The sequence below is a fragment of the Cetorhinus maximus genome, chromosome 4 (assembly GCF_964194155.1).
Source record: "Cetorhinus maximus chromosome 4, sCetMax3.hap1.1, whole genome shotgun sequence".
Lineage (NCBI taxonomy): Eukaryota > Metazoa > Chordata > Chondrichthyes > Lamniformes > Cetorhinidae > Cetorhinus > Cetorhinus maximus.
In genome coordinates this window covers 134,838,213-135,126,570 of record NC_135882.1, presented here as the reverse complement: position 1 = coordinate 135,126,570, position 288,358 = coordinate 134,838,213, and the positions used below count along the sequence as shown (strand labels likewise).

The 288,358-nt window shown below is 45.3% G+C and overlaps 3 protein-coding genes across 4 annotated transcripts in view; 1 reads left to right on the top strand and 2 right to left on the bottom strand.

The window, feature by feature from the left end:
* The first annotated feature begins 25,371 nt into the window (after nucleotides 1–25,371).
* LOC144679364 (cyclin-dependent kinase 5 activator 1-like) lies at nucleotides 25,372–26,460 on the top strand. The gene has a single exon (XM_078539731.1). The coding sequence runs from the start codon at nucleotides 25,372–25,374 to the stop codon at nucleotides 26,278–26,280; it is 909 nt and encodes a 302-aa protein (XP_078395857.1). The 3' UTR covers nucleotides 26,281–26,460.
* A 31,898-nt stretch (nucleotides 26,461–58,358) lies between these two features.
* Nucleotides 58,359–229,680, bottom strand: LOC144679922 (unconventional myosin-Id-like). The gene is made up of 22 exons (XM_078540891.1): nucleotides 229,509–229,680; nucleotides 214,584–214,792; nucleotides 206,511–206,604; nucleotides 204,974–205,139; nucleotides 199,643–199,696; nucleotides 183,521–183,616; nucleotides 179,914–180,030; nucleotides 174,592–174,798; nucleotides 160,631–160,776; nucleotides 158,786–158,900; nucleotides 155,700–155,870; nucleotides 151,131–151,201; nucleotides 143,728–143,802; nucleotides 133,688–133,820; nucleotides 127,623–127,789; nucleotides 113,404–113,611; nucleotides 106,831–107,054; nucleotides 101,933–102,077; nucleotides 99,861–99,965; nucleotides 91,179–91,292; nucleotides 90,103–90,257; nucleotides 58,359–58,599 (listed from the first exon to the last, which is right to left on the bottom strand). Exons 1-22 carry the CDS (start codon nucleotides 229,601–229,603, stop codon nucleotides 58,443–58,445), a joined length of 3,024 nt encoding a protein of 1,007 aa, XP_078397017.1. The 5' UTR covers nucleotides 229,604–229,680; the 3' UTR covers nucleotides 58,359–58,442.
* Nucleotides 229,681–279,888: 50,208 nt separating this feature from the next.
* The window catches only part of LOC144679917 (uncharacterized), a 16,371-nt gene continuing 7,901 nt past the window's right edge, over nucleotides 279,889–288,358 (bottom strand). For both annotated transcript variants that reach the window (XM_078540881.1, XM_078540882.1), the window contains exons 3-4: nucleotides 285,313–285,422; nucleotides 279,889–284,489 (exon numbers count right to left, since the gene is read on the bottom strand). In XM_078540881.1, coding sequence (XP_078397007.1) covers nucleotides 283,005–284,489; nucleotides 285,313–285,422 — 1,595 coding nt within the window. In that variant the 3' untranslated portion in view covers nucleotides 279,889–283,004. The remainder of the gene's footprint in view (nucleotides 284,490–285,312; nucleotides 285,423–288,358) is intronic.

Here is a 288,358-nt window from a genome sequence, read left to right as displayed (position 1 = left end):
ATGCGCTTCCGACGCCTGGACTGTTCAGGAGGCGCTCTGCAATACCCCCCAGATCGTCTGTCACTGATTGTGGTTGCATGCTGCGCTCTCCATAACCTGGCACTGGAAAGGGGCGATGCAGTGGAGGAAGAAGACCTTGTCGCAGCTGCTCTGGCAACAGATGATGAATCCAATAGTGAGTCCGAGGACGAGCACACTCAGGAGAATGCTGAGGGCGTAGACACTGACCTGGGTAACCTTCAGGGAAGCAGGGACACCCAGGATGCTTTGATCCAACGTTCCTTCAGCTAGCCTGCCACATAAGAACCACAACCACATGCCAGGGCTGCAGGCTCCATACTCGATCCCTGACAGGACCAGTTCCTTGGTCAACAAATTACACTATGTGCCTTTACAATAAAGTTTAAGGAGAAACACATCCATCATAACATCATGGCCTGCTCTGCACCTACAGAACAAATGAAGCATCCAGAGGCCAGTTGGACAAAAACACATTTAATTAAATGGTGCCTCTAAACATTCTACAAATTAACATTGACAGGTGTTTTTCATCACACCAATAAACACTGAATGGAAAAATGGGGGAAACAAATATCATCCGTGATTAAGGTGCTTTAAGTTTTTGCTTACAGGTGCTACGTCTAGGTGCTCCCCCTTCACTGGTACCGGCATTGGAGGCAGCCTGCTCACTCTGCTGTGCTGTTGGCCTGGATGACTTTGGCGGGATCCTCTGGCCCATGGAGCCTGTGCAGGTCCCGCCTGGGAGGGAGCAGCCAATGCTACGGCTGGCATCTCCTCAGTCGCCACAGCCTCATCAGATATCACAGTCACTGGCAGAGGGGAGGAGGAGCTGCTGCCATCATCCGGAGCGCCCTGAGAGGAGCCCGCAGAGACAACAGGCAGCTCGTGTACCAATGTGAGGTCGCTCTGGACCTCCCTGCTCAATATTGATGGACGGGCACCAAGCTGGGATACTGGGTGCCCAATCCATCTTCCACAGTGATACTGACCATTATTGCCAGTGTGAGGTCTTGCAGGTCTGAGCGCATCCCCAGGAACCCCTGATTCAGTTCCTGGAGCAGCCTCTCCGTGAGAGTTGCCACTCTCTCCATGGAGGAGGCATTGCGCTCGGCCATGAGGGTCAACACATTGCTCACGCTCCACAAGGACTCCTCCACAATGGACACCATGGCACGCATTCCCTCATGTATCTTCACCAGACCCTCCCGCACACCCTGTTGGATGTCCAGCATTTGCCTCATGGACGACTCCAGAGGCACATCATCAGCCATCAACTGAGCATTGTCCTGGTCCCCAGCCGTCCTCCGACTGGCAGGACCCTGGGCACTCTCTGCCTCCGTCTGCAAGTGTGTGTGAAGTACCCTCACCTATGTGCACCAATATAGCAGTCGACAATCTAATGCCCACCGAAATGCAGGTATCTGCGCTAGTGCCTGCTTGAGAGAGCAGGTGTGACGCAGGTGCGTTCTGATCAGTGTTGTCCTCAAGGTTCAGGGGTGGGCCTTCAGGCTCCTCATCCCAAAGGGTTGGTGGTGAGCCTGAAAGGAAGAACAAGGACATATCATTAGTTGAAGTCGTCACACTGTTACTGTGCATGCCTGGCAGCCTCATGAGACAGAGATCAGGGTGCATCAGTGTGCCTTGGTCTTTCCACTATCAATGGGGATTCTAGGTCGAGGCTCACATCAATATAGAGACCACAGTGGAATGGTTGCTATTACAGACATTCTAACCCCTGTGCACTGCACTCTTACCTCCCTGTGGCACCCCAACCTCACCGCGGCTGCTTGACCTAGGTGCATGGCGCCTCTCCAGCTCCAGGGCCTCCTGCTCATAACAAGTGAGGATTAGTAGGTATGGGGTTCCCCCACCAGTACGTGACCTCTCTTCATTGTTATGAGATATTTTCTCCTGAAAGGATAGAGGAGCATTGATTAGTCCGCCCTGTACCTGCAGCACCATTGCAGCCTGGCCAACCCCACCTGAGGAACACCTCGCAGGGCACAGCCGATTCGTGACCCTGGAGCTGCAAGACACTCAGTCCAAGCAGCCAGGACTCACCCACTTTCCCAGATGCTGCCCTACTGACATTTGCCACTCACACTGTAACACCTCTGAGGCCCACAGGGGGATGGGCATCTCTTAACTGTTCTGTAAAGTGACCCATGCCAACACGGTACTCACCCTTCCCGATCACAGGAGATCGTTAAAGCGCTTCTGGCACGGCACCCATGTGCACCTCACCACATCGTGGCTGCTGACCCTGGATACTACCGCCTCCCAGGCCTTTTTGGTGAGGTGAGGGGGCCTCCTCCTCCCTGTCCCTGGGGACAAGCATTTCTCTCCGCACTGCCACCTCTTCCAAGAGGGCGGTGAGGCACTCAGCTGAGAAACGGGGGGCCGACTGCCCCACCAGCCTGTCGCTGTCCACCTGCCATCCCGCCTGTCGCTGTCCACCTGCCGTCCCGCCTGCCGTGCCCACCTGCCGTCCCGCCTGTCGCTGTCCACCTGCTGTCCCGCCTGTCGCTGTCCACCTGCCGTCCCGCCTGTCGCTGTCCACCTGCCGTCCCGCCTGTCGCTGTCCACCTGCCGTCCCACCTGTCGCTGTCCACCTGCCGTCCCGCCTGTCACTGTCCACCTGCCGTCCCGCCTGTCGCTGTCCACCTGCCGTCCCGCCTGTCGCTGTCCATCACGACTTCCGCATCCTTCGGTGGCAGCCTTCCCAGGGCTACCGAGGTCGTATTTGAATTGGTTGCCCGGTCACCATTAGACCCAGTGGACATTGATCACCCACTGCCGCCCGCCCCTTCATGCTCATTCTGCAGCCATGTCTTACGCTGGGCCATAATTGGCGTAAAATTGCGGTACGCTGTCGATCGCGGGCGGTGGTCGGCTTTCCGACCGTCCCCGCCCACCCTCGCCAATCCCGCACACCAAGGGCAAAATTCTGCCCCATGATTATGTAACCTTCTTGCTACCACTCCAGGTGAGGCAACTGAATACAGGCTGCGAATCAAAGCTGGCATCATATTTGGCTGTGACTCAGTCAGACCACCAGTGCATTTACTATCGGAACCGTTATGAAGTTTTCATCACAAGTTTTAAAATGAATTTCACTCCATAAATTTCCAGGTAGCAAACCCCTTCCTATTCATTTCCATTGTACAATGGATATGGCATAGATTCACCAGAATGATTTTGAGGCTTAGAAGGTTAAATTAGGAAGACAAGTTTCATAATCATTGCTTGTACTTGTTTATGTTTAGAAGATTGAGAGGTGACTTGATTGAGATGCTTAAAATTATGGTTACAATCTCCGTAGAGGCCGATAACTTTAAAAAGGAGACATAAATTCCCAATGACAAACTCAAAAGGATCACACGGCAAGGTTTCACGTTTTAAGACTTTTACTGTAAGAAACAAACTAAAATCAACAGGGACTAAACATTACTTAGTAGGCAACTAATAAACTAAACTACAGAAAATTCTATATCCCTCCTTAACTTCCTAGCATGTCTTAAAACCCCACATTGTGTTTATATGTAAAACTGTACTCTCTGCAGAACTGTCGTCTTTACAAGAACCCGTCCAAAATTACTCCCAGCTTCCAACAGGCTCACTTCTCTCACTTTCACTAAGTTGTAACTTGGTCCAGTGTCCACTGAAAGTCATTTCCCAGTCTTCTGAGACTCCCCGAACTGACTTCCAGCAGCAAGGCCCACTCTGGCAACTCCTTCTTCCTGTATCCTTGAATCTCTGCAGGTCCTATCTCTTTGACCAGAGAATGAGCTCCCACCAGCATTCTGCTTGGGGTCTAACAGACAACAGATTTTTGCCCAGCTGTTCCCAGGAGCTACTGTTTCCCTGTCGCTCTCTGGGGCTCTCTCTCTGTCCGTGGTCTCTGAGTAAGTAAGTCTGCAAGCAGCAACAACAGCCTTTGTGTTCAAGTGTTAAATCTGGAGCCTGATTTTGAATAGGACTTGACCTGGGTCCCCGTTCTCATGGCAACAAATCATATAGGCTAATCGCGGGGCAGAACAAGTAGGAGGTCATATGGCTTAAAGGAGACAATTTAAAACTTATAAAAGCTCACTTTTGTAACAATGCAGAAAAGCTGTTTCTTCAGGAGTGGGAATCCAGAACAAAGAGACATTTGGCAGAATTTTCCACTTCAGAGACTAAGTGCAATGGTGGACAGGATAAGTGGCGCATTTTCCACCGGTCAGCATGACGGGTTTCCATGGCAGATTGTCCACTTTTCAGCTCATTATTTATGCATGAACGAGAAGCACGTCGTATCTCGTGGCAGGACAGGCTAAGACTTGTCCGCCCTGCTGTGACCTCATCGGATCATCTTTCTGGGCGCCATATTTAAACCGCACCCATGCGCATCATTCACTGTCTGCAGCCCAGGAGTTGTCATGGCAAGTGATGGCCCCAAGAAGGAAGAAACTGCAGCCCCCAAATTCAGCGACACTGCGCTGGGGGCACCTCTTGACACAGAAGATTAAGGTCAAGACATGGTTACTCCCATGATGGGGGAAGGAGGACTACGAACCTCACCACTGGTTTGGGAGCAGGTCGCCCGGGTGGTCACTGCCAATGCTCCTCAGAAGAGGGCTGCTATCCAGTTCAGGAAGAGGATGAATGATCTCATCTGCTCCGCCAGGGTAAGTCAACCTTCTCTTCACCCTCAACTCTCACTCCCAGAAGCCGATCAGGCATTCGCGGGGTTACAATCCACAGCGATCTCACACACTGCCACCACAAGGGACATCACCACTGACTCTCTCACACACACTTTGACATCTTCATCTCTTGTCGCATCCTGTACAGCTCGCATCCTCACCCCTTACAGAAGTCCGCTCAACACCCATAGAAGGCAGACATCCTTATCATCTGCGATGGCATCTGTCCTGCCCACAGCCTGTCTACCTGTCTTTATTTAGGAAAAGATCACCCACAACAAAAGGGAGAGAATCCAGACTTGGGGGTGGGATGCCTGAGCTCAGGCTGCTCACCATCTATGAAGAGCAGGCGGCAGAGCAGGCTGGTGAGGCCTGGGACTGTGTCTGTGCTGAGGGCGAGACCAGCATCTCCCAAGCCAGTGAGGATCCATCACCAGTTCATTATTCACCCAACAAAACTGTGAGTGCTTTATAATGTTGGTGACTATGCAGCCAATCACTCATTATGTCTTCTCTCTTTGACAGGCACCAGCAGGAAAAGGAAGAGGCCCACTGGCAGCCAGCCAATCAGCCCCAGCCCCATGACCACCTCGGAGGAGGATCCCGAGGACCCACTAGGTGTAGAGCCATCTCAGCGCGCAGAGGCTTACACCTCGGTGGGACCTGGTTGTTAAGCAGGCTCACGGTCACAATCTGGTGAGCACAGAACAGTTTCGGGTCCACAGCAGGCAGAGGTAGGGACATCCAAGGTCACCGGCGCTCGGAGGATTGCTGCAGGCCAAGCTCCTGCAGAATCCGAGTCAGATGATGAGCCTCTGGACTCAGCCTTAACAGAGATGTCAGAGCTGCAAAAACAGACACGGAAACATCAGGTAGGGTTGTCAGGTGCCATCACCAGATTGCAACGGACAATGGAGGAGTCCATCTGCATTCAGTCTGATGTCATTGCTCCGACATGCCAGTGCACAGAGGTTAACATTGGTAGAACGGGGACTAGCATGGAGTCCTTTATCTAGGATATTGCACCTGATCTGTGCCAGGAACTGCACTCCATCGCTAGAGGGATCTGTGGCTAGGCGAGTGGGGGAAGGGCACCTCAGGTGTCCCTTCTCATCAAGGAGTCGGGGAGGGGCCCTTGGCCACCCATTGAGAGGAGCAACATCTGCTGGACACCTCGGGGCCATCCACCCATGTGACTCTGAGAGTATCCAGCTGCTTCCAATCCCCTCTGTCTGTGATCCCATCAGCTGCAGCTCCATAGGCCGAGGAGGGTGTATCTGCCCACAGCAGGAGACTCAATGCAGGCCGGGGCCCTCCATGCCTCAGCCTTCCAGAGTATGCCTGCAAGGTCATCCCAGTAAATAGGGTGTATCAGTCAGCAGGCTGCCTCCACCTCTGCTGTCGATGTCGGGGATGCACCAGGATGTAGTGGCAGGGTAAGGAAAGCTAAGAAATACTAGGAGTACAAAGGTAGCACAGTTGACACAATCTGTATATTGATTTCACAGATGTAAATAGATTTTGATTCATTCCACTTCTCACTTAGTGTATGCCTCTTCTATCTGATGACTCGGTCTGTGGTCAGTCAAGTGTCACAGTCGCCCACACCTCCTCCCAGACGTCCGATCATCTGCCTCCATTCTCGGGTGTCTTGAACTATTTCATACAGTGCCTGACCGTTCTCTGCTCAGTATCGACATGAGTGAAGCCTCTGCCTCAGAGAAGCTGGTGGTCAGGCAATGCATCTCTGAGACCTGCTTCAGAGGTTCATATAACGTTGCCTCATTAGTTTAGAACCTGGAGGCTGTTTTATTCTCCTGACGCTTCTGCTCAATGTGGATCTTAGAAGATTGAATGGCAATACGCATTGAATCGGTGCATCTTTCATTGCCCTCCATGTACTTTCCATCAGCCTTGAGTGTGTCTATCATATGAACCCAAATTTGGAGCTCACCTGCGCTCCTGTCTGCCTGCTGTGTTATCTCTTGTCCATGTGTAATTCTGAACATCACTCCGATAATAGTCCCCACCTTCTCATCTCCATGATTCAGAGCAATGGTCCTCTCTGACACATGTTGAGCCTGGCGATTTCTGCTAGATGGTTAAAAATGTGTGACATAGGAGTTGTATGTAAAGGCCCCAGATGCCTGACTTGGGAGGATGCAGTGCATGGCCCAAAGGTCCGGCTAGCCTCTCGTGACATTAAACCTCTGCCAGCTCTCATGGTTACATCAACATGGTTATGTGTTACTTACAATGGTATTGGTGTGACTGGTTTTGTGTGCATATATCAGACTGTTGGAATGAAAATGTGGAGACCTCTAAAGGGATCAGAGTGAAGCTCCAATATACGTGATGTGTGCTCTTTGTTATCAAAGGTATGAGTCCTTAAGGCCTAGATGCGTTTGCGTCAGCGTTTGCGAGCCCACAAATGCCAAGCCTAGGCTGCAGAGGAAATTGGGAGGCTCCAAACGGAGGCATGGATATGAGTGCCAAACAGATATCAGACTCTACTGCACCTGAGGCTTTTGAGGAAAGATGAGCTGAAATGCAGGCTCACATCCATCACAGAGAGTTACAGATGACTGCGCCCTGAAATTTCCAGTTTCTAATGCTGGGCACTGAGTATGATGATGAGTCCTGAACACTTGTCATGCATGAATGATTGCCTATGCAGGCAGGGCCCAAAGGTCTGGCTAGCCTTCTGAATTTGCACAGTGCGGATTCAGAATTGACCTCAGACATGAAGGCGAGAACCACTGAGTGATGATTGTCCTCCTTGAGGCACCTTGCCAGACTGCAGGCATACTGCCACAAGTGCACTGAGGATTGCAGTGCTGCTCTTGCCTCTTGAAGGCTGCCGTACGCGTGAAATGTTGGCATGATGCTTAAAGAAGCTGTACCATCTCAACTCTGCACACAAAATGCACTGTTGTAGTTATTATCCCATAACAGAAAGGCTACATGGTCCAGAGGTTACCTCACATTCCAAGGATGAGGATATCATGACACAACAGCGTAACTACTCATTCAGAGATTGAAGTGCTGCGTGGATATGATGAGGATCACAACAAAAGTGTTAATGTGGACCCAGCATAGAGGGCACTGGTGAAAGAGGCTCGTATGAGCTATTCATCATCATCCTCCTGGAACCCGGTGGCATCTCAAGTGCATGCCTGCCCCATCTGTAGGATTGGCTTCCAAAGACCCTTTGTCCCTCTCATGGGAAATCCAGAGTGTCAGGAGGAACCAACTGAAAAGGGGCAATGGGCAAAATTGCATTTGCCTAATGGCCCAAAGACTTCTAAACCTTGCAACTGGCAGGCGCAAGATTTGAACTCTCCCACACCCCACACCCACCCCCTCCCACTACCACCACCACTCCCTCCAAGCCCCTGTGTCAAAGCCTTTTGTGTTCGGGGGCGTGGGTGCCCTACGGTTGATCAGGAAGGCAGTACTAGCACTCCAAGGATGATTTAGGGATGTAATGACTGGAATGAAAGCCACCCATGGGCTTCACAATGACTCCCTGGTTCAGGACTGGAAGGAGACCATCGTAGGTTTATGTTCCTTCATGATTCTGTTCAATGGTTCCACAGAGCATGAGTGCCTCATATGGATGGATCAGGCAAAATTGCATTTATCCTGGCAATCAGGCAACTGAGGAAGAGAAGAAGAAGGGCCCATCGCCGGCAGGCTGGGCAAAGGGAAGTGCCTCACCCTGATGGACAAGCGCTAGTGGGGCCTCCTCAAGACCCAGAAGCTTAGGGTGACGGAGCCACTGAGCGAGGGCATCTAGCAAGGGTGTACAGGTGATGCCTCTCATACCTCCAGATGAGCGAGAGACAGTGCCATAAAGCCTTCACATGTCTAGGGATGTAATGGCTCACATCCGTCACACATTCTCTGGGAGGAGTTGATGCCGCAGGGACTGGGAGGCCATCCATTGCCACTGACTCTCAAAGTCACCGCTGCTCTGAACTTCTTCATGAATGGCTTGTCCCAGGGCTCCACTAAGGACCTGGGCGTGATTTCTCAAGCGTCTGCTCACAAATGCATCTGAGAGGTTATGAACGCCCTGACTATGCTTACTGGCCCCGACTAATTTTACTGCACCCCCCACCCGCCCCCCACCAGTCATGTGTCTTTGTGCTCTTTCCCCAGTCATCCTCCCCAGCCACACACCCTGTGAGTCATGTGTCTCTGTGCAACCTTTTCCCTGGACTCCATTGCCACCACCCCCCCTGCCCCATCCATCCAGCCAAGCTTTTTCCCTCCAGCCCCTTCCTTTGCCTCTGTGTTGTCTCAGCTCCCCACTTCCCCAGCCAAGCCTTTGCCCTCCAACCTTCCTGCTAGTCTCACATGGCAAGCCTTGGCTCTGACCCCTTCACCCCACCCCGAGTTCCTGCTGGTCTTGCCTGCGCAGCCTTGGCACGGAGTCAGAGCAGCCACAAGTGCAGCACAGTGTGAACGCTGTGCACACACACCTCGAGGTCACAAGCGAATTGGTGCTCACCAGGGTCACGTCACTTATATCCGGTTGTGAATCGCGCCAGTCTAGATAGACATCGGTGTGGCCTTTTGATCTGGAGTGGGGGTGTGATTTTGGTGAGTTGGGTTTTTAATGAGTATTCATGATATTCAAATGAATGCAAACGCAGTTCCCGCCGTGGTGGGGCGGGCTGCCCAACCCGCTATGAAAGTCAGGAGCGGAAAATTGTGGTCCATTTTTACACCGCTGAGAAACTGACCTTTGGCCATTTGCTGCATTTTCTTGTCCCGCCCATAGTGGTGCCCGTGCTGACAGACCGGAAAATTCCACCCATCATCTCAGAACTAGGCAAAAGTGAAATCAGGAAGTGCTTTTTCACACCAGGGGTAGTAGAAATCGAGAACTCTCTTCCCAAAAATGTTGGGAGTGCTAGGACAATTGAAGCTTCCAAGACTAAAATCAATTAATTTTTGTTGGGTAAGGGCATTAGGGATATGGAGTAAAGGCAGGGAATTGGAGTTGAGATAGGGATTAGGTCTAATTGAATGTTACAACAGGCTCGAAGGATTGAATGGCCTACTCGTATTCCTAATGTTCCTATGCTTAAACCACTTCTCATTCTTTCCCAGTGCATAGAATTCACATGGCCCAACTCCTTCATATTCACTTATGTTGCAGTAAATTCCCAGAAATATGCTCAACTCACTGCTTTTTGGATGAGACATTAAACTGAGGCCTATCTACCCTCTCAGATGGATGTAAAAGATCCCATTGCACTATTTTGAAGAAGAACGGAGAAGTTATCCCAGTCTGCTCTGAAGAAGCTTTGAATAAGGGTCATATGAACTCAAAATGTCAACTCTGTTACTCTCTCCACAGATGCTGTCAGACCTGCTGGGTTTTTCCAGCATTTTCTGTGTTTGTTTCAGATTTGCAACATCCGCAGTATTTTGCTTTTGTTAAGTTATCCCTAGTGTTCTGGCCAATATTATCCCTCAAACAACATCACGAAGAGCAGATTATCTGATCATTATCACATTTCTGTTTGTGAGAGCTTACTGTAATTAAACTGATTGTCACATTTCCTATATTACAACAGTGATTAAGCTTCAAAACTACTTGATTGGCTGTAAAGAGCTTTGTGATGTCTGGTGGCAGTAAAAGGTGTTATATAAGTATTTCTATTTTTTGCTTAATGCCACCTACAAACTTTCTAACTCAAAGATTGTTGAATTTTGAGGACAGAATGCTTGGCGAACCAGTGCCACTGAACAGTGCAGGAGGAAACCAGGTACTGTAGATGCTGACAGCTAGGTCGAGCTTTGAAGCCTCAAAAAAATCAGGAGTCAACTTATACACTGAGTATAAAAGTGAACCTCTGTCATTGGCGTGGGTGGCCAGCATCTTTGTCATTCATCACGGATGGTCTGTTCTGTGTGGGCATGTCTTAAACTCCCGTGTATCTTTGCAACACAAGCCTGTATCGCCTGTTTGATCCATTGCACTCAGTTATGAGGTACCAGTAAGTAAAACATCCATTTGTGGGGTGAAAAATTGAGGCAGACTACTATTATGAATATAGCAAGTTGACTTATATGCCTAAACATGACTATATGCAAAAACATGATTTTTTGGGAGGTGAAGAAAATGGGGCTGTCTTATACATGGGGTTGACTTATATGCTGGATCTACGATAGGTATTTGGCAAAGAAAGTTATTGAGGGATATGAAGGATTGGCCATATATCTTCCTTTGCTCTTATGTTCCTAATATTCTGGTATGCCTTCTCTATCGTATATTCTAGTCCACCCTTTTAATCTCTTAAGAAAAGCTGATACACAAATACTCCTTGTTCTCTAAAGACAATCAAGCTGAACTCCATAACGCTCCACATTTGCACTACCCTTTGTAGAGTCAATATCATCATCCTATTTAAATACAATTTCTAACATGGAGTCATCTCCAATGATTTCATCTTCAACATTCTTCAGAGTTTCTCCCAGCATCCGCCAACATTAGGCAGGACTATGGAAAATCAATCAGATCCTTTTGCAGCCTAGTCCAAACAAAACGAGGGATCCCTCATGCTACTCAAGGCATATGAACTTCTCTATATCACAACCATGATTCTGTTATAGAAATTAATAGTGAATGATTTTAATTCTCCCCCCTTCATTCTTCTCTCAACTCCTCTAAACATTCTGACTCATGCAAGAGTATGGAGTATGATTTCACACCTTTCCCGCCCTCTCCAGCCCTTCAGTACCTTGTTCAAAAGTCCATTTTTTGTGTGTGAGTCTAACACTTTGAATATCACAGGTTCATCATCAGTGAAGAGAGTGAGGGAAGGCCATCATAGCTGAGACTAAAGATTTCCCAATATCTATCTACAATGCACATTTGCCAACAGGACTCAACAGTTAATAAGTACACTGAATTTTGTCCTTTCCTTAATTTAGGGGCACTGTTTGCATTTATAACCCCATTAGCTCCTTTCTGGTTGAATCTAGCAGAGGGGATGAGGGCAGAACAATGCCTATGTGGCTGAGGAAGAAGAGGTCCCTGCTCTGTCTACATGGCTCAGTTCCAATATTTGCCAATGCATGTGCCTTCTAAGCCATTGGGAGCAAGAGGATGCAGCTTCATCAGGCAACTTTAAAACCCATTAAAATCATGACTGTTTATTTAGTCATACTTGATTTGTGAAGCAAGTCACATTGGACAACAGCAGAAAGTAGTGTTCACAGAAGATAGAAAGTTGTCTGTGAGTCATTTGTCATTCCCTGTACAGAAGTTCTCTGGGATTGATTGCAGTGCAATTCAATGGCTGGAACATCTCTTATATGAAGAATCAGAGCACTGAGTGTAATCCTGTTATTTAATTTTGTGTCATTTGTATGGTTCAAGCATAGAGTCTAAGGACTCAAATCAGTTAATTCCAGAAGCAATTACTCTAAAAACAATTTATTTTAATCATCCCTTTTCACAATGTTAATGTACATTTTTTTTCCTGTGTGACTCATTGAAAGAAAATGAAAGCTGTGCATTTATATAGTGTCTTTCATGTAGCAAATGCTGCAGCCAATTTGCACACACCAAGATCCAACAAACGGCATTGAAATAATGACCTGAAAAGCTGTTTTAGCAATAATGATCCAGGGATAAATATTGGTCAGAACACTGGGATAATTTCCTTGCTCTGCGAGGGAAGGTGCTTTATCATCTCAACTGAAAGATGGTACATCTGGCAATGCAGCAGTCCCTCAGTGCTGCACTGGAGTGTTAGTGTAGATTTTGTGCTCAAGCCTCTAGAGCAGGATTTAAACCTACAAGTCTCTGACACAGAGAAAAGAGTGCCACCAGCTGAGCCAAAGCTGACACATCAATATGATGACTTATTTTACAATTGGCTGTAGTGAATGGAGTTGAAGGAAGGACATAGATCAAACCAGCAATCGTCCAAACATTTGTGATGTAGCACAGAGTCTAACAGAGTCAAGTCCCAATGGGCAACCAACACAAAAAAAATCACTTAAAACTAGTGCACAGGAACAAAAAAGTAATCAGAAAGGTTAATGGAACGTTTGTGTTCATCTAAAGAGGGCTATAATTCAAAGGGGACAAGGCTATGCTTTAGTTGTACAGAAAAGTCATACGGACTCAAAATGTTAACTCTGTTTCTCTCTCCACAGATGCTGCCAGACCTGCTGAGTTTCCCCAGCATTTTTTTGTTTTTATCTCAGCAAAGGTATATTGGCCTTTGAAGGGATAAAGAGCAGATTCACCCAAATTATACCCAGCTTTAAAGGGTTGTATTATGAGGAAAGGTTAGACACAGAATGACACAGCATAGAAGGATATCATTCAGCCCATTGTTCCTGTGTCAGTTCTTTGATAGAGCTATCCAATTATTCCCACTTTCCTACTCTTTCCCCATAGCCCAGTTTCTTTTTTTTAAACTTTCAAGTATTTGCTCAATTCTTTTTTGAAAGTTACTATTGACTCTGCTTCCACCATCCCTTTAGGCAGTGCATTCTAAGTCACAACTCATTATATAACAAAATGTTTCCTCATGTTGCCTCCAGTTCTTTTAAATCTGTGTTGCTGGTTACCAGCCCTTCTGTCATGGGAAGCAATGTCTCTGCTTATTCTATCAAGACAGTTCGTGATTTTGAACATCTCTGCTAAATCTCTTCTTAACCTCTCTGTTCTAAGGAGAACAACACCAGCCTCTCCAGTCTCTCCATATAATTGGTACCATCCCTGGTACCATTTTAGAAAGTCTCTTTCACAACTTCTCTGAGGCCTTGACATCCTTCATAAAGTGTGGTGCCCAAAATTGAACACAATACTCTAGTGGAGGCCTAATAAATACTTTATCAATGTTTAGCGTAATTCCCTGTTTTGCACATTATTCCGCCATAATAAGTCAAGTATTCCATTTGCTTTTTCAACAGCCTTCTCATTTTGCCTTTCAAAAATTTGTGTACACACACCCCAGGCCTCTCTCTTCCTGCAACCCCTTTAAAATTATGGTTCATATTGCCTCTCCTCAGTCTTCCTACTAAAATGTATCACTGCCCTGTCCGAGTCCTAGACATCAATATTTATGTAAAAAAAAAATGCAGTGGTGCTAACATCTACTTTTGGTGTATTCCACTGTATACCTCCTTCCAATCTGAAGAAACTGTTCACTCCTACTATCTGCTTTCTGCCCCTTAGCCAATTTTGTAGCAATGCTGCCATTGTCCTGTTAATCCACAGGTTATAATTTTGCCAACCTTTGTCTTTTATGTGATACTTCATCAAATGCTTGTTGAAAGTCTACATATACAACATCAACTGCAGTACCCTTATAAACCCTGTAATACGAACACTTGAACAAGGAGCAGGAGTAGGCCATTCAGCCCTTCGTGCCAGCTCTGCCATTTAATAAGATCATGGCTGATTTGATAGTAACCTGAAATCTGCATCCCATCTACCGCCGATAACCTATCACCCCCTCGCTTACCAAGAATCCATCCACCTCTGCCTTAAAAATATTCAAAGACTCTGTTTCCACCACCTTTTCAGGAAGAGAGTTCCAAAGACTCACAACCCTCTGAGTGAAAAAACTTTGCCTCATCTCTGTTTTAAATGGGCGACCACTTATTTTTAAACAGTAACCCCGAGTTCTAGATTCTTCCACAAGAGGAAACATCCACTCCACATCCACCCTGTCAAGACCCCTCAAGATCTTATATGTTTCAATCAATTTGCCTCTTATTCTTCTAAACTCCAGCGGATACAAGCCTAGTCTGTCCATCCTTTCCTCATAAGGCAACCCTCCCATTCGAGGTATTAGTCTGATAAATTTTCTCTGAACTGCTTCCAACACATTTACATCCTCTGCATTACTTCATCAAAGAAATTATTCAGACATGATTGACCTTTGACAAATCTCTGCTGATTTTCATTTATTGGCTCATATTTTTCCAAAAATCAATTAGCTTTGCCTCAGATGATTGTCTGTAAAGCTTTCTCACGACTGACATTAGGCTGATTACACTGCAGTTATTGGGATGTTCTGTGAAGGAATAAAGATCAAATAATATGGAACTAATCCAGGAATATTAGGGCAAAGGTTACTTTGAGTACACTCACAGTAAAACATATTTTAACTGGGGTCAAAACTAGCTTGCAAAACAGCAAGGTTAACTTCCTTCACAGTGATGCGAAGTTGCTGATAAGATTGCCATCACCTAAAAAACAATGGGTAGAATTTTGCCGTTGGTGAGCAGGGGGCGGGGCCTGCTCACCGACGCGGGATGATGTCGGGGGTTTAAATTTTCAGGAAGGTGGGGGCACAGCAAAATCAGCTGTGCGCCCACCGACCTGTCAATGGCCAATTGAGGTCATTGACAGGATCATTTAAACAATTAAAGGACCTGCCCGTCCAACCTTAAGGTTGGCGGGCAGGCCAGGAGCCCCAGCGACAAATAGAGAAAACATGAAACCTCATCCACCGACTGGATGAGGTTTCATGCAGGGTTTTTAACAGTTTAATAAAGTTTTACTGTAATTTATGAATATGTCCCATCTCATGTGACATGAGGGGGACATGTTAAGGATTTTTTTTTTCTATTTTTAACCTTTTTAAAAGTGTCAGCAATCTCCCTGAGGCAGCACTTTGCCTCAGGGAGATGTGCGCTCTTTCGTGCGCATGCGTGAAAGAGCGCACTCTCGCTTTTAGGGAATCCCCCCCTGCCTGTACAGGAAGCACATAGCGCTTCCCGCCGGGCATCATGCTGGGCGGGCCTTAATTGGCCCATCCACGTAAAATGGCGGTGAGGCTCACTTCTCCGGCGGGGATCGGCTCCCCGCCTGCCGGAGATTGGGTCGGGCACACCCGCCTAAAAGGCAGAAAATTCTGCCCAATATCTTGGGGATTCTTGCAATGACACTACCATACTAGCTCTAATAAGTAAAACCACTCCCTTGACCTTGCTGCCAACCGCCCTGCACCACTCCCTCCCCCTACTTTGCTTACTTGTGGCCTGGGTCGCTCCGTGATACTTGGACTGTGGGAGGTGTGTTTCCTGTAGTAGCCACAGCCTTCCCAGTGGCACTGCTGAGCTCAAGAGCTGCCAGCCTCTGACTGGCCAGCAGCTGTTGGTGGGCAAAATGACCACTCCAGGGATCTTGATTCCAGGGGAAGGCTCGACTCTGGCCTCGCCACTGCCAGATTGGCTTGTGCTCAGCAGACCTTCCCGAAAAGAGGCAGCGCACGTCTCTCGTCGGCTCTCCAGTAACTAGGTGGCACTCCCAATGCCTCAACAAGATTGTGCCCTTCCTTAGACTATTATTTTCACAGAATCACACAGTGCAGAGGGGGTCCTTCGGCCCATCGAGCCTGCACCGGCACGTGAGAAACACCTGACCTGCCTACAAAATCGCATTTACCAGCACTTGGCCCATAGCCTTGAATATTATGACATGCCAAGTGCTCATCCAGGTACTTTTTAAAGGATGTGAGGCAACCCACCTCCACCACCCTCCCAGGCAGCGCATTCCAGACCCTCACCACCCTCTGGGTAAAAAGGTTTTCCTCACATCCCCCCTAAATCTCTTGCCCCTCACCTTGAACTTGTGTCCTCTCGTGACTGACCCTTCAATGAAGGGGAACATCTGTTCCCTATCCGCTCTGTCCATACCCCTCATAATCTTGTACACCTCGATCAGGTCGCCCCTCAGTCTTCTCCGCTCCAAGGAAAACAACCCAAGTCTATCCAAACTCTCTTCATAACTTAAATGTTTCATCCCAGGCAACATCCTGGTGAATCTCCCCTGCACCCCCTCCAGTGCAACCACATCCTTCCTATAATATGGTGACCAGAACTGCACACAGTACTCCAGCTGTGGCCTCAGCAAGGTTCTATACAACTCCAACATGACCTCCCTACTTTTGTAATCTATGCCTCGATTGATAAATGCAAGTGTCCCAAATGCCTTTTTCACCAGCCCGCTTACATGCCCCTCTGCCTTCAGAGATCTATGGACACACACGCCAAGGTACCTTTGTTCCTCAGAACTTCCTAGTGTCATGCTATTCATTGAATACTTCCTTGTCAAATTATCCTTCCAAAGTGTATCACTTCACACTTATCAGGGTTAAATTCCATTTGCCACTTATCTGTCCATTTGACCATCCCATCCATATCTTCCTGTAGCCCAAGACACTCAACCTCACTGTTAACCACCCAGCCAATCTTTGTGTCATCTGCAAACTTACTAATCCTACCCCCCACATAGCCATCAATGTCATTTATATAAATGAGGAATAATAGGGGACCCAGCACAGATTCCTGTGGTACGCCACTGGGCACTGGCTTCCAGTCACTAAAGCAGCCTTCTGTCATCACCCTCTGTCTCCTACAACTAAGCCAATTTTGAATCCACCTTATCAAATTACCCTGTATCCCATGTGCATTTGCCTTCTTTATAAGTCTCCCATGTTAGACCTTATCAAAGGCTTTGCTGAAATCCATATAAACTACATCAACTGCACTACCCTCATCTACACACCTGGTCACCTCAAAAAATTCAATCAAATTTGTTAGGCATGACCTCCTTCTGACAAAGCCATGCTGACTATCCCTGATCAAACCTTGCCTCTCCAAGTGGAGATAGATTCCCTCCTTCAGAATTTTTTCCAATAGTTTCCCTACCACTGACGTGAGACTCACTGGCCTGTAGTTCACTGGCTTATCTCTACAACCCTTCTTAAATAGCAGAACCACATTAGCTGTTCTCCAGTCCTCTGGCACCTCCCCCGTGGCCAGAGAGGAATTAAAAATTTGGGCCAGAGCCCCTGCGATCTCCTCCCTTGCCTCCCTCAGCAGTCTGGGACACAAATCATCTGGACCTGGAGATTTGTCCACTTTTAAGCCTGCCAACATCTCCAATACCTCGTCAGTCCTTGTATCAATTTGCTCAAGAACCTCGCAGTCTCTCCCCCTGAGTTCCATACCTTCATCCTCATTCTCTTGGGTGAAGACGGGTGTGAAGTATTCGTTCAACACTCTACCAATGTCCTCTGACTCCACCCATAGATTGCCCCCTTGGTCCCTAATGGGCTCTACTCTTCCTCTGGTTATTCTCTTCTCCTTGATATACTTATAGAATATCTTGGGATTTTCCCTACTTTTACCAGCCAGAGCTTTCTTATATTCCCTCTTTGCTCTCCTAATTGCTTTTGTAAGCTCCACCCTGCACTTTCTGTACTCCACTAATGCCTTCGCTGATTTGCTCCCCTCGTACCTGCTAAAAGCCTCTCTTTTATATCTCATCGTATCCTGAATATCTCTGGTCATCCATGGTTCCCTGGGCTTGTTACTCCTTCCTATCACCCTAGAGGGAACATGTTGAGCCTGTACCCTCCCCATTTCCTTTTTGAACACCCCCCACTGCTCTTCTGTAGATTTCCCCACAACTAGCTGTTCCTAGTCTACCTTGGCCAGATCTGGCATTATTTTACTAAAATCCGCTCTCCTCCGATCCAAAGCATTTTGTTGCAACTTGTCTATTTCTTTGTCCATAACAAGCTTAAATTGTACCATGTTGTGTTTGCTATCACTAAAATGCTCGCCCACCACCACCTCAGCCACCTGTCCAGCTTCCTTCCCCAGAATTAGGTCCAGCACTGCGCCGTCCCTTGTTGGACCCTCTACACATTGACCTAAAAGGTTCTCCTGTACACATTTCAAAAAATCCACTCCATCCAAGCCCTTAACACTATGTCTATCCCAATTAATGTTGGGAAAGTTGAAATCACCTAATATAATTACCCTATTGTTATTGTTTTTACACACCTCTGCAAACTGTGCACTTACTTGCTCCTCAATTTCCCGCTGACTATCTGGGAATCTATAATAAACACCTAACAATGTGGCTGCCCCTTTTTTATTCCTAAACTCTACCCACAAAGCTTCATTCGATGCCCCCTCCAAGATATCATCTCTCCTTACTGCAGTAACTGACTCCTTAACAAATAATGCAACACCTCCTCCTCTTTTACCCCCTCCCCTGTCTCACCTGAAGATTCTATATCCTGGAATGTGAGCTGCCAATCCTGCCCCCTCCCTCAACCACGTCTCAGTAATGGCTACTATATCACAATTCCACGTGTCAATCCTCACCCTTAACTCTTCCGTTTTACCTGTAATACTCCTGGCATTAAAGTAGAGGCCATCCAGCCTTGCTTTACTCCCCTGAAACTTAATGCAGCTGTACTCCCTCCAACTTGATTGTTTTACTGTATTCTGATGTGTCCCTATTCTGCTAACATTCTGTGTCCCCTCCCCCTGCCGAATTAGTTTAAAGTCCTCCTCCCAACAGCACTAGCAAACCCACCTGCAAGGATGTTTGTCCCACACTGGTTCCGATGTAGACTGTCCCTCTTGTACAGCTCCCACCTTCCCCAGAAACGGTCCCAGTGATCCAGGAATCTAAAACCCTCTCTCCTGCACCAACTCTTAAGCCACATATTCACCTGCACTATTCTCCTATTTCTGTGCTCGCTAGCACGTGGCACTGGGAGTAATCCAGCGATAACAACCCGAGAGGTCCTGCTTTTCAGTCTACTGCCTAACTCCCTGAATTCTTGATGCAAGGCCTTATCCCTCTTTCTACCTATGCCATTGGTACCAACATGTACCATGACATCTGCCTTAACACCCTCACCCTTCAGGATGCCCTGCAGCCGTTCAGTGACATCCCATACCCTGGCACCAGGGAGGCAACACACCATCCTGGAGTCACGTTGACGGCCACAATAGCGCCCGTCTGTTCCCCTGACTGTAGAATCTCCTATTACTATTGCTCTTCCTCTCTTCCTCCCCCCCTGTACAGACAGGCTGCTTGTGGTGCCAGAAGCTTGGCTCTGTCTGCACTCCCTCGAGGAACCAGCGCCCTCATCAGCCTCCAAAATGGAATACCGATTTGCGAGTGGGACCCCAGGGGACTCCTGAACTACCTGCCTGTTTCTCTTGGACTGCCTGGTGGCCACCCATTCCCTTCCTTCCTCAAGTCCCTTCAGCTGCGGTGTGACCACCTCTCTAAACGTGCTATCCACGATGCTCTCAGACTCCCCACCTGCCATTCCAGCTCTGAAACCCGAGCTTCCAGGAGCTGCAGCTGGGCACACTTCCTGCACAAATGCTGGTCCCAGGCACTGGAAACGTTCCCGCTTCCCAAATGGAGCACGAGGAGCACACCACGGCTTTGAGCTCTCCTACCATGACTTATCCCTTTAAATTAAACCTTTTAAATCAATTACTCTAGGGCCCTTCTTTCCTGATCCTCGTTACTACAGAATATACAAACTATAAACCACAAAAAGACCTTAAAACTATAAGTGATAAAAGTAGTAAATACTTACCCGACCTTACCCACTACTTACCAGTCATTTCTCTCCCTTGTAACCTCTACTGCTGCAGCAGGGCAAAACCACTCTTTGAAGATTTAAAAAGTTGGATAGCAAAGAAAAAATGCTTCGAAATCCCACTGTGCACCAAATTGCCAATACCCACACTCTGGCTGTGTCTCACTCAGGATGAGGTCTCTCCCCTGCTCGTGTGCAAGCACACTGTTTTATTATTTATATGTTTATAAAAAACTTTTGAAAGCTGAGAGTACAGGTTGATAATATAGTTTAAATCAATCAAACCCTTTCCCATTCCCATACACTCTACTGTATAAAGTTCCAATTGCATGGAGTCCTCAATAAACTTTTTTTTACATTCCCTTCTAATCCCAAGTAATCAGAATAGATCATTCCTTCCCATTCATTTGTATTTTTTTATTCATTCACAGGATGTGGGCTTCGCTGGCTGGGCCAGCATTTATTGCCTATGCCTAAATGCCCCTGGGAAGGTGGTGGTGAGCTGCCTTCTTGAACTCCTGCAGTCCATGTGGCGTAGGTACATCCACAGTGCTGTTCGGGAGAGAGATCCAGGATTTTGACCCAGTGACAGTGAAGGAATGGCGAGATATTTCCAAGTCAGGATGGTGAGTGACTTAGAGGGGAACTTCCAGGTGGTGGTGTCCCCATCTATCTGCTGCCCTTGTCCTTCTAGATGGTAGTGGTTGTGGATTTGGAAGGTGCCGTCTATGGAGCCTTGGTGAATTCCTAATGATGATCATGAAAACATTGTCAATTGTTGTAAAAACCCATCTGGTTCACTAACATCCTATAGGGAAGGAAATCTACTGTCCTTATCTGGTCTGGCCTACATGTGACTGCAGGCCCACAGGATTGTGGTTGACTCTTAAATGCCCTCTGAAATGGCCTAGTAAGCCACTCAGTTGCATGAAACCATTACAAAGTCTCAAAAAAGGAATGAAACTGGACGGACCACCTGGCATCGACCTAGGCACCGGAAACGACAATGGTAAACTCAGCTCTGTCAACCCTGCAAAGTCCTCCTTACTGACATCTGGGGGCTAGTGCCAAAATTGGGAGAGCTGTCTCACAGACTAGTCAAGCAACAGCCTGACATAGTCATCTTCACAGATCCATATCTTACAGATAATATCCCAGACTCCACTATCACCACCCCTGCGTATTATCTGTCTCACCGGCAGGACAGACCCAGCAGAGGTGGTGGCACAGTGGTATACAGTGGGGAGGGAATTGCCCTGGGAGCCCTCAGCATTGACTCTGGATCCCATGAAGTCTCATGGCATCAGGTCAAACATGGGGAAGGAAACCGCCTGCTGATTATCACGTACCGCGTGAATCAGTGTTCCTCCATGTTGAGCAACACTTGGAGGAAGCACTGAGGATGGCAAGGGCGCAGAATGTAATCTGGGTGGGGGACTTTAATGTCCATCACCAAGAGTGGCTCGGTAGCACAACTACTAACTGAGCTGGCCGAGTCCGAAAGGACATATCTGCTAGACCCACTACAGCAGTTGGTGAGGGAACCAACGAGAGGGAAAAACATACTTGGCCTCATCCTCACCAACCTGCCTGTCACAGATGCGTCTGTCCTTGACAGTATCGGTAGGAGTGACCACCGCACAGTCATTGTGGAGACGAAGCCTCGCCTTCACATTGAGGACACCCTCCACCTTGTGTGGCACTACCGCTATGCTAAATGGGATAGATCTTGAACAGATCTAGCAGCTCAAAACCGGGCATCTATAGGGTGCTGTGGGCCATCAGCAACAGCAGAATTGTACTCAATCACCATCTGTAACCTCATGGCCCAGCATATCCCCCACTCTACCATTACCATCAAGCCAGGGGATCAACCCTGGTTCAATGAAAAGTGCTAGAGGGAATGCCAGGAGCAGCACCAGGCATACCTAAAAATGAGGTGGCAACCTGGTGAAGTTACAACACAGGACTACTTGCATGCCAAACAGCATAAGCAGCAAGTAATAGACAGAGTTAAGTGATCTCACAACCAATGGATCAGATCTAAACTCTGCAGTTCTACCACACCAAGTCGTGAATGGTGGTGGATAATTAAACAACTTACAGGAGGAGGCTGCTCCACAAATGTCCCCATCCTCAATGATGGAAGAGCCCAGCACATCAGTGCAAAAGATAAGGCTGAAGCATTTGCTATAATCTTCAGCCATAAGTGTCAAGTTGATGATTGACCTCGGCCTCGGGAGGCCCCAGCATCACAGATGCCAGTCTTCAGCCAATTCGATTCACTCCACGTGATATCAATAAACAGCTGAAGGCACTGGATACTGCAAAGGCTATGGGCCCTAACAATATTCCCACAATAGTACTGAAGTCTTGTGCTCCAGAACTTGCCGCGCCCCTAGCCAAGCTGTTCCAGTACAGCTACAACACTGGCATCCACCTGGCTATGTGAAAAATTGCCCAGATATGTCCTGTACACAAAAAGCAGGACAAATCCAACCCGACCAATTACTTCCCCATCAGTCCACTCTCCATTATCAGTGCTATCAAATGGCACTTGCTTAGCAATAACCTGCTCACTGATACCCAATTTAGGTTCAAATGGACAAAAGAGTTGAACACCCAAGGTGAAGTGAGAGTGACTGCCCTTGACATCAAGAACGCATTTGACCGAGTGTGGCATCAAGGAGCTTTAGCAAAACTGGAGTCAATGGGAATCAGGGGTAAAAGTCTCCACTGGTTGGAGTCATACCTAGCACAAAGGTTGCCATCTGGTTGTTGCAGGTCAGTTATCTCAGGTCCAGGACATCACTGCAGGAGTTCCTCTGGATAGTGTCCTTTGCCCAAGCATCTTCAGCTGCTTCATCAATGACCTTCCTTCTAACATAAGGTCAGAAGTGGGGATGTTCGCTGATAATTGCACAATGTTCAGCACCATTCACGATGCCTCAGATACTGAAGCAGTCCATGTCCAAATACTGCAAGACCTGGACAATATCCAGGCTTGGGCTGACAAGTGGCAAGTAACATTCGCGCCACACAAGTGTCAGGCAATGACTATCTCCAACAAGAGAGAATCTAAACATCGCCCCTTGATATTTAATGGCATTATCATCAATGAATCTCCCACTATCAGCATCCTGGGGGTTACCATTGACCAGAAACTGAACTGGATTAGCCATGTAAATACTTTGGCTACAAGAGCAGTTTAGAGGCTATGAATCCTGTAATGAGTAACTCACTTCCTAACTCCCCAAAGATTGTCCACCTTCTACATGGCACAAGTCAGGAGTGCGATGGAATACTCCCCACTTGCTTGGATGAGTGCAGCTCCCACAACACTCAAGAAGTTCGACACCATCCATGACAAATCAGCCCACTTGATTAGTACCCCAGTGACAAACATTCACTCCCTCCACCACCAACGCACAGCGGCAGAAGTGTGTACCATCTACAAGCTGCACTGCATGAGTTCACCAAGGCTCCTATTGTGGAACATGAGGTGGCTTAACCCATTGCCATTTGTTGCCACTGTATATAATTCTAACTGACCTTACCATTCATTTCCCTGGACCAATTTACAGGTGTCAACCTCAACTCAATGGTCCCGCCTTACCTCCCAGTGGGTTTGAGTTGCACTCCAGAGACTTGAGCACAAAAATCTTGGCCAACTCACTGGTGCAGTGCTGAGGGAGTGCTGCACTGTCCCAGGGGCAGTTGTTAAATTGAAATGCCACCTGCCCTCTCAAAAGATCCCAAGACACGATTCAAAGAAGTTCGGGGATTTCCTGCCCCACATGTAATCGCTCAATCAACACCACCAGACATTGTCATGCTGTTGCTTGTGGCAGTTTGCTCGGAGCATATCGGCTGCTGCATTTCCCTACATTACAACGCTTCCAAAAGTACTTGATTGGCTGTCATGGATTTGGGAGCTGCTGATGTCTTGAAAAGGGAATTTATAAATACAAGCCCTTTCTCTCACACACCGACATTACATGGTGGAATCACATTTGAATTAAAATGCAAGTGCATCCTACAGACAAGGAGGTGGCAGAGAAACGGCGGGGGGGAGATATTCATCTTGATGGCAAAGAGACAGCTCCTCCCTCGAGAATTAATTTCATCCTGTGTCCATGAACTGGGAGGAGAAGGGAGGCGTGTGCCGCCTGCCGATTTCTGCTCACTTTCACTCCGCCCCAGAGTCTGATTCGGTCGGTTTCACTGAAACAACTAGGGGGGCGGAATGCAGAGGAATTGGGGTCGATAGCGAGGAGCTTATCCCATAGAAAAAAAAATTGTGGAAGCGAGAGAGAAAGAGAGAGAGTGGGTGGGACTAAAAATAAACTGAGAGGCAAGATGAACTGCCTCTACCTTTTTGAAAATCACATATTATGAAGACAGAAATTGAAGACGCTTGTGAATGATTGGTTTCACACACACAGCCGCAGCTGGAGCCAGACGGAGTGTTAGAGAAGGAATCGCCTTAGATTATCAACTTGATGCACAGCCTATTCCAAAAAACAGGCGATTTACAGCCTCTTTTGAACACTGAAGCTATTGTTATTATTTATTAATAGATCGCTCGTTGCAGAGACGGGAACAAGGGTTTCCCTAGACGCAGGTGAGACGTATGAATTTATTCCAATTATACATATATTTTTTTAAAACCGGCCGGCTCTTGGTGCTCCCAATTGTGTGCGGGCTGTTCAGTGTGTGTCCACCGAGTTTGCATGTATTAAATGGCGTGTGCTGGGGTTCAATCTTAGAGATATGATTTAAAAGATAGCCGAGATAGTGAGGTTATAAAATTGCATGCCTAATTTTCGCCAGACCAATTTCGCCATCTAGGCGGGCAGATGCTGGAGATGCAAATTGATGCTCATCCAGAACTCGTTCAGGTATCAGTGCATTTGTCATTGCTTCGCTCTCTCTTTAATGATTAATACCACACAGCGGCCAAAAAAATAAATCTGCTTTTTCACCAGACAGCGCCGGTTGGGGTTCGAGCTGAGGTTAATTTGCGAGATCCTTGTGATTTGCCTGAGTGATAATTCTGCCAATTTGTTTTCATTTCGGAATGCATTAAAACCGTGAGCAGTTGGACGGCGGAGATTTGCACGAATTAATCGAGCTATTTTTTTTCCCTCCCCTTAAAGGAGCCGGCCCTCCCCTCCCTCGCTCCCCTCCCCACCTTGAGTGTTTGGATTCAAAATCCTTAGACATTGGTCGAAAACGATCGGGCTAGAATGGGTACTGTCTTGTCTCTGTCTCCCGGCTCTCGGAGATCCAGTATATTTGAGGATGGTACGGATTCGAAGTCTTTGAGTCACTACCACGCTATTCAAAGTGCCAAGAGTAACGGGCAGAAGGACAAGAGCTTGAAGCGCCACTCCATGTTCGCTCCAGCCCTGACTTGGAAGCGGCTGGTAGCCTCAACCAAGAAGAAGAGCTCCAGAAAAGCCAACCCGAGTAATCATCAGCACCAGAATGACGTGGTCCACCTCAACAGTGAAAATGTGAAAAGGTCTCTCTCCTGTGCCAATCTTTCCAACTATGAACTCCAGGTGCCTGCTGACCCCTTGAGCACCAAACAGGTCCCTTCCATCAAGAAGACCTCATCCCACAACAGTGGGACAGGGTCTCCCAAGCGTGTAATAGTCCAGGCGTCCACTAGTGAATTATTAAAGTGTCTGGGAGAATTCCTTTGCCGGCGTTGCTTCAAACTGAAGCATTTGTCCCCAACAGACCCAGTCCTTTGGCTGCGCAGTGTTGACCGCTCGTTGTTACTTCAAGGTTGGCAGGACCAGGCATTCGTCACCCCGGCCAATGTGGTCTTTGTCTACTTGCTTTGCAGAGATGTCATCGACGGGGATCAGGTGGCCACTGAGCATAACTTGCAAGCCACTCTCTTGACCTGCCTCTACCTGTCCTATTCCTACATGGGCAACGAAATCTCCTACCCGCTGAAACCTTTTTTGGTGGAGAGCGCCAAGGATGCTTTTTGGGACCGGTGCCTTCGCATCATTGACACCATGAGTACCAAGATGCTCCAGATCAACGCTGATCCTCATTATTTCACCCAGGTCTTTGCTGATCTGAAAAACGAAGGAAGTCGAGATGACTTTAGCAGGATTTCTGTTATTTTGGATCGGTGACTGGTGGAGGAAAAAGGAGTCAACCTGAGATCCGCCACTGGGTAAACTGGTTAGGCGGAGTTGCTGGTATCTTTAAATAAACGTGAAGTTGAATTTAAAGAGTGTTCCTCCTTTTGGCTTTCGTAGGGAGCTTCTGCTATCTCTTAACATTTAGCATTGAAAGTGCTGGGTCCTTTTTACTGAAAGAACTTTGAGGACGAGAGAAATAACTGCAAGTTTCCTCTTTAAGCCGGGTGCAATTGCCTAAATTGATTAAAGTGGTTATTTGTGTGCAATGCTTTTCAAATTTGTTTGTATGGCGCCCTCTCTGAATGTTAATCTAGACACGCCTGAGGACCTGTCCAATGTTGACACGCTTGTTGGAGTTTTCCCCTCCCCTTTTTTTCCTAAAACTGTGCCATGATTGCAAAAAATGGATGCAATAAATATACTAAAACTGTAACCAGGCAACCTATAGAGAAAATTGTTAATGTTGCAACCTACTAAGAGCACCCTATGATCAGGGAACTGTAGGGAAAAATTCTGGTATTTTTGTGATGGAAATGCCTCTCTCCCTTCAGACAGCCACTTAGCAATATCAGTCGATTAAAAAAAAACTGACATTCCATGTTTCTAAACATGATTTTAAAAGAACTGAAAAATACTATTTATTGTGAAGGTCAACACATTTCCTATTGTGTCTGGTCACTCCTCTTTAATCCTGACCCCACCACCCTAGTTAATGGATAATGAAGCTGGTAGGAGAAGCTGAAATCTGTCTGTCCTCTAACTGGCAACCCTAGAAGGAAAAGCTATATTGTTCCTTAGCAAATGTCTGCAGGATGGAGAGTTTTTATTTTATTAGGGCGGCCCTTATTTGCAAAGACTAGAGATGCCTTGGGTTGAAGGTTTCATCACATGACCTCCTGCTTCCAAATGCCCCACCCAGTCAAATAGCCTTTTCCCCACCCACAGCCCCTTCGTTCCCCATTGCCAATAACTAAGTCCATGGATGTCTTAAAAGGGAATGGGAAAATACTTTTTAATGGCCCAATTATTTTTCTCTCTTTTCACTCATAGCCTGGATAATTGGCAATCCTGAGTGTTAACTCTACTTGGTGGTGGAAGGAGATGGGGGAACGGGAGCTGACCAGAAGCAAAAGTTGGGAACTTGTTAATAGCTTGATCACCTGACCTGCATATGGTGGAGCTTTCCCTTTGACATTGGCCATCTAGTTTATGGAAAGGATGTAAATCTGCATGGAATTTTCTCCGGACTTTTCGGTTTTTTTTTTAAAAGATCAGTCAAAAGTAGCAGAGCTCCTGTGAATTTCTCATGAGTAGCCTGGGGTCTCTGATGTTAGCTGGTAAAATGGAGCTGTGCTTAACTGGGCTTGTCCTTTTCTGAAGCCAATGCTTGAGTTTCCCCTGTGGAGAAATAGGTACCTCTCAATTACTGCAGCTGCTTGTTAAATTTTTGACTTCAGATCAGGAGAACTCAGCATTGACTTTGAGGTGGACTGCTTTCTTTTCACTTTTTGCCTTGACATCTGCAACAGAGTAAGATAGATGCATGGAAGATAAAGCGCCTCTTCTTGTTTACAGATAGCTAGATCCTCCTTGGGTTTGTGGCCAGGCAGCGATTTAGCCTTATGGGGGTTGGGGGGGGACAGCATCAAGAACATCATAGGACCACAGTTTTCCTAGTAATATATTTGCGTGAAACAAAGGGAAGCTACCTATGAAAGTTAATAAAATCAGAGGAAACCTTTTGTGGCCTTCCGACATTCCATGAGATGTTGACAAGGCCAATGCTGCTATTGAATTCTAGAATATTCTATGTAAATATAATGCTATTGTGGTGAGCATGTGAGCATTTATATTTGAGAGCTTTTTTATTTAAATTATGTTAGATTCTGTAAATTATGTTGCAAATGTAAATTGCTTATGACCACCTCTCTCACGCTTCTTTGCCAGTATTTGAGAGAAGGTTATGTTTGTCAGTGTTATTTATTTATTTTTTTCTCTACTCTGTAAACTGGTGACATATGAATAATTTTGTTTAAGTTTGAATCCCTCCTTGCACCTTCCACCTTGAGTTCAGACTAACTGGGGGTGCATTTGAAAAGGAACCTTGCTTCTATGCTTAAATTACTGCTTTGATTCTGAGATATTATGTATAGAATATGTGGTCAAGACAGTTGGGCCTTATGACCCCAAAAAAAGTTATGCATGTCTCGAGTTTTTTTTTTGTTTGTTGCTTATGTTCAATTTCTTTGAACAACCAGGAGGGTTGAAATTAAAAGGAAAAAAAATCAAACACTGGGACTCAAAGGTTGGAAATTCAGAGCAAGTCTGTGACAACCTGAATTGGGATAAGTGATTCAGCATTTCAGGTGATCTGCTGGGATGACCTCTACCTGTCCCTTCTTGTTTTCAAATGCAAAAAATGTTCAGTTTATTTAATTGAGATGGGAGGGTTGGAAGGTGGAAGGGGGAATGCTAGTCAAATCTGTATTTGCAAACCATAGAACTTTACAGCACAAAAGGAGGCTATTTGATCCATCGTGCCTGTACTAGGCCTTTACTACAGTGATCCCAAATTTATCCTGCTCTCTTGCTAGCTCTTCAAATATTTATTCGTTTATCAATCCCTTTTCTTTCATCCACCCATCCAGTTTAACATTAAATGTTAGCATAGTTTCTGCCTCAACCACTATCCCTTAAGGTTAATTCCCCAGCCTTCCAACCCTGTGTGAATAGTTTTCTTCTCTCTGTTCTAAACCTTTGTGCATTTAATATTGTATCTATGGTCCTTCACTCTTATCCTCTCAACTACTGGAAAAGTTCTGCTACTATCTTGTTTGGGCTGACGTGTAATTCTTCAATATCATCAATCAAGATGACGTTTGCCAGACTTCACTCAATGGAGACAATGTCTAAACTGTTCAGAGAAAAGCAGGATGTTCTCTCAGTTCCCTGGTCAACCTTCTTCCCTCCAACCACTGCCAATAACAAAACAAACAATGAACTAGTTATTCATGTCATTGCTTTTCTATTGTCTCTCAGAAATGTCACTGTTTCACTAATCTTTTGAGGCGCCTCGACAGTGCGATAAAGCTGTTTTTTATCAATACAAGTATTTCTAGGCCTGTGGTTTTTAATATTGACGTTTTGCCATGCTAGAACTCGTAGCTCCCGAGGAGTAATACCAGATCAACCCTAAATTTGCTAACCTCAACCAATAAGAAGAACTGACTTTGAGTATTTTTTTTTTAAATGTCTGGAAGTTCCACTAACTTATCCTGATCCATGACTTGGTATTATTGGAAACTCCACTGATGTACATAAACAGGGTTTTAACCAAACTTCTTTTAATGTTATGGTAGCAGAGAGGGGGAGAATTTCACCCATAATGGCCCATTTCACAGTTGGCCTTGGGAATATGGATATAGGAACAGGAGTAAACCAGCCAGCCCCTCAAACCTGTTCTGTCATTCAGTTAGACTGGGCTGATCTGTACCCAACCTCAATTGCTTGATACCCCTTGATACTCTTGACTAATAAGACTCTATCCATCTCAGTTTCGAAACTCCTAATTGGCTCAGCATCCAGAGCCTGGCAAATTTAGTTTGAGGTTGCTAATAGCACAAAACCAATATAAGAATAGTTTGAAACAAAAACAGAAAATGCTGGAAAAACTCAGCAGGTCTGACAGCATCTGTGGAGAGAGACACAGAGTTTCAAGTCTGTATGACCCTTCAGAGCTATTTAGAGAATAGTTTAACATAGGCAAATTGATGCCATTTACTCTAGGGTATGGGCTGAAATCTCTTGTTAGAGGGCATATCAGCTGGAAGAATACAGGTGGTTAGATAATGGGCTATGCTAGTGCAGTGGTTGTGTTAATAGGTTAGTCATTTGGAGGCCTGGACTAATAATCCAGAGAACATGAGTTCATAACTTCACCTTGGCAATTTGAGAATTTGATTTCAGTAGATGGATCTTTTTTTAAAAAAAAACAAAGCCCAAAGTAAAAAAGCTGACATCAGTTAAAGTGGTCATGAAACTGTTGGATTCTCATAGAATTCAACTAATGCCCTTTGTAAGGACAGGCAAATTGACGTTCTTGCCTAATCCGGTTCAAATGTAACTCCGGTCCCACACCAATACGATTGACACTTCACTGCGAAGCAAATCACCCAGTTGTATCAAACTGCTTGGTTACCTTGTCAATAATGCTTACAATGAAAATTATTTTTTTTTTTAAAAGAGTAGGTGTGGGATTGAATGCTCTATTTAAAGACCTGAATTGAATTCAGCTTTGGAGAAATGGAGGCCTGCTCTTGCTGAGTAACGCTAGCAGATCTGAATGAACTGATTCTAGCTACCAGTACACGTGAATCCACTGTTTAAAGATGTATTCAGAATAATACTGCACTGATTTGAAATGCTCCCAGAAGCCTAAAATGCATGAAACAAATAGTGTTGGCTCTGATCTGTATTCCCAATGCATATTTCCTGTGCATGCCATGGATTAATGCCTGTGCAACAATAGCACAGATGGAGATGTAATGTGAATGCATCGATTCAGTTCAGTTGTTAAGTTTGCTGATTGTAACTTCTGTTTCTATGTTGCAATGTTAAATTTTAGTGAAGTGGGTCTTGCAACTTTTCTACACTGGATCGGTTACACACAAAAGGTCAGTCTTAAATTCCACAGTAGAGTAGGTGAAAATAAAAGCTGGGAATATATGGAAAAAGTGTTTGTCCTAATGAGTGGAATTCCACTCCAGGATGTGAAACATCGTTCTCTTCTGGTTCTCTCTCCTCCTCCTGCTGTCTCAAAGGCGCTGATGTGCCTGGCTACAGTTCAATATATGCTGACTGTCCATTCAGCAGCTTGAGCAAGTGACCGTTCTTTGTCTGCATCTTTAGTGTGTGGGGGGACGGGCTGTTCCACTTCAGTTGGCTTCATAGTGGAAACTGATGAAAGGTCAACAACCTGAAATGTTAACTCTCTTTCACTCTCTACAGATGCTGCCTGACCTGCTGACCATTGCCAGCATTTTCTGTTTTTATTTCAAATTTCCAGCATCTGCTGTATTTTTCTTTTGTATCATTGTGGAGCTGTTCATGCAAGATCCAAAGTTCAGAAATGCGCACTTTCTAGAAAAACCAGGAACAGGACTAGGCGATTCAGTCCCTTGAGCCTATTCTGTCATTGAATTGGATCCATGACTGATCTCCATTCACCTACTTTAGCTCCATATCCTTTGATACCTTTATCCAACAAAAATCCATTGGTCTCCGTCTTGAATGCTCTAATTGTCCTAGGATCCACAGCCTTTGGTGGCGGGGGGAAGAGTTCCAGATTTCTACTAACCTAACAGTGTCTTTGAATAGTAATTGGGAGCCGAGATCTTCAGAGGTATGCTCCATTCTTCAGCACAGAGCTACTGAGGGACAAAACAACCACCTGGTTCATTTATCAATGATCATAAACCTGTGTCCTCTGGTTAGTGACCAACCTGCCACTCAACAATTCCTCCCTTTTTTATCAAAATTTTCATAATTGTTTATGCTGTAAGTTGGCATAATGGATTAATGCATTGCTATTTTGACAACTGGCCTCTGAGTCTGCATTCTGTATCAATGGAGTCAATATCTCTCTTGCTGGCTGTAAGATCCTCCATGTACTTTTGATGTAATCTCAACCCAGTTGTTGACGATTGTGTGTTGGAACACCAGCTGCCTCTACTTGTCACTAAATTCTTCACTGGGATTGTTAGTGTACGCAACAGAAAAATGTACGGATGCAGCAGGATGTGCTTTTTTTTAAAAAATGCAATCATGTGGGCACCATTGGCAAAGCCAGCATTTATTATCCATCTGAGTGGTTTTCTAGGCCAATTCAAAGGGCGATTAAGAATTCATTACCTTGCTATGGATCTGGAGTTATGTGCAGGCCAGATCAGGAAATGACAGTAAATTTCCTTCTCTAAATGGCATTAGTGAACCAGATGGGGTTTTTCCCTACAAAAATCTGGTAGTTACTTGGTCACTATTACTAATACTAGCTTTTTATTCCAGATTTAGTTATGAAATGAATTTAAAGTTCACAGCTGCTCTGTCAGGAATTGAACTTGTGTCTCCAAGATCATTACTCCAATACTCTGGGCTACCAATCCAGTAATATAATCAGTATTTTACCATTTCTTCTATGACTAGGCTTAAGATACATTGTTGGAGAAGCATGGAAAAAGCTTTATTCCATACACAACCTATGCTGGACACTGAATAATCCACATAAGGAAAAGTCAACTGGTTATCATTATTATACTTCAGAGAAGGGATAGAGCCACCTCTTCCTGATCTGAGCCAACACATTACTCCAGTCCTGCAATATGTAGTTGTGCACCAAAGTGGCCCAGCACGCCACTCGGTTGTTTTCAACAACCAGTAAGTTCACCACCTTTAGGCAAATAGAAATGGACAGTAAATATGGACTTGTTAGCATAAATCCCCAATCTGACACCAAACGAAGGGGAAAAAAAGCTTGCTTCCCAGCAACATTCAGTCATTGATTTAAAGCTGTACTTTAATGGCTGCTCTAGTTGATGTGAATTCCCCTGATGCATGAACCACACCCAATAAACAGAAACCACAAACACCCGAGGTCCAGTTGTTTCTTAAAATTCGGAGTAGTTCGACAATGTTCTTCAAAATGGAAGATGGACGGATTGAGGGCTAGGGGGAACTACTTCAGGGTTGATTTCCAACCAACTTTAGTCTCACTGCCCATATGAAACCCCCTGTTTTAATGCAATGGATGTCAGAAGATGAACTGTGGCCAAGTTGCTCTCTGCTGCCCATAGCTGGCGACTGGTTGGGTACCTGATTTTAGGAAAATGGATGTTCCCACCAAATTTCAGATTGAAGCCAACATTAGAAACTAGAATAAAAATAGCTGGAAAAACTCAGCAGGTCTGACAGCATCTGCGGAGAAGAACACAGTTAACATTTTGAGTCCGTATGACTCTTCATCAGAATGCTCCATTAGAAACCAGATCATGCTGCATTCATTGAATTCAGTTTCACAATCTGTGATGGTGGGATTTCTTTCTTATAATTCTTTCATGGGATGTGGGTATCACTAGCAAGGTCAGCATTTGTTGCCCATCCCTAAATGCTCTTGGACTGAGTGGCTTGCCACATCATTCAGAGGGCAGTTAAGAGTCAACCACCTTCCTGTGGTTCTGGAGTCACATGTAGACCAGGCCAAAATGGCATGGTAAACCAGATGGGTTTCTGCAACAATGATAGTTTCATGGTCACCATTACTAAGACTAGCTTTCAATTCCAGATTTTATTAATTGAATTGAAATTCCACCAGCTGCCGTGGTGGGATTTGAACCCCTATCCTCAAAGCATTAGCCTAGACCTTGGATTACTAATCCAGAAACATTGCCCCTGCACCACATTTGAATTTGATGATTTGAACTCACGAGCCAGTGGATTGTGAGTCCAATGCCATAACTATTAAACCACTATGTCCCAATGGTGTACTTTTTTCTTCCATCATTGGTGGTTGTGCCCTACACACTGGAATTCTTTCCCTAAATTATTCTTCTTCTCCATCTCCCTTTCTTGCTTTAAAATTCACCACTTTGACCAACCTCTCCTAATGTCTCCTTGGGTTCTGCGTCCACTTTTGGCAGATTATACCTCTGTGAAACACCTTGGGACATTTTATTTTCTACGTTAAAGGTGTTATATAGATGCAAGTTGTGTCAAACTTAGTGTTATTGTCTTCACATTCTTCTTCTTCCTTAATCCCTGCCCAAACCATCAATATTTAGGCCTGAAATGTCATCAGAGCAGACATGCATTGATTGAGATTTTCTTTGCATAATATGGCTATTGGAAATAGAAAGACAAGATGTGTGCTCTGCCCAAAAGCAGGTCCTTGGCTTTTTGGCTGAGGCTTCATCCTGAACCATTTTCTTCGCAGGTTTTGTCAGTAGTGATTTTCCATTGCCTTCAACTCTCAGGGGTAAGGCAAGGAGGCAGATCCCAAGACTACCTCAGCTGGAACAGGAATCAAACCCATACCAGTCCCAATAGAACTGGACAACATGCTGTCTAATCCTGAAGGGCTTTCCTACTCCCACATCAGCTGGCTGTATTGACCCTTTGACATTCAGGAATGTCTGCCAAAATGCTGAAGAGGTTTCTATTGGTCCGACGCTGCTTTGATGTTATTGCCTACTTTTATGCTGTAACTTCAGGCTTTCTAGGAGCTTGTGGTGTTGAGTATTGAAGCTAGTTTTCAATTTTTAAAATTAAAAAATATGTAAGTAACCAAGATGCAGAGCACTGCACTGTGGCTGTTTATATGATGTGGAGTTGTAATTGTTCATACAATACCCTCTGCTGAAACAGAGCGGTTGTGTTAATCGTGTTGGTGTAAAGTCTGATTGCTTTGTGGCTGTATGTGGTGAAAAATTGTATGTGGGTCATGAGCCATTGTTTTAATAACTGTCTATTTAAATATTTTTGTACTGTATGAATAAAATAAAAAAAGCACAAAATAAAAAACATGTACAACCTTTTCCTTGTCGATTTATTCTCACTCTACCCCACCTGGACTGGATTCAAGAAATATTGTAGACAATCCTCCTTGCACGTTTGGCTTCTGACCTTTTGTACTTAGCTCACCCCTCTCTCTCTCTCTCTCACACGCACACACATCCGATCTGGTCAAACGCTCCCAGGCCATGGGCTGGTCACAGAGTGAAGCACACTGTACCTTTCTAATCAGAAAGATTCCGATGATGTAACTGTTTCTCCTGGTGTAAGAAGCCTTGGAAACATCCCAGTCACAGTGATGCATAGCAAACTGGATGATGTTGCTGATGGCATCTGCTGTATGATGTATTGGATGCATTTACCACGGGGTGAGTCAGATGCTGAAAATATCATGGCACAGTCCTACAACAACACTGCTCTAAATATTGTGTTGCCAACACACCTGGATGCCTATGGGCCAGATATGGTGGGGGGTACCTTTCCAACTCACAATGCCTATGCACATACCCCATTTTGAACCATAAGACTTATGCCTGTAAAGTGAGGTGGTGCAATTGAATTTTTATTCTAGGTTCTCTCTTCAGGAAATGAAAAATGTGAATTCATATTAAAGAGGCAGCACCATCTATGTATGTATCGAGGAAGGCAAATAAATTAAATGGACAGTACCTCCCCCTGAGTGAAGTGAGTACTATAAAGTGATAGCATCCTCCTGGAGGGAAAGTGAAGGTGAGGACATTAAAGGGATAATGTTCTGTGAGGAAGATCAAGGTAAGGATGTTAATGAGATAGTACCCTATTTGGACAGTGAAGGTGAGTATATTAAAGTGGCATCATGTGAGGAGCATGAAAGTTAGCATATTAAAGCAACAATGTTGCATAAGGAGGGTGAAGATGAGCATATTGTACTCAGTACCTTCTCTTAAGACAGCACTCATCCCAGGAATCAATCTAGTGAACTCTTATTGCACCCACTCCCCCCACCAAGGGAAGTATATCCTTGGATGAGAAGACCAAAACTGTACACTTCATTCTAGGCGTGGTTTCACCAAAGCCCTATATAATTGCACTATATAGTACACCAACTCCCTTACAATAAAGTCTAACTTATCATTTTCCTTCCTAATTGTTTGTTGCACCTGCATGTTAACTTTCTGTAATTTATGTACAGGTACACCCAAATACCTGTGAATACCAACATTTGCTAGTCTCTCACCTCTTTTAAAAATATTCTGCTTTTCGACTCTTTCTGCCAAAGTGAATAATTTCACATTTCCTCACATTATGCTCCAACTGCCAACTTCATGCCCAGCCACTTAACCCGCCTATATCTCTTTGCATCCTCCTCACAGTTTACTTTCGCATATAGCTTTGTATCATCAGTAAAATTAGATGAAGGGATTGAGTGTAACATACCTAAGTTATTAAAATAGATTGTAAATAGCTGAGGTCCAAGCATTCATCGTTGCGGTACCCGACTAGTTACAATCTGCCAATCCAAAAATGACCCATTTGTTCCTGCACTGGTTTTTGTCTGTTAATGAATCCTCATTCCATCCTTCCAATACATTACACCCAATCCCATGGTCCCTAATTAGGAAGGCATATGGTATGCTAGCTGTTATTGCAAAAGCATGAAGGCAATAATATTTAGGAGACAGTGTTCTGCAAGGAGGCTGGCGTATATATTAAAGTGACTGCATCTTGCAAAGAGGATAAAGGAGATTACATTAAAGGGACAGTATCCTGCAATGATGTAGAAGGTGAGTACATTAAAGGGATAGCATAATCTTTAATCAGAGCACAACTCGTCAGATTTCAGAATGTATTACTTAAAGACTCTCAGAAATGGTGGAGTTTTGAGAAGCAAATATAAACAGAGAAAGCTGGAATCATATGTTGAAATGAAGGCACAACAATCCCACATACCCAGTGTCTCTGATAAGTGCTAATTACTTGGTGTTCGGCGTCTCCAGTGTAGTGGGAGGGGTACTTATTGGGAAGAGAAGGGAAGGCAAGAGGGAGAGAGATGATGCTGGAATGATATATGACTGCTCTGTTCCTGCATCAGCTATAACCTAATTATAGGTTTAGTGTGCTGCGCTAGTCATAAATATTTTGAGTAACTGAAACCAATTATGTGCATTCTTTAATTGTAAACACTGCCCTTGCTATGTGAAATATCTCTAGAGGAATAGCAAATCATGGAAAGCCTCACAGACAATTCCTTATGCTTCCCTCTTCTATCCTTTCACTTTCCCCTCTCTCCTATCACTTCTTATTCTCCTTATCTGTCTCTCCTCTTCCAACCTCTAAATCCTTTTCCCTCTTTCTTCCCCACAGTCCCTTGCTGCCCTTCCATTTCCTCTCTCTTCCTTTCAGTGTAGTACTAAGGCAATATCGAATTGTAAGAGTTGTCTCTCTTCAAATGGTGGCTCTGGCTGCTGCACAGGTGAAAAGATCCCATAGTACTATTCAAAGAAGAGCAGGGAGATCTCCCACTCTCCTGGCAAATATTCATCTCACAACACCATTAGAAACAGATTGACTGGCCATTCATCTCATTTGCTGCTTGGGGGATCTTACTGTGGGAATTGGCCAACAGTGACTACATTTCAAGTGATCCATCATGTGAGCATGTCATAAGATGCTATAAAGCCAACTTTTTATTCTTCTTTCCCTTCTAGCTCTCTTTTTCATCTCCCCTCTGTTTTTCCCTTTCACCTCCTCCCTCCATCATTCTCTGCTCTTTCTTCTGCTGACCTCTCTCCTTTGCCTCTTTCTCCTTCATGTTTCTTTTCTCCCTTATGTCTCTCCTGGCCTTCTCTTTCTCCTACTCTTTCCCTTGTCTTTTTTCTCCCCTCTTTTAACTCCTTTAACAAATGGCAAAAGAACAAGGGAGGGAGACGTTGCTGCCAAGCAGCCAAGCCTGCAGCTGTACCTCGAGCCCTTTCTTCTCCGTCTCTCTCCCTTTTTGTCTCCCTCACCATTTCTCTTTTATCTCTTGATTTTCTACCCTACCCTTCCCTTCCTTCCTCTTAACCCTCTGTTCTCCCCCACCTTTACACCTTTTTCCCCTCTACCCCTGCGCCTCCTCAACTCTGCCACCTCTTTGATCCTCCCAAGCAATTCTTTCTCTTGACCTCCTGCTTTTTATCCCTGCCCTCTCCTGCCCCGTCTCTTTCCTCCACTCTCTTTCTCTGTGACAGACAGCTCACACTTTTTAATTCATGAGCTAGACCAGCATTTATTGCCCATCCCTAATTGCCCTTGTTCAGAGGACATTTAAGATTCAACCACATTTACATGTAGGTCAGGCCAGGTAAGGATGGCAGATTTCCTTCACGGAAATTAAAATTCCACTGTGGGATTTGAACCTGGATCCCCAGCACATTACTCTGGCGTAGTCCAGTGAAAATACCATTAAGCCACCATCTTCCTCTACAATTAGAGTGAGCTGCACAATTTGTTGCATGACCACCTGAATTTCGAATAAAAAGTCCTGAAAACTGTGACAACTCAATTGTGATAATTTGTAACAACAAATCATCAGCCTCACTTTGCAGCATTTACAATGTACAGGTCCCTACAGTTCACCTCTGGTATAATTACTGTTATTTTTTCATTCCAGTTGTTAATGATACTATATTATAAGTTATTTGGGTTGAAGTAAGTGCATCAGGTGTAATTTCACACAGCAGTAACAACATATATTAAATGAATGTGATGCATTTGGAATGTCCAGGAGACATGGTTAGGATTTTGAGAATTGATATTCATTTTTAAGGATCTGGAAATAAACAGTTGTTATCAGTAAAAGTGAACAAGAAGTGGCCACAATTTTGCAGAAACTCAGCTATTTCACTAATGTCTTACGGAGAAGAATATGTGCCATCCTTCCCAGCTCTGGACTACATGTGACTCCAGTCCCATTCAAATGTGGTTAACTCTGAATTTCCCTCTGACCTAACATGCTTCTCAATTATATCAAATCACACAGGTCCAGGCAGTGGGCGTTCAAGGCCTGACTGCCTGCCTCTTTTCTGTACACACCTGGGTTTCTCTGGCGAGGGAGCACACAGTGTCCACCAGTGCGTTTGAGGCCTCCCGGGGCCGGTGGGCATTGGAAGTGGAGGGGATGGTGTTGGTTGGTGGTGGCAGCTGAAGTGCATCATCAGCAGGGGAATCACATTTTAATTTAGCTTTCCTTTAAAGTTTTTGCTTTTGTTACAATGGGTTAATAGTGCCCCTTTCACATGGGGCACTTAAACGGTATATTGATGACAAAAAAGGGTATACCAAACCACTGCAGCTCGAAAAGAAGACCAGCCGCCTTCTCAGGGCAACTAGGAACTGGGATATAAATGTTGGCCTTGGCAGCAAAGCCCACATCCCAAAACTGAACTTTTAGAAGAATCTACTATATTATTGTCAATTGATCTGTAACAATGTCACAAAATTAGATTTATATAATTCCCCTAATGGAGAAAGAACGAGGGAGGGAAAGGTTGCTGCCAAGCAACCAGGCCTGCAGCTGTACCTCAAGAGCCCAGCATAAGGCTCTGCTAGGGAGGTGGCCTTTGTGCCAGGATTGATTGCCCTTTGGGCTAATGCTATTGACACAAGACAGGAAACTTGAGTACATCTTCCCACCTAAAGACAGTGCACCACATATGTTTTATGCTAATTGGGCAATCAAAGAGAAAAATCTACCTGACATTTGTGTGTGCCAGTGAACTGTTTTAAATGAGTTAACAATCCTCCATTGTTAATGCTCATGGTTAGTTGGAGGCTAACCTGCTGCCAGTGTATGGAAATGAGGGAGGGAGCAGAACTCTCCATTGTCAACTTTGGTTCAGTAGTGGCACTCCTCACACCTCCTATAGTCAGAAGGTTGTGGGCTCCATTGCCACTTCAGAGACGTGAGCACATAATCAAGGCAGACACTGGCTGCACTGTTAGATATACCATCTTTCCAAAGTGAATTTAAACCTCCATCTGCCATTTCAAGTGAGTGTAAAAGATCCCATACCACTATTCAAAGAGCAGGCAAGTCCTCGCGAATGTCCTGGCCAATATTTATCCCTCAACCAATATCACTGAAACAGGTTAGTTTTACATTTACCTCATTGCTTTTTATGGGAACTTACTGTGCACAGAATGCCTGCCATATTTCCCACATTCCAAGAGTGATGACACTTCAGAAATACTACACTGGCTGTAAAGTGCTTTGGGATATCACAAAGCCATGAAAGACACGACATAAATACGAGCTCTTTCTATTCATTCAGTGAAGGAATTTGCAAAGAAGTGTTTTAAGAGTTCAGCTGACCAGAGACAGAGGAGTACATTTACATAAAAACAAAAAACTACTGCGGATGCTGGAAATCCAAAACAAAAACAGAATTACCTGGAAAAACTCAGCAGGTGTGGTGGCATCGGTGGAGAAGAAAAGAGTTGACGTTTCGAGTCCTCATGACCTTTCAGCAGAACTGAGTAAAGTTAGGAGAGGGGTGAAATATAAGCTGGTTTAGGGGGGGGGTGTGGGGGGGGCGGGAGGGGAGGAGTGGGGTGAGAGAAGTTTGGAGGGGGGTGGTTGTAGGGACAAGCAAGCAGTGATAGGAGCAGATAATCAAAAGATGTCACAGACAAAAGGAACAAAGAGGTGTTGAAGGTGGTGATATTATCTAAGAAAATGTGCTAATTAAGAATGGATGGCAGGACACTCAAGGTACAGCTCTAGTGGGGGTGGGGTGGAAAGACTGACAGGGTATTACAGTTCTAGATTTAAAAATAATGGAAATAGGTGGAAAAAGAAAAATCTATATAAATTATTGTAAAAAACAAAAGGGTGGAGGGAAAATATTGGAGGACTCCATCCCATTCTCTCAGTTCCTTCGCCTCCGTCGCATCTGTTCTGATGACGCTACCTTCAAAAACAGTTCCTCTGACATGTCCTTCTTCTTCCTTAACTGAGGTTTTCCACCCACGGTCGTTGACAGGGCCCTCAACCGTGTCCGGCCCATCACCCGCACATCCGCCCTCACGCCTTCTCCTCCCTCCCAGAAACATGATAGGGTCCCCCTTGTCCTCACTTATCACCCCCCAGCCTCCACATTCAAAGGATTATCCTCCTCCATTTCCGCCAACTCCAGCATGATGCCACCACCAAACACATCTTCCCTTCACCCCCCCTGGCGGCATTCCGTAGGGATCGTTCCCTCCAGGACACCCTGGTCCACTCCTCCATCACCCCCTACTCCTGAACCCCCACCTATGGCACCTCCCCATGCCCACGCAGAAGATGCAACACCTGCCCCTTCACTTCCTCTCTCCTCACCGTCCAAGGGCCCAAACACTCCTTTCAAGTGAAGCAGCATTTCACTTGCGTTTCCCCTAACTTAGTCTACTGCATTCGTTGCTCCAAATGCGGTCTCCTCTACATTGGAGAGACCAAACGCAAACTGGGCCACCGCTTTGCAAAACACCTGCGGTCTGTCGGCAAGAAAGACCCAAACCTCCTTGTCGCTTGCCATTTTAACACTCCACCCTGCTCTCTTGCCCACATGTCTGTCCTTGGCTTGCTGCATTGTTCCAGTGAAGCCCAACGCAAACTGGAGGAACAGCACCTCATCTTCCAACTAGGCACTTTACAGCCTTCTGGGCTGAATATTGAATTCAACAACTTTAGATCTTAAACTCCCTCCCCCATCCCCACCCCCTTTCCGTTTCTTTCCCCCCCCCTTTTGTTTTATACAATAATTTATATAGATTTTTCTTTTCCTACCTATTTCCATTATTTTTAAATCTAGAACTGTAATACCCTGTCAGCCTTTCCACCCTACCCCCACCAGAGCTGTACCTTGAGTGTCCTGCCATCCATTCTTAATTAGCACATTTTCTTAGATAATATCACCACCTTCAACACCTCTTTGTTCCTTTTGTCTGTGACATCTTTTGATTATCTGCTCCTATCACTGCTTGCTTGTCCCTACAACCACCACCCCCCCACCCCACTTCTCTCCTCCTCCTCCTCCTCCTCCCACCGCCCCCTCCCCCCACCAACCACACTTTAAACCAGCTTATATTTCACCCCTCTCCTAACTTTACTCAGTTCTGCTGAAGGGTTGTGAGGACTCAAAACGTCAACTCTTTTCTTCTCCACCGATGCTGCCAGACCTGCTGAGTTTTTCCAGGTAATTCTGTTTTTGTTTTGAGTACATTTACATCTTCACTGCCTGGCGGAGCAGGTTGCCAGCCCTGTATAGAATTTGGCTGATTCTCATCCTGTTTGTATTAAGCATCAGGTGTGTTCTCTGATAAGGTGCTGGCCTGCACTGCTGAATTACTATTCATGCATGAATTCTGAACTTTAACCCAGAGAATAAATGTCAAACTCAATATTCAGTCCGGAAGGCTATTAAGTGCCTAGTCGGAAGATGAGGTGCTGTTCCTCCAGTTTGTGTTGAGCTTCACTGGAACATTGCAGCAGGCCAAGGACAGACATGTGGGCATGACAGCAGGGTGGTGTGTTGAAATGGCAAGCGACAGGGAGGTCTGGGTCATGCTTGCGGACAGACCGAAGATGTTCCATAAAGCAGTCACCCAATCTGCGTTTGGTCTCTCCAAAGTAGAGGAAACTGCATTGGGAGCAGCAGATGCAATAGACTAAATTGAGAGAAGTGCAAGTGAAATGCTGCTTCACTTGAAAGGAGTGTTTAGGCCCTTGGACGGTGAGGAGAGGGGAAGTAAAGGGGCAGGTGTTGCACCTTCTGCGGTTGCACGGGAAGGTGCCGTGGGAGGGGGTTGAGGGGTAGGGGATGATGGAGGAGTGGACCAGGGTGTCCCGGAGGGAATGATCCCTGCGGAATGCCGCTGGGGGGGTGAAGGGAAGATGTGTTTGGTGGCATCATGCTGGAGTTGGCGGAAATGGCGGAGGATGATCCTTTGAATGCGGAGGCTGGTGGGGTGATAAGTGAGTAATTATGTCAGTGTTTAACTAATTAAAGAGTGATAGCAACCGTAAAGGGCTCCTAATTTTCAGTAGGTTGATTTCTGAGACAGATATTAAGAGTTAGATAAAAATATTGAAGTTTACCTAGCTTTGAGATAAAGTGATGTCAGCACAAGGAAAGTAAATCTTAAAAATACATTTAGAAAATTACAGTATGATCAAAGTCAACACTGTTTTCCAAAGGGAAAATCATGTTTGTTACTTTATTAGACTTTTTTGAGGATGTAACCAGTAGGCTTGGGAACCAGTAGATGTAGTGTACTTGGATTTCCAAAAGACATTCAATAAGGTGCAACACAAAAGGTAAATGTGCAAGATAACAGCTCATGAAGTTGGGGGTAATATCATAGTATGGATGGCTTGGGCAATGCTCACATCCCATGAAAGAATAAAAAAAATTAATGAATAGGAAGGAAAGAAAAGGAATAAATGAGGTATTTTCAGGTTGGCAGCCTGTGACTAGTGGAGTGCCACAAGGATCAGTGTTGGGGTCTCAGCTATTTACAATCTATATTCATGATTTGACAAAGAGACAGAGACAAGTTTGCTAATAAAACAAAGCTAGCTGGGAATGTAAACTGTGAGAAAGACAAAAAACGCTGCAAAGAGATATAGACAGGTTAAGTGAATGGGCAACAAGGTGAATATAATGCAGGGAAGTATAAGGCTATTCACTTTGGTAGAAGGAATGCAAAAGCAGAATATTTTTCACAAGGTGTGAAACTTGTAAATGTTGATGTTCAAAGGGACTTGTATGTACCTGTACGAGAAACACAAAGGACAGAATTTTGCATGCCAGTTGTCATTGGGCGTCATTGGGGGTGCGTGAGCGGGAAGGCCAAACATCGGGTTTCACGACGTCGTGAAAGCAGTTTGCTCCACCCATCAATGGTGGGCTACCTTTCCCCCTGCCGCATGTTGGGAACTTCATTTTAATAATCTGCATTTATTTATAAGCCCTGTTCACTGGAATCATCCCCCCAACTGAACTTAAGCGACGTGCACCTGGCGAGCTGCAATTCAGCCGGGACTTTGAGGTTTGTTTGCCTACCTTGCTTCGGGCAGCACTCACGGTCCTCAGCACCAGGCTTCGCAGGCAGCACCACATCACTTTCGGGGGGGTTCATGGGCAGGATCTACTTATAAGACCAGCCATAAAGCGGGAATGAATTTTCAATGGCTTGCTTGGGGAAGGGGGAGAAGTGGCCTCAGGAAAGGAAAGAGGCTGCAGAGCTAGGGCATTGTGGGGAAGGTGGGTATCCCAGGGTGTGTGTGGGGGCACATGTTGATTTGTGCAAATGGCCCTAAGAGGGCGAGGGCCGAGGAGGCAGCCTGCAGAGCAGATGAGGCCAGATGGAGATGTGAGGGTGTATGTGAGAGGATGAGTGGTGTTGTCCCTTGAGCTGGCAGTGAGTGAGATGCCAGTGAATGTGTGATGGGCTTGAGTGTGCGAGTTTAGAGTGATGAGATGGTTGCCTTACCCTGGCGGCATGGATGAGATCATTCATCCTCTTTCTGCACTGGATGGCCAACCTCTTCTGTGTAGTGTTGGCACTGACCACCACTGCCACCGCCTCCCAAGCAGGTGTGGTGACATTGATGGGCCTCCTGCGGCCAGAGGAGGGGTTGAGGGCATCACAGTGGGTTCCAATGATGTCCAGAAGGCGTCCCAGGGATGTGTCACTGAATTGGGGGTGGGGGGCTGCAGTCTTTTTGCTTTTCGTGGCCATGTCTTCTGTGCAGCAGTCCTGTGCTAGAAGCAAAGAGAGATGTGTGCGTGACTGCGCTTTAATTATGGCACCCGGCATGAGGAATCGGCGTGGTGATGGTGTGGCGAGCAAATTGGAGCCCACCAGCCAGCAAAACGGCATATATCCCGGGAATGCATGATTAATGAGGCGGGAGTGGGACAATATGGCACAAAAACTCACCATTGTAGCCAGCGGGTAAAACGTCCTTTTCCCTGCCCACTACCGCACTTAGTGCAAATCTGGGACAATTCCACCCAAAGTTAGCATGCAGGTACCGCAAGCTATTAGGAAGGCAAATGGCACGATGGCCTTTATCACAAGGGGATTGGAGTACAGGAATAAGAAAGTCTTGTTACAATTGTACAGGTCTTTGGTGAGACTACATCTGGAATACCTTGTGCAGTTTTGGTCCCCATATCTGAGGAAGGAGATACTTGCATTGGAACCAGTACAGCTAAGGTTCACCAAATTGGATGAGAGGGTATTTTCTTATAATGAGAGGCTGAGCGAATTGGGCCTAAACTCTCTGGAGTTTTGAAGAATGAGAGATGATTTCATTGAAACACAAATTATTTTGAAGGGACTTAATGGGATAGACACTGAGATGTTGTTTCCCTCTCACTGAGGAAGCTAGAACACAGTCTCAGGATAAGGGGCTGATCATTTAGGACTGAGAAGATGAGAACTGTCTTCACTCAAAGGGCTGTGAGTCTTTGGAACTCTCTACCCCCAAGGGTTGTGGATGCTCCATTATTAAACATATTTAAGGCTGAGATAGACAGATTTTTGACCTCTCAAATCAAAGGATATGAGAAACAGGCAGGAGAATGAATTTGAGGTCATGGATCAGCCATGATTGTATTAAATGACAGAGCAGGCTCAAGAAGCCCTATGGTCTACTCCTGGTTCTATTTCTTAAGTCCTTGTTGTTGATCGATGGTGAGTGTTATTTGAGTCTTAAGGTTATTTCTCATAACTCAGTAAACAGTCTAATAAATATAAACATGGCAAGACACCTCAGTCCCAGGGAATGAGCATCTTGTGCACATTGGAACTTCTGAGCACTTCTTGTGTCCTGGGCAACCACATGCGCAGGACATGTCACTAGCTGGAGGAGCTTGAGTTCTGGGTTACAAGCTTGAGCAGCAGCTGGCATCACTGTGGTGCATCCACGAGGCCAAGAGCTTCATGGTTTGCATGTTTCTGGAGATGGTCACCCTGCAGCTTAAGGGTGTGCTGACAGACAGCGCATTTGTTACTGCCAGGTAGTCAAAGAGGATCAGGCAGGTAGTTAAGGGGTCCCCTGAATGTATCTTGCTCTCCAGCCAGTATTCAGTTCTGAATACTGGTGAGCATGATGGTTCCTCTGGGATGTGCACCCAGAGCCAAGCCCTAACATCACAGTTGGCTCAAACTTGCCGAGGAAGAGGAAGTTTATAGAAAGCAATAGTAATAGGGGAACAGACAGGTGGTTTTGCAGCTGCAGACGTGAATCCAGGATGCTAAGTTACCTCCCAGGTGTCAGGGTCGAGGAGGTCACTGAAAGGCTGCAGAATATTCTGAGGGCAGAATATTCTGGTGGAGAGTCAGAATTTTGTGGTCCACATTGTTATCAACAACATAGGTAGAAAAAGGGATAAGGTCCAGCAGACAGATTTAGGGAGCTAGGCAAGATACTAAGAAGCAGGGCCTCAAAGATAGTGGTATCCGGATTACTCCCCATGCCACTCACTAGTGAGCATATAAATAGAAGAATAGTGAAGATGAAATCATATTGGAGAGATGGAGTAGGAGGGTGGGGTTTGGATCCCTGAGACATTGAGACCAATTCTGAGGGCGGTAGAACCTGTACAGGCAGGGCGGGATGAGCCCAATGGCCTCACTGCTGCTGTGGGAGAGGGTTTAAATTAATTTGGCAGCAGGATGGGAGCCAGGATGAATGAGGATTTGGTGGGGAGCTTGGAGGTGGCGGTGTTCCCTGGCACCTGCTGTCCTTGCCCTTCCAGGTGGTTGAGTTCCTGAGTTTGGAAGTTGCTATCAAAGGAGTTTTTCTGCAGTGCATCTTGTAGATTGTACACACTGCTGCCACTGTGTGCCAGTGGTGGAGGGAGTGAATGTTTATGGGGGTGGATAGGGTACTAATCGAGTGGGCTACTTTGTCCTGATCATGTGGAGTTTCTTGAGTGTTGTTGAAGCTGCTTTCATTCAGGCAAGTGGAGAATATTCCTTTGCCCCCCTGGTTAAAAAGGAGAAACACAGTTCACAAAGATTTGAGAGAGACAAGTAGCACTAGAGTAAAACATAGTAAGCAATTACATGGGGTTAGAATAAGAGGAAATACGATAAAATCTAATTCAAGTTTATAGTAAATGTACAAAGCACGGTAAATAAGGTTGGTGAACTGCAAGCACATGGGAATATGATGCTGTGGTAATAACAGTGACTTGACTCAATAAAAGGCTGGATATGGATACCAAGTATTTCTGGATATGAGGTGTTCAGGAAACAAGGGGAAAGAAAGAAACATACATGTATACGAACGTACGAATTAGGAGCAGGTGTAGTCCATCCTGTCCCTCGTGTTTGCTCTGCCATTCAATAAGATCAAGGCTGATCTGATTGTGGCCTCAACTCCATATTCCACCTAACCCGAGAACCTTTGAAAGGAGGAGGAGTTGGAGTATTGATTAAGGGGAATATTACAGTCCTGTAGAGAGAGGATGTCCTGAGGGGTTAAGGACAGAAACTATTTTGTAAGAAAAGATCGAGGTAGCATTGCACTGCTGAGTGTATTCTATGGTCCTCCAATTTTGGAAAAGGTATAAAGGTGCAAATTTGCAGGGGAATTACAGAGAGGTACAAATACCATAGAGCACTGCTATTGGGAGACTTCAATTATAATTTAAACAAAAATAATAGTCATATAAAGGGAAGAGAGGGGGAAGAGTTTCTGAAGTGTGTTTAGGAGAATTATCTTGACCTGTATATGTCCGGCCCAATGAGAAAGGATGCATTGCTGGACCTGGTTCTAGGGAAGGGCCAAGTGGATCAATTGTCAGGTGGGGAACATTTTGGGGACAGTGATCATGGTATCATAAGGTTTAGATCAGCTATGCAAAAGGACAAGGAACAATCTAGAGTAAAAATATTTAACTGGAAGAGGGCTTATTTCAGTGGGTTGAGAATGCATCTGTCCCCGTTAAATTAGAATGAAGGACTAGCAGACAAAACAGTCATGAACAATGGGCTGCATTTAAAGTGGAGATGGTCTGGGTACAGTCAATGTACATTCCCAAAAGGGGGAAAGGTAGGTGACAAACAAAGCCAGAGCTCCATGGATGAGAAATGAGATAGAGAGTAAGGTGAAGGAGAAAAAGGGTGCGTATGACAGATGTGAGGTTGATAATACAAATGAGAACCGGGCTGAATATAGAAAGTTCAGATGGAAAGTGGAAAAGAAAATGAGAGAGGCAAAGGGAGAGTATGAGAAGAGAATGGCAACTAATATAAAGGGTAATCCAAAAGTCTTCTATGTGCTCATAAATAGTCAAAGGGATGTAAGAGCAGGGTGAGGTCCAATATTGTTTTAATTATTCATGGATGTGAACATCACTGGCAAGATCAACATTTGTTGCCTGTCCCTAATTGCCTTTGAGAAATTAGTGATCAGCCACCTTCTTGAACTGCTGCAGTCCATCTAGTGTAGGTACACCCACAGAACTGGTAGGGAGGGAGTTCCAGGAATTTGACCCAGCGACAGTGAAGGAACGGCAATATATTTCCAAGTCAGGATGGTGAGTGATTTGGAGAGAAACTTGCAAGTGAAGGTGCTCCCATGCATCTGCTGTCCTTGTCCTTCTAGGTGGTAGAGGTCCCGGGTTTGGAAGAAGCTGTTGAATGATTCTTACTACAGTGCATCTTGTGGATGGTGCATACTGCTGTCACTATGCACCAGTGGGAAGGCTATAATGAGGTCTGGACTCATGTGGCCCAGCTGGAACCCAAACTGAGCATCAATGAGCAGTTTATTGGTCAGTAAGTGCCACTTGATGGTTTGTTATTGTGGGTTTCTCTTGGGATACGTTGGCTTTATACTCTAGAAGAGAGCTTACTGGAGGCAATGGTCTTTTGTTCAAAAACATTTATTTACATGTTAACTATTTACAAAGGTTAATTGAGGCCAAAATATAACTGGAGCTACTCTCTGAGATGCTTCATACTCATCTGCTCTCAGTGATGACATCACCTTGACATAGCTCCTTATACACATGATCAGTAGCTATCATTAGAGTTAATCCTTTACTCTACATCTCCCTCTGTGTCTTTATTCTTCATACTATTATACACATATTCACCTACACCTCCCCCTCTTCTTTTAAAGGGAAAATCTCTTTGGTCATTTTACCAGTTTTCCTGAGCTCATTCTGAAGTAGATCCTGTTGCTCTGAGGTAAGTTTGTAGCGGTTGTCACTCCTGGTTTCCCCCATTTGCGTTTCAGTAGGTGTGACATTCTCTTGAGGTTCAGGATACTCTGCCCAAAGCTGTTAATGGCGTCCATTGGGTCCATTGAAATTAGGGCAGATCTGTTCCTTCGAATGATGCCTGACTGTGTCTTGACCAGATACGATCTCGGTTGCTGTAGCTTCTCAATTACCGTACCAGCACGGTTCTGGTCTCTGGTCCATACATTCTCTCCCCTTACAAGAATTGGAAGGTCTTGAGCCCTATGCCTCAGGTTAAATATACAAGCTCGACTCACTCAATAAGCTTCTTCCTTTGTCCTAGCTCAATCACAGTCTTCCCCTGTGACATTTGGTGGCAAGGTGTGGGGCAGAAAAGAAAGTTAGTTCTTTAGCCTGCAGCCCATCAGAAGCTTGCAAGGGGCAAATCCATTATGTAATGGCATAGAGTGATAATGAGTATGAGCTCAACGTCATCATTCTTTCTCAGTAGGGCTTTTATCGTACTCCTCACTCAGCTTCTCCTTTAGACTGAGGATATTTTAGGGAGCTTGTGGCATGCACAAATCCATATGATGTTGTGAAGAATTGGAAGCACTCAGTGGCAAATTGTGGTCCATTATCAGAGATGACAATGTCCGGAATGCCATGTGTAGAGAACACTTTCTTCACGGAGGTATTAACAGCTTCAGAGTTGAGGGCATGTAACTTTTGCACCTCTATCCAGAGGGAATAATAGCCTACTACTATAAGAAATAATTTCCCTTTATAGTCAAACAAATCCATGCCAAGGTGTTTCCAAGGCCTTGATGGGGTGGAGGAGGGCAGAAAAGGCTCTTTCTGTTTGTGAATGATGCAGGTGATGCAGTTGGAAGCCATCTCTTCAACAGAGTGTGAAATCCGTGGCCACAGTACTGACTGTTTGCGCTGGCTTTCCACTTGGTTATACCAGGATGTCCTTGCTGGATCTTCTGGAAGACTTCCAGGCGGAGAGCTCGCGGTACCACCACTCTTCCATCGTATACCAGGAGGTCATCTACGATGATGAAGTGGTGATGCTGTTCGAGATATTTTCTCAAGACAGGGTTGCTTGGAATGTACTGCCCAGGCAGTATGTGCGAATCTGGATGCACTCTTCACCTGGTCTTTGGGCCTCACGGAATTTGCACTTCTGGTCTGTTGCCAGCAAGTTTTAGTAGTTAACGCTGTGAAGGCTTCAACTTCCACCATGAGCGTTTTGTCTTCCTGTACTGGGTAAGTGGCAGGTACCCTGGTCAGCTGTAGTCTGATATGTATGTACACTTTAGTAGTATCATATTGCATGTGTCTAAGTTGGACTTGCTGAATCCTGGGTGGCATCTTTGCAATTTCTTTTGTGTTCAATGAGGTTACTAATGGCTTGTGATCAGTCCCAATCTTAAACTGCAGGCCCAATACATAATCAAAGATTTTCTCGCATGCCGCAGTCACTGTGAAGGCTGCCTTTCTAATAACCGCATAGCACTGTTCAGTCTCGGTCAATGACCTGAAAGACTTAGCAACCAGGGGCTGAATTTTCTGGCTGCGTCAGCGCTTAAAATGTTGCGCGCTGATGTTGCGCGAGCGTCCCGACGTCAGTGCGCGGCATTGCGATGTTTAGGTCGGCAGGCGCGCTATGCAGCATGACGCGTGCCCGCCATTTATTAAAGGCCTTGTTAAGGCCATTAAGTCGGCAACTGTCGATGATTTTGAGGAGCCCGTGCGAACTTTGGCTTGGTGCACGGGCCCAACGGGCAGGCGGATAAGTGATTTTTTAACAAACCTCATCCACTGGCGGGATGAGGTTTGATTTTGGATTTTAAAAAGTTTAATAAAGTTTTTGTGTACTTTATTAACATGTCCCATCTCGTGTCACATTTTCACAGGAGGGGGACATGTTAATGATTTTTTTATTTTTCTATTTTTCAACTTTTACCACCTTTCAGCGATCTCCCTGAGGCACCACTTAGCCTCAGGGAGATGTGCGCTCTTTCGGGAATCCCCCCCACCTGTACAGGAAGTGCATTGCGCTTCCCGTCGGGTGTCACGCTGGGTGGGCCTTAATTGGCCCGCTCACATAAAATGGCGGTGGGGCCTGTTTCGGCAGCGGCGATCGGCTGCCCGCCCGCCGCCGAGTCGGTCGGGCCTGCCCACCCATCAAGGGCAAAATTCAGCCTCAGGTCTTCTTATGCAATCACTTTGGATCAGGAACAGTGCCTGTCCCAGTCCCATTGCTGTCACACTTGTGAGAAGTTCAGGGTTTGGGCTAGGACCCCTCTGAGTGTTAGCATCGTTTTGATTTGTTTGAATGACTGCTGCTGATGCTCAGTCCAGCACCACGCCTGATATGTTGTAAAAGATGTCTGAGGGGCTCATTTATCTAGGCTAAGTGAGGCAGGAATTTATCTAGTAGCCCAAAGTTGACCATGCCCATAAACCTTTGTAGGTGGTGGGAATTCTTTTATTGCCTTCATTTCTGTGGTAATCCCAGTTGCTTGCATAATGTGCCTTAGGAACTTTATCGTGGGCCTAGAAAACTCATATTTGTCATTGAGCATCAAGACAACCTCTTGCAGCATTAGTAAGACTTCTCTGACCTGTTTGCTGTGTTCCTGTTCCCTCAATCCATGGATCAAGATGCGTTCCACGTGGCATATGACACCTTTCTGCCGTATACTGGGCATTGTCCCTTGGAATATTTCAGGGGCTGACATCATGCCAAACAGCAGACAGTTAAAGTAATACAGTCCTAAAGGAGTAATGAAATTAGTTAGGAGATTTGACTCCTGATCCAATGGTAACTGCCAGAACCCGCTGTCACAAGTTTGGACAAGCTCTCATCTACTGATGCCGTTGGATGTATTTCTCTTTCTGCTGCCTTGTTGAGGTGTGTTCGATCAATGTAGATTTGAATGGAGCCATTAGGCTTTGGGGCTGGTATCTTACCAGAGCAGCATCTGATTAATTTAGTGACTGGTGAAATGGCTCCTTGTGTAGAATTTCCCCCTCATAGGGCGGGTTGTGTAGGGGCGGGCGTGGATGGGCGCGGACCCGATTGGCGTCCCTGATCGGGTCTGTGCCACCGTTTTACGTGGGCGGGCCAATTAAGGCCCGCCCAGCGTGACACGCATCTGTAAGCACTGTGTGCTCCCTGTGCAGGCTCGGGGGGGGGTGGTTCCCTGAGTTGGGAGTGCGCTCTTTCATGCATGCACACGAAAGAGCGCAGAAACCTCCCTGAGGCACCTCTTTGCCTCAGGGAGATTAGTTTTAAGTTTAAACAGTGTAATAAAGTGTTGTAACATTTTTTATGACATGTCCCCTCATGTGAAACTGTCATATGCGCTGGGACATGTGCATTAATTTCAATAAAAATTTTTCTGAAAATTTAAATCATTCATGAAACCTCATCCCGCCCATGGATGAGGCTTCATGAAAAATGCGAAGGCCGCCTGGGCTCTTCGCCTGCCCGACTACCTTAAGGTTGGACGGGCAGCTTTCTCAATAGGCTTAAATAGTTCATTAAGGGCCTTAACAGGCCTTTGACAGTTCGGCGGGCTTGCAGCCGACTTGACTGCGCACCTGCCGAACTGAAAATCTAAATGACGCGTGGTGACGTCAGGACGCATACCTGAAGTCACCCCACGTCATTTTATGGCCCCGCTCGCCGAGCTGAAGATTTGGACCCTTGTTGCAGCAATGCCTCGATCTCAGTCCTGACTCTTTTCAGAAATGGATGTGAGACTTTCCTTGGCATAAATAGGCAAATGGGTTTAGCATCTGCATTGAGTGTAATGTAATACACAGTCTTCAGCTTCCCCAAGCATTTAAAAAGTGTGGGCAATTCCCCCCAAAATTCGTCATTTTGTGTTTTTGGTTTGACTTCACCAACCTTTATAGGCAGGTTCGGAGCTATGCAGGCTTTTCTGCTCGACCAAACGCATTCTTGATTCTTGCTGATGTACAATGTTTCAGAAATTTCTCTATCTTTGTATTTTAGTGTCGTATCTAGCTGGCCTTGAACATTTAACTCAATCCTCTTGGACCTAGCAGTTGAACAGAGGACGGTTGCAGTGTCACTTTATTTAGCCATGGAACTCTATCAGTTAACATTGAGACACCAGCTCCTGTGCCTAGCTTGAATTCGGTTGGATGCCCATTTACATCAATGTCAGCACTTCAATATTGAATTTCATTTTCCTTTAATATAAAAGCAAAACACTGTGGGTGCTGGAAATCTGAAACAAAAACAGAAAATGCTGGGAAAACTCAGGAGGTCAGGCAGCATCTGTGGAGAGAGAAACAGAGTTAATGTTTCGAGTCCATACGACTCATTATTATTTATTTTCTTATTATTTATTTCCCTTTATTTCTCCAAGGAAGGTTTTTTCCTGGTTGTCGAGGTCTGAGTTTCTTGAATGGAGGTCCCTTTAACAGAATTCTCCTTCTGTCTGGTAAATACAGATTTCTTGGAATGGCAAACGACTTTACAATAGCCTAACTTGCCACATCCATGATACTGCACAATTCAGGCGGGGCATTCTTCCCGTCTGTGGGACTTCTTTTCTTCACAGTGGGAACATTGGAAGATGGCGGGTGGTCCCTTTTCAGGGCCATGTACTTGATTGCTGTCTTGTTATACTTTCAGTTTTACAGCACACAAATTGAATGACTTCATTGGGCTGTTCTAGGGAAATTTCCCTCGCATCTCTGACAAAAACTTTGTTCTGCCTCTGCTCTTCGACTTGTCTGGCCAGTTCACAGACTCACAGAATCACAGAATTTTAATGGCACAGAAGGAGGCCATTCAGCCCATCGTGTCTGCACCGGCTCTCCAAATGAGCACTATGACCTAGAGCCATTGCCCTGCCTTTTCTCCGGACCCCTGCACATTGTTTCCATTCAAATAATCATCTAGCACCCTGTTGAATGCCCGGATTGAACCTACCTCCACCACATTTCCAGGTAGTGCATTCCAGACCCGAACCACTCGCTGTGTGAAAAAGTTTTTTCTCACGTCACATTTGCTTCTTTTGCAAATCACTTTAAATCCGTGTCCTCTCATTCTTGATTCTTTTACGAGTGGGAACAGCTTCTCCCGATCAACTCTATCCAGCCTCCTCATGTTTTTGAACATCTCTATCAAATCACCTCTTAGCCTTCTTCTCTCCAAGGAGAACAGTCCCAACCTCTCCCATCTATCCTCATAGCTGAAGTTTCTCATCTCTGGAACCATTCTTGTAAACCTTTTCTGCACTTGCCAATGCGTTCACATCCTTCCTATAATCTGGTGCTCAGAACTGTACACAATACTCCAGCTGAGGTCTAATGAATGTCTTATATAAATTCAGCATAACCTCCCTGCCCTTGCACCCTTTGTCACTATTGATAAAGCCCAGGATACTGTATGCTTTATTAACTGCTCTCTCCACCTGTCCTGCCACTGTCAATGATCTATGCACATATACACCCAGGTCTTTCTGTGCCTGCACCACCTTCAAGATTTCATCCCTTATTTTATATTGTCTGTCTATGTTTTTCATGCCAAAATGCATCACCTCACACTTCTCCACATTGAACTTCATCTGCCACCTATCTGGCCACTCCACCAACTTGTCTATTGTCCTCTTGAAGTTCCACACCATCCTCATCGCAATTCACAATTGTCCCCTGCACACCAAGACCTTGATCATTAATATATATCAGGAAAAGCAAGGATCCCAATTCCAAACCTGGGGAACTCCACTACAAACCTTCCTCCAGCCCGAAAAATGTCCATTACTCTCTGCTTCCTATTTTTCAGCCAATTTTGTATCCACGTTGCTACTTTTATTTCTTTTATTCCATGAGCAATAACTTTTCTCACAAGTCTCTTATGTGGCACTGTATCAAATGCCTTTTCAAAATCCATGTACACCACATCAACAGCATTACCCTTATTGACCTTCTCTGTTACCCCGTCAAAAAACTCCAGCAAGTTAGTTAAACACAATTTCCAATTTAGAAACCCATGCTGGCTCTTCCTTATCAACCCATATTTTTCCATATGACTACTAATTCTATCCAAAATAATTGTTTCTAGAATCTTGACCATCTCAGAAGTTAAACTGAGTGGCCTGTAATTGCTGGGCTTATCCTTACAACCTTTTTTGAACAAGTTGTACAGCTTTGCTTAAATTTAGATCTTCCCAAGGTTGTAAGAAGTCAGAGAGATTCTCATCTAAAATGCCAATGGCTATTCTATGGCTGATCAGGTCATCTTTTAGTATTCCATGCTCACGATTTTCAGCAAGGCGGTACAATTCACTGATGAATGAGTCAACCCCTTCACCCTGTTTTTGACTGCGCCGATTAAAATTCACCCTCACAATGACAATATTTTTACAAAGACTGAAGTATGAGTCAAAGGTTCCGCTGCCATCCTTGTAGGAGGCTGTCTCTTTGTTCACTCCCTGTCTGGTCAGCACATAATCTGCTATGCTCCTGACTGTGTATAACAAAGTACTAACTTGGTCTATGTTCTCTTTATTCATAAGCCCTGAGGTTTTGTGATACTTAGTAAAATGTCTTCACCAATTTTGCCATTGCTCAGCCATTCAGGGACCCTCTATATTTTGAAATGATTCTGATGGGGCAAAGTAGTAGCCATTTCTCAGCCTGGGTCAAAGTTCCCTTTCCCTGTGTTGCTTGTCTTGCCAGTCCCTGGGCTGCCCTCGTTATTTGATCATCTCCGCTGCTCTGCACAATTGCTGCGTTTCTCTGGAGGCTTTTCCCACCATTTTCTACTGTTTCGCTGTGGGTGTAGTCACTGCACCCACCACCTGTTATTGTGGGTTTATCTCTGAATTCGTTGGCTTCTTACTCTAGAAGAGATCTTGCTGGAGGTAATGGTCTTTTGTTCAAAAATATTTATTTACATGCTAACTATTTACAAAGGTTAAATGAGACCAAGACATAGCTGGAGCTAGTCTCTGAGATGCTTCACACTCGTCCCCTCTCAGTGAGTGACATCACTGTGGCAAAGCTCCTTGCGCACATGCTCAGTAGCTATTATTAGAGTTAAAAACAAAAAACTACTGCGGATGCTGGAAATCCAAAACAAAAACAAAATTACCTGGAAAAACTCAGCAGGTCTGGCAGCATCGGCGGAGAAGGAAAGAGTTGACGTTTCGATTATTAGAGTTAATCACTTTGCTGATGATCAAATGTAGACATTTGTTAAAAGCATATTGTGTTTAACCAATTTGATTGAGTTTTTTGATAAGGTAACTGAGAGGATTGATGAGGGTAATGTGATTGATGTGGTATATATGGACTTCCAAAAGCTGCTTGATAAAGTGCCAGATAACAGCCGTGCCAGCAAAATTGGAGTCCATAGAATAAAAGGAAAAAGTGGCAGCATGGATGCAAAGTTGGCTGAGTGACAGGAAACAGAGAATAGAGCTGAATGGTTGATTTTTAGGCTGGTGGAAGGTGTTCTCAAGGGGTCAGCACTAGACCCACTGAATTTCTTGATATATTATAATGACTTAGGCTGCAATTTTATGTAGCAGTGATAGGCTTGTCCCCTGGCTGAAAGGTTGGAGGTGAGCGGACCTCCACTTGGCGGGGCTCACATTGCAGTAATTTAATGGCTGATGGGCCATTCATTGACTCAGGGTGAGATTTCCAACCTCATTTGGGAGGAAGTTCTGCCTCAGAGAGCTGCCAACCAATCAAATGGCCGGCAGCAGTCCCAGCAATGCCACTGTAGAAGAGATGCCATGTACCTGGGCTTAAAGGTAAGTTTTGGGGTTGCACTGGGGTCAGGCTGGCAGGCCCCAATGAGGTGGATGGGGAACCTAATTCACCAAGACAGGGAGAAGGGGAAATATGGGGTGGGGGCCTACTTTGGGAGCGCAGCCACCACTGGGCACAGGGTACTCAAACAGGAGGTACCCATACCCTGCCAGCAACAAGGCCCAAGGTGGACATTTGACCCTGGCATCTGCTGCTATGGGTAAAATTTCTGTGGTGGCAGGAGGAGGCCCTTAAGTAACCATTAATTGTCCCCTTAAGAGCCTCAATGGGGCTGACGGGCCGTTTGATGCCTCCCCGGCTGCAGGTAAAATCTCAGTAGGCAGTGGGTAGGCATTAAACACACGCTGCCATCATGGTGCCAATTATACACTCTACCTTGCCTGCCAGTCAGTCCCCTCCTGTCAATGTGTCCCCAGGCTGCAGGGGTGGGGGGTGGTAATTGGGGGTGGGGTTAGTTTGAGTAAAACTCTGGCCTTAGATGTGCAAGGCACAATTTCAAAATTTATGGATGACACAAAACTCAGCAGTATTGTGAAATGTGAAGAGTATAAGGCAGGGTGACCAAAGGCAGGGTGACCAATGGCAGGATGATGGCTTGGGCAGACATGCAGCAGGTAAAAATTATTACAGAAAAGTGCGAAGTGATACATCTTGGAGGTAGAATGTGGAGAGACAAAACAAAGGATACAATTCTAAAAGGAGTGCATGAACATGGGTTGTACATGCACAAATTATTGAAAGTGGCAGGATAGGTTGAAAAAGCAGTTAATAAAACATATGAGACCCTGAGCTTTATCAACAGAAGTGTAAACAAAGAAGGTGTGGTGAATCTTTATAAAACATTGGTTCATCATCAACTGTAGCATTGTGTCCAACTCTGGGACATCATTTTAGGAATGATGTGAAGGCTTTGGAGGCGGTGCAGAATAGATTTATGAGATTGGTTCCAGGGATGACGGGCTTCAGTACCTTAGATGGATTGGAGAAACTGAGGTCAAAAGGAAAAGACTGAGAGGAGATTTGATGGAGGTGTTCAAAATCATGAGGGGTCTGGACAGAGTAGGCAGGAAGAAACTGTTCCCATTGGTGGAAGAATCAAGAACCAGAGGATACAGATTTAAGGTGATTGGCAAAAGAACCAATAGAGACATGAGGAAAAACGTTTTTACGCAGCATTAGGGTCTGTAATGCATTATCTGGGAGTGTGGTGGAGACAGACTTAATCATGGCTTTCAGAAGGGAATTGGATTAACACCTGAAGAGAAAAATATTCCAGGAGTATGGGGAAGGAACAGCAGGACTGGGACTAGCTAAATTGCTCTTGCAGAGAGCTGGCACAGACTTGATGGGCCAAATGGCCTCCTTCTGTGCTATAACCATTCTATGATACTATTCTATCATTCATTCACACAATCACCTTGTATGTCTTGCAAACTAATTTCACCCGGACAGAATATAGACCAGAGAGGCGAGAACAGGAATCTTTTATTAAAAAATACATTACAAAAACAACTCAGTGCGCTCCTATTGAAATCCCTAGTTCCACAAGTGCTATATTCCTGGCCAGTACAGCGTGAAGCCCGTGTGATTTTTCTTGAAGTCAGGCTGTGTTTGTTCAATTCTCTCTTCCACTACCACTGTGCGTTTTTTGCCACGCATGTTGCAATGGACCGGGTTGCTGACGTTGACCTGTAGAGGAATGTTATTCCTGGAAGGATAAAGGAATGAACAGTGAATGGCTAGATAGAAAATCCCTGATTATACTTTTTGGAAGGCAAGTTAGAGTAAATTTTGAGCTCCTGGTGGCGTAGGTGGGAAAGTAAGTGCTAAGGAGGACACAAAGAGGCTGCAGAGGGATATAGACAGGTATGTGGGCAAGAACATGGCGGTTGGAATAAAGTGTAGCAAAGCGTGAAATTATCCACTTTGGTGGGAAAAATAAAAAAGCAGAACATTTTTTGAATGGCAGAGAGACAGGGAAATGTATGCAATTAGAGGAACCTGAATGTCCTTGTACATGAATCACAGAAAGTTAACAGTTAGGTACAGCAAGCAATTAGGAGGCAGATGGTATGTTAGCTTTGTTGCAAAGGAATTAGAGAAAAAGAGTGAAGAAATCTTACTACAATTGTACAGTGCATTGGTGAGGCCACACCTGGAGTACTGTGGTCTCCTTATCTGAGGAAGGAGTGCAATGAAGATTCACTAGACCAGCTCCTGGCTCGATCTATGAGGAGAGATTGAATAGACTAGGCCTATATTGCTTGGTGTTTAGAAGAACGAGAAGTGATCCTATTAAAACGTGTGGGGATAAAAATTTGTTTGTGGAGCGCTGCTTCAAAAATAACTCTGATTTGGCAGAGACAGGCAGCGCCATGGGACGCTACCTGTGTGGCAGGCGGGTGTTTCTCCTTTGGCATCACAGCTTGGTTTTAAAATATCCTTGCCAACTTTCATTTATTAGCCCATAGTTTTCCAAATTAACTTTAACCCGTATTAAAGTTACGGGTTTAATACGTAAACTTCTCATCCTGTGGGTGGGCATACGCCCCACCCAATCAGGAGTAAATTAGTGTGCAACGTCATCGCACACTCATGCGATATTTCGGTTGGCGGGCATGCGCGAGAGTTGGCAGCATGCCCCTGAAGCTCCCAGTGTGCGTTTCACACTGGCTGGCTGTTAATTGGCCAGCCAGCGTGAAATCGCGATCAGGGCCCGATCACAGACAGTGAACTGTTTCCCAGCTGCTCCCAGGTCCAAATCTCCACCTATCACTGGCCCTCTATCCAGCTCTACCTGTCCCAACCCCCTTTAAACCAGCTTATATTTCACCTCTCTTCTATTTTTCCTTAGTTCTGTTGAAGAGTCATATGGACTCGAAACATTAACTGTGTTCCTCTCCGCAGATGCTGTCAGACCTAATGAGTTTTTCCAGGTATTTTTATTTTTATTTTTGTTTTGGATTTCCAGCATCCGCAGTTTTTTTGCTTTTATCCCAGGTCCATCTGCCCCGCCCGCCCGATGAAGGGAAAGTTCCCCCCATTGTGTGTAAAAGTTTTTCCATCACCTATGTTCAGATGACTGACCCAATAATTGTTGGGTTTATTTTTCTCCACTTTTTAAGAAGAAAGTGTAACATTTGCAATCATCTGGTCCCCTGGCACCACATTCATATCTAGATAGGATTCAAAATACAACATTCAGTGAAGGAGATAGAACAAGGGAGCAAGAGAAATTACTTCACTCAGAGAGTTGTGAGAATGTGGAATTCAACTTCAGGGTCAGTGGTTGAGCCAGAAACTACGCGAATATTCAAGATTAGTGGGCTGAATTTTGCCGTCAGCGAGCAGGGGGCGGGGCCTGCTCACCGACACGTAAAATGACGCGGGATGACGTTGGGGGTAACCCCCAACATCATCCCGCCCCATTTAAATCTTCAGGAAGGCGGGCGGACAGCGAGATCAGCTGCAGGCCCGCCGACCTGTCAATGGCCAATTGAGGTCATTCACAGGATCATTACAACAATTAAAGGACCTTAAGGTTGGCGGGCAGGCCAGGAGCCCCGATGGGGAATAGAAAAAACACGAAACCTCATCCACCGGTGGGATGAGGTTTCATGTAGGGTTTTAAACAGTTTAATAAAGTTTAGTGTAATTTATGAACATGTCCCATCTCATGTGACATTGTCACATGAGGGGGGCATGTTAAGGATTTATTTTTTCTATTTTTAATGTTTTTAGAACTGTCAGCGATCTCCCTGAGGCAGCAATTAGCCTCAGGGAGATGTGCATTCTTTCGTGTGCATGCGTGATAGAGCGCACTCTCGCTTTTGGGGAATCCTCGCTGCCCACGCAGGAAGCGCATAGCACTTCCCACTGGACGTCACGCTGGGCCCACTTAAAATGGCGGTGCGGCCCGCTTCTCCAGTGGGGATCGGCTCCCCGCCCGCCCGCCCGGAAGTCAGAAAATCCTGCTCAGTAAATGGGCTGAAGTAATATTGGAACAAAGTGGTTAAATGTGATTACAATTATTTGAAAGGAGAAAAATAAGAAGGTGCCTGAGAGAGCTCTGTAAGATACCTCACGGAATAGAAAAGGTTAATGCGAGCCACTACTTCAAGTCAGACCATGGATGTGGGGCAAAGGAACAAAATGGGTAAATGTTGGTAAAAGGTTGGCTTTAAACACAAAAGGTGGTAACTTTCACTGACTTCACTTCATGTTAATGGTCTGTAATGACTTCAAAATGGTGTCATAGACTTCTTATTCTTCAGTTCTCTGCATGAAGGCAGGTTCTTGGTGTTCCATGGCAAAGTGCAGTGATTTTTTTCTATAGGTAGGGCGCTGAGGCAGGTCCCAAGTCTACCCCAGCCAGAATGGGGATCAAACCCCATGCTGTTAGCATTCATTTGATCCACATGCTAGATGTTTGGGCAACTGAGAGAACCAGCACTCCTGTCAATAGACTTAGCATCCTACAAACTTTGGTGATGTGGTGGCTCGTTCTTGAAAGAGATTCTACTGTGGGTATTCAAAGAGACTTCATGTTTTAACAGATAGACCTTCTTTAATATGGAAATTAGGCACCTAAGACTGCTCCTTTGGGGCCCACCAAAATCACCTGGGCAACTGCCATCCTGAGACCCCCCCCCACCCTACACAATGATAATGTTCCCTGCAACATTACCTTGCTGACAGTGACAGCCTCAGCCCTATCTTGAGGCTTCTATCTGGTGAGCCACATCAGAGGCACCTGTCTGATGACCTGCAGCTAGTCTGCCCGATTTAAAGGAGGCCGGGGCCTCAAGTTCATGAGGACCTCTTCACCAACGTAATGGGCAGCCAATCATGCTCGTATGCTGGTCAGTTGGTCACCTAAAAGTCAAAATCAACCCTAGTTAAAAAATAACTAGAACTAGTTTCAGGTAGCGGAGTGGGGTTACGAATTCTGAAGTTATTCAAGAACATAATTTTGGAGGGGGATCATAGGTGCCCACGGAGGGATAAATTGGATGGGCCAAATGATCTTCCTCATCTCCACCCATCTCTATGAAAATACAAATTTAAAAGGAAGAGCAGCCGATAGGGACAGAAACAGAGAAAGAGTCAAAGACCTGACTGTTTTCCTGCTATAATGTGTTCAGAGAATGGGTTCATTCAGACATTCGCAGGCCTCTTGATTGAATTAGCCACTGGGTTCACCCAAGGCCGCCTTTGTACAAAAGGAGTGCTGTGGCATTCTGACTCTTCCACTACAGTGCACCCGGTTTGCTTCTCCTGTTTGTCTCGACAAAAAGACTTTACCTCTGTGTGGTCATGCTCAGACATGATCGGATGCTGCTGCCACAGACAATTCTTGAATTCAATAGGATCCTAGTCTCTGTAGGGCCCTTGGTTAATGCATCATTGCAGAATGTGTCCCAAGGTTCACAGCCTGGCTGGGTTTTTGCCTGGCTACAGGATCAAAAATCAACATTAAAGACACTGGGCAGAGAATGGGCCCTTTTGTGTCAGTTAGTCACTGGTTACTAAGTTCTATATTATAAGCATTACCTCACAAAAGAAATTCCCCAAGTTTCTCTCCTTTTCTCTTGAAGGCATTGAGTCTTGTCAACGTGTTGTTCCACTCGCACTGGTTCGAACAAGCTAACAGTGACGACAAATTCTGGGTGGGGGAGGGGTGTTCAGTTAATGTGTCAGTGTTTGCTGATGAGAATCAGCTCAGACCAGGTCTCTCCCTACAAGACAAAGTCTCACAGTGACAAGTGCACGATCTCTCTTAACAACCCCCATTCCAAAAGGTCGGGATTGTGAGAACAGTAGAGGCGACAATTAAAAAGCAATTCTTCACACAAAGCTTGGTGGGAATTTGGAACTCTCTTGCCCAATATTGGTATTTTTGGCTTAAGTATTCCCTTGAGCTTAGACAACTGGGAGGTGATCTGATCTGAGGCGTTTAAACTGATAATAGGTATAGAAGAACTATTTTCTCGGTGGTGTAATGGACTATGACCTCACACTGTACTTTTTATAATTTATATATACTCATTGCTATTTCTAAATTTGAAAACTGGACCTTGGCTGAACACAACCTTTACAATGGCTAAATCTATGTCTGTCTGTGACCCCAGAACAAAAGAAGCCACTTTGCAGTTTTGGGCAAACTCATACCTCATTATCTCTGAGGAACCACTAACAATCACCTGGGGACTGCACAGCCCAACTTCAAAGAGAGCTATACAAAGGCCATTTGCATTTGATAACCTGGGCTTGCCAGAAGGAGACGGAGGGTCTGCTAAGACAATAGGCCCCTCAAGGATTCCTTTCGACTCATAGTGGCTGGAATATTTAGCAGTCTTTGAGGCCTAGCCAAATTCCAGAAGATCAATAGATATGCTTTATTGATGACCTGGTGGAGAGATGGGTGACCCAGGCCTCTGGCCTGTGGAACAAGTAATATTGCCTTGTTGAACGGAATAGCATAGTCTGCTGCTTTAACATCTGACTAGCAGGCAACACAGAGGGTTCTGGCCAGGCTGGACAACTGGCCCCCATTTACTTTGCTTCTGTTGGAAGTTCTGTACCATTGCCTACAAGACTGATTCATCTCTGCATGCCAATATCATCTTGTGAAGTCAACGCCACCAGAAAACTGAAATTATACAGCAATGGTTTTCAACCCGTTGACTTCTGTGAAGGAATACCTCATTGGACTTTGATTCTGGATTCTGGAACACACGTGAAACAATATTTATTTCTCTCTGTGGTCTCTGAACTATAAAACATTCTTTACTCTATCCCTCTCTCTACTATCTGAGGGTGGTGGTGACATTGAGAACCCTCTTTTCCACGTTTTGAGCGTGTGCAAATAAAGTAACCCTTTGAGTTCATCTTATCTTAAGTTTGCTGTGGGGTCATTAATAGAAAATTGGATTGCACTAAAAACTGAGGGGTTGGGAAATATTCCCCCACTTATAAAGAGGGAAACAAATCAAAAACACCCTTCTGTTTAAGGATGTTCATTTAAAGGAGGAATTCATGCTGTTTAAATTAACCCCTCACCCCCCCTCCTGTCCATTACAGTGGGGAAAATCCAGAGCAAGGTTGCATAATCTTAAAATTGGAGCCAGGAGTGAAATCTAGAAGTGCTTCTTCACACAAAATGTCATAGAATTCTGATACATTCTCCCCAAAAGACAGTCAGTGCTGGCTCAATTTAAATGATCCACATGGAGATCAATTTTTTTAAGGGTATTAAAAGATTTAGGTAAAAGGAAATAAGGTAAAGATCAGCCATTATCTAATTGTATGGTGGAACAGGCTTTAAGGCCTGAATTTCTTTCTCCTGTTCCTTTGTCCAATCCCTGTCATTAATGCTGGGAAGTGTGCTGGAAGAACAGATGGATTCAGATAGCAGTGGATGGGGAGTAGGGAAATGAAAGGATCGAATATTCTACCCAATGAGATTAATTAACCCAGCCCAATGAATGGAAACTATGACACATCAGTCCTTCATGGATTAATTACATACTGAGTAGTGCACTTGTGAACTGAGCCAATGTGAAAGCCCATGGTGTTTCCCTTATATCAGGTAAAGAGAGAAAATAAACGAACTAGCATTCATATAGCGCCTTTCACAATCTCAGAATGCCTGAAAGTGCTTTACAGCCAATAGTCACTGTTGCAAGGAAACATGGCAGCCAATTTATGTCACAACAGGGACTCTAAGGACAGCAATGAGATAATGACCCTCAAGAATTTGTTTCAGTAATGTTGATTACAGAATAAGCATTGGCCAGGACACCGGGGACAACTCCTCTGCTCTTCTTCAAATTGTATCCTGGGATTTTAATGTCTCATAGGGCAGAATTTTTCGCTCGTTGGGCAGGCGCGCGCCCGACCCGAACAAGTGTGAAATGATGTGCGATGATGTCATCACGCACTTGCATAATGTTTCGGTCAGCGGGTGCACGCGGGAGTTGGCAGCGCGCCCACTGACAATTAAAAGGCTTATTAAGGCCATTAACAATGTAATTGATTTAAATTTTTCACTGCTAAGTGGCCTTTGCATTTTTTGTGAAACTTCATCCATGGGCAGGATGAGGTTTCGATTGCCATTGAAAAAAAAATTCATACTAATTTCTAACATGTCCCTGCTCATGTGACAGACGGGACATGTTTTTTAACATCTTAAAATGCTTTATTTTTAATTTTTCATATCTTCATCTCCCTGAGGCAGCTCTGTGCCTCAGGGAGCTTTTCCAGCATGCACTCGTGTGCACGCGCAAATTTGCACGCTTGCCTTCCTCCCCCACCCCCACCCACACAGGCAATGCTGAGGGCTGAAGCAAACATTTCATACTGGGCGAGCCTTAATTGCCCTGCCAGCGTGAAATTGTGGTCAGGCCCCGATCGCGGGTGGCGGTCGACTTCCTGACCACTCCCGCCCGCCCCCACCAAGCCTGTACAATGAGGGAAAAATCCTGGTCATAGTATCTCCAACAGTGCAGTACTCCCTCAGTACTGCACCGAAGTCAGCCTGCACTTTGTGCTCAAGTCCCTGGAAAGGGGCATGAATCCATAACCTTCTGACTCAGAGCCGAGAGTGCATTCACTGAATCATTAAAAAATTGAACCCTTGATCTGCTCATCACCCAGACTTACTGGCTGGAGTTTTGGGCAGAGAGAATCAAAAGTGTAACATGATGTTTCCTATCATATTTATATAGGTGGAGGGAGGGGAGGGTGATAAACCCCTGCCTTTCAGCCATGCCATTGCTTTGATGAGATGCCATGTCCAGACCCCAGCATGTTTAGGTGACTGTAAAGAAGCAGTGGCACCACTGGAAGAGCAGGGCAGTTCTCCAATGTGTCCTGGGCCCTTCACCAAACCACCTCCACCCCTCCATCCCTCACACACTACCTGGTCAATGGGCTCATTGCTATTTGTGGGATATTGCCAGTACAAAATATCATATTTGTCTGCATAGCAGCTCTGCAAGTAATTCGTTGTGCGAAATGCTGATTGGATGTTGAGGTGAAAATATTGAAAGATCTGTTTTCATGTGTTTACAAACTAATTACATATTGATGCAGTTACAGTGAGTGAAGTCATTGCCTCATTTCAAATTGATTAAACCCTGCCAACCACCAGACTATAAAATCTCAAAGAAGTTTGCTAAATCCTTCCTGCCAAGAGTGGGGGTAAATTTCCTTGAACTGGGCCTGCCAGATTTGTGGCCCAGCTTGATTTTTGATCCATTAAAAGTAAATGGACAGAAAATCTTGGGATCAGTCTGTGAATTCTCAACATACCAAAGCTTGGTTCTAGTGCACGGACCTCCACGCTGGGGGCGTTCAGCAGAAAACAAAAGCTCACAAATTATCACACTTTGGGGGAATTGGATGGTACATTGTGCCTGTGTACTTTTGTTCCTCCACTGGGATCTGGGTTCAAATCCAATCAAATCAGAGGGATTGTAAGAGTCCTATGCAAAATGAGTTTGGTCAGTCTCAATCTAAAGTTCACAGCAGAATATCACTGTTACCTTGCCACTAACAGGAATGCTCACTCAGCAGGGGATCTAACCCATGCTAAATCTCACCTGGGAGACTATGTGCTGAGGGACGCACTAAAGCTTGGGGCAGCCGCCGCAAAGGCGCAATGGGGAAGGGTCGCTGTCTAAGACCTTTCTGCCACAGTGCACCGAGGGGCTGGGAACTGTTGAGAGCCCCTCGGGCTGTACAGCTCAAAATGAATGTCTGCAAATGATTGTAATATTCATTGTTTGTACTGATGCACCTCGTGATACATGTTGTAAAAGCTGAACCTGATTGTACCTTGGTAATGGTGATTTTGAAATGGTTTGGAATGTGGTTGAAGATATTTTATGAATAAAGTATATTTTTGCAAAAAAAAAGGGAGAATTTGATAGGACAATTTAGAGGGAAATGTGCTCTGTATACAATCCCTGTTGTACCTACCCTGGGAGTGTAAGGTGGAACCGTATAGAGTGAGCTTTGCTTTGTACCTGACACATGCTGCACTTGCTCCTGGAGTGTTTGGTGTGACAGTGAGGAGAGAGCTTTGCTCTGTACCTAATTGCCAAAATTTTCCGTTTGGCGGGCAGGCGGAGCAGGAGCGGACACGATTGGGGCCGTGCCGCCATTTCGCGTGATTGGGCCAATTAAGGCCCGCCCAGCGCATTTCCGACTCCCGTGGAGAGCGGGAGTGTGTGGGCTGTGGTCGGCGTGCACAGACCACCGGCGGTCTGTTTAAAAGAAGGCCTGGCAGCCTCCTCTAGGCTGCTCACAATGGCCACCTGGAGATCCAACTACAGGAGGTCTGCTCAGCAGGGCACTCTGGAGGGAAGGGCAGAAGAGCAGGGCAGACTGCAGGGTCTTCCACAGGAGCAGGGCAGGCTGCAGGGTCTGCCACAGGAGCAGGGCAGGCTGCAGGGTAGGCCAGCGGGGGGCCTATGTGCCCCTCAGTTTTCTGATGATTGCCTTGCTGCCCACCTCGAGGAGGTGGCAGCACGGCGGGAGGTGTTGGTCCCCCAGGATGGGAGGAGGAGGACCCCCTCCACATGACGAAGCGTGCCTGGGAGGAGGTGGCGGAGGTGGTCAGTTCCCGCGATGTGGTGCAGCGCACCTGGATCCAGTGCTGCAAGCGCTTTAACGATCTGTTGCACTCTGGAAGGGTGAGTACCATGTTAGCATTGGGCATTTAACCCAGAAGGTAGCCTTAGCCTTTGAGGGTCCTCCCAAAGTCTTACTGTCGTGACTGCATTGTCTCATGTTAGGCATTTCTCGTACGCTTGGTGGGCAAACAGATAGTGCCCATGTTTACATCAGCTTCAGTGGTTCATGAGGAGATGGGTTCTCCCCCGCACCATGTGTTGCTCTTAGTCGCACATGATTAGTCTGGGGGCAACCTGCAGGGTGATGAGATTGTGGAAGGGGAGCCTCAAGGTCTCGTGGCCAAGAGCCATCTGCTGCCCTCGGCGCCGCACCTAGTAGCGCCTCCTTGCAAGGGCGCTAAGACCCGTGTGTTTCCTAAAGCAATGGACGCAGAATGTGTCCAAGTTGGCCGTTGGGGGAGGGGGGGGGAGTGGGGGGGGTGGTGGGGAGTTGGGAGCAGGCGTACTATCTTTGTGTGACTGATCAGCAGTAGCATGGAGAAGAGGCACTGGATGATTTGGGCGGCTGTGGTTGGGGTGCAGTGTGCTCGTGCAGAGTCCATGTGCGATTAGCCGCAATGAATGGTCTTCTCTGTTTTTCAGGAGAAGAATGCTCATAAAGCGTGTGAGCATTCGCGGACTGGAGGCGGCCAGGCCCAGCTGATGATTTTGAACTGAGTCGAACAGGAGGCCCTGGAGCTTGAGAGGCGCCATGCGCCCAGGTCAACTGGTGTCGGTGAGGCTGGGGTGTAACAGCCAGGTATTTGAGGTCCACAGTGACATCCGCTCTGTCTTCCCACCATCCATAGCACTGATGATTGTTTGAATTGTTATTGTTGCAACATTGCTCATTCACAGATTGAAAGAGTCGGAGGTCTGAGTCATAGACAAAGGTCCCTCGGCCCTTTAAAGATGCGCATGTCAAGCACCTTCCAAAGTCACCATATCCCATTTCCAACCACTATCCCCATGGCCTTGTATGCCATGGCATCGCAACTGCACATCCAAATACTTATTACATGTTAGGAGGGTTTCTGCGTCCACCACCCTTTCAGGCAGAGCATCCCACATTATTGTGTGCAAAAGTTCCTCATCACCTCACCGGCCAACCTCATGCCCCTTACCTTAAATCAATGCCACCAGGTTACTCATCCCTCTGCAAAGAGGAAAAGTTCCTTTCTGTCGACCCTATCTATGCCCCTCATAATGTTATAGAGATCAATAATGTGACCCCTCAATCTCCTGTGCTGCAGAGGAAATAGCCCCAGTCTGTGCTATGTCTCCTCATAACTCCAACTCTCCAGCCCAGCATGCATCCTGGTCAGCGACCTCTGCACTCTCTCCACTCCAATCACATCCCTCCCATGAAGCGCATTTCAGAACTGCACAGCAGAACTATAGCTGTGGCCTAGGCAGCGTTTTCTGCACTTGCAATATGACCTCCCTGTTCCTATATTCTATTCCTCGGCTAATAAAGGCAAGTATGGCTTTTACTTTCTTAAACGCCTTATGTACCTGTCCCACTACCTTAATGGGCGTGTTGACATGCCCAGCAAGTTCCTTCTAATCGTCCTTACTTTCCACGGTCCTACCATTCCTCGTGTATTCCCATGCCTTGTTTCTCCTGCCCAAGTGCATCACCTCACACTTATCCACATAATATTCCATTTGGTATTCCTTAGGCCATCTGACCAGCCCGTCTGTATCCGCCTGTAATGTTTGGGACTCCTCCTGATTATTTGCCACCCCACAAATATTGGTCTCCATAGGTTCAGGAAGGTTGAGCGCATAATGAGCCAGGGGGAAAGGGATGAAGTGTGTCACTGTGTGCATGCTAACTGATCCACTGTCCTTGTTGTTATTTTCAGCATCATCAGAGCCTGTCGACCAGGAGCAATTGCAGATGCCCCCTCTCACACCTGAGGGCCCTCAGCTGTCATCTGCGTCACACCATTTCTGTGATGTAGGCACCAGTGCAGATACTAGCACATCGGGGGGCATTGCAACATCAGCTAGTGTCCCGGGGCACAGTGGAGAGGGCACTTCACAATCACTGGAGGAGTTGGCAGAGACAGAGAGTGTCGATGGCGCCAGTAATCGGAGGACTGCAGGGGACCAGGCACATGCTGAGTCGGGGTGTGATGATGTGCCTCTGGAGTCGTCCGCGACGCAGCAGCTGCAGGAAATGCAGCCAGGTGTGCGGGAGCACCTAAAAGTGTTGCATGAGAGTATGCTTTGCTTGCTTTCCGTGGTGGAGGAGTCCATGTGGAACATCAGTAATGCAATGAGCCTCCATGGGAAGAGTGGCGACTCTCTTGAAGAGGGGCTTCCAGGAGAACAAGCAGCCTCTCCTGGGGTTACGCTCGGACCTGCAAGCCCTCACAGCGGCAGTGGCCACAGCTGGTCAGTGCCAATGTGGGAGATGATGTGGGCTTCAAGCTTCCCAGCTCGTTGCCCATCCATCGACAGTGAGCAGGGAAGTCCGGGACGACCTCACATCGGCAGAGCAGCTGCCTGTCGTATCTGCGGGCTCCTCTCAGGGCGCTCTGGATGAGGGCAACAGCTGCTCTGCCCCTCTCCCATTAACAACTTCATCGGGTAAGGCTGCAACGACTGGGGAGATGCCAGCTGTGGGCCTGGCAAATCCCTCCCAGGCGGGGCCAACACAGGCTCCACGGCAAGAGGATGACCGCCAAGGTCAGAGGCCACCAGGACAGCAGAGTCAGCAGGCAGTCTCAGATGCCACTTCAAGCGAGGGGGCGACACCAAGACGTAACACCCGGAAACGTAAGCATAAGGCACCTTAAGCACACCATGGGTTTCTCACTGGTGCTTTTGTGTTGGCCCGAGATTAGGGACTTATTATTTGTTTTTGGTTGAAAAACGTTTTGCTTTTATTGTGTGTGACCTTATGATGGAGAAAATTAAACCAGATGTGTTACCATGGCTGAGGGTGGCTCCTTTGTTCTGCATTTGTATGTTTTACATACATGTCAAGAGTGTTTGAGTGGACATTGAAGTTTATGTCCAAAGCCCTTAGTTGCAGCTGATGACCTGGCAGATTAAGTGCCGAGTATGGAAGCGCCAGGCAAGGCTGGTCCTCCTGATCCATTTGTGTGGAGCTAGCTGAAGGTTCGTTGGATTAAAGCCTCCCGGGTGTCTCTGCCTCCTTGGTGTAGTCCCGGGTCAGCGTTTAGCCCCTCAGCATTCCCCTGTGCCTCCTCATCCTCAGAATCAGTGCTGGACTCATTGTGTGCAGCTGCATCCACTGCGTCAACGTCTTCATCGTCCACTGCGTCCCCCCTTTCAAGTGCAAGATTGTGGAGAGCACAGCATGCAACCACTATCACCGAGACACGATCTGGGGGGTACTGGAGTGCACCCCCTGAGCGGTCCTGGCATCGGAAGTGCTTCTTAAGAAGGCCGATGGCTCTCTCCACCACAGCCGTTGTGGTGCCATGGTTCCTATTGTAGCGCTGCTCAGCTTCTGTTCTTGGATAGCGGAGAGGCATCATGAGCCACCTTCTGAGGGGATAACCCTTGTCACCCAGCGGCCATCCGGAGCACTGAAGAGCCCTGGCACCTGGGAGTGTCTGAGGATGTAGGCATCGTGGGAGCTGCCTGGGTACCTTGCACAGGCTTGTAGAATCTGCACCCTGTGATCACGTTATCTGCACGTTCATGGAGTGGAAGCCCTTCCTGTTGACGAAGGTACCGGGCTCACCTGCTGGCACCTTGATGGCCACATGTGTACAGTCTATTGCACCCTGGACGCAGGGGAAGCCAGCAATGGCTGCGAAGCCTCTGGCTCGCTTTGTCTGGCTTGCTGTGCCTGACTTGCCTGGTCCCAACGGAAGTGGATGAAGGTCAATGCCTGTTTGAACAGAGCGTCTGTATCCTGCTTGACACAAGTGTGCACGGCTGTTTGGGAGGCACTGCAAAGATCACCCACCGAGCCCTGGAAGGAGCCAAAGGCATAGAAGTGGAGGGCAACTGTGACTTTCAGAGCTGCTGGCATGGGGTTTCCGCCCACACAGTTAGGAAAGATCTCAGGGCCAATCATCTGACAGATGTAGTTGACTGTCTCCCTTAACAGTCGGAGCCTCCTTCAGCACTGCAACTCAGACATATTGAGGTAGCTGCTTCGCTGCCTGTATACCCTGGCAGCAGGAAAGTGGTGTCTTCTGTGGCCCCTTCCACTTGGACAACCTCTTGGCCCTGCGCCCCTTGTGCTTGTGCTTGTACTCATAAAAGTGGCTCCCCTGGAGGCTGATTGTGCACTCCTGGCCTCCTCCTTATTCTAGCCCTCCCTTCCTCCTCAGAGGAGCTGCCTCCAGAGGACATGTCAGAACCCATACCCAGGCTAAAGGGAGGCCTTCGGAAAGCTGCAGGCCCGATAAAGATTCCTGACTGCAGAGTGTTGACCTGAAGGTTCAAAGTACACAGAAAGCTGCTGGAATTCATTCTGAACTGCTACAGATCACACAGGCAAGTTTAAAAAACTTTCTGCAATAAATATTCACAGGCCAGATTAACAACCCCACTGTGCCCTCTTATCCCGCCCGTGGATGAGTTTTATTAAAAAGTCACTTACCCACCTGCCCATTGCGCCTGTGCGCCGAGCTGAACATCACACGGGCGCCTGAAAATTGGTGTCGATTGCCAATTTAAGGGCCTTAACTGGCCTGTTAATTAATGGCGGGCGCACATCGCACTTCATTGCGCGCCCGCCCAGCGAAATATTGCGATGGCGCGTGGTGACGTCGGGACGCTTGCCCAACATCACCGCGCATCATTTTACATGCTGATGTGTGGGGCCCACCCCCCGCACGTCAAGCAGGAAATTCTGCCCAATGTATTTGTCCTGGGAGTGTTTAATGGGCCAGTGTAAAGGGAACTTTGCTGTGGATCTAACCTCTGCAGTACCTGGTTTGGCAATGCTTGATGCTTATAATAAGTGCTGTAAATAAGAAGGTACTCCATTGCCAAGAGCTAACACCTTGATGAGCACCAAGGAAAATCTTAACATCTATAATTAAGGAAAATGCTTTGCATCCTGGATACTTGAATATGCATGCGCAAATGAAAAGGGTTGCTGGGTCCCTATGAGGTTCCCTCACCAGCATTTCTCCATTTCTCAAGGGAATTGTTAGTTTATTTAAACAGCTTATTAAAGAAGAAGTCCTGATCCCACAGGATGCTTTTCAATGCGGCACATTGATTTTGGCAATAAAGGGATGAACAAATTGCAGGTAGAATACTCCTGATCACATCCTCACTCTATCTCAGCCAATTAGTCTCCAGTCTAGATATGGTAATATGGTAGTAAGAAATCAAGCAAGACGTGAGTTCAAATTCTGCCACGGTAATTTATAACACTTGATAGGTCTGGTAATTTCTAGACAAATGGCTGAAACTGGCCATGAAAGCTGCTAGATTTCTTTAAAAAAAACCTGGATCATAAAAGTTCTTAAGGGGAGTCGACATGTTATTACCCTACCTGGTCTGGACTATTTGTGACTCCAGTCCTATACTATGTGGTAACTCTCAATGTTCTTGGGGCAACAAGGAACATTGACGATATTTCCTATATCTCAAAAGCCAATGAAGAAAAATCACTCTTGTTATGTCGGAGGCAGTTTGTGCACATTGAAATCCCACAAACATCAAATTAATCTTTTCTTTTTGCAAACGTTGGCTTAAGGAAGAATGTTGACCAGGTCAGGGCCCTGTTTCTTGAAAATTGTTTTGGACTAATGACCTTAACCTGAACAGACAGATAGAGTCTCGGTCCTGGATTTTCATCCTCGAGCCAGGAATTCTGAGTCGGGCCAAGTCTGAACATTGCGATCCCACCTGCCCAGCAGTGTCTGTCTATGCTATTTTCATGGTGGGGTGGAGGGCACTAGCTGGAGTCGGGGTCACCAACTTTCCAAAGCAGGATAGGGGTGGAAATGGAGGCAGGTGGATGCTAAGGCAGGCAGGTTAGAAGACCCAACTCAGTTCCCTGGGACATTGGCACAGTTCACAGTAAATGAGTATTGGGCACCGTAGCCCTTACCCCTCAACACCTCACCCACAACCCACGCACCTTCACCCTCCATGCTCTCTATGCACCCTCATGAAAGACCTCATGAGCCCTATAATAACAGGTGGAAGTTTTTGAGATGCTCATAAAATTGTCAAAATTTACAGCCATTCAAAAAACTTCAAGAAACTTCTCACAAAACTGTCATTAAAAACAAAGCTCAAAATCCTCTTGACAACTATATCAACAACCCTTGCTGAGCTGAATCCATTAGTTAGTTTGAAGCCCAGCCAAGCTTTCATAATTGGATTCCAAAGAGCAGCTGTGCAAACAAAGTCTCTAGATCTGAATACATTGAAGCCTTTTGAAATAGTGGATGGATGGCCACCTACTCCACTGCTTCCAAAGACTGAACAGATGTCTGGACTATGAATTAAAGATTAAATCATGGGGGAAATTTATATATTAAAATCTTAATCTCAATACTCTTGAATACAGAAGAACATTTATCCACTGGATAAAGTACTCTAATGAATCTGAACATTTTCACAATGCTGGTTAATTTATTGGTCACACCTTTTCCAACCAAAGTCCTGTCTCTAATCAGTGTATTGAAAAAAAATAACTTATTTACATTACATTTACACCACATTACGACATGTGAAGTTATCAACATCTTTTGAACTTACCTGTCTAAAGGCCGCGATTAGTGTTTTCCCTCAACTTCTCGGAGGTGCTGTGAACCACATCTCCTAACAACAGGCCCAACTCCATGGAAATAATGAGGGGGTATAAAATACTTACCCTCTCAAATGGATTGCTGTGTGCAGGCTCGCTAACCTGTACGCTTATCCTGGTGTTATAAAAAATCCCACATATAAGAAATTAAAGCAGGAATGCTGGAATTGGATTCCACACACTATTTTTAAATCCTGTCTGTCTCTGTTCCGACAGGGAAAGAGGCATGAAAATATGGACTTTGGTTTAGTGGCTCATCCAAAAGATAGATTCTCTTGCAACCCAACACTCCCTTAAATGCTACACTGAAGCATTAACCGAGGTTACATGTTTGAGTCGGTACTATGATTTGAACTCATTAACTTCTAACACAGATGTGAGAGTGTTGCCAACTATGCCAAGCCTGGGTAATGCAACAGTTGATGAGCTATGGAGAGAAGTTCAGCTTATGCCCAAACCAGGCAGCATGTCAGTAGAGTGATTGTTCAGTGTACTGGCTGATACCGGCCTTAGGCCTGAGCTATCGGGTCTCCTTTGAATAGAAGTAGCAAGCCAGAGCACCGAACAGGCATCATAATGAAGCTCACGGGTCATGGCCTGTCAAGATTTGGTTGGTGCTGATGCCAAGCCAGCCTGCAGGTAGGTCCTGGACGTGTTGAGAGCAGTTGAAGTCAAGGGATGCGGAGGCGAACATTGGCAAGCAGGGACACGCGGTCTGGATGCAAGAAAAGCACAACTGCTATTTATTTTCTCCCATGTGCGTGAAACGCCTTTAAAGGTGTGATATGAGTGTGGCTGTTATTTGTTGTCGGTGTTGTTGCTGGTGACTGAAACCATCACCTAAGGTTTTGCAGTAATGCCTGTACCCCAATAAATGCCACCCCCACCCTAACACTAACTCCATAATGGTTAATGCGATTTTCTCAACTGGTTTTGAGTACCTGAGAGGTTTGGAGAAGGATATTCCAGAGCTTCTTTTCCCCCTATTAGATCTGGGATTATATCTTGTTCTTTTGCCTATCCCAGGAGATTACATGGCTGTGTCAGGAGGTGGGTAGGAAGTGGTGAGTCATGGATACTCCAGGCATCATGAAGGTGAGGCAGGCTTGATGCACCCATTGGTCTTTTCGTGCCTATCATACTCATATATTTTTTAAATCCCCTATTTAGCTTGCTCGCTGAAATCTTTCTCCAGAAATATGACAACAAAACTGCAATTTTAATACTTGGAAAATTTTGAAAGACGGGCTGAGGTTTCCAGGTCCTCAGAATGAGAAACAGGAGTGGATGAGGGTTACAGACAGTGATGCCACCTCTTATGCACACAAGCTCTTTTGCCAGAGAGAAGCATCCCTTGAAACCCTCTCTGCACATCTCTCTTGAACCAAGTCCATTACTTCAGCTTTTTAAATGAGCTTACCTCTGTTGCCTAGCAACCGTTGCCTAGGTGCGGAGAAAGGAGACAACCTCGTCCCTGACAGACTGCTGATGTTAAATAAAATCTGCAGCCATCTGTGGGAGACTTGGAAGTGGGAAAATTGCCTTTCGACTGTGAGAAGCACAGGAGTGATGGATTTGGAAAATCAGACTGCCACTCTTGCAGTTGCTGTTGTTTTGCCTTGGTCACTTTTCTGAAGGCGTTGATCCCCTGCTGGGACACGGCTCCAATGGTTCTCAAGTGTGATGTTAGATAGTAGTGTCGGAAGGCATTTCAGCTGTAGGGGCATCACAAATGAACAAACACACAAAAAAGATGGACTGAGAAGACCAGCTGGCCCATTCAACAAATTTACAACGAGGCAAAAAACATCCGTTGCTCCCGACTAACCAGCAGTTTTGTTATTTGGGAGAAACAAAATGAACAGAGTGAAAAAAAAATCTAGGCCACAGCTGCAGCCTCACCTGGTGCCTCCCTTCACACAAATGGGGCCTGCAGCCAGTGACTGGCAGTGGAAATCTCAGTGAAATTAATTCCTCCTTAATCCAGGGGCACAAAGTCAACTGAAACATCCATAATGGTTGAGATTGTCTAATTTAGCTTAGAGGCATCGGGTCTTCAAGGGAGATTAAAAATATATATATTCTTGGGAATTAGGCATCACTTGTCATGCTGGCATTTATTCCCCATCCTTAATAATCGTGATGAGGTGATGGGCCTTCTCCTTGAACTGCAGCTGTCCTTTATTGTGGAGGAGGTGCACCAACAGGGCCATTAGGTAGGGAATTGCAGCCAAGTAGTCCAGCCCATTTTATTTTTGTTAATCTTTGCAATGGTTTAACACACTGAATGACTTGCTGTGCTTCTTCAGTGGGTAGTTAAGAGTCAACCACATTGATGAAGGTCTGGAGCCACATATAGTCCATACTGAGTAAGGATTCGTTTTTATTTACAGTTTTTTTTAACTTGATTCAAATTTTCAAAATATCGAGTTTGGATTTGGGAACTCATCTTGTGCCCTCTCAGGTAATTCAGGCACCTCTGCTGTACGTAGTGCATTTGTATTTTAATGAGGCGACTTCTCATTCATCGTACACACTCAGCATCAGGCTGAATGTCAACATGGTTTGCCAAGATTGCTGCCCAAAGGAATTTCTGGCCAGGTAACATTCTTGTTGCCATCTCTCTCTGAATCATGCACCGTTCCTGTCAATCACATTCCCGGATTCTTTGTCAATCATAGTGACAGCTATGTGCAATTTTGGTGAATGGGGGCCAGTCCCTTTCATGCAAGGCTCCTGTTAACTTCCCATCACTTGGCAGATGAACAGAGTGGAGTCAAAAGTATGAATTACTTGGGTCCTCCAGATGGAAGTCTAACAAGTCAGTTGCTGGTTCCTATAAGCCCCCCATCACTGCTATTCTATAACTGCCTAAAAAAGATTATCTGGCCATTATTTCACTGTTGTTTGCAAGGTCCTTGCTGTGCACAAATGAGGTGCCGTGTTTCCCTACATAACAACAGTGACCATGCTTCCAAAATGTGTCATTGCCTGTGAACCACTTTGGGATGTCCAGAGGCTGCTTAAAAATTCAAGTTAGTTCATTGTTTTTCCGGGATTCCTGTTCAACATTCCTCCTTCATCTAAAACTGCCAAGAAAGAAAACATAAGGAATGGTCAATGATCGGGCAGGATTTTGTGTTTTGAGTCGGGACCCTGACACAGTGTGGGTTAAACGCGGGTCCCAACCCTGCACTGTGTCGGGAGCAGTCACCAACATGGATTTTGTTTGGATTGGCCAATGACCAGGGAGCAAGCTCGCCATCAAATTAAGGAACGTGGGCAGGCTCTCAAAGCTGAAGGGTCAATGGCAGGCCCTCCAGCATGAAGAAGGTGTAGCCTGCTGCTGAGGGGGAGAGAGGGGGCCTCCATCATGAGGTGCCCTCTCAGCAACTTTAAAACATTTGAAATAAAAAAGAGCTGCCTGGCCACCATTGTGGGTCAGGGAGGTATGGGCACCTCAAAGGCATCATGGGGTGCTGCCCCACACCACCTTTGGCCTCTGACAATTGGTCTTAACTGGCCTTTAAATTATCTTGATAAGCTATTGGCCACTTTTGGACAATTAGCCATTCTGCCCCTGATCTGGCCTCCGGGAAAATGGCTTGGGGGGGGTGAGTGGGGTGGGTGGGACGGTGCTGGCAAGCCGACACACCAACCAGCGGCATGATATTATGCGTCAGCCTGCCTCCATTCCTGCCCCTGTATCAGAGCGAAAATCCTGCCCAGGGTTTCTACTTGTGGATAGACATTGGTGCAGACTGGCTGCCATATTCCCCTTTTCAGCAATTGTCACTGCACTTACAAAGGTAATTCATTGTGTGAAGTGCTCTGACCAGTTCATCAGAAATGTGTTGCGATACTATTTTGCTGACAGTGGTCCATTCTGAGGAAAATCTGCCCTCTTCCCCTTTTCAGGGCAAATGACTGTAATTTCCCTCCCTCCTGGCCCTCACAATGAGATTGAGGAATCCTGTGCAGTTATTTCTGCCATCAAAGAGGCAGAAGCTTTCAGTGTGTTTTTATTTCTGATTATTACAGTGAGGTTAAATGGGAGCTCCTACCTTCAGGCATGTCTAGGATGTTGTCTCACAGATTTGACATTTGCCTAGCCATGCTGAAAGTACAGCTCATGGCTGATTCAGGAAGACCATAAACTGCGACAAAAATAGGCACTTGCTGCTCACAGGCCCATTTAACCCTTAGACTGCCTATGATTCACAGTCCTGCACACTAGCTGCTGACTTACAATGAATCCTGGGATCAGCAGGGGTGACGACATCTGGATGGCTGGGTTTCCCACCCTGCCACCCGAAGAGTCGGGGTGTCAACTGGCTAAGGGTGAAACTTCCATCCCCATCTGTGAAGGAATCCAGCCTTAGAGAGCTGCTGGCCAATCGGATGGCCAGCAGCACTGTAGTCCCAGCAGCGCCAGATCCAAACGGTGGCCACTGCTGGGACTACAGGCTGTCTCCAATGGAAAGGAGATTATGGAGGCTGGATCAAAGCTAAGTCCTGGCTATTGGCAGGGCCTGGCTAGCTGACCCCAGTGAGGCCAGTGAGGGTGTTGGAGGGCTGGGTTTGAGAGGCCGGGGGTGGGGGGGAGGGAGGTGAGTTAAAGGAGGCTATGGCCTTAGCAGGTGCCTCCGATGGGCACAGGGAACCCCCAAAGGAGGTACCCATCCCTTACCCAATGCTAGCCGACCCAGTAAAAGCTACTGGGCTACCCGTTTGGCCTGAGCCTCACCTGTCAGAGGTAAAATGGCGGCAGGGTCAGGATGTGTGACTAGGCCTGATGCCTCCCTGGAAAATGGGAGACAGGCTGGGGGTGGGCCAGAAAGTGGCGGGCAGGCCACATGTTGCATTTTACGAGCAGCCTCCTACCTTTAAACCCATCTATTGTGACTATTGCTCGGACAGAGGCTGTGAGTTCAACTTTTACCATGGCAAGTTGGGAAAATGAAATCATCAAGTCTGATGATTAGTGGGTGGGCACGAGATAAAATGACAGGGTGTTCAATATTAACAGCTCAGGGATATTTCACCAGGCCCTTGGAGGTGGGTTTGGAGGCGGGGGAGTGAGAAAAGTCAGAGAAAAATGCGTTGTGCCGGTTCCCCGATGTGTTTCCCCCTCCTTCTGATTTTACTGGAGATGACTCCTGTGCAGATATGGCAACCTGCCCGGCAGTGGCAGGAAGCTAATTTACTTGTTTAAATGGTCAGTTGGCAGCAGTTTTCCAATGGCAATGCAATTTTGATAGCATGGATCATGTACGATGCAATGTCAGAACCTTGACCACTCAGAGGAGGTGGTTGCACAACAGGAGGTCAGGGTGGCATGAAAATAAGATGCAGTCTGACCTTTCAATCATGCAAGCAGTCATCCCGATGGCATCTGCAAACAGAGGCTTGCCACTGTAAAAGCAGCTCCTGGAGATTGCTTTCAGAGACAGCGCTCAGGGTGCGGAGGTGGCTGCCAGTTCCGTCAGTCTTTTCTCGCAGCCATTCTGTTCTGCGCTCCTTTGAGGCTCTTGCCTGACAGTCCGACAGTTGTGAAGGCTGCCAGCTGCCAGTTCTCCCCCTTCCTCAACCAACCCACTGGTATTGGACGGTGAACCCAAAGGCAGCCTGCTAGTTCGTTGCTTTCCAGGAAACTGACTTGGAAGGCTGCTCTGATGGCTGGGTTATGGACCCATAAATGATCCCAATGGCCAAAAATACTCAATGTCCAGGAACTTCAGCCCTGTGTATCCCTTCTTGGAGAGGCAGGAGGCTACCTTGTAATACAGTATTTAAATCGTGCTCCCACAGTCAAGTGGATTGCAACTTGCAGATTTAAATTAAGCTCCTGCCCTGTGTGCAGTGGCAGCCCTGGCCAGGTGGGAGCAGTGGCAGCCCTGGCCAGGTGGGAGCAGTGCAGCCCTGGCCAGGTGGGAGCAGTGCAGCCTTGGCCAGGTGGGAACAGTGCAGCCCTGGCCAGGTGGGAGCAGTGTAGCCCTGGCCAGGTGGGAGCAATGCAGTCCCGGCCAGGTGGGAGCAGTGTAGCCCTGGCCAGGTGGGAACAGTGCAGCCCTGGCCAGGTGGGCGCAGTGCAGCCCTGGCCAGGTGGGAACAGTGCAGCTCCGGCCAGGTGGGAACAGTGCAGCCCTGGCCAGATGGGAACAGTGCAGCCCTGGCCAGGCGGGAACAGTGCAGCCCTGGCCAGGTGGGAGCACGGCTGCCTTGGCCATGTGGGAACAGTGCAGCCCTGGCCAGGTGGGAACAGTGCAGCCCTGGCCAGGTGGGAACAGTGCAGCCCTGGCCAGGTGGGAGCACGGCTGCCTTGGCCAGGTGGGAACAGTGCAGCCCTGGCCAGGTGGGAACAGTCAGCCCTGGCCAGGTGGGAGCAGTGCAGCTCTGGCCAGCTGGGAGCAGTGCAGCCCTGGCCAGGTGGGAACAGCGCAGCCCTGGCCAGGCGGGAACAGTGCAGCCCTGGCCAGGTGGGAACAGTGCAGCCCTGGCCAGGTGGGAGCAGTGTAGCCCTGGCCAGCTGGGAGCAGTGCAGCCCTGGCCAGGTGGGAACAGCGCAGCCCTGGCCAGGTGGGAACAGTGCAGCCCTGGCCAGGTGGGAACTGTGCAGCCCTGGCCAGGTGGGAACAGTGCAGCCCTGGCCAGGTGGGAACTGTGCAGCCCTGGCCAGGTTGGAACTGTGAAACCCTGGCCAGGTGGGAACTGTGCAGCGCTGGCCAGGTGGGAGCAGTGCAGCCTTGGCCAGGTGGGAGCAGTGCAGCCCCGGCCAGGTGGGAGCAGTGCAGCCTTGGCCAGGTGGGAACAGTGCAGCCCTGGCCAGGTGGGAGCAGTGCAGCCCTGGCCAGGTGGGAGCAGTGCAGCCTTGGCCAGGTGGGAGCAGTGCAGCCCCGGCCAGGTGGGAACAGTGCAGCCCCGGCCAGGTGGGAGCAGTGTAGCCTTGGCCAGGTGGGAGCTGTGCAGCCCTGGCCAGGTGGGAGCAGTGTAACCCTGGCCAGGTGGGAGCAGTGCAGCCCTGGCCAGGTGGGAGCAGTGCAGCCCTGGCCGTGTGGGAGCTGTCAGCCCTGGCCAGGTGGGAACAGCGCAGCCCTGGCCAGGTGGGAACAGTGCAGCCCTGGCCAGGTGGGATCAGTGCAGCCCTGGCCAGGTGGGAACAGTGCAGCCCTGGCCAGGTGGGAACAGTGCAGCCCTGGCCAGGTGGGAGCAGTGCAGCCCCGGCCAGGTGGGAGCAGTGCAGCCCTGGCCACGTGGGAGCAGTGCAGCCCTGGCCACATGGGAGCAGTGCAGCCCTGGCCAGGTGGGAACAGTGCAGCCCTGGCCAGGTGGGAACAGTGCAGCCCTGGCCACATGGGGGCAGTGCAGCCCTGGCCAGGTGGGAACAGTGCAGCCCTGGCCAGGTGGGAGCAGTGCAGCCTTGGCCAGGTGGGAGCAGTGCCGCCTTGGCCACATGGGGGCAGTGCAGCCCTGGCCAGGTGGGAGCAGTGCAGCCTTGGCCAGGTGGGAACAGTGCAGCCCTGGCCAGGTAGGAGCAGTGCAGCCTTGCCCATGTGGGAACAGTGCAGCCCTGGCCAGGTGGGAGCAGTGCAGCCTTGGCCAGGTGGGAGCAGTGCAGCCCTGGCCAGGTGGGAGCAGTGCAGCCTTGGCCAGGTGGGAGCAGTGCAGCCTTGGCCAGGTGGGAGCAGTGCAGCCTTGGCCAGGTGGGAGCAGTGCAGCCCTGGCCAGGTGGGAGCAGTGCAGCCCTGGCCAGGTGGGAGCAGTGCAGCCCTGGCCAGGTGGGAGCAGTGCAGCCTTGGCCAGGTGGGAGCAGTGCAGCCCTGGCCAGGTGGGAACTGTGCATCCCTGGCCAGGTGGGAACTGTGCAGCCCTGGCCAGGTGGGAACAGTGCAGCCCTGGCCAGGTAGGAGCAGTGCAGCCTTGGCCAGGTGGGAACAGTGCAGCCCTGGCCAGGTGGGAACAGTGCAGCCCTGGCCAGGTGGGAACAGTGCAGCCTTGGCCAGGTGGGAACTGTGCAGCCCTGGCCAGGTGGGAACAGTGCAGCCCTGGCCAGGTGGGAACAGTGCAGCCCTGGCCAGGTGGGAACAGTGCAGCCTTGGCCAGGTGGGAACTGTGCAGCCCTGGCCAGGTGGGAACAGTGCAGCCCTGGCCAGGTAGGAGCAGTGCAGCCTTGGCCAGGTGGGAACAGTGCAGCCCTGGCCAGGTGGGAACAGTGCAGCCCTGGCCAGGTGGGAACAGTGCAGCCTTGGCCAGGTGGGAGCAGTGCAGCCTTGGCCAGGTGGGAGCAGTGCCGCCTTGGCCAGGTGGGAGCAGTGCAGCCCTGGCCAGGTGGGAACAGTGCAGCCTTGGCCAGGTGGGAGCAGTGCAGCCTTGGCCAGGTGGGAGCATTGCAGCCTTGGCCAGGTGGGAGCAGTGCAGCCTTGGCCAGGTGGGAGCAGTGCAGCCCTGGCCAGGTGGGAACAGTGCAGCCCTGGCCAGGTGGGAACAGTGCAGCCCTGGCCAGGTGGGAGCAGTGCAGCCTTGGCCAGGTGGGAGCAGTGCTGCCTTGGCCAGGTGGGAGCAGTGCAGCCTTGGCCAGGTGGGAGCAGTGCAGCCTTGGCCAGGTGGGAGCAGTGCCGCCTTGGCCAGGTGGGAGCAGTGCAGCCTTGGCCAGGTGGGAGAAGTGCAGCCCTGGCCAGGTGGGAGCAGTGCCGCCTTGGCCAGGTGGGAGCAGTGCAGCCTTGGCCAGGTGGGAGCAGTGCAGCCCTGGCCAGGTGGGAACAGTGCAGCCCTGGCCAGGTGAGAACAGTGCAGCCCTGGCCAGGTGGGAGCAGTGCAGCCTTGGCCAGGTGGGAGCAGTGCCGCCTTGGCCAGGTGGGAGCAGTGCAGCCTTGGCCAGGTGGGAGCAGTGCAGCCTTGGCCAGGTGGGAGCAGTGCAGCCCTGGCCAGGTGGGAACAGTGCAGCCCTGGCCAGGTGGGAACAGTGCAGCCCTGGCCAGGTGGGAACAGTGCAGCCCTGGCCAGGTGGGAGCAGTGCAGCCTTGGCCAGGTAGGAGCAGTGCAGGTTTGGCCAGGTGGGAGCAGTGCAGCCTTGGCCAGGTAGGAGCAGTGCAGCCTTAGGTTGTTCAGTAAATTTGGCTGATTTTAACCCGTCCCACTCAGCAAACCCACCAGATTGGGGAAGGTGTTGTTAAAATCAAATTCTGTTTTTGAGATGGTTGCGGAAAATGTGGCAGCTGTAGTAGGGTGGGGGTGGGTAACTTCAGCTTCCCTGTTGGTGCCTATACGATGGGCTGAATAGCTTCCTTCTGTTATTCAATTAAATCCACTGTGAGCCCTGTGAAATTTCATCCATGTGAAATGTGCATAATTCTGCCAGTTTCAGATGATATAACAGCCAGTCTGAGAGTATACCAGTGCACCACAGGTGCATGCCCAGTCTGGGGGTGGAATTTTATGGCCCCATCCTGACAGGGGTGCGGCCATAAAATATGGCAAGCTATTCAAACGCCCATTGACTTCAGTGGGACCGTAAAATCCCGCCGGTGTGAAATTCCACCCTTGGAACTCTTGCGAACTTTCTGTCCAGCAAAGCCTCACGTCCTGATCTGAATGTAATTCGCTGTGAGTGCAGCATTTTCCTTCTAGCCTCCCCTGTCAGTCTCACTGCCTGGTCCTCCCTTCACACAAATCCTTCTTGACTGAGATGTGATTTGGCTGCAGGAATTCTTATAACTGAAAGCAGTGTGCCATCATAAACAAATGTCAAGAAAATGAGGGGAGCCATTGACATGTTGAATCAAAACGTTTCAGATTCCAGTTTACTAACCGCTGTCTGTGGTTGCCATCCATAAACTTGACAACCATTATGTTAATTCAAGCGATCTGTTTGTGCATTTAGAATGATTGTGAAATGTACGCCAAGACAGTGAATTGGGTTAGCTGTGGCTCAGTGGTAGTTCTCATACCTCAGAGTCAAAGTAGTGTGGGTTCAAATCTCACTCCTGAAACTCAGTGCATATTCTAGGCTGACACTTCAGTGCTGCCCTGTTGGAAGTTCTGTCTTTTGGACCACCGGAATAAGAGATTTTCCATCTATCTATGTACTGTTTGTAGGACCTTGATGTGTGCAAATTGGCTGCTGCCCTCCATTCAAAAGCGTTTGATTGATTGTGAAGCTGTTTGGGACTTTGAGATCATGAAAGGTGCTTTTTAAATTTAAGTACAATAAATTTGCCTGGTTGCTTGAAGTCTAATAGAATGTTATCTTTTTCCATCTACGAACAGCAAGGAGATGATGTGGAAGCATGTGATCTAGTTCAGTCAACTGGAGACAGTTGTAGAGGTTCACTGTTCGATTCCCAAGTCACAAAACACTTGATAGACATTGGACACACTTTATCCACGGCAAATGCAAGGTATATATTTATACGGGTGGACTGTGATGGAGAATATACTTGGTGTTGCTATTGTGGGTATCAAAGTTGAGTTTAATCCTGCCCTCAGTTGACATCCTTACCCAGACACAACCATACCTCCGGGCTTCAATAATGATCAAAAGTGGAAATTGTAACTGAATATTTTCTCTAGAGACATTGAAACTAGTTTTAATGCTTCAAACCTGCAGGCTGGCTGAGATCAAGCTGATTTCACACAGGCTGAGGGGCACCTTTGGTATTCTGCTGCTGAGTTTTTACATAAAATTTTCATGGAGCTGAGTAGCATGAGCACAATCACCGAGCAGCCTGCATCAACCAGTCAATAGAGGTTCCATAAAAATGTGATCACACATTAATTGTTGCTCCCCTGTTCGGGTGGTCAGGACTGTTGTCTAAACCCTGACAGAGTGTTCAACTGCTTGTTCTTTCCTATCTCCATTCCTGGCTTCCCCCACCTCTCCACAACCAGACTAGGCCCCTATTCAGTGTGTCGTGGTGCAAAGGTTGCCCTGTGCAACAATGCCACCAGCAGGTGGCAGGCCCTCTCCAGCCCCTCCCACAGCCTCTTAGAAGCTAGCCAGACGCGTGCTGACAGCTGCCTACAACAGATGGTGCTGGTCAAGTCCTTTATGCCCAGAACTGCAGGGGAGAGAAGGAGAAGAATAGGGTTAGGCCCCAGAGCAAGCCATCTGTCACCTGTCAGAGTTTGATTCTGAGGCAGAAAAACTATTTACACCACATATCCCCCAGCTGTTCAATAATGGGATTACAGAGGGCCAATGATCAGATCAAATTCAATGTTCCTAACCCAAGTCATAGCATTCTGATCCAGGCCCAGGTTGTCAAACGTAGAAGAGTCAAGTAGTGAGGCTTTCAAGAGCTTTGAACTCTACACAATGACTCAAATCATTCATTAAAATGAGCAAACCATGTCTGACACAGAACACAAGCAAATGGTATCGAAGTCTTCTCTCCTCTATCCTTTTTCACTTTCATTTTGCCTCTGTAATTTGTTTTCTCTCTCTCTCTCACCACCACTACTATTGTGAGGTTTCTCAGTGAGAGAAAGTAAGACTCCTGCTGGAATCCCACAGCACAGTGACGCTTGAGTCCTGAGGTAGGAAGGTAGAAAATAGGCTAGCCAGCCCTCTGGATTGTCCTAAAGTCTCCATGAAACTTTAGATTAATCCCGCGGGAGACCTGAGAGAAAAATGATCTGAGCACTTTCCCAGACTTCCAACAAACAGAAGGGCTGCAAGGCAGATGCAATGCAGCATATTCATGCTACAATAAAGCCAAGCAATGGACAGAACGGATTCTGGAGCACAGGGAATTGTGGGTATTGTAGTGGCCATTATTGACTTATTGTCACAAGGATTGAAGTGTCAAGGTAACTGACGGCACAGAAATAGGGCAGGTTGGTTGGAAACCTCCAAGAATATGATTCAACCGTGCTTGGGAACTATTTGGAATTTCAGAGTTCATATCTCACTGTTTTGTATTAAATGAATGAAGGACAGAATGAGGAAGAGAAAAAGAAAGAGAGAGAGAGAGAGATCTGCTTCAGTCACAAAGCCACATCAAAGGCTGTTAGATTATCACAGATCAATCAAATCTCTTAATATTCCATGGCATTAGCTCCTGAACCAAGCTGACTTTAAATAATTGGAAAGCACATGCCTGAGGAGATAAACAGTCTGACATTGTGGCCTGAGGACAATCTACCCACACCAGCCTTCAGGAAAGGTTTACTGAACTGTTAAAATACCGTCTAAATATTGGGTATCTTTTCCTGATTTAGCAATTGATCTGCCTGTCAAATGAGAGTTTAATTTGGAAGACTGCATGGTGCAAGGTTAGACACACAATAGTCTTGAGCTCTGCCCTTTCTGATAGCAACTTGATAGGACATAAAGTTTTCATTTGTTGAAGTTGTATTCACTGATCACAATGCGGTCTCCTCTACGGTGGGGAGGCCAAATGCAGATTGGGTGATTGCTTTGCGGAATCGCTGTGCCTTGCTTTTTCATTAATATTTTAAACCAACAATAGGTTTACAGGTTCCTCTCTCTTTCTTGGCAGTGCTCCATTGTATAATTCATTGTAGCGTAGAAGAACAAAGTGGGTCTATGAAGGTGCTGTAGGATGAAGGGCATTGCTTTTTGGAAAGTAAACATACCAAGATGGAATGAAAGAAAGAAAAGCTTGCATTTATATAGCAACTTTCACAACCTCCGCCAATACAGTACAGCCAAAAAAGAATGTTTTAACATAAAAACAACAGGAATAGGAGCAAGAAATAGGATAAACGATTCCTTAAGCCTGATTCACCATTCAATATGATCATGACTGAGCTACCTCAGCTCCACTTTCCCAATCTATCCCCATAGCCCTTGATTCTCTTAGTTTCAAAATATCAACCAAAGAGTCACAACCCTCTATGTGAACACATTTCTTCCCATTTTAGTACTAAATGGCTCACCCTTTTTCCTGGGACAATGGCCCTTCATTCTAGACTCTAGCCAGGGAAGATAGCCTCTCAGCACCCACCCTGTCAAGCCTTCTAAAAATTTCACACATTTCAATGAGATTATCTCTCATTCTTACAAACTCCAGAGAATATAAGCATATTCTACATTAATCAGTCCCCATAGAGTACCCTCTCATCCCAGATATTATCCAGTGAACCTTCGCTGTAGTCCCTCCAAGGCTCCTCCTTTGGTAAGGAGACCAAAACTGCATAGATTACGCTAAGTATGCTTTCACTATATATTTACAGCAAGAATTCTTTAACCTTATACTCCAATCAATTCCACATTATTTCCCTTGCTAATTGCTTGCTGCATGTTAACTTTCTGTGATTTGTATACAAGGACACCCAATTTTCCCTGATATTTTTTCTTTATTCTTTCATGGGATGTGGACATCGCTGGCAAGGTCATTTATTGGTCATCTACAATTGCCCTTGAACTGAGTTGCTTGCTCAGTCATTTCCAAGTCAATCACATTGCTGTGAGTCTGGAGTCACATGTAGGCCAGACTAGGTAAGGATGGCGGATTTCCTTCTCTAAAGGACTTTAGTGAACCAGATGGGCTTTTATGATAATTGACAATAGTTTCACCATTACTGAAACTATTTTTCAATTCAAGGGTTAGTAATCCCACCATCTACCATGATGGGATTTGAACCAGTGTTCCCAGAGCATTAGCTTGGGCCTCTAGATTACTAGCCCAGTGATACTACTGCTATACCACCATCTTCCCAGATATTCTGACATTTGTTCACCTCTTACCTTTTAAAAAATATTTTGTTTTTCCATTCTTCTTATCGAAGTAGAAAATTTCACATTTCCCCACATTATACTCTACCCACCATCTCCTTGCTCACTTAGTTAATCTATCTTTTGAAGTGTAAACACTGTTGAAATGTAGGGAATATGGCAGCCAATTTATCCATAGCAAGGTCCCACAAACAGCTAAGAGACACATAACCAGATAATCTATTTTTGTGCTGTTGGTTGAGGGATAAATATTAGCCAAGGTGCCAACACTCCGCTATTCTGCTTTTGTGCTCAAGTCTCTGGAGTGGTACTTGAATGCAAAACTTCTGACCCAGAGGTGGGAGTGCTACCAACCGAGCAATGGATGACACAGGTGGTTTAGCAACTAGATCTAAGCAAGGTCCTATCCTACTGACAAGCCACAGTGAAAAAAACAAATGAAGAAGCACAACACATGGGGGTTGGTTCTCATTAGACAGGAACAGGAAAAAAAACCCAACAAAAACACCCACAGAGCTGTCTGCCAACAGTCCCCTCACAGAAACAATCAAATAGTGTGGAAACAGCTCAACAGCCTATCTGTTGCCATGGCACTCGGGATGCTGTCTACAGAAGAGGTCCTGGTGGTCAGATTCATTCAGTCATTAATCCAGCTTCAAGTACTATCCATAGGATTAGTACAAATGGCAGACAACTGTGATCTTATTAAAGATGACTCACAAGCAGATAAACCAGCCACATATCAGGTAATCAGTGTCAGCAGGGTGTTAGTCAAAGTTAATCTTGTCTACTTGAGGACGTCAGTCAGTAATAGGGAATGGACCATTCTGCGTTTTTTTTTCCATTCAGTATTGTTTTAGCATCATACAATCCCAGGTCAGTAACAGAGTGGGTTCAGAATAAAACTCCCTCTATGCTATCCTATCAAACACTTCTAGGTCATTTAGGCCCAGGTTAGATGTTGAATAAAGTTCTCCTGCACAGTCCCATCAATGTACCCCAGCTAACACTACCTTCTAGCTCTGGTACTGAAACAGGTTACCTGGTCTGGTTTTTGGAACTAAAGCATATCTTTTTGTAATTTATTTCTGTATCTCATGAAGTGGAGAATTCTTATGGAAGTGGAATCCAATCAACAATTGCCCATCTCCTTCCTTTCAGAAATATTTTTAATGCTGGCAGTTTATATTAGAAGTTTATCCCACTATCCCACTATCATACCCAGATTCCTCATATATCCCCGGCTTCCCATATCTCATCTCTGCTGTCCCTATACCAGCCAAAACTACCAAGTTTCATCTTCCGTTGTTCTGAATTTGGCAAAAGTTGGCATTTTGAAACTCATCTTAAAGAGTGCTGCCTATTGCATCAGTGTGGCCGTTACATTTCCCAGAAGAAAAACCTTATGGTCTTTGAGTGCTATTGACTATTTAGTGTCAATGAGCATCAAATTATGGGTGGTTCTGCATCACAGATGCATACCATTCTTTCTGCAGGACCGTTACACAGGCGGTAGCAAACCACTGCTACGGGTTACCAGGACAGATGACTGAGACCAGAGCACTGGACTCCTTTAAGAAACGGTTGATGTTGTCATGTGGAGAAAGTAGAGTTGGTCTATCAAACAAACCCCTCATTGACAGTCCAAGAGGCTTAATATCCTGGAAGGGGGAGATCAAACGGACGAATGTCTTCTTCAATTGACACTATGTTGTAATATTGCAATCGCAAAACTGTGGAACTCTTTAACTCCCTTGGTATAGCTTTTCTTCAACTTTAATATCGCTTAGCCGCTACGTTTGTATTTACCTCATCTTCTGTCACCTTTTCAGTCTTGGAAGTGTCTTACACTATGAGTTATGGCCCTGCCATGTAATTAAACACTGCTAATTTCGCTGCTATGTTGACAGTTTTCGGGTGTTTCAGTATTCCAGCTGAATACGCAGTATACAGTCCAAACCAAGGTGGCTGTGCAGAAGCCCTGCATATTGATGAGCAGGTGAATTTCTGTACAGTCAGAATGTGTTTACATTTACTTCACAATGTAGTGCTGTATGCATCACTTACTTGTTAAAGTGATTCGCCAAGACACCAACAACTTCTCCAATCCTATTATCATTCTTCTGCTGCATCTTGTCCAGGCAAACCACCAGGTCATCATTTGTCTTGGTGTGGAAGATGATCAATTGATCCTTGCCGTTGGTTATACTGACTCCAGTCACCTAAAGGAACAAATGTGGATGTCAGAACTTCCTCTAATTCATGTAGTGGGTGACCTCTGTGTCTAGGGTGTCCAAGCTAGAAACATTCCAGTACAACTTCACCCATTTGGACAGGACACTTCAGATAAAACTGTCTATTTCAACTGGTGGATTACTGATCCTCACAGGAGGCCACAGTGCTGGCTGCATAATTCCCCAATCTAGTCCTAAAAATCTGGAATTAAAAGTCTGATGATGACCATGAAACCATTGCCAATTGTCGTAAAAACCCATCTGGTTCACTAATGTTCTTTAGGGAAGGAAATCTGCCATATTTACCTGGTCTGGCCTACATGTGACTCCAGACCCACAGCAGTGTGGTTGACTCTTAAATGCCCTCTAAACAAGGGCAATTAGGGATGGGCAATAAATGCTGGCCTAGCCAGCTATGCCCACATCCCATGGACGAATAAAAAAAAAATTTTTACTCATGTGAAGCATTTCAGTCAATCAGCTGCTTGACCAGCCTCTGCAGTTGTGCAACACTGTGATATAGAAAACAAACATAGGAAAGAGGAGGCATATGTAAGCAGCATCACATTGAAAATAGGCAGGCATGCTGCTTGCTCATGCTGCCTGAAGTCACAACAGGCAGGCTTTCATCGAGATCACCCAATTCACTCTGCATTCTCAACCATTGCCACTGACTTTGTGCAGTCAGTGCAAGAGGCCACTGGTGAGCATATCCAGAGTGTAATTGTGAAGATTGTGATCAGCAGACTTTCAGGCCTTCTCTCTTTAAAAGGGTTCCTGATGGTGATCTTCCATCTTTAAAGGGGGTGCTCAATGGTGATTTTTTTTTCTATATCCTAGAGAGTACCAAGAAGCCCTGTCTCCAGCTGTTGCTCACATCTGTGCCATGATGTATGGCTGGATACTCACGTTGCTGAGCGGTAGTGCCTTCATGCTCTTGTAGCGTCTGGCTGGCTCCAATTTATACAGGTTTTGGTCGGTAATGAGAATAGCTCGATCCTCACACTTGTTAAATCTATTGATCTAAGTTGAGAAAGCAAAAAAATCAATGTTTCTGCCAAGGGATCTATAAATATTCTGGACAAATAAGTAAACAAACAGATGTGCACAGGTTTTATAACATGCACGCGCACAGATCTCCACACTACTGTGATAGGGTTCAAATGCTCAAAGCTTCTTGGGTTCATTTTCACCAGCCACTCCGATAAGCTTTGTGTCCTCCTATATACCACATGACATCTTTACTTTCCTGACATCCAGATAATTGAATTGAGACTCAGGAGTCAAACAGAGAGTTCTTGTCACTGAGGTCTGCTTTACTGGAACACATCACACTTTGAGTTAAGTGGGTGAAGAAATAACTATGCTATTGCATAGTATAACCAATGGACACGTTTATGGAACACTAAACAGGTAAATTTACAGCATTTGGTACAAACGTTGAGGACTAAAAATTGATCCACACTGTATTTTGGGTGCAAGGGTCACGATTTGTGCCCATTAAGGTGGAGGTAGGCAGCATGCTAATTACCCACCTGGTTCACTAATGTCCTTTAGGGAAGGAAATCTGCTGTCCTTACCTGGTCTGGCCTACATATGACTCCAGACCTACACCAATGGGCAATGGGATGGGCAATAAATGCTGGCCTAGCCAGCAATGCCCACATCCCAAGAATGGATAAGTTTAAAAAAAAAATTGTGCTGCCACCTCTTTTACCTAATTATAGTGTTGAGCTAAGCGACTGATGTGATGCCAGCTGTCTCTGCACCCAGCAGGGAGCCAAGCAGCGTGCTCTGATAGCATGCGGTACATCCATCCAGCTTTCTGTTCTTAAAGACAGTCTGTCCCTCTTGAAGGGAAGTTGTACTGAATTACAATAGGCTGCTCATTAATATTGCTACAATCATAAACAAGGAAAATAGAACATCAGGACAAAGCAGTTTCCACCGTCATTGATGCAGTGGAGTGCGGCCTCCTTACTAAGTAAGCAAACAATTTAGGCATTGGAAGGGGAAATCTGCCATTGCTTGCCCCGATTCTGCCAACTAGCTGCACCATATGCAACCCTATCAGGAGCATGCCATTGCAATGAAAATTAGGGACCTCGGTTTTTTGAGGCCAACAGTGGAGTTTCTGGGAAAGTGCAGCCCTTGAATGTGCTTTCGGCTTTGATCAATTTTCAGCCGCAGCATATTTGTTGTACTTACAAACTTTACTAAGACCTCTCAAAGTGCCAAAAGCAATAAAAGGTTCATGCTCAGCACAAACATGACCATAGGGGTGGATTTTACAAGGGGACAAATTACCCCTGCCCCACGAGCTAAACGTTGATCGGCATCTCGCCGACCAGAAATCCAGCTGCCCTGCAGCTATACTGTGTTGGGCATGGCTTTAATTGGGTCAGAATGGACTTCTGCTCCCACCAGGCAGGATGTCCTACCCTAGAGAGCTGCCGGCCTATCCCAAAGAAGAGCAGAAGATTTCTCCCAGAACTGAGGAAACTCCTGGAATTTTGGACAGGGCTGGCTGGGAGACCAAAGCGAGTGGGGGCAGAGGGGTCAGGTTAGAGAGGCTGTTGTATTATCACCACAAATCACCATGTTGTATTATGGTGCACAGTGATGCCTCAATGAAGAGATCTGGATAGAGGATTGGATAACTAATAGAAGACAGAGAGTTGGGATAAGGGGGGTATTTTCAGGATGGCAACCTGTAACTAGTGGAGTGCCAAAGGGATCAGTGCTGGAGCCACAATTATTTACAATGTATATTAATGAATTAGATGAGGGAAGTGAATGTACTGTCGCCTAGTTTGCAGATGACACAAAAATAGATGGGAAGGCAAGTGGTGAGGATGATGCAAAGAGTCTACAGAGGGATATAGACAGGTTAAGTGAGTGGGCAAAAGCTTGGCAGGTGGAATATAATGTGGGAAATATGAGGCTATGCACTTTGGCAGGAAGGTTAGAGAAGCTGAATATTATTTAAATGGAGAAAGACTGCAGAAAGCTGCAGCACAGAGGGATTTGGGGATCCTCGTGCATGAATCACAAAAAGCTAACATACACATTCAGCAGGTAATCGGAAAGGCAAATGGAATGTTGGCCTTTATTTCTAAGGGAATGGAGTATAAAAATAGGGAAGTCTTGCTAAAACTATACAAGACACTAGTTAGACCACACCTAGAATACTGTGAACAGTTTTGGTCCCCTTTTCTACGGAAAGATATACAGGCATTGGACGTAGTCCAGAGAAGGTTCACTAAGTTGATCCCGGGTATGGAGGGATTTTCTTCTGGTGAGTGGTTGAATCAGTGGGCCTGTACTCATTGGAATTTAAAAGAATGAGAGGCGACCTTATTGAAACAATTAACCCTTTCTCTGAAGTCTCTTGTTGCCCTTGGCGCTTTATTGGGAGTTACCTTCTCTCTGAGGTCTCTTGTTGCCCTTATCGTTTATTGAGAGTTGCCCTCTCTCTGGGGTCTCTGCTGACTTTCTGTCCATGGTCTTTTTTTCTTGTAGTTACTGCTTTAAATGTCATTGACCCTTTAAGACTGTCTGTGCAGTAACCATTTTTTTCACTCAGGGTGTCTGCAGCCTGTTGGTTTTCTTGATAGTTTTAAGAACCTTGTTGCTGGGGAGATTTTCGGCTGCTGAAATTTGGGGAAAGAAGCTTTGCGGGTGTTATATTTTGCAACAAATGTATCAATTCAGGTACAGAGTGTTCCAGCTTTTGTGTTGTACTGCACTGAGCTTGCAGCTTCGGCAGCTAAGGCTGTCCCTTAGTTTGGGACAAAATCTGCTCTCCTTATTTTAAACTGAGAATGTTTGAAACTAATTCCTTTCAGTTTAGACTGATTTTAAAACTAAGATTTCAGCATTTCCAAATGCTTGGAAGCATTGTGCTCACAGCCTGTGTTGCAACTTTGCAGGAACTTTTAGAACAGCAGCAATTCGTTCCTCTGTAAGGAGGCTAGAACCCGACTGAAAAGTATTCACTTTCTCTTAAACTCTGCAGGCTTTTTCCTTTTTTAATTATGCTCTGCAGGCTTCTCTCTTTACTCCACAGGTAAATTTTTATTTAACTTTGTTTTTTTAATTTCAGTGCAGCATGGCCACCACAGCTGCAATCTCCTGAGCCTTTGAGAATACCATCTATTCCATAATGTAAGTACAGCTTCCTTTTTGCAATTTTGCTCACCATCTTGTGAACTGTCTGGGTCCTTTGACTCTGTGTCACTCTGGGTCTTATAATTTTATGTAGTGTTGCTCACCCTACTTGTGATTCTGAGCAGTCTTGTTTTGCTCTGCATTGCTCAGGGGTCTTGTACTTTTTGTAGCTATGCTCACCCCTCTTTGTGATCTGAGCAGGTGTATTCACTCTGCATCACTCAGAGGTCTCGCAATGGACTTCCACTCATTCTAGTGGATTCCTCAACTTCCAACACTGTAGTGGAGCTTCTTCAAGTTTTCTTCTTAGGTTCACATCTCTCTGCTTTGGCTTTAGCTCCTTTTAGTTTCTCATATCTTGGGATACTATTCTGGGTTCATTGTTTAAAATGCCACCCTTCATATCCCACTGCTGCCACCATGTTTTATCATTGCTGATCACCATGTTGTATTATGGTGCACAGTGATGTCTCAACAATGAGATCTTGAGACTTGTATGTTTAAACATGAACCATTTATTGTTAATCTTTAACTATTTACAGATCCCAGGTTACTGTCATGCATGGTGCTGTTCTATGCAGGTAGGCTGGCTGCCTCAAGAGTGCTCTCTGTGGAATGTTCTTTAGTCTAATACCATGTGACTCTATACATCACACCGTGGGCAGTCCAAAATTAACCCTTGCTCAGCTGAGCACCTTTACATTACAATGGCATGCAGGCACATACAACATCATACAACAGAGGGCAGGGGCCAGGAATAAAGGGGGTTTTATCTTGGGGTAAGGGGGGAAACAGGTGCCCTCAATGGGCACAACAAACCCCTCTTCCTGCCCTATAGCAGCCCGCATAGTCAACACTGCTGGGTTGCTCGTCCCAGACTTCCCCCGCAGAATAAAAAATTGCTGCAGAATAAAAAATTGCTGCAGAAGTGGATTGAGACCCTTAAATGGCAGTTAATTGGCCACTTAAAGGACTCACTCATCCTAAGGGTGGGCTGGCTGCCTTATGCCTTACCCGCTCCGATAATATGGTGGACATGTCTGGAGTAGGCAGGAAAGCAACAGGCTGGCCACCTGTTTTATTTTACAAGCCCCTGCACTCAAATAGGCCCTTCTGATAAGAAAAGTAAGTCTATTGTCATTTACTGCCTGTCTGTCTACTTGTTAATAGGGAATCCCCTGGGCCATTTCAAACCTTCTAGACCATTTTGGACAGACTGATGTCTGGTTGTTTTAAAGCTAAGATATCGCTCCAAATTATTTTTGAAGCTATCCCAGATCAAAAGCAATTAAAATTGCCTTTTGCTTAGCAACATTAGATAGCCCACAGTTCAAAGACTTAAAATAGGTCTCAATTACAGATTTAAATAGCCCCTTATGGTGCTTGCTAATGAATAAAATCGCTTGACCCATTGATCATTTTCAAATGGCTTGACAGGCCTGTGAGAAAAGTCCTCATTGAAGGACTAAAGGAAACAATTATTGATTAAACAGGCTGAAGCTTGCAGAAACAGTGAGCAGTAATCTATTTTAACCTTGTGCAGGATTTGGCCAGCAAGAAAAATTCCAATCAATTGTCAATCATTAAAAAGCTGAAGCACATACTTTAATATTTCTGAACACGTATATGTACACACTCATATAGTCACTCAAATGAACACACACACAGACACAGTTATACATATACATCAGATTTAGGAGGGTAATTTAAACTCTAAAAGGAAATTGTGGATTTGGATTGGGTGGGTGGCAGGGTGGAGGAGAGGGATGGGTTAAAGTGTGAGAAATCTAAATTCTGACTCCAATCCTCATCTAACGAATCCACTTCCAGTTTTAACAGAAATGGGATGAGGGTGAGTAGTGGGGGGGGTGGAAGACCAAACCGCTCGAGGGAGATGGGTTGGAACTTTAACTATTATGATAAGGCTGCATGCCACACACCTTCCTCCTTTTCAATTTCTCCTAAACATCCCCACGAGTCCTCCAATCACCCCCAGGCCACCGACCTCTCGCCATAGCCCCCAGGACCCCAGGATCAGATCTCTGCCCCAGCCCCCAGGATATCAGGATTGTATCCCAAGACCCTCTAACCTCAGGACTCTGGGATCAGATCTCTGCCCCCCCACCCCTGGGACTCTGAGACCAGATCCCGACCCTAGGACTCCATGATCAGATCAAACACCCAACCTGGGCTCAGAATCCAACACCCCCACCGCCCTGGGATTGACACCCCCCAAACTCCTCTCCCCAGTCAGGGAACAGACCTATCTGGTCATGTGACCTCCTCCAGGCTACTTTGTAAATCAGACTGGCTACCAGGCAGGGAAGCTGTCTGTAATGTCACATAGTCAAACCCCACAGTGAACAGGGTCTGTGACTTCCAGGTTCCCCATGCTCTGCTGACTTACCCCTGCCCCCAGTCTTGCTGGATCAGTTAGTTTAACATTCTCTCCTTAAATACAGATACATCTACACATGTATACCTACATCTGCATACAAGTATAGTCATACATGTACATTAACATAGATGCATGGACTTATACTCGATGCATCCACATCCACGCATCAAAGTGCAGACAAAGTAATTTAGACAAATTCATATGCCCAATAATAGAAAAAAAATTAGGATCAGATGTCAGGTTTAAACATATGCACACACAAAAACAAACAAACATCTATTCATATGCATTAACTCGTATATACACACACTCACATGCACACAGGAAAAGGGCTAGATATAATGTTCCCCCACTGATGGGCTTTTGAAGGCGGAGGGTTCATTAAATCCACTGGATGGTCTTCCTGCCACCTTCCCGCCTGTCCCTATCCCCACCACAATTATACCATCAGCAGGGGTAGCATCAGGCACCCACCTGTTAGTGTGCTAATTGAGGCCCTTAAGTGGGCAATTAGTACCTATATAAAGGCCTCAGCCCACCCGCCAGTGAGATTTCACCGCTGGCCGGAGAGGCCAATGCCAAGCGCCAGCCTAGCAGGTTTCCCTGCGCGGGATGGTAGTGAGTCAATGGGGGGAAAATGCCCTGGTCACATCGGAGGGCTCCCCCCAAGATTTTAACACGCCCCCAAGCTCTCCACCCTATAGCCTCTCAACCAGCTCCCCTCCCTCCTCAACCCCCTTTCCTGGACCTGCCAGCTAGACACCCCGTGAGACACCCAGCCATACCTAAATGATCAGGTGCCGCACACCTGAAGTGCTAGAGAGCTGCATGCTTACAATTGGCCAGCAACTCTCTGAAGCGGGACTTCCTGATCCAGAAGGGTGGAAGTCCCCGCCTCCAGCCTATTAAAGGCCAAACGATTGGCAAATGCGTAGCAGCCAGCCGTCCCATTGGCAGGTTCCTCTCAACCTTTTAACTGAGGTGCGGGGGGAGGGAAAGGGGTATTTGGTGTCTTGTATAATTTAGCCCAAACACAAACATATAAGTGCACATTTGTGAATTGCAGTCACATGCACACAGGTGTAGTATCTATACATCTATGGGCAGAATTTTCCGGTCAGCATGCGGGGGCGGGCCTGACACGCCAATATGTAAAATGACGTGCAATGACGTCAGTCATGCGTGTGTCCCGAAGTCATCGTGTGCCATCGCGATATTTTGTTCGGCAGGCGCACGCTGGAGTTGGCTGTGTGCCCGCTGAAAGTAAATGGCCTTATATGGCCATTAAGAAATTAATTGAACCACTTGGAAACGTTGCCTGTCCAACCTAAAGGTTGGCGGGCAGGCAGAAAGTCCAAGCGGCCTTCACGAGCGGGATGAGGTTTCCTGAAGCTTTTAATAAGTAAATTAATTAATTTTCATAAATATAAAAACATGTTCCCGCTCATGTGACACAGTCACATGAGGGGACATGTTTAAATAATTTTTAAAATCAATTCTTTAATTTTTTAAATATCCATTCAATCTCCATGAGGCAGCCCCATGCCTCAGGGAGATTGCTGCGCACTTTCGCGCACATGCGCAAAAGAGCGCTGGCCCCGACTCTCCCTCCTTCCCCCACCCGCACAGATAGTGCCGCTACCGGCCACGTATTATGCTGGGCGGGCCTTAATTGGTTCGCCTGCTTAAAATGGCGGCACAGAGCCGATCAGGGGCGGCGATTGACTCCGCGTCTGCCCCCGCCCGCTCCCACCCAGCCCGCCCGCCCTAGGAATATTCCTGGCCTATATATATTGTTATATATATAAACATATACATTTATATCAAATATCTTGCTTACAAAGTTTTTCTATACACATGTATACCAATGTACAAATGTACATATACACACAAGCACACTTCTACCAAAGAATGTGTTAATGTAATTGTTGGGGATTCCTTCACTTTTAGTGTGAACCCATTATTAAAGCTCTTGCTAACTTAATTTATCTGAGGAATGAATTTCATTCAAGCCCTTCACATCTTTTTCTGTAATACCACAAGGTGTGAGCTCAAAACCATATTTTCCGAATGTGGACTGGGGAAGGACTTTGAATAAAAGATGTCAAGTCCTATCCGTGACTTCCCCATTAACAGTCCCACTTCCAACACAAATAAAAGATAGTCATTTGGTAATACAGAACTTGAGTATTGTTGAAAAAAGAACCATGTCAAAGTTTTTCATCTTGCACTCATCAGGACACTTCACAAGAATACCTATATAAGGTAGCTTGATCCTGATCAGTTTAAATTGCAAGCAATGCTTGGCAGTTAACTGTCAATCATCACTACTGGTGCATGCTCCATCCTCTATTAATCAGAGTACACTTGCCCACCAACCGGCACTCTCTTCACATACAATATAAATTGTTTTTTCCCTTTATATTGGTATTCTTGCGAAGTGTCCTGGTGAGTGCAAGATGAAAAGCTTCGACACGGGCTCTTTCTTCAACCATACTAATGAGAGAATTTAGAGGTGAAGACGAGTTTTACAAATATCAGTCTGGAGACTTTTGCTGAGTGGAATCAGCAAACAAAGGTTTAATGCATTGCTAAGATGTCAAAAGAATAACTGGAGACATGATGAGAAATGTTTTTATACAGTGAGCTGCTATGATCTGGAATGCACTACCTGAAAGGGTGGTGGAAGTAGATTCAATAGTAACTTTGAATAAAGAATTGGATAAATACTTGAAAAGGCAAAATATTCAGGGCAATGAGGGAAAGTGAGTAGTGGGACAAACTGAATATATCTTTCAAAAAGCATGATGGGCTGAACGGCCTCCTTCTATGCTGTATGGTACCATGACAACATTACTTCCTTGGCTTCTTGGTCAGAGAGATACATTCTAACAGGTTACTCTCTGCATTAAAATAGCAGGTGGGGTGAATGTCATTTAAACATGCTTTGAGAGTTCATCTGCTACTATTTCCAACAAAGGTTTTTCAGTTATAATGAGGGTGCATTTGTTCTTTGTCCTTACCTTTCGCACATGTGCAGAGAACAGCACACTGCTGAACTGCTCCTTGCATTTTAGTCCCTTCATGCTTGTGGCAAACTGGGACATCATCTCTGGGTTGTGCCTGGCCTGAAGGAACAGACATTTTAATATCAGACATTCTGACGCTCAATTACACCATGGTTGATATGTACTCAATCTCCACTTCCCACCTTTACTCCATATACCTTGATATCTTTACGTCAGAAAAATAAATCTATCTCAGTCTTGAAAGAAAGAGTGGAACAGGAACATAGGGAAGGAAGAGGTTCAAAAACAAGAACAACAATAATATGTATTTCTATAGCACATTTAACATAGTAAAACATTCCATTGTGCTTCAGAGGAGTGTAACCTGACAAAAAAAAAACTCAGAACAAAAAAGATGTTAGAAGGAGTTAGAGTCAAAGAGTTAGGTTTAAGAGAGAGAGAGTGAGGTGATTAGACAAAGAGATTTAGGGAGAGAATTCCAAAATCTTTTGAAATGCTGCCAAGAGTGGAGCATAGAAATGAGGGTTGCAAAGGAAATGGGGAATGCACAATAGGACCATAAAAATATACATGAGCAAAGGAAGTGAGCAAAATCATGACTACAGGCGTAAGGAGTCATCTTCAGGCATTGTGGCTTGGATCTTCATCCTCGAGGTGGGTAGCGGGAGTTGGGAAAATTCTTGGCCTTGTGAGAAAGTACCCTCAAATGATCTTCATTGCTGGGGGTGGGTGTGCACTAGAGTCGACCCAGGAAGAAGTTTGGAGAAGACACAGGGGGTGCTGGGTGTTGAGGCAGGCTGTTTAAAAGACCTGCCTCAGTGCTGTGGGACTTTGGCCCAGCTAACACAAGTGTCCTCCAGCCCTTCCTTACCCCTCACACCCTCTCACCCTCCAAACACTCCCCATGCCCTCTCCATGTCACCTCATGACTTCCTATGGTCCCTCATGCCCCCAAACCAAGCTTTGGCACTTCCAGATGGCTGTAAAACACATGCTCCCTAGAGAGAACATGGTTTTATTTACAGTGCAGGCTCTCTGATCGCTGTTGTCAATTTCACAATGTTTGTTCACACAATGTTAAGTAGTTTCAAGGGTTTGTGGTTTTTGTTATTGATCATTTAAAGGCTCTGGATGATTGACACTTTTATTAGCTTGTAGTGAAATGACTTTTTTCTATGTAGGAGAAAATTATGAATGAATTACATTTTTAAAAAGTGCTGTTTACATGTCCTACTGTTACCACAGGGTTCATTGGTTCTAAACAGCCTATAGCAGGTCAGTTGCCATGAAAATGCCATATCTTGGCATGGGGGGGCCAAAAGGGGGTGGGCGGAAGGGCATAGATTGTCATAGGTTGTTATGAGGGGTCATGGGGGTTGGTAGAAGGGTAGAGTTTAGCATCTGGAGCATGAGGAGTGATGTGGGTGGGTGGAAGGGCAGAGTTTAGCATAGGGGACATGAGGAGGGACTTTTGAACTTACCTTTAGAAGTCATGCAGTTTAGGGTTCGTGACTTTTCTGATGGTCTGTAGACCTCGACTCTTTCAAAACCTGGCCCGACTCCATGAAAATTGCAGAGAAGTGGGAGATACCTATCTCTGCAATGGAGCTGGTTAGGCCGGGAACGCTGAATACAGGCATTTGTCAGGAACCAGCCACTCCCAAAAATCAGACAGCACAGGAAAGGAGTTCGGAATCCCATAATTGGGACTCACCTGCCATTTTTAAGGGGCTCCCAAGTCATCCTGACCTGGTGAAAATCCGGGCCTATGTCCCTGACAGAAGCCTTATCCATTGCCTCGGATATTCCATCATGCATCCTGTGTGATTTTTCATAAAATCATGTGCAGTGTGTGCCAGAATTTGTCAGACCAGCTCTTCAGCCATGACTTTGGTCACCTTTGCTCCTGCTGTTTCTCTGTGAATAACCTTGAGATGGTTACCATGTTAAAGGCATTGTAAGAGTTCAAGTTATTCAGTTTACCCAAGGGCAGAAGCAGTATGCAGATGAGGTCTCGTGTCTACAGCTGAAAGTGGCCAACAAAGTGAAGATAAAACAAGACTTACAGATGCGAGGTAGTCCTGCTCCCAGGTTCTCTGCACACCCCAGTCTTTTCTTCGCCCCAGCAGTGCATCCATGGCAGCAATCTTTACCTTGATTTGTGGCATGTCAGATGGCGGGATGTTTTTCACAATCTGCCGTGCCCTCCACCTGCAAGAAAGCAGCACAGAATGAAAGTCAATAACTGCTGGATCAAGCAGCAGAAAGGGTGCTGCTTTTATCAGATTTTAATGCTTGGGAGATGGAAGTATGCATTTCTCTATTAAATGCCACTCTCTCTCTGTTAACCATGGGGGTGAATTTCCTCAGGTGGAAGCAGGGGAGCAACTTGGGGAAAATTCATATCATATCAAAATATGTCAAAATGTGTATCAAAATTATTGTCTGCTGTCAACGGGAAATTAAGTAATTGCCTTGAGATGTGAATTCCTGCTGTGGCTTTTACGGTTACCATAGGTCAATGAAAGGTGGGACTTCTGAGCCAACTGGATCCCGTGGCCCAGTCAGAGGAGTTGAAAAAAAGGGATTGCTCAAAGTTAACACTCATGAACACTATAGGCTGAATTTTTAGCTCGTTGGGCAGACCTGACCCGACTGAGCGTTAAAAAAACGCATGATGACGTCGGGCAAATGTCCCGATGTCATCACGCGCTTGCGCGATATTTCAGTCAGTAATTAAAATAAATTTTTCGCTGCCCGTCCAACATAACAGTTGGCATGTAGGCAAAAAGGCCAAGGAACCTTTGCATTTTTCTGGAAACCTCATCCACAGGCGGGATGAGGTTTCCAACAGCAAATAAAAATAAAATTAAAATTTTAAAATTCAATTAATAACATGACCTGCTCATGTGACAGAGTCACACGAGGGACATGTTTCATAACAATTTAGAAAGCTTTATTTTTAATTTTGAAAACTGTTCATCTCCTAGAGGCAGCTCTGTGCCTCAGGGAGATTTCAAGCGCGCACCCGTGCGCATGCGTGAAGTTTGCGCTCCCCCCTCTCGCCCTCCTCCCCGCCCCACACAGGCAGCGCTGAGCGCCGCTGCTCGTGTTTCATACTGGGTGGGCCTTAATTGGCCCGCCAGCATGAAATTGCGGTGCGGCCCCGATCATGGGCGGCAGTCGGCTTCCCCACCGCCCCCGCCCACCCCCACTGAGCCCACCTGATGAGGGAAAAATCCTTCCCTATGTTCACACAAAAACTACAGGCTAATGAGTTTGCTGGAAAGCGACACTAACATTTGGAACAGCCACGCGATTAGCCCTGACCAATAAAAAAGCTCAATATCCAATTCTTAAATTTATCTATAGATATTAACTACTATGTATTATTCAATAGAAGCTGAATGTGCAAGTCATTTAACCTGTATTTAACCCACGCTTTACCTGTCCTCAGAGTGTTTGACAGGTGAGTGTAGAGGGAGCTCTACTCTGTTTCTATAATGTATCCTGTGCTTGCCCTGCAAGTGTTTAATAGGGGTATGTAGAGGAAGTTTTTAATCTATATCTAATCTGAGCTGCACCTGCCCTGGGAGTGTGTGAGAAGGTTGTTTAGAGTGAACTTTACTCTGTTTGTAACCATGCTTTACTTGCTTTGGGAATTCTTGGTAGGAAAGTTCAGAGGGAACTTTATTTCTGACATATCTGGCAGCTGCCCTGATGGAACAGTTTAGAGGAAGTTTGACTCTGCATTGTAAGGTATTTTGATATTTTGTGTATTTCTGTGATGCTGTTAAGGCCTCCCTTTGTTTTTTTTTAATACGTATAAACTTGTGTCAAAATGTAACCAATTGTGAGGCGGACCAATGTCTCGAGCTCAGAACATGGATCGCGGAGGACATCAGACGAAGATTTCTGACCAAAGACGTCAACGTTCAGGCCTATATGAAGCTTTTTAAAAAATAAAAACTGGACAAGGATATACACACTCAGACACAGGCGTGTCAGAACATGCCACTGGGGCGGTGGGTAACCACCAGGCATCCTGATTACAGAAACTGACCTAGACAATGGTCTCTCGGGTATGTGTGAATGGCTTTCCTCCTGCCTTACCTCCTGCTGATCTTATCGAAATGTACAAGATTCTGAGGGGGCTTGACAGGGTAGATGTTGAGAAGATGTTTCCACTAGTGGGGGAAACTCGAACGAGGGGACATAGTTACAGAATAAGGGGACACTCATTTAAAACTGATGCGAAGGAAATTTTTCTCTCAGAGGGTAGTGAATGTTTGGAATTCTCTACCTGGAGGCTAGATCACTGAAAGTATTTAAAGAGGAGGTAGATAGATTTTTGAAATATCAGGGAGTTGATAGCTATGAGGAGCTGGCACGAAAGAGGAGTTGAGCCCTGGGGCAGATCAGCCATGATCTTATTAAATGGCGGGGCAGGCTTGAGGGGCTGAACGGCCTACTCCTGCTCCTACTTCTTATTTCTTACCAAGATACAGAGATCACATCCGTTGCTGGCAGGTACCTGGAGACGCCCCCTCTGCTGAGAGCAGGAAATGACCACGTGCAGGTTGTCTTTACATGGCCAGGGTGGGATTGATAATCCAATCGGATGACTTGATTTAAGACATTACCTTATATGGCAAGAGACCAGGGTCAGAAAGGGATATAAAGCCACAGCTCTCAAGGACATTGGAGCTGCAACCAGGAAGTGGAGCAAGGCAGCATGGTCTGATGGTAGTGCACAAGCTCATGTGGGGTGGGAGGAAATCGGCCACGCATTAGGGAAATCTTGTATAAAGATACACAGCGGAGACAGTTCAGGTGCAGTTACATTGACATGCTTGGAGTCGGGCCTCTAGCTTATCTGTCCACTCAAGTAATGCAGAGGCATGAAAGTGCCACCAAATGCTCCTGAACCTTTCACCCCTCGGGCGCAGACTGAAAACTAATGACTGTTTTAGTGGACTGCAGAAACAGTTGGACGACTGGGCAAGTTGTACAATCTGCTTGCTAAAGCTGGCCATGGAGCAGTCACTGGTGGAGGTGCTCACAGCCCCTTGCAATGTTATCACCCCGGTTTGGACCAGTCTCCCCCATGGTTCAAGCTAACAGCGCAGCCTTGCAGTGCAGGTTAGGAGAATGCTTGTGCCTTAGCTGAGAGTGCAGCATGCAGTCCAGTGGGCAAAGCTGCCGCCAATTGGTCAGGTGGAGTGGGGTGGAGTTTTGTGCAGCCATGCGGCACACTAATCTCTGGCCATCGAGTGGAATCCCTTCCTGTTGATGAAGGCACCCGGCTGATCTGCTGGCACATTGATGGCCAGATATGTGCAGTCGATTGCACCCTGGACGCAGGGGAACCTAACAATCGTTGCAAAGCCTCTGGCTCGCTCAGCCTGGCTAGCCTTGTCCGTACAGAAATGAATGAAAGTCAATACCCACCTGAACGGAGTTTCTGCCACCAGCTTGACAGAAGACTCCACAAAGATCCCCCACTGACCGCTGGAAAGAGCTGGACGCATAGAAGTTGAGGGGCACTGTGACCTTCAGAGCCACTGACATAGGGTGTCCACCCACACAGTTGGAGCTGATCTCAGGCCCAATCATTTGGCAAATGGAGGTCACAGTCTCCCTGGAGAGGTGGTGCCTCCTTTGGCATTGCACCTCAGACATATTGAGGTAGCTGCATCGCTGCTTGTAAACCTTGGCAGCAGGATAGTGGTGTTTTCTGAGGCCCCTGCCACCTTGGACTACCTGCTGGCCCTGCGCCCCTTGTGCCTGCACCCCTCCTCCCACAGGTCGCTCCTTTGGAAGCTGCATTGGGACACTTGGCCACCTCTCCCTTCTGCCCCTCTCTTTCTCCTTAGAGGAGGCACCACAAGTGAAGACCACAATTCCCATCACCAGGGTAACAGAAGGCTGTTTGATACCTGGAAGGGTTCATAGCATCAAAATCCTCCAGAAGCCTTGGAGGCCTGAAACAAAGCCTAAAAATGCTAAGAATGAAGCTCAGAACGGAGATGAAGCTATCAAGTTCAAATTAGCAACCAGCAGCAAACTATCTACTAAACTCCTCACTACTCATACTGGTAATGCCTCTGAACCTTTTTATCCTGCCCTTGGATGAGGTTTTGCAAAATGTTGACTGCCCACCTGCCCATTTTGCCCATGCGATGAGTGTGAAATCGCATGGGCAACGTAAAATCAGGTTCAATTGAGTTTTTAATGGCCTTAAGCGGCCTCTTAATTGATGGCATGCGCGGCTCTGATTCCTGTGCCCGCCCGCTGACTTGAACATTGCGTGTGTGCGGGATGACATCAGGATGCTTTCCCGGCGTCTTCTTGCGCTTTTTTACACCTGATCTGGTCGGGCATGCGCCCGTGAGGCGTAACATTCTGCCCCATGTCTTCTGTGCAGCAGAGCCTGGGCTGGAGGCACTGAGAGGTGTGTGTGCACCTGCAGTTTTAATATGGCGCCCAGCACGAGAAAATGGCAAGGCGATGGCGTGGCGGGTGAACCGGAGGCCGCCCGCCAGCAAAACGGCGTGTTTCCCGGGAATGCATGATTAATGAGGCGGGATTGGGTCGATGCGGAATGAAAAGCTGCCATTGCTGCCGGCGGGTAAATTGACTTTTTTCCCACCCGCTACTGCACTTTGTGCAAATCTGGAACAATTCTGTGTGGAAGAATTCGTTCAGCGGGCTGAACACTTGGGGGCGAGCTCCTGCGCACGGGTCTTACTAAGCAAGCTGTAAGCATATACTATTGCTTAGAGGGTTAATAAATGTTTTCCACATAAATTGGAAATTGTATCCATAGTTTGTTTTGTGTCGTTGAAACCAAAGTACGGTGTGAGGACTTAGAGGATAGTGAGACCCCCGGATAAGAGTCTTCAGCGTTATTTAATGTGAGCACAATAAGCTAATAAAGTTCCTTAAAGAAAATATACCTTACCTTCTAAACAGATACTTCATGTTCTCCTGAAATTCAACTAAGACTGTGGGAGGTGTTGGCCATGTCACGCTCTTTCCGTAGTCACTCATGCTCCGTACATTCTGGAAGCGCCTCATTACCTCTATGAGATATGCCTTGACCTTGAAAGTCTTGTAATAACTCATGATTGCATAGACAGCTCTCATGCCTCGACAACGTTTCCGAGCCAGGGTTCCCCTCCAGATCTGTTGAGGGAAACAGGAAATAATTCGCTGAGTGTGTGAATTCTTAGCATTTCATTGCACACGTTTTATTACCAAATCAAGTATCATTGAAGTGTTGAGCCAATATTGGCTGTTTGTTTCCGGTACCGGGGTTTACATTTGCCCCATCAATGGGTTGTGAGTTTCCATTTGTGCACATTGGACCTCAGTCTCAAATCAGCACAAGTGCCCAGCATCAAAACTACAGACACTTTATCACTGATTCGCAATGTCACTCAGGAGCACTACTGAATGGCTGGTATACAAATCGAAAGATATTGTCCTACAACACTATGACTATTGAAGTTGCAGCTGAGAGACAATATAGGGCAGAATCTTGTGCCGTCTCCCATGGTGATTTTGGTGGCGGTGGCATTTAATCAGGTGGGAGGGTGGTGGGAGAGGACCCTACCACCTCTCTGACTCCACCCCACTACATGGCAAGAAGACCTGTGGATGACCTTCCCATCAGCTGCCAATTGAGGCCCTTAGGTGGCCAAGGCTCTCATCCCACCACTAATGACCCCATGCGGGGTTAGTTGTGGGCTCCCGGTGGGGTCGTTCAAAGGCAGTCAGTGCCTGATTAAGGGACGTGGCAACGTGAAAGGTGGGGGGGGTGGGGATGGGGGAGGGGGTGCAGGTGAACCATCCCCACCCACCCCAACAACCCCCATTCCACAATCCTCCTCCCACCCATCACTCTTCTGAGGCTTTGAATGGGTGTTGTACCAACAGCAACCACTACCTCCCCAGTGGCAATGCCATTCAATAGAGCCTCTGATTCCACCCCAGAGTAGGCCTGCCACTGGCCTGTCAAGTACCTGACTGGCTCATGATATGGGCCTTCTGAAAAGAGGCAACACAGGCAGCCAGCAGCCCAGTCCCCCATCGCCTCCACAAGATTCCACCCATAGCCACAGAATGTTTGGTGGGCAATGAAAAGGGAGCTTTACCCTTACTCATGTTGTACCTGCCCTGGGAGTCTTTGCTGGGACAATACAGAGAGAGTTTTACTCTACTATTATTTCCATTGAAGTCAACAGAAATAAAAATCATGTGAGATTTAAAATAGGTGGCAGGCTTACTATCATTTTACACTATTGCACAAAATCAAGGTCTATCCCATATCTCCACGTATAAAGCCCCAAGTGATTTCTCGAAGCATATACCATAAGAAATAGTTCTGATGGTTTTGATGTTTTTTGCTGTAGGTGTTTACCCAGTTATTTTAACCTGGCTAACTCTATGCTCAGAAAACGAACAGAGAGATTTAGTCCAAGCATGTTCAGGATACATATGAGAAGAGTATTGACTGGAAGATATGTCCCACATTTGGAAAAGGAGACCGCTGAGCCTGCTCCATGAATCCTCTGTGGAATTCATGCTTCAGCTTCAACTGCTTGATTAATAACTTTTCTATGAATAATTAATTAAAAATTAATAAATCACTGTGAGCAGCTGCATCTGAAGCTTCCAGGTTTTAAAACATCATAGCTACCTCTCTATTGCTGGAATTCAATTGCTCTGTATCCTATTTTTATCTTGCAGGTCAATTCCTCTATGTTACATTCTGGTCTGCACTATTTTATCATGGTTGTGAGTCTATCTATATTAAGCACACAGAGGAAATGAAACCCCTTTGGTGTCTGGGAGGTGTAAGAGGAGCAAAAGTAAAGCACAACAGGCATTTCAACATACTTTTAATTAGGCCTATTCTCCTTGAATTTTGTGCTACAATGATTTCTGAATGTCTGATACTCAAACAACAACTTGTATTTATATAGTGCCTTTAGCATAATAAAACCAAGGGCTTCTCAGGAGCATTATTAAAACAAACTTTCACACTGAGATACCTAAAGCGTTATTAGGAAAGATGATCAAATGTTTGATTAAGTATGTAGATTAATGCCTGTAAATGACACTCAATGGAAGCTGTGTGGTCTCATGACAGGGGCTGTATTTGCTGAGCCTGGATTGATATAATTTTTCTGTGAAATCACCAGAAATGTGTCTACCCAAGAAACAGTGCTAGACCACTTCCAGGAGGGCTTTGCAACTGCACAAGTAAACCTGCTTCCCAATATGAAGTCATGTTTAAAAAGCTCTCAGACAATAGGAGAGGAAATCTGAGATAGGGGAAAATTAGGTTGTGATTCTGATATGGGATGCAGAATCCATTGAATTTCAATGTCTACATATGAATACTAGTGTACCTGTATATATTTATGTGTCTGTGGTTTTGTGAGTTTTTTTGTGAACGCAAGTGTGGGTGCTTGTTTACTTGTATGTTTGCATATCTGCCTGCCTATATATGTGACTGGGTACTTGTGTCTGCCTATCTGGCTGACCGTATGGCTCCACTTTTCCAAGTATTATTCAGATTATTTAGCTGCCTCGGTTTCTCTGCTCTAATTTCTAAAAGGGAAGAATCTAATCATTTCAAATCCTACCCCTAGGGCCAGATAAATGGCATCCCTATAAAAGAACTGGGCATTTATCAAATCTGGCATTAAGAGGCCAAGGTCCTAGAAAGTAGGCCAGACATCTTCATGTGAGCTATAAAGAGCTGACAATGAGGAACGGGTTTGTGGACCTAGATTCCCTTCCCCATTAATCACTGGTAGATGCAACGTCTATAGAACCAAAGAATACTTCAGAAAGGCTGATATAAAATCTGAGAATTTATAAGGAGTGTACTGGAGCTGTAGAATATTGATACAATGATGGGGACTTGGTGCTGTTCCATCTGCGGACAGTAATTTTACTTTTCAGACATTAAATTAGGTCAACACCTTAAAAGGGAAATGTAATCAGTCAAATGTTCCTTGAACAGCAGTGTTGTAAAGGAAGCATATACACACTTCAGGTGTGATAACTTCTGCAGTATTGAGAGAGTGCTGCATTGTCAGAAGCACCATCTTTTAGATATGTTAAACTGAGGTCACATCTTCCTGCTCTGGTAGATGGCAAAGATCCCATGGCACTTAAAGTAGAGCATTGAAGCCCAGTGTCCTCAATATTTCCTACATCACAACACTTCAAAAAGTAAATACTTAATTGGCTGGGAAGCACTTTGGGTATCCTGAAAGATTATATAAATGCATTTTATTTACTAGCTTCATCAGAGGAAATAACTTACCTCCATTAGTTCTGTCAATTCCTATTATAAACTTGAGAAGATTCAATTCAATCACCTCACAAACTCCCTTTTCAATAAACAGAGCCAATGATGATGGATTTTAGTACTTGGAAATAGAACCCTTCCTGTTTCAAGCACACATTGTCAGAATGAAGCACTTCCAGGTTGAGCACAGCAAAGCTCCCGCTGTGCTTTATATCAGACCGGAGAAGAATGTCTTCTACTGTACCAAGGTGCATTTTTTCCTATTTCCCACACTGGCTGCTATTTGGTGGATCTGGCTGAGAGGGCTGGTGCTGAGTTATGGGCACTCCTGTGCTGCAACCCCACAACCATTAGGAACCAGACTGGGACAAGCCCAACTCACATAACATCTTTACAGGCAACAAATAGAACGAAAGAAATTGCATTTATGTAGCATCTTTTATGACCTCAGGACTTCCCAAAGTGCTTTGTAGCCAATGAAGTATGTTTTGAATTGGAGTCACTATTGTAATTTAGGACAAACAGTGGCCAATTTGCACACAGCAAGCTACTGAAAACTTCCTCTGATTGAGGAGTCAGTCAGACAGTTATCTATTTATAATTGTCATGAAGAAAGTGAGGAAAGTGCTAAGAAAAGAATCTTTACTCAGAAGGTATAGAAGCATGTAATGTTTTACCATAGGTGGAGTCGATTTTAATTACCTTCACCTGGCATTAACAGGGCAGCAACAGCTTAGCAATAACCTGCTCACTGACACCCAGTTTGGGCTCTGCCAGGGCCACTCAGCTCCTGACCTCTTGGTTTCAATATTCAATATTCAAAATTCTTGGTTCAAACATGGACAAAAGAGCTGAACTCCCAAGGTGAGGTGAGAGTGACTGCCCTTGACATCAAGGCCGAATGTGGCATCAAGGAGCTCTAGCAAAACTGGAGTCAATGGGGATCAGGGGGAAAAGTCTCCACTGGTAGAAGTCATACCTAGCACAAAGGAAGATGGTTGTGGTTGTTGGAGGTCAGTCATCTCAGCTCCAGGATATCACTGTAGGAGTTCCTCAGGGTAGTGTCCTAGGCCCAACCATCTTCAGCTACTTCATCAATGACCTTCCTTCCATCATAAGGTCAAAAGTGGGGATGTTAGCTGATGATTGCACAATTTTCACCATTCGTGACTCTTCAGATACTGAAGCAGTCCATGTCCTAATACATCAAGACCTGGACAATATCCAGGCTTGAGCTGACAAGTGGTAAGTAACATTTGTGCCACACAAGAGTCAGGCAATGACCATCTCCAACAAGAGAGAGTTTAACCATCACCCCTTGATATTCAATAGCATTACCATCACTGAATCGCCCACTATCAATATTCTTGGGGTTACCATTGACCAGAAACTGAACTGGACTAGCCATATACTGTGGCTATACCAGGTCAGAGGCTAGGAATCCTGCAGTGAGTAACTCACCTCCTGACTCCCCAAAGCCTGTCTAAAAGGCACAAGTCAGGAGTGTGATGGAATACTCCCCACTTGCCTGGATGAGTGCAGCTCCAACAACACTCAAGAAGCTCAACACCATCCAGGACAAAGCAGCCTGCTTGATCGGCACCCCATCTAAAAACAATTACTCCCTCCACCACTGACGCACAGTAGCAGCGGTGTGTACCATCTATAAGATGCACTGCAGAAACTCACCATGGCTCCTTGAACAGCACTTCCCAAACCCTACCATCTAGAAGGAAAAGGGCTGCAGATAGATGGAAACACCACCATCTGGAAGTTCCCCTCCAAGCCACTGACTATGCTGACTTGGAAATATTTCGTTGATCCTTCACTGTCGCTGGGTCAAAATCCTGGAACTCCCTCCCTAACAGCACTGTGGGTGTACTACCACATGGACTGCAGTGGTTCAAGAAAGTAGCTCACCACCACCTTCTCAAGGGCAATTAGAGATGGGCAATAAATGCTGGCCTAGCCAGTGAAACCCACGTCCCTTGAATGAATAAAAAAAAAATGAAGTTGGCAACCCTACCACCCCATTAACAGGGTTGCTGGCCCCATTTTGAAAGGGGTTTACTACCAGGTGCACAAAGCCCCGGGCTGTTTCAGGTGACAAGCCAAATTTAATGTGGAATTTGGGGTCCTATAACATAAACAGCACCCTGATTAACTTTTTAGGTTGCAACTGGAGCCTTTGGAGTGCACATTCCAGCCAGTTCCACTGACAATGGAACCAAAGCGACCGCTGAAGGTAAATGTTGAATTAGTTTTGTGAGCTTTGCAGGAGCAAGAGTCCTGTGGGCTGCAGGTGCCCCAGGAACCCCGTCCTCTTCAATTTCAATGGCCCACACATCTCCCCCCACATCAATTTACCTTGTGACTGCCATCCGGACCCAAATTGAGGTTTCAATCTGACGAGCTGATTACTTGACACCTCACAGCTCGCCTACCAAATTTAAATGTTGCTGGGACCTCATTTCAAAATTGGAATATTTGGCCAACCAACCCCTTCCTGGCTAGGCCCCCAAGAGTCAAAATCAACCACAGGGAGGCAGAGACCATTGCATCTCTTAAGAGAATAGATATTAAAGGCAAAGACAGATATAGGGTTACTTTTGTGATAAACAACTGCAGCTATGAAGATAGATTGGACAGGTTGGATCTGTTTCCCTTGGAGGAAAGAAGGCTGAGCGGAGACTGATAGATGTATTCAAGATCCTGATGTTACGGACAGGGTAAATAGTGAGAAACTGTTCCCATTCAAGAGTACATCAAGAACTAGAGGGCACCGATTCAAAATAATGGGCAAAGGGAGTAGAAGTGATGTGAGGAAAAATTTTTTTACGCAGAGGGTGATTGGGGTCTGGAACAAACTTCCTGAAAGGGTCATGGAGGCAGGTTTGATCAAGGTATTCAAAAGGGAATTGGATTGCTATCTGAAAAGGAAGAATGTGCAAGGTTACGGGGACAGGCAAGGGAGTGGGATTAGGTAGAATGCTCGTTCAGCGAGTCAGTGCAGACTCGACGGGCTGAATGGCCTCCTTCTGCACTGTAAAGATTCTGTGATTCTGTATGGGGAAATAGAACAAAGTTTTGGATTTCTCTGGTAAAGAGCTGCCACAGATAAGGTGAGTTAAATGGCCTCCCTCTGCGCTGTAAAGCTCTATGGCTTATAGTTTAATAGGTTGATCCAACCTAACCTAGTACTTTTACCTTTTGCAGGAAGAGCACAATGAAAGGAATTTCTCCTGCTCGTATAGATTCCAGCCCAAACAGCGTCTGCGGCGTTCGAATGAATAGCTTTGTCTTTCCATAGGCAACGTCCTGCTGGAAGGAATGTTGGTCTATAATCATACGGGTGGCTTCCAGGTCTGTTGACATGAGGTGATTGGGCCAAGTGTACTCACAAATCATCTTATACCTGAAATACATTTTTAAAATGATATACACATGTTAAATCAATTAAAACATGTTCAATTGATTAACATACCTGTAAGAACATAGATTTCTAAATAACAAGGAATACCTTCACTACTGGGGGCACAAATTGTTAGAACGATTAATGGGGATTTGAGGAGGAATTTTCTTACCCATAGCATAGTAGGGGTTTGGAACTCACTGTCTGAAGGGGTGGTAGAGGCAAAAATCCTCATCACGTTTAAAAAAATACTTGGATATGCACTTGAAGTGTCATAACCTACCAGGTTATAGACCAAAAGCTGGGAAGTGGGATGAAGCAGGATAGCTCTTTCTCGGCTGGCATGGTTAAATGGGCTGAATAACTTCCCCCTGTGCATTATTTTCTAAGATTCTATGATGTGACTGGTGATGAAGGCCTGTAGTCCTTTTATGGAAAACTCAGTAACCCTGTATCTTGAGTTAGGCAGGATCCTATTACTGATTGACCAGGCAGCCTCATTAACTAATGGAACATGGAGTGGGTAGCTCTGTCACTCCTGTTTCTCTCTCAGCTCCAGAGAAGTTTAGGGTAGTGTCTACGGATATCGGCTATTGTCTTGAAGTTATTAATGTATATTATTGGAAATTATTTTTCTTTTAAAATTGAGGTTTAGTCTGTGGGTGCGTCTTAATTGGATTAAAGCCAGCTAGTCTGGGTGCTTTGATGTGTACTAGTTTTGAGATGTAGGAGAGGTAGAGTGCATTTGCATTTTGTTGAATGGAGTATTCAAGAAGGGGAGTGAAATCTGGCATCTGGCTAGCAGAGACCAAACAATGTTCATATTACTAATAAAATTGGTACAATGAAAGGGGTTTTATTGTTAGAAGAGGTGGAGTTCAACGGTGCTGGTGATGCAATGAGAATTTACATTCAATGAGATGTGCTGGGTATAACTGATATCAGTTTTGCAGAGCAGAGGTAATGTAAGATCAAAGCCCGTAAGCCTACCATTGTGTCTGCAAAGGAACTGAAGTGAAAGGAACCTCATTTTGAATATGTAAGATGAAAATGCTTTGCCTGGTGTCTACTTAAAGTCTATGGGCTGCTGTTGCCTTAATGGAGATTAGTTTGGGAATTTGTTAAAAGATATGATAGCCGTAATTTTTAGCCATGTGTATATATTTAATTTATGTGAATTGATAAATGTCTCATTTTTTAAAATTCATTCATAGGATGTGGGCTTTGCTGGCAGGGCCAGCATTTATTGCCCATCCCTAATTGCCCTTGAGAAGGTGGTGATGATCTGCCTTCTTGAACTATTGTAGTCCATGTAGTTTGATATAAAAACCTCTCGAGAACTGGTGGTCTGATTCCTGAATTTAGAGCTGCATCTCAAACATACCACTTAAAAATATAGGTTATGACAGTTGTTGAAAGTTTGCCTCTGGGATTTTTAAATAACTCAGCTTTACCAACTAAGATAAAAGCAAAGTACTGCAGATGCTGGAAATCTGAAACAAAAACAGAAAATGCTGGAGAAACTCAGTAAGTCTAACAGCATCTGTGGAGAGAAAAAAAAAAGAGTTAATGTTTCGAGTCCGTATGACTCTTCTTCAAAACTCTGAAGAAGAGTCAGACGGGCTTGAAACATTAACTCTTTTTTTTTCTCTTCACAGATGCTGTTAGACCTGCTGAGTTTCTCCAGCATTTTCTGTTTTTGTTTCAGCTTTACCAACTGCTGTGTCATAAAAATTGGGGGTCTAGTGGGATAAAAATATTTCTAATTCCTTGATTGGTTTGGAATTGGTGAAACTTAAGGTTATGAGTACGGGAAGCACTTTAAATTCAGGAGTTGGTGAGGTATTTTGGAAGTGGTGAGACTGCAAGATGGCTTTGGCAATTGCTAAGACTTGTCTAGGAATATAAGAGATAACAAAAACAGAATTACCTGGAAAAACTCAGCAGGTCTGGCAGCATCGGTGGAGAAGAAAAGAGTCGACGTTTCGGGTCCACATGACCCTTCAACAGAACTGAAGTATAGTTAGGAGAGAGCTGCAATATAAGCTGGTTTAAGGTGGGGGGCGGGGGGAGAGAGAAGTTGAGGGTGGGGTGGTTGTGGGGACAAGCAAGCAGTGATAGGAGCAGATAATCAAAATATGTCACAGACAAAAGGATCAAAGAGGTGTTGAAGGTGGTGATATTATCTAAGAAAAGTGCTGATTAAGAATGGATGGCAGGATACACCTTCAACACCGCTTTGATCCTTTTGTCTGTGACATATTTTGATTATCTGCTCCTATCACTGCTTGCTTGTCCCCACAACCACCCCACCCTCAACTTCTCTCTCCCCCCGCCCCCCACCTTAAACCAGCTTATATTTCACCTCTCTCCTAACTATACTTCAGTTCTGTTGAAGGGTCATGTGGACCCGAAACGTCAGCTCTTTTCTTCTCCACCGATGCTGCCAGACCTGCTGAGTTTTTCCAGGTAATTCTGTTTTTGTTTTGGATTTCCAGCATCCGCAGTAGCTTTTTGTTGTTAATATAAGTGATAACTCTGATTAGGTTGGAAAAAATAAAGTTAACAGAGTTGGCAGATAAGTTAAAATTGGGGTTACTTGAGGGGGCTAGGAAATCAGATGTAATTAAGAGTATAGCACAGCACCTACAGTTGAAAGTGAAGCCTGACACTAGTGAGCAACAGCTGGAAGTAGGGAGACTTCAGTTACAAATGAAGGCGCTTGAATTTGAACAAGCAAAGGAACTGAAAAAGATTGAATTAGAAGCAAAGGACAGAAAAATGGCTTTTAAAAGGGAATGAGAAATTGAGAAGATAGAGAAGGAGGAAAGAGAAAAAGAAGAAATGTCAGTGAATTCTGACGTGGTGAAAACCGCTATTTTGATTGCATTTGATTTGGTTCCTGAAGCATACAGGGAGAAATTTAGGAATATGAGAAAACAGCCTGGGCAAACTTATATTGAGTTTGAAAGAGTAAAACAAAGTAATTTTGACCGGTGCAGACAACCTATGCAGCTCTTAGGGAAGTAATTCTTTTGGAAGAATTTAAAGATTCAATCCCTTCAGCAGTGAGAACTCATGTGGAGGAACAGAGGGTTGATTCTGTAAGACAAGCAGCAGAGATAGCTGATGATTATGAGTTAGGTCATAGAGCTAAACATTTTTTCTTGTCAGCCTTTCAAATTGGAAAAGGATAAAAAGTGGGACGGTGAAAGGAAGGTGGATAGTCAGGGAAGAGAAGGAGTAGCTTGAAGTGCTCAGGAAGTTTTTTCTCAGATTAAAAAGGAAGGTGCTGAAGGTAGAAGTGCCTTTCGAAGATTGGGGTGTTTTCATTGTAATTAAGTGGGGCACACGAAGTCAGTGTGTTGGAGATTGCAGGAAAAATCTGTTGGAATTGTTGGGGTACATAAAAGCTCTGGAAGTAAAAGTACTGTGGGTTCTAAGGTTCAGGCACAGGAGAAACCAATGGTTTGTCTGCAGATGAAACTGAGAGAATCAGTGATAGGTGAAGAAGTGGAATTGTGTTCATAGTTTACTCAAGAGAATTCTGAGGAGCAGGTTGCAGAAATGTTTAAAGGCTGTGTGTGAGAGAATGTCTTTCCATGTGTACAGGGTGGAGTAAGTAAAGGTGTTAAAATTTTAAGAGACACAGAGGCTAGTCAATCCTTAATGTTGGGGGATAGTTATATTTGTTGTTCAAATGGAGTATTGCAGGAGCAGGTAATAATAAGTGGGGTTCATGGAGATGCTAAATCTGTTCCACTGTGGAAGATAAATTTAAAGAGCAAATGGAAGACAGGTGAAGTTATAGTTGGAGTGGTAGAAAAATTGCTCATTGCAGGGGTTCAATTTATTCTGGGTAATAATATAGCTGGGTCGCAAATGTGGGTGATGCCTATGACAGTTGAGCAGCATGTAGAAGTATTTTCAACAGAGGTGTTACAGAAGGAACATCCTGGATTGTTTCCTGATTGCCCTATAACAAGATCAAATGCTCATAGGGAAGCACAAGGTAAACAAGATAAGCAGGCAGTTCAGAGGCAAGAAGAAGGTGTTGAGATCCAATTAGCTGGCATTATGTTTGATAACATTGTTCAGGAGGAAGGAATATGGGACAGTTCAGCTGATGCGATTAACTCAAAGAGATTAGTGAATTACAGAAAAATAGTTTGCAATTAAAACAGTTATATCAGAAAGTTTATTCAGAAACACAAGTAAAATGTATTCCAGTATGTTATTTTGATAGATATTTTGAGGAGATATTTTGGTGAGTAAGTGAAGGCTGGGTTATGTCTCAGCATCAGATTGTTAGAGTATAGGAATGAGATTCTGAGGATTGCTCATGAAATTCCAATGGGGGGTAATTTAGGAATTAGGAAAACACAGGAAAAGATGCAGAGTTTTTTTTTTGGCCAGGATTGCATAGGGATGTAGTCAAATTCTGTAGATACATGTCAAGTAATAGGAAAACCACAAGCAGGGATTAAGCTGGTGCCTTTAATCCCAATACCAGGGTCATGATTGATTGTGTTTGACCCCTCCCTAAGACTAAAAGTGGAAATCAGTATTTACTGACAATAATGGATGAATCTACCAGGTTTCCTGAAGTGATATCTTTAAGAAATATTACAACTAGCAAGGTTGTGGAGGAATTAATTAATTTTTTTACAGGGTATGGTTTATCTAAAGAAATACAATCAGATCAAGGATGAAATTTCATGTTGTAGCTATTTAAGGAAGTAACAAACAGTTTTGGAATTAAATAATATAAATCAACAGCTTATCATCCGGAATCACAATGGCAAAGCAAAAGTTGGCATCAAACTTTAGATGAGAGAATACTGTCAGGATTATGCACAGGATTGGGATACAGGAATTCCATTTTTGGTATTTGCTATTAGAGACACTCCTAATGCATTGACTGGTTTTAGCCTTTTTGAACTAGTTTATGGTCATCAGGTAAGGGGACCACTGAAATTGATTCATGAGAAATTGGTGGGTCAAAATTCAGAAACCAATCTGCTGGATTATGTATCAAATTTCATGGAAAGATTGAATAGAACATGTGAGTTGGTTAGGGAACATTTAAAGACATCACAGCAAGTGATGAAAGTGAAAGTAGATAAGAAAGCTAAAACTCGCAGTTTTGTTTCTGGAGAGAAAGTTTTGTTACCAGTACTAGGTGATTCATTAAATGCAAGATTTAGTGGGCCTTACAGAATTGAAAAGAAATTGAGTGAAGTATATTATTTAATAAATAATCCAGATAGAAGAAATAAGCAGAGGGTGTGTCATGTAAATATGCTTAAAAGTATTTTGACAGGGAAGATGAACAAAAAGAGATATTAGTGATGGTGGATGATGAGAAAGAAGTAGAAGCGCATGACTCTGGAATTTTCCTCTAATCAAATTGGATAGTGAGGGGGCACTAGAAAGTTTAAATTAAATATTGAGTTACCTTCAAAACAAATGTCAAAGTGATTTGGAAAAGCTATTGCAATCACACAAACCTATTTGTGGAAATAAGTTGTGAAACGCACATTTAGCTATACATGATGTATGTATAGAAATATCATCTTCAATAAGGCAACAATCGTATAGATTCAATCCGGAAAAGTTATCAAAAGTACAAAAAGAAATTGATTTCATGCTTCAAAATGATGTAATTGAGTCTAGTTGCAGTAACTGGAGTTCGCCTCTTATACTGGTACCAAAAGTGAATGGAACACAAAGACTGTGTGCGGACTAACGAAAGGTGAATGTGGTAACAAAAGCACATTCTATCCCATACCACAATTGGAAGATTACATTGAGAAAGTGGAACAATCGAAATTTATCACAAAGATTGACTGGTAAAAGGATATTGGCAAGTACCGTTGTCGCAGAGAGCAAAGAAGATATCAGCTTTTGTGACCCCAAGTGGATTATATCAGTTTGAAGTCATGTAATTTGGTATGAAGAATCACCTGCGACATTTCAAAGACTGACAAACAAAGTAATTGCAGGTCTAAGCAATTGTGCTGTTTATATTGATGATCTAATTGTTTTTAGTCAGACATGGGAGGAGCATTTACAGCATCTGGAAGAATTATTTATTCAACTACAAGAAGCTAATTTGGTGATAAACGTGGCTAAAAGTGAATTTGCAAAAACGCAAGTTACGTATATAGGCCATGGTAAGGTAGCTCCGAGAGATGTGAAAGTCAAGGCTATTGTGGATTTCCCAGTGTCTACAACAAAACAAGAAGTTTTGAGATTTCTGGGTATGGGTGGGTTTTACGGGAAATTTGAATCAAATTTTAACCAAGTGGTTGCTTTGCTGACTGAACCATTAAAAAGGAACAAGAAGTTTCAATGGACATTGCAGTGTCAGAAGTCATTCGATAGTTTGAAAACCGTATTAACCATGACACCAGTTTTGGCAATACCCAATTATGCCAAGCAATTCAAGTTGGCTGTTGATGTAAACGATATAGGCATTGGGGCTGTACCATTACAAGAAGATGACACTGGAATTGAAAAACTGACAAGGTATTTATCACGGAAGTTGAATGTACAACAGAGGAGATATTCAATGATCAAAAAAGAGACTTTGGGTTTGGTGTTAGCATTGCAGCAATTCATCAGAAACACTTATTTATACAGGCCATAATCCTTTGAAGTTTTTGGAAAAAATTCAAGAAAAAAGTACAAGGCTTTTCAGATGGAGTCTATTATTACAACGATTTAACCTACAGATTAAACATTTTGCTGGAAGAAAAACTTTGTTTGCAGATGTGTTATCAAGAATTTGAAGCTTAAAGGACAATTGGACATTTTTAAAACCTAGGCACTGAACTGGAGTGATTTATGTTGATACCAAGAGCTTGTGTATATATACATATATGTTAATGCATGCATTTGATAATGTAATAGTGTAATAAGGATAGGAGATAGTGTGAGATGGGTTATTAAAATAAAGCCATTTTTTAGAATTATGATTAATTTTTCGATAGGGAGGGGGATGTCATGAAGCTATTAATGTATATTATTGGAAATTATTTTTCTTTTAAAATAGAGGTTTAGTCTGTGGTTTTATCTTAATTGGATTAAAGCCAGTTAGTCTGGGTGCTTTGATGTAAACCAGTTTTGAGATGTAAGAGAGATAGTGCATTTGAATTTTGTTGAATAGTGCATCCAAGAAGGGGAGTGAAACCTGGCACCTAGCTAGCAGAGACCAAGCAATGTTTATATTACTAATAAAATTGCTACTATGAAAGGGGCTTTATTGTTAGGAGAGGTGGAGTTCAAAGACGCTGGTGAAAGGGACCTCATTTTGAATTTGTAAGGTGAAAATGCTTTGTCTGGTGTCTGCTTAAAGTCTATGGGTAGCTGTTGCCTTAGTGGAGATTAGTTTGGGAATTTGTTAAAAGTTATGATAGTAGTAATTTGTAGCCATGTATATATATTTAACTTGTGTAAGTTAAGAAATGTCTCATGTAGTTTGATATAAAAACCTCTTGAGAACTGGTGGTCTGATTCCTGAATTTAGAGCTGCATCTCAAACATACCACTTGAAAATATAGGTTATGCCTACATTTAGAGTTTCCCTCTGGGATTTTTAAATGACTCAGCTTTACCAACTGTCATGTCATAACAGCTATCTGGTCTTTGAGAAAGCATTTAATAAGATTCCACGCAAAATTATATTAGCATAAATGACAGCACCTAGAACTGGAGTTTACCTCATAATATGGGCTGACGAGGTAGCAAGGAATAGAGAAAAATGGTTTGTTCTCTGATTGATAGCTTGTGATGAGTAGATTTGTATTGGAGAATCCATTTTTCATCATATATATTTCAAGGGCTTGGAAGAAGAAGCAGAGGGTTATATACTCAAATTTGCAGATGACACTAAATTAGAAGGCACAGCAAGTTCAGTAGATGGGAGAACATGCGCAAAGAGACATGCACAGATGAAGTGAATGGCCAGAACTGTAGATGGAGCTCAATGTGGAGAAATGTGAGGTCCTGAGAAAGACAGATTGGATAGGGTAATAAAAACAGAAAATGCTGGAAATACTCAGCAGTTCTGGCAGCATTTGTGGAGAGAGAAACAGAGTTAACATTTCAGGTCAAGAACCTTTCTTCAGAACTAAAGGAAGATAGAGATGTCTTCTTCTTAGGCAGTCCCTTGGGATCAAGGATGAATTGCTTCCATTCTAGTTCGATGGGCTCTGAAATGGCTGATAAGTCCAATCCATGATCTGCAGACTCTGCCACAGGGCAGGTGGTGCTTGAAGGGTATGGTAGATGTGTTCTTTGGAGGTTTGTGCACGCTCCCTCTAATGCCTCGACATCACCTCTGCATGTTCCCACGAAGCCTCTTAATGCATTCAGTGCCTTCCCGAATGAGCTTTCTCCATTTTGGTTGGTCACAAGCCAGAGTCTCCCATGAGTCGGTGGCTATATTGCACCTCTTCAGAGATGTTTTGAGTACATCCCTAAAGTGTTTCCGCTGTCCTCCTGGGAGTGTCCTGCCGTGACTGAGTTCTGAGTGGAACTGTTGCTTCGGGAGTCTGGTGTCAGGCATACGAACGACATTTTCCACCCAGTAGAGCTGGCTTTGAGTGATTAGTGCTTCGATGTTGGGCATGTTGGCTTGGGAGAGACCGCTGCTGTTGGACTGCCTTTATTACCTGCGGATTTGGAGGATCTTGCAAAGGCACCACTGGTAATACTTCTCTAGTGTTTTGAGGCACCTGCTGTAGGATGTCCAAGTCTTCAGAGTATATAGGAGCATGGGGATCACTGTTATCTGATAAACCACTTTAGTCTCAGGTTTGAGATTGTGGTCCTCAAATACTCCTTTTCTCAGTTGGCCGAAGGCTGAGTTGGCTGACTGGAGACGTTGAATTTTGACGTCTATGTCTGCCTTTGTTGAGAGGAGGCTCCCAGGATATGGAAAATGGTCCACGTTTTCCAGGATCTTGCTGTTGACCTTAATTGAATGCCTTTGCTGTTGAGAGTCAAAGGCTTTTGTGAGGTCAACAAAGTCCATGTGCAGCAGTTGGTGCTGTTCCTTGCACTTTTCTTGAATTTGCCATGCAGTGAAGATTGTGTCTGAGGTGTCTCTTGTTGGATGAAAACCACACTGCGACTCTGGAAAGGGTTCCTTGGCCACTGGAAGGAGACAATCAATGAGGATCCTTGCAATGAGCTCCTCTGTAGCTGACAGCAGAGAGGCTCCTAGGTAGTTACCATGATTTGACTTGTCTCCTTTCTTGAATATAGTCACGATCACATCATCCATGAGATACCCCGGCATGTGCTCTTCTTCCCAGATGAGGGGATGAGATTGTGCAGCTGTGCCAGGAGTGGAACTCTGTCACATTTTAGAATTTCAATAAGGATTGCACCTGCTCCAGGGCTTTGCTGTTGAATCACTTTTTCAATTTCGCTCCGGACCGGGGTGGCACTAAGACCAAACCGGTCGCGATATTTTATTTATTCTCTCAGGGGAGGTGGGCGTCACTCTCTGGGCCAGCAACTTTTGCCCATCCCTAATTGCCCTTGAGAAGGTGATGGTGAGTCACATTCTTGAACCCCTGCAGTCCATGTGGTGTAGGTGCACACACAGTGTTGTACATCAGACAAGGATAACTGATAACTGAAGGAAGCTAGAAATGTAGTAGACCTTGAGCAAATGAACGAGGTGGGAGCAGGGAGGAAGAACATCTACAAGATGGACCGCAGCAACTCACCAAAGCTCCTTCGACAGCACCTTCTAAACCTGCAATTTCTACCACCTAGAATTAGGACAAGGGCAGCAGAAGCATGGGAACACCACCACCTGCAAGTTCCCCTCCAAGCCATCCTGACTTGGAAATATATCGCCGTTTCTTCACTGCCGCTGGATCAAAATCCTTGAACTCCCTCCCTAACAGCGCTTTGACTGTACCTACACCACATGGACTGCAGCGATTCAAGAAGACAGCTCACCACCACCTTCTCAAGGGCAATTTGTGATGGGCAGTAAATGCTGGCCTTGCCACCAACACCAGCAAAAAAATAAGGCAGATTAAAAAAAAGGGAAGGTCCGGAAGGGGGGGAGAGATTAATTGACAGAAGGTAACATGGTATAAAAAGCAAGGGGAGTGATAATGGTTGTCATAAAGAAACAAATGACCTGCCCAGAGTGGGTGTGAATGGCAGAATAATGAACAGTTCTAACCAAAAGCAAAAACATGAAAAATAGGAGTAAGACTGGCACATGAAAAAAAATGGAAACCAAATGAGGAACAGAGTTTACATTCTGAAATTGTTGAACTTAGTGTTGAGTTTGGAAGGCTGTAAAGTGCCTAATCAAAAATAAGGCGCTGTTCCTCGAGCTTGCGTTGAGCTTCATTGGAACAGTGTAGCAGACTAAGGATGGAAATATCAGCAGACAGGTGAAGCCATGCTTGCTGATTGAGCGGTGGTGTTTCATAGAAACATTGAAAATAGGAGCAGGAGTAGGTCAATCAGCCCTTCGAGCCTGCTCCACCGTTCAATATGATCATGGCTGATCCTCTATCTCAACATCATACTCCTGCACTCTCCCCATACCCCTTGATGCCTTTAGAGTCCAGAAATGTACCTATTTCCTTCTTAAATATATTCAGTGACTTGGCCTCCACAGCCCTCTGTGGTAAAGAATTCCACAGGTTCACCACCCTCTGAGTGAAGAAGTTTCTCCTCATCTCAGTCCTAAATGGCTTACCCCATATCCTGAGACCGAGACCCCTTGTTCTAGAACCTCCACCCCCCAACCCGAGCCAGAGGAAACATTATCTCTGCATCCAGTCTGTCCATCCCTCTCAGACTTTAATGTGTTTCAATGAGAACTCCTCTCATTCTTCTAAATTCCAGCGAATATAGGCCTAGTCAGCCCAACCTCTCCTCATATGATAATCCTGCCATCCCAGGAATCTGTCTGGTGAACATCTGCTGCACTCTCTCAATGGCAAGTATATCCTTTCTTAGGTAAGGAGACCAAAACTGCACACAATACTCAGATGTGGTCTCACCAAGGCCCTTTACAGCTGCAGTAAGACATCTTTGCTCCTGTACTCAACCCTCTCACAATGAAAGCCAACACACCATTTGCCTTCTTAACTGCTTGCATGCTTGCTTTCAGTGACTGGTGTACAAGGACACCCAGGTCCCTTTATACATCAACATTTTCCAATCTATCATCATTTAAATAATACTCTGCCATTCTGTTTTCCCTACAAAAGTGAATAACTTCACACTTATCCATGTTAAACTGAATCTGCCATGTAGTTTCCCCCTCACTCAACCTGTCTAAATCACCTTGAAGTCTCTTAATACCCTCCTCATCGCTTACATTCCCACCATATTACATTTGGTTTCCTCATCTAAATCATTGATATATATTGTGAATAGCTGGGGCCCAAGCACTGATCCCTGCGGTGCCCCACTAGTCACCACTTGCCACTCTGAAAAAGACCCATTTATTCCTACTCTCTGTTTCCTTTCTGCTAACCAATGCTCAATCCATGCCACTATATTACCCCCAACCTCATGTGCTTTAATTTTGCACACAAACTTCTAATGTCTCATGGCCTGGGGCCGATCGCAGGCAACGGGCAATTTCCCCACCGCTCCCGGGCCCACCCACCGCGTCCGCCCAACGACCTCAAAATTCAGCCCATGATTTCCCTTTCATGTTCTGTGAAGTGGTCACACAATCTGCATTTGGTCTCCCCAGAGTAGAAGTGAGTGCATTGTGAGCAGTGAATATGGTGTATTAAATTGAAAGAAGTACACACAAACCACTGCTTCACCTGGAAGGAGGGTTCGGGGGCCTGGATGGTGAGGAGAAAGGATGTAAAAATGCAGGTGTTACATCTGCATGGGAAGGTGCCGTGGGAAAGGAATGAGATGTAGGGGTGGTTGAAGAGTGGACTAGCGTATCGCAAAGGTAATGGGCCCTTTGGAATACTGACAGGGAAGGGGAGGGGAAGATGTGTTTGGTGGTGGCATCATGCTGGAGGTGGCAGGAATGGCAGAGGATGATCCATTGGATGTGGAGGCTGATGGGGTAAAAGGTGAAGACAAGTGGATCATTCGATCATATGAAATAGGAGCAGAAGTAGGCCATTCGGCCCCTCGAGCCTGCTCCGCCACTCAATAAGATCATGGCTGATCTGTTTGTATTTCCAATTCTACATTCCCATCTACTCCTAATAACTTTTGATTCCTTCGCCTAACAGAATCTATCTACTTCTGCCTTAAAAATATTCAATGACTCTGCCTTCACTGCTTTCTGAGGCAGAGTTCCAAAGTTGCACAACTCTCTGAGAGAAAAAAATCCTCCCTATTGCAGTTGTGGAAAGATTGGGAAGGGGTGAGAGCAGAAGTGTAGGAGAGGATTAGACATGGTTGAGGGCCTTGTCAACCACAATGGGGGAATCTCCAGTTGAGGAAAAAGGAAGACATCAGACTCACTGTTGTGGAAGGTTGTATCACTGGACCAAATTCAATGGAGACAGAGAAACTAGGAGAATGGAATGGAGTCCTTACAGGAAGCAGGGTGGGATGATTGCGACTAACTGAACAAGAAGAAAGAAGCAGCTTTGAGAAGCTCCACAATTGTAGGTTCCAGCTTCACCAGTACCTCTCCATGCTTAGGAACATAGGAAGATTAAGACCAGGCGCAGGCCATTCAACCCCTTCAGCCTGCTCCACCATTCAATTATTTGAGCTAATTTGATGTGTACCTCAACTTCATGTACCTATCTTTGCTCCATATCCCTTCATACCCTTACAAACAAAAATATATTTTTCAGTCTTGAGGAAGCTGTAATTGACCGTGCCTCCAGAGCCTGTCGGAGGAGTGCCAGGCTTTTACGACCTTTGTGTGAAAAAATATTTCCTGATTTCATTCCTGGATGACCTGGCTCTAGCTTTAAGATTATGTCCTCTTGTTCTTGTTTCCCAGCAAATGAAATAGTTTCTTCCTAGAGGTCCCAATATCTCAGCTCTGCCAACCTATACCTAGGCTCTGTGTACAGGCAGGACATCAAGTGTGTCCTCCATATTGACAAATAGAAACCCTACAAATGGAGATACATTCCTCAATTGTTTGATTTAGACATGGTATAATCAGCCTCAACAAATAACTAAATATATTAGTTTGGAAAAGATTACCGAATGAGGGTGGAACAAGACAATGGAGAGATTTGGAAGATGAGGACTTTAAGGTTAAACATGTTGGAGGGAAGGAAGTATGAAGAGGTGATTGGGTACAAAGATATGATGGTTATAAGGAAAAAACATTGCAGAAGATGCTTGTATACAAAGCGAGGTCTGTTTAACTGAATGGGATTGAAATTAGAGAACTCTGTCTTACTGATATGCACTGCGCAGATGAGATGATCTCAGTTAACTGCATATGAATTGTATTTACTGTTTTGTAGGTGGTGGGCATTAACTGGGGTTCACTTGTGCTCCTATAAATAGGAACAGACTGAAACTGTGATGGCTAGATTAGGAGAGGCATGAATAAAGTGAATCGCTGCAAATGAAAGCTTATAAAATGGTGTAAAGATTGGCTCCAGTTCTATCCTTCACTGCCTGGCTATCAGGAATAAAACAACCTCTGCACTGATCAGGTAGGACCAAGATACGACTGAAATTGGGCTTGTGCCTCATTTAAATTAAACCAGCAAGCTGCAAAATTACCTACATTACAACAGTCATGTCATGAAAGGCACTATTTTAATGTAAGCTCTTTATTTCTTTTTCAAGGCTATCAAAAGGACATAATCCCACTGGGTGTATTGACCTTTACCTATAGATTCCTATAGAGTTCCTTCAGCTAGCATAACAACCTAAAGATAGATTTACCACTCTACTAAGGAATACAACTAAAACAGAAACTATAGATTCAGTCTCTTCCTTTTAAATGGATACCCAGCATTCCACAGCTATGCATGTAAAGATCATGACATACCAGAATTAGATTTACCTCAGCAGGAAACGCTCATATGGCTGCCGGTAAGCAAATCCGGCTCGCCGCACGCGCACATTTTCCAACAGTCCCAAATATTCCACCTGGTGTCTGCAGCGTTCATAGTCAAAGATTACAGGAGATTTCTGGTCATTGGGCTTGATGCATCGCACGTAGTAGGGTTCCTGAAACAAGAGGGTGTACCAGACTATTAGAATATATGAATATTGCAATGATTGCTGCTTATATGTATTGCCAACTTAAACAGGAGAGCAGACCTAATTCAAGTTCAACATTGCAATGGTCCAAATACCTTCCCAATCACTCCCTTAGTATAGAATATCATTAGATCAAGCCATTTTCATTGTAGAAAATTTGAATAGACCAAATCCTTTCCTATTCACTCCCATTATATAGGATCCATTGGATAAAACTCCTTCCTATTCACTTGAATCGCCTAGAGTCCCAATATGTTAAGGGCATTCCTTGTCACTCACATCCTAATAGATCAAATTCCATTCTGCTCACTCCATTGTATGCAATCCAAATGGGTCAAAATAGTTCCTACTCACCCCCACTAATCACCAGTAGATCAAATTGCTTTCCATTGAGTGCATAATACAGAATCCTAGTTGAGCACAACAAAATATCCTTCAACCTGCAGACCAGGTAACATAGGGAGACAACAAGCAGCCAAAAATGTAAGGCTTTTTTGTTTCATTTAGTAAGTAGTAATAAGTCCAAAAGCTGAGAAGCCTGAGAAGCTTACATGTTTATATTTCTGCACCTCATTTCCTGTACAATGGTGCACACCAAACCTTTCCTTTTAAAATAAATTTTGCCAGTCTTTGTTGTCCCCTCATATGAAATTAGAACATAAGCATGGAAGAAGGGAAGACCATTTGGTCCATCAGTCAACTAGGCAAATCTAGACTATTCTGCACTGTACCCTGCACATTTTATCTGCTCCCAAAGACACTGACCAGGGGGGGTGACACGCCGCAGAGGAGCCGTAAAATCCTGGCCACTGTATAATTTACCATATCATGGATCCTACCCTATCCAATTAATCTTCTCCCACTGACTATGTACACTATGGGCTGAAAATTCCCCCCGTCGGGGAGGTTGTGTGGGGGGCTGGTGGGAGCGAGCGCAAACCCGATCAGTGACCCCAGTCGGGACGGCGGCGCCATTTTACATGGGCAGGCCAATTAAGGCCCACCCATCATGACCTTCGCTTGGAAGCACTGAGTGCTTCCTGTGCAGGCGGAAGCGGGGAGTGGGGATTCCCTGAGTTGGGGCTTGCGAAAAGGTGCAGCAATCTCCCTGAGGCACAGAGGTGCTTCAGGGAGATCAGTTTAAGGTTTTAAAATTAAATAAAGGAAAAAGAAAACTTTTAAAACATGTGCCGTCATGTGACAGTGCCACATGAGCTGGGACATGTCAATGAAATTTTTAATTAATTTTTATCGAAATTTAAAACACTTCATGAAACCTCATCCCGCCCGTGGATGATGTTTCATGAAAAATGTGAAGGCCGCCTGGGCTCTTCACCTGCCCCGCCAACCTTAAGGTTGGACGGGCAGCTCATTTAACTGTTTTAATTAGTTTTTAACAGGCCTTAATAGGCCTTTGACAGTTCGTAGATGAAAATCTAAATGACGCGTGGTGACATCGGGACGCCCGCCCAAAGTCACCGCGCATCATTTTACGCGTCGGCAAGTGGGCCGCATCCCCGCTCGCCGACTGGAAAATTCTTCCCTATAGCTTTCGGCATGACATTCCCATGCACCAACACCAGTCAAGGCCATTCCAACGTGCTCAGCTTAGGCTCAGGGATATGTCTCATGTGGCAGCATCACAAGAAAAGGATTACTGTCCTGGATTCTACTCAGGTGGGAACAGGCTGATTAATTATGATGGCAGGGAAACATGACAACTGTCCCAGGAAGACCATGAAAGAGCATATAGTGGAATCATTTGTCTCATACTACCTTGGAAAAACAGGATGACTGTCAAAGGGATAGGGATAGCAGGCTAAAGCCTGAATCAGTAGCTCCAGAGCCAAATTGAGGCTGTTTTTGTTAGAACAGAGGAAATTATGAGGTGATTTGAGCAAAGTGTTTAAAATTATGAAAGGGTAGAACATGGTAGATAGAAACAGATTGTTTCTTGGGATTATAGAGTCTAGAACAAGGCAATTTTAAATATATGATTGAATGTAAGAGATTTAGGACAGAACTGGATATGTGAATAGGCTGTATGTCAGTTAGACATGTGTGTGTGTGCGTGTGTGTGTGTGCTTGTGTGTGTGTGCGTGTGTGTGTATGAACGAATGAGGCATGTGAGTGAGTCAAGTGATTGAGATATATGAATGAGTTGTGAGTAGAATGTGTATGGGCTGTGTGTGTAAAGGAATGAATTGTATATGAATGAGGCATATGAAGAAACTGTGTGTGTATATGAATGAGTTGTGTGTGTGCGTACGTGTCTGAATGAGTCATCTATCTGTGTTCAGGCTGTGTGTGTAAGTAAACAATCTGTGTGTGAATGAGACATGTGATGAGTCGTGTGTGTATGTGAATGAGTTTTGTGTGTCTGAATGAGTTGTGTACTTATGTGAATGAGTTGTGTGCGTGAGATGTGTACAGACTGTGTGAGTGAGATATGTGTATGAGTAGTTTCTGTATGCGAATTGGGTGTGTGTATGAGAGCGAGTTGTGTACCTGTGTGAATGAGATGTATGCACAGTATGTATACAAATTGTATATGGGGACAGAATCTTCTGGGCCCACCAGCAGTGGGAAGTTTGGCGGGCAGGGGAACTTAATTTGGCGTGAGACCAAAAATCAGTTTCCCGATGTCAGGATGAACTTTAGCAATTATGTTCTCGGGACTTTAAAGTCGGGTTAAAGGTGGGCCGAGCTTCCCAATGAACAGTGTCGCGAAGCCCTTTGGCATGCATTAGCAAGTCATGTATGCTCATTAAAAGGTCACCTCGGTTAAATTCCGCCATGGAATTAAGTTCCCAGCTAACGAGAAATTAGAACATTCCCGACTGCACATAAGTGGCGTACACCTGGTGAGGTAGACTTCTTCCATGATTAATGGTGAGTTGCCGCTGCATTATCCGCTTTGGGAGCGTCTATAAATGCCAGCCTATGCTTGAGATCAGGTGGTGGTAGTGCAATTTGCATGGAGGAAGGAAGGAAGGATGGAGTAGTGGCCAGGCAAAGGTGGAAGGGATAGTGCAGGCAGTCTGGGTGCCCTTTAATTATGGCGCCCAGACCTTCAACCTCTTCCTGCCTGCCCCTGCCACAAGAATAGGTGAGCTCCTTGTGGTTGCATATGTAATTAACTAAACACACATGGTCAGCCATCCCACACCCCAGTTGAAATCACTCTCACTTTCACACCCGCCACCAAACCTAGGCTCCGGAATGGAAGTTCCCAGCCTGTGTGTGAATCAGTTGTGTGCACAGTAAATGTATGAGTTGTGTATGTGTGTGAATGAGTTGTGCATGTGTGTTGTGCATGGGCTGTGTATATGTGAATGATTTGAGAGAGAGTAGGCCTGAGGGAAACAGCGCCAGAGGTACTGGCACAGGTAAAACTGGTGCCAACGATTCACGGAGATTGATCAGTCAGAGTCAGTGTAAACTGAACATGGATCACTGGGAAAGAAATCAAAATCACTGCCACATAAGGGAGGGGATTGTAGATAACAGGAAATTGTTAGTTTGTTGTTAGTTTTATGAAATTGTGCATTTTTTACTTGATAGTTTCTATTGTGCTTGAGATTGATAGATATAACTTCCAGTGCCTTTAGTTAATTTTTTTTTACTTTAGTATCTCAGTCTTTCTGAAGTCACTTTCTAAGAAAGATATGCAGAGCCTGGAAATAGAGGAACACATACCTAAGGAAGTTTATGGGCCGAGTGGCAGATCGGAGGGAGAGTTATCAGTAGACAAGTTCCTAAGAGTAATAAAGTCCAGAGTAGGTGAGCACAAGTGTCAGTGAGAAGGATATAAAAACACCTAAAGTGATTATCGGCACAAGGATAGGAGCGATTGGTGAGTGTGTTTTTTTTTGTCCAGGTTAGGAACAAATCTTAATTTCTGGTAAGTTTAGATAGCGGTGTGATAAATAAGAGCCTGGGCAGGGCACTTCAGTCCCATGAAATGCACTTCCTGTTCCATGTGGGAACTCCAGGATCTTTCTTGCATCCTGGACAAACACATGTGCAGGAAGAGTCATCAGCTGGAGGAGCCTGAGCTCTAACTTTCAGACCTTGAGCAGCAGTTGGAGGCCAGACGGATAGCAGGTTTCAGGAGGTGACCACTCCTGCATCTAAAGAATGAGCAGGCAGAGAGGGAATGGGTGACTGTCAGACAGACAAAGGGCACCAGGCAGGTAGCGAAGGAGTCTCCTATGTGCATATTTCTCTCTAACTGATATTCAATTCTGAATACTGGTGTGGGTGATGGTTCCTCTGGGGAATGCAGCCAGAGTCAAGTTCATGGTGTCATGTGTCACTCAGCTGTGCACGGTGGGGGCTGGGGAGTGGGGGTTGGGGGTGGTGGTTGCTGCAGGAGGAAGGATGAATTTTGGAAAAGCAATAGTGACAGAAGGCTCAATAGCTAGGGGAAGGACAAGAATTTCTGCAGTTGAAGATGTGACTCCAGAATGGGATGTTGCTGGGCTCAAGAATGTCTGAGCCACTGAGTGGCTGCAGAATATTCCATTGAGAGAGGGGGAACACTGGTGTTGTTGCCAATGACAAAGGTAGAAAGAGGGATGAGCTACCTCAGGCAGATTTTAGGGAACTAGGGAAGAAATTAATATGAAGAATCGCAAAAGTAGTAATCTCTGAATTACTCCTGGTGCCACGTGTTAGTTAGTGCAAAAATAGGAGGCTAGTGCAGATAAATGTGTGGCTGAAGAGATGGTGAAGGAGGGAGGGCATTCTGGGGAAGGTGGGAGCTTTACAAGGCAGATGAGTTACACCTGAACAGGTTGTTTTCAGGGGAGGTTTGCTAGTGCTGTGGGAAAGTGTTTAAACTAACTTGGCAGGAGAATGGGGACCAGACTGTGGGTTCAGAATGGAAAGTAGGGTACGGCTGGATAGCTCCTTTTGGCCGACACTGCGACAATGGGCTGAATGGCCACCTTCTGTATTGCAACTTTCTATGATTCTACCATCCTGTGATTGTGAGTGCATGGGAGACGTGAATGAGTTGTGTGTGAGATTAGAGAATGAGTTGGTGAGTGCAATGTATGTATGGATTACACATATGTGTGAATGAGCTGTGAGTCCCTGATGTGAGTTTGGGCTGTGCATGCATACAAGCGAGTTGTGTGTGGGTGGGTGGTGATGACTGCCAATGTCCTGTCCCTGGCCAAGCACTCCTTGGGTCAGCAAAGGGCAGTTCAAGCTGTGCCCTAACCTGGATCTGCAGCATAGGGGTGGTGATGGGTTACAGTTCCCTCAGGAAATCCGAGTTCCTGTGGCAACATGCACTTTTACAGTCAGCCGCACTGTTCAGAGCTCAATTCCTTCATTGTTCACCTACTTCAAATATTTTCTCACCCATTCCCTATGCTGCAGGAGGTCTTGTAGGGCAGTGGATAGTGTCCCTGCCTCTGAGCCAGAAGCTCTGGGTTCGAGTCCCGCCCCAGGACTTGAAGGCCAAGAAAGGTGCATTTGTAACACAACCAAACAGGTTGTATATCAACTTCTAAACCCTTTCAACACATGCAAATGGCAGTTAAGAGTGGGAGAGATTCCTGATCAGCCATGTGATGGAAAGAACATTGGAGCCTCTACCATCACTATCCGTATTTACTTCCAGAACATTGCGGTGGGCTGTGTGATTCAGATAGAGGCAGGTTCAATTGAAGCATTCAAGGGATTATTGTGGATTATTATCTGAAAAGGAAGAATGTGCAGGGCTACAGGAGAAGGCAGGGGAATGGCACTAGATGCATTGCTCATTTGGAGAGATGGCGCATGTATGACAGACAAAATGGCCTCCTTCTACACTGTTAACAATTCTGTGATCCTGTGGTAGTCTCTCTTTACCTTGCATTCCAGGTTAATAACAAGTGCAATCATGGAACTCCTGAAGAGGGCTGCAGCGGTCAGAGGTCGCTTTGTGACCTCCGTGATACTCAGCTTCCCTTCCGGCCACATGTCTTTCAACACAGGGTTAGAACTAGAAACAGAAAAAAAAAACACATTTCAGTCAGTAATGCTGGAGGTTTTTCGTTAATTAAGGCTGGCTGTATAAGTACGAGGAGGTGGGGTGTCATGCTTTTATAATGATATAAAGACACCAATCACTCACGGCCCCCATGCTGCGGGTTCATTGATTGAGTCTAGGCACTTGAGACCATTTATACATGGACAGAAAACTTGAAGACACATAAGAGCTGCACAGCTGTTTGTGTGTGTGTGCTCTGCTGAAAGCAAAAGTGAAGCTAAAACTGGATCGCAAGACACACTTTCTTTCTAGTGATGTCACACTCATATTTATTAAAGGCATATTACAACATGGGCTTTCTCTCTTTCTCATCCAAGTGTTGCTGAAGGTTGCTGTATGTTTGCAGAATGCTGGTTAGGGATACTGCATTTGTGAGCCTCTTAGACCCTTGTTCTGTTTGCAATAGATTGCTTACTGTTTCAGGTTGTGGCATTTTCTGGTATGGCATCTAGAACCGGTACAGCACAGATTAGATACGGTGTAAAGTTTCCTCTATGCTGACCATTAAACTACTAAACCCAGGATCAATGCAGCATACTTAGATAAAGAATACATCTCCTATCACTCTTCCAACCCCACTAATATCAATTAAGATGCAGGTAAGACCCCCTACATGTATCAGTAACATTTCCATTCTATATGCTGCAAATGTTTTTACCTCAATGAATGGAGGTGACAGTTCTGATGTTGAAGTCTGATTGAAATTTGATTGCATATGTTCAGCGCTATGGGTGCCATTTTGATCCTGAAAAAGCGTCCATGCAACTTATACACAATTCTGGTTCGGGCCATGTTGAATGCCAATTTTAGTGTAGGTCTTTAGTGCGGGTGCTAGGGGGGCGGGGGTGCACAGGAATTATTCAGGTTCAGCAGATCATGACGTCAGTCAGCTTGTAAAACTGTATTTGCCATTTTCCACCTGATCACTTATCCTGATCACTCACCCAAGCTCTTCGGAAAGCAATTCTCCTACTTCAATCTAAATGAGGAACCATATGTGTGACATCTACATTTCAATAAGAAGGAACTTACTGAAATCTACCACTTGGAACCGTAACTGCAACCTCAGGGCACGTTTCCACTCCCGCAATGTCCAGCTGATGTGTGACCACACTCAGTGCATCATGCTTGTCCACGTCCATTGTCCTGGCAGCAGTCATGATCCGTTTATTCTGTGCCAGGGTCACCATGAGGAACCAGAGGGTGGCTACTGGGCAATGAGAGCTGTCTGCTGATCACCCGGTTCATGACTATAGTGCACTACCTATGCACACATGAGCAACAATTCATATAACAAGAGCCATGTTGCCAGTCAAAATGTCATTGAGCAGATCACTGCAATGCTGAAGCAATCTGTCTGGAGCACTTGCAGTCCTCTCTTGAGAAACCTAACAATTCTTCGTGGTCTGCTGCATCCTGCACAATCTTGCCATCATGGGGGCACAGCCTTTACCACTAGAGAGGCTTCAATCAGCTGAGGAAGAGTTGGTGGTAATGGAGGAGGAAGAGGAGGGGGAAGGGAGGATGCAACCAATATATCCCCTTTCTGGCTAGACTGTCCATGATTGACTCTGACTGTGGTATCAATGAAAGCAACTCCAATTTGCCATTCACCAACAGTCCCACACCTTATTTTCCTTCTGTTACTGACCATCACAGTGTACTCTTGGCCACAGTGCTGAAATAAAAACCACTACAAAACAAACATTCCAAACAAACTTTATAAATTAACCATCCGATAGTTCATAGAAAAGTCAACCAATCACCTATGTACATTCTCTTAGTAACTGTCTTCCATGTGCCTTTGCCTGTCCTAGTGCTTCTAGTGCTACCCCAGGGGCTGAAGCATGGCTGGTGTACAGCTGCTGTCTTTGACTCGGGGTGACTACAGTTGTCTTTGTAAGATGTCCCCGGGCAAGTCTGGGCCTAGAAGACCTGGCCTTGGAATGCACCATCTTGGTATGGATGGCAGCAGCCTGGTCTAGCTGGCTGATAGGCAACAGCAAGGGCACTGGAGGAGTGGCAGTGGTAGGAGAATGAACGCTGTCGTCCTAGAGAGCTGAGCCACTGTTACTCCTCCAGGGTGGCACCTGGGCAATCCTATCAATGTGTTGGAGGACACCCAGTGAGACCCTGCAAGCCCCTTTGAACATTGGGACCTGTAGCCATGACGACAGCTGGCTGAGCTTGTGCGCACCAAGCTGAGCTTGCGTGATTTTAGTCTGAGCTTCCACTGCAGCACCAAGGTGTTGGATGTCTTCTGCTTGTGTTGCAATGAAAGCTGAGACATCAGCCATCAGACGCTGCATCTTAATTGCATCCAGAAGTGTGGTAATGGAGTTGGCTGCCACTTCCACACTGGAAAGGATGTGCTCCGAGCTCTGCAAAAAGACAAGTGCAAAGTTGTGCCAGACTCCTCCGCTGTCTTTGACATTACACACGGACTTGCTGTTACGCCAGTCAATGTACCACACATTTCTGCTTACATACCATCAGCATTTTTTGTACAAAGCCTCCCAGTGAGTTCTTATCTGAATCCTCTGCAGCAGAACTTGTGTGCAACAACTCCTTCTGTCCAGCTGACACCCATGCTTTCCTTCCCCTCTGCCCCGGCAGTAGGCACACCACATGCTCATCTAGCCTCGAAACTTTCCTCTAAAGTACAGTGTCAGTATCTGAACTGGTGGCTGTGAGAGTCAGAATGAGTGATGGCGTTTCTTCATTAGCCTCTTCTGCCCCTGCCACTTCTTGTTCCTGCACCCCTGCCTGGCCAGCTGGCAGTTGTTCTATCTGAAAGGAGAAAGGCACAAGAGCGGGGTTATAGTGAGTTGCGGGGTGGGAAGGAGGAAGGAAAGAGCTGTATGCTTATGCCATTCACAGCTTGTAAATCAGAAGGTGTTTTGAGATGCGGGGCAACAGGGATGTGAGATGGACGATTAGTTCTGCAGATACCATCATCCTCAACGGTTTCAGCCCTGCCACTGGTCACGGCCTCAGTCACGGTTGCTTCAATCATGGTCAGCACCACCTCTTCTTTCAGTGAGAACATGCAGCCTGTTACCGCTGATTAGGTGCTGCTTCCTCCGGTTGTGCAGCATCTGGAGTGATACGCCTGACATGGTTGAATAGCTGGCAATGTGTGAGGTGTTGGTGTGAAACTTTCAGTGATGCTAAGTGTGTGAGGGTGAGATGGAGTTATGATTGTGAAGTATGAGTGGTTGGTAGAGATTCTTGTTAAGGAATGAAGGTGGGATGGTGAACTGAGCATTGTGTGGGCTAGCGGTTCAGTTGTAAGGATATGACATTTGCACTCGTGTCAGGTTATTGCACTTCTTTTGGCACTGCATCCAGGTGTTCGGGGCTACACCCCTAGCATTGGCTGTCTTTGTGGTCTCTGTCTGGAAGGACTCTTGGTCCCCTGTGAGCTGAGGACCTCTCTCCTCTTGTTAACCTCCTGAACTAAGGCTTCTAGCACCTGGTCGGAGAACATTAGAACATGGTTGCACCATTATTCAGTGCTCTTCCTGCTCAGACACTCAATTCCCAAATCTCCTGCAGCCAAAATGCACCTTCCCTTTAGGAGGCACAGGCTGGTTTTAAGTAGTGCTAGCTTGGCACAACCCCAGCTGAGGCATGCAGCCACTCAACAACACATTTAGCACTGGCTGTCTGCTGCAATCATGGTAATGTACAGGCAGCGCCATGTTTGCATGCTGCCTGCATTGGGGAGGAAGAGGCATAGGTTAACTGCCTATCTCGATGTGCGTGCCCATTTTGTCCCCTAAGAATTTGCAGGAATAGTTCATAGTCTCAGTGCCCTCTGTTGGATGTTGTGTGTATAACAGTTTGAGTAAAAAGGTCTCAGCTGAAATCTATTTTACTAACACTTATGTTTGATTTTTGTCACGTAACTATATAATCGTGTGTGGATGGAGAAGGCTACTGCTAACCTGTTCTTCCCACCTCCCATAACAGTAACTTCTTTAACTGAATGAAATTTCTAAAATTAGGTTCTTTTGAGATCTCAAAATCTATTGGAATAAAATTTTAAGTGTTACATCATTCAGGATAGAGGTAGTGGGTTTATATTGTTGTCAAGGTGGATTGGAGATGGAACAGAGTCTTTATGTAAGACAGAATGCAAAGAAATGCCTTAATCAATTCAGACCCCAGCTTTGATCATGGGCTGAGCATTTTTTTTTCATGGGATGTGGGCTTCAGTGGCTAGGTTAACATTTATTGCCCATCCCTAGTTGCCCTTCAGAAGGTGGTGGTGTGCTGCCTTCTTGAACCGCTGCAGTCCATGTGGTGTAGGTACACCCACAGAGCTGTTAGGGAGGGAGTTCCAGGATTTTGACCCAGCGACAGTGAAGGAACGGCGATATATTTCCAAGTCAGGATGGTGAGTGACTTGGAGGGGAACTTCTAGGCGGTGGTGTTCCCATCTATCTGCTGCCCTTGTCCATCTAGATGGTAGTGGTCATGGGTTTGGAAGGTGCTGTCGAAGGAGCCTTGGTGAATTCCTTTTCCACCTTTCTCAAATCTGAAATAGTTTCTGCCTCAATAACTAATCCTGGAAGTGAATTCCACAGCCTCACAACTCTTTGTGAGAAAGTTTATCGATCCAAATCCTCATATCCATGCCTCCTCATTCTTGTGCCTTCAACTACTGAAACCAATTTGCTCCCATCTATTCAGTATCATCCTTCCATAATTTCTTTCATATCGACCCATAATCTGCATTGTTCAAATGAAAAATGTGCTGATTTTTAAAATCTTTCTTTGTATTTTATTTCCTCATAGCAGTCAATGTTCACTTTGAACTCTCAATATCCTTCCTATAGTGTGGAGTCCAATAGTGCACATAATGCTGTAACTGAGGTCTTACTAAGGCTTCATAGACGTTCATCATTACCATGTGGCTTTTATATTTTATAGCCCTTGTGATAAAATCTAGAATTTTATTCATACTTTTTACAACCTTGTCAACCTGAGCTGCCTCTAATGTCTTGTGAACGTGTGCCCCTAAATCCATCTGCTCTCCACAGCTTCAAGCCTCTATACATTCAGGGTGTAATTGCTGCCTTGTTTTTAACACAAACATATGAATTAGGAGCAGGAGTAGGCCACTCTGTCCCTTGAGCCTGCTCCACCATTCAATAAGATCATGGCCAATCTGATTGTAACTCCCCGATAACCTTTCACCCCTCTTGTTTATCATGAATCTACCTAGCTCTGCCTTAAAAATATTCAAAGATTTTGCTTCCACCGCCTTTTGAGGAAGAGAGTTCCAAAGACTCACAACCCTCTGAGTGAAAAAAATTCTCCTCATTGCTGTCTTAATTGGGTGACTCCTTATTTTTAAAAAGTGACCCCTAGTTCTCGATTCTCCCACAAGAGGAAACATCCTCTCCACATCCACCCTGTCAAGACCCCTCAGGATCTTATATGTTTCAATCAAGTCACCTCTTACTCTTCTAAACTCCAGCGGATACAAGCCTAGTTTGTCCAACCTTTACTTATAAGACAACCCAACCATTCCAGGTATTAGTCTAGTAAACCTTCTCTAAGCAGCTTCCAATGCATTTACATCACTCCTTGAATAAGGAGACCAAAACTGTACATAGTACTTCAGATGTGGTCTCACCAATGCCCTGTATAACTGAAGCATAAACTCTCTGCTTTTGTATTCAATTCCCCTCACAATAAAAGATAACATTCTATTAGCCTTCCTGATTATTTACTGTACCTGCATGCTAACTTTTTGCGATTCATACACTAGGACACCCAGATTCCTCTGCATCTCAGAGCTGTGCATTCTTTTACCATTTAGATAGTATGCTTCTTTTTTATTCTTCCTGACAAAATGGACAATTTCTCATTTTTCCACATTATACTCCATTTCCCAGGTCTTTGCCCACTTTAGACAAAATGGACAATTTCTCATTTTTCCACATTATACTCCATTTCCCAGGTCTTTGCCCACTTTAACCTATCTACTTCCCTTTGCAGCTTCCTCATGTCCTCTTCAAAACTTATTTTCCTACCTATCTTTTTGTCATCAACAAATTTAGCAACCATACCTTTGGCTCCTTGTCCAAGTCATTTATATAAATTGTAATAAGTTGAGGCCCTAGCACTGATCTCTTGGCACACTACTTGTTACATTTTGCGAACCAGAAAATTATTCATTTATGCCTACTCTCTTTTTCCTGTTAGCTAGCCAATCTTCTACCTATGCCAGTAAATAACCTCCTACACCATGAGCATTTTCTGCAATAAACTTTGATGCTGCACCTTATCAAATACCCTCTGGAAATCTAAGTACAGTATATCCATCGGTTACCCTTTATTCACAGCACATGTTACTCCTTCAAAGGATTTGAATAAATTGATTAAACATGATTTTCCTCACACAAAACTATGTTGACTCTGCCTGATTACCTTGAATTTATCTAAGTGCCCTGATGTTACAGACTTTAATAATAGCTTCTAACATTTTCTCTATGCCAAATGTTAAGCTAACTGGCTTGTAGTTTCCTGCTTTCTGTTGCCCTCCCTTTTTGAATAAAGGAGGTATATTTGCTATTTTCCAATCTAATGGAACTTCCCCGAATCTAGGGAATTTTAGAAAATTAAATCAATGCATCAACTATCTCATGAGCCATTTCTTTTAAGACCCTAGGATGAAGTCCATCAGCACCCGGGGACTTGTAAGCCTACAGCTCCAACAATTCGTTCAGTATCACGTCCCTGGTTATTCTTTGAGTTCCTCCCTTCCTTTCATTTCCTGATTTTAGTGACAATGTATCACTTCACACTTACTGACATTGAGGCCCAGATGTTCGTCCTTGGGTCGGGTTTGCCGAGTCAGGAGATTCCCCGGCTAGGCACACCTGACCTTTAAAAGTCTCCAGCCGCAGGTCTGTTTTACGGTTGAAGGGGGCGGGCTGAAATAGAAGTTAGGGCAGGTGACCCAAAACGAAGGTGGAGACTACAGGTGCGGAGGTGGGCTGGGGTAAAGCCTGCCTCCATGCTCCAGCGCTGTGTTTAAATAAATAAAACAAATAATGAAACAAAAAACGTTCCTCCGGCCCTCACCCCTCCATACATTCCCTATTCCTCATCCATGCCAACCTATGCACCCCACACACCACATGACCCCTTGTACCCCTATGTCAATGTAGTGCCATTATACCCACCCCATTGCCCTATTCTAACTTAGTGCCAACTCATGCCAACCCATGTCTCCCCACCCACCATCCTTTGCCATCCTAGGGCAGTTCCTCAACATGTTTGACAATTCCTGGACAAGTTTGACAGCTGGACAGGTCTTTGGCAGCTGGACTGCTTTTTAATAGCTTCTTGTCAGCTGGACAGCTGCATGACAACTGGACAGCTTTTTAACAGTTCCTTGACAGTTGGATAGTTCCTTGATAGCTAGACAGTTCCTTGACAGCTGGACAGCTCTTTGACAGCTTGACAATTCCAATGAGTTTGTGCATAAAAATTGCATAATCATGTTCACTTTTTGCAATCCTAAAGGGTGCCCTACCTCTATCAAATGTGCCCTGGGACCCCATCCAAAGGGGTACCTTACCACTTCAAAGGAGTACCCTGGCTATCCAAATGAATTCATTAAGTTCAGACCTCCTCTTATCTGTTCTAATCTCCAGATTCCACTCTCCTGTTCTTCCAAGATGTGAATTACACATGCGCAAACCCTGCCCGACTCCAGTCCCACCTATGAAGATGGGAAATGCCAAGTTCGGGTGGGGAACTTAGAATTTTCAGCCACCTCTGGTGTGGCAAAAATCTGGGCTTAAATTTCATTTGCCACCTTGTCAATATATCTTTGAATTTCCTTTGGTTTTTAAACAATTGACTATACTTTCTATTTTAGGTATATCTGCAATTTTCACATTACTTCCATTAGGACGGCATACAAAATCATTGATGTGCACAGTAGGTCCCAGAACAGAATTTGAATTCAGCTCTAACAGCACCATGTATGCCCAAATAAATGGTGTTGCCATCGGACCCCTCTAGGCCCAGCTCTCACAAACATCTTTGTTGGGTTCCATGAGAAATGTGTCTTCGATGAACTGACACCTAACCTCCTACCCTTTGCATATTTCCAATATGTGGATGATACATTTGCTATATTTAAGTCCACAGCTGCATGCAATATTTTCCTTGCATGTCTTAATGGGCTCCATCCTACACTCAAATTCACCTTTGAAATGGAGCAGTCAAATAAACTCCCTTTCCATGCTGGTTGAGAAATCTGCCAAGAGTTCTCTACGACAGTCTACCGCAAGCCTACCTTCACTGGTCACGACATGCGTTAGGATTCTTACAGTTTCATGCGCTATAATATTGGCCTTATTGGCAACCTCATAAATAGGGCCCAAGCTATTTGCTCACCATGCAAACTTGATGCTGAAATAGGGCGCATCAAAGGCATCCTGTGGGATAATGGCTATGCTGATCAGGTCATTTCATGCTGTAAATCGTACAAACCCATGAACAGGCCTAAGGCCTTCACTTTTGGCCCCAGAAAGTGCCTAGTCTACCTCAGGTTACCGTGGAAGGGCAAGGTATCTCAAGAATTTGAACAACAGGTGAAGCTAGCTGTTTCACGCTGCCACTGTGCAGTAGCAACACGAATGGCATTCGCCACTAACAGGATGCTGCTCTCAGGCCAAAAAGACATTCTGCCTATCACACAAATGAGTAATGTGGTGTATGAATTTCAGGGCCAGTGTAATGCTAGGTATGTAGGCCATATGTCCCAAAGACTGGCAGATCGTATCAAACAGCATGTCCCAGCCACTGTTCGCAATGGGCAAGGTATAGACCGTACCTAACCAGCCTGTGCTTGCAAAACTCAAAGCACAGTGTCCAAACATTAGATGTGATTCCACAATTGGACAACGTTTGCTAAATAATCCTCAACGTGCTAAAAATTACACTGACAACCAATTTAAGATTGTCAGCCGGGCTCGCAATGTGGTGCATTTGCGTGTACTGGAAACTACAATTATTAATACACAGGGCCCTGTTCTTTGCAGACAGAAAGAACATGTACATACATTACACCTGTTTCAGCTAAACAAAATAAGTGACAGCCATTCACTGGTTCATTCCTCAGGGCAATGCCTTGACCAATCAGAGTCAAACTACCTGGTTTAAATTTCAAACAATACTTGGCAGGTAACTGTCAGTCACAATTAACTGGTGCCATCTGCATGGCAACGCCTCTACCAATCAGAGTCCACTAACCAACCAATCAGCACGCTCTTCTCATATAAAGTATAAAGTTGTTGCTTCCCCTGACATTGATATTCTTGTAATTGCTCTGATGAGTGCAAGATGAAAAGCTTCAACAAAATGTATTTTTTCAGCAAGACCTTTACTTACCAATGGCACCCTGATATTACTGCTAGCTTCTTATATTTATTCTATATTTAACTAAGTATTCTTTGCAGTCCCCTTTCCAAAATTATACCAAATTAAACATCTGAAACTATTATAAACAATGAACTGCTTTGAAGTGCAGTGACCATAGTTACAGAGGCAACTGCAGTTGCTTTCAACACAGAAAGGTCCCATAAAATATGAGTCCAATTAATCTGTTTTTGGCAAGAGTGAATCATTTCTTTTTACCTGTTGTACACTATACATGTGGATGTATAGCACCTGATGGAGATGAATGCCTCCATTTACAGGAGCTGACACATGAGCCATACAGAGCCAGGTGGGTTGAGTTGTTCCCTTTTGCCCGCTGTGAACTTAATATCACCAACAAAAGCTATAGAGATACTGCAATGATTAGGATTTTGAGTGCTGTCCTCACCTGTTGTACATCAGACGTTTGAAGTCCTGATAGAGCGTGTCCTTGTTCTTATCGATGAAGCCCTCCACTGAGTACCTGAACTCAAACACAAAACACAACTTTACTTCAAATGACCATTCGTTCTCCTTATATATATATAAAATATATGAGTGTGGGTAATGTGTGTATATATATATATTTATATATATAATTTTTATATATATATATACATATATATATATATGTGTGTGTGTGTAATATATTATAAATATAGAAAAATATCTGGAAACCTGAAAGACGAAAACAGGAATCTCCCTCAGAAATTCAGATTTAAAAAATTTGGAAATTAAATGCTGCTATCAGTAAAAGTGACCATGAAGCTGTTTGGATGTCATAAAAACCTAACTTGCTCACCAATGTCCTACAGAATAGGAAAACTGCTATCCTAACTCAGTGTGGCCTTTATGTGAATCCAGTCCTATATTAACACAGTTGACTCTGAAATGCCCTCAGATGTGATCTAGCAAGCTGTTCAACTGCGTTGAATATATTCCCCATCTCCTATGAGCAGCTAGTGATAAATATTAGGAATGGAGATAGAAAGTAGGAGAAAAGGGAGAGATGGATAGATGGGGAAGAGGGAAACAGAGATATGGATGACTTTAAGAACATGCAGCCCATGTGGCTGCACAAGGCCATGAGCCAGTCAAGACAAATGTCATCCCTGCACAGAGAATGCGAGGAGAATAGATGGAGAAATGAGGGGTAAGCACAGACAGAGAGAGAGAGAAGGATACAGAGAGGAAAAGGGTGGTCGTGAGCATTGAGAACAAGGGAGCTTATGAACGCAAACTCTCAACATTTTCTCTATGCTTTACTGAAGGAGTTTTTGACTGTAACACTATAGTGTTCAACAGGTGGGAGATACTCAGAGCAGGTGATAGCTCAACCCAGCTCAGCTCTCTTGACAAACACAAGTTCTTGACATCACCTGAGCCTGAAGGATTCAATTTTCCACTTTTGTGCATTCTTAACATAGCGTAAAATAAATAGGAATGACAACGTTTCTTTCTCTATTTTTTTCTACAAATGTTTTAAAGATGCTTCTTGTTGGCTGATCAGCCTTGTTGAGTTGTGATTTGCTGTTATTTTATGAATATGAGATTTGGACCAATCGATGCAAAGTGTGACACAGACTTTCCAAGCATGACACTTTCAACAGAGAAAGATGTTGTATTTAGGAACATAAAAAGTTCTAGATGACAAAAGGCCAAAGTCCAATCATTTAGTCTTTTACCATTCTAGTAGTTGTGTGATACAATGATAATGGAATTGCTGATTAATCATAGTAATCAACATTAATTAGTCTATAAAAACAAAAAACTACTGCGGATGCTGGAAATCCAAAACAAAAACAGAATTACCTGGAAAAACTCAGCAGGTCTGGCAGCATCGGCGGAGAAGAAAAGAGTTGACGTTTTGAGTCCTCATGACCCTTCAGCAGAACTGAGTAAAGTTAGGAGAGGGGTGAAATATAAGCTGGTTTAAGGTGGGGGGGGGGGTGGGGGGAGAGAAGTTGGGGGGGGGGGGGCGGTGGTTGTAGGGACAAGCAAGCAGTGATAGGAGCAGATAATCAAAAGATGTCACAGACAAAGGAACAAAGACGTGTAAAAGGTGGTGATATTATCTAAGAGAATGTGCTAATTAAGAATGGATGGCAGGACACTCAAGGTACAGCTCTAGTGGGGGTGGGGTGGAAAGACTGACAGGGCATTACAGGTATAGATTTAAAAATAATGGAAATAGGTGGGAAAAGAAAAATCTATATAAATTATTGGAAAAAACAAAAGGGAGGGGGAAGAAACGGAAAGGGGGTGGGGATGGGGGAGGGAGTCCAAGATCTAAAGTTGTTGAATTCAATATTCAGTCCGGAAGGCTGTAAAGTGTCTAGTCGGAAGATGAGGTGCTGTTCCTCCAGTTTGCGTTGGGCTTCACTGGAACAATGCAGCAAGCCAAGGACAGACATGTGGGCAAGAGAGCAGGGTGGGGTGTTAAAATGGCAAGCGACAGGGAGGTTTGGGTCTTTCTTGCGGACAGACCGCAGTTGTTCTGCAAAGCGGTCACCCAGTTTGCGTTTGGTCTCTCCAATGTAGAGGAGACCACATTGGGAGCAACGAATGCAGTAGCCTAAGCTGGGGGAAATGCAAGTGAAATGCTGCTTCACTTGAAAGGAGTGTTTGGGCCCTTGGACAGTGAGGAGAGAGGAAGTGAAGGGGCAGGTGTTGCATCTTCTGTGTGGGCAGGGGGAGGTGCCATAGGTGGGGGTTGAGGAGTAGGGGGTGATGGAGGAGTGGACAAGGGTGTCCCGGAGGGAACGATCCCTACGGAATGCCGCCAGGGGTGGTGAAAGGAAGATGTGTTTGGTGGTGGCATCATGCTGGAGTTGGCGGAAATGGTGGAGGATGATCCTTTGAATGCGGAGGCTGGTGGGGTGATAAGTGAGGACAAGGGGGACCCTATCATGTTTCTGGGAGGGAGGAGAAGGCGTGAGGGCGGATGCGCGGGAGATGGGCTGGACACGGTTGAGGGCCCTGTCAACCACCGTGGGTGGGAAACCTCGGTTAAGGAAGAAGGAGGACATGTCAGAGGAACTGTTTTTGAAGGTAGCATCATCAGAACAGATGTGACGGAGGCGAAGGAACTGAGAGAATGGGATGGAGTCCTTACAGGAAGCGGGGTATGAGGAGCTGTAGTCGAGGTAGCTGTGGGAGTCGGTAGACTTGTAATGGATATTGGTGGACAGTCTATCACCAGAAATTGAGACAGAGAGGTCAAGGAAGGGAAGGGAAGTGTCAGAGATGGACCATGTGAAAATGATGGAGGGGTGGAGATTGGAAGCAAAATTAATAACTTTTTCCAGGTCCCGACAAGAGCATGAAGCAGCACCAAAATAATCATCGATGTACCGGAGAAAGAGTTGTGGGAGGGGGCCGGAGTAGGACTGGAACAAGGAATGTTCCACATACCCTATAAAGAGACAGGCATAGCTGGGGCCCATGCGGGTATCCATAGCCACACCTTTTATTTGGAGGAAATGAGAGGAGTTAAAGGAGAAATTGTACAGTGTGAGAACAAGTTCAGCCAGACGGAGGACAGTAGTGGTGGATGGGGATTGTTCGGGCCTCTGTTCAAGGAAGAAGCTAAGGGCCCTCAGACCATCCTGGTGGGGGATGGAGGTGTAGAGGGATTGGACGTCCATGGGTAAGAGGAAGCGGTTGGAGCCAAGGAACTGGAAATTGTTGATGTGACGTAAAGTGTCAGAGGAATCACGGATGTAGGTGGGAAGGGACTGGACAAGGGGAGAGAGAATGGAGTCAAGATAACGAGAAATGAGTTCCGTGGGGCAGGAACAGGCTGACATGATCGGTCTGCCAGGACAGTTCTGTTTGTGGATTTTGGGTAGGAGGTAGAAGCGGGCCGTCCGAGGTTGGGCGACTATCAGGTGGAAGCTATGGGAGGAAGATCTCCAGAGGAGATGAGGTCAGTGACAGTCCTGGAAACAATGGCTTGATGTTCGGTGGTGGGGTCATGGTCCAGGGAGAGGTAGGAGGAAGTGTCTGCGAGTTGACGCTCAGCCTCCGCGAGGTAGAAGTCAGTGCGCCAGACAACAACAGCACCACCCTTGTCAGCGGGTTTGATGACAATGTTGGGGTTGGACCTGAGAGAACGGAGTGCAGTAAGTTCAGAGAGAGACAGATTAGAATGGGTGAGAGGAGCAGAGAAATTGAGACGACTAATGTCACACCGACAGTTCTCAATGAAAAGATCAAGAGAAGGTAAGAATCCAGAGGGAGGGGTCCAGGTGGAGGGAGAATATTGGAGGTGGATAAAAGGATCCGTTGAACGGGGAGAGGACTCCTGCCCAAAGAAGGGAGCACGGAGATGAAGACAGCGGAAGAAGAGTTCAGCATCGTGCCGAGCCCGAATTTCATTGAGATGAGGGTGTAAGGGTATGAAACTAAGTCCTTTGCTGAGCACTGACGTTCAGCATCGGAGAGGGGAAGGTCAAGGCGTATAGTGAATACGCGGCTGGGGCTGGGATTGGAAGATGGGGTGGGGACGGAGGGACAAGCAGGGGTGGAGGGTCCGAGATGGGTGTTGGTGTCGATGAGTTGTTGGAGCTTGCGTTCCTTAGCACTTGAGAGAAAGAGAAAAAGTTTCTTGTTGAGGCGTCGGATGAGACGAAGAATAAAATGAAACTGGGGGCACGCGCAGCTTTGAAAAAGGGTGCGGCGGTGCTGCTGGAGGGAGAGGTCGAGTGTGTTCATATGGCGGCGCATGGCACTGAGTGTGGATCTCAGAATTAGTCGTCTCAATTTCTCTGCTCCTCTCACCCATTCTAATCTGTCTCCCTCTGAACTTACTGCACTCCGTTCTCTCAGGTCCAACCCCAACACTGTCATCAAACCCGCTGACAAGGGTGGTGCTGTTGTTGTCTGGCGCACTGACCTCTACCTCACGGAGGCTGAGCGTCAACTCGCAGACACTTCCTCCTACCTCTCCCTGGACCATGACCCCACCACTGAACATCAAGCCATTGTTTCCAGGACTGTCACTGACCTCATCTCCTCTGGAGATCTTCCTCCCACAGCTTCCAACCTGATAGTCGCCCAACCTCGGACGGCCCGCTTCTACCTCCTACCCAAAATCCACAAACAGAACTGTCCTGGCAGACCGATCGTGTCAGCCTGTTCCTGCCCCACGGAACTCATTTCTCGTTATCTTGACTCCATTCTCTCTCCCCTTGTCCAGTCCCTTCCCACCTACATCCGTGATTCCTCTGACACCTTACGTCACATCAACAATTTCCAGTTCCCTGGCCCCAACCGCTTCCTCTTCACCATGGACGTCCAATCCCTCTACACCTCCATCCCCCACTGGGATGGTCTGGCGGCTCTCTGCTTCTTCCTCGAACAGAGGCCCGAATAATCCTCATCCACCACTACTCTCCTCCGTCTGGCTGAACTTGTTCTCACACTGAACAATTTCTCCTTTAACTCCTCTCACTTCCTCCAAATAAAAGGTGTGGCTATGGGTACCCGCATGGGCCCCAGCTATGCCTGTCTCTTTATGGGGTACGTGGAACATTCCTTGTTCCAGTCCTACTCCGGCCCCCTCCCACAACTCTTTCTCCGGTACATCGATGATTACTTCGGTGCTGCTTCATGCTCTTGTCGGGACCTGGAAAAATTTATTAATTTTGCTTCCAATCTTCGCCCCTCCATCATTTTCACATGGTCCATCTCTGACACTTCCCTTCCCTTCCTTGACCTCTCTGTCTCAATTTCTGGTGATAGACTGTCCACCAATATCCATTACAAGTCTACCGACTCCCACAGCTACCTCGACTACAGCTCCTCATACCTCGCTTCCTGTAAGGACTCCATCCCATTCTCTCAGTTCCTTCGCCTCCATTGCATCTGTTCTGATGATGCTACCTTCAAAAACAGTTCCTCTGACATGTCCTCCTTCTTCCTTAACCGAGGTTTTCCACCCACGGTGGTTGACAGGGCCCTCAACCGTGTCCAGCCCATCTCCCGCGCATCCGCCCTCACGCCTTCTCCTCCCTCCCAGAAACATGATAGGGTCCCCCTTGTCCTCACTTATCACCCCACCAGCCTCCGCATTCAAAGGATCATCCTCTGCCATTTCCGCCAACTCCAGCATGATGCCACCACCAAACACATCTTCCCTTTACCCCCCCGGCGGCATTCCATAGGGATCGTTCCCTCCAGGACACCCTGGTCCACTCCTCCATCACCCCCTACTCCTCAACCCCCACCTATGGCACCTCCCCATGCCCACACAGAAGATGCAACACCTGCCCCTTCACTTCCTCTCTCCTCACCGTCCAAGGGCCTAAACACTCCTTTCAAGTGAAGCAGCATTTCACTTGCATTTCCCCCAACTTAGGCTACTGCATTCGTTGCTCCCAATGTGGTCTCCTCTACACTGGAGAGACCAAACGCAAACTGGGTGACCGCTTTGCAGAACAACTGCGGTCTGTCCGCAAGAAAGACCCAAAACTCCCTGTCGCTTGCCATTTTAACACTCCACCCTGCTCTCTTGCCCACATGTCTGTCCTTGGCTTGCTGCATTGTTCCAGTGAAGCCCAACGCAAACTGGAGGAACAGCACCTCATCTTCCGACTAGGCACTTTACAGCCTTCCGGACTGAATTGTGAATTCAACAACTTTAGATCTTGGACTCCCTCCCCCATCCCCACCCCCTTTCTGTTTTTTCCCCCTCCCTTTTGTTTTTTCCAATAATTTATATAGATTTTTCTTTTCCCACCTATTTCCATTATTTTTAAATCTATACCTGTAATGCCCTGTCAGTCTTTCCACCCCACCCCCACTAGAGCTGTACCTTGAGTGTCCTGCCATCCATTCTTAATTAGCACATTCTCTTAGATAATATCACCACCTTTTACACGTCTTTGTTCCTTTGTCTGTGACATCTTTTGATTATCTGCTCCTATCACTGCTTGCTTGTCCCTACAACCACTCCCCCCACCACCAACTTCTCTCCCCCCATCCCACCCCCACCTTAAACCAGCTTATATTTCACCCCTCTCCTAACTTTACTCAGTTCTGCTGAAGGGTCATGAGGACTCGAAACGTCAATTAATTAGTCTATAACAGACTTGAAAATAGTACAAAGGAAACCACAGTGGTAGAGGTGTTATACTTTGTAACCTCTCTGAGAAATGAGCTTCTCAAAGTATATCATATAGAATAAATTACTTTCAACTTCTAGAATGAGGGAAACTTTATACAATTCTGGGGAGAGGTATTAGAGTCCATGGCGATGAATGGACTGCAGAAGAACCATTTGCATCAACCAGATCACTTCCGGTAATCCCTTCCTTATGCTCTTTCAAAAACTAAAATGTATTGAGATAGCATGGAATAGGAAAAGCTCATTGGGCCCACCAACCAATTTCTCCAGTTTGGAGGGACTTGAGTAAAAGATCAATCCTCAAGGTGAAGGGCACACCAAATGCTGAAAAGAACAGTTGAAAAGATGAAATAAATTGGCATGTGGTGATTAAAAGGGAAGTGGATCAGTATTTAAAAAAAGAAGAAATTAAAAGGATACTGGAAAGTGGAAGGGAAATGAGATTTGTCAGCTCCAGCTGAAAGCCAGCACTGACACAGGGACAACAGGCAACATATGCTATCATTTCTGTGAGTGGTCTGAGAGTGTTTTAAGGGATAATGTAGAGGGATACGTTGTATCTAACCTGTGTCATGCCTGATCTGGGAATGTTTGCCATTCTCTCGTAGTGCAAAAAACATTCCGTTTTACCATTAAAGACGTCCAACCCAAAGTATTTTTAAAGGTAAAAGGAGGGGACTTACGTGACTTGTCCAGCGTAATGCTTTATCCTGAAGTGTTTGTTGAACTCCATATTCTTTTCAGTCGGACACAGCTGCAGATTAAACACATGTGTTAAGTGCAAAAAGCTTTTTAGAAGCTGTCAGATCACTCAGCGGATAACCCACTGCCTAACATGAACTGAGACTTCCGAGGGAGGAGGTCACAGGTTTCAGTTTCGGCCTGTGCTCAATTAACTGATTTCATATGGGCCATCAGTTTGGCTGTTTACAGTTGAACCTCAACACCCTCAGACTGGAGAATGGATAGGTCAACTATGATTCCTGCTCCTGATCGCAACCCCAGTGGCTACTGATGGAGTGCTCATCAATAAATTTTAGGTGATGGCAAGATTGAGCTTAACTGTGATTCTTCCTAGAATTGAATACCTTCTTCTACACCCCCACCCCAAGTCACACATCATCCAACTTGGAAATATATTGTCATTCCTTCAATATCGCTCAGTCAAAGCTCTTAAACTGTAGCATAAGGGTCTAACACATATAAGGTTAACATGGAACTGAGTACAGTACCACCCGCAGTGATGTAAGGGAACACATGACCCACACCGAGGGTAAGTCTAGTGTTGGATAGAGCCGTGTGGGTAAGCAAGCATGGAGACAGCTCCTAGCTCGAATCCTTTACTGCATATATGTACATAGTTCTTATACAAATAGTTGTTTGATAGTACAGAACTTGAGTATTGCTGAAAAAAGACATTTTGTTGAAATATTTCATCTTACACCCAACAAAGATGTTTGCAAGAACTGGGCCTAGAGGGGATCCCATGGCAACACCATCTATTTGGGCATATATGGTGTCGCTAAAGCTGAGCTCAACTGCACAAGCCGCCGAGTTCATAAGCTCAATGAATACTGATACACACAATTGTGGTGGGTCTAGATCACAATGATATATTGCTGCAGTGCAAGTACCTATGACTTCCTTAAGTGGTATCAAAGATGTTCTTTCCGCTGTTCTCAACGGGCAAGGTAAAGATCGTATCCAACCAGCAGTGCTTGCAAAACTGAAAATGTAGTGTCCAACATTTGATGTGATTCTGTGATTGGACAACATTTGCTTAATAATCCTCAGTGTGCTAAAAATTAGGCTGACAACCAATTTAACATTGTCAGTTGGGCTAGCAGTGTGGTGCATTTGCATGTACTGGAAGCTACATATATTAATACACAAGGCTCTGTTCTTTGCATACAGAAAGAACATGTACATACATTTTGCCTGTTACAGCTAAACAAAATTAATGATAGCCATTTGCTGGTTCATTCCTCAGAGCAATGCGTTGACCAATCAGAGTCAAGCTGCTTGGTTTAAAATTTCAAACAATGCTTGGCAGTTAACTGTCAGTCACCATTAACTGGTGCATTCTCCATGGCAACACCTCTACCAATCAGAGTCCACTTGCCAACTTATCAGCACTCTCTTCTCATACAATATAAAGTTGTTGCTTCCCGTAACATTGGTATTCTTGCGATTGTCCTGATGAGTGCAAGATTAAAAGTTTCATCATAATGTCTATTTTCAGCAATACTCAAAGTTCCTATAGTTAATAAATACATACAGTTAACCTACTTAAGACTACAAAGACTTCATTAAGACTACCAAACTGTATCCAACACCTTACGACAATAACAGCACTGTAAGACCATTTTCACTACATGAACTGCAGTGGTTCAGGAAGAAAGCCCACCACCAGCTTCACAAAGGCAACAAAGGATGGTAAATGGTGCTGACCCAATGCCCACATTTCAATAATAAAGGAAATCCTGCCAAAACTGACTCTTTCAGTGAGGGGTGCTCGCTCATTAGAATCGTAATGTAGCAGCAGTCAGCACTCTTCATTGGATTGGCGTCAGTGCATGGTATGATTACGCTCCAATTTGTTGTACTCAGTAATGAAGTTGGTTAGTGTGCCAACAACAGCATGGTGGAGTGGCAAGATGGTACTTTGTGCTGATGGCCATTGCCCATGCCACAAGTTTTCAAGTCTAAGGGAAAGACACTGAATGAATTATAGTTGTTAATCTTCGGGGAGGCAAATTTGGCAAGCAGGTCATCCTCTTTTACTGCCACATAACTCCAGGTGGTAACAGGTCTGGTAATGGACTGCCTTTCCATCTTATTGGCTAGGGAATGGCATTGCCATTCACCCAATCGAATGAATTTCTGGCCTCAAGTGTGAAACCAGCAGCAGGTAAAGAAACAAAGCACTTGCATTAATATAGCACCATTTACATCCTCAGGCCACCCTAAAGCAGTGTACAGCTAAATAAATACTTTTTGAATTGTTTTTGAAGTGTAGACAATGTTGTAATGCAGAAAATATGGTAGCAAACCTGCATATAGCAGAGTCATAAACAGCAAAGTGACAATGGCCAGGTTCTCCATTTTTCAATGAGGGTAAGTGTTGGCCAGGACACAGTGAAGATAGCACCATGGAATTTAAAAAAAAATTATTTTGTTTAATTCATTCACGGGATGTGGGCTTTGCTGGCTGGGCCAGCATTTATTGCCCATCACAAGCTGCCCCTGAAAAGGTGGTGGTGAGCTGCCTTCTTGAACCACTGCAGTCCATGTGGTGTAGGTGCACCCACAGTGCTGCTAGGGAGTGAGTTCCAGGATTTTGACCCAGCGACAGTGAAGGAATGGCAATATATTTCCAAGTCAGGATGGTGTGTGACTTGGACGGGAACTTCCAAGTGGTGGAGTTCCCATCTATCTTCTGCCCTTGTCCTTCTAGATGTTAGTGGTCGTGGGTTTGGAAGGTGCTGCCTAAATAAATACACACTGCTGCTACTGTTCATTGGTGGTGGAGGGAGTGAATGTTTGTGGATGTGGTGCCAGTCGAGTGGGCTGCTTTGTCCTGGACGGTGTCCAGCTTCTTGAGTGTTTTGGGAGCTGCATTCATCCAGGCAAGTGGGGAGTATTCCATCACACTCCTGACTTGTGCCTTGTAGATAGTGGACAGACTTTGGGGAGTCAGGAAGTGAATTACTCGCCGCAGGATTCCTAGCCTCTGACCTGCTCTTGTAGCCAGTATTTATATGGCTCATCCAGTTCAGTTTCTGATCGATGGTAACTCCCAGGATGTTGATTGTGGGCGATTCAATGATGGTAATGCCATCAAAGGGTGGTCAAGGGCGATGGTTAGATTCTCTCTTGTTGGAGATGGTCATTGCCTGGCACTTTTGTGGCATGAATGTTACTTGCCACTTGTCAGCCCAAGCCTAGATATTGTCCAGGTCTTGCTGCATTTGGACATGGACAGCTTCAATATCTGAGGAGTCACGAATGGTGCTGAACATCATGCAATCATCAGTGAACATCCCCATTTCTGACCTTATGATGGAAAGAAGGTCATTGATGAAGCTGCTGAAGACGGTTGGGCCTAGGGCACTACCCTGAGGAACTCTTGCAGTGATGTCCTGGAGCTGAGATGATTGACCTTCAACAACCACAACAATCATTCTTTGTAGTAGGTATGACTCCAAGCAGTGGAGACTTTTCCCCCTGATTCCCATTGACTCCAGTCTTGCAAGGGCTCCTTGATGCCACACTCATTCAAATGTGGCCTTGATGTCAAGGGCAGTCGCTCTCACCTCACCTTGGGAGTTCAGCTCTTTTGTCCATGTTTGAACCAAGGCTGCAATCTTTTACATTGTCTGGAAAGGGCAGGCATGCCAGCATTCAGATGTCTTAATGCCATCAAAAGCACTAAATAAATGCCAGTTCTTTCATTCTAACTATTGGAGAAATCAAAACCAGTTTTGTGGAGTGTGAGAATAAGGGTTTTGACAGTGATGTGGCGGATGGGGCATGAACAGTCTTTGTGGTGCCTGAGAAGTGGCTTTTTCAAGCTCACCTCTGGGATGAAGAGGACATCATGGTTTTGTACTGAGTTAGGCCTGAACTACAATCTACCTATTAGTAATTTGATTTAGCTCTAGTTTGCTTCTTATTGGTCAGAAGAACCAAGGGCATAAATTGTGATCTCAAGAACATGCAATGCTATCCCATTGGTGAAATGCTTGTGACAACAGTGTTTAACTCTGTCAGGTTTCAGGTAATTTGTGTATGGATAGCAGGAGTCAATATTGGTCTACCCCAGGGGAGGGGGTGAGAAGATGGGAAGAGCCAAGAAAGTTCAGGGCTGGCCGCTGGTATGACAGTGCAGAGCCCTTTAATGAGAAGGCCAATTCACTGCCTTGACTTAACCGCATTTTTGTTGTTGAGAGTTTCAGGCCATTATACTGACTCTTGTGCCCCATTTTTGAGTTACTGAGATGCATTCCACAGTGGGAGGAAATGGAGGCAGGAATAGCCATTCCGCTTCTGATGTCAGCCTACAAGGGTGAGCGACACAATAGCTGTCCACCTGATCTCCCCACAGGAAATCCCAGCTACAGGTTCAATAGGGCAAAGACCTGGCATAACCTGACCTGCCTCAAATCTCCTATTGCCTTAATGATTTGAGGCTTATGTTACTCACTGCCTTTTATATATTTCCTGCCCTCTTGCTTCTGGTTTTGTTTTACCTTTCTGCTGGTGTAGTGGGCATGTTTGCCTAGCTTGGAGTCCATGGTGTCCACCAGTATGGCATCTGTCACCTTCCCGACATTCATACAGGCCTCATCCAGGACGGCAATGACTCCTTTGTGTGGCTGTTCCACAAGATCCACAATGATTTGGTTGTTGAAGTAATCAATCTGAGCAATAAAAGATAGAAAGGAAAGAAACTTTCAGCAATCAGACACTAACTTCTCCTTCTTTGGGACACTTGTGCAGTGCCAAGCCATGAAACTAAGTCAGACATAGCAAACGTATCATAGCAGATACAAAAGATTTTGGGAGGTTATTAGAGAAGATTAAGGAGTATGGAATTATGGGGAGGATCACAAATTGGGTTAAATATTATTTAGAAGGAAGAAAGCAAAGAGTAGAAGTTAAGGGTAATTTTTCTGGTGGGTAATGGGCAGTGATGTTCACAGGGACCTGTTCAGGGATTATTTATGTGTCCTGAGTATATCAATGACTTGGCTATCCAAAATAGAAGGTACAACTAATCCTTTAAAAGACCAAAAAAAAACTGCTAAGGGATATTAATAAGAAAGGGGAATGAGCTAAAAAGCGCCAGATGGAATTAAATGTTAGGAAGTGTGAGTGTCAGCATTGATAAAGACTGGGCTAAAATAACTTTCTTTTGCAGAGATTCGAAAAATCTTACTGAAACCTATAAAATACTTAAGAGGGATAGACAGGGTAGATGCAGGTAAAGCGTTTCCCCTGGTAGCGGAGTCTAGAACCAGGGGGGACAATTTCAAATTAAGGGGGAATCCACTTAGGGCCAAGATGAGGAGAAATTCTTTTACTTAGAGAGCTGTGAACCTTTGGAATTCTCTACCCAGAGGATTGTGGAAACTCAGTCAGAGATTGACAGATTTCTAATTACCATAGACATAAAGGGATATGGGGATAATGTGGGAAAAAGGCATTGAAGTGGATGATCAGCCACGATCGTATTGAATGGCGGAGCCAGTTTGATGGGCTGAATGGCCTACTCCTGCTCCTATGTTCCTATAAGCTTGGTTCACCAACAGACAGATACCATCCTGTAACATTTAACTAGTGTCAATCCTGTTTTTGGTACATTCATAAGCAGATTTTCTTTGCGAACGGGATTAGACCCAAGAGGAAGGCAATGGTGATGAAAGATTGTATAAGGCTTTGGTGAAATTTCACCTGGAGCACTGTCTCAGGTTTGGGTTCCATAATTAAGGAAGGATAAACATGCCTTTGAGGCGATAGAGCGAAGATTCACTAGATTGGTTGCTGGGATGAGAGGGTTGTCCTATGATGAGAGGCTGAATAAGTTGGGCCTGTCCTCTCTCAAGTTTAGAAGAATGAAACGTGATCGCATTAAAACATGCAAAGTTCTGAAGATGTTTGACAGGGTAGACATGGGGATGTTGTTTTCCTAGTTAGGGAATCAAGAACATGGTGGCACAGTTCTTGGAATAGGGGTCAATCATTTAGGACTGAGATGAGGAGAAATTGTTTTACTCAAAGGGTTGTGAATCTCTGGAAATCTCCACCCCAGAGAGTTGTGGATGCTTCATCATTAGGTACATTTAAGACCAAGATAGAGTTTTGGTCTTTGAGGGAGACCAAGTCTCCATCAAAGGAATGGAGAGTGGGTGGGAAAATGAACTGAAGCAGAAGATCAACCATGATCTTATTAAACAACGGAGCAGCCTGGCAGGGCTGTATGGTCTGCTCATTCTCTTATTTCTTAATTTTTTAAGTTCAACAACTTTGACAAGCAGGTCTGCAGTATTCCAAAGAGCCACTGATGATTAATAAGCTGGTGTGGCTCAATGATGGATTTTGGAGCAATCGGCTTATAATTGGGAAGCTGGGAGTCTTCCCATTGGGCTTCGGTGTACCCAATGTAACCAGGTCCTGCTCAAGCACAGGAAGGTTACCAGTGCTTGGTTTGGGTAGATTGCATGCGTTTTTGGCTGCTTCATTTTCATCCAAATCTTTGTGTACAATCGGGAGTGCCTTATGTTTTGACTGGGCCTATCCATGCCCGACCTGTCTGGACTCAGCTATGTGTGGAGTGTTAGAAAAGAGTGTTCACTATATATCGGGCAAACAAAAAGCAGCAGTGCAGATATCTTAGCAGTTTGGTTCAGCGATTTAAATAGGCTGATAGTCGTGTCAGATACGTGGCTGATCAAAAACAAAAACTGTTAATAATGAGTGTATCTGTACCTAATCTGGTCCCTCAGAAATAGTAAAAAGTATTTACGGACTCTCTAACAACAATCGTTTGAGAAGAGAATTCCACATTCCTGGATGCCGGGAGGGTTTTTTCTACTCACCTCCTTCAATTTTCTGCTTTAAATTTGTGACCTCTCATTGCCACCATGCTGACTCAGTGGTTAGAATTCTCCTTGGGTAACCCTGCCCAGCTTTGGGCAGCAGTGCAGCAGAAAATGTGGGCAATAAGGCCTACCACCAGGTCATTGCCCTAACCTGGATTTATTTCCCTCCCATTCCTCCGTATCTCCTGGTTGTAGTGTTGATGGGGCATTGGGATGCGAGTCAATGGTGGGTCCACCCAATTTAAAACTGCTTTCACCATGGGAAAGTCGAAAGAGGGCCTTGTAATCAGTTGTACCAGCTGAGTAAAGGGAGACCTGCATTCTACAGATAAACTGTTTCCCATAGTGCAGTAACTTACATGTTGCCTTCTGTCAGTGCCTGTGAAGGTGCCATACTCTCCATCTTTGGGGCCTTCAAACTGTCTGACTGCCTATATAGGTGCTGTAACATTATTGAGATGTCAAATCTAAAGCATTCTAGATTTGAGAATCCCGCCGGGGGGGTGGGGCTGCTATGCAGACTGGCAGCTGGGTTGGAGTTCTGCCAGTGTCCGAAATTGGGCAAAGCCTACCTTGCCACTTGGGATGGGTAGGGATTAAATATTCCAATCAATTATTTCCTGGTTACCCTATCATAGCCCTTCATAAACTTGAAGACCTCCATCAGGTCTACCCTTAACGTTGTCAGCGCTGCATTCTACAGATAAACTGCTTCCCATGGTCCAGTGACTTACATGTTGCCACTCGATGCCCTCCCTCTGGTACTCTGCTTGCTCCTGCCTCAGGATCAGCTCAATGAAGAGCTGTTGAAGCTTCTCGTTGCAGTAATTTATACAGAACTGTTCAAAACTGTGGAAAGATCAGACCAAACTATTAGCACTTCCTTTCATATGTTGCATTTAAACACCTTTCCCTCTTGTAAATCGATATCTGAGAACAGCAACATCTCACAAAAGTTGGGAAGTTTCAGGAAGGGGCATGCAGAAGCATGGGTGATGAGATGCAAAGTTTCCAAGACTGTTTACTTCCAACTCCATAATATCATCCACCTGTATCCGTCTTTGCGCATCTGCTGCTAAAACCCTCACACTGTTGTTACCTCCAAACTCAACTATTCCAATGCTTTCCTGGATGGCTCCCCATCTTCCACTTTCTATCAACTTGAGCTTATCCAAATCTCTATTGCTTCTAAGCTAACTTGCACTAAGTCCCATTCACCCATCACCCTCATGCTTGTTGAAAAACATTGGCTTCTGGTCGAGAATGCCTCAATTTTAAAATTGTCATCTTTACATTCAAAGCCCTCCATAGTCATTTGGGCATAACAAGGCCTAATTTCAGTTCCCAACCTCCTAAAGAATGTCTGTTCAGGAATTGAGTCAAGTCAATTTTCAGTCATTCAGAACGTACACTCCTTTCATTCCTAGAATGCACTTGGATTTTCTTTTCCCGTGGTGTCCGCCACGTTCTTGCTGGATGTAAAGGTCTCACAAATGGAACTTTCATTTCCACTTGTTTCACAATTTCAGCCAAACACTTGTTTGTTGTTTTATTTTCAAATCGTTTTGCAAGTTTATGAATCTTTTCATTTCGCTCAATGGTTTGCAGTACCTCTGAGACATCCAGTGCTCTTTCTTCTTCTAGTTCCTTGCACTTCAGTGTCGGATTTATATTTTCTGCTCTTATTCCTACCTTTTGTTTCCCTGGCCACAGTAGAAATTTGTCCTTGTCTTTCATTTTGGTTTCACTGTTGGCCAGGTGTGTCTCTAGCGAAGTCTTAACATGTTTCAGTTCTGCAATTGTGCTACTCATAACTTCATTATCCACTCACAGCTTGAAAAGTTCTACAGCTTTTCCTTTCAATGCCTCTTCTTGTCCATTAAACTGCGTCTTCAGCTCTTCAGTCTCCTTCTTGTAGTTTTTGGCTTCCTCTTGGAATATTGACTATTGCAGAGTCTTCTCCGTCAACTGGTTCTTCAGTTTGTTCAGAGTGACATTAAATACATTTTCCTTCTCCTTGGCCTGAAATTTTCCCTCGTCAGGCGAGCGTGATCGGCAGGTCTGCAAGCGGACGTGAAATGCGCTTCCGCCTGTGTACGGCCCCCAGCCACGATCTTACGCTGTCTGGCCAATTAACAGTCAGGCTCAGTGCTGCCGGTGGGGGCAGGAAGAGGGCGGGAGCCGATGTCACTGCAGGTGCTGGTGAGCACTTCCACTGAGCTCCCTGAAAGCAGACAGCTGCCTCAGGGAGCTGCAGATCTCAAAATAGTTTAGGGAAGCTTTTACATTATATGCACTGCAGTAAGGTCAAGATGCCATTTTGTACTAACATTGGGCCAAAAAAGCCATTTTGCTCTCACAACGCGATACCTGTTCTCATGTGTTATCTGGTCTGTTCTTATCATGTGATACCTGGAAATACTGTGAGCCCAGTAGGGGAGAATTTCTGACTAGCAATTCCTGCAAATATCTGATTGTAGAACCAGCACTAATACGCTCTGCCTTACCTCCAGTAGTTTAATGAAGTTGTTGTAATGCTTATTTCAGTATTTAATGGGTAATGCCTCTGTGCTCTTTACCTGTTGTTTTCAAAGATCTCAAATCCATAGATGTCCAGCACTCCAATCACAGTGTTCTTGCCGTGAATGCGCGGGTCATAATCCTTTACCTCAATTACATCATTGATGCGGTTCACAATCCAACAAAAAAGACGCTCATAAATGGCCTGTGAAGGGATGGAAAGTGGAGCATGAGTAGCACTTGTTTACTTAAGAGAGGAAACATGTCTTATCTTTCCCATCAAGCTGATCTGATACATAATAAATCTTCCTCTTCACTTTCCAATTAAACATTCCCAGGTCGGGGACACCACATGAACTTTACAGAGTAAAGTTCCATCAAAGATGCAGAGGTCAGGCACAAAACTCCTCACACCATGTGATAACTGGCCTATTCTGACCATGTGATATCAAGTCTGATCACACCATTGTAAGCATAGTGATATGTTTTACATGTAATTTCTAACAAAGACAGAGTATTAATGTAGGCAGTGTTGGTTTCAAATTCTCAAAAATCCTCTCTCTTCTACTCAATGAGGTTGATAACATGATAGAAGGATGGATTTTGCTGCTGAGGACATTATAATGCAAAGATAGACATATATAGATTATTAAATAAGTAAGCTGGACAGTTCATAATGAGCTTAAAATGATGTTATGAATGGTCCAGCTCAGGCCAATCTCATAAGGTAGGGTGTGGACAGTTTGCTGAATGAGGCGTGCGATAAGACAAGTAGTTGTTTGAACATTGAATCTAGGACCAGCCAGCTTGAATTTGAAAAGTAGTAGAAGTGATAAAATTGTTCATCTTGGATACTGTACTAATGATTACATTTGAAGAGTGTGCAGCCCAATATCTTGTACAGCATGGTGCTGCATCCTAAATAATTGGAGCTCTTGTGGGTAAAACAAACACCCTGGGCAAGTTAGTGATAAGGATTTTTTTTTGCAAACCCAAGCAGGAACAAACTAAGTCTGCTGTAATACAATACTGTAGTCAGTGCACCATTGGAAACAAATAAAGGCTTTAAGAAAGAATATTAGTGGTTGAAAGACATCTCCCATGCTGACAAGACTGAGACTGCTGTAATACACGGAACGTTTGCTGTGGGCAAAGCCCTGTTACTCAGAATTGTAAGTTTACTTTTCCTGGAACTCCATGTTTAAATCCCTCCAGTCAGGTTTCTGCTCCTGCCTCAAATGATATCCTGATTGTGACAAAGGAAAATTATCCATCTCATCCTTCTCGACCTGTCAGCAGCCTTTAACATGGCTGACCACACCATTCTCCTCCAAAGCCTCACCACTGGTGTCCAGTTGGGTGGGATAGTATTTATGTGCTTCCATTCTTATCGATCTAATCGTAACTGGAGAATCACTTGCCATGGCTTCTCTTCCCGCTCCCACACCGTTATCTCTGATGTCCCCCAAGGATCAATCCTTAGACCCCCCTGTTTCTCACCCACACGCTTCTCCTCCATGTCATCATCCAAAAACACATCAGTTTCCACATGTATGGTGACAACATCCAGCTCTATAGCATCACCATTTCTCTTGAAACCTCCACTGTCTCTAAATTGTCAGACTGCTTGGTGGACATCCAGTATTGGATGAGCAGAAATTCCCTCCAATTAAATATTGAGAAGGCTGAAGCCATTTTCTTTGGTCCCTGCGACAAACTCTGTTACCGAGTCACCAATTCCATCCTTCTCCCTGGCACCTGGCAGAGGTTCAGCCAGGCTGTTCACAACTTTGGGGTCACATTTCACCCTGAGATGAGCTTTCAACCCCATAGCTGCATCATCACCACAACCACCGATTTCCATCTCTGTAACATTGCCCAACTCCACACCTGCCTCAGCTCATCTGATGCTGAAGCTCTCAACCATGCCTTTATTAGATCTACATATGAGTATTCTAGCAGACTTCTGGCCAGCATCCCAGGTTCCCACTCCATAAACTTGAGGTCATCCAAAAGTCTGCTGCCCAAGTGTTAATTTGACCAATTCCTATTCACCCATCACCCCTATGCTCGCTGACCTACGTTGGCTGTAGGTTAAGCAATGCCTTGATTTTACGGTTCTCATCCTTGTTTTCAAATCCCTCCATGGCCTCACCCTCCCCTATCTTGGTAATCTCCTCCAACCCTATACTTCTTTGAGATAGCTGCGCTCCTCAAATTCTGGCCGCTTGAGAATCTCTGACTTTAATCACTCCACCATGAGTGGTCATGCCTTCAATTACCTACTTCTTAAACTCTGGAACTCCACCCCTAGATCTTTCTGCCTCTCTACCCCACTTTTCTCCCATAAAATGTTCCGTAAAATCTTTTTGACCAGATTTTTTCATTCGTTCATGGGATGTGGGCATCATTGGCTAGCCAAGCACTTGTTGCCCATCCATTATTGCCCTTGAGAAGGTAGCGGTGTTTGGAAGGTGCTGCTGAAATAAGCCTTGGTGAGCTGCTGCAGTGCATCTTGTAGATGGTACACACTGTTGCCACTGTGCATCAGTCATGGAGGGACTAAATGTTTAAGATGGTGGATGGGGTGCAAATCAAGCAGGCTGCTCTGTCCTGGATGGTGTCTAGCTTCTTCAGTGTTGTTGGAACTGCACTCATCCAGGCAAAGGGAGAGTATTCCATCACACTCCTGACTTGTGCCTTGTAGATGGTGGTCATGCTCTGGGGAGTCAGGAAGTGAGTTACTTATTGCAGAATTCCCAGCCTGACCTTCTCTTGTAGCTACAGTATTTATATGGCTGGTCCAGTTAAATTTCTGGTCAATGGTAATCCCCAGGATGTTAATAGTGGGGATTTCAATGATGGTAATACCATTGAATGTGAAATAGATTCTCTCTTGTTGGAGATGGCTATCTGGTCACCTTTCCTAATTTTTCTTTTGTGGTTTGGTGTAATATCTTATTTAATAATACCTCTTTTTGAGACATTTATTTTATATTAAAAACACAATAGAAATACAGGTTGTTGTTGAGTTAAAGGAAATGTGAATAAGCAGAAACAGTTAGAAACACGTACCAGATAAGGAAATCTAACAGGGTGACAAGTTTGTTCATTAAAAATGAGCAGTGTCTTGTTCATAAGCACATTTCTGTAGAAAGAGACTGTCTGAAAACTGACAGGAACAACAATGATATTGGACTTTTAAGGATGATCGATCTGGCAGTTGCTGGAGTGAGAGAGACATTTGTAATCATTTAGCAACTGAGAAATTTACTGGGCCTTCTATGAGATCATCTTCCTTGTATACGCTATGCCATTACTCCTCTTCCTTTGCTTGACTGAGAGGAAGTCAAGCAGTCGTGCAGTTGTCGAGAAGGTTGCATTAGCCTTTTTGCAATAAACAGGGTTTGTAAAGTTGTTATGTAAAAATTGTTTCGTTAGATATGCAAAGAGTAAGCTCAGGTTTACAAAGAGAAAGAAATCAAAATCCCACAGAAACCATCAGAGATTAAAATTATTCTGAGAAAACAGATTAAAGTAAAAGACAAACAACTTTATTTTGTAATTGATTTACTATCTCTTTAAATGTATGTCCTATTTTCTGCTGTCTTGCTGCAGTGTCTCACAGTTAAAAGCAGGTTAGCCCCCTGAAGTCTCTGTCATTGCGATTACGAATTCATATAAGCATTTTGATTATTATCATTTCTATGAGTATAACTTGCCTTAACATCTTAGATACAACATGCCCTGAATAGGAGAGGTGATGTCATAGTGGTATTGTCGCCGGACTAGTAACTAGAGACCCAGGGTAATGCTCCGGGGACCTGGGTTCAATTCCTGCCATGGCAGATGGTGGAATTTGAATGACTGTTGAAAACCCACCTGGTTCACTAATGCCCTTTAGGGAAGGAAATCTGTTATCCTTAACCCTCCAGAGCCCCAGTGGAAGACTTTAAATGCCCTCTGAAATGGAACTGGCAAACCACTCAGTTGTATCAAACTGCTACAAAATCACCAAAAAGGAATAAAACTGGATGTACCACCTAGTACCTATTAACCTAGGCACAGGAAATGACGACAGTCTCAGCCCTGCAAAGGCCTGTACTAAAATCTGGGGGCTAGTGCCAAAATTGTGAGAGCTGTCTCACAGACTAGTTTAGTCAAGCAACAGCCTGGCATAGTCATCCTTATGGAATCATACCTTGAATCAGTGCTGCTTCATGTTGAACACCACTTGGAGGAAGCAACGGCACAGAATGTACTCTGGGTGGAAGACTTCAATGTCTATCACCAAGAGTAGCTCGGTAGCACCACCACTGACTGAGCTGGTCGAGTCCTAAATGACATAGCTGATAGAATTGGTCTGTGACAGGTGGTGAGGGAACAAAGAGGGAAAAACATACTTGACATCTCTTACCAACCTGCCTGCTGTAGGTGCATCTGTCCATGACAGTATCAGTGACCATCACACAGTTGTTGTGGAGACGAAGTCTGGCTTTCACATGTTGTGTGGCACTAACACTGTGCTAGATTTTGAACAGATCTAGCAACTCAAGACTGGGCATGCATGAGGTGCCGTGGGCAATCAGCAGAAGAATGGTACTTGAACACAATCTGTAACCTCATGGTCTGGCATATCCCCACTCTACTATTGCCATCAAACCAGGGGATCAACCCTGGTTCAATGAAGAGTGCAGGAGGGAACGCCAGGAGCAGTACCAGGCATACCTAAAAATGACTTGTCAACCTGGTGAAGCTATAACACAGGACTACTTGCATGCCAAACAGAATAAGCAATAATTGATAGACAGGGCTAAGTGATCCCACAACCAACGGATCAGATCTAAGCTCCGCAGTCCTGGCACACCCAGTCGTGAATGGTGGTGGACAATTAAACAACTCACTGAAGGACGAGGCTCCACAAATATCCCCATCCTCTATGAAGGAGGAGACCAGCACATCAGTGCAAAAGATAAGGCTGAAGTATTTGCTACAATCTTCAGCCAGAAGTGCCAAGTGGATGATCCACCTCAGCCTCCTCTGGAGGTCTCCAGCATCACAGATGCCAGTCCTCAACCAATTCAGTTCACTCCACATGATATCAAGAAACAGCTGAAGGCAATGGATACTGCACAGGCTAAGGGCCTTGACTATATTCCAGCAATAGTACCAAAGACTTGTGCTCCAGAACTTGCCGCGCCCCTAGCCAAGCTGTTCCAGTACAGCTACAACACTGGCATCCACCTGGCTATGTGGAAAATTGCCCAGGTGTGTCCTGTACACAAAATGCAGGACAGATCCAACCTGGCCAATTACTGCCCCATCGGTCTACTCTTGATTATCAGTAAAGTAATGGAAGGGATCATCAACAATGCTATCAAGCGGCACTTGCTCATTGATGCTCAGTTTGGGTTCCGCTAGGGCCACTCAGCTCCTGACCTCATTATGGCCTTTGTTCAAACATGGACAAAACAGCTGAACTCCTGAGGTGAGGTGAGAGTGACTGCCCTTGACGTCCAAACCACATTTGACCAAGTGTGGTATCAAGGAACCCTAGTAAAACTGGAGTCAATGGGAATCAGGTGAAAACTCTCTGCTGGTTGGAGTCATTCTTAGCACAAAGGAAGATAGTTGTGGTTGTTGGAGGTCAGTCATCTCAGCTCCAGGACATCACCACAGGAATTCCTCAGGGTAGTGTCCTCAGCCCAGCCATCTTTAGCTGCTTCATCAATGACCTTCGTTCCACCATAAGGTTAGAAGTGGGGATGTTTGCTAATGATTGCACAATGTTCAGCACCATTCACGACTCCTCAGATACTGAAGCAGTCATGTCCAAATGCAACAAGACTTGTTCAAAATCCAGGCTTGGGCTGACAAGTGGCAAGTAGCATTCGCACCACACAAAGAACAAAGAAAAGTACAGCACAGGAACAGGCCCTTCGGCCCTCCAAGCCTGCGCCGATCCTATTGCCTGTCAACTAAAACATTTTGCATTTCCGGGGTCCGTATCGCTCTATTCCCATCCTATTCATTTATTTGTCAAGCTGCCTCTTAAACACCACTATTGTACCTGCTTCCACCATCTCCTCTGGCAGCGAATTCCAGACACTCACTACCCTCTGTGTAAAAAACTTGCCCCGCACATCTCCTCTAAAGTTTTCTCCTCTCACCTTAAATCTATGTCCCCTAGTAATTGACTCTTCCACCCTGGGAAAAAGCTTCTGACTATCTACTCTGTTCATGCCACTCATAATTTTGTAAACTTCTATCAAGTCACCCCTCAATCTCCGTCGCTTTAGTGAGAACAATCCGAGTTTCTTCAATCTCTCCTCATAGCTAATAATCTCCAGACCAGGCAGCATCCTGGTAAACCTCCTCTGCACCCTCTCCAATGCCTCCATATCCTTCTGGTGATGTGGTGACCAGAATTGCATGCAATATTCCAAGTGTGGCCTAACCAAGGTTCTATACAGCTGCAGCATGACTTCCCAGCTTTTATACTCAATGCCCCTGCTGATGAAGGCAAGCATGCCATATGCCTCCCTGGCTACCTTATCCACCTGCGTTGCAACTTTCAGTGACCTGTGGACCTGTACACCCAGATCCCTCTGCCCATCGATGCACTTAAGGGTTCTGCCATTTACTGTATAATTCCTACCTGTATTAGACCTTCCAAAATGCATTACCTCGCACTTGTCCGGATTAAACTCCATCTGCCATTTCTCCGGCCAAGTCTCCAACCGATCTATATCCCATTGTATCCTTTGACAATCTTCTTCACTATCTGCAACTCCTCCAACCTTAGTGTTGTCTGCAAACTTACTAATTAGCCCAGTTACATTTTCCTCCAAATCATTTACGTATGCTACAAATGGCAAAGGTCCCAGCACTGATCCCTGCGGAACTCCACTAGTCACAGCTCTCCATTCAGAAAAGCACCATTCCACTGCTACCCTCTGTCTTCTATGACCAAGCCAATTCTGTATCCATCTTGCCTGCTCACCTCTGATCCCATGTGAATTTACCTTCTGTACCAGTCTGCCATGAGGGACCTTGTCAAATGCCTTACTGAAATCCATGTATATAACATCCACTACCCTTCCATCGTCGATCATCTTTGTCACTTCCTCGAAAAACTCGATCAAGTTAGTGAGACACGACCTCCCCTTCACAAAACCATGCTGCCTCTCACTAATACGCCCATTTGCTTCCAAATGGTAGTAAATCCTGTCACAAAGAATCTTCTCCAATAATTTCCCTACCACTGCCGTAAGGATTACCGCCTGTAATTTCCTGGATTATGCCTGCTACCCTTCTCAAATAATGGAACAACTTTGGCCATTCTCCAGTCCTCTGGGACCTCACCCGTAGCCAGTGAGGTTACAAAGATTTCTGTCAAGGCCCCAGCAATCTCCTCCCTTGCGTCCCTTAGTACTCTGGGGTAGATCCCATCTGGCCCTGGGGACTTATCTACCTGAACATTCTTCAAGACGCCTAACACCTCCTCTTTTTTGATCTCAACATGATCCAGGCTATCTACACACTCTTCCCTAGACAAATTGACTGCTAATTCCTTCTCTTTGGTGAATACTGATGAGAACTATTCATTTAGTATCTCTCCCATTTCTTCTGGCTCCACACACAGATTCCCACCTCTGTCCCTGAGTGGGCCTACCCTTTCCCTGGCTACCCTCTTGCTTTTTACATATGTATAAAAGGCCTTGGGATTTTCCTTAATCCTGATTGCCAGTGACTTTTCATGACCCCTTTTAGCCCTCCTGACTCCTTGCTTAAGTTTCTTCCTACTTTCTTTGTATTCTCCACGGGCTTCATCTGTTCCCAGCCTTCTAGTCCTTACGAATGCTTCCCTTTTCTTTATGACTAATCTCACAATATCCTTCGTTATCCAAAGTCCCTGAAACTTGCCATGCTTATCCTTCATCCTAGCAGGAACATGCCGGTCATGAATTCTTATCAACTGACGTTTGAAAGCCCCCCACATGTCAGTTGTTGATTTGCCCTCAAACATCCGCCTCCAGTCTGGATTCCTCAGTTCCTGCCTAATATTGTTATAATTAGCCTTCCCCCAATTAAGCACCTAACAAGTGTCAGGCAATGACCATCTCCAACAAAAGAGAATCCAACCATCACTCCTTGATGTTCAATGGCATTACCATCACTGAATCCCCCACATTCAACACCCTGGGGGTTATCATTGAACTGGACTAGGCATGTAAATACTGTGGCTACAAGAGCAGGTCAGAGGCTAGGAATCTTGCGATGAGTAACTCACCTCCTGACTCCCCACAGTGGTAGCATTGCATCCTCTACAAAATGCACTGCAGCAGCTCAACAAGGCTCCTTCAACAGTATCTTTCAAACCTGCAACATCTACTACCTCGAAGGCAGAGCAGCAGATGCATGGGAACACCACTGCCTGTAGGTTCTCCTCCAAGTCAAATGGGGCTGTCCAATACTCAATACTGAGTGTATCCCAGATCATTGTTGGGAAAAATCATTGCTGCGCCCTGCACAACCTCACACTATGATGGGGGGATGTCTTAGCTGAGGGAGTCATGGAGGACCAAGGTGCCTCCTCTGACGGTGAGGACAGTGAAGGGGATGGAGCTGATGAGGGCCAGGATGTCACCAAGCACATGCAGAAGCCATTGCAGGGATATGACACAGCAGACAGGCCCATGACATGACAATCTTATAGCTAAAAGATTCCAGACACAGTAAGCTGTTGACACATCTCCTTCACTATTTGGTTTTCTCCCCTCTGCTGGCTGGGAGACCCCAGCTCCTTTTTGGTTACAGGCATTATACTTTGCTCTAACGAACCTTGATTTATGATAGCTGAATTAAATTGCACTACTTAACGTCTGCCCTGCTGGTGGTTTGATCCTTTGCGTGTGCCAAACTGAGCTAATATGCAGAGACCTGGCAGTAAATGTACGAATTGGAACCTGCAAAGCACTCCGTTCTCCCGTAACCTCAGGCACCAAGGTAAAATTGTGAATTTTCCCATGTCCTCACAAAGTCTGTGTGCATGGCAACTTGGAAGCAATATTAAGTCTGACCCCAGCAGGGATGCACTCATGTCGCCCTCACGTCTGCTCCTGGGCAGGCCTGGTAGAGATCTCTTTCAGGCAGAACCAGATAGATGGGCCCATGGGGAGGAGCAGCACAAGAGCACCATTTGGTCCCTTGAGATTGTTCCTCCATGCAGATTGATGATGAAAGATCGTGCTCCCCAATTGCCAATAGCCCATAGTAAACCCATGTCCCTTGACATGTTTAACATGCCAAAACATTTGGAGGTTACTTTCTACGCTGAGGTTACTAAACTGAGAGTTCCTCACCTGCACAATGTGTTGCTGAGTAGCAACCACTCCAGACCCTCCAATCGCAGAGACTCCTACAAACTTCAATCCTAGATGGCCTTAGTATGAGTGTGAGACTGTGATCCATCATTGTGGATACCCCAGCCAAGGTAAACATCTTTCTTGCATGCACCCTGTTAGAACTGCTGATGCTTACATAGGAATATAAGAAGATAGGAACAGGAGTAGGCCATTCAGTCCATCGAGCCTGCTCCACCATTCATTTAGATCATGGCTAATCATCTGCCACAATGCCACTTTCCTATATTATCTCCATATCCCTTGATGTCATTAGTACCCAGAAATCTAGCGATTTCTGTCTTGAACATGCTCAATGATTGAGCTTCCACAGCCCTCTGGAATAGAGAATTTCAAAGATTCACCACCCTCTGAGTGAAGAACATCCTCCTCATCTCAGTCTCAAATGGCCTACTCCTTATCCATATGTCCCCTGGTTTTAGACTCACTAACCAGTGGAAACATCTTATCTACATCTACCCTGTCATGCCCTGTAAGAATTTTGTAAGTTTTAATGAGGTCACCCACATTCTTCGAAATACTAGGGAATACAGTCCCAGTCTCCTCAATCTCGCCTCATAAGGCAATCCCACCATCCCAGGGATTAATCTGGTGAACCTTTGTTGCACTCCCTGTGTGGCAAGTATATCCTCCCTTAGAAAAGGGGACCAAAACTGTACACATTACTCCAGGTAAGATCTCACCAAGGTTTTATATAACTGCAGCAAGACATCTTTAGTCTTGTACACAAATCCCCTCGCAATGAAGGTCAACATACCATTTGTCTTCCTAATTGCTTGCTGCACCTGCATGTTAACTTTTAGTGACTCATGAACAAGGCCCAGGTCCCTTTGGGCACCCGCACTTCCCAATCTCTCACCATTTAAGAAATATTCTGCCTTTCTGTTTTTTCTACCAAATTGAATAAATTCACACTTATTCACATTATATTCCATCTGCCAGGTCCCAGCCCATTCATTTATCCTGTCCAAGTCCTCCTGGGGTTTCCTTGCATTTCCTCACAACTTACATTCCCACCCAGTTTGGTGCCATCAGCAAATTTGAAAATATTACAGTTGGTCCCCACATCCAATCATTTATATAGATTGTGAACAGCTGTGGACCCAGCACTGGCAGTACCCCACTAGTTACAGCCTGCCATCCTGAGAATGATCCATTTATATATATGATACACATGGATAGTCTCACAGTCTTCAGCAAGGCCTAGCACACAGGCCCATTCTACTCTCCCTCACCTCATGGACTAAGGGCCAGATCCTTCAATGATGTCTGTTACACTTTGGTTGCAAACCCTTTATGTGAGGCCGACTGCCACCCTTGATAAGGAGATGAGTAGGCCAAACAAATCTCCATGCGAGGTCTGACAAAAGTTTCAGTACACTGCACACACACCTCTTTAATCCTATACTCAAATCCCTCTTGCAGTCAAGGCTAATTTGCCTGATAATGTGAGAAAACAGAATCTAAAGGAGTTCATTGTCGGACTCTGATGAGAGCCCAAATATCACACCCTTAAATTCCTGTGACCATTGAAGCAATTAGCAGCAATTTGGAATTCAGTAAACTTCCAAACAGTGCAAGTGAACATATATTTACAAGTGTTAAAATTATATGCAATGGTTGTACGCCCGTGCCACCTGTGTGCCTTCCAAACTTCTTAATCTTTCTTTGCCAACTGCTACATCTGGGTGCAGCCCCGACATCTGCAGCTGAAGTGGAGACAGCCTGCTGACTGCAATGCCCTGTTGACTGTGATGACTTTGGCGGGCATCTTCTGATGGCTTGAGACCTAGAGGGCTCTGGCCTGCTAAGGGTCTCCTGTTCAGGTGCAGCTGCGCCCTCCTCAGACTGACCTGCTGGAGGTGACAGGGTCACTGGCCGAGGTGAGGTGGATCATCGGGGCACCCTAGGAGTGTCCTGGGATGAAGCTCCTAGGGTTCCTGGTTGGTTCTCTTCCTTCCTGCGGGTGCTCGATGGCACCTTCCTGACTCCTTAAAGAGAAGGAGCACCTGGAGAGAGGTCAAGGTGCTCTGTCTCCTCTCACCTAGCCACTGTTGCACTGTACCCATGGCTAGAGTGATGGAGTGCAGGTCCGAGAGCATATCCAGCAGTCACTGTGCATTCTGCTGGACCTGGGTCTTCAAGGTGGCCGACACGCTTTCCATGAAGGCAGCCAAATGCTTGCATGCCGGAGCCACAACAGCAGACAAAACATGGACGGACTTCTCCAGCCTTCAGCCCAGTCTGTTCATGGCCTCTGGCATTTCTCCCTGATGTTCCTCTGTCTGTCTCTGCATCTCCATCAGAGTCTCTTAGGGCCGGGTCCAGAGCGCGTCATCTTCATGGGTTGAGCAGGGCCCTGGTCTCCAGCAGTCCTCTGAGTGTCAGAGACCTCGACTGTCACTTCCTCTGCCAGCTGTGGACCTGTGTCAGTGATGTGCTCACCAGATTGTGACCCCAAGCCTGCCCTGGAATCTGGATCCACCAAGGTGACTGTATCTGTGCTGGTGGAGGGTGCAGGTGAACACCGTGATGGTGCATCCTCTGAGGCTTCTGAGGCACCCGCTTCAGAGGCTGGGTTGGAGATGGAGCTGTGGGTGGTCTCCATTGTGGGCCTCTCCCTTTTCTTGCTGGTCCCAGGAATTGAGAAAAGAAAGTTTTAGTGAATGCCTAAGCAGGCTCCTTAGTTAAACAAAATTGTTACTCTGCAGGCGCGTCTGACAACTGCAGGTGGGAGGCATCCTCACTAGCTTCCTGGGGGAGTCCCATCTCACCTTCAACAATGGCATGACCCTGCTGCTCCCCAGCTAGCTCCTCCTCGAAAAGGGTGAGGACTTGAATGTCCGGAATGCCACCTCTGGTCTTGGCCTGCTAATTGTGAGTGTTTTTGTCCTGTAGAAAGACAGAAGGATTGATTGTGCATGAGCAGTTCAGGAGCATGCATGCCTCTGGCAGCTGCTGAGCCCTCCCCAGTAAATGATAAAGAAGCAGGATGTCCTGCAAGTGATAGAAGATTGAGAGCATGAAGTGGCTGGCACACATTCAATGCACATGTCCTATCTGTTGGTGAGTGCTGCAATCCAAATCCCCTGTCTGACATCTCTGTGCACTCACACACTGCCTGATGCCCAAATTAGTGTCAGTTTGCAGTGAGTAGTCATTGGTACTAACCCTGGCAGCAGATCATTCATCTTCTTCCTGCACTGCTGGGCTTTGCTTTGGTGGGCTCCACGGGTGCTAACCTCCACTGCAACCTCCACCTAAGCTGCCACGATCAGATGGGAGGGCCTTCTACTGCCAACCCAGGAAGTCAGCACCTTCCGCCTTTCCTGGACGGCCTGGAGGAGAATCTCCAGGGAGGCTCTGCTGAACTGTGGGGCCACACGTTGTCTTCTCTGTGACATTCTGATCTAGGCAGAATCTTGAATGACAGCCAAACTGACGCTTCTGGCCTGCAGTGAGTGAACAGCTGTCTGGGCGTTCTTAAAATATGGTACCCAGACCTTTGACTCCAAGAGGCAATGACGGGGGTGGTGACTTCCTGCCCACCCTCAACTTGAGATTCGGCAAGGTCTTCATGGATACATAAGCTGAACAGTGCAAGATCGCATGTGGTCAGCTGTCCCACCCCACAGCAGGAATCACTCCCACTTCCGCACCTAATGCTGAACGTATACTCCAGAATGGAAGATTCCACCCCCAGTGTAGAATGTGGGAATAAACCTGTGAAGCATCTCCCCAAAATGGCATAGTTGACAGCTATAGATAAGCAGTTGCCAGGACTTAGTATCCAAAGTATATGAGAAGGTGTTCTGCCATGTGGTCAGAAGAAAATTCTTTCCAACTATTTAGCACATTAAAAGGGATCCTAGTAGTTAGTTGTTTCTGTAATCCCTTAATTTGAATGCTAGTTTAAAAAAAATGATTTGTCTTTCATGATCCCAGGAGTCAAATAGCACTTTACATTATAGTCATTGTTGTAATGTAGGAAACTTGGCAGTCAATTGGTACAGAGAAAGAACCCATGGAAAGCACTGAGATAAATGAGCAGATAATCTGTTTTGTTGGTCGAGGGACAAATATTGGCCAAGACACCAGAAAGAACTCCCCTGCTCTTATTTGAAATAGTTCCATGCAATCTTTTACAATCATCTCAGAGTCCTGTCTTCACATTGAGAACTCCCTCCATCGTGTTGTGTGGCGCTACCACCATGCCAAATGGAATAGATTTCAAACAAATCTAGCAACTCAAGGCTGGGCAACCATGAGGTGCTGTGGGCCATCAGCAGCTGCAGAATTGTGTTCCACCACTACGTACAACCTCGTGGCCCAACTTAAATCTCAGTGATACCCACATCCATGAACAAATAAAAATAAAAAGGGCCTAAGTTTATTATCTCGTCTGGAACACTAGAGTGTCAGCCAATTTTTTGTGCTTAATTCTCAGAATTGGAACTTAAACCCATCACACCCTGACTCAAAAGGGAGTGTGCTACCACTAAGCCATGGTTGATACTTAAACTTGTAAGGGGGGTTGTGGCTCCAACAACATCCAAATAAAAGAAGCTCCTAGTCTCACAAGGGTATGAGTTTACCTTAGCAAATGCATCTCTGCCATACGCAGCTTCCTGTACTGTGTGACCCTTTTCAATCACTTCACCTCCTCCTGCAGCTACGGTGCGATGAAGAAGAGTCTTTGTGACGGTGCCTGGCTCCGTCATGGTGATCTCTGCAATATTTGAAACCAAGTAGCCATTGCTGATGGAAGCAGTGTCACTTTCGCTGATAAACATTAGGTTCCCCTGTGAAAGAAAAGACAATCAAGAATCAATAAAGCCAGCAACGACACACTGGGGAGCTATGGGACATATTCTCTTGCTTCATTGACAAAGTGTATGCATAGAAAAATCATAGGCTATGCCCTGTTATGATATGGCAGGAGGTATTTGCCAGACTGACCAAATTTCAAAGGGAAACTTAGCCATGCTATCACAATGATTTTGCAATTTGTATTCATTCAGAGAAGGTTTGTGCACTGAAGTCAGAAGTAACGAGTCCACTACCACCTTTAGGGATTTTAAAGATTAAATTAAAATGTTTATTAACAAAAGAAAACTTAAACGCAAGATTAGTTACATTTAGCTTCATAACAGTTGTCACAAGATTTCTACTTAGCTAGACTTCCAACTACACACCCCTTTCAAGCAACAGTCCAGGAATATTCCTAATCTATAAAACATCCAGCAATATTACCATGAGCACCAACTGTTACTTCTCAGCTTCCCTCTCCCTCTCACTCAACAATGGAACTCCAAAGACTTTTAACACAACCTTGGTTACTGGAACAGCAAACTTCTCCAGGGTATCTAGAGGCTTTTCCCACAAGTCTGTTTCACACGGTACACCATTAAAAATCTCACGCGGCCACACACCATACAGCTTTCCATCTTTCTTTAAATATATTTCCTCCCTTTTGATCTGTAAATCCCATTGTTTCAACTTTTCTTTGGAAGTTACTTATCCTAGAATATAAAAATCTTTCCTGTTATCACTATGAGCCAGCACTTTTGGGAAAAAAACTTAATAACTTTGTCGTATCTATCTTGCCAGTTGTAAACATTTTATTATTTCCTTTTGAAGATCAAACAATTTCTTAACTTATCTAAACAATGTAAACTCCATTCACATTGTATCTGCTGAGACTTTATCCTAGCTTACCCCTTTCCATTTCAAATGCCTGTTTTATTTAGGTGCACACAAAGAGAATCATGGGATAGTCCATATATACATGAACAGTGTTATGATATACATTGAAGAATCATAGGATGCACTAGTTATATCCACAAATAGCAAGAATACACTGAGGAATAATGGGATTTGTTCATACTCTCACATAACAGGTAAATAACAAGGAGCCACAGGCTATGTAATTTTTTTACTTATGACCACTATGCATACACTGAGGAATTCTGAGAAATGCCAGCCATGCACATGAGAAATGCATAGAGATCAAATAATTATGTGATTGATTGCTTATCCACTTAAACAACACCTAACTGGCATAGGCTATTTGTATTATAAACAGCAGGTGCGCACTGTGGAACAGTGTGAGTCAGATACACTATATCTAGTTGTAAGTAACAGATGCAGCATAAACAACAGTTGAATTTCTATACTATAGACTGACCACAGAATGAAATATAGCTAATTACAGTCAGCACACCATAATTATTGACCAATCTGTCTAAAAATGCACATCTTCCGATGAGAAAGAGAATATCCTGTCAGTTTGACAACTAGGGAGCAATACCAGAACTGAACATGTTCTTCATGTGATTTTACCTTAGAAAGGATGCACAGAGAAAGGAAATGGTGTGAAGACAACCAGTGAGACCATTTCTCTTTCAGCTCTCACCCCACCATCCCCCCAGCAAAACTTCTTTTATAATTCATTCTAAGGATGCAGACGTTATATCAAGGCCAGATTCATTGCTCACCCGGAGCTGCTCTGACAAGATGGTGGTACACCTTCTTCTTGAACTCCAGCAGTTTGATACAACTGAATATCTTGTTGGCCACTTCAAAGGACATTTAAGAATCAACCATGTTAATGGGGACTGGAGTCACAAATAGGGCAAAATGGGTAAGGACTAGTTAAGGGACATGAGTAAACCTGTTAGGATTTTACAACAATCCAACTGTTTCATGGTCACTTTTGTTGATGGCAGCTTTTTATTTGCAGACCTTCTCAAAAATGAATTCAAATTCTCGAAGTTACATGATTTGATTTCATGATCTCTGAAATATTAGCCCAGACCTCTGGATTACTAGTCCAGCAGCATCACCAATACACTACCACACCCCTAACTGCTAGAAAGTTGTGCTAATATCAAGCCCTAAAGTATAATACAATAATGTCTGCGACACATGGAACTTTGGTCAATAATAGTATAATATGGCCATTTGGCCCATCATGCCCATACCAGCTCTTTGAAAGAGCTATCTAATTAGTTCCACTCCCCTGATCATTTCCCATAGCCCTGCAAATTTTTCCTCTTCCAAGTGTTTACCCAATTCCCCTTTGAAAGTTATTAATGAATCTGTGTAAAATTCTTTCCCCCCATGTTGCTTGTTCTTTTGTGAATTACCTTCAACCTATGTCTTCTGGTCACCAAACCTCTGTGCTGCTGGAAACAGATTCTTCTTATTTACTCTATCAAAAACCTTTGAACATTTTGAACACCTCTATCAAATTTCCTCCTCGTCTTCTGCACTTGAAGAAGAACTACAGTCTTTCCAACCTTTCTACTTAACTGAAGTCTTTCATCCCTGGTAGCACTCTAACAAGTTTTTTTCTGCACTCTCTCTGAAGCCTTGACATCCTTCCTAACCTGTAGTGCTTAGACCTGGACACAATAGTCCCACTGGGGTCTAACCATTATTTCATGATGGTTTAGCATAACCTCCTTGCTATTGTGCTCTATAAATTCAAGATTCCATATCTTTTAACAACCTGCTCAACTTTTCCTGTTACCTTCAAAGATTTGTAAACTTATGCCCCCAGGTCTCTCTGTTCCTACACCCCCTCGAAAATTGTACCATTTAACTTGTTCCTTTTCATTCTGCCTACCAAAACAAATGACAGTACTTCACACTTCTGTGCGTTAAATTTTATCTTCCCAATTTACCAGTCTATCTATGTGTCTGCGTCCTCCTGAAGTTTGGTACTATGCTCATCATTGTTCATTACATTTCTGACTTTTGTGGCATCTGCAAACTTTGAAATTATGCCCCTGCACGTCTAAATCTGGGTCATTAATTTATATCAAAAAAAGTAGCGGTCCCAACACCAACACCTGGGAAACATGCATGCTTCCCTCATCTTGTAAAACAGCTGTTTAGCAATCATGAACTCTCTCCTCCATCCCCAGCCCTTTCTGATCCCCCTTTTTCCAATAATTTATAATTCTTTTACAACTATATTTTTTCTTTTCCCTCCTATTTTAAAATTTATTTCGATCTATTGTATCATCTCCACCTTTTAGCCCATTTCGATCCCTTCCCCCCACCCCACCCACACTAGGGCCATCTGCCACTAGCTTCCTGCTTGCTTCCCTTAATGTCCCCATTAGCACATCCTTTACATAATATCACCACCATTAACACCCCTTTGTCCTTTTGTCTATGACATCTTTGGCAGTCACTGGCCCCCTATCAAGCTCTCCTGTCCCACCTCCTTCTGCCAGCTTATATTTCATCTCATTTCTATATGTCTTAGTTCTGATGAAGGGTCATACGGACTCGAAACATCAACTGTATCCCTCTCTGCAGATGTTGTCAGACCTGCTGAGTTTTTCCAGGTATTTTTGTTTTTGTTCTAGCTGTTTAGCGCTACTCTCTGTTTTCTTCCCCTTAGCCAATTTTGTATCCATGCAGCCACTATCCCTTTAATCTAATGAGCATCAACTTTGCTAACAAGTCAAATGCGTGGTACTTTGACAAACACCTTTTGGAATTCCACATACGCAGCATTAACTATACCAACCTCATTACCCTCTCCATTGCTTCATCAAATAACTCAATCAATTTGGTTGAACATGATTTGCCTCTAACAAATCTGTGCTGAGTTTTATTTACTAACCCATGTGTATTGGTAAGCTATTAACCACAGCCCTGCTAAGATTGATCCTTGGGCATCAATAATAATACTAAGGCAGGAAGAAAGTGGTAGTGAGGATTTTTGTTTAGGAACCTGGAAGTAAATTTCCTAATAAATTCGGCAGAGACACCATCCCCCCCACCTTCCCAAGTTTTAATTTTTTTAACAGGTATCCCCCCGACAGCCAACCAGGTTGTCAAACTGGCTGTCTGTCAGGCAGGAAAACAACCGGGGAGCAGATTGTAGGTAAATCCTCCATCACAGGGGAGGGGAGGTTAATTGAACATTTGGGAGAGATAGGGTCGGAACATCGGGAGGGGTGGTCTCATTGCAGGAGAAGCTTGGTGGGTGGGGTGAAGTGCGCCTACACCCCCTGGGAGCAGGTTGGTCCCCTGATCCCAGACTTGCCTCTGCTGAAACTGAAAGCTGGTGGGTTGGAGGTTGGCTGCAATTGGGCTGCCCATTTTTTTCGTTTCTCACCAGTTTTCATTGTAACATGATGGGAAACCACCAGGGCTTCTCCCCAAAAAAGGCAAGCGACTGGGATGATGCTAGAGAATTTCACAGGCTTTATTTTTAATGATGTTGCGGTTAATCCATTAAATATAAGTATATGACAAAGTTCAAAATTAACAGGTCTTTAAAATGATGAATACATTTAACAGGGTAGTTGCACAATAACTATTTCCTCTGGTGGGGGAATCCAGAACGAGTTATTCTTAAAATTAGAGCTAGACAATCCAGGAGTGAAACCAGGAAGAATCTTTTCACACAAAGGGTAGTGAAAATCTGGAACTTGCTCATCCAAAAGGCTCCTGATGCGGAGTGGATTAGCACTGTGGGTGTACCTACACCACATGGACTGCAGCGGTTCAAGAAGGCAGCTCACCACCATCTTCTCAAGGGCAACTAGGGATGGGCAATATACACTGGCCCAGCCAGCGAAGCCCACATCCCGTGAATGCATAAGAAAAATAAAAGAGAACTTTCAAGCCGGAGACCAATAGAATTTTGTTAATTAAAGCTATTAGAGTTGTTAAAGATCTTCACATTTTAAAGACCCGTTAATTCTGAACCTTGCCAAATAAATATACTTAACAGATTACTAATAATATTATTAAAAATGGAACTAAAACAGGGAAGTGGAGTTGAGTTGCAGCTCAATCATGATTTAATTGAATGGCAGAAGAGCTTGAATGGTCTATTCCTGTTCCCATGTTCTTATGTAAAACAATTAGTAACCAAAGTTTATCCTCACCAGATGCAAGATGGTGGCCAAGATTTTGTAGATGGTGTCAATTTCTTCGTCACTGAACCCGATGGCTTTCATTGCATTCATTACAGTCTTAAAATTCTCCTTGTCATTGATCACAGACTGGAAATTAATCAAAGTGCATGTGAAGAAAATAAATGGACAGAGTTAGCACCAAGCAATGCAGCAGTGGGTCATACAGACATTGCAAGGTGCAGGCTATCATGAACTTGCTACCACTAAGCCAGAGGAAGGAGGTTCAGCTGTCTCATTACTGAGAGGATTGAGCTCATAGTAGGTAATCTTTTACACATAGGGTAGTAGATATGTAGAATTCCCAATGCCAGAAGTCAGTGGATGCTTCACCCATTGAAAATTTCGAGACTGCGCTTGATAGGTTTTTGTTAGGCGACGGTATAAAGAGATATGGATCAAAGTGGAGTAAATGGAATGGAGATACAGGTCAATGGTAGTCTAATTAAATGGTGGAACAGGCTTGAGGAGTTGAATGGTCTACTCATTTTCTTATATTCCTTCAGTTGCGTTCATGCTAAGGGGGCGGAGCCTTCGCCTGCCTCAAACAAAGCTACGGATACAGGAGGAAGCAAGGTTGGAGATTCAGGACACTTAACACTAGGAGCTGCGACGTCCTTGGCCTCCAAAGGCCCAGCAGGTCATCAGCACACCAGGCCACTGAATGGGCAGATGGAGAGCCCAGCCCAGGGTTCCAGGCCATTAGCTTGAATTGCTGGAAAAGAGAGAGGTGGTTCATTTATTTGCTTAATAGTTTTACAAATGAAGTCATGGGGGCAGCTCCCAAGTTGTTAGAGGAAGGAACCTATTAGCCCCTTTCAGCTCTGCAGTACGGGACCACTGTAAAGTCAATGGGGAAACCTCAGCATGGGCTGTACTACAACCCTAATAATCCATGAGATCCTACCACAGCTCTGTATCCTGCAAGTGTTATAACGTTGCATTATTCCAATATGATTTAGGAACTATATGTTCATGTGTATGTATACATAAGTATCCAGAGTGCCACATCACTCAATATTGCGCTACAGTCTGTGTATTGAACTAACAATGTATTAATGTGAAATATATGGTGTGATCTGAGAAATATATTCAATGAAGCTCCCCTATTTGAGCCTAAAAATGTGATCATTTTAAACTCCTGGGAACCACAAGACATAACTGTGAGCTTCTACCACACCACAGTCTAGATAACTAACCAAGTTGAACCAGAGTGTACACTCAAAGTCGATGCAATTCCATTGTACAGCATGAGCCACTAGGCAGAATCACAGAATCACAGACTTGTTATTGCCCAGAAGGAGGCCATTCGGCCCATTGTGTCTGCACAGGCTCTTTGAATGAGCAGTCATTCAGTTACAGGAATGAGGAATTCTCCCAAAACCAGGGCAAGTTTTTTTTAAGATCAAACCTTGTCTCTAGAAAATCCAAAGAATTTAAGATTTTTTTTGCGATGCAGCATTCTGACCATTTAACATTTGCCTCAATCTTGTAACTGTCCAGAAGTGCGCCTACTAGGCTCTAAAACTCATTAAACTGCCCAGAAACTTCTATGGAGCTGCTCCACTGCCATATCTCCACCGGAGGTACAGCGAATAACCCCATTAATGCAGTAAATGGAATTCTGGCAAAGTTACGACAGCTCTAAGGAAATGTGCGGCAATTGTTTGTTCCAAGATTCTCCTCTGGTAATCCATTCTATTATCCTTTGTGTGAGGAAATTCAGAATAATTTCCCTTCTTACCCCTAATAGATTATGTTCTGAACTTTGTGTTGTAGTTTGGAATGATATTCCAAAAGGTGTGGAAATTGTGTACATGAACTCCTAAATTTCTGACATAGACGGTGCGGTCGTTGGGCAAAAGCCCTTGCTAGCAGTTTAAAGTAACTGAGAAGAAACCGAAAAAAGCACTTATTGACTAATTGTGTTGAGATGGCTTATTGAACCAAATAAATGTGTTATTCCTGAACTCATATTGAAACTTAAAAAAAATTGAAGTCAAAATATTTTTTTTGGGGATAAGAGGCTTCCGAAATGATAACTTTGAAATTAAGAAGGCTCACGTTAAATAGAAAGCTTTTGGAACTTTAAAAAAATTTATTTTCAGGATTTATTTTCCATTGGCAGTTGCCATTGACAGGGTGGTGTAGTGTTTCCTTGAATCACTGCCATATGTGTGGTAAAGATCATAAAAAAAGGTCATAAGAAATAGGGCCAAATGATCCATTGATTTTGGTCCACTATTCATTAATATCATGACTGATCCGGTGTGGCCTGAACTCCACTTTCCTGCCTGCCCCCCTGTCCCTCGACTCCCCTGTAGATGGATCCAGAGTACTGTTGGTAATAAGCTCGAGGATTTTGAGTCAATGATATATATGCCCAGGTCTTGATGCTGTATGACTTGGAAAGGGAATTTGAAAGTTGTGGATTTCCCATGTTCTAGTTGATGACCTTTTGGAGTTCTGACGAAGGGTTGTGACCTGAAATGTTGGGCTAGATTTTATGATCCCCTGCTGGGTGTATTTTCGGCAAGGGGGGCGGGGGGCATATAAAATTAGGAGGGGTGCCCAGCCCACCACCTTCCCACCCATTCTCAAGTTGCCCCCCATATTACTTAGAGTGAACGAACACTAAAATCGCACTACCTGCCATATTTAAATAAAGAATAAAAGATCAATTGAGCTTGTTACCAAGCCAATTGACTGGGATATTGTGCTTCCCATGCCTCTGGTTGGCTTAAGCAGGCGGGCAGGAGTAGGCAGGCCGTGTTTTGAGGCCAAGTTGAAAAAAGGCAGGAGGTAGGGGGCCACATCATATCGGGGGCATCCCCACCCAAGACATCACCCTCCTTCAATCATCGCTGCCTTCCCTCCAAAACCCACACCTCCATCTCTCTCTCCCCGCCCCCCTGAGCTCCAGATCCCTCCCCGCTCTAAAAGCCCAAGGGCACTCCAGTTGTCTCCAGCAGCTATTACTCTTCTTCCTGCTCCTCCTTGCAATCCCAGCAGCACCTACTACTGAGCTCTAGCACCACTGGGACTGCTAGATCTGCCGGCCATTCAGGTTGGCTGGCAGCTCTCGAGGGTGGGCCTTCCTCCCACTGAGCAGTGGAAGTTGCACTCTAGCCTAGTTTAGCCCATTGGCAACGCATTATGGCTGCAGCGTGGGCTTCTTCCAGGCTTTCTTTCGGACTTTCCTTCAGAGTGGTGCGGGGTGGGGGGCCAGCAGTCCGTCCCCCACCCCAGCCCCCCACCACCTCTGTAAAATCCAGCCCTTTGATCCTGTTTCATCCTCCACAGATGCTGCCAGACCTGCTGAGTATTTCCAGCACTTTCTATCCTTATTTCAGATTTCCAGCTTCTGCAGTGTTTTGCTCCTGCATAAAGAGAGTCTTGGAATACTGAGGACCTGCCTCACTTAGCGTTGGCCATGGCCAATGGCCAAGCATGTCATCCTGGGGCCAAATATCTAACTACTGCCAGCTATAACATGACATCAGATCTATTTTTGTTAGCACCACATGCTTGTTAGAAAATTAATTTCAATCCAAAAAGAATTTACTCCACATGTACTTACATTGACAATAGCTCCATCTCTAACAAATGCATATTCTGCAACATCTCTCTGTAGGTACAGGGACTGCAACAGATCATCAGAGCCACCCGCGATCAGCTGAAAATACACAAAAGGGCGGAAGATTTATACAATTTTTCTGGTCTAGTTTACAGGACTAATGCATACATCTGATTATTCTTTGCAGTGTATTTTATTTTGTAGAGTTTTGAAACTCTTAAATTGATTAGACCCTGTCATTTATAGAACATAATTCCATGCAATTCTCTGTACCTTCATACTTTGAGAAAATTAGGAACTTGACATCAAAAGTTTCACTCTATGAACTGTAAAGGGTTAATGATTATGTTAATTAGACAATGATGTTAATGATGATGTAAGCATGACATCAAGGTCAGATGACCAAGAGACTCCAAATGAGCAAGACACAGAATGTGTCCAGAGAATAATGTATTTACCATGAGTTCATGGATGTAAATAGATGTAAATAAATAGTTCTAAGAAAAACGTAATAGAGACTATGTCCAAGTCACTCATAGAGTAAGAGAAACCTCATCCAGCTGGAAGACAACACAATTAAAGGACTATGATCCAAACCATGGTGGAGGCTGCATTTTAAGAAAACTGAGGCCACAGACTGGTGACCCACAAGTGAAGACCTAGGAACAGCTTGACTTCACAAAGAAGAAAGACGGAAAAAAAGAACAAGACATACCTTGGTAAGGGCCAGTAAGTGAACTGCTGAAGATGTCTGCATTGATTGAATAGCCATTATCCCTTCCACAGCCCTTCAAACACATGGTGGATCCACAGCAAGGGCAATGATGGGAGCTCTGGAGACGCCAGTTTGAAAGGACTGAACAGATTCAGGCTTACAAGAGGAGGCACGAAAACACCAGGTCAGGACCCTTTTTCATGCAACTGAGGCCATAGCTGACAATGTCTTAGCAAGACAAGGAGTCGAGGAGACCTTGGCCTCCTTCAAGGAGGCTTTGAAGACCTTCGATAATTGTTTTAGCCCCAAGAAATATCCGGTAATCAAAAGGGTGAGATTCAACCAAAGGAGCCAGAGGCCAAATGAATCCATTGATTCATTTATTAACGACTTAGTCTGTAGTTGTGGCTACGGAGCTATAAAATGCAAGATAATCTGTAACCTCATTGTAGTCATTGTGCTTGATGAAGCATTATTGGACTTAGTGCAAATGAAAGAGAATTTAATGTTTGAAAAGGCTGAACAGTTTGCAGAGCAGGCAGAGCTGCAAAAGCAAAATCGGGGTGTGCTTTGGGGAGATGCCGTGGCTTGGGAGGCCTTGATCCAATATGTGGGCCCAAAATTATGCATTCCCGTGAAACAAGCCGTTTCTATGGCGGGCAGGCTCTCATCCACCCACCACGCCATCACCTCACCGCTTCATCACGCCGGGCACCATATTTAAAGTCCAGCCGCACACACACCTCCCAGTGCTTCCAGCCCATGACTACCGCAAAGAAGACATGGCCCTGAAAGACAAAAAGAGTGCAGCCCCCAGGTTCAATGACGCATCCCTCGAGCACCTTTTGGATGCAGCGGAGGCTCACCGTAATGTCCTCTACCCCAGCTCTGGCCGCAGGATGGGCAGCAACCTCACTAATCCGGCTTGGGAGGCAGTGGCAGCGGTGGTCAGTGCCAACACCCATCAAAAGAGGACAGCCACACAGCGCCGCAAGAGAATAAATGATGTCCTCCATTCTGCCAGGGTAAGTCACTCTTCTCATCATCAACAACTCACACATTCACAAACTCATCACACATCCACAGGGCCCTCACTCACTGCCGGTTCAAAGGACATCACCGTTCACTCTCACACACACCTTCATTATCCTCATCCTGTCCATGGGACCACTCACCACTGACACATGCCAGGCATACTTATCATCTGAAAAAACTGCAGATGCTGGAAATCCAAAACAAAAACAGAAATACCTGGAAAAACTCAGCAGGTCTGGCAGCATCGGCGGAGAAGAACAAAGTTGACGTTTTGAGTCCTCATGACCCTTCAACAGAACTAAGTAAAAAAAAAATACTTATCATCTGGCCTAGCAGGCGTCCTGCTTATACTTTCTCCATCTCTATTCATGCAGGTCAAGCTGGCACACAACAAGAGGAAGAGGTCCCAGACTGGTGGAAGAATGCCTGAAACCAGGGTCCTCATGGATTTTGAAAACAGAGCCATCCAGGTGGCCAGCGAGGATCTGGACCGTTCCTGTGCTGATGGTGAGGCCGGTGGTGCTCAACCATGTGAGGATCCAGCAGTGCAACATCTATCAGACAACTATGCTATGAGTGATGTGTCCTGTTTCACAGGCCACTGCCATGCACTAATTATCTCTCCTTGCTTCCTCAGGCACATCTGGGAAAGAGCCGATGGAGTCCATGACCTAGGGCCTCCAATCAAGCCCCGAAGAAACCTCTGAAGAGGAATCTGGAGGCTCCCTCCTTGAAGTCCGTCACAGTGCTCACCCACACCCTCCACCAGTGCAGAGATACACACCTCGGTGGGACCTAGTTCTACAGTAGCCTCAGGATCCGCAGCAGGCAACAGCAAGGACTTCCCAGGTGTCTTACACTTGGAGGACTGCAGGAGGTCAGAAATATACTGAGTTAGAGTCAGATGATGAGACTCTGGATTTGGTCATGTCACAGTTGCTGGAGTTGCAAAGGCAAGCTCAGGAACATCAGGAAGGGATGGCCGCTGCACTCCTCAGATTGCAAGGCACGATGGAGGAGTCCGTCAGTCTTCAGGTTGAGGTGATAGTGCCAGCATGCCAAAGCACCGAGGTCAACACTAGGAGAATGGCGGCCGTCATGGAGGCCTTGGTCCAGGACATCACTCCTGCTCTGCTGCACGGGCTCAACTCCATCGCCGATGCCGTAGTTGGCCTCCAACAATGTGTACGTGAAAGGGGTGCCGGGTAGCTCCATCTCACTCCCGCTACCCTTCTCCTCAAGGAGTCAGCCAGGGGCTCTTAGGCACTTATAGGGAGGAGGATCAGCAGGTGTACCCCCCAGGGCCATCCACCCAGGTGACTCTGAGAGTGACCAGCCCATCCGGATCCCCTCTTCCTGTGACCTTAGCGGCTCCAGCTCCACAAGCCAAGGAGGGTGCCATTGCCACACAGCAGGACCCCGAAAGTGGGCCTCCCTCCAGAGGATGCCCACCAAGTTCATCACAGACAGGGCATATCAGTCAGCAGGCTGCCTCCACCTCTGCTGTGGATGTCCGGGGAGCACCAAAACATGGTGGCAGGGTTAAGAAAGTTTAGAAGATGTAGTTGCACAGCCTGGGCATGGGTGTTAATCACTTATACATACCGTTCACTATTGTCAATAAACTCCCAAGAATGTCTAACTGCCTATGGCCCCTTGTTCTGATGAGCAGTGTTCATGTCACTCAGATGTGAAACCTTCTTGCACAAGATAAAGGCAGGTGTCTCAGTCCAGGGCCCCTTCCCTGTGTTTTGTGCAGCCTTCATGCCAAAGTGATGGTCTGGCCCCACATTCCTTGGACACATTACTGATGCCTGCACCTCAGCGGTGCTGGTCATTGCTACCAGAATGTCATGGGCAGGTGTCACAGAGTTCCAAAATTCTCTCTGTGCTCTCAGCACCTTTAAGGTGGGGCGGCCCCCATCTCTTCAGCATCTGTGACCAGTAATGCTGTGCTCCTGAAGACGGACAAAGGATCAGATGCTTTTAAAGTTTCATGGCTGCATCTACATGATATGACCCTGATCATGGAGCGCAGGTGAGCTGTCCTCGGCCGGACAGGAGTCAGACATTCTCAGAGGCTATGTGAAGATCTATGGGGTGTCCTCACTGCATGTCGTCACCATCCTCCTGCAATTGAGCAAATATTAGCGCCTCCACTGCATCTCCATGACAGGAGCATTCTCACAGAGGGTATGTGCGTTGCAGTAAGCCAGACTGGAGTCAAACATTCATAGAAGCAATGTGAGGATCTACGGTGTCTCCTCACTACATGTCGTCGTCATCCTTCACAAATCTAGCAGCTATGAGGGCCTCCCCAGTGCCCCTTACTCGTCTAGCCAGTGTGAAGGCCTCATTCCTGTCATTGTCGCCTTCGAGGACCTCCACACCCTCATCCCCGTCAGCACCCTCCTCATCAGAAGAGATCTCCAGCTCCTGCATGTGCTCCTCAGCCAGCTCCTCTCTCCATTGCAGTGCCAGGTCGTAAAGGGCGCAGCAGGCGGTCCAGGCATTGGAACCTCATTTTCAGCATCCCAATGGTTTGCTGCACCAAGTTGCAAGTTGTAGCATCAGCCTCGTTTTACCCTTGCTCTGCTGCAGTCTGAGGCCACCACACGGGTGTCATCAACCACGTTCTCTGCAGGCCTTGTCCCCAAGGAGCCAACGCTGCAGCTTCTGTGGCCCGTGGAAGACTTCAGGGATCTGTGATCAACTGAGGAGTCATGCACAGTCCCTGGAAACTGTGCGCAGACCTGCAAAATGCATTTCTGGCGGTCACACATCAGCTGCACATTCAGCGAATAGAATAACTTGAGGTTGACATAGTTGACCACGTGTTGTGGTGGAGATCTGTGCACCACGTGAGCGCAGTCGATGGCACCCTGCACCTGTGGGATAGTGAGATCTGGGTGAATCCAATCGCTCTTGCATCCTGGCTGTCCTGGTCTCGGGCAAAATGCACAAAGTTGTGTGCCCCCGTGGCATTCGTGACCTCTTGGATGGCTTTGTGGGTGGAGGCTTGTGATATCCCACAGAGGTCACCTGTGGAGCCCTGAAAGGAGCCACTGGAGTAGAAATTGAGCACTGTTGTCACTTTCACAGCCACTGGCAGTGGATGCCCCCCATGTCCCTGCGGCGCCAAATCTGCAGTAACTGGCAGATGTGATCGACCAATTCCCTAGACATGCTCAATCTTCTGAAACACTGGTTCTCAGTCATCTGTAGGAATGAACGGAGTTGTCTATAGACCCTGGGTCTAGCCAGGCACCGACAAGCGATGGCTCGCTGTGGCTCTTCGGCTGCGTGTGCTGGAGACCCAGCTGCCCCTTCTTCCACTGGGTGCTCCTCCTCCTTCTGCACAGCCAGGAGCCTCAGTCGCTCTCTCCTCATTTGTCTTTGCTCTCTGCATGCCACGAGGAATACAGCTAGTTCACCAGGCTCCATGATCCTGATGTACTCCTCTTGTAGGATGAAAGAGAGAGACAAGTGGGTCAGCGTGAGTGCACTAAGAACCTGTTTTGCTTAAGCCTGAAGGCCCCTTAACGCATCACAGAGAGTGCTGGCCACCATTTGAATGGCCAGAATTTAGTGCGCTGCATGGTTGCCGGAAACTCCACCCTCCTCCCCCCCACTCCACCTGACCGATTGGCAGCAGCTGTGCCCACTGGACCGCATGCTGTGCTCTCAGCTCAGGTGCAGAGATTCTCCTAACCCGCACTGCAAGGCTGCACTGTTAGTTTGAACTATGAGGGAGGCCGGTCCAAACTGGGATGCTGACATTACAAGGGGCTGTGAGCACCTCCACCAGTGGCTGCTCCATGGCCAGCTTTAGCAAGGAGATTGTACAACGTGACCAGTCGTCCAACTGTTTCTGCAGTCCACTGAAATGCTCATTACTTCACCTTGTGTGCCCAAGGGGTGAAAAGCTCTGGAGCACTTGGTGGCACTTTGCCTCTGCATTGCTTGAGTGGGCAGAGTAGCTAGAGGCCCGACTCCAATCATATCAATGTGTCTGCACCTGAACTGTCTCAGCTGCAGAGGAATGGTTGCTTTATATAAGGATTCCCTAATGCGTGGCTACTTCCCTCACCCACCAACCCCACAACACCCTGCATGTGCTTGTGCACTATGTTCAACTGCCAAGTCTCCTCAACCAAAGGGCAACCCGTGCCCTCTGCCCTATGTGCCTGAACCTCAGGGCAGGACTTGCCCCACCCCCCACTCCCCCCAATGCACCTCAACCTTGAAGTCCAACAGGTGACCCGGGTGAGCGCTCCGCAACTTTACTGTGTACTCACCTCCAAGTTCCCCTCAAAGTGCAGCCTGCCAAATGCACACCTTTTGTATGCTATTGTGAAACACGCCGACGTGGGCGGACAACCCAGCAAGGGGGGATGATTCCGTCAGGCTGGGCAGGGATATGCAGATGTACTACAAAGAGGTTTCCGACATCCATTAGTGGGAAACATGACCCACCATCGGTGTATGATTGCAAACTGGTTTCATGACATCGTGAAATCGATTTTTGGCCTTCTCACCATATTGTCCTCTCATGCCTCCGAACACGCCCGACGCCAGCGGGCACGGACGATACTGCCCATGGCCCTGAAAGCCAAGAAGAGTTCAATGACCCATCACTGGAATGCCTTTGGAGGCCCGTCACGACATCCTCCACTCCTGCTCTGGTCGCAGGAGTTCCAGCAATCTCACCACTCCGGCTTGGGAGGCGGTGGCAGTGGTGGTCAGTGCCCAGGCTGTACAGAAGAGGTTGGCCATCCAGTGCAGAAAGAGGATGATGATCCAGGGTAAGGCAACCATCTCATCACTCTAAGTTCACACACTCACAAGTCCATCACACATTCACTGGCATCTCACTCACTGCCAGCTCAAGGGACATCACCACTCACTCACTCACACACACCCTCACATGTCCATCTGGACTCATCCTTTCTGGTGACTGCCTCCTTAAACCTCACCATCTTGGGGCCACTTGCACAGGTCAACATGTGCCCCACACACATCCTGGGATACCCCCCTTCCCCAGTACTGCCCTAGCCCTGCAGCCTCTTCCCTTGCCTGAGGCTATTTCTCCCCCTTCCCCAAGCAACCTTTAGCCCTGCAGTTATTGAAAAGCCACCCTGTGTTACAGCTGATCTGGTAGGTACAGACCTGCCTGTGAACCTCCCTAAAAGTGATGTGGTGCTGCCTGTGAAGCCTGGCGCTAATGACTGAGTGCTGCCCAAAGCAAGGTAGGCAAACAATATTCGAAGTCCTGAGTGAAGTGCAGCTCACAAGGTGCATGTTGTTTACGTACAGTTGTGAAACATGTCGGTGTGCAATCAAGCCAACATGCCCGGATGATCCAGCGTGGGGGACTGATTCCAGCAAACAGGCCTAATAATGAGAAGCTAATATATTGAAATTAGATTCCTGATGTGCGCCTACGGGAAACACAGCCTGCCATTGACAGGTGGAGCAGACGATCGTCAACTGGTTTCATGAAGGCGTGAGACCAATTTTTGGCCTTCTCACGATATTGTCCCCCACCTCCACCCGCCATGACACCCAATGCCAATGGCGCTGGAAAATTCTAACCATAGATCCCAGTCCTGAAGTTTATTCCATTGTTGATGATGGTGCAATCCTACTTCCTGCAGCTGATCCCGAGATCTCATTGTCCACAGCGGAGCAGCCTCACGCTGAAGCAAGTTTGGAAATGATACTACTACCTGCAAAAAGAGAAATTCCTACCCTAAGAGTAGTAGGGATGACCTCCTTTCCTCATCTCTAGCAGTGTCTTCAGGATGTTCTTCATTCTTCTTTTCGTCTGCCAGATTCATTTATGACTCAGTTTTGAATACTTCTCTTGATGTCATAGCAGTGGTGAATGATACAGCTGGGAAGTTCTTCATAGGACCCGAAAGTGCTTTATTTTGTCATCTCTCCTCGGTGTGTAATGCAAAAGATGATAAAAGAAAGAATTTCCATTTGTTCTCCTCCTTTTCAAGGGGTTGTGATTGTTCAAGTCCTGAAGTTCAATCAGATTTTCCTTGTTTGGTTTTCGCTGCCTTTTCATTCAGGTCATCATAAGAGTCACAGCCCAGTAGCTAGCTGCCTTGAGAAGCTGCTGTCTCACTCCACCAATGTGTTTGCCTTCCAAGGAGAAGATAAAGGAACACATACACTCTACACATACTCCAAGAGAGCTGAGAGCACTATTGAGGATTGATGGCCTTGGCGACAGTGACTTGGAGGTGTGGGGTGGAGGTAGGAGTTGGATGGAAACAGTAAACAGTACATGAGGTTAACAGACAGTGGGAATGTAATGTAAATAGGTTAATAGTTTTTCGAAATTGTACTTGGGGGAAGATGTAGGGTAAAGGGTTAATGGTTATGATAGTTAGACAATGATGTTAATGATAATGTAAGCATGACATCTAGGTCAGATGACCAAGAGACTCCAAGGGAGCAAGACACAAACAGTCTGTGTCCAGAGAACAATGTACTTACCCTGAGGTCTTAGATGTAAATAGTTGTAAATAAATAATTTTAAGAGAAACTTAATACAGACTATGTCCAATTCACTCATAGATAAGAAAAACGTCATCCAGCTGGAAGACAATACAAATGAAGGACAATGATCAAACTAATAACCAGCTCCAATATACTTTCAATGCCACTCCTATAATGTAGACAACTGGTTGCAATTATCACCCATCCTCAGCAACCTAAGAACTGGTTGGCATGATAGACCACTCAGAGGCCATTAAAAATAACCACACCCTGTGTGACTGGACTCACATGCACATCAAACCAGCTTGTGGTGGCAAGGTCTCTTCCCAAAGGACATTTATAAATGAGTTGTATTTTTATGGCAATGTGGTGGCTTTCATGGTCAATTTTCTGGTGCCAGCTCACAAATGATCAGATTTATTGAACTGAACCACCACTGACAAAGGGACCTTTGTCAGTCCCTTATCCAGAACCACTCTGTAGTCTCAGCTCAGTTTATGCTCAATCCCAAAACTGTACTCAATTTCCGGTGAATTTTCAGTGTTGTGTTAAATTCCAGAACTTTCTGACTCAAGGAACAGAGTTCTGGCAATGGCAAATTAGATCCAATTCGAAAGATACATGCATAGTTTTACAACTATTATTAGCCTAATGAGGTTTCCAAGTGAGTAAAGGTACAGTAAGTCATGTGTGTCCTATGTGGTAGGAGTTGAAACCGCAACAGTTTGACTCAAAGGTTTATTTTTTTAACTGTTAGACATATCATGGAAAATAATGTTTTAATGGTGTTCTGGGCGTGCTTAAGTGCAGTAGACCCCTTGTTCATTTAACCTCTCCCATATGTATTATGCAGGTCGCTACATCACCAGTGACAGTTATGACATTTACCATCTATCTAGCTCAAATCTTCAGTTGTTAGTTGTCTAATGATCAGCAATTGACGAGCATTTTTTTTGGAGAGGGGTGAATATAATATGAACTAACGATCCTTTGACTCAGAGGTGAATGTACAACTGCTGAGCTAAGACTGATGCATTCACATAGAGTTACATGACTTATGTCTATAGCCTACTCTAACTTTTTTGTGCAGAAATTTACAGAACCTTCTATGGATTCTATTGGGAGCTTCCAAAGCATTCCAAAATATTGAATGCCTGAAATGGGTCTTCTCAAGACCAAAGTCAACAAAGAGAGAAGAATTTGACCTCCACAGTAAAAGTGTTCAACTGTAAATTGAAGCAGTTTACTCGAAGCCTAATTGATGTTCCATCAATTTAATGACAGTAATAACTGAAGGTATATCCTCTCCTGCTGCCTATCAGGGGTCATATGATTGTTGTTGGAGGCTCTGGCCAATGAGCCCTAAGCGCGGGGGGTTGGAGGGGGGGGCTTTCTTGTTGAGGGCCTGTTTCAAGCATGTAGCACCTGGTAAGTTCTCTGTAATAAAGTTAACTGTTTCTTGTTGAAAGCTGTTCAATATGTCAAGTCATTACATTTGGCAAAGTGGGTAAAATAGCTCCAACATTGCAACTTGTCTTGTGAGTGCATCAAATCTTAAGAAAAAAGAAAAGACTACTCACTAGTCATGCCACTCTTCGGCAGAATCGATCCTTGCGATGTGGCTATGGAAGACTATGGAAGAGCGCCTTGGTTTTTATATTGTAGCGAGTGAAATTACCGCAGAGGAAAAGCAGAAAGCAATCCTTTTGAGTGCATGTGGTAGCAAGACATACAATCTCATCCACAGCCTGACGGCCCTGAACGCGCACGATTCAAAGTCCTTTAATGAATTAGTGGGCCTCGTGAAAATGCATTTACAGCCAAAGCCATCCGTAACAATGCAGAGATTTAGGTTTAATTCCAGAGTAAGGGCCCCGGGAGAGTCCATCGCAACCTATATACCAAAGTTGAAGCAGTTGACAGAACACTGCGACTTCGGAGACACAATGATGTGCTGCGAGGCCGATTAGTTTGCAGAGTTCACGACGACACCATTCAGCACCGTTTACTCGCGGAAGCCAACATCAATGTGAAGCGTGGTGGGAAAAGCACTAGCCATGGTAAGTGCTGCGAGAGATTTGCAGGCTTTACAACACGTACAACATGGGGCTGCTCTTCAGGTGGGTCAGGAACCTACCATCAGTCGCGGTGTGAAAACCAGAGACTCAGCAGTGAAGCGAGAGGCAATGTCCGCTGTTAGAAAGACCAAAAGGCCCAGTAGAAACATTTCAGCAACGACCCCAAGATTAAAATGTTATAGATGTGGGGGTGACCACGTACTGGAAACCTACAGATTCAAGGAGGCAGAATGCCACTACTGCCATAAGAAAGGTCACGTAATAAAGCAATGCAAGGTGAAATTGAAACACCCAAAAAGCAGCAAACCAATATGGTTGAATTGAATATTACAACAGAACCTGAAGCTGCTGATACTGACATCTATTCCCTGTACAACATCACAACTGTAAAAACCAAACCTATTACTGTCACAATCCAAGTTAATGGGAAGCCACTAATAATGGAGGTAGATACAGGAGCCTCAATCATGGTGATGGATGAGGACACATTTAAATACCTAAATGAAGGTACCCAGCCACTGAATCTGGAGTGAACAACTGCTCAATTGAAGACATATACAGGAGAATCCATACAGATAAAGGGCATCACCACAATATCTCTGTCTTATGGGCAACAGACAGCCCAGCTTCCAGTGATCATATTGACAGGTGAAGGACGTAATCTTCTGCGCTGAGACTGGTTACAAAAAAAAAATTAAGCTTAACTGTTCTAAAATATTTCACTTGAGAACGGAAGGAGTTCCGGAGCTGCTAAGGAAGTTTGGCAGCTCATTTTGGAATGAGTTAGGAGAATTGAAGGACCTTCACATGCTGCAAGGATCCCACAAATCAGAGTTGGTCCTCTGGAAAATCATGAACAAACTGAAGAAACAGTTGGCAGAGAAGACTCAACAATGTTCAATATTCCAGGAGGAAGCCAAGAGATACAATAAAGAGACTGAAGAGCTGAAGAATCAGGTGAACGAAACAATAGGGGCATTAGAAGGAAAAGTCATAGAACTTTCCAAGATGCGAGTGGATAATGAAGCCATGGGTAGCTCAACTACCAAACCAGATAGAAATTTTGCCGACTGTGAAATCAAAATGAAGGACAAGACAAAACTCTGCAGCAAACAGAAAAAGAAAAGACAGAAATCAGATCAGAAAAGCCAATCGGCTATGTCTCCACAACCCTCTCTGCAGCTGAGAAGAGTTATTCCCAACTAGGAAAGGAAGGTCTATCGGTGACATTTGGAGTGAAGAGATTCCACTGGTACCTGCATGGATGACATTTCACCATTTGTGTTGGACCATTGGGTTTATTCAATGAGGATAAGGCCATTCCGCTAATAGCATCAGCAAGAATACAATGTTGGGCTTTGATATTATCTGTGTATGAGTATACCTTTACGCACCATCTTGGCTTGCATATCGCAAATGTGGACATGCTCAGTTGTCTCCTGTCACCAGATAGCATTATACGTGCTCCAGTTTCACAAGAAGCTGTGCTTGTGTTGAATTTCTTGAATTCTTTGCCTATGTGTTTGTGAAGCAAGTTAGAAATTTGATGAACAGAGATCCATTTTTGTCAAAAGTCAGAGATCTTGTATTGCAAGGGTGGTCAAATTCACCAGTGTCTGAAGAGATGAGACCATTCCATGCCCGAAAAACACAGTTAAGTTGTCAAGATGGAATCTTGTTGTGGGGATCAAGAGTTGGCATCCCTTTGCAAGGTAGAAAACCACTCTTGACAGAGCTTCACAGTGCGCATCCAGGCATATTGAAGATGAAAATGCTTGCGTGAAGCTATGTCTGGTGGCCAGGCATTGACAATGACATTGAGAGCATGGTCAAGCACTGTCTGCATTGTCAGCAAGATCAGAAGTTGCCTGTTTCAGCTTCACTGCATCCGTGGGAATGGCCTGGTTGACCCTGGGGTAGACTATATATTGATTATGTAGGACCATTCTTAGGTTCCACGTTTCTGATAATGGTACAGTCTTTACCAGTACAGACTTTCAGAGATTCATGAGTTTAAATGGAATCAGACATATTAAAACGGCACCCTATCATCCCTCATCGAATGGTTTAGCTGAAAAAGCTGTGCAAAATTTCAAATCTGGAATGAAGGAATTATCAGAAGGTACTCTAGAAACTTGACTTTCCCGCTTTCTTATCAATTATCGTACGCATCTCATTCAACTCCGGGTTCAACGCTGTCTGAATTATTGATGAAACACCACCTACATACAAGATTAAGTCTGGTGTTTCCAAACTTAGAGGGGAAGGTGGAAAAGAATCAGAGTATTCAAAAATTGAATCACAATATTTATAGCAAAGTTCGCAGATTCACTGTAGCTTTTCTGTGAAATTTTGGAAGTGGGCCATGTTGGTTTCCTGGTACAATTGTCTCGGAAACCGGTCCCTTGTCCTTCCAGATGGAAGTGGAAGACCGCATTGTTCGATAACACGTGGACCATCTTCAGAATAGAGAGACATTCCAACAACTAACTATTCTGCCTGTAATTTACGTTAAACCATTAATCCCTGAGGTGACAGATCAACCTAGAATAGACAGACACGGTGTCTCTGTAGAGTTGCCAAACCCTGAACTTCCACTTTCTGATGATGTAAGTGGTGCTTCAGTTCCTGATCATGTCGATCCTGTGGAAGAACCACAAGTGGTAGAGCTACGCTGCTCTAAGTGAATAAGGAAAGCACCGCAGATACTTAATCTTTAATCACCTGAGTTGTGTGTATATATATATATATATATATATGTATAGGGTGTGGGATATTCAAATGTTCTCTGTAAATAGAAAGTGTAAAAAAACTAAAGGGGGAGGAAATGTAGTAACTGAAGGTATAGCCTCTTCAATCGCCTATCAGGGATCACGTAATTACTCTTGGAGACTCCAACCAATGGGCCCTAAGGGTGGGTAATCCGGGTGGTGTGGCTTTCTTGTCGAGGGCCTGGTTCAAGCATGTAGCGACTGAAAAGCTCTCTGTAATAAAGTTGACTGTTTCTTGTTGAAACCTGTCTGGTATGTCATTTCTTTACAAAGGCCCAACTCCATACTGGAGTACACGAGTGTGAAACCAGCCTTCTTGTGTAACATTATCAACAATCCACCTTCAGCATTTGTAACTAAGGTAATTTAGCACTCCTCTCACACTCCTAAATGGGAAACTGGGAAAAGTTTGCTTTCTGATAAACTTTTTCTATCTTCAGCTATAACCTCCAACTACATTCTCCTTCAGACTGTCTCTCTCTTTCTTTTATTTCTCTCTCTCTCATTTATTAGTCCAAATAAAATCAGTGCTTCTCTGAACTTATCTCCCCTTTTCACCTTAAACTTTCCCTGCTCCCTCTTACCTCCTCGTCCAATCGAGCAGGATTCACTAGGAGGTGTGCTATTTTCCCCTTTTTAATTCAAGGACTCTGTGGCCAATTGTTATCCCCAGCCCTCTACTGCTAGTATCAGCTGAGGTCAGATAAATTAGTACAGACCAAAGATTAAATTTGGCTTTCTTCTCTGTGTGTCTCACTACCACTTTGGACCTGACCAACAGTGCCATTTGGGGAGGGATTGGATACTAATTCAAAACAACTTCACCACTCACCAATCACACAAACATATGTGGGCACGTACACATCCATGTATGCACACAATCTGTACATGGCACACACATGTCCAGATGCACCTGCATGTACACATTTGCATAAACTCACATACTCATCCAGCCAGGCAGCCACAACCATGCAAACCAATGCAAAACCCACATTTAGAGCCTGATAAACACCCACACACTTACTCATGCACACCCACATATGCTCATCTAGATAAACCCATACATACCCACTCTTCATCGCCCATACACACGCGCACACTCTTACACAAAGATTCACACACAGCTATGCACACACATATACACTCATATCACCCCATACACAGATATATACTCACACATACACACAGCTACATGTCCAGGGACACACACCCATGCACAAGGCTATACACACTCACACTCATACAGGTATGCATCATACATAACCAGACCCACTCCCTAACATCCACATATATGCAATCATACCCAAAGACACATACACAGCAATGCATACACAAAATACACTCCCACATACATACACCCACAATCACCTACATACACAGCCAAAAGCCCAAAGATAAACACTCACACACACGTTAACATGTACCCACAGCTGAACACACACAGTAATGCCCAAACACATCTACATACATACAGCTACACACATCTACCTGTACCCATGCACCAACATTCATCAGCATACACCAGTACATCCAAGCTGACACATCTACACACATGTGGCAGTTTGGCTTAGTTGGTGGCACTCTTCTATCTGAATCAGAGGCTTGCGGATTCCAGCCCTACGACAGAACTGAGTTCCTTATGTTCTACCTTACAGCTGCAATGTTATTTGCTTGTTCAGGTGAATGTAATCGATCCTAGTGCACTGTTCAAAGAAGAGCAGTGATCTCTCCTCGTTTCCTGACTTACAGTAATCCCTCAGCTAACATTATCAACACTGACTAAACTGACCCAGTTTCTGGGAGAGTGGGATGAGAACTAAGTGTTACAAGGAGAGTGCTAACATGGGAATTTGGTGCAGGTGGGAATACGGTACAGAGGGGGAAGGAGGTGCTGCTTTTTGTACCTTTTTCAGACTCTGGTAACCGGTGAGTGTTCAAGGCTGTTGAAGGAGCCTTGGTGAGTTGTTGCAGTGCATCTTGTATACGGTACAGACTGCTACCACTGTGCACTGGGGATATAATGAATGTTTAAGGTAGTGTTTTCAGTATCTGAGTGCTGCCATTTGCAATCCATCATATACTGAAGCAGTCCGTGTCCATATGCAGTAATACCTGGACAATATTTAGCTTTGGGATGATAAGTGGCAAGTAACATTCGTGCCACACAAGTGTCAGGCAATGGCAATCTCCAACAAGAGAGAATCTAACCATCTGCCCTTAACATTCAATGGCATTACAAAAGGTGAATCCCCAACTATCAACATCCGGCAGCTTACCAGAAATTTAACTGGACTAGCCATATAAATACTATAGTTACAAGAGCAGGTCAGAGGCTGGGAATTTGTGGTGAGTAACTCAGCTCCTGACTCCCCAAAACATGTCCACCATCTACAAGGAACAAGTGTGATGGAATACTTTCCACTTGCCTGGGTGAGTGCAGCCCCCACAACACTCAAGAAGCTTAACACCATCCAGGACAAAGCAGCCCACTTGATTGGCACCCCACCCACAAACGTTCACTCTCTCCACTACCGATGCACAGTGGCAGACGTGTGTACCATCTACAAGACTGGGATGAGGAGAAATTTCTTCATTCAAGAGGTTGTGAATATTTGGAATTTTCTACCCCAGAAGGGTATCAATGAATATATTTAAGGCCGAATTAGACAGATTTTGGGTCTCTCAGGGATATTGGGAGTGGGTGGGAAAGTGGAGCTGAAGTTCAAGATCAGCCATGATCATATTGACTGGCGGTGCAGGCTTGGCAGGCCGTATAGTCTACTCCTGCTCCCATTTCGTGTGTTCTTGTGCGATCTTGTTGTGCTTCTACATTTGCCTACATTACTTGAAAATTATTCACTAGCCATGAGAATTCCAAGGATTCTATATAAAAGCATGGATTTTCTTTCAAACAGACTTTGGTATCTGGAGTTGTACTCAGTTGTCCCTGGTGTATTACTGAAAAAGAATCCCTTAAATAAACGAGACAGATAATAACACAAAGAATTTTTACCTGGTAAAATGAATGGAAATTTCGCTCTCCTCCTTGTTGAACAATCACTCGTGACTGTGGAGAAAGAGAAAAAATATTTCACAACTCAAGGACAGGCACTATGAAAACTAGCAATAAAACACTCCCCAGAAAATGCTGAAAGTACTTATCAGGTCCACCAGGATCAGGTAGAGTAAAACATGGGGCGGAATTTTCCATGCCCGCTGGCGGTGGGCGGGATAGGTGGTATGAGCGGACAATATGGCATGATCGGTTTGATGATAGCGGGAAGGCACTATCTGCTCAACCCGCCGATGGTGGGCCGCATTTCCCACCATCGGTCACCGGGAATCTCATTGTAATACATCAGCATATCATTATCAGGCAATCCCACTGGGCTCTTGTACCCCCGCTGGATCATCCATCCACGTCATCGGGAAAGCACATCGACATGTTTCACAACAGCACAGGGGCCATGTGCGCTTGGCGGCCCGCACTGTGGATGAACTGGAGGTGAGTGCACAGCAACGTTCTGCAGAGCTCACCAGGGTTGTCTGTTGCTTTGCAGGCTTCAGTGGTGCCGGGGGGGTCAGTGTTAAGTACAGCCTTGCCTCTGCGGTGACTTTTGAGGGTGAGCGGGAGCTGGGTGGGGGGGGGCAAGTGCCGCCCTGCCTCGGAGGTGACTTTTGATGGTGAGGGGGAGCGGGGCCCAAGTGCAACACAGAGGCATCAAATTGCCACCAAGTTCTCCAAAGCTCTCCCCGCCCACCAGCACAGACTGCAAATTCACAAGCATTTTAGAGGACTGCAGAGCAGTTGGACTGCACACGTTGTGCAATCTCCTCGCTAAAGCTGGCCATGTAGCAGTCACTGCTGGAGGTGCTCACAGCCCCTTGCAATGTCAGCATCCCGGTTTGGACCACCCTCCCCCATGGTTCAAGCTAACAGGGCAGCCATGCAACGCACTAATCTCTGGCCATGCAAGCGGTGGCCAGCACTCTCCAGGAAGCATTTAGGGGTCGTCACACTTAACCAGGACAGGTTCTTAGTATACCCCTGCTAACCATGTGTCTCTCTCTTTCATCCTGCAGGAGGAGTACATCAGGATCATGGAGCCTGGTGAACTAGCTGTGTGCCTAATGGCCCACAGAGCACGAAGATGTCGGACAAGCAGACTGACAATTTAGAGACAGTTTAGGGTTTGAGAAAGATGGTGGTGAGGTAGAGCTCAAAGGGAATGGTAGCATAGTATTTTTATTACTGACTAGTAATCCATAGACATGTTCTACTGATGTAGAGCCATGAGTTTAAACCCCACCATATGAACTAAGAACATCAATTCATTTTTAAAAATTAATTTATGGGATGTGGGCTTCGCTGGCTAGACCAGCATTTATTTCCCATCCTTAATTGTCCTTGAGAAGATGTTGCTGACCTGACCTTCTTCAACTGCTGCAGTCTATGTGGTGTAGGTACATCCACAGTGCTGTTAGGGAGGGAGTTCCAGGATATTGACCAGTGACAGTGAAGGAACGGCAATATATTTCCAAGTCAGGATGGTGAGTGACTTGGAGGGGAACTTCCAAGTGATGGTTTTCCCATCTACCTGCTGCCATTGACCTTCTAGATGATTGTAGTTGTGGAAGTTGCTGCCTAAGGAGCCTTGGTGAGTTTATGCAGTGCATCCTGTAGATGGTACACACTGCTACCACTGTTCGTCAGTGTTGGAGATAGTGAATCTTTGTTGAAGGGCTGCGAATCAGGCAGGCTGCTTTGTTCTGGATGGTGTTGAGCTTCTTGAGTGTTTTTGGAGCTGCACGCATCCAGTGGAGAATACTCTATCACACTCCTGACTTGCGCCTTGTAGTTGGCGGACAGGCTTTGGGGAGTCAGGAGTTGAGTTACTCGCTGCAGGATTCATAACCTCTGACCTGCTCTTGTAGCCGCAGTATTTATATGGCTCCTTCAGTTCAGTTTCTGGTCAATGGTAACCCCCAGGATGTTGATAGTGGGGATTCAGTGATGGTAATGCCATTGATTGCCAAGGGGCAATGGTTAGATTCTCTCTTGTTGGGGATGGTCATTACCTGGCATTTGTGTGGCATGAATGTTACTTGCCACTTATCAGCCCAAGCCTGGATATTGTCCAGGTCTTGCTTCATTTTGACATGGACTGCTTCAGTATCTGAGGAGTCGTGAATGGTGCTGAACATTGTTCAATCAACTGCGAACATCCCCACTTCTAACCTTATGATGTAAAGAAGGTCATTGGTGAAGCTGCTGCTGAAGATGGTTGGGCCTAGGATACTACCCTGAGAAATTCCTGCAGTGTTGTCCTGGAGCTGAGATGATTGACCTCCAACAACCACAACCATCTTCCCCTGTGCTAGGTATGACGTCAACCAATGGAGAGTTTTCCCCCTGATTCCCATTGACTCCAGTTTTGCTAGGGCCCCTTGATGCCACACTTGGTCAAATGCTACCTTGATGTCAAGGGCAGGCACTTTCACCTCACCTCGGAAGTTCAGCTCTTTCGTCCATGTCTGAACCAAGGCTGCAATGAGGTCAGAAGCTGAGTGATCTTGGTTGAACCCAAACTGGGCATCAGTGAGCAGGTTATTGCTAAACAAATGCCTCTTGATGACTCCTTCCATCACTTTACTGATGATTAAGAGTAGACTGATGGGGGTGGGGTAATTGGCCGGGTTGGATTTGTCCTGTTTTCTGTGCACAGGACATACCTGGGCAATTTTCCACATTGCTGGGTAGATGCCAGTGTTGTAGCTGTACTGGAACAGCTTGGCTAGGGGCACGGCAAGTTCTGGAGCACAAATCTTCAGTACTATTGCCGGAATATTAACAGGGTCCATAGCCTTTGCATTATCCAGTGCCTTCAGCCATTTCTTAATATCACGTGGGGTGAATTAAATTGGCTGATGACTGACATCTGTGATGCTGGGGACCTCCAGAGGAGGCTGAGATGGATCATCCACTTGGCACTTATGGCTGACGATTGTTGCGAATGCTTCAGCCTTATCTTTTGCATTGATGTTCTGGGCTCCCCCTCATTGAGGATGGGGTATTTGTGGAGCCTTCCCAACCAGTGAGTTGTTTAATTGTTCACCACCATTCATGACTGAATGTGGTAGGATTGCAGAGCTTAGATCTGATCCAATCAGATGCCGGCAGCTCTGCAGTACCAACAGCACCACTGGGAAGTAGGCCAAGGAGGAGGCGATCAGCGATGGTACAGACCTCCAGCTAAGTCCGAAATCCCACCGGAGCTGGATGGTAGGCCCCAGCAAGGGGGGTGGAGTGGGTGGCGTATTATTCAGGGCATGGGGAGAGTGGACACAGAGAGGGAAAAGTGTGAGGGAAAGGGGCTATGATTGGCACTATAGACCTGGAGATGCAGCACTTCCCTCCTTTCACTGGCCAGCAGCCCACAGGGCCAAACTGCCAGGCTACATGCTGGGCACAGGCCTTTCCCGCTGCCTGTTAAAAAAGTGGCAGTGGGCTGAGGCCTTTAAGTGGGCATTAATTGGGCTATGACTGGAATGCCCATCCCACTTCTACCCATCCATTCATAAAATCACAGTGGGGTGGGAGTCGGCGGAGCTATTTTTCGGGACCATGCTTTTGCTTTCCCGCCTGCAGGTGGCTCAAAAAATCTAGCGCCATGTAACTACCAAATTATTGTAAATCTGGTTCATTCTTGTCTTTAGGAAAGAAAATCTACCGTCCTGAGCCAATCTGGTCCAAATGTGACTTTAGACCCTCAGTCATGTGATTGACTCTTAACTCTCCTCTGAAATGCCCTAGCGAACCACTCAGCTGTTAAGAAGGTAGTCCACCACCACCATTCTTTTAAGGGATGAGGAATAAATGTCCATATCTTGTGAATTAATTTTTAAAAAGCTGGTTGGCATCAGTATACAAGTAAGAACTGCTCAGGAGAAGCACAGATTTATACAGAGATGGTGAGCAGAGAAAAAGAAAGAGATACACAGAAATAGACAGAAATAGAAAGAGACAGTGCTAAACACTGCGATAAAATGAAAGATACAGACAAACATAATGGGCTGGATTTTCATGGAGCCGGGGAGACTCCTTGGAAGGATGCAAAGGCGGCCGGGACATAATTCCGGGATTCCTGATCCCATTCCTGAGGATTCCAATTTTCAGGAGTGCCCTTTAAGGATGTGGGCTGTTTCGGGTCGTGCAGCCACACCTTGCACTCCCGACCTGGCCGGCTCCATTGTTGGGGCAGGCATGATCCAGTCCGTTGCATTTTTTCATGCAGTCAGGCCAGCTTTTCAAAGAGTCACATCATGCCACAGGTGTTGTGAACCATAGTCTGCATGAGGGAAAGGTAAGTTCAAAAGGTCCTCCTCATGCTCCCCATGCCAAGATATGCCCCCACCCACACCCCATGGCCCCTCATGCCTCCCATGCCAAGCCATGAATGCATAATGAGGCTTGGCTGAGAGCCCAGAAATCCTGAAACACCTGAACGCCAGAGAAAACATTGCTTGATTGACAACTCTCTGATCTCTTCTGCCAATTGCGCAATGTTTATATACACAAGATAAAGGGATTTCAAGTGTTTGCAGTTTCAGCAATTGACACTTTAAAAGGTCTGGATGACTGACACTTATCTTGGCCTGTAGTAAAAAGGAGTTTTTTTTTTAAACAAAGTGGAACGTTATCAATGTATGTTTTTAAAGCATTTCTTTTTTTACACATATTATTGTCACTATAATGTTAATTGGTTCCATACAGTGTAAAGTTGGGGAGGGGTTGGGGAGCATGAGGTGGCATGGATGGGACATGGGGAGTGTGTGTGGGGGGTGAGCAGGTATGATGGATGAGGGCTAGAGGGCCTTACTTTTTACAATATAAATAGGAAAAAGTCCCACAGCAGTGAGGCGGGTCTTTTAAACAGCCCACCTCAGCACCTGGCAGCCCCTGTGGCTCTGAGATCTTTCCTGGGTCAGCTGGCCTGACTGCAGCCCACACCCAACTCTCCCAACAATGAACATCCCGTCTTTCATGATACTATCTCCTGAGATGGGCAGGCCAAACTGGGAATTTTCCTGACTACCACTACCCACATCAAAGATGAAAATCCAGCCCCAGCCCAATTAGAGAGGAAGATGCAAGGCAGAGAGTGAGTAAAAAACAGAGGGATAAAATGTGAGATATAAAAAGATAGAGGAAAAGAAATGAAAAAAGGCAGAGAAAAATGAGACAGGCACAGATATATTTCTGGAGCTTCCACCATAGGTGGAGTAAACTAGAAGGACAAATTCAGGGCCTGTGACTTTAAGAAAGCAAAAGTTATTTTCTTACCTTCTCAAGCAAGTAGTTACTGATGTGTCCACCAGTGGGATCCCCTTTAAAGTCAAAGTTGATGTCCATGTACTTCCCAAAGCGGCTGGAGTTGTCGTTCCGATTTGTCTTTGCATTCCCAAAAGCCTCCAGGACACAGTTTGACTTCAGCAAAGTGTTTTTTACACTTGAGGGTGAAGGGGTGAACGTATAAAGTAAATGGTCAGAATGAAATGCCCTGTTAGTCTGCAAGCAGCACAGTGGAAATATCAACATCTGGAGCTGAGGGTAAACCTGCAAATATTCACTCCCCTTCAAGAGAATTTTCTCCCCAGTGGGAAGGTATTCAGTTCATTGAGTCCCGACCCAGAAATCAGTTTTACATCTTGGAAACCTTGGGTTAAATATTCACCTTCATCGCCCAGGCATTAATCTTAAGTGCATCCCCCACGCAATTTTCATCTCATTGATTTTGCCATTGGCAACGTCAACAACAACTTGTCTTTATATGTGCCTTTAACATCCTAAATTATTCCATGACACTTCACATGAATGTAATCAGACAAAAACTGACACAGAGCCAAAGGACACATTAGGACGTAACAAAAGCTTAGCTAAAGAGGTAGATTTTAAGGGGTATTTTGAAGTTGGAGGGTCATGGAGACATTTACAGAGAGAATTCCAGAGGTTATTAAGACAAGGCTATCAATGGTGGGGAAGTGGGAAATTCCAGAGTTAGAGGAATTCGGATGGTATGAAAGGTTGTAGTCAGTCAAAACATTGAGAAATGTTCCAGTTTAATTCAGTAAAAGCTTCATATTTTAAAAAATTATTTCTCAAGGCATGAACGTCATTGGCCAAGCCATTGTTTATTACCCATCTATACTTGCCCTGAGAAGTTGCTGGTAGGCCTGCACCTGATAGCAGTTTATTATAGCTGAGTGCTTGGATGGTGAATCATTTCTCAATTATTTATCAGCAGGATTTGTGTTTTCCAGTGCACAAAGATTAGTTGTCAGGGATCCCATTGTAGGACTTACAACTCACAATACCCCTCCCTCTTCCCAAGAAGATATAAACAGCCATTTATCATCATTCACTCACCCATCATCCCCATGTCTCAATTTTAAAATTCTCATCCATCTCAAATCCTTCCATGACCTTGCTTCTTCCTATCTCGGTAACTTACCCCAGCACTAGAACCCTTTAGTGCCAATCTACCATGGTGCCTTTATCAATCTTGACCCTGAGCTCTGGAACTCCTTCCCTGAGCCTCCCCATCTTGCTCCCACTCTATCCTCTTCTCTCTCTCTCTCTCTTTCTCTCCTCCTTTAAGGCATTCCTTAAAGCTTGTACCTCTTTGACTGAAGTTTAGGCTGGTTGCCCTTCTTTGGCTCATTGTCAAATTTTGTCTGATAATGCTCCTGTGAAGTGTTTTAGGAGATTTTACTGAAGAAAGGGTGCTAGATTATTTCAGGTTGTTGTTGTATCAGATCCACACATGAGTTTGGATAAACTTGGCTTAACATGTAACAAGATGCTCAGGACTAGCTCTTACCTCTCAACCTCCACCCTTTGGCTGGGGTTGGTTATGGCTGCAATATACTGCATTATATATTTGCTTGCCTCTGTCTTGCCAGCACCACTTTCACCTGAAAATATGAACAAGGAGACACTCTGCTTTAATCTGTGACAATCACTTTTTTTTTTACAGGTTGGAGTCATACTTAGCACAAAGGAAGATAGTTGTGGTTGTTGGAGGTCAGTCATTTCAGCCCCAGGTTATCAATGCAGGAGTTCCTCAGGGTAGTGTCCTAGGCCCAATCATCTTTAGCTGCTTCATCAATGACCTTCCCTCCATCATAAGGTCAGAAGCGGGGGTGTTTACTGACAATTGCACAATGTTCAGTACCATTTGTGACTCTTCAGAGAGTGAAACAGTTTATTTCCATATGCAGCAAGACCTGAACAACATTCAGGCATGGGCTGATAAGTGGCAAGTAACATTCACGGCACACAAGTGCCAGGTAATGACCATCTCCAAAAAGAGAGAATCTAAACATCCCCCTTGATGTTCAATGGCATTATCATCATTGAATCCCCTACTATCAACAATCTGAGGGTTACTTTTGACCAGGAACTGAACTGGACCAGTCATATAAATACTGTGGTGACAAGAGCTGGTCAAAGACTAGGAACTCTGCAGTGAGTAACTCACCTCCTGTCTCCCCAAAGCCTGTCCACCATCTATAAGGCACACTCCCCACTTGCCTGGATGAGTGCAACTCCAACAACTCTCAAGAAGCTCAACGCCATCCAAGACAATGCAGCTTTCTTGATTGGCACCCCATCCATCACATTAAACATTCACTCCTTCAACCACCAACAAACAGTGGCAGCATTGTGTACCATCTCCAGGTTGCACTGCAGCAACTTGCCAAGACTGCTTCAGCAGATCCTTCCAAACCTGCGACCTCTACCACCTAGAAGGACAAGAGCAGCAGATCCATGGGAACACCATCACTTGTATATTCCCGTCCAAGTCACACATCATCCTGACTTCAAAGAACAAAGAAAGAACAAAGAAAAGTACAGCACAGGAACAAGCCCTTCGGCCCTCCAAGCCTGCGCTGATCATTTTGCCTGTCAAACTAAAACATTTTGCACTTCCGGGCTCCGTATCCCTCTATTCCCATCCTATTCATGTATTTGTCAAGCTGCCTCTCAAACACCACTATCGTACCTGCTTCCATCACCTCCTCTGGCAGCGAATTCCAGACACTCACTACCCTTTGCGTAAAAAACTTGCCCCGCACATCTCCTCTAAAGTTTTCTCCTCTCACCTTAAATCTATGTCCCCTAGTAATTGACTCTTCCACCCTGGGAAAGAGCTTTTGACTATCTACTCTGTCCATGCCACTCATAATTTTTTAAACTTCTATCAGTCGCCCCTCAATCTCCGTCGCTCTAGTGAGAACAATCCGAGTTTCTCCAACCTCTCTTCATAGTTAATAACCTCCGGACCAGGCAGCATCCTGTTAAACCTCCTCTGCACCTTCTCCAATGCCTCCATATCCTTCTGGTAATATGGCGACCAGAATTGCACGCAATATTCCAAGTGTGGCCTAACCAAGGTTCTATACAGCTGCAGCATGACTTCCCAGCTTTTATACTCAATACCCCTGCCAATGAAGGCAAGCATGCCATATGCCTTCCTGACTACCTTATCCACCTGCATTGCCACTTTCAGTGACCTGTGGACCTGTACACCCAGATCCCTCTGCCCGTCGATGCACTTAAGAGTTCTGCCATTTACTGTGTAATTCCTGCCTGTATTAGACCTTCCAAAATGCATTACCTCGCATTTGTCCGGATTAAACTCCATCTGCCATTTCTCCGCCCAAGTCTCCAACCGATCTATATCCCGTTGTATCCTTTGACAATCCTCTTCACTATCTGCAACTCCTCCAACCTTAGTGTTGTCTGCAAACTTACTAATTAGCCCAGTTACATTTTCCTCCAAATCATTTACGTATGCTACAAACAGCAAAGGTTCCAGCACTGATCCCTGCGGAACTCCACTAGTCACAGCTCTCCATTCAGAAAAGCACCCTTCCACTGCTACCCTCTGTCTTCAGTGTCGCTGGGTCAAAATTCTAGAACTCCCTTCCTAACAGCACTGTGGGTGTATCCACATTACATGGACTGCAGCGGTTCAAGAAGGCGACTCACCACCATTTCGCAAGGGCAGTTAGGGATGGGCAACCAATGCTAGCCTAGCCAGTGACACCCACATACCTTCAACAAATGGAAAAAAAACGAAATGAACAAGATATTGAGCAGATGTCAGGAAATTACAGTATAAAGGCTAGCCAAGCTGGACTTGTGTCAGCCTTAGTTCAATCAGTAGCACTCTCATTTCTGAGTCAGGTGGTTATAGCTTCATGCCCCAGTCCATGAATTAAGCTTCTAATCCAAGCCAACACTTCTTGTGGTATTGAACGAGACCCTGCCTGCCCTCTTTTTCATTTATTCATTCACAGGATGTGGGCTTTGCTGGCTAGGCCAGCATTTATTGCCCATCCCTAATTGCCCTTGAGAAGTTGGTGGTGAGCTGCCTTCTTGAACGCTACAGCCCATGTGGTGTAGGTACACCCACAGTGCTGTTAGGGAGGGAGTTCCAGGATTTTGACCCAACAAAAGTGAAGGAACAGTGATATATTTCCAAGCCAGGGTGGCAAGTGACTTGGAGGGGAACTTCCAGGTGGTGGTGTTCCTATCTATCTGCTGTCCTTGTCCTTCTAGATGGTAGCGATCGTGCGTTTGGAAGGTGCTATCGAAGGTAACTTCCTGCAGTGCATCTTGTAGATGGTACACACTGCTGCTACTGTGCGTCGATGGTGATGGGAGTGAATGTTTATGGATGTGGTGTCAAGCAAGCGGGCTGCTTTATCCTGGAAGGTGTCAAGCTTCTTGAGTGTTGTGGGAGCTACATTCGTCCAGGCAAGTGTGGTGTATTCCATCACACTCCTGACTTGTGCCTTGTAGATGGTGGACAGGCTTTGGGGAGTCAGGAGGCAAGTCTGACCTGCTCCTGTAGCCACAGTATTTATGTGGCTAGTCCAGTTCAGTTTCTGGTCAATGGTAACCCCCAGGATATTTATACTGGGGGATTCAGTGATGGTAATGCCATTGAACATCAAGGCAGGTGGACATGAAAGATTCAGTGGAACTATTCAAGGAATAGAGTTGTTTAAGCCTGCATTTTTTTCTTGTTTTTTGTTAGTTCTTGGGATGTGGACATTGCTGCCAAGGCTGACAATTATTGTCCATTCCTATATGCCCTTGAAAAGATGATGGTGGGCCTTCGTCTGTAGATGTTTGAAAAAACTGAGCAATTCGCTGGGCCATTTCAGAGGACAGTTAAGAGTCAATTTTGGTGTGGGAGCAGATTTACAAATAGTTCAGACCAGGTAAGGGCAGCAGATCTCCTTCTCATATACACACTGCCCCTCAGCAACATCACGAACGTCACCTAGTCTTATCTCACCACCATCTCTCTCAACCCCTTAACCCTGCATCTGTACTTACAGGGGTCTGTCCAGGATGCTTATACATCATCCAGTATTGAATGAGCAAAAACGTCCTCCAATTAAACATGGGAAAACAGAAGCTATTTTCTTTGGGCACTGTCACAAACTTGTTCCCCAACCACGGATTCTATCGCCCTCCATATGGTCATTATCCCAGGCTGACCCAGATGGTTTATAAGCTGAGCTTCTGATGGCCTACTTTCCCTACTGTAATATCACCCATATCTGCCCCATCTCTGCTTAGGCTGCTGAAACCTCTGTTCATGCTTTTATTACCATCAGACTCAATATTCCAATGATCACCTGGCCAAACTCCCAACTTCCATCAATTTGAGCTTTTCAAATTCTCTGTTGCCTGTATCCTAACTCACATTATTTTCTATTTACCCAACGCCCTTGTGCTCACTGGCCTTCATTGGCTCCTGGTCCAGCAATTTAAATTTCTCATTCTTGTGTTCAAATTCATCCATGGCCTCACCTTTCCCTATCTCTGTAACGTCTAACAACCTTATAACATGCTGCTAGCTCAGTGTCTCTCCAACTTACGAACCCCATATTCCCTTTGCCCCATTACAACTGGCCCTGCCTTCAGCTGTCTAATTCCATTCCCCAAACCTCTCGGCTTTTCCACCTCTCACTTCTCCATGATGACACTCCTTAGAACTTCCCCCTTTGACCAAAGAGCTTTAGGTCATCTCTCCTAATGTCTTCTTCCTTATATTGATTTCAATGTTCTGATGAAGAGTCATACGGACTCGAAACATTAACTCTGTCTTCCTTTCCACAGATGCTGTCAGACCTGCTGAGTTTTTCCACCAATTTTTGTTTTTGTTTTAGATTTCCAGCATCCGCAGTATTTTGCTTTTATCTTATTGACTTCAATGTATTTGTGTGGTTATGCTTCTGTGAAGTAGCTTGGTCTGGGAGGTCTTGTGATGCAGCGGGTAGTGTCCCTATCTCTGAGCCAGAAGCTCTGGGTTCGAGTCTGACTTCAGGACTTTATGGCCACGGAAGGTGTGTCCATAACATGGCCAAATAGGTTGATTATTAGCCTATAAATCCTTCCAAAAAGCATGATGGTGGATGATAAGAGAGGGAGAGCTGGTCAGCCCTACTGCAGAAGGCAATGGCAAACCAATGCAGTACTTTGCAAAACATAATCACAGACCAATCCCATGTAAGTTCATGGTTGCCAACACCCCTTCAAGGCATGGTACCTGAAGGAGGAGGAAGTAGCTTGGGCCCACTTTACTATGTTAATGGTGCTATATAAATAAAAAATGTTGATGAGCCAGTCCAAGTGCTTCATGGTCACTTTTGTGGATGCCACCTTTGCCCCTCGAAAACAAATTATCTGGTCATTCATTTGTGGGTTCTTGCATGCAAATTGGATACTCTGTTTACCTATAAAACAACAGTGACTACACTTCAGAAGGAATTAATTGGCTATGGGACTGCATGTGGGTGTGAAAAGTGCTATAAAACTTCCTTGATTCCTGTTCCATTGGAAAATTCATCTGACTGAAGTTTTTGAAACTGCGAAGGGAATAGAAAAGGGAAATTGATCCTGGTAAATTGCTCACAGTGTAGAGGGTTCAACTACCAGGGGAAATAAGTTACAATTAGGAAGTTATCAGTAGAAAAGGGAACTCAGATGAACTCTTTTTGAATAATGTGTAAGGTAGTTTTGGATTTTTTAAATTAAATTTCTGGATATGGGCTTCCTTGGCAAGGCTGGCATACATTCACCACCCCTAGTTGCCTTGAAAATGCGGTGATGGGACTCATTCTTAAACCAATGCAGTTGGGGTGGTGAAGATGCTCTCACCATGCCGTTAGGTCAGAATTCCAGGACTTTGACCCAGTGATGATGGGGGATCCAAATCAGAATGTGGGGCTTGGAGGGGAACCTGGAGGCAATGGTGTTCTCCTGCCTTTGGCCTTCTACATGGTGGAAGTCATAATTTGTGAAGCCCCGTTCTTGAGTCTGCTAATGTTATAGGGGAATTTTAATGGAGCAGGAAGCATTTAAAGAGGACCAGCTGTATTTCCCATTCTATTCTCCAATGGTTTTGACAGTGGATGAGACTCTTATAGAATCATAAAATGGTTACAGCATTCAGCATACATTCAGCCCTTCATGTCTATGCCAGCTCTCCGTGACAGCAATTCATTTAGTGTCATTCCCCCACCTTTATCCCGTAACCCTGCAAATTATTCCACTTCAGATAATGAACTAATTCTCTGCTAAAGGCCACAATTGAATGTGCTTGCACCACATTCTCAGACAAGGAATTTCAGATCCTAACCACTCACTGCATTAAAAGGTTTTGCTCATGTTACCATTGCTTCTTCTGCCTATTACCTTAAATTGGTGTCCTTAGGTTTTCGATCCTTCCACAAATGGGAATAGTTTCTCTCCATGTACTCTGTTCAGACACTTCATGATTTTGAACACATTTATCAAATCTCATCTCAACCTTCTCTGCTCCAAGGACAACAGCCCTAGCTTCTCCAATCTATCCACGGAGCTGATGTTCCTCACCCCTGCCTTCATACCCTTCTGAAAGTGAAGTGCCCAGAACTGGATTTTATTTTTATTATTCATTCACGGGATGTGGGCTTCGCTGGCTGGGCCAGCATTTATTACCCATCCCTAGTTGCCCTTGAGAAGGTGGTGGTGAGCTGCCTTCTTGAACCGTTGCAGTCCATGTGGTGTAGGTATACCCACAGTGCTGTTACGAAGGGAGTTCCAGGATTTTGACCCAGCGACAGTGAAGGAATTGCGATATATTTCCAAGTCAGGATGGTGAGTGACTTGGACGGGAACTTCCAGGTGGTGCTGTTCCCATCTATCAGTTGCCCTTGTCCTTCTAGGTGGTAGTGGTCATGGGTTTGGAAGGTGCTGCCGAAGGAGACTTGCTGAATTCCTGCAGTGCACCTTGTAGATGGTACACACTGCTGCTACTGTGCGTTGGTGGTGGAGGGAGTGAATGTTTGTGGATGTGGTGCCAATCAAGAGGGCTGCTTTGTCCTAGATGGTGTCAAGCTTCTTGAGTGTTGTCAGAGCTGCACTTATCCAGGCAAGCGGGGAGTATTCCATCACATTCCTGACTTGTGCCTTCTAGATGGTGGACAGGCTATGGGGAGTCAGGAGTGAGTTACTCATCGCACGATTCCTAGCGTTTGACCTGCTCTTGTAGCCACAGTATTTATATGGTTAATCTAGTTCAGTTTCTGGTCAATGGTAACACCCAGGATGTTGATAGTGGGGGATTCAGTGATGGTAATGCCATTGAATGTCAAGGGGCGATGGTTGGATTCTCTCTTGTTGGAGATGGTCATTGCCTGACACTTTTGTGGCACGAATGTTACTAGCCACTTGTCAGCCCAAGCCTGGTCCAGGTATGGCTGCATTTGGACATGAACTGCTTGTATCTGAGGAGTCGTTAATGATGCTGAACATTGTGCAATCATCAGCGAACATCCCCAATTCTGACCTTATGATGGAAGGAAGGTCATTGATCAAGCAGCTGAAGATGGTCAGGCCAAAGACACTACCCTGAGGAACTCCTGGAGCTGAGGTGACTGACCTCCAACAGCCACAGTATTGGATGCAGTACTTCAGTCCGATCCAGCATTTAATACAGGCTTATCATAATTTCCTTGCCTTTTTACTCTATGCCCCTTTTCTCAAGCCCACAATCCCATCTGTTTTTTTAACCACTCTCTCAACCTGTCCTTGCACCTTCAATGATTTGTGCACATATACCCCCCAGCTACCTCTGCTCTTTCACCCTGTTTAGAATTGTATCCTTTATTTTATATTGTCTCTTTGCATTCTTCTTCTGGTGAGGGAATCTAGAACTACAGGCACAGTCATAAAGCTAGAGTCAGGTCATTCAGGAGTGAAATCAATAAACACTTTTTCACACTCAAAAGGAGTATAAATGTGGAGATGTGGATGCTGGTCTAATTAACACTTTCAAGACTGAGATCTATATATTTTTGTTACCTAAGGATATCGAGGGACATAGGTAAATGGGTGAGGTGCAGATCAACCATGTTCTAACTGAATGGCCGAACAGACTCTAGGGGCTGAATGACCTACTCCTGTTCCCAAGTTCCATAAAGTTTTCTTTCTCATTTAATCCTCCTCACTTCCCCCAATTGGTCATAAACCATCAACTGGGTCCCATAGATGAATTGAGCAGCTTAGTAGTAATGATTTAATTTTACTACTTCACAAAACGTGTCAAAGAATGATTGAGTTGTGTAAGTAACACACCATCTTTTCACTCGAGCCTCTATTGCATGGAATGTTAACCGCTTTTTTTATATATACACTATTGAAGTCACTTTAAATGATGTGAATGCCATCTTCCAAAATCTGTACTCTGGAATTCTCTTTCAAAACCGCTTTGGCTTATGGTCTCTCTCCATGTACTCAAAAGTGTGTTTTATTAACTGTGCCTTTGGCCTCACACCCAGATTCTTTCTGCTATTACGGCACCCATTCCCGCCTATTTTCTACGTACCTGATATTACAATGCATGTGTCCTTGGCCCTCCTCTTCATGGCCTTGTAAGCTGAGTCTGCAATGGCGTACAAATGCGGTGGTCTTTCATACAGCTCCCTTCCCTTGTAGTGCTCAATCATGCCCCTTCCATATAAATCAATATGCTGGTATGGATTTACTGAGACAACCACCTCTCCAATGTAGGTGTAGATTCTATTCTTATCAAACCTATAAGAGAAGAAAATAAGCATTAGTATGCTTTAGATACCATCAGCCCCTGGCAATGTTTACCTTTGACCATACTACCCTTTGTTCTTCATCTATTAGCATTTTTGACCTAATTGTCTTGCTTAATCTGGACAGGAATTCCTCAGGGTAGCATCCTAGATCCAACCATCTTCAGCTGCTTCATCAATGACCTTCCCTCCGTCATAAGGTCAGAAGTGTGGATGTTCGCTGATGATTTCACAATGTTTAGCACCATTCGCAACTCCTCAGATGCAAGCAGTTCATGTCCAAATGCAGCTTCATCTTCGGGTCTTAATAGAAGTGGCTGCCGAGGTAGTACATGCATTGGTTTTAATTTTCCAAAATTCCCCAGATTCTGGAAAGATCCTAACAGATTAGAAAATAGCAAATGTACTTCCTCTATTCAAGAAAAGAGATAGGCAGAAAGCAGGAAACTGGAGGCCAGTTAGCTTAACATCTGACATTGGGAAAATTCTGGAATCTATTATTAAGGAGTTATAGCTGGACACTTAGAAAATCTCATTGCAATCAGTCAGAGCCAACATGGTTTTGTGAAATGGAAATCATGTTTGACTAATTTATTACAGTTCCTGGAGGAAGTTACTAGCAACTGGATAAAGGAAAAATTGTGGATGTGGTGTACTTAGATTTTCAGAAGGCATTAGGCAAGGTGTCACATCAACAATTACTGCACAAAGTAAGAGCTCATGGTGTAGGGGGTAATATATTAGCATTGATAGAGAATTAGCTAACAGAAAACAGAATAGACATAAATGGGTCATTTTTGAGTTGGCAGGAGGTAACGAATGGACTGCTACAGGGATCAGTGCTGGGGTCTCAACTATTTACAATCTACATCAATGATTTGATGAAGGTATAGTTTGATGAATATATAATTTTGTCAAATGTGCTGTTTGCTAAATTTTGTGATGACACAAAGATAGGTAGAAAAGTAAGCTGTGAAGGGGCATAAGGAGTCTGCAAATGCATATAGAAGTAAGTGGGCAAAAATTTGGGCAGATGTGGATGTAATTTGGGAAAATGTGAACTTTGGCAGGAAGGATGGAAAAGCTACACATTACCTAACTGGAGGGAGATTGCAGAACTTTTTTTTATTTGTTCATGGAATGTGGGCCATCACTGACTGGGTCAGCATTTTTTGCCCATCCCTAATTGCATGTGAGAACTGAATGGCTTGCTAGGCCATTTGAGAGGACATCTAAGAGTGAACCACATTGTTGTAGATCTGGAGTCACATGTAGACCAGACCAGGTAAGGCAGATTTCCTTCCCTAAAGGACATTAGTGAACAAAATGGGTTTTTACAACAAATGTTTCATGGTCATCATCAGGCTTTTAATTCCAGATTTTTTTTATTGAATTCAAATTTCACCATCTGCTGTGGTGGGATTCAAACCCAGGTCCCCAGAGAATTACCCTGGGTATCTGGAGTACTATTATCACTAGTCCAGTGACAATACCACTATGCCACCACCTCCCCTGAGCTCTAAGTCTGCAATGGATACTGATAAGTTGTGGAAAGTAGTCAAGCATTAATAACGCTATAATGATAGCACTTAGGATGATGTCAACAACAGCAATTCAAACCACTAGAACATACTTTTTTCAACTCACAGACACAGTCAGTCAGTTTTTATTCAAATTTTAAAGGGCTGGGTATTTAAATAACTTGGCAGCTTGACAGTTCAAAGTAGTATCAGGGTGTTTGGCATAGCAAGGGTTAATGTGGCCTGCATGCATATAGGCCTGGATTTTCACTCTCAAGGTAGGTGTGCCACACCCACCTGGGGAAAAGGTACCCTGAATGGTGGGATCTTCATTCAGGGTGGGCAGGTATGGGATGGAGTCAGGCCCTGACACAGATTGGAGATGGTCACAGGTGCTGTCAAGTGCTGGAGGCAGGCTATTTAAAAGGCCTGCCTCAGTTCTCTGTGACTTTGTCCCAGTTGTGTTCTTATTCGGCCCTCTAGCTCTCACACCTCACACCCCCATTCAATCCCCATACATGTTAATTCATGCCAATCTCGTCCACCCCCAACCTCACAACCCATGGCCCCTTATAGCCCTTTTGCTCAGTTAGTGCCAAATCAATGCCCCCCCATCCACTACCCTTTTCCCTTACACCCTTCATGCCAACTCACCCAGTATCCATCATATGTAGACATCAGGAGCCATGCAGAAATGAAATAAAACAAAATTCCAAATATCACCAACTTCACAATATTAAAAAACTACTTTGATTCATGAAAGCCCATTCAATGCATTTAAATCCCTCAACTTAATCATTTATAAAAACAAACATTTGTGTTCATAAACCCATATTAAAGATACTTAATCCATTGAAAACTTCTTGGAGTTGTCAATCAACCTGGGAACTTACAGTCCCCCATTATGATACTGATAAGTTGTGGAAAGTAGTCGAGCATTAATAATGCTATAGTGATAGTACTTAGGATGATGTCAACAACAGCAATTCAAACCACTAGAACATATTTTTTTCAACTCACAGACAGTCAGGCAGTTTTTTTTTCAAATTTTAAAGGGCTAGGTATTTAAATAACTTGGTAGGTATTTAAATAACTTGGCAGCTTGACAGTTCAAAGTAGTATCAGGGTGATTGGCATAACAAGGGTTAATATGGGACTGGAGAACAGCACCACCCACAGTGTGATGTAAAGAATCACGTGACAAGAGACCTTTACACAGAGCAGACAGGCTAGGACATGGAGCAGACATGAGCTAAAGACTTGTGTAGAAGTAAGCATGGAGTTAGCTCATAGTCTGGGCTATACTTTGTACACATGTATATAGTTACTTGTTATCAATAAACAATTATTGTTCAACCTTACAAGCCTCTGAACCTCTTCATGAGACCTACTGAACAAGCCTTTATAACATGGTGGCAGCTAATGAAGGAACCCAGAACCCTGAGAAGCTGGTGAAGGACCCCGGAATCTGAAAAAACTAAAGAAACAGCATCTTGACCTGACTGAAGTGCACCTGAAGTAAGACACAGCTGGAGATCACTTAAAAAGAAACTCCATTGCATTCTTGGAGGCTAAAGGGCAGAAGAAAAGTCCACTGTGCAGCTCATGGACTCCACTAGAACACATGGAGGTCCATTGTGAGTCTGTGTCAATTGCTGGATCAAAGGACTTAGCAAGGTTGAGCAAAAATTCAATGCTAAGGCTGAACTAGCCTTTAAAAGCCTTCAGGCCATTAATCAGTCAGAGCAGTCTGTTCCATTAATCACCACGGAGAGCCCGGGTTCAGAGTTGGCGCCATATCACATGGTGGCTGAGCTTTGTTGAAAAAAAGACGAAATTTAAAACCAAAGCCAGGAATTACCATTAATCAGGTTAAAATACCCTGGAAATGTTCTAAAGGACCCAAACCTTTGATTTAACGAATTACTGCAGAAAATTGATCCCCTTGAGATTGGGTCTGCAATTGCCACAGGAGCCTGCCAAAACCCAACAAGCGTGGGAAGAAGTGCAAAAATCAGTTACTGCAGCGTCATCTTTGAAAGTGCAATAGCATTTAGAACTGTACTCCCCTGTGCTAAAAAGCAACCATGGATAATAAATCAACCCTACCAGATCAATTTGGGCTGATCCAAGGGTCAGACCAGGCACAGAATTGGGGACTTGAGTGAAATTTTTTTTTAAGATACATGATATCTTCAGGATTAGAAGAGAAGACAGAGGCTTAACAAGTGAATACACTATTGTACTCAATAGGTCCGATAGGTGATAACGTCGCTGCAAAGCGAGGAATAAATGAATCTTCAGATAAGTTTGAAGATGTTTTGAAATTGTTCGAGGCTATTTTAATTTAAGAAGTAATAAAATTTTAGAGTGAACAAAGTCCAACAAATGAGTTCAACAGCCTGGAGTACCCATTGACTCTTTTATAAACTAATTATATAGATTGGCTGAAGGCTGTGACTACGCAGCCCTGATTCAGAGCTCATATAAGACTGATTGTAGTTAGAGTTGCTGGTGATGCCCTTTCATACATGCTAATGGCAAAAGAAGATCTCACTCTAAAATGGTCATCCAAATAGTCAGGTAGTCTGAAATTTTCTAACAACACTGGTCCATTTTATGTGGCGAGGATAAGCCATAGTATAGAGCAACCCCAACTGTCCAGCTCATAAAGCAACAAAAGGCCAGGGAAACTCCAGGCCAAGGAAGGCAATACCCAAACTGACCACAGGATAGCGGGAGACCATGTCAGCGCTGTGGAGCCAAAAGACCTCCCTGGCAAGAGTAATGTACATCAATCTCTGCGCAGTGTTTCAACTGCAACTGGTTGGGACACTTTGGAAAGCTGTGTAAGGCTGAGACATCCAGATGTGTGGAGGATCCCTAAACAGTCCACAAGACTGAGGTACCACACCAGGAAGAGACCCAACCGTGCTTCTTGGGTAAGGTCAAGGATTCCTTGGAAAGTTGATATTTCTGTAAACGGTCACCTCACCAACTTCAAATTGGACACTGGAGCCAGTGTTACAGTCCTTTTGGATAAGGAGCCATGACTGGTGAAGCAACACCCGATGCCATGCACAACACAGCCGTACAGAGCAGGAGGCATTAATCTCCCAGTTAAAGATACATTGCAAACCACACTGCAATACAAAAACCAACAAATAGGGGAGGCATTATTTGTATTCCACAATCAAGAATTTTCCCTCTTGAGTAGGAAAGCCTATGTTGACCTCAAACTCCTTCATGAAATTGATGAGGTTAACCAGCAAGGGCCTGGTTCCAATTTTAAGAAAGAATTCCAGAAACTTTTCACTGGATTGGGATGACTGAAGACTGCAAACAGTATTACATTGAGAGAGGATTCCATGCCCATGTGCCTGTTCACACCATGCAAAATACTGCACCCGCCTGTGAAGCAAGTACAGCAACAACTGGTTGAGATGACCAAAATAGGGGTCACCTTCCCAGTCACTCAGCTGATGGAATGGAGTTCTGGAATGGTCCCAGTTCCGAAGCCAAATGGGTCCATTCACATCTGTGTTGACCTGACACAACTCAACAAGGCAGTGGCGAGAGAAGTCCACCCAATGTTCTAGGTGGATGACAGCCTGACCAAGTTCTCCAAAAGCACAGTGTTTTCAAAGCTCGATGCTGAAAGCAGCTTCTGGCAATTTCCACTGGATAAGAAATTCAGATTGCTGACTACGTTTATCAATCCATTTGGCAGATTCTGTTTCAACCGCTTACCCTTGGGCATTACCTCAGCATCCTGAGATTTTTCACTGCACAATGTTGGCCATATCACAAGGCCTGGAGGGTGTCATCTGCCACATGGATGATGTTTTGGTCTGTGATATTGAGGAACATGACAGGAGGCTCATGGCTGTTTTAGAACACTTGCAGGAAGCAGGGTTGACACTGAACAAGAAGTGCAAGTTTTCTAAGACCTCTATTCGGTTCTGAGTTCACATTGTCAGCAGCAAAGTCATCATGGTGAACCCACACAAAACAAAGGCCATCAATGAGTTCCCAACCCCATACATTCCAGACCTCCAAAGATTCCCGGCCATGTTGAAACAGTTGGTGAAATCTTTGCCCAACCTGGGCAGATCACAGAGCCTCTGCAGCACCTTCTCAAAAAGGACCAGGTTTGGTGCTGAAATGCACATCAAGAGCAAGCAATCGGACACATCAAAGCCATGCTAGTCTCACCCACTACCCTGGCTCACCATGACCCATTCTTCCACACTACAATAGCAGTGGATGCCTCCTCTACAGGCCTAGGGGCAGTTTTATTCCAGAAACAACTGGATAGATGTCGCCGACTAGTATATTACACATCTAGACAACTGTCAGACACAAAGATACAGTATGGTCTTATTGAAAATAAAGCTCTCACAGTCACATGGCGTTGTCAGAAGTTCTCTGACTACATTACTGGCCAGAAAGTCACCATCGAAACAGATCATAAAGCACTGGTCTCACTGTTAGACGAGAAGGAACTTGTGACGATGGCCCCCAGAATTCAGAGATTCCATTTGCGACACATGCGCTTTGCATATGATACAGCACATGTTCAAGGGAAACATCAAACCACTGCAGACACACTATCCAGGGCCACAGTCAACTTTCCTGCAATATATGATCTCAACCTGGTCAAGGAGCTCGAGTTGCACTCCCAATTGATGAGGAGACAAATGCCAGCTACCTCAGGGAAACAAGAGCAAATATGCCCGGGGCAGTTGCAAGATAAGGAGTGTGCCAGATCCATCGTTACTGTCAACAAGGGTGGCCACAGCAGAAGCTAGGTGGCAATGTCATGAAAACTTGTTTGGAATAGCAGAAACACCTCAGTGTGATAGATGATCTGCTAGTATATAACGAGCGGTTGGTTATTCCAGTCTCGCTTCATACAGTCAAAGAGTCATGGAGTCATAGAAGTCTGAAGCACAGAAAAAGGCCCTTTGGCCCATCGAGTCTGCGCTGGTCAAACAAGTACCTAACTATTCTAATCCCATTTTCCAGAACTAAGCCCATAGCCTTGTATGCCATGGCATCGCAAGTGCACATCCAAATACTTCTTAAATGTTATGAGGGTTTCTGCCTCTATCACCCTTTCAGCCAGTGAGTTTCAGGTTCCCACCACCCTCTGGGTGAAAAAATTCTTCTCACGTCCCGTCTAAGCCTCCTGCCCCTTACCTTAAATCTATGCCCCCTGGTTATTGATCCCTCCACCAAAGGGAAAAGTTCCTTCCTGTCTACCCTATCTATGCCCCTCATAATTTTATACACTTCAATAATGTCCCCCGTCAATTTCCTCTGCTCTGGGGAAAATAACCCCGGTCTATCCAATCTCTCCTCATAACTAAAACTCTCCAGCCCAGGCTGGTAACTCTCCTCTGCAGTGTCTCTAGTGCGAGCACATCTTTCCTATATTGCGAATTCCAGATCTGCATGCAATACTCTAGCTGTGGCCTAACTAGCATTTTATACAGTTCTAGCATAACCTCCCTGCCCTTATATTTTATGGCTAATAAAGGCAAGTATCCCATATGCCTTCTTAACCACCTTATCTACCTGTCCCACTACTTTAGGGGACCGGTGGACATGTATGCCAAGGTCCCTCTGATCCTCGGTACTTCCCAGGGTCCTACCATTCATCATATATTCCCGTACCTTGTTTGTCCTGCCCAAGTGCATCACCTCACACTTATCCGGATTAAATTCCATTTGCCGCTGATCAGCCCATCTGACCAGCCCGTCTATATCCTCCTGTAATCCAAGGCTATTCTCCTCACTATTTATCACCCCACCAAATTTTGTGTCATCTGCGTCCTCTGGCATCTCTCCTGTGGCCTGAGAGGTATTGAAAATTATTGTCAGTGCCCCTGCTGTTTCCTCCCTTGCCTCACTCAACAGCCTGGGATACATTTCATCTGGGCCTGGAGATTTATCTACTTTTAAGTCTGTCAAACCACTTAGAACTTCCTCCCTTTCTATGCTAATTTGTTTAATTATATCACAGTCCTTCTGCCTGATTTCCATACCCACATCATCCCTCTCACTTGTGAACGCCGACACAAAGCATTCATTTAGAACCCCACCTATGTCTTCTGGCTCCACATGCAAATTATCACTATGGTCCTTAATGGGCCCTACTCTTTTCCTAGTTATCCTCTTACTCTTAATGTACTTGTAAAATAACTTTGGATTTTCCTTTATTTTACCTGCCAATGTTTTTTCATGCCCTCTTTTTGCTCTCCTAATTTCCTTTTTAACTTCCCCCCTACACATTTTATACTCCTCTAGGGCTTCCGCAGTTTGAAGCCCTTGGTATCTGCCATAAGCCTCCCTTTTTCTCTTTATCCAATCCTGTATATCCCTGGATTTGTTCGTCCCACCCTTTGTCTTTACTGGAATATGTTGGCCCTGTACTCTCCCTATTTCCTTCTTGAATGAGTCCCACTGCTCTGATGCAGATTTACCTAAAAGTAGCTGCTCCCAGTCCACTCTGGCCAAATCATATCTGATCTTATTAAAATCGGCCTTCCCCCAATTTAGAACTCTGATCTCTGGCCCATCCTTGTCCTTTTCCATAACAACCTTGAAGCTAATGGAGTTATGATCATTATCTGCAAAATGCTCCCCCACTGATACCTCTACCAACTGCCCGGCTTCATTCCCTAAAATTAAGTCCAGGTCCGCCCCCTCTCCTGTAGGACCTTCTATGTACTGGCTTAAAAAGCTCTCCTGGATGCATTTTAAGAATTCTGCTCCCTCTAAACCTATCATACTATGACCAACTCCATTAATGTTGGGAAAGTTGAAATCCCCCGCTATTACTACCCTATTATTTTTACACTTCTCTGAAATTTGCCTACCTATCTGCTCTTCTATTTCTCTCTGACTGTTTGGGGGCCTATGGTACACTCCCAGCAATGTGATTGCTCCTTTTTTGTTTTTCAGTTCTACCCATATGGCTTCATTTGAGGGCCCTTCTAAGATGTCATCCCTCCTTACTGCAGTAATTGATTCCTTGATCAATATTGCGATACCCCCTCCCCTTTTACCTCCTTCCCTGTCTCGCCTGAAGACCCTATATCCTGGAATATTGAGCTGCCAATCTCTCAACCATGTCTCTGTGACAGCAATGACATCATACTTCCATGTGTTAATTTGTGCCCTCAACTCATCTGTCTTATTTGTCATACTCCATAAATACCATCCAACCTTGCCAAATTCCCTTGTGCCTTAACTGGCCTATAATTTCTATGCCTTCCAGACTCACTTGCTCACTCTTCTAATTTTGGCTGTGCATCTCCCCCTGCTGAACCTCCTCTCAGGATGCCATCCCCCTGCCAAGTCAGTTTGAACCCTCCCCAACAGCACTAGCAAACCTCCCCGCAAGGATGTCGGTCCCATTCTGGTGCAGGTGCAACCCGTCCACCTTGTACAGGTCCCACCGCTCCCAGAAATGGTCCCAGTGTCCCAGAAATCTAAAGCCCTCCCTCCTGCACCATCTCTCCAGCCATGCATTCATCTGGACTAACCTCCTATTTCTACACTCACTAGCACGTGGCACCGGAAGTAATCCAGAGATTACTACCTTTGAGATCCTGTTTTTTAATCTGTTTCTTAGCTCCCTAAATTCTGCTTGCAGGACCTCATCTCTCTTTCTACCTATGTCGTTGGTACCAATATGTACCATGATCTTTGTCTATTTGCCCTCCCCCTTTAGAATGCCCTGCAGCCCGTCAAGTGACATCCTTGACCCTGGCACCAGGGAGGCAACATACCATGCTGGAGTCACGTCTACGGCTGCAGAAACGGCTGTCTGTTCCCCTTACTATCAAGTCTCCTACCACTATTGCTCTTCCCCTCTTTTTCCTCCCCCCTGTGCAGCTGAGCCAGTCACAGTCACAGTCACAGTGCCATTAGCACGGCTACACTCCCCACAGGAACCGTCACTCTCACCATTTTCCAACACAGACAAACGGTTCTCGAGTGAGATGCACCCTGGGGATTTCCTGACTACCTGACTGACACCTTTCTTCTGACTGATGGTCACCAATTCCCTCCCTGTCTGCACTTCCGTAAGCTGTGGGGTGACCAGATCTAAAAACGTGCTATCCACGAAATTCTCAGCCTCACGGATGCACCTCAGTGCCTCCAGCTGCCCCTCAAGTTCCGAAACCCGGAGCTCAAGTAGCTGCAGCTGGTGGCACTTCCTGCACACATGATCAGTCAGAGCGCAAGGAGCGTCTTGGACTTCCCACATGTTGCAGGCAGTACATAACACAGGACTGAGCTGCCCTGCCATGCCTCTAGTTGAAAAAAAAACCCTTACTTTAAGTTAAATCTATTTTAAACTGGAGAAAAACTGGAGAAAAAAACTGGAGGAAAACACTTACCCACTTCTCAGCTGTCACCTTTGTGCTGACATCACTTTTTGAAGTGACTGCTTCACCGCAATGCTGACTGCAGGACACTCTTCCCAGTCTGCTTCACCGTGATGCTGACTGCAGGACACTTTTCCCACCTTCGGCCGTAGATTCTTCAACAAATCCACCAGAGCTACCTGGTCATTACAAAGTGCAGAGCATGACCCCAGTCTGCAGTGCACAAACCTGTCCAGAGGGAGCCCCTTATCACCACACAGTCCCTTACCAGGCTGTGGGAACAGTTGGGAATGGATTTACTCGTGTTTAATATCAGGTCCTTCCTCATTGTGGCTAACGACTTCTCCAGGTGAATCTAATTGAAGCAGTTACACACAACAAACACAGAGGAAGTTGTTAGATCATTGAAGAAAGTGTCCAGTGGCATCCTGGACCAGGTGGTGTCTGATAACGGCCCATAATTCGCAAATGAATTCTTCACTCAATTTGCCATGAGTTAAGGCTTTCAACACCCTGCCAGCTCCCCAAGGTATCCACAATCTAACAGTGAGGTGGAAAGACACTTTTGAGAAAAAACAAAGGGCGGGATCTTCTGGCTGTGCCAGTGGCAGACATCATCGCAGGCAGGACAGGAAAATTTGGAGAGTGGCCAGAAGTGACTTTTGACCACTCTCCAAATTTTCCTGTGCCACCCGCGACAATGCTTGCTGCTGGTGGGACCAGAAAACCCCAGTCAAAGACTTCCCAATGGCCTTTTTAAGATATAGATTCACCCTGCTGCAATGTGGATTGATGGGCAGAAAATTTTGCAATGAACTCCCAATTCTGCCAAAGAGATTGATCCCAGGGTTGGCAGTCAAGAATTACCAGAAGGTTTAGGACTGAGAACGAACCTATTGACAAAGACAAGCTTCTGCCTACAATAGGAGATATCACACTAGAAACCTGCCCCAGTTACACAATGGTGACAATGTTTAGATCTGGTACCTTGAAAGAGAGGACGTCATTGGCTAGAGAGATGATGATCAACCAAGATCATACCTGATACATACCACAGCAGGCATGATCAGGCAGAACAGGAGGAGTCTCCTCCTCATCCCTTGAGCGACTCCCCTACTATACATTTAAGTGAATCAGATCGAGACAAACAAATGCCAGAAACACAGAGTACTATGATTCAAACATCAAACCAACAAAGTATGCCCAAAGCAACTGAGCCCACCACTCCTCCAAATGTAACCAGAATGAGATCTGGAAGGATTGTTGAGCCTCCAGGCCAGCTGAATTTATAAAGTCAGAGACTTGAGCAGGGGAGAAGGGGTAGCATGCAAAGAAAGATTGTAATGTAAATACGTTGGGTAAAGACTTGGGGGAGATGTAGTATAAGGGTGTTTAGAATAGCAAGGGTTAATGTGGGACTGGAGAACAGTACCGCCCACAGTGTGATGTAAAAAGTCACATGATAAGGGACCTGCACACAGAACAGACAGGTTAGGACATGGGACAGACATGATCTCGAGACTTGTGTAGAAGTAAGCATAGAGTTAGCTCATAATCTGGGCTATACTTTGTACATATGTATATAGTTTTGTGTTACTAATAAACAATTACTGTTCAACTTCACAAGCCTCTGAACGTCTTTCTCAGACCTACTGAACAAGCCCTTACAACATTTGCATACCCTATTTGCCCTTCAAGAGCACTCTGAAAATTTGTAACTTGCACATTGCGGGATAAGGCCCTTGTTCCAGAGACAATGGGGTCTGTTTGAACTCAGTTTAGGTTTCCCACATGTGGGAGTCATGTCTGCCCCCATTCCACCATCACCCCGCACCCCCACCCGCCCCACACCTCCCCCCCCCCCTGCTGGATATGAGGCAGGGTTTCCTGATCCAGGATCTATCTGCCATTTTGGATACACTGCAGACTCTCCACAATTCCGTGACAATCCAGGCCATAGAGTCCAGCGTGATTTATCCCACAAATATGTGCATGTGCCTGGTTCGAATCCCACCACAGCAGATGGTGAAATTTGAATTCAATAAACATCTGGAATTTTAAAAAAGTCTAATGATGACCATGAAACCATTGCCAATTGTCGTAAAAACCCATCTGGTTCACTAATGTCCTTTAGGGAAGGAAATCTGCTGCCCTTAACTGGCCTGGCCTACATGTGACTCCAGACCCACAGCAATGTGGTTGACTTTTAAATGCCCTCTGAACAAGGGCAATTAGGGATAGGTAATAAATGCGGGCCTATCCAGCAACGCCCACATCCCATGAATGAATTGAAAAAAATACTCCATTCTGGAGCTCAAAGGGCACTTGTAGTGTCCAAAAAAACTGAGCTTTATTTCTCATTCTACATATTCGTCTATCTTGGCTGATTTCAAGATCAAAGATTCTTATGGCTGTGTCATTTGGCCTGCCTTAATACATCCGCCCAACCCTACAGTCCTTTACTTCATCTAATTATTAGTCAACTGATTCCAAGGTTTTTGCCTTCACCGCTCTACTGAAAATATTGATATCTCTTTGCCTGAAAATCTTCCAGATATATCCTAAAGTTACCTTAAACTAATTTGAACCTGTGAGACCCTGTTCTAATCCCACCATGTAATTTAGTGGAGAATTCAAGATAATCTTTCCTCTACCATTTACTAATATCTAAATCTCCATAGGATCAGCTCTCAGACACCTCCTTTCCATGCTGAAAGTCTGCACAAGCCTCTGGCAGTAAGTCGGGTGGAATGCTCAGAGCTGGTGAGGAGGAGGAGGCCAATAAGTTGGGTCACAATTGGGGCCATAGTTCAGCACAAGGCAGGCCAAAGTCCTTGTGAAGCCTAGAGGAACATTCCTGCTTTATCTGGCCACGAGAAAACATGAAAATAAATGTGAAGCTTGTCTTCTGGGCCTCTTCTGGTCTAGGATTGTCTCCTGACAGGTTTTGCCTGTCAGGGAGCTGACACTATAGCCTGCTAAGATCTCAGGTCGCTATTAGAAATCAGGTTCTGATGATCTCATCGGACCTGATCTGCATATTTAAAACAGAACCTCACTTCCTGCCTTTGGGTATCCTGCTCGTTTGTTCAAAAAATTAGGTTTTGGAGGGGGCAAGGTTCTAAGGAAATGGATTTATGTGCATTAGTGATTCCCATTATTCCTCCAGCCCTCACCTACCCTCTTGATCAGTTTCTGCCAGTTAGGGGCAGTAAAAATCAGCGTCATAGAGCATTACTGTAGAGAAGGAGGCTATAGGGCCCAACTTGAGCGCAAACGTCAAGGCTGACACTCTAGTGCAGTAATGAGGCAGTGCTCTCAGATAAAAAAAAATCCCATGACACTATTTTTGAAGAAGGGAAGGGGCACTCCAAAGCGCTTTACACCCAATGAAGCATTTTTGAAGTGGAGTCACTGTTGGAATATAATGAAAAGCAGCAACCAGTTCATGCAGAGCAAGATCCAACCAACAACAATGTGAGAATGGATGTACAATCTATTTTAATGAGGTGGGTTGAGAAATTAATATTAGCTAGGATCCCCCTGCTCTTCTTCAAAACTTCTGAGCTAACCAGTGTCAGATTTGGGTGGTTTCCCCAAAGATGCACTGGGAAATCCCTCTGGCAGTTTGCATGGCATTTGTCCAGAAGTGAACACTTTCTTTGGATAATTGCACTGCGCTGGGAACCATCTGAAAATGCGGTTTAAGTCTCAAGCTTCGGATGGTTCCGCTGGGGTTATACCGCTAGTTACTCAGGAAAAGTTAGAAGAATTAAAACCTCTACCTTCTGAGTAATTATTGGAAACACCCAGACTGACCCCACTGGACTCTCCGACACCCCCAACCCACCCCCCTCAACCCCCACAACGGGACTGCCCCCACCCACCAACCTCTGACATGCCCCACCCCAACCCCCCTGGACCTCACACTCCCCTTCCAGGACCTCCCCACAACAGCCCCCCTGAACATTAGGCCATCTCCCTCCGCCCCGGACATTGAACCCCAGCCCCCCAACAACCCCACCCCAGACCTTGGACCATACCCCCCACATAACCCATCCAGATCTCCAACCGACCTCCGCTCCCGACCTCAGGACCACCCCCCCACCCCCCCCCCCCACCCCCATCAAACCTCTCCACCCCACGAACCCTGCCCCTCCAGACCTCAGGCCACCCCAGACCACAGACCCCCCTCTTCCCCACGACCCTACCCCCGCCCCGGGCCTCGGACATTCCCCCCACGTCCCACCCGGACCTCGGAACCCCCCAATCCCCCCGACTTCTGACCCCCCCAACCTCTGACCCTCTCCAAGCCCCCTCCGTCTCTGCCCGACCTCTGACATGTGCTAATAATATGAGCTATGGCTAAATTATGGAAGGTCATTTAATCCATCAACTTTGTCCCTTGGAATTCCATCCCCAGCTGAACATCCAACTACATTTTGGGTTCTACTACAGTCTTTGATTTCCTTATCTGGTCAATGCTTCCACGGGTTTGACGAGAGAACTACTTTTCTAAAATTTGTTATAAATTTTCTGCCTCTTAATAGAAACGTTTTGCCATCTACTCTTACAAGCTTGACTCAAAATGTAATGTGTTGTGGTCACTCTGTCTGTACTATTTTATATAACTTTTTACACGCCTCATTGTTTCCTTTTCGTTTTTGTATCCTCTAACTAAGTAAAAACCGGTATCTCTTACTGACAGAAAAAAAGCATTAAACCCTTTCAGTTCTACTTCCTGCCTTCATTTCAACCTCCAGCCCCTTCCCATCCAAGCACTCACCTCAACTTCAGATTTGCCAAGAACTCCTCAATGGTAAGGTTATCCAACAAGACAAAGTCGGCTTTGCCATACTCCAAGCTCTCTTGCTCAGCCATTCTCTTTGATAGGTGTGGTGTGAGGCTGCCGGTTAGGAAGTGGTATGAGCTCAGCCCAGTCTTCTTCCTTCTAATACACTGACAAGCGTGGCTACATCCGGAAGGCACCAATCAGCTGAGCCACTTCGTGCACAGTCACTATCTGTGGTCATAGCCTGTTTCCCCTCAAACCTTAAGTAACGCCTGCTAAACACAGCACAACGCTTGCAGGAGAAGGATGTTAAGCCTGTCTTGGTGATACCAGTGGTAAAAGGAATTTTGTTTTTGTTCATATGAGGTTCCCATTGGGAAAGTTTGATATTCAATCCCCCTCCAATTCAATTATTTCATCACCTTCTTAGCACTCTTGTCTCTGCGTCAGAAGGTTGTGTGGTCAAGTCCCACTCCAGAGACTTACATAGAATTACATAGAATATATATTGCAAGAAGCAGGCCAGTTTCCCCAAGCAGTAGGTGTAGTACAAGCAATTGTCTTGAGTGGGAGATCTGAAACAGACACCTTCAAAATCTGGACTGGGGTCAAGCAAGGCTGTGTGATAGCCCCCATATTATCGCTATCCACCTTATCAAAGATAAACTGCCCCCTGGTATTGGCATTGAATACCACCTAGATGAAAAATTGAGTATTGCTGAAAAAAGAGACATTTTGATAAAGATTTTCGTCTTACACTCATCAGGACAATCTGCAAGCAAATACCAATGTCAGGGGAAACAATACATTTATACAGTATGAGAAGAGAGTGCTGATTGGTTGGCAAGTGCTCTGATTGGTAGAGGCATTGCTATGGAGAGTGCACCTGTGATTTTGATTGGCAGTTAACTACCAGGCATTGTTTGCAATTTAACCCAGCCAGCCTGGCTCTGATTGGTCATGACATTACCCTGGGGAATGAACCAATGAATAACTGTCACTTATTTTAATATTTAAGATTGTCAGTCTGGTTCTCAATGTGGTGCATTTACATGTACTGGAAGCTACATATATTAATACACAGGGCCCTGTTCTTTGCAGATTTAAAGAACATATATACACATTGGGCAGAATTTTGCCCTTGGTGGGTGTGCTGGTCCCACCGGCTCGGCGGCGGGCGGACAGCCAACCCCCGCCACTGAAACGGGAAGTGCTATGTGCTTCCTGTGTGGGGGGGTGGGGGAGGGAATCCCCAGCTGTCAAAGTGCGCTCTTTCGCGCATTCGTGTGAAAGAGCGCACTGCTCCCTAAGACATAGTACTGTCTCAGGTAGATTACTGACAGTCCAGAGAACTTTAAAAATAGAAACATTAAAAAATTATTAACATATCCCCCTCATGTGACAATGTCACACGAGATGGGACATGTTAATAAATATCATATAAAATGTATTAAAGTTTTTAAAAAAGGGCATGAAACCTCCTCCCACCAGTGGATGAGGTTTCATGTATTATCAGAAGCCTGCTGGGGCTCCTGGCCTGCCCGCCAGCCTTAAGGTTGGACAGGCAGGTCTTTAATTATCTTAATTACTCTGTCAATGGCCTCAATTGGCCATTGACAGGTCAGCGGGTGAACAGCTGATTTCGCTGTCCACCTGCCTTCCTAAAAATTTAAAGGGACTGGGATGACATCGGGGGTTCCTCCCAACGTCATTCCGCGTCATTTTCCCATCGGCGAGTGGGCCCCGCCCCCAAATCGCCGATGGGAAAATTCAGGCCATTATGCCTTTTTCAGCTAAGCAAAGTAAGTGGCAGCCATTCGCTGTTTGGTAACCAGGAGAAGAAGGCTGCAAGAGAGAAAAAGATGGCAACACCCCGCTTCTGGCTTTGATCCAAGGAGTAGGGCAGCATGGGAATGTGCTTTATCCCAAAGACAGCACCAAGAAGCACACCAGCCTCACCTCTCCACCCTAGGAGGCCATAGCAGAGCAGGTCAGCGCCTCTAGCCACCCCAACCGCAACGCCATGCAGTGCAGGAAGAGGATGGATGATCTCATCCGTTCTGCCAGGGTAAGTCATGCTTCAGCTCCCTCCAATGTCAAACTCTCATCATGGCATTATGTAATCAAAGGGCTGCTCTCTTCAAAGATCTCAAACAAGCATTAGTGGGTGACACATATCAACACTGATTGTCTCATGGATAACTTCCACATCACCACCATCTTTTTTTAAATTCATTTATGGGATGTGGGCACCACTGGCTACGCCAGCATTTATTGCCCATCCCTAATTGCCCTTGAGAAGGTGGTGGTGTGCTGCCTTCTTGAACTGCTGCAGTCCATGTGGTGTAGGTACACCACATGGTTAGGAAGGAAGTTCCATGATTTCGACCCAGGGACAATGAAGGAACGGCAATATATTTCCATGTCAGGGTGGTGAGTGGCTTGGAGGAGAAATTCCAGGTGGTGGTGTTCCCATGTGCCTGCTGCCCTTGTCCTTCTAGATGGTAGCAGTTGTGGGTTTGGAAGGTGCTGCTAAGGAGCCTTGGTGAGTTTCTTGTAAATGGTACACACTGCTGCCACTGTACGTTGGTGGTGGAGGGAGTGAATGTTTGTGACTGGGCTGCCAATCAAGCAGGCTGCTTCATCCTGGATGGTGTCAAGCTTTTTGAGTGTTATGGGAGCTGTAGTCATCCAGGCAAGTGGAGAATATTCCATCACACCCCTGACTTGTAGATGGTGGACAGGCTTTGTGGAGTCAGGAGGTGAGTTGCTTGCTGCAGGATTCCTCGCCTCTGACCTGCTCTTGTAACTATAGTATTTATATGGCTAGTCCAGTTCAGTTTCTGGTCAATGGTCACCTCCTGGATGCAGACATTGGGGGATTCAGCGACCATAATGCCATTGAATGTCAATGAGCAATGATTAGATTCTCTCTTGTTGGAGATGGTCATTACCTGGCACTTGTATGGCGTGATTGTTACTTACCATTTGCCAGTCCAAGCCTGGATGTTGTCCAGGTCTTGCTGCATTTGGATATGGACTGCTTCAGTGTCTGAGGTGTCATGAATGGTGTTGAGCATTGTGCAACCATCAGCAAAATCCCCACTTCTAACCTTATAATAGAAGGAAAGTGAGGAAGCTGAAGGTGGTTGTGCCTAGGACACTTGCCAAGATGACCTGGATCTATCATGCTGCTCACACTCAATCCTCAGCCCCTTCTGGAAAGGGCTCACCACACACAGGGGGCTGCATGTTTCCCAACATCTGCTATACCCTTTCACATCACATTCCTCTCTTTTGTCTCCATGTAGGCCAAGCTGGCCCACAACAGAAGGGAAAGATCCCAGGCCAGAGGAGAGATGGCCAACATCATACCCCTCACCCAGTTTGAGGAGGATGTCACCGAGGAGGCTGGGGAGGACAGGGATCGCTCCTGTGGGGAAGGAGAGATCGGCTTGCCCCAGCAACCAAGTATGGATGGCACCCCCATGAGTTCATTTCATTCTGACATTCACCATGAATGACATGCAATCTTGTAATCTACCTGCTCATGAAACTATCTTCTCCTTCTTATATGCACCAGCAGATCCAGGCACACGAAGGGCAATATCAGCTACAGCCCCCAGACCACCTCGGAGGAGGAACATGAATGAACACCAAGGAAGAACCTTCACTGTGCTCACCCGCACCCTCCACCAGCGCAGAGACACACACCTTGGTGGGTCATTGATCTAGATTAGGCTCGGACTCACCTACTGGAGAACACCTCACTGACATGTCACTGAGTAGTCGGATCCATGGACAGCCTAGGTCTCCGGCACTCATGAGGCTGCTGGAGATCAACGACCTGCTAAGCCTGAGTCAAATGATGAGCCTCTGCAAGCGGCCATCAGCTCAATGCTGGAGATGCAACTACAGGTGGCGGAACATCAGGTAGAGGTTCGGCAGTCACTCAGCAGACTAGAGCGAAGGATGGATGAGTCTGTCTGCGTTCTTTCTGATGTTGTGGCTCCGACATGTAAGCACCTTGAGGTCACCATTCACTCTCTTCAGGACACCTATCATTCTCTTCAGGTTCCTGGCCCTCCTGCTCTTCATCCTCCGAGGAGCTCTCACCCTCCTCCATTTCTCCCTCTGGCAAGGGATCACCTCTTTGCAACGTCAGGTTGTGAAGGGCACAACACACAGCGATGATGTGGGAGGCCCTATCTGTAGGGTACTGCAGTGCGCTATCTGAGCAGTGCAAACATCTGAAGCACATCTTCAGAATGCCAATGGTCTGCTCGATTAGAGACCACGTGAAGCTCTGAGCTGCATTATACCTTTCCTCCAAAGCACTCTGAGGCTGACGGATGGGTGTCATAAGCCAGCATTTTAGTGGGTATTCCTTATCTCGAAGCAGCTATCCCTGAAGATGCTCATCCCCTTCGAATAACTGAGGCGCCTGGGAGTGACTCAAGATGTTCGAGTCATGCGAACACCCAGGGTACTTGGCACAAACATACATTATCACAGAATCACAGAATCACATAGTGCAGAAGAGGCTCTTCAACTGACATGTGAGAAACACCTGAGCTATCTACCTAATCCCATTTACCAGCACTTGGCCCATAGCCTTGAATGTTATGACATGCCAAGTGCTCATCCAGATACTTTTTAAAGGATGTGAGGCAACCCACCTCCACCACCCTCCCAGGCAGTGCAGTCCAGATCGTCACCACCCTCTGGGTAAAAAAGTTTTTCCTCACATCCCCCCTAAACCTCCTACCCCTCACCTTGAACTCGTGTCCCCTCATGATTGGCCCTTCAACTGAGGGGAACAGCTGCTCCCTATCCACCCTGCCCATGCCTCTCATAATCTTGTACACCTCGATCAGGTTGCCCCTCAGTCTTTTCTGCTCCAACGAAAACAGCCCAAGTCTATCCAACCTCTCTTCATAACTTAAATGTTTCATCCCAGGCAACATCCTGGTGAATCTCCTCTGCACCCCCTCCATTGCAATCACATCCTTCCTATAATGTGGTGACCAGAACTGCACACAGTACTCCAGCTGTGGCCTCACAAAGGTTCTATACAACTCCAACATGACCTCCCTACTTTTGTAATCTATGCCTCGATTGATGAAGGCAAGTGTCCCATATGCCTTTTTCACCACCCCACAAACATGCCCCCCTGCCTTCAGAGATCTATGGACACACACGCCAAGGTCCCTTTGTTCCTCAGAACTTCCTAGTGCCATGCCATTCATTGAATACTTCCTTGTCAAATTACTCCTTCCAAAGTGTATCACCTCACACTTATCAGGGTTAAATTCCATCTGCCACTTATCTGCCCATTTGACCATCCCATCTATATCTTCCTGTAGCCCAAGACACTCAACCTCACTGCTAACCACCCAGCCAATCTTTGTGTCATCCACAAACTTACTAATCCTACCCCCCACATAGTCATCTATGTCATTTATATAAATGACGAATAATAGGGGACCGAGCACAGATCCCTGGTACGCCACTGGACACTGGATTCCAGTCACTAAAGCGGCCTTCTGTCATCACCCTCTGTCTCGTACAACTAAGCCAATTTTGAATCCACCTTATCAAATTACCCTGTATCCCATGTGCATTTGCCTTCTTTATAAGTCTCCCATGTGGGACCTTGTTAAAGGCTTTGCTGAAATCCATATAAACTACATCAACTGCACTACCCTCATCTACACACCTGGTCACCTCCTCAAAAAATTCAATCAAATTTGTTAGGCATGACCTCCCTCTGCCAAAGCCATGCTGACTATCCCTGATCAAGCCTTGCCTCTCCAAGTGGAGATAGATACTCTCCTTCAGAATTTTCTCCAATAGTTTCCCTACCACTGACGTGAGACTCACTGGTCTGTAGTTCCCTGACTTATCTCTACAACTCTTCTTAAATAGCGGAACCACATTAGCTGTTCTCCAGTCCTCTGGCACCTCCCCCGTGGCCAGAGAGGAATTAAAAATTTGGGTCAGAGTCCCTGCAATCCCCTCCCTTGCCTCCCTCAGCAGTCCGGGACACAAATCATCTGGACCTGGAGATTTGTCCACTTTTAAGCCTGCCAACACCTCCAATACCTTGTCACTCCCTATATCAATTTGCTCAAGAACCTCGCAGTCTCTCTCCGAGTTCCATACCTTCATCCTCATTCTCTTGGGTGAAGACAAATGTGAAATATTCATTCAACGCTCTACCGATGTCCTCTGGCTCCACCCATAGATTGCCCCCTTGGTCCCTAATGGGCCCTACTCTTTCCCTTGTTATCCTCTTCCCATTGATATACTTATAGAATATCTTGGGATTTTCCCTACTTTTATCAGCCAGAGCTTTCTCATATCCCCTCTTTGCTCTCCTAATTGTTTTCTTAAACCCCACCCTGCACTTTCTGCACTCCACTAATGCCTCCGCTGATTTGGTCCCCTTGTACCTGCTAAAGCCTCTCTTTTTCTTCTCATCGTATCCTGAATATCTCTGGTCATCCATAGTTCTCTGGGCTTGTTACTTCTTCCTATCACCCTAGAGGGAACATGTTGAGCCTGTACCCTCCTCATTTCCTTTATGAATGCCCCCCACTTCTCTTCTGCAGATTTCCCCACAAGTAGCTGTTCCCAGTCTACCTTGGCCAGATCCTGCCTTATTTTACTAAAATCCGCTCTCCCCCAATCCAAAACATTTTTTTGCAACTTGTCCATTTCTTTGTCCATAACAAGCTTAAATTGTACCATGTTGTGGTCACTATCACTAAAATGCTCTCCCACCACCACCTCAGCCACCTTGTCTGGCTTCATTCCCCAGAATTAGGTCCAGCACTGCACCATCCCTTGTTAGACCCTCTACATATTGACCTAAATATCACACTAGTTGAATATTGATGGAATGAAACCCTTTATGGTTGATAAGCATGAGGGGCTGATGCCATGGAGCCCTCAAAGCCACATAGGTGCTGTTGTTAGGAAGCCTGATATAGCTGCAAACCTATTGAATCTTACAGTCTGGCTATCTTCATCAAGTGTAAACCTCACATAGTGCTGTGCCTTGATGTAGAGTGTATCTGTTGCCTCCTTAATGTATCAATGTGTGGCAGACTGCAAGATGCTACACAGGTCCCCTGTGGATCCCTGGAACGATTTGCAGCCAAAGAAATTGAGCACAACGGTGACCTTCAATGCCACTGGCAAGGGATAGCCTACCACTCTATGGGGTGTTCGTTCCTCATGAAGAATGTGGCAAATGTGACCTACCAGATCTTGCAACAAGCGCAGACTTGCAAATAAGAGAGTCTTCTTGGGTACACCCTTGGTCTAGCAAGTCGTCCCTGTGGTCTTGGTCTATCCCTCTGATCCTCATGTTCTTGCTGTAGCTCCCCTGCACCCTGGACCTCAGTGGGACCTCCTCTTGAAGCTGCACTCGGCATCGCCTATCCCTTCTTCTCCTCTTCCATCCTATTAGAACCCTCAAGAAGGCAGCATTGAGCCCTGGATCCATTATTGCTTTGTTCTCCTCTTTGAAATGATAGATTGAATGCATTAATGAATAATAGGTAAAAATCGTGAAACTCACAATCTAGACCCAAAAACAACTGTAAAAGTCTATAGTGACTTCTGCCCGACTAGTCTTGTCACTGATGCATCCTTGTACATCAGGCACTAACAGAAACATCAAAGTTACCAAGATGGCATCCTTGTGTTTTTAACATCTGAATCCTACAGGATTGGAGAAGGTTTGAATGATATGCGTGACCTGAACTTGCTCAGGGCTCCAATCTTAGATCTGGTGTACTGATTAAAAATAAGTTGCTCATGATTAATGTCTGGATGCCTTTTGGCCCTTTATGAATGCCAATTGTGGAAAGCACATGAAAGTCTTACATTGATGGGATGCCATACATGCAGCACCTGTGCCTCCTTAATGGTTGCCTGCATTCCCAAATTTCACATTCCTGTGTGTTGATGTTGAAATGCAGCAATTGTGATGTTAAGACAGTGACTCCTACATTTCCCTGTTACAGCATGGCAAAAGGCATGGGTCCCAATGGCAACCTTCTCAAGGAGGTCACCCTACTTTCTCTCAGCTCTGAATTAACTTTAACCTTGTGGGACCAACAAGTTAGAGGGCGCCCCCAGAAAGGGCCCCTGAGTCTAGCAGTGCACTCCTCCCAGACTGCCTCAGTCCCGTCCGATGAAGATTCTTTTCGACTTTCAATTTAAAACTGCTCCATTACTTCGAGATGGTGGTTCTGTACTATTATTTCAAGGCCAGCTACGATGCTCCCCTTCTCACTGTCTGCATCCCATAAATTTACCTGGAACCTCAGTGCAGGAGCGTGGTCCTGTAATTTTCCAGCTTTACTTGGTAATACTGGATCCCATTGTTGTTGTGGTCAACATTTCTACACTCCTCCCTGAGCCCATCACTGATGAAGTGCCCATGTCCTATGTGGGCCTCATCCCTCCCCTTCTAGAGACTGTGTGACCTACAGATGAGGCCCTCACCCCCTCTGAGAGAGTTTTGCACACCCTTCCTCATCTAGCTCTATCAGTATAACCCTCATTTCCTATCTCCCTCATATGCTTATCTAGCTTCCCCTTAAATGCAATATTCCAGTGGTAGTGAGTTCCACATTCTCACAACTCTCTGGTTAAAGAATTTTTTTATGAATTCACTATTTGACTTCTTGGTAACTATCTTATATTGACGGCCTCTTGTTTTGCTCTTTCCCACAAATGGGAGCATTCTCTCTATCTAGTCTATCAAAATTTTTCACAATTTGAAAGGCCTCTATAGGGTCAGGTCACGCATGTGATTCAGAATAAAAGCACAGGTTCAATTCTTTTTCTGGCTGAGGTAGACTTGGGATCCGTCTTCTCATCCTGACCCTGAAGGTGAAGGCAATGGCAAACCACCACTGGCGAAAACTGCCCTTGAAACAGCTCAGGATGAAACATCAGCAGATAATAAGCCAAGAACCTGCCTTTGGGCAGAGCATACCTGACATGACAAATAAGTAATATAAATTACTTCCCACCTCTGCTATTCTGAATAACTATCCTGCACTCTTAGTCTTGGCTTCTCTCTTTTAGACAGCTAGCTATCCATTCTGCTACTTGCCCCTTGACCTCATGCTCTGACCTTATTTATTAGTCTACTATATATTGGGCAGAATTTTACATTACTCTGCCAGTGGGTTTTTAGGCAGGGGGTGGTCATAGAATTTCTCAGCTGGGCTTTCCACTACGCGATCGTATTATTGAATTTACATTCAGTTTGAGGGAGAGAAGAGTTGGTCCAAGACTAGTATTTTAAGCTTAAATTAGGGCAGTTATGAGGGCATGAAAGCAGAGCTAGCTAAAGTGAACTGGAAATGAGGTTAAGGGATATTAAAAAGAGATGCACTGGCAGATGTTTAAAGGGATATTTCAGAATACACAGAATAGATACATTCTAAAGAGAAAGAAACATTCCAAGGGAAGGACCTACCATCTGAGGTTAACTAAAAATGCTATAGACAGGTTCAAAGTTAAAGAGAAAGCATATAATTGCGCAAAGATCAAAGAAGATTGGGCAGAATATAAAGAACAGCAAAGAATGACAAAAAGATTAATAAGGAGGAAAAAAATTAGAGAATGAGAGAAAGCTCGCTAGTGATATAAGGCAGATAGTAAGAGTTTCTATAGATATTTATAAAAGAAAACAGTTAACAAAGTGAGCATCGGTCCTATAGAAAATAAGTCTGATGAATTTATAATGGAAAATAAGGAGATGGTATTTTGCATTGGTCTTCACAATAGAGGATACAAATAACATCCCAGAAGTAGCTGTTTATCAAGAAATGGGAAGGATGGGGGAACTCAGGAAAATTACAATCACCAGGGAAATGGGATTGAGCAAATTACTGGAGCTGTGGGCTAACAAATCACCAGGTGCAGATGGACTTCATCCTCAGGTTTTAAAAGAAGTGGCTAGTGAGAAGTTGATGCATTTGTTTGAATTTTCCAAAATTCCTTGGATTCGGGGAAGGTTCCCTTAGATTTCAAAATAGCATATGTAACTCCTTTATTCAAAAAGGGAGGGAGACAGAAAGCAGGAAACGACAGATCAGTTAGCTTGACATAGGGAAAATGTTAGAAGCTATTATTAAAGATGCTATGGCAGGGCACTTAGAAAAATTCAAGGCAATCAGGCAGAGTCAACATGGTTTTATGAAAGGGAAATCATGTTTAACTAATTTATTGGAGTTCTTTGAAGTAGTCACATGTGCTGTGGATAAAGGAGAACTGGTGGATGTAGCGTACTTAGATGTCCACAAGGCATTTGATAATGTCGCACATCAAAGGTTATTGCAAAAAATAAAAGCTCATGGTGTAAGGAGTAATATATTGGCATGGATAGGAGATTGGCTAATTAGCAGGAAACAGAGAATAGGCATAAATGGGTCATTTTCTGTTTGGCAGGATGGAGCTAGTGATGTACCGCAGGGATCAGTGCTGGGGCCTCAACTTTTTACAATCTTTATAAATGACTTGGATGTAGCAACCGAAGTTATGGAGGCTAAATTTGCTGATGACTCAAAGACAGGTAGAAAGTAAGTTGTGAAGAGGACACAAAGAGGCTAAAAAGGGATATGCATTGGTTAAGTCAGTCGACAAAGATCTGGCAGATGGTGTATAATGTGGGAAAGTGTGAAATTGTCCATTTTGGCAGGAGGAAGTAAAAAGAAGCACATTATCTAAATGATGAGAGATTGCAGAACTCTGAGATTCAGAGACATCTGGGTATACTAATGCATGAATCGCAGAAGGCTAGTATGCAGGTACAGCAAGTAATTAGGAAAACTAATAGAATGTTATTGTTTATTGAGAGGGGAATTGAATGCATAAGTAGGGAGGTTACGCTTCAGTTGTACAGGGCATTGATGAGACCACATCTGGAGTATTGTGCAAAGTATTGGTCTCCTTTATAAGGAGGGATGTGTTAGAAGCAGTTCCAAGAAGGTTTACTAGACTAATACCAGGAATAGGTGGGTTGTCTTATGAGGAAAGGGTGAACAGGCTAAGCTTGTATCCACTGGAGTTTAGAAGAGTAAGAGATGACTTGACTGAACACAAGAACACAAGAAATAAGAGCAGGAGTAGACCATGCGGCCCATCGAGCCTGCTCCGCCATTCAATATGATCATGGCTGATGTTGGGCTCCAACTTCATTTTCTCACCCACTCCCCGTATCCCTTAATTTCCTGAGACACCAAAAATCTGCCTATCCCAGCCTTAAATATATTCAAAGATAGAACAATCACAAGTCCCTGGCGTAGAGAATTCCAAAGATTCACAACCCTTTGAATAAAGTAATTTATCCTCATCTCAGTCCTAAATGATTGGCCCCTTATCCTGAGGCTGTGCATCCACATTTTAGACTCCACAACCAGTGGAAACAATCTCTCAGAGTCTACCCTATCAAGCCCCATTCAGAATTTTCTAGGTTTCAGTGAGATTGTCTGTCATTCTTCAAAACTCCAGAGAATATAAATCTCTCATCATAGGACAACCCTTCTCATCCCAGGGACTAATTTAGTGAACATTTGCTGCAGCACCTCCAGTGCAAGTATATCCTTTCTGAAATAGGAGACCAAAACTGCACATAGTCTTCCAGATGTGGTCTTACCAAAACCCTGTACAATAACAACAAGACTTCTTTATTCTTGTACTCCGATCCCCTTGTAAAAAAGGCCCAACATGCTATTTGCATTCCTAATTGCTAAGTGCACCTATATGCCCACTCCCTGCTTTCGATCCATTAACTAATCCTGCATCCATGCTAAAATATTACTCCCCAACTCAGTGAGCCCTTAGCTTGCCTATTAACCTTTTGTGTGGTATCCTATCGGACGCCATTTGGAAATCCAGGTATACTCCATCTGCTGGTTCACCTTTATCTACCCTACTAGTTTCATCGTCAAAATGCTCTAACAAATTTGTAAAAGCAGATTTTCCTTCAATAAAACCATGTTGACTAGTTCTAATAATACTTTGTTTTCCAAGTGCATTGTTAAGACTTCCTTAATAATAGATTCCAGCATTTTCCCAACAACTCATGTTAGACTAACTGCTCTATGGTTCACTATTTTCTCTCTACCTCCTTTCTTGAAAAGTGGTGTTGCCAATTTTCAATCTAATGGTACCATTCCCGAATCTAAGGAATTTTGGACAATCATAGCCAGCACATCCACTATCTCTGCAGTTATTTCTTTTAGAACCCTAGGTCCTGGGGAATTGCTGGATTTTAGTCCTTTAAGTTTTGTCAATACTTTTTCTCTGCTGATATTAATTTCCTTAATTTCCTCACTCTTTTAGCCCCTATGTTAACTTCTATTTCTGGTATGAAACTTGTGTCTTTTACTGTGAAGGCAGACATAAAATATTTGCTCAATGGCTCTGCCATTTCCTCATTCCCCATGATAATTTCCCCTGTCTCTACTTCTAAAGGGCCAATGTTTACTTTAGTTACTCTCTTCCTCTTTCTATACTTATAAAAGCTCTTACATTCTGTTTTTATGTTCCTGGCTAATCTACTCTAATATTCTATTTTTTTCCTTTTTATCAACTTTTTGGTGCCAGTTCTCCCCTCACACTTCTGTCATTGACTTTGCTTAAACTTAAGATTCTTGTTTGCGATTGGAGTGTGTCACTTCCAAACTTTACATGGAATTCAATGGCATTATGATCACTATTTCCCAGTGGATCTTTCACTATGACATGCCCAATTAACCCTGTTTCATTACAAAATACTAGCTCTAAGATAACTTTATCCCAAGTCATTTCCACAACATTTTGCTCTAAGAAACTTTCACGAAAACATTCTACAAACTCATCTTCTAGACCACTCTTGCCAATTTGATTGTCCCAGTCTATATGAGGATTAAAGTCCCCCACAATTATTACATTGCCTTTGTTACAAGCTCCAGTAATTTCTTGTTTAATGCTCTGTCCAAAGGTATAACCACTGTTAGAGGACCTATAAATTACTCCCACAAGTGTTTTCTGGCTCTTGCTATTCCTAATTTCCACCCACACTGATTCTACTTCATGATCTTCTGAGGCTAGATTATTTTTCATGTCATATTTTACTATCAGGACTACTCCTCCACCTTTGCTATTCTGTCTTTCTGAAATATTGTACATCCTGAAATATTTATTTCCCGTCCTTGATCATCTTCTAACCATGTATCTATAATGGTGATTAAATCTAAATCATTTATCTCTATTTATAGAACTTTTAAGATCCTGAAGTGTTTTTGACAGGATGGATGTGGAGAGGATGTTTCCTTTTGTGGGAGAAACTAGAACTATGAGTCACTGTTTAAAAATAAGGGGTCGCTCATTTAAGACAGATGAGAATTTTTTTCTCTCAGCGAGTCATGAGTCCTTGGAACTCCCTTTCTCAAAAGGCAGTGCAAGCAGAGGCTTTGAACCTTTTTAACACAGAAGTAATTTTTTGATAAGCAAGGGGGTGAAAGGTTATCAGGAGTAAGTGGAAGGTTACAATTAGATTAGCCATGATCTTATTGAATGGCGGGTGGAACAGGCTCGAGGGACCGAGTGGTCCACTCCTGCTTCTAATTCGTATGTTTCCTGCCTAGTTTCAATTTTCAGGCTGGCGGGAGAAGGTCAGGGGCAGGGTGTAATCTGAAAAGTAACCCTGTTTAGGTCTCGGGTGGGAAGGTGGCGGATCCTCCATCAGCAGCCTCCTTTTAACATCAGGCACAACCCCACCCAAAGGGCCTGGCCCTGCAGACCCTCTTTCCAGCACCCCCCTCACCCCCCTGCCCCCGACACCACCGCAACCTCCCTATGGACTCTCCACCACTCCCTGCTGCCCAACCCTTGAGCCTTACTTCCCCAGCCCACACTGAGACCCCCGAAACTTACCTGGTCCTGGATTCCCTGGATTTATGCTCTGGGGGATGCTTGCACTCCCAATCCTGTCCACTGCAGCTTCTGGCGCTGCAGGGACTAGAGATCTGTTGGCCCATCTGATTGGCTGGCAGCTCAATGAGAAGGGACTTCATTCCAATTGAGGGGCAGAAGTCCTGCTTCCAGTCAACTGTGCCTGTTGGAGCATTAAATGGCTGCAGGGCAGGCAGCTTCGGCAGGGCTGTGTTCTCTGCCAACTCCTCAGATGGTGGGACAGGAAGCCCTGCCATTCTAAAATTCCTGGCCAATATGTTATTGAAGGCTTTATAAAAATCTAGATAAATCACATTCAGTGCATTTTCCTTGCCTCCTCTCTTTTTTAGAATTCAATCAGATTGTTCAAGTAATAATTTCCCTTTGAAATTCATGCTATTATATTTATGGTTTCTATTTTAGTAGGGATTCCATTATTTTTCTTACTGTCAATATTATGCTGGATGTATTTTATCTCCCTTCATGAATATAGGTAAAGTGTTAGCTATCTGTCAATCTTCTGGCCTTAAACCTTGCTCTAAAGAATTAATAAATATGTCTAATTGTGCTCCTGCTATCTTTCCCCTAGATTCTTTTAGAATGTGTGGATGCAATCCATCCAGACCAGTTTTATCATTTTTGAGTTTGCTTAGTTTACTAAATATTTCCCACTTTTTATTTTAAATGTGGTTGTATCATTTCTATTCTCATCCACCAAAGTCATGTTCATTTGATCCATCTCCCTAGCAAATAATGAAGTAAAATAGTCATTTAATATATCTTCCATTTCACCATAGCTTAGCTGTGATTTTATTCTTTAATAGCCTTAGTTCGATCCAGATTTCCCATTTTTCTTCATGTGCCTGTAGAATATTTTACTATTTTGTTTTATATTCCTTGATAATTTAATTTCAAAATTTGTTTTGCCTTGCTCATTGTTATTTGACTTCTCTCTCTGTTTCTTCATATTCTGCCCCATCTTGTTCTCCTCTGATGTCCATGTACATGTCCCTTTCCTTACCCTCAATTTTCCCTTATGTTTTTACTCATCCATGGTGTCTCATTATTACTTAGTTTGCTGTTGCTTTTTTTTTTAGCAGATTATATGTTTCCTGGGCTCTGTTGAACACTGTTTTGATTGTTTCCCATTGCCCTTCTGCATCATTGCTTGCCAGTACAGTTGTTCATTTTATGTCCTATGTTCTATTCTCAGCCTCATAAAATCAGTTTTTCTCTAATCTATAAACCTGATCTTTGCCATGTTCAGACCCTTCTCAATTATTATCCTAACCTTATTATAATCCTGATTGCCTAAGTGTTCTCCTACTTTTACTTCTCTTATCTGCTGTGGTTCATTCCCCAACACCAGATCTGGCAGTGAATTCTCCCTAATGTACTGGGTTAGAAAGGAGACTTATACATATTGTCACAACCGGTCCCCAGGCGGGGACCCCAATTTGTTATGATCCTGGATGAGGTACCCTAGATGGATGAACTGGCTCTCTTTCTTTATTTAACTTCCTTGGTTGGTCACAACAAGGTCAATTTAAAAAGGATCCCTTCCCTCGTGGATACCTTTTCCTAATCCAAATGTATTTATATTTTAAATGGAGACAATGTAACCAGGCTGTCTTGAGTCAAAGAAAAAGTGAGTTTATTAGTTACTAAACACAAGGAAAAATGATAAAAACACAACAAACATATACACAGATTAGACATGAGAAATTGAGTCCAAAAAAATAAGTTAAAAATATATATGAATCAGTCCTTTGGCTTGTCCATGAGGAGTAGATGGTGAAACATTGCGGCCGTTAAGTTGGGGTGGTTCCAATAATGCTAACTTTGGTAGTTGAGCAGTTGGTTTGGAAATTCTTGGTTCTGCAGGTTAGCTGAAAGGAGTTGTCCTGTTTCCTTTACGACTGTGGCTTTGCTGACTTGTGACTTGCTTCCAGCAATCAGAGGGAGTGGACTTTTTAACCTGCAAGCGAAGGGATGCCCAGATGGTGTTCTTCAGCGGTGACCTTCATAGCACACACACACCAGAACAGAACACCAGATTAGCATACAGAACTAGGGTTGCAGTTGGTCTTTTTAAAACAATTTTTCTTGTGTATTCCTGGAAGAGAAAAAAAACAAACATGTCTTTCACCCATATCTGTTTTCTTTTCAACTCAGTTCATGTTCACAGTCTGGGATATAACTCAATGGGAGGTGTTTTTGGCAGGATATTACAATTCAGTTTGCATTGCATCTTTTCCTTTGAAATGCCTCTGCCTGAAGTAGGCTGTGTCACACCATTTAGGTGTAACATTCTGTTCTCTCTGAACTAGTTGGTAAAGTAATCCACAAACGGATTTTGCAGCAAGTGGTTATAAGAACATAAGAACCAGGAGCAGGAGTAGGCAATTCAGCCCCTTGCGCCTGCCCCACCATTCAATACGATCATGGCTGATCTCATTTTGGCCTCAGCTCCAATTTCCCGCCCTCTCCCCATAACCTTTCAACCCATTACTAATTAAAAACCTGTCTATCTCCTCCTTAAATTTATTCAGCGTCCCGGCATCCACTGCACTCTGAGGCAGTGAATTCCACAGATTCACGACCCTTTGAAAAAAGTAATTCCTCCTTATCCCTGATTTAAATCTACCACCCCTTAGCCTAAAACTATGGCCTCTTGTTTTAGAATGCCCCACAAGGGGAAACATCCAATCCACGTCTACTTTGTTTATCCCATTTAGCATCTTATATAACTCAGTTAGATCTTCTCTCATTCTTCTAAACTCCAGCGAGAACAGGCCTAAATTGCTCAATCTCTCCTCTTAAGACAAGCCCTGCATCTCGGGAATCAATCTAGTGAACCTCCTCTGAACTGCCTCCAATGCAACTACATCCTTCCTCAAGGGGACCAAAACTGTGCACAGTACACCAGCTGCGGTCTCACCAATGCTTTGTACAGTTGCCACAACACTTCCCTATTTTTATACTCTATTCTGTTACAGTCTCAGCCAGCTTTTGCTTGTATGTCCTTTTTTTAAAAAAAACATGTCTTACTTAAAAGTTCAATATGTCCAGAAGTAATTCAGGGATAGGACTGTGGTCATGACAACAATGTAAGAAATTCATTCTCTTATCCCTTTACCTATTCTTCTGGCCTATTAATTTAGGGGTAGACAAAATTCCCCATGATTAATACTCCATGTTTGCATGTTTCTTCCTCTGCCTCCCTTCCACTATTAGATGGTGTATAGGCTACACCTGTTACTGAAATTGATCCTTTTTTTTATCTTATCTCTACCTGCATGGATTCCATATCTGTCTTACTGATGGCTTGTTTTTTTACTGTCTGTTACAGAGATGTTGGGAGGGTTAATTTAAACCACACTGATTTTTCCTCTCAGTGGAAATCCGTAAACAGAAAGGTGTTCTGATTTGCTTCCCCCTAAGTGGTGGCATATTTTCCAATCCCTCAGTTTTAGTGTAATCCATTTTTCTATTAATAACCCCACAGCAAACTCAAGATAGGATGAACTCGAAGGGTTAGTTTATTTGCACACACTCAAATGCAGCGGGAGGGTAGTAATGGTGCCTCTTTTGCACTCATACAACAAAAGAGGGATAGAGAAAACAAAGGTTTACAGTGCAGAGACCATAAAGAAAAGAAATATTGTTTCACGTGGGTCCAGAGTCCAGAATCAAAGTCCAATGAGGTATTCCTTCTCAGCGGGCTGAAAATCGATGCAACATAATTCACTTTTCCAGTGGTTTTGACTTCACATGATGAGATAGGCATGCAGAGATGAGTCAGTTTTGTAGGCAATGGTACAAAACTTCCAATAGAAACACTGTAGATGGGACTAGGTATTCAATCTAAGCAGGGCCCCTTTTCTGTGATGCTGCTAGTTAGATGGTAAAATGGTAGACTGAGATTTTGCAGTACAGCCACAATATCACCAGTTACACAAGCTAGAGGTCCATGCCACATGACTCCCACATCTCCACATTGTCTTTGACAAAGGATGTGTATCTCTTGTCTGCGTTCCCGAGATAGTTAAACGTCCCAGCCATTAAGAACTGAAAGGAAGGCTGTGGGAACCTTTAACAGAAGGTTGGCTAGCCTGGGTTATGAAATACAGATGGCTTTTGTATAGTTCTCTTTGAATTTGGTCTCAGAAGCCCACAGAGGTTCATTTGTATCTCTTCAGAGGTAACAAGGTGCAAGTTTCTACAATACTGTCGTAGTAGCTCCTTTAGTTTGAGGGTCACATGCAGACATAGCTTCAACCATTTTAAAAGGCCTTTGTCCAGTTTTAAAAATTTTAGAAATGGCCATGAGCATACCTATGTATGTGTTATAAAACATATACAGTGTGAGGTCTTAGTTCCCTCACACTGTCCTTATGTTATCTCTGATAGCTGCATCTATTCCACTTCCCCTATTTCTTACTCTGTCTTTTCTAAGTATGTTACACCCTGCAATGTTTAATTCCAGGTCCTGATTTTTCTGTAGCCAAGTCTCAGTAGCCCCGACTAAATCTGTTTACTATCAACATCCTGGGGATTATCATTGGCTAGAAACTGAACTGGAACAGGCATATTAATACTGTGACTACAAGAGCAGGTCAGAGGCTGGGAATTCTACAGTGAGGATCTCACCTCCCAACTCCCCAAAGCCTGTCCACCATCTACAAGGCACAAATCAGGAGTGTGATTGAACACTCTCCGCTTGCCTGGATGAGCATGGTTCCAACAACACTCAAGAAGCTTGACATCATCCAGGACAAAGCAGCCTGCTTGATTGGCACCCAATAAACCACCTTAAACATTCACTCTCTTGACCACTGATGCATGGTGACAGCAGTGTGCACCATCTACAAGATGCACTGCAGCAACTCACCCAAGGGTCCGTTAAAGCACCTTCCAAACTGCATCCTCTACCACCTAGAAGGACAAAGGTAGCTGACGCATGGGAATACCATTACGTGCAGTGTCCCCTCCAAGCCACACAACCTCCTGACTTGGAACTATATCACCCTTGCTTCACTGTCGCTGGGTCAAAATCTTGGAAACCCCTTCCCAGCAGTGCTGTACTTGCACCAGATGGACTGCAGTGGTTCTATTGGCTCACCATCATTTTTTCAAGGGCACTAGGGATGGGCAATAAATGCTGGCCTTGCCAGTGATACCCACATCCCATGGAAAAAAAAAATTAAGTTCCAACATTTTATTATGGACATCATGTGCACTGCTGTGATCACATAATGTAGACTATCATTCCAGTACAGTGCTGAGGGTGTGCTACATTGTGGGAGGTGCTGATTTTGGATGAGATGTTAAACTGAAGCCCTGTCTGCCTCCTCAGGTGGCCGCTAAAAACCCCATGTTACGATTTCCAAAGGAGAGCAGGGACATTCTGCCCCTTGCCAATATTTATCCCTCAACCAATTTCATTAAGACAGATTATCTGGTCATTTATTCTATTCTTACTTGTGGAACTTTGCTGTGTGTAAATTGGTTCCTGTACTGCTTTATATTACAACAGTAATTGCACTTCAAGGGGGTTTAATTGGCTGTAAACATACTTTAGGACGTTTACTTTCTTTCCATGTTTTATTTCTTGTCCCCTAAAGGCAATTACTCATTGTGTAAAGCTGAGGTGAAGATCTACAGGTATGGGCCATCCACTTGCACCCTTCTTCATGTATTGACCCAGGTGGCAAGTGCCACTGAACCAATCAATCATGATTGGGACTTCAGAGCAGTGTTCAGTCCTATCCTTACTATATTGTACATGTACAGGAATTGACACCGAGACCTATGAGCTGTCCTGTACTAGATGGGAATGGACCTTTTTTTTTAACCACTCTGCACCGTACACACGCCAGTGCTGACACTGAGACACTTAAGTCAGTTGCAACTGAGAAAAATTTGCCATGATGCCTTTGAATGCTAAACTGTCCATCATTCTTCAGGAGTGCCTTATCTGAATAAGACAATCCCTTCCTCATGATGTACAGCGCTGTGTGGCCAGTTGCACTTGCTGCTTTGCAAAGGGTATTTTTAGCTAACCATTGGATGCTGAACCACTCCAAAGGATACTCTGGTCATGAGTATCTGATCAATAAACTGAAGCAGTATTACTGTGGTGGGAGATATAGAGGTGGAAAGGCCAGTGAGTACTTCAGCACCTTCCAGAAAGTTTGCAGTTAAGCTGCCATTGAATCCTTCCAGTGCCATAAGATAGTTGTGTGTGAGAAAAGGCCATTGGTTTCTTCCCTTAGAATCTGCATAAAGAAAGAATTTTATTATAGAATCTTGCAGCACTAAAGGAGACCATTCAGCCATTGTGTCTGTGCCAGCTCTTTGAAAGAGCTATACAATTAGTCCTGCTCTTTCCCCATAGTCCTGCAAATATGTCTGATGCACTTTACAGCTCATTAACTACTTCTGAAACACAGTCACTGTAGGAAACGTGGAAGCCAAGATATGCACAGTAAGCTTCCACAAACAGTAATGATCTTATCGCCTCCTAATTGAGGAGAGGTTTGGCAGCTTCCTTTATACAGAGAATATTTTCTACTTCCTAAAGGTGTGGTGGAGGAGTTTTACAGATTTTTTCCCTAATTGGGCTGGGCTTTTAGCTGCCTTTTCATCTCTTTCAAAAGAATACATGGTTCTGGGCGAGTAGGGGGTTTCTGCATCATGACACATACAACTGTTTGGGACAGACTAGATGAACCAGTTGGTCTTTTCCCACCCAGTATCTTTTTAGTAAAACATGGAATACTTTGCCATAAACTATTATTTTGAAAGGTAGTTAGATAGTTGGTTGAGAAAAAAAAAAATGGATATTAAAGAAAATTGGAAGTCAGCTGGAAAATGGGATTTGACTGGATGACACATTGTGGAGGAATGCAACTGGACAGCCTGGATGTGGGCCAACTGGCTTTATTCTGTGCTGTAACGTTCTATGATTTCATAAGTTTCCAGGTTCAGCAAACAAAATGAGACATCTGACAAGCCTGAGATTCATCAATTAGAACTAAAGAAGTCAAAGTTTCTCTGGGAACCCTCTGAAACCTTGAATTGCGTTTCCTCTTTTCCTCAGAGTTTTGATCTTGCCTTGGAAGTTGCAGAACCAGCGCTCTCACTGAGCTGTGTGGCCATACAACAACTCGAAAGTTGTCGGCCGTGCACAAGTTACCATGCATGCCCAGTCATGCAAAAAACTTAAAAGCGCTTCGCACTGAAACAAATTGCTTGCACATTGGGCATAACATTTGCCACCCCTCATAAGGCAAGCATCATCTAGGGGAGAGGGGAAACTCCCTATGTTAATATTTCCCATACCATTGTCTTAGTCTGGATCCATGTATCTGTGCAGGCCAGTACGGCAAGTGAGTTGATGGCATGCTGGCCTCCTAATGGAACATATGGGCCTCAGGAGAGGGTCCAGGGTGGAAAAATGTCCTGGAGTTGCAGAGAAATGCCAGAATGTAAAAGAGAATACACTACCTCGCTCAGGCGGTCATGGGAAACATGGCTATCAGCTCCCACCAGTGGGTGGGTGCCAGAGTTCCTGGCTGCTTGAGAAAGGCAGGCATCAGAAATGTACTCGTTGTGGATCATCTTCCCCAAGCAGATTAGATAATCTCCCATCCTGCAGACTTCAGGAGGATCAGATCCTGATGAATTTTGGCCCCCACGTCAATCAAATACATTGTTGTATAATGTTTGGTTCATATATTAGAAAATTCAATAAACCCATTCACCCCATTGGCCCTGTCACCAGAGTACTCCAAATCCCCCCACCAGTTGAATATCTAATTATCGGTTTTGCTCATCTGACATCATTCTCAAATCTGTGTCCAAGGGTTTTGGATGTTGAGGATATAATCTAGGAGTTAAGGACGTAATCTAGGCTGATTTCCAACATAATTCTGAGAGGGTTCTGAAATGTCAGATTTGCCATCGTAACAGGCCGGTTGAGTGCCTGTTCAGATGGATTTTCAAGAGTCTGTGATGCAGTTTGTGGCATTTTACTGTGTGCAAAAAGGCACTCAGTTTGTTCAGTCCGTATAATTCATTGCACATAAAATGATTGAAGATGCAATAGGTGATAAATAAATGCAGCCCCATCTCCTCTGAAAAAGATGCTGTTAGTGGCTGCCTGAATAAGGTAGTGTATTTTCTTTTAAATTCTGGTATTTCTTTAAGAATAGAAAGAGGTTATTCGGTGTATCGTGCATTTACAGGAAAGAGCTATCCAATTAGTTCCACTCAGCCAATCTAAAAATATTGCCAGGATTTTCCACTCTGGCGGGCCAGCCAAAAGCCCATTGACTTTTGGCAGGACTGGAAGATCCCGTCATCAGGCGGGGCCAGAAAATCCAGGCCTATGTCCTCTTCAAGCATGTATCTATCTCCCTTTTGAAAGATACGATTGAATCTGCTTCAAACACCCTTTCAGGCAGTGCGTTCCAGGTATATAACCATCAATCCCATGCTTCTCAATAGATATCCATGCAATAATCCTCTTAGCTTCCAAATTAACCTTGAATCAGCTACCTTACCTTATAATTTCTCAAATAATGTCATCCAAACAGCTCAATTCCCAAAGTTAAACAAATCATAAACAATAGCAAACAGTAAGAAAAGAGAAGTAAGCACCATAGACCTCAACACTCTACTCCATTTTCTCTTCCTCTTCCAACTTTCAGTTGATAGTACTCTGAGTCAAGAGATTGTGGGTTCATGCCCTGCTCCAGAGACTCGCATGCATAGGGCGGAATTTTATGGCCCCGTCAAGGTGGGGGCAGGGTTGTAAAATGCGGCGAGCCATCAAAAGTCCATTGACTTTGGCAAGACTGTAAAGTCCTGCTGGCCTAAAATTCCGCGCATAATCTAGGCTGGAACCTCAGTGCAGTGTGGAAAGCGTACAGCACCATCAGACATGAGATATTAAAACTAGGCCTCGTCTGTCACCTTTGGTGGAAGTAAAAGGTCTCTGCCACTATTTTGACAAAGAGCAGAGAAGTTCTCCCAGTGTTTTGGCCAATAATTATACTCAACTAGCATCACTAAAATAGATTTTCTGGTCGTTGCTGTGCACAAATTAGAGGCACGTTTCTCTACATTGTAACAGCGATTTCACCTCAAACAAAGCAATCAATTGGTTATTATTGGTGCTTTGGGACATACTGAACTTGTAAAAGTTGCAATATAAATGCAAATGATCTCTTTCTTTGTTTAGGTGCAGAACAATTAGCTGCAGAGAAAAGCTTCCTGTACACTGCCCCTATCTCAGTGCTGCACCAGTGACATTTTTGAAATTTCCGATTTGTGGGTGATATGACTAATTTGGCAGCAATTTCTGCTTTATGGAATCATTTCCATTAGCAATTGTGCATAGGCTGACCAAACTCATTTCACATATAGGTCCCTCTAATCCTAGAAATTAATTTGTATCTGGAATCTGAGCCCCAGATATGAAAAGTCAGTCAACCCTCTGTGTCACCTTCATACTGGGAATCTCCCTAGCCATGAGCACGCATTTTTGGATTGCTGTAGAAAATAAATTGACCAGACAGGAAGCTAACACTACACAGGAAAGCGATAACTTCTCATTCACCCCTCTTTCAAGGATTGCCATTACAATTATCATCTTTCTCTCTGTTGAGGAATCTGAGTGCAATACTCTATGATCCATAGAATTTCCCAGAATAAGAGGAAGCTGTTCATCCGTCATTCATGTGCTGACTCTGTCAAAGAGTTAACCAATTAGTCCCACTCCCCAACTCATTAGACCTGCGCAAACTTTCTGAAATCTTTTATTCCCATTCCCTTCCCCTTTCCCATTCAGCACATCCATTCCCGCATTAACTCCCTGAAAGACCTAACACTTTAATCTTATTTCACTCCCACTTTACTCATTTGTAATCACTGTTCTTCTAGGTACTTCCACATCCTAACAAACTTCTGTGTGAAACCTTAATTCCCTTGATAATAATGTTAAATTAATGTTCTCTAGATAATGACTCAGTGACCAAGCAGTGGAAATATTTTCCTCCTCTATATTGCCAGACCCTTTATGATTTTGCTCACCTCTCTCAGATCTCTAACTGAAGCCTTTTCATCCCTAGGATTACATAAGAACATAAGAAATAGGAGCAGGAGTAGGCCATTCGGCCTTTCAAGCCTGCACCGCCATTCAATAAGATCATGGCTGATCTTCCCCAGGCCTCAACTCCTCTTTCGTGCCAGCTCCTCATAGCCCTCAACTCCCAGATATTTCAAAAATCTATCTACCTCTTCTTTAAATACTTTCAGTGATCTAGCCTCCACAACTCTCTGAGGTAGAGAATTCTAGACATTCACTACCCTCTGAGAGAAGATCCTTCACATCTCAGTTTTAAATGAGTGTCCCCTAATTCTGCAACTATGTCCCCTAATTGAGGTTGCCCCACTAGTGGAAACATCTTCTCAATATCTACCCTGTCAAGCCCCCTCAGAATCTTGTACGTTTCAATAAGATCACCCCTCATTCTTCTAAGCTCTGAGGGTGCATTGTCTGCCACTCGGACAACATTTCTGTCCCTGATTAGCTCTGATTTCAGGTCACTGTAGTCACAGCCTTCAGCCATTCTATACAACTCATTAATGAAGGAGTCAACAGGTTCTCCTGGTTGTTGGACATGTTTGTTAAACTTTGCTTTCAATGATCTTGTTACTGCTTAAATTAAAATATGTCTCAAATTATTTTAAAACTTCATCAAATTTACAGTAGATTCATTGACTCCTTGTCTAGCTATTATATTGTTGGCTATTGAACCTACCGAAAAAAGCAGTGTGTTAACCTATTCAGCTTCTGTCTTTTTATCTTGATCTGAAGCAATCTTGTATCTAAGGAATCTCATTCTCAAAAGTTCCCAATTTTGTGACTGGTCTGGACCTTAGGCGAGTCCAGACTGGTCAAGAAAGATAGATTTTTGATCCATGGTCATTTAAAATTAGAAGCATGAATAGCTTTAAATGCTGCAAGGAAATCCAAGATGGTGATGTTGTATGCATCTTCACAACATGGTTTCCCATGCTTGTCAGTTTTTTTGGGGTCCCGCAGTATTGGCGGTTGCAATTTCTGCATTTTAAATTTTCAGCAGTGACTCCTGGATCGACCTTTTTGAGTCTTCTCCAAAGTATCTTAAGTATTTTCAGATCATGAAACTGTCAATTCCTGGCTTTTACTAGGTTTTTTAACAGCCGATCATATTTTCAATTATTTTGTTTTCAATCGGAGCGAGCTGGCCTCCACGTGTTCAGGTGCTAGTTGGGACTTGGGCTGTTCATGGTGCATTTTAAAATGGCAATTCTGACTGCTGCTGACTTAAGAGCTTTTAAAAACTCATTCTGGTGAAAAAAGCTCACCCCTGCTAGATCGTCTGACTCTGCGCTCTATGGATATTGAAGCTGGACTTCCAAGGGATTCAATGGAGTCTTCTGCTGCAGTGAGGATTTTTATTTCTGCCTTCTGCTTCCAATCCTGCTTTGGAGCTTTTCTCTGGTGATCCTTCTGCACCTTCACTTCTGGTGCTTTTCATCAGGTCAGAATGTTGCTTTTTCAATCTTCCAGCTTTTAAATTTCTTCTTCAGCTTCTGAGGCTCTGCGTTGTTCTGATAGATGCCACCATGTTGTAAGATGTTGTGTGTAGTTCGGTAGTTCTCATGAAGACATTCTGAGTCTTATGTAGTTTAACAGTAAGTGTTAGCTACTAGTAACTATATACATATATACAGTATAAGCTGCCTCCATGCTTGCTTCTACACATGTCTCTGTCCAGTCCAAGACTGCCCTCTATACTCGGGTCATATGTTCCTTAACATCACAGTATGGGTGATACTGTGTCGAGTCCCATGTTGTCCTATGTCAGACCCTTATGCCACAGGAGGGAAGGCCATTGAGAAGTAGCTGAAGATGGTCGGGCTTAGGACACTACCATGAAGAGCTCCTGCAGTGGTGTCCCAAGACTGAGATGATTGACCTCTGACAACAATAACCATCTTCATTTGTGCTAGGTATGATTCAACCAGTGGAGAGTTTTCCTCCGATTACCATTGACTTCAATTTTGCTAGGGCTCATTGATGTCCAGGGAACTCATTCTCATCTCACCTCTGGAATTCACTTCTTTTAACCATGTTTGACCCGAAGCTAACCTAAGGTCTTGAGCTGGGTGGCCCTAGCAAAACTCAACTTGAGCATTGATGAGCAGATTATTGCTGATTAAATGCCACTTTCTAACACTTTCAATGACACCTTCCATCACTATGCTGATGATTGAGAATACGCTGAATGGGCCAGAATTGGTTGGATTGGATTTATCTGTTTTTTGTGGACAGGACATATCTGGGCAATTTTCCTGTCAAGTAGATGACAAAGTTGTAGCTCTACTGGAATGGTTTGGCTTGGGGTGTAGCTAGTTTTGGAGCACAAGTCTTTAGTACTACAGCTGGGATTTTGCCAGTTTCAAACATTTCTTGATACCACATTGAGTAAATTGAAATGGCTGAAGACTGGCATCAATGATGCTGGGACTTCAGGAGGAGGCCAAGTTGAATCATTATCTCAGCATTCTGGCTGGAGATTGTGGCAAATGTTTCAGCCTTGCCTTTTGCACTGATGTGCTGGGCTCCCCCATCATTGGGGATGGAGTTATTTGTGGTGCTCCTCCTTCTGTTAGTTGTTTAACTGTCCACCGCCATTCAAGACTGGAAGTAATAGGACCTCAGAGCTTTGACCTGATCCATTGGTCGTGGGTTGGTTTGGTCTATTGAATGTTTCTTCTAATGTTTAGCATACATATGGTACTATATTGTAGCTTTACATCTTATTTGACACCTGGTGCTGTTCCTAGCATGTTTTCCTACACTTCTCATTGAACCAACATTGATTCCCCTGGCTTGATGGTAATGGAGGAGTGAGCGAAATGGTAGGCACATCATGGTTGATTATAATTCTGCTGCTAATGGACCTGTTCTGAAGCTATCCAATTTAGCACAGTGGTAAAGCCACATAGCATGACGGAGGGTATCCTCAGTGTGAACATGGTACATCATCTCCAATATACTGTGCAGTGGTCACCCCTACTCATGTTATCATTGATATGAATAAGTGAAAATAAGTAGTCTTAGTGATGTGGGATTTGAAGTTCAGCTCAGGGTTGAGCAGGGCACCAAGAGAGGGCATGATCTTGTTTAACCTCAGTGAATAGCCAGGCAGGAAAAATAAGGCATTGTTAATAATTTAGTTGTATTATGGGACACTATAGTTAGGAGAATAGATTCTGTTCACTGCAGACAAAAGCATGGGTCCCAAAGTCTATGTTGCCTGCCTAACGCCAGGGTTAAAGGCAGCTCCTCAGGGCTGGAGAGGAATTTGGAGTGGAAGCGGAAGGATCCAGTTGTCGTGGTCCACATAAGTGCCAACACCATAGGTAAGACTAAGAAAAAGATTCTGCCAAGGGAGTATGAGCAGCCACGGACTAAATTAAAAAGCAGAAGCACAAAGGTAATAACCTCTCAATTACTACCTGAGCCACGAACAAATTGACTTGGGTAAATAAGATCAGAGAGTTGAATGCATGGCTCAATGAGAATGAGTTTCAATTCATGGAGCAAGGGCATCAGTACTGGGGTAAACAGAAGATGTATGGTTGGGGCAGGTCTGGGATCAAGGGTATAAAGTATATTATTCAAATTATTTTTTATATTTTTTAAATGCAGAGAGACTGCAGAATGCTGCAGTACAGAAGGATCTGGGTGTCCTTGTAAATGAATCACAAAAGCCAGCATTGTTGGTACAGCAAGTGATTAGGAAGGCAAATGGAATGTTTGCCCTTATTGCATGGGGGATGGAGTATAAAAGTAGGGAAATGTTGCTACAGCCGTACCAGGCATTGGTGAGACCGTACCTGGAGTACAGTGTACAGTTTTGGTCTCCTTATTTAAGGAGGGATAAACTTGCATTGGAAGCAGTTCAGAGAAGGTTCATTAGGCTGATTCCTGGAATGGAGAGGTTTGTCTTACGAGGAAAGGTCGAACAGGTTAGGCCTATACTCATTGGAGTTTAGAAGAATGAAAGGTGATCTTATTAAAACATATAGGATTCTGAGGGGGCTTGACAGGTTAGATGGTGAGAGGATGTTTCCTCTCATGGGGGAATCTGGGACTAGGGAGCACAGTTTAAAAATAAGGGATCTCAATTCAAGACTGAGATGAGGAGGAATTTCTCCTCCCTCTTTGAAATTCTCTTCCCCAGAAAGCAGTGGAAGCTGGGTCATTGAATATATACAAGGCTGAGTTAGACAGATTGTTGATCGACAAGGGAGTCAAGGGTTATGGGAGACAGGCAGAGAAGTGGAGTTAAGGCCACAATCAGATAAGCCATGTTATTGAATTGCGGGGCAGGCTAGATGGGCCAAATGTACTACTCCTGCTCCTATTTCTTATGTTCTTGTGTTTTTAGGGCATGTTCTGTCTTCCTCGTGTTCAACTGAAGGAACGATTCATCTGTAAGTTAATAGACAGGGGTCGAGATAGATGATGGAGGGAGAGAGAGCTGAGTTGGCGCCAAGGGCAACATGTGGAAAAGGAGATAAGGGGACCAGTGGGCCAAGGATCATCCTCCTGAGCTGCCGGAGCACAGAAAAAAAAGAGAAGCCATTCCCAGAGATACATTGACTACTATATAGGAGTAAACCACAGAGGGGCCGTCTCATGGAAATGAGTATGGCTGATTGTGTCAAACACTACAGAAAGTCCCTGTGCAGCAGTTCAAGAAGACAGGTCACCACCTTCTCAAAGGCAATTAGAGATGGGCAATAAATGCTGGCCTAGCCAGTGACACCCACATCCCATAAATGAATTTTAAAAAGGGACATTCTGGCCGCTGGCATCCTGGAAAACAGGGACTAGTAGGTCCCAAGTCTCAAAGGCCCCATTGCAAGAAAAGAGCCAATACTTGCCTGCTATTCCTGTTGCCTTTGGTTTGCTCTCAGCCCCTCCTTGGACATTCTCAGCTCAGGACATTCCCAGTGGAATTTCACTGCTTGCTTTTCCGGGATACCCCAGCATTCCAGTGCTTCACTGATGGGTATAGAAGAAAGTGGGAATGCTCAAAATGCCTGCCTCATGTTGACATCCAATTCACTTGTTGCAAACCAAGGGCTGGGTATACCTTCTTTGAAAATCCCTGAATGAAGCAGAGTAAGATTAGGGACTTGATGTAGCAGGTATCTGACTTCCCACCTCTCTCCTCAGTGCCTGAGAACTGAATTTTCTGCAACTACACTCAACAGAGGAAAGTTAGCTCCAATAAATTTGAAATATTCCTGCATCTCAAAATTTATTTTCCCAAAATACCACCCATATGAACAGAAATACCTGGAAAAACTCAGCAGGTCTGGCAGCATCGGCGGAAAAGAGCACAGTTGACGTTTCGAGTCCTCATGACCCTTCAACAGAACTGTTCATAACTGTTGTGAACAGTTCTGTTGAAGGGTCATGAGGACTCGAAACGTCAACTGTGCTCTTCTCCGCCGATGCTGCCAGACCTGCTGAGTTTTTCCAGGTATTTCTGTTTCTGTTTTGGATTTCCAGCATCCGCAGTTCTTTGCTTTTACCCATATGAACATTTGTTTTTTCTCAAACAGTTGACGCATGTTTTTCTTTAAACCTGTCAACCGTATCGTCAGGAATAGCATTTAAGGTGGGTGCACTTCCTGCCTACATTTCATGTGGTCAATGACATTGTCATTTCCGTTTGTAAGTATTTGGAGCATAAATAAGGCAATGGTTGTGAGGTGGCAACATCCTGTTTTCACAGAAAACACAGGAGGTAAGTTAACATCATGATACAATACTAACCAGAAAATTACAGTGAAAGAAGTAACGATTGAGGAATTTGGTGTCCTTTATAGTACAGTATAGAGGGAGCTTTAATCTGTATCAAATCCATGCTGTTCCAGGCCTGGGAGTGTTTGATGGGATAGTGTCAAGGAAGTTTTTCCTCTATATCTAACCCTTGCTGCACCTGACCTGAGAGTATTTGATGGGATCTTGCAGAGGGAGCTTTAATCTGTATCCAGTCATGCAGTATTAGAGACTAGGCAAAAGCAGGAGCTCTTGTTCACCCTGCTATAGTAGAAGCCTGGGCCTTGGTGGAGCTCACATCCACCCTTTATGGAGGTGGGCCCAATGGCAGCTCTCAACTGCCCTGTTATACTGGCAGCTGGGCCCTAGGAGGCTCCTACATACTCTGCTATACTGGTGTTTGGGCTCTAGGGGGTTCCCACATACTCTGTTATACTGGGGGCTGGGCCCTAGGGGGCTCTTACACCCTGTTATACTGGCAGCTTGGCTCTCGGGAGCTCTCACACCCTGTTATACTAGTGGCTGGGCCCTAGGCTACGTAAAGAGTAGTTGAGAGCCCACTCTATTGCCTGTCCCTGATAACATTCTGGTAAATCCCTGCACCCTTTCCAAGGCTAGTACATTCTTCCTAAAGTGTGATGCCCAATTTGCAGCTGAAAAGATACCACTTCATAAGAAAATTTCAGCTAAAAATGTAATGAAAAAGAACTTTTGTGCCCTTAATAGGACAGTGTGCAGGAAGCTTTATTCTGTATGGTACCATTACTGTACCAGCCGTGATATTGCACAGAGAGTTGGGTTGGAGTCAAGTGTCGGCAAAACTGTGAAGAGGTCATAGGTTCCCTTACCTGCTGGATACTAATGAACCAGTTTGGTTTATGACAACCCAACAAATTATCAGATTTCCTGAGTTCAACTTCACAGCTTGTCACATGATGTATGATTCCCTCTTGTCCGCATTGGCATTTCTGTGGCACACTGAACATGTTATCCTGCTCCACCATCTCTATTTCATTGCCCTTGTCTGGTTTCACTCCTATCTGTCTATTGACACAGCTGGAACATCTCATAACTTCTGGATCGTTGTCCCAATATCATAACCATGAGGCTTCTGCACCCTATATCTAACCTGTTCTCCTTCATAGGAGTTTGATAGTAAACACCTTTTGCACCCTAGTTATGGTGAACCAACTCATTTTACCGACTACGGGCAATGAGCTTCTGTGATTATATTGATGATCAGCTACCTTACTGTAATAACAATTAGGCCCTAGGGGAAGCTCTTAACCACCTAACTACATATTGATGGCCGGGCTCCACAGGGAGCTTTAAACCACCATGTCATACTGGAGGCCACACCCTAAAGGAAGCTCTCGCCCACCTGTTCTGGTGGAGGTTGGGCCAAACATGACTTGTTAGACAAAGACCAAGGTTCTCAGTGGAGCTCCCACACACCCTGTTGTACTTTGATCTATGCCCTATGTGGAGCACTCCTTTAATAGTGGAAAGTCACCAAAGCACCATTAGAGAGACTTGACTGGTGGTGAGTTTAACCTGAGGGTCACCACACCTCAAGGATGACCTCAGCTGGTATAGGAATTGAGCCCATGCTGTTGGTGTCACTCTGCATCACAAACCAACCGTCCAACAAACTTGGAGGCTGGTCCTAGCCCACATAAAGGATTGTTGAGATCTCCCTTAATGGCCCATCTCTGGTCCAGTGCCAGTTAAGTATTCTCTGTATTTTCCTAGAAACATAGGAACATAGGACTTAAGAGCAGGAGGGAGTCATTAGTTACTCTTTTCCAGTTTAAACAGTTGTAGAAACTCTTACTATCTGATTTTATATTACTGGCTAGCTTTCTCTCACACTCTACTTTCTCTTTTTTAGTCATACTTTGCTGGTTCTTAAAATCTGTCCAATCTTCTGACCTACCACTAACCTTCACTGAATTGTAATGTTCCTTTCAATTTGATACTATTTTTAACTTCCTTATTTAGCCGTGGGTGATGTATCCTTCTCAAAGAATCCTTCTTTCTCACTGAGATAAATCTTTGCTGAGAGTTATTAAATATCTCCTTAAAAGTCTGCCATTGCATCTTTATTGTTCTACCTTCCAACTTAGTTTCCCACATCATTTTAGCCAGCTCTGCCTTCATACCCTTATAGTTACCTGTATTTAGGTTTAAAAAAACTAGTCTTAGAACTACATTTCCCCCTTTCAAACTGAATGCTAAATTCAATCATGTTTTGATCACTGCTACCTCAAAGCTTTGACATTCTTCCTAAATCACCAAGTCCAGATGGAACTATATTCTGCCAAGAGAAGCAAGAGAAGTAAGAGTGGAGGCTCTGAACATCATTTTCCAATCCTCTCATGAGAACATAAGAACTAGGAGCAGGAGTAGGCAATTCAGCCCCTCGAGCCCGCCCGGCCATTTAATATGATCATGGCTGATCTCATTTCAGCCTCAACTCCAATTTCCCGCCCTCTCCCCATAACCTTTCAACCCATTACTAATTAAAAATCTGTCTATCTCCCCCTTAAATTTATTCAGCGTCCCGGCATCCACTGCACTCTGAGGTAGTGAATTCCACAGATTCACGACCCTTTGAGAAGAGTAATTCCTCCTCATCTCTCATTTAAATCTACCACCCCTTAGCATAAAACTATGGCCTCTCGTTTTAGAATGCCCCACAAGGGGAAACATCCGCTCCACATTTACTTTATCTATCCCCTTTAGCATCTTATATACCTCAATTAGATCTCCTCTCATCCTTCTAAACTCTAGCGCGTATAGGCCTAAACTGCTTAATCTCTCCTCATAAGACAAGCCCCGCATCTCTGGAATCAATGTAGTGAACCTCCTCTGAACCACCTCCTATGCAACTACATCCTTCCTCAAGTAAGGGGGCCAAAACTGTGCACAGTACTCCAGGTGCGGTCTCACCAATGCCTTGTACAGTTGTACTCTCGAGCCACAGGCATACAGCGGCAAGACTAGAGGACTCCTAACGTTGTACCATTGTTTAAAAAAGGGAAAACCCGAGTAATCCAGGCCAGCCTTTGGAAGTTTGGTAGTGAGGAAATTATTGTAAAATATTCTGAGGGAAAGTATGAGTCGTCATTTAGAAATACACAGATTACGCAAGGACAGTCAGCATGGATTTGTTAAGGAAAGGTCATGTCTGACCAACTTCACTGAATTTTTTTGAGAAGGTAACAAGGTCAATGAGAGTAGTGTGTCCAATGTAGTCCACATGGATTTTGGCAAGGTTTTTGACATAAGGTCCCCCGTGGCAACATGGCCAAAAAATAAAAGCTCATGGGAAACAAAAGAAAGTGGAAAGTTGGATCCAGAGTTGGCGCTGTGGCAGGGAAAAATGTAAAGGTTGATGGGTGTTTTTCTGACAGGAAGGCTGTTTCCAGCAGGGTTCTGCAGGGCTCAGTACTGGGTACCTTGCTTCTCACGGTATATATTAATGATTTAGACTTAACTTGGAGAGTACAATTAAGAAGATTGTAAATGTTACAAAAATTGGCTGTGTGGTTGATAATGACTGCAAGAAGCTATCAATGGACTAGACAGGTGGCCAGAAAAGTGGCAAATAGAATTCAGTCCAGAGAAGTATGACACAATGCATTTGGATAAGGAAAACAAGGCAAGGAATGCACAATAAATGTTGGATTCTGAGAAGTATAGAGGAACAGAGGGACCATGACGTGTATGTCCACAGATCACTGAAAGTAGCAGAACAGGCAGACAAGGTGGTTAAGAAGACTTACAGGAGGGAAACTTTCCTTTATTAGCTGAGGCATAGTGTATAACAGCATGGGGGTTATACTAGAAATGGATAGAACACTAATTAGACTGTAGCTATAGTACTTCATTCAGTTCTGGTCATCACATTACCAGAAGGATGTGACCACAAGACAGAAGGAATGGAGGAGATTTACGAAAATGTTGCCAGAAATAGAGGCCAGAATTTTCCATCCTCGTTGATGTCGGGTGTCATGGCGGCGTGAGCAGACAATATGGCAAGAAGGCCAAAAATCGGTTTTACCAGTGAAGCCAGTTTGCGATCGTCCGCTCCACCCGTCAATAGCAGGCCACCTTTCCCACTGTCCAAAGTCGGGAACCTAATTTAAATGCATTTGCATCTCATCATCTTGCCTGCCTGCCGGAATCATCCACCAACGATGGATCATCCAGGCACTTGTTCCACAACTGAACATAAATGACTTGCACCCAGCGAGTTGAACTTCACATGGGATTTTGAGGTTTGTTTGCCTACTTTGCTTTGGGCAGCACCCACGGTCATCAGTTCCAAGCTTCGCAAGCAGCACCAAATCACTTTTAGGGGGGCTTACGGGCATGTCTGTACTAACAAGACCCGCCATAAAGCATGGGGTGGCTTTTTAATGTCTGCAGGGCTATGGTTTACTTTGGGAAGGGGGAGAAGAGGCCTCAGGCAAGAGAAGAGGCTGCAGAGCTAGGGCAGTACTGGGGAAGGGGGATATCTCAGGGTGTCTATGGGGACACATGTGGATCTATGCAAGTGGCCTCAGGAGGGTGAGGGCTAAGGAGGCAGTCTCCAGAGGAGATGAGGCCAGATGGACATGTGAGGGTGTGTGTGAGAAAGTGAGTGGTGATGTCCCTTGCACTGGCAGTGAGTGAGATGCTAGTGAATGTGTGGTGTTGTGAGTGTGTGAGTTTAGAGTGATGAGATGGTTGTCTTACCCTGGCAGCACGGATGTAATCATACATCCTCTTTCTACACTAGATGGCCAACCTCTTCTGTCTTCTGTGCAGCATTGGTAGTGACCACCGTTACCATTGCCTCCCAAGCTGACGTGGTGACACTGATGGGCCTCCTGTGGCCAGAGCGAGGTAGAGGGCATTGTGGCGGCCCTGCATGGCATCCAAAAGGCATTCCAGGGAGTGTCAGAAAAATGGGGGGCTGCCTTTTGGGGCCGTCTTCTGTGCAGCAGTCCTGGGCTGGAAAAACTGAGAGATATGGTGCAGTTGTAGTTCACATATGGCGCCCGGTGTGAAGAAGCATCGAAGTAACTGGAGAATCAGACCATGCCCACCAGCGGAAAGGCGTGATTCCTGTGGCTGCATAAGTAATCAGGCGAGGAAGGGGACAATACGGCGCGAAAACCCATCATTGTGGTCGGTGGCTAAAAGTTAATTTTACATGCCCGCTACTGCACTTAGTGCAATTCTGGGACAATTCCGCCCAAAGAACTTTAGTTATTACAAAACATTGAATACACTGGGGTTGTTTCCTTTGGACTAGTGGAGTCTGAGGAGAGATTTAATTGAGGCGTGTAAAATTATGAAGGGCCTCAACAGAGTGGATTTATTTAGTTAGTAAATGAAAATCCCTGAAGCCAAGCAATAGCCTCCTCATTTGCTGAGTTTAAAGCGATTAGTCTATACAGGGGTCATTCCTTGGACATGTGCAGCATTGTTTGTGTCTTTCCACAAGTGCATAAGGGGCCCCAGTGGTGGAAGTTCGCTGCACAGGGGCCCTGGCCTGTCCTGAACATATTTAGCACGGACCCCTGTCACCGTGGCAGTTCAAAGCCTGCCATTTGGCAGTAAGGGTTTGTCACAAGGAACTTGTTAGTGACTTCCCATGTTTCCCATTCCTTGATCCAAAGGATGTTTGCTGGTAGATTTTGCTCAGGGTGTTCCATATGGGGCGCTGAGATGGAAGGTGGGTAGTAGGTGAGTCGAACAGGTCTTCATGGAGTGGTAGGTGAGGTGCAGCGCGGATTTCAACCAGTGTGCGGGCTTTCAGCAGTTGGCGGATGTGTGGCAGAGTGAGGTTTGCAAGGACAGGGAGCCGGGGAGGGGTGTTGAGCGGAGAATTCCAGTTGTGATGAGCATTGGTGCATTCCACTGAATGTCAACAAGATGTGTGTATGATGATCTTTGCCAAACAGGTGCACAATACCCTGCTGCAGAGTATGATGGGGCAAATGCTGAGGTCCGGAGTGTTGTGGCAGCATCACCCCACTTCGATCCAGCAAGTTTGGTGAGTAGGTGGTTTCTGGTTTTTACCTTTGCTGCCGCTTTCTTCACATGTTCCCAGGAGGCCAGCCCACCCCAGTACTGCTCAGTCCCACCGATACAGCTCAGCACCCTGGAGACAGCTCAGCACCACCCCGATACTGCTCAGCACCCCCTATACACCTCAACACCCCCGATACAGCTCAACACCCCCGATACAGCTCAACACCCCCGATACAGCTCAGCACCCCCGATACAGCTCAGCACCCCCGATACAGCTCAGCACCCCCGATACTGCTCAGCACCCCCGATACAGCTCAGCACCCCCGATACTGCTCAGCACCCCCGATACAGCTCAGCACCGATACAGCTCAGCACCGATACAGCTCAGCACCCCCGATACAGCTCAACACCCCCGATACAGCTCAACACCCCCGATACAGCTCAGCACCGCTACAGCTCAGCACCCCCGATACAGCTCAGCACCCCCGATACAGCTCAGCACCCCCGATACAGCTCAACATCCCCGATACAGCTCAGCACCCCCGATACAGCCCAACATCCCCGATACAGCTCAGCACCCCCGATACAGCTCAACACCCCCGATACAGCTCAGCACCGATACAGCTCAGCACCCCGATACAGCTCAGCACCACCCCGATACTGCTCAGCAACCCCTATACACCTCAACACCCCCGATACAGCTCAACACCCCCGATACAGCTCAACACCCCCGATACAGCTCAACACCCCCGATATAGCTCAGCACCCCCGATACAGCTCAGCACCGATACAGCTCAGCACCGATACAGCTCAGCACCCCCGATACAGCTCAACACCCCCGATACAGCTCAGCACCGATACAGCTCAGCACCCCTGATACAGCTCAACACCCCCGATACAGCTCAGCACCCCTGATACAGCTCAGCACCCCCGATACAGCTCAGCATCAATACAGCTCAACACCCCCGATACAGCTCAGCACCCCCGATACAGCTCAGCACCCCCGATACAGCTCAGCACCATCCCAATACTGCTCAGCACCCCCGATACAGCTCAGCACCCCCGATACAGCTCAGCACCCCCGATACAGCTCAGCACCGATACAGCTCAGCACCCCGATACAGCTCAGCACCACCTCGATACTGCTCAGCAACCCCTATACACCTCAACACCCCCGATACAGCTCAACACCCCCGATACAGCTCAACACCCCCGATACAGCTCAACGCCCCCGATACAGCTCAGCACCCCCGATACAGCTCAGCACCCCCGATACAGCTCAGCACCCCCGATACTGCTCAGCACCCCCGATACAGCTCAGCACCCCCGATACAGCTCAGCACCCCGATACAGCTCAACACCCCCGATACAGCTCAGCACCGATACAGCTCAGCACCGATACAGCTCAGCACCCCCGATACAGCTCAACACCCCCGATACAGCTCAACACCCCCGATACAGCTCAGCACCGCTACAGCTCAGCACCCCCGATACAGCTCAGCACCCCCGATACAGCTCAACATCCCCGATACAGCTCAGCACCCCCGATACAGCCCAACATCCCCGATACAGCTCAGCACCGATACAGCTCAGCACCCCGATACAGCTCAGCACCACCCCGATACTGCTCAGCAACCCCTATACACCTCAACACCCCCGATACAGCTCAACACCCCCGATACAGCTCAACACCCCCGATACAGCTCAACACCCCCGATATAGCTCAGCACCCCCGATACAGCTCAGCACCGATACAGCTCAGCACCGATACAGCTCAGCACCCCCGATACAGCTCAACACCCCGATACAGCTCAGCACCGATACAGCTCAGCACCCCTGATACAGCTCAACACCCCGATACAGCTCAGCACCCCGATACAGCTCAGCACCGATACAGCTCAGCACCCCTGATACAGCTCAACACCCCCGATACAGCTCAGCACCCCCGATACAGCTCAACACCCCCGATACAGCTCAGCACCCCTGATACAGCTCAGCACCCCGATACAGCTCAGCACCCCCGATACAGCTCAGCACCGATACAGCTCAACACCCCCGATACAGCTCAGCACCCCCGATACAGCTCAGCACCCCCGATACAGCTCAGCACCCCCGATACAGCTCAGCACCCCCGATACAGCTCAGCACCCCCGATACAGCTCAGCACCATCCCAATACTGCTCAGCACCCCCGATACAGCTCAGCACCCCCGATACAGCTCAGCACCCCCGATACAGCTCAGCACCGATACAGCTCAGCACCCCGATACAGCTCAGCACCACCTCGATACTGCTCAGCAACCCCTATACACCTCAACACCCCCGATACAGCTCAACACCCCCGATACAGCTCAACACCCCCGATACAGCTCAACGCCCCCGATACAGCTCAGCACCCCCGATACAGCTCAGCACCCCCGATACAGCTCAGCACCCCACTGCTGCAGCTCAGCACCATCCCAATACAGCTCACCACCCCCGATACAGCAGAGCACCCCCCTGTATGCAGCTCAGCAGCCCCCTGTTGCAGCTCAGCACCCCCTGATGCAGCTCAGCACCCCTGATACAGCTCAGCACCGATACAGCTCAACACCCCCGATACAGCTCAGCACCCCCGATACAGCTCAGCACCATCCCAATACAGCTCAGCACCCCTGATACAGCTCAGCACCCCCCTGCTGCAGCTCAGCACCATCCCGATACAGCTCAGCACCCCCCGATACAGCTCAGCACCCCCCGATACAGCTCAGCACCCCCGATACACCTCAGCACCCCCCTATTGCAGCTCAGCACCCCCCGATGCAGCTCAGCACCCCCTGATGCAGTTCAGCACCCCCTGATGCAGCTCAGCACCCCCTGATGCAGCTCAGCACCCCCTGATGCAGCTCAGCACCCCCCCAATACAGCTCAGCACCCCCCTGCTGCAGCCCTGCACCCCTGATACAGCTCAGCATCCCCGATACAGCTCATCACCCCCCGATACAGCTCAGCACCGATACAGCTCATCACCCCCCCAATACAGCTCAGCACCCCCGATACAGCTCAGCACCGATACAGCTCATCACCCCCCCAATACAGCTCAGCACCCCCGATACAGCTCAGCACCCCCGATACAGCTCAGCACCCCCGATACAGCTCAGCACCGATACAGCTCATCACCCCCCCAATACAGCTCAGCACCCCCGATACAGCTCAGCACCGATACAGCTCATCACCCCCCCAATACAGCTCAGCACCCCCGATACAGCTCAGCATCCCCGATACAGCTCAGCACCGATACAGCTCATCACCCACCCAATACAGCTCAGCACCCCCGATACAGCTCAGCATCCCCGATACAGCTCAGCACCCCCCTGATACAGCTCAACACCCCCAATACAGCTCAACACCCCCGATACAGCTCAACACCCCCCGATACAGCTCAGCACCCCCGATACAGCTCATCACCCCCGATACAGCTCAACGCCCCGATACAGCTCAACACCCCCGATACAGCTCAACACCCCCGATACAGCTCAACACCCCTGATACAGCTCAACACCCCCGATACAGCTCAACGCCCCGATACAGCTCAACACCCCCGATACAGCTCATCACCCCCCTGATACAGCTCAGCACCCGCCCCCCCCCGATACAGCTTAGCACCCCTGATACAGCTCAGACCCCCCAATACAGCTCCATACCCCGGAAACAGCTCAGTGACAGACGCCCCAAACACCCCCGATACAGCTCAACACCCCCGATACAGCTCAACACCAACCACACCATTGCCACCCCCTCCCCCAGCAAGCGATACAGCTCGGACCCCTTTGATACAGCTCAGCCTCCAACCCGATACAGCTCAGCCGCTCCCCCACCAACTCACCCCGATACAGCTCAACACCAAATGAATAGTGTTTTAAACCCTTAGCTGCTGAGCCCTCTTGAGAGTTGTGCACACCTGGGAGGTTTACCATTTTGTTTAAAAGACTTCTGCTAAAAGAAAAGCAAAGGTGACACTGTGGAACCCCTAACTGTTATAGTAATAAATTACTGAATTAGCACGTTTTAATTTAATTGTTTAATTAGTGTCTGAATTTACAGGAAGGATGGGTGTACTGCTCTGCAAATGGCAGGCAATGACATACTACACTGATGTCCTGTGTCCATGGCGACGTTCACTGGAAATTGGGATCCTATGATAAGCATGCACTGTCCTTGCTCCGACCAGCACCAGTCGTGGCTCATTCAAAAAGTCAGAACCTTTCAGTTTTGTGCGGTCAGAGTGCTTCTCCCTAACCAACAAACCCAGCCTGCATCACTGCTGCTCCATCTCTCCTCTTCTGCCTATCAGGGCCCTCTGGCTCCTGAGACTATTGGGGTCTGAAACAGCCAGGCCTCTGTTTTTGACCACAATACTGTCAGCGTAATGCAAATGAAGAGCCCCTTACTCAAGAACGATGTCTCAGGTACCATTCTGCTGGAAAGCCCCACCCATTGTGTTTAAACAAAATCCAAAATGAAAGTATTTGTAAAATCACGATTTCAGTTTTTTTTCTTTCCTGCCAACTCTCTGGCCAAAATTTTCCGTTTGGCAGGTGGGCGGAGCAGGAGCGGGCACAGGTGGGTGGAGCAGGAGCGGGCACAGGTGGGCGGAGCAGGAGCGGGCACAGGTGGGTGGAGCAGGAGCAGGCACAGGTGGGCGGAGCAGGAGCGGGCACAGGTGGGCGCAGACATGACTGGCGCCCGCGATCGAGGCTGCGCCACCATTTTGCACAGGCCGGCCAATTAAGGCTCACCCATTTCCGACTCCCGTGGATAGCGGGATTGTGCGGGCTGTGGTGGGCGTGCACAGACCACAGGGTCCAATGACGACCCGGCAGTCTGTTTAAACGAAGGCCTGGCAGCCTCCTGTAGGCTGTTCACAATGGCCACCTGGAGATCCAACCGCAGGGATCTGCTCAGCAGGGCAATCTGGAGGGAAGGGCAGAAGAGCAGGTCAGATTGCAGGGTCTGCCACAGGAGCAGGGCAGGCTGCAGGGTAGGCCAGCTGGGGGGGCCAATGTGCCCCTTGCTTTTCTGATGATTGCCTTGTTGCCCTCCTCGAGGAGGTGGTAGCACGGCGGGAGGTGTTGGTCCCCAGGATGAGAGGAGAAGGCCCCCCCACCTGACGAAGCGTGCATGGAAGGAGGTGGCGGAGGTGGTGAGCTCCCGCGATGTGGTGCGGCGCACCTGGATCCAGTGCCGTAAGCGCTTCAATGATTTGTTCCGCTCTGGCAGGGGGAATACCATGTTGGCATTGGGCATTTAACCCAGCAGGTAGCCTTAACCTTTGAGGCCCCCCCACCACGTCTTACTGTCGTGACTGCATTGTCTCATGTTGGCCATTTCTCGTACGCTGGGTGGGCAAGCAGATAGTGCCCATGCTTAGATCAGCCTGAGTGGTTCATGAGGAGATGAGTTCTCCCCCGTGCCATGTGTTGCCCTTTGTCGTGCATGACTAGTCTGGGGGCGACCTGCAGGAGATGCAGCTAGGCGCATTATCAGAACTCTAGCACATGTCCTATTCACGGTGATGAGATGGTGGAAGGGGAGCCTCAAGGTCTCGTGGCCAAGAGCCATCTGCTGCCCTTGATGCTCCCTTGTGCCTCCATGGAGAGGAGGCACTGGAGGGCTGATATGGGCCACTGTGGTTGGGGTGCAGCGTGCGCGTGCAGAGTCCATGTGCGATTAGCCACAATGAATGGTCTTCTCTGTTTTTCAGGAGAAAAATGCTCTCAATGCCTGTGAGCATTCGCGGACTGGAGGCAGCCAGGCCCATCTGATGATGTTAAGCTATTTCGAACAGGAGGCCCTGGAGCTTGAGAGGCGCCATGCACCCAGGTCAACTGGTGTCAGTGAGGCTGGAGTGGAATGGCCAGGTATTTGAGGTCAACAGTGACATCCGCTCTGTCTTCCCACCATCCATTGCACTGATGATTGTTTGAATCGTTATTGTTGCAACATTGCTCATTCACAGACTGATAGAGTCAGAGGTGTGGGTCATAGACAAAGGTCCCTCGGCCCTTCAAAGATGCGCGTATCTAGCACCTTATCCCATTTCTGACCACTATCCCCATGGCCTTGTATGCCATAGCAACACAACTGCACATCTAAATGCTTATTACATGTTAGGAGGGTTTCTGCGTCCACCACCTTTTAAGGAATGCGTCCCACATTACTGTGTGCAAAAGTTCCTCATCACCTCACCTGTCAACCTCATGCTCCTTTACTTAAATCAATGACACCAGGTTACTCATCCCTCCGTCAAGAGGAAAAGTTATTTTCTGTCAACCCTATCTATGCCCCTCATATGTTATAAAGCTCAATAATGTCACCTCTCAATCTCCTCTGCTCCAGGGGAAATATCCCCAGTCTGTGCTATGTCTCCTCATAACTCAAACTCTCCAGCCCAGCATGCATCCTGGTCAGAGACCTCTGCACTCTCTCCACTCCAATCACATCCCTCCCGTGAAGTGCATATCACAACTGCACGCAGAACTATAGCTGTGGCCTAGGCAGCGTTTTCTGCACTTGCAACATGACATTCCAGTTCCTATATTCTATTCCTTGGCTAATAAATGCAAGTATGGCTTTTACCTTCTTAAACACCTTATGTACCTGTCCCACTACCTTAATGGGCCTGTCGACATGCCCAGCAACGTCCCTCTGATCCTCCTTACTTTCCACGGTCCTACCATTCCTCGTGTATTCCCATGCCTTGTTTCTCCTGCCCAAGTGCATCACCTCACACTTATCCACGTAACATTCCATTTGGTATTCCTTAGGCCATCTGACCTGCCCGTCTGTATCCGCCTGTAATGTTTGGGTCTCCTCCTGACTATTTGCCACTCCACCAATATTCATCTCCATAGGTTCAGGAAGGTTGAGCGCATAATGAGGCAGGGGGAAAGGGATGAAGTGTGTCACTGTGTGGATGCTAACTGATCCACTGTCCTTGTTGTTATTTTCAGCATCATCAGAGCCTGTCCTCCAGGAGGAATTCCAGATGCCCCCTCTCACATCTGAGGGCCCTCAACTGTCACCTGTGTCACACCATTTCTGCGATGCAGGCACCAGCACAGATACTAGCACATCGGTGGGCATTGCAACATCGGCTAGTGTCCCGGGGCACAGTGGAGGGAGCACTTCACAATCGCTGGAGCAGCTGGCAGAGACAGAGAGTGCCGATGGCACCAGCAGTCGGAGGACTGCAGGGGACCAGGCATATGCTGACATGCTGCTGCAGTGTGGGAGCATCTGGGAGTGTTGCATGAGAATATGCTTCTCTTGGTGTCTGTGGTGGAGGAATCCACGCAGAGCATCAGTGATGCAATGAGCCTCATGGCAGAGTGTCATGCTTCCTCCGTGGAGAGAGTGGCGACTCTCGTGAAGAGGGGCCTCCAGGAGAACAAGCAGCTTCTCCTGGTGTTACGCTAGGACCTGCAAGCCCTCAATGCAGCATTGGCCACAGCTGGTCAGTGCTAATGTGGGAGATGGTGTGGGCTTCAAGCTTCCCAGCTCGTTGCCCATCCAGCAGGGAAGTCCGGGACGACCTCACGTTGGCGGAGCAGCTGCCTGTCGTATCTGCAGGCTCCTCTCAGGGCGCTCCGGATGAGGGCAACAGCTGCTCCGGTTCATCGGGTGAGGCTGCAACGACTGGGGAGATGCCAGCTGTGGACCTGAGAGATCCCTCCCAGGCGGGGCCAGCACAGGCTCCATGGGCCAGAGGACGACCGCCAAAGTCAAAGGCCACCAGGATAGCAGATTCAGCAGGCTGTCTCAGATGCCGCTCCGAGCAAGGGGGCGACACCAAGATGTAGCACCCGGAAACGTAAACATAAGGCACCTCAGGCACACCACGGGTTTTTCACTGGTGCTTTTGTGTTGGCCCTAGATTAGCGATTTTTTATTTATGTTTGAAAAACGTTTTGGTTTGATTTTGTGTGGCCTTATTATGGTGAAAATTAAACCAGATGTGTTGCCATGGCTGAGGGTGGCTCCTTTGTTCTGCATTTGTATGTTTTACATACATGTCATGAGTGTTTGAGTGGACATTGAGGTTTATGTCCAAAGCCCTGAGTTGCAGCTGATGACCTGGCAGATTTAGCACTTAAATGCCAAGTATGGAAGTGCCAGGCAAGGCTGGTGCTCCTGATCCATTTGTGTGGAACTAGCTGAAGGTTCATCGGATTAAAGTGTCCCGGGTGTCTCTGCCTCCTTGGTGTAGTCCTGGGTCAGCTTCCTCATCCTCAGAATCAGTGCTGGACTCATCGTGTGCAGCCACATCCACTGCATCAACATCTTCATCATCCACTGCGTCCCCCCTTTCCAGCGCAAGATTGTGGAGAGCGCAGCATGCAACCACTATCACCGAGACACGATCTGGGGGGTACTGGAGTGCACCCCCTGAGCGGTCCTGGCATCGGAAGTGCATCTTGAGAAGACAGGTGGATCTCTGCACCACAGCCCTTGTGGAGGCGTGGCTCCTATTGTAGCGCTGCCCAGCTTCTGTTTTTGGACAGCGGAGAGGCATCATGAGCCACCTTCTGAGGGGATAGCCCTTGTCACCCAGCAGCCAATCATCCAGTCGAGCCGGAGCACTGAAGAGACCTGGCACCTGGGAGTGTCTGAGGATGTAGGTGTTATGGGAGCTGCCTGGGTACCTTGCACAGACTTGTAGAATCAGCATCCTGTGATCACACACTATCTGCACGTTCATGGAGTGGAAGCCCTTCCTGTTGACGAAGGCACCGGGCTCACCTGCTGGCGCCTTGATGGCCACATGTATGCAGTCTATAGCACCCTGGACACAGGGGAAGCCAGCAATGGCCGTGAAGCCTCTGGCTCGCCTGGTCGCAGCAGAAGTGGGTGAAGGTCAATGCCCGTCTGAACAGAGTGTCTGTAACCTGCTTGAGACAAGTGTGGACAGCTGATTGGGAGACACTGCAAAGATCACCCACCGAGCCCTGGAAGGAGCCAGAGGCATAGAAGTGGAGGGCAGCTGTGAGCTTGAGTCACTTGCATGGGGTGTCCACCCACACAGTTAGGGGAGATCTCAGGGCCAATCATCTGACAGATGTAGTTGACTGTCTCCCTTGACAGTCGGACCCTCCTTCGGCACTGCACCTCAGACATATTGAGGTAGCTGCTTCGCCGCCTGTATACCCTGGCAGCAGGATAGTGGCGTCTTCTGCAGCCCATTCCACCTTGGACTACCTCTTGGCCCTGCGCCCCTTGTGCCTGCACCTGTCCTCCCAAAGGTGGCTCCCCTGGAGGTTAATGTTCAACTCCTGGCCTCCTCCTTATTCTAGCCCTCCTTTCCTCCTCAGAGGAGCTGCCTCCAGTGGACATGTCAGAACCCATACCCAGGCTAGAGGGAGGCCTCCGGATAGCTGCAGGCCCAATAAAGATTACTGACTGCAGAGTGCTGACCTGAAGGTTAAAAGGAAACAGAAAGCTGTTGGAATTAGTTCTGAACTGCTACAGATCACACAGGCAAGTTTAAAAAACTTTCTGCAATAAATACTCACAGGCCAGATTGACAACCCCACTGAGCCCTTAAATCCTACCGGTGGATGAGTTTTGTTAAAAAGTCTCTTACCCACCTGACCGTTGCGCCCATACGCCGACCCAAAGATCGCATGGGCGCCTGAAAATTGGCGTTGGTTGCCGATTTAAGGGCCTTAACTAGCCTGTTAATTCATGGCGGATGCGCATCGAACTTCATCGCACACCCGCCCAGCGAAATATCGCGATAGTGCATAGATGTCGGGATGCTCGCCCGACGTCACCGCACGTCATTTTACCCGCTGACGTGTGGGGTCCACTCCTAGCACGTCAAGCAGAAAATTCTGCCTTCTATTACAGTTTTTCTGTATTCCATCTCTGATTATGTGGAGATCATGTGAAATTCCACTTGGTTATTGGGAGCCAAAACCCAGACTTGTGAGACCATGACCTCAGTACCAAAGATAACATGATGGCAACTGTGTCTCAAATTTTTAAGCAAGAGGCTGGTGTCACAGCGTGGGAGGTGTGAAAGTTTACTGCCTGACTAAACCTGTCATAGAGTCATAACGTTTTACAGCACGGAAAGAAGCCCTTCGACCCATCATGTCTGCTCCAGTCATCAAGCCCCTATCTACTCTAATCCTATTTTCCAGCACTTGGCCCATAGCCTTGTATGCTATGGCGTTTCAAGCGTTCATCTAAATACTTCCTAAATGTTGTGAGGGTCCCTGCCTCTACCACCCTTTCAGGCAGTGAGTTCCAGATACCCCCCAGCCCTCTGGGTGAAAAATGTTTTCCTCAAATCCCCTCTAAACCTCCTGTCCCTTACCTTAAATCTATGCCCCCTGGTTATTGACCCCTCCACTAAGAGGAAAAATTTTTTCCTATCTACCCTAGCTCTACCCCTCATAATTTTGTCAAGGCAGTCATATCTCATTATATTGTAGAATCTAGTTGGTTATGTTTCTTGTAGACAGGGGTCAAAAATAAACTGGTAAATCAGAAAATTCAGAAAGGACTTTTTTTATACAATGTATTTATTGATTGAATATAATTGATGGAATGTAATTATCTAATTATGTAAGAACCTAAGAAATAGGAGCAAGAGCAGCTCATACAGCCCCTCCAGCCTGCTTCGCCATATAATTAGATCGTGGCTGATATTGGAATTTAACTCCACTTTCCTCCTCGATTACCAAACCCATTGATTCCCTTATAGAGTCCGAAAATCTATTGATCTCGGCCTTGAATATACTCAATGACTGAGATCTACAGCCCTCTGGGATGGAGAATTCCAAAGATCTTTTGAATGAAGAAATTTTGCCTCATCTCAGTCATAAATGGCCATCCCTTTACCCTGGTACTATGTTCAGTGGAAACAGCCTCTCAGCATCTACCATATCAAGCCCTCTCAGAGTCTGAAATATTTCAATGAGATCACCTCTCTTTCTTCTAAATTTCAGAACGTATATGCACGTTCTACATAGGAAGATAAGACATAGGAGCAGAATTAGGTCATTCAGTCCCTGCTCTACCATTCTATTCTATCTATCCTTATAAGATAGCCCTCTAAGTCTAGGAATCAATTTAGTGAACCCTTATTGCACCCCTCTAAAGCAAGCATATCTTTCCTTAGCTACTTGACCTCACCTGCACCAATCTACCTGTTGCAAATGCACCTGTCCATGAGAGTATTGGTAGTAACAGCCACCACACAAACCTTGTGGAGGAGAAGTCCCATCTTGATACTAAGGACACCCATCGTTTTCTTGGGTGGCATTTTCACCTTGCTAAATGGGTTAGATTCAGAACAGATCTAGTGGAGTGGGCAGATAGCTGGCAGATTAAGTTCAATGCGGAGAAGTGTGAGGTACAAAGAACATGGAGAGACAGTATAAAATAAGGGATACTATTCTAAAGGGTGTGCAGGAGCAGAGAGACCTGGTGTATATGTACATAAGCCATCAAAGGTGGCAGGATAGGTAGAGAGAGCTGTTTCTTAAGCATACAGTATTCCAGGCTTCATTAATAGGGGCATAGAGTGCAAGAGCAGGGAGGTTATGATGAACTTATGTAAGACACTGGTTAGACCTCAGCTGGAGTAGTGTGTACAGTTCTGGGCACCACACTATAGGAAGGATGTGATCACATTGGAAAGAGTGCAGAAAAGGTTTACAAGAATGATTCCAGGGATGAGAAACTTGAGTTATGAAGATAGATTGAAGAGGTTGGGACTGTTCTCCTTGGAGAGGAGAAGGCTAAGAGGAGATTAGATAGAGGTATTCAAAATCATAAGGGGGCTGGATAGAGTAGATAGGGAGAAACTGTTCCCACTCGTCATGGGATCAAAAACGAGAGGCACAAATTTAAAGTGATTTGCGAAAGAATGACATGTGATGTGAGAAAAATCTTTTACACACAGCGAGTGTTTCGGGTCTGGAATGCATTGCCTGGAAGTGTGGTAGAGGCAGGTTCAATCAAGGCATTCAAGAGGGCAAAAGATGATTATTTGAATAGAAACAATGTGCAAGGGTATGGGGAAAAAGCAGGAGAATGGCACTAAGCCATGATGCTCATTTGGAGAGCTGGTGCAGACACAATGGGCTTAATGCCTTCTTCTGCACCATAACAATTCTGTGATTCTGTGATAGTGGCTCACAACTGGGCATCCATAAGATGCTAAGGCCATCAGCAGCAGAGTTGTATTCCACCACAATTTGTAACTTCATGGCCCAGAATTTCCCTCACTCTACGATCACTATCAAGCCTGGGAGTTAACCCTGATTCAATGAGCAGTATAGAACAGCATGACAGGAGCAACACCAGGCTTAGCAAAAAATGAGATGCCAACCTGGTGGAGCTACAACACAGAACTTCCTTTATGCCAATCAGCAGAAGCAGCATGCGATAGAGCTGAGCAATCCCACAACCAATGGATCAGATCAAAGCTTTGCAGTACTGCTACATCCAGTTGTGAACATTGGACAATTAAAACGACTAATAGGGACAGGAGGCTCTGTGAACATCCTCATCTTCAAAAATAGCGGATCCCAACACAAATGAAAAAGATAAGGCAAAAGTGTTTACATCCATCTATTCCCAGAAGTGCAAAGTGGATGATCCATCGCGACTCCTCCTAAGGTCCCCACCATCATAGATGCCAATCTTCAGCCAATTAGCTTCAATCCATATGGTATCAAGAAATGGCTGAGCACACTGGAGATACTTAAGTCTATGGTTCCTGAAATATTCTGCCTATAGTGCTGCAGACTTGAGCTCCAGAACTAGCCACGCCTCTAGTCAAGCTGTTCCAATACAGCTACAATATTGACATTTACCTGACTGTGAAAATTGCCCGAGTATGTTGGGCCGACAAAAAAAAAAGGACAAATTCATTCTGGCCAATTACCAATCCACCAGCAGGACCACTTGGGCCCCAGATCGAATTACAGCCTTGCTCCAAACATGGATTAAAGAGCTGAGTTCAAGGGGTGAGGCGAGAGTGACTGTTCTTAACATCAAGACAATCTGGAGCATCAAGGAGCCCTAGTAAAATTGAAGTCAATAGGAATCAGCTGGAAGATCCTTCACCAGCTGGAGTGATACCTAGCATGGAGGATGATGGGTTGGGGTTGTTGGATGTCAATAATCTCAACCCCAGCACGTTGATGTAGAACTTTCACAGAACAATGACCTAGGCCCACCTTCAGCTGCTGCATCAATACCCTTCCCTCCAAGATGAGGTCAGAAATGGGCATTTTTGCTGATGACAGCATAATGTTCAGTATCATTTGCATTCCTGAAATATCAAAGAGTCTGTGTCCACATACCCACATGGAAAGCATTCAGGCTTGGATTGATAAGTGGCAAGTAACATTTATGCCACAGAGGTGCCAGGCAATGACCATCTCCAACAAGAGAGAACCTAAACATCTCCCCTTGACATTCAATGGCATTACCATCATTGAAATTTTACTCTTCAATATTCTAGGGTCACCATTGACCAGAAACTTTTCTGGAATTGCATAAATTTTGCAGCAACATGAGAAGGTCAGGGGCGGATATTCTGCAGTGAAATCATCACCAAGTCATCTCTTGACTCTCTAAAGCCTTTCCATCATCTAAAAGGCACAAGAGAGTGATGAAATACTCTCCATGAGTATAACTGCAACAACACTCAAAAAACTCAAGACCACCAAGGACAAAGCAACCTGCCTGACTGGCACCCCATCAACCGCCTTAAACATTCACTCCCTTCATTACTAGTGCACAATGGCTGCAGTGTGTATCATACACAAGCTGCAGTGCAGCAGCTCACCAAAGGTTCTTTGACATCACCTCCCAAATGTCTACTACCTAGAAGTAAAGGACAGCAGGTGCATAGGAACACCACATCACCAACTTTCCCTCCAAGTTACATACCATTCTAACTTCCAAGTATTGGCCATTCCTTCATTGTTGCTGTGTCAAAGCCCTGGAACTCCCATCCTAACAGCACTGTGGGAGTACCCACACTAGATGGACTGCATCAGTTCAAGAAGGCACCAGCACTTTCTCAAGGCCAGTTATGGATGGGCAATACATTCTGGCTGTGCCAGTAATGCCCACATCCTATGAATGAATAATTTTTAAAAAGTAGAAAGCAGGAAAATAACCAATTTTCTGATAACTGAAATAACACTATTATTTGTCTGAGGCGCCAGCGGTCAAATGCATTCGGTCTTGGCTCGTCACAAGCTGCAGCATGCACATGTGTCTGCTTATCAGGAGGAAATTCATTGTGGTTTGACCTCATCCTGTCTTTAGAATGACAAGTCAAAGATTGCAGGTGTTTTCCAATCAACTCAGACAACATAGATCACCTGTTGTCAGTGATGCTCTGAGGGGTGAACTACTTTTTCTTCAAACAAGATTGGCCAGTCAAAAGTTATAAATTTTCATGCCTTTATTAAGGTATTTAGGTAGTGATATAACAACACCAATGTCGCCATGCTTTATATATTGATTTGGAGCATACATATTGCTAAAGCAAAATTATCTCACAATCATAACTGTTTTCCTCCAGTTTCCTGGGTCCACTCCTGAAGGGGCTCACTCATACTGGGATCCAGTTCCACAAGCACATGTCTTCCAGCATGTACCTAAGCTGTCACTACAAGCAGTACAGCAAAGGGACCATGACGTTTTCCCTCATGTCAGATTACTTGAGTTATAAGAAAGGTGCAAACTCTTCAGCTTTGAGAGATGGTGAATCAGAGGTGACTTCACAAATAAAGAATTATACAAAATGAAATTTCAAGCCTTTATACATTCTGAGCACGTGGGCATCACTGGCAAGGTTGGCAATTACAGGCCATCTGTATTTGCCCTGAGAAGGTGGTGGTGGGTCTTCTTCTTGAATACAGCATTTAGAGATTTGATTCAATTGGAGGAAATAAATACAATAGCTATCACTAGAGAAAAAGTACAAGGGAAACTAATGGGCCTAAAGGCTGATAAGTCCCCTGGACCTGATGGGCTGCATCTTTGGATATTAAAGGAAGTAGCTGCAGAGATAGTGGATGCACTGGTAATAATCTTCCAAGAGTCCTTAGATTCTGGAAAAGTCCCAGAGGATTGGAAAACTGCTAATGTAACATCCTTATTTAAAAAAGGAGACAAAAAACAGGCCACTTAGCTTAATATCTGTCATTGGGAAAATGTTAGAGTCTAATATAAAGGATGTAATAGAACATCATTTAGAAATACATACTCTAACCTAACAGAGTCAGCATGGCTTCATGAAGGGGAAATCATGCCTGACAAATTTATTAGAATTCTCTGAGGAGGTAACAAGCAGGATAGATAAAGGGGAACCAGTAGATGTAATATATTTGGATTTCTAAAAGGCATTCGATAAGGTACCACACATAAGGCTACTTAATAAGATAAAAGCTCATGGTGTTGGGGGTAGTATATTAGCATGGACAGAGGACTGGCTAATTAATAGGTGATAGAGAGTTGGGATACAGGGGTCATCAGGATGGCAACCTATAACTAGTGGAGTGCCACAGGGATCAGTGCTGGGACCGCAATTATTCACAATATATATTAATGACTTGGATGAGGGAAATGAAAGTACTATCACCAAGTTTGCAGATGACACAAAAATAGGGGAGGCAAGCAGTGAGGATGACACAAAGAGTCTACAGAGGGATAGAGACAGGTTAAGTGAGTGGGCCAAAACGTGGCAGATGGAATATAATGTGGAAAAGTGTGAGGTTATGCACTTTGCAGGAAGAATGGAGGAGCTGAATATTATTTAAATAGAGCAAGGCTGAAGAAAGCTGCAGCACAGAGGGATTTAGGGGTCCTCGTCCATGAATCCCAAAAAGCTAACCTACAAGTTCAACAGGCAATAGGGAAGGCAACAGGAATGTTGGCTTTTATTTCAAAGGGAATGGAGTATAAAATAGGGAAGTCTTGCTAAAACTAAACAAGGCACTAGTTAGACCACACCTAGAATACTGTGAACAGTTTTAGTCCCCTTATCTAAGGAGATATATACTGGCATTGGAGGCAGTCCAGTGAAGGTTCACTGGGTTGATCCCAGGATGGAGGGATTTTCTTATGAGGAGAGGTTGAGTAGGTTGGGCCTGTACTCACTGGAGTTTAGGAGAATGAGAGGTGACCTTATTGAAACATATAAGATTCTTAGGTGGCTTGACAGGGTAGCTGCTGAGAGGTTGTTTCCCCTTGTGGGAGAATCTAGGACCAGAGGGCATAAGCTCAGAGTAAGGGGTGCCCCTTTAAAATAGAGATGAGGAGGAATTTCTTCTCTCAGAGGGTAGTCAATCTGTGGATTTTTTTTTACCGCAGAGGGCTGTAGAGGCTGGGTCATTAAGTATATTCAAGGCTGAGATGGACAGATTTTTAATCAGTAAGGGAATCAAGGGCTATGGGGAAAAGGCAGGAAAGTGGAGCTGAGGATAATCAGATCTGCCATGATCTTGCTGAACGGCGGAGCAGACTCGATGGGCCGAATGGCCTACTTCTGCACCTACGTCTTATGGTCTTATGAATGGATTCAGACAACAATTAAGAGTGAACCACACTGATGTGGGACCAGAGTCACATGTAACAAATCACTTTTACAGAGCACCTTTAATAGGCCAGACCGAGTAAGTTGGCAGGTTTCCTTCACATCTGGTCATTAGTGAACCAGTTGGGTTTTTATAACAATCTGGCTGCTTCATTGTCGCTTTTACTGAAACCTGTCTCTTATTTCCAAATTATAAAAAGTCTGACTTTAAATTTTCAAATTGCCATAGAGGGATTTGAACTCATAATCTTTGTATCATTAGTTAGTTAACGTCAATATCATGCTGCATATAATACACCAATGTTGGCATGTATTATATGTCAATTTTGGGCCTACATACTGCTAAAGCAAAATTATCTCATGATTATAACTGTTTTCCTCCAGTTCTCTCAAAGAAGGAGCCTCTTTTGAGCCATGTCTGCAGGATAGGGGGACATACGGAACAAACTAGCTAAAGGCAAATGCAGGACAGATATTTGTGAGTAGTTCTTCAGCCAGAGTAATTAGCACCTGAACTGGGAGCTGGATAGAAGGTTAGAGGCAAACAACGCTGGAGATTTTAAACAATTAAATATTGTAACGATCAGGGTGAGGGAAACAAAGACTACAGTACCCATAAGCCATTATTCTGACAGTTACACCCTACAGCACTGACTCTGGTGCACTTTGCAGGATCAGCGAGAGTGGACATCATTTGTAAAGAAGAAAAGAACGTAAGATCTTGTGTTTATATCTCACCTTTCGCAACCTTAAGAGGTCCCAAAGTGCTTTACAGCCAAGAAAGAACTTTTGAAGTGTAGCCACTGTTGTAATGCAACAACTAAAGAAAAACTCACCCCTTCCCCCAAGAGAAAATAACACATTACAAAATTTTCAATTTCTCCTCTTGTATCCCAATTTGATGCTCCTTAGCTGAGGGGGAAAATGAAACAGCAATGTCCCAAGAACAAACCTGTGGGATGTTAGATAGCTATTCCTGGTTTTCCTCCCTTCTTACTTTTATTAAAAGTTATTTTGGGATTTGGGGTCAAGCTTTGACGGGCCCCTGGGAACTTTGACTCTTTGTTGCCCTGCATTGTTTGAACCTCAAAACTTCTGCCTGCTTTGGTTTGTGAATCTTGAACATCAAAGTCATTTGGAGGCTTCTGCTTGTTTGGTGTCTTCCTGCTCTCTGATGAGGACCGCCGTTTTTGATAGGCACAGTCAGAACTTGGTTTTCTTGAAAGGATCTTCCTTTGGTCAGCGGTTTGGACCTGGGTTTGATTGGTATTTTTGTTTTCTGGGAGGTTGGCATTGGAATCATCCAAAGGTTTTTCATTACTAGTTGGAGGGCATGAAGAGTTGCGCTTGGCGTGTTTTCCTGAGCGATTCAATCTCCTCCCTCGCTGACATGGTCCACTGCTTCCAGTTGGTGAGAGCGTAGGACTTTCCCCCAAAATATATTGCCGTACATTATAACTCTCAGCTGATGGCCCCACCAAACTTATGGTTTTATGATTTTCTTTCAACAGAACTCTTGTCAATTTTTGATTGACCAAGCTGCACCTGTGCAATATCTCCTTCTTCTCAGAGGGTTTCATCACAGTTAGATCAACCTGATGTATCCTCAGTACCGGTTGGATTTCACTGATATGTTCACAAATCGCTGACTTGATTTGGGATAGCCTTTCAAGGCAATTGGTCGCTGCTCCTATTGGGTATAAATTTACCGTATGCAGCTCACCATCACAAACCGTTTCAATGTTATTGGGACATGCTTCAAAAAGAAGATGAAACTCTTTCGTGCCAAAAGCCTGCAGGTAATTGAAAATCAATTTATCAACAGTGAAGCTTAAGTGAGGTGAAGAATAGCTAGTTGAAGAATGAGATGAATATGCATTGAGGCTACTATCATACTTTTCAGTGCTGCTATGCCCCACTGTCTCCTGAAGTCCAAGTGTGCTCCTATGAGTGTATGGAGATACATCTTCAATGTCATTGTAGCTGGTAACTGGCAGAGAAGCTGGAGAAGAAACCAAAGGCAATGGGGAACTATTGTTTTTATCAGAATTGATTCTTGACACAGAAGATCTTGATTGGATATTCAAGGCAAACTTGCCAGCACCATAATCATCCCCCTCGCTGGCTGTTGATGAATCTGAGCTACTACCAGAGACATTTGTTTGCCTGTAATTTCTAAATGCTCCAGATTGCAAGTATTTCTCATCTTTATCGAGTCTCCTTTTATTGGCTGAATGTCTTAGATCGGCGACTTCTTGTGGTGATTGATGGAGAATCAAGTTCATAAGGTCACTCCGAAGGTTCTTTAAAGAAGAGAAAGAACCTTTGATCTCCACAATGCAGCCTTTGGAATTTGCAACTTGAAAATCATGTCTGAAGATTAATTGACGAGCCTTCCCTTTGGGAAAGTGGCTTGTGTCCAGTTTTGTACTCACAAACAGCATCACCTGATAGGTCAAAAAGGAACATCTAATTAACACAACATACTCTTCGTTGCCTTCCTTCCCACCATCTTAGGCCATAAACAGTTCTTCCAGGTGAAATGCCAATTTGCACATACTCCTTCCAACTTAGCTTATTATATTCATGCTCATGGTCTCGTCTCTATACTGGGAAGACCAAACACAGACTGGGTCATTACTAAGTGAACACCTCCATTCAGTCTGTAAGCATGATCCCAAGTTTCCAGGTTTCTCACTTTAAATGCTGCCCCTACTCTTCCTTCACTGTCCTCAGCTTATCAATTCCAATGATACTCCATACGAGCTCGAGGAACAGCACCTCATCTTTTGATTATGCACTTGACAGCCTTGACGGTCCCAATACTGAATTCAACAATTTAGGTCACAGTCCATTTTCTCAGGCTACAGGTGCTGGTAATGGTTCTACTGTAAACATTTGCACCTAGACTGCACTCTTCTTTCATTATTTGTCGTATTACCACTTGCCTTGCATCATCACTCCTTTAGTCATGTATTCACTTCTGCCCTCCACACTATCACAGACCTCTCCTTGTTCTTTCCCACCCCCCCTCCCCTTTTTCACTTGCTCTGTACTTGCCTATAAATTGTTCTCCCAGTTCTGTTGAAAGATGCTCCATGGAATGTGTCAGTCCTCAACTGGCGAGCAGCATCGGGCTGCCTGCCTGGTGCCCTGAAATTACTTCCACTCAAACAAATTTCAATCAAATTTAGTGTAAAGTTAAGACCAGAATTAAGTTGGTACCTGATTTTGGCTAGAACGGAATTACTTCTCCCCTAAAGTATATACCTGTTCATCATCAGCATTGCTGTGTCCTTTTTCAACCTCACGTACTTCCAATTTGTACTTTGTCTCATCTAACACCAGTACATGTTCCCGTTTAAGGACATTGTTTGCATCTGTAAGGAAGAAATAATTTTAAGGAACACCAACAGTAGATCCCATGACCTCATAGGTAGGTAAGACCTAACTAGGTAACTGAGAATGCTGCCTGTAGCACCTCTGAAGGCCACTTACAATAAGGTTAGAATTTAACTATGCTTACCCTAATTACATAGACAGGGAGCATAGAAGTTCTTCTTCCAATTCCACACTTAACATAAGAAAGCAATGTGAGAAATAGGAGGGATATACAGTTCAAGAAAGGAGGGAGAGAGAAAACAGGGAACTACAGCCTAGTTAGGTTGATATCAGTCATGAGGAAAATGCTGGAATCTATTATTAACAAAGTCTCAACAATAAACTCAGAAAATCTTAGTGTGATCAGACAGAATCAACATGGTTTTATGAAAACAAAATCATGTTCGACAGATTTATTAAGAGCTTTTTGAAGATGTAACTAATAGGGTAGACAAAGGGAAGCCAGTAGATGTGGTATACTTGGATTTTTAAAAGACATTCGATAAAATACCACATAAAAGGCTGACATGCAAGATAAGGGCTCACAGAGTTGGGGTGATATATTAGAATGAATGGAAGAGTGGTTAAAGTATAGGAAGCAGAGAATGGGGATAAATGGGGCATTTTCAAATTGCCAGGTTGTAACTAGTGGAACGCTGCAAGAATTAGTGCTGGGCCTCAGCTATTTACAATCAGTATTAGTGATTTAGATGAACAGACCGAGTGTAATGTATCCAAGTTTGCTGACAATGCAAAGATGGTGGGAATGTAAACTCTGAGGAGGAGGCAATGCGACTGCAAAGAGATACAGACAGGTTAAGCAAGTGGGCAACAAGCTGGCAGATGGAATATATCGTGGGGAACTGTGAGGTTACTCACTTTGATAGTAAGAATAGAAAAGCAGGATTATTTTTTAGAAACGGGTGAAACTTCTAAATGTTGATGGTCAGAGGGGCTTGAGTGTATTTGTATAACACACAGAAAGTTAGCAGCAAGCAACTAGGAAGGTAAATAGCATGTTGGCCTTTATTGCAAGGTGCTTGAAGTAAAAGAATACGGAAGTCTTTCTACAATTGTTAAAGGCTTTGGAGAGACCATATTTGTGAGCGCTGTGCACAGTTTTTGTCTCCATATTTAAAGAAGGAAATACTTGCATTGGAGGCAGTACAGCAAACATTCACTAGATTGATCCCTGAGAGGAATTGGTTGTCTTATGTTGAGGGGCTGAGTAAATTGGGCCTATACTCTCTGGAGTTAAGAAAAATGGCAGGTGATCTCATTGAAATGTACACGATTCTTAAGGGGCTTGACCGGGTAGACACAGAGTTTTTTTCCTATGGCTGGGGAATCTAAAACAAGGGGATACAGTGTCAAACAAGGGGTCAATCATTTAGGACTGAGGTGAGAAGAAATTTTGACACTCAAAGGGTTGTGAATCTTTGGAACTCTCTACCTCAGAAAGTTGTGCGTGCTCCATTGTTGAGCATGTTTAAAACTGAGGTAGATAGATTTTTGGTCTCTTGGAATAAAGGAGTGGGCAGTAAAGTGGAGTTGAGGCAGAAGATCATCCATGATCATATTGAATGGTGAGCAGGTTCAGGGACTGTATGCCTGGCTTCCTATTTCTTGTGCTCTATTCAGACCCTCGAGCTGGCTCTGCCATTCAATAAGATCATGGTTGATCTTCTACCTCAACTCCACCTTCCCACACTATCCCCATGCTCCTTAATTTCCTTAATCCCAAAAAATCTATTAATCCCTCTCTTGAATATACTCAACAACTGAGCACCCACAACTTTGAGAGGTGGAAACTTTCAAATCTTCACAACTCTGAGTGAAGAAATTTCTCTTCCTCCCAGTCCTAAATGGCCAACCCCTTATTCTGATACTATGACCCCCTAGTTTGTGACGCCTCAGCCAGGGGAAACATCCTGCCAGTATCTACCCTGTCAAACCCCTTAAGAATTTTATATGTTTCAATAAGAACACCTATCATTCTTTTAAATTCCAGGGAACATAGGCCTTGGTCTACTCAATTTATCTCGTAGAATAATCCCTAATCCCGGGCATCAGTTTGGGTACCTTTGTTGTGCTTCCACTAAGGTAGTGTTAGAGGAAATACAGTAAGAATTTATTGAAAGGGAATGAATTACTTAAAATCTCCAGGCACGCCAGTGCTACCAAGCACATTAACAGTTAACGGTTACCAGATGAACCTTGCAAAGCCTTAGGGCTTGCAAACAACAGAAAGGCCTTGGGAGCCGGACTGGAGTCAGAGGATGACAACAACATAGATTAAGTGTGCTCTTCAAAAGATAAGAAAAGGACAGGTGGTCCCAGCCTAGACAGGGGGAAGAGGTCTCTGCCTGCGTGAAAGAGCACGTATGATGTAACCTATATGCTGACAAGATTGGAATTTGAACATTGATCTTGTACGTGATCAGAAGTGTATAAACTAAACTGTATGCTTGTAATTTAGCAGAGTGCTATCTCAAGCTGCCTTGAGATGGGTCTCTCCTTGCAATTGCTCGAATAAATGATTGTGACCTGTACCTGAGCATCCTGTGGTCCATTGGTCAAAGATGCCACAACAGTAGATATATCCTTCCTTAGATAAGAAGTCCAAACATGTACACAGTAATTCAGATGAGGTCTTACTAAGGCCTTATAATATTGCAGTAAGACTTCTTTACTCTTATATGCCAATTTGTTTGTGATAAAGGCTAATAGTCTATTTGCCTTCCTAATTATTTGCTGTACCAGCTTGTTAACATTTTGAGATTTGTGTACAAGGACACCCAGGTCCCTCTGAATACTTCTGGGGTTACTGACCCTCTGATTGTAATCCATACAGCAGCGATTGCCACCACTACTCTTCTGCAGATCTGGATCTCTACTTGCCCTAATCCAAGCCTCTGCATCTCCCATATCCTGG

Bases quoted from the DNA above. Each gene is read 5' to 3' on its own strand.
- LOC144679364 (XM_078539731.1), top strand. From the start codon at position 25,372: ATGGGTACTGTCTTGTCTCTGTCTCCCGGCTCTCGGAGATCCAGTATA.
- LOC144679922 (XM_078540891.1), bottom strand. From the start codon at position 229,603: ATGGCTGAGCAAGAGAGCTTGGAGTATGGCAAAGCCGACTTTGTCTTG. The intron at 102,078-106,830 runs GTAAGGTATATT...GCTTTCTTGCAG, and splicing joins ATGAAGTATCTGTTTAGAAG to GTGGAGGGCACGGCAGATTG. The intron at 91,293-99,860 runs GTAAGGACAAAG...TTCTCAACTTAG, and splicing joins TCTCTGCACATGTGCGAAAG to ATCAATAGATTTAACAAGTG.